Genomic DNA, 288,358 nt, shown 5'->3' with positions numbered 1-288,358 from the left:
TGAATAACTTAGGAAGGGAGATTACGGAAGCAAGATAGAACAAATGGAGAAACTGAATTGTGATAAATGCCCAACTGCTGTGGGAGTGCTAAGGCAGAAATAACCTGCAGGAGTTGTCCTATCTTGCCCCATGTGACTGTGCCCTTATACCCAACTGAGCGGGAACAACATTCTGGCGGCCCTTGCTTGCTCTCAGGGCCTCCTTGGTCTCAGCGTCCGCTCTGGCCATGCTTGAGGAGCCCTTCAGCCACCCGCTGCACTGTGGGAGCCCTTCTCTGGGTGGGCCAAGGCCAGAGACAGCTCCCTCTCCTTGCCTGGAGGTGTGGAGGGAGAGGTGTGGGCGGGAACGCGGGGCTCCCAGGCCAGCCTGAGTTCCAGGTGGGAGTCGGCTCCACAGGCCGTGCACTTGGAGCTGCTGGCGGGCACCGCCAAACCCGGGCAGTGAGGCTCTTAGCACCCGGGCCAACAGCTGCAAAGGGTGCGCCGGTCCCGCAACACTGCGGACCCACCCGCGCCTCACTCGAATTCTTGCCAGGCCTCCGCCGCCTCACCGCGGAGCAGGGCTGAGGACCTGCAGCCAGCCATTCCTGCACTCCCCCTCGGTGGGCTGACGCGCGGTCCGAGCCTCTCCAACGGGTGCCGCCCCATGATCCAAGGCGCCGGGTGCCATAGACCACCCAAGGGCTGAGGAGTGCAGCCCCCTGTGCGGGACTGGTGGGCAGCTCAGCCCATGGCCCTGTAATGGGATCCACTGGGCAAAGCCAGCTGGGCTCCTGAGTCTGGCAGGAACTTGGAGAACTTTTATGTCTACGTAAAGGATTGTAAATGCACCAATCAGCACACTGTGTCTAGCTCAAGGTTTGTAAATGCACCAATCAGTGCTCTGTGTCTAGCTAATCTAGTGGGGACTTGGAGAACTTCTGTGTCTAGCTAAAGGATTGTAAACACACCAATCAGCACTCTGTCAAATCAGACCAATCAGCACTCTGTAAAAGGGACCAATCAGCAGGATGTGGGTGGGGTCAGATACGGGAATAAAAGCAGGCGGCCCCCAGCCACCAGTGGCAACCCGCTGGGGTCTCCTTCTATTCTGTGGATGCTTGGTTTTTTTCGGTCTTTGCAATAAATCTTGCTGCTGCACACTCTTTGGGTTCGCACTGCCTTTATGCACTGTAATACTCACCGCCTAGGTCTGCAACTTAACTCCTGAGGCCAGTGAGACCACAAACCCACTGGGAGGAATGAACAACTCCCAATGGGAGGAACAAACAACTCCAGAGGTGCCGCCTTAAGAGCTGTAACACTCACCGGGAAGGTCTGCAGCTTCACTTCTGAAGCCAATGAGACCACGAACCCACCAGAACGAAAAAACTCTGAACACGTCCGAATATCAGAAGGGACAAACTCCACACACATCATCTTTAAGAACTGTAACACTCACTGCGAGGGTCTGCCGCTTCATTCTTGAAGTCAGTGAGACCAAGAACCCACGAATTCCGGACACACAGCCTTTATCATGCATCAGACTTGGTTCATCCCTGAAAGATGGCTCTCTACCTGCTACTGAGAAAATGAAGGCTGTCCACTAACAGTATTCCCAGTAATCAGACCCAATTCTCCCCATAAAAGCCAGGTTTGTGATGATTATGGGCAATAAAATTAAATATTATGGTAGAGTTATTTAGTTTAATTTGTTTTTGTTTGTTTCACTTTGACTTTGTTCCTATTGTGGCGAAATCACAACATAAGATCTATCCCCTTCCCTCATTTATTTTATTTTTAAACAGGGTCAGGTTCTGTCACCCAGGCTGGTGTGCGCACAGGACTCACTGCAGCCTCAATCTCCAAAGCTTAAGCGATTCTCCTCCTTCAAACTCCTAAGTAGGTGAGACCACAGGCACACGGCACCATGCCCAGATTATTTACTTATTTTATTTTATTTTTATTTTTTGTTGACACAGGTTCTCACCATATTGCCCAGGCTAGACTCGAACTCCTGGGCTCAAGCAATCTTCCCACCTTGGTCTCTCAACGTGATGAAATTATATGAGTGAGCTTTCATGCCTAGCCAAGATCTAACCTCTTAACATATGTTTAGGCACTGAATACAGTATTGTTAACTAAAGGCACAATGTTGCACAGCACACCTTTGGAACGTATTCACCTTGTATAACTGAAAGTTTACACCCATTGAACATCAGCTCCTCACTCCTCATTTCCCCTTGTGCCCAGACCCTGGCAACCATCATTCTAACTTCCTGTTTCTGTGAGTTTGACTATTTTAGATACCTCATGGAAGTGGAATCATGTAGGTCTGTTATTCTGTAACTGGCTTATTCCACTTGCATAATGTCTTCTGGGTTCATCCTTCATGTTGTGTATGGCAGGATTTCATTCGTTTTTAAAGCTGAATAATATTTTATTGTATGTTATACCACATTTTCTTTATCCATTCACTTGTCAATGGGCATTTAGTTTATAATCATATCTTGACTATTGTAAACAGTGTGCAAAGAACATAGGAGCGCCAATATTTCTTTGAGATCGTGATTTCATTTCCTTCGGATATATACTCAGAAGTAGAATTGCTGGATCACATGCTACTTCTATTTTTAACTATTGGAGGAACCACCATGCTATTTTTCATAATGGCTGAGCCACTTTTACATTTCCACCAATAGTGTAATAGTGTTCCAATTTCTTCACGTTGTTAGCACATATCTTTTGTCTTTTTGATAATAGTTACTCTAACAGTTATAATAAGGTGATACCTCATTGTAGTTTTGATTTGCATTTCCTTGATGATTAGTGATTGGGAATGTCTTTGTATATACTGTTGTCCATGTGTGTGTCCTCTTTGGAGATTCCTATTTATGCTTTTTCCCATTTTCTAACCAGGTTATTTGTTTATTTGCTATTGAATTGTTTGAGTTCCTTATATATTTTGATTATTAACCCCTTACCAGATATATGATTTCCAAATCTATTCTCTGAATTCCTAGATTATAACTTTGCTTTGTTGATTATTTTCTTTGCTGTGGACTAGTTTTTCTTGGTTTACGTAACCCCGTTTATCTATCTTTCTTTTGTTGCTTGTGCCTTTGATATCAGATTCAATAAATCCTTACCAAAACAAGTGTCATGAGACTTTTCCCCTATGTTTTATTCTAGGAGTTTACACTTTCAGGTCTTACTTTTGAATCTTTAATCTATTTTGAGTTTGTGTGTGCATTGTGTACAATGTAAAGTAATGGTACAATGTCATTCTTTTGCATATAGTATCCAGTTTTTCCAGTACCATTTGTTGCAGAGTGGATAATACACCATAAGCAAGTGAGATTTATCCCTGAGATATAAGCATGGTTCAATTAATGTGATATACCACATTAGCAGAGTGAAGGATAAAAATCACATGATCCTCTCAATAGATGCAGAAAAAGCATTTGACAAAATCCAATGTAGTTTAATGATAAAAACTCTCAATAAACAAGAATAGAAGGGATTTACCTGTGGGAATTTCTTGTTTATTGAGAGTTTTTATTCTTTTTTCTATTCTTGTTTATTAAGAGTTTCCATCATGAAAATATGCTGGATTTTTCATAAGTGGCCTTTATACTTAATGGTGAAAACCTGAAAACTTTTCCTCTAATATAAGGAATAAGGCAATGATGTCTATTTTACTACTTCTGTCCAATATACTACTAGAAGTCCTAGTTGGAGCAATTCGGCGAAGAAAAAGAAATATAAAGATTCCAAATCAGAACGGAAGAAGTGAAATTATCTCAGTTTGCAGATTACATAATCTTATATTAAAAAATCCTAAAGAATTCTCACATAGAAACTGTAGAATTGATAAATTCAGTAAAGTTGCAAGATACAAAATCAACATAAATATATTAGTTGCATTTTTACATACTAATAATGAGCTATCTGAAAAGGAAATTAAGAAAACAATTCAATTTACCATAACATTGAATATAATAAAATACTTAGAAATGAACTAACTCAAGAAGGTAAAAAACTTTTACAAAGACTACAAAACATTGATGAATGACTTCAAGAGACACATAAATAGAAAGACAAATTGTGTTTATGGTTTGCAGCAATTAACATTATTAAAATTATACTAAAGGCTATCCATAGATTCAGTGCAATTCCTATAAAAATCAAACGGCATATTTTATAGAAATAAAAGAGAACAATCCTTAAATTTATATGGAACCACAAGTAAACTTCTAATAGACAAAGTAATCTAAAGAAAGAAGAGAAAAACTGGAAGGCATCAAACTTCCTAATTTCAAAAACATATTTCAAACTTCAGTAATTAACACCGTATGGTATTGGCATAAACATGAGCATGCAGACCAATAGAACAGAATAGAAAGTCCATAAATAAACCTATGAGTATATAGTCAACAGGTGTTCTACAAGGATGTCAAGAGCACACAGTAGGGAAAATATAGTCTCTTCAAACAAATGTTGTTGAAAAAACTGGATGTTCAGGTGTAAAGTTATTTTAATATAACCAGTTCCATGCTGCATCAAGTTGGTCATTTTTAAAAAATATTGTAATTTGCATAGATATCAATGACATTTATCTCTTATGCCATCTTTGTATTATCTTAACTTCTACCCCAGAAAGAACAGTGTGACAATGCCTATTTTTCACAGTTGTTTGATGATTTTTTTAAAGCTGAAAATGTAGCAATCTGTGGTGGTAATCCATTTCCAAATATTCTAGCAAATTGTAGATATCGAAGAGACTATCTTAAAGAATTTCAGAGCTGAGTTATCTTTTCCCTAACACTAGCAATGACCATTTTCACTTTGATTTTCACTTTGACTTCACAGCAAGTCATGATGTTTCACTTGCTCACAATTTGCTCCATTCCCCTGCATACTTCCCACTCACAACTGTTGATGCTTACATTTCCTCTACCACCCCCTGAGGCCTTGCTGTCTCCATGACTGGCTACAGATTTGGTACTGAGAAACTTATGCCTTGTTTCAAAAGTCTGTGAAAATTTTACCTGATCAACTAGAACATTATTTCCATTAAAGAATCATGTGTCTTTTACTTCTTCCATCCTATCTAATACCCACCCAATCATTGACTTTCAATTGTTTATAACATAATGACAACTTGACTATGAAAATATTATGATATTCAGATAAAATCCTAGGCCACTGTCCACCACCAAGTGTACAATTTGCCATTTCTGATTACAGAAATATGTCTTAACCTTAAGGAATCAAGGACTTCGGGGATCCTTAAGTTCTGGTAGTGAGGAAAGTCAAAAAAGGTATATCTCACCAAGGAGCCAGTGAAAAGGTGAGAACATCATTATCATATTGCAAATTTAGAACCTAATGTAAAGTTGAATTTTAAAAACAGAGTCAAGGCTGGGCATAGTAGTTCACACCTGTAATCCCACCAATTTGGAAGGCCAAGACAGGAGGATTGCTTGGGCCTGGGAGGCAAAGGTTGCAGGGAGACATGATTGATCATGCCACTACACTCCAGCCTTGAAAACAGAGTGAGATGCTGAAAAGAATGAACAAAGGAAGGAAGGATGGAACGAAGGAAAGGAGGGAGGGAGGAGAGGGTAGGGTAGGGGAGGAGATGAGATGGGAGAGGGAGGGAGGGAGGAAGGAAAGAATGACTAGAGTCAAGAAGTTTAAGAATGAACGAAAGAAGGAAGGAAGGGAGGGAGGGAGGAAAGAAGGAAGGAAGGAAGGAAGGGCTAGAGTCAAGAAGTTGAAGGTAATGAAGGTAAATAATGAAACCAGGTTTTCAGAGGCAATGGATCATTTAAACCAAGGATTTAGGCAAGAAACAATTCAAAATAATTTCTGCAAAGAATGATCATAGTATAATGACGTTACCGTCCTAAAACTTAACAGCTCGAAACATGCCATTTTGATGACTGCAAATGTCCAATATTCAGGCATTTCTCAGTATAAATTAGTTATATATTTTTGTGTGAGAAATTCAACCATTACAGTTATAAGATGGAGCTAATATTACTAAATGTCTTCCATATGCCCAACACTTTATACATGGCATTTCAATTAATTCTTTCAGTAGCTTCATGGCATGGGTTTTATTAACTCCATTTTAAAAAGAAAAAACTGAGGTTCAGGGTAGTAAAGCAATTTGCCAACACTAGGAAGATCTGCAAGGAAAAATTTGCCCAACTCGAAAGTACACTTAATTTTCACTAATGTAGGCTGTCTATCTATGAAGGACATTATCTTAAAGGACAAAGTGTATTTATCTTTTGTTTATGGCCAGGCAGATACACACTCACACAAATCATGGGTGCTTCAGGTCCCATGTTTCAGTGTGTATGTGTTTGTTTACTTATTCTAATCTGAGACTGAAATACTCATTTCTATATCTTTGGTTTGGAATGTCTCCTCTCAGCATTGGTTTTGTGTGTCCTCCACACTGCACTGCATTACATGGTGCTACTTGACTCTTTAGGAAAGTCCTGACTTTTCTATTTAGCATTTATAAAAGTGAGAAAGATAAGTGTAGCCATATAAATAATTAATGTTAACACAAATTGTTATGAGACTTACTATGACCTGAATATACTGGACAACAATTTAAACAAATATTTTTAGAAGAAACAAGAGCAAGTTGGGCAGCCACCCTCTTCTTCTAGTTCCTTTTTTCATGTCAGGGCCTTTTATTATGCTCCAGCTGATTTTGTATTCAACTATAAAGTCTCTGGTATTCAGCCATTATCTAGGTATTCCCCAGCCCCTGAATTGCGTTACAGATACCTGTTAGATCTGTCATAGTATGAACACAGATAGAATGAAAGCAATAAACAGAGATTGAAATTGGTTAAAATACCACTATAGTGCTGCAATAATGTCAACCCATTTTTTTCCTCAGCAACTATAGATTACAATTCCTTGAAAATACAATAAAAAATAAATGTCATTCTGTAGAAGCTTTGGGAAATGGCTAAATCCTCACAAAGTAAACGTTCCAAAGAAATCCTGTGGGCACATTGAGCCTTTTAGCAAAGAAAATAATTTGATCCAGATTCTCTTTATAGATGCTCACCAGGGGAAAGGGATTATTCCTGCTACCAACATGCTCACCTGGGATCAGAGAAGACTAGAGTTTGCTAACAGGCTCTACTGCAGATGCATATATTTCTTCCTTGCATTTTCACAATGAGATTGTTTTTATATGGTGGAAATACTCCAAATGTAAACAAAGAAAAATTAAGCTGAAAACTGCTAATGCTAAGTTTAGGACTTTCAGAAAATATCAGCTAGTGAAGAACAGCTGCCAGAATAAGACACTTGTGCTCGTAGAGAAGATTTTTCATACAAATTTGAAAGAAATTATAATGATGAATCATAAGCCCTGCTATAAATAAATCATGACCGCAAATTGCCGGATACAGAAATATTCTCATTAAAGTCCATTGTCTTTGAAGACAAAATTTGCCTCATTTATTATTCCAGTAGACTCAAGCCAATTTAGAACAATTAAAGCCTGCATTATCAAACATGCTTGATATGCACTGAAAATACATTAGAAGAGAAACAGGTGCCGTTTGAATCTAATAGGATCAATCACTATCTACTATAAGAAGCATGCCACTTTGTTGTGCAAGAAATTTAGAGTGTCTCATTGAATGAATGCCAATTTCCAATCAGCCAAGGACAATGTGGCATCAGTCTATGCCAACTGGTTCATGCACTCATTTATTAATTCATTCATTTATTCAATCAATCCTTCTACATGTCTACTATACTGATTACATGCCAGGCAACTGGTCAAGCATGGTGGAAAACCAAAACGATTAGAAAAACATTGTAATTTAAACTATGCATTTTCTCTAGGAGAGTACGAATGACATGTGCTCCAATCAAAGGTACTGTAAGGGTGAAACTGAGTTGCACATGTAGTGCCTAGAAGTTGAAAGGAAGCAAAACTGTTCTGATTGGAGAGGACAGGGAAATCTATGAGATATTAGCATGATGTTAACTGGCACCTGAGAACTATAAGATTGCTACATATAGATATTAAGGGAGAATACTTCACATGGAATAAAGAGTAAAAAACTGGCCAAATAGGGTGTAATAGTGAAGAGTTTAGTTTAGAGCAGATGGAGCATTAAAGAAAGTTGTGGTAGATAAGGCTAAAAAAATCAGAGCAAGTTTGGAAGTTTGTCTAAAAAGATTGTCCAGCGATGTCTCCTTTGTCTCTTTTGACTTTGGTTACTTGAAACTTCTCTCATATTTGTACTACTCAGTTATGCCAGAAATTTCTCATTTTAATTACAAATTTCAGGAAATTGATTTTTAAATATTTTATTATATATTTTCTATTTTATTAATATTTATTTCTATGATATTCTGACTTTAACATTCTCCAGATTTACTGTTCACTTTTCTTAGACTGATATCTAAGTACACGAATTTTCAGATTTACATTACAAAACATTTACATTAATTTTGTCAAAAATTAGAAAATTGAAATGAGATAGGTGACATAGAAATACACACGGTATATACAAAACTGACACAAATAGAAATAAAAAGCCTTAATAATTCTAGAAACACTTAAGAATTTGATTATGTATAACAAAATAAATCAACAAAACAATTCACAAATGCACTTTCTGACCAGATGGTTTTATCAGTAAGTTCTATTAAACTTTCAAAGAATAAATGTTTTTCAAAATACGTTAACATATGTCAGAGAAAAAGAAAATTACAAAGATTTTGTAATTTATTATATGAACTCAACCTTAATCAAAACCTGATAAGAACCATATAAGAAAAGAAAATCATATGCCAATATTACCCCATAAAGCCTAAATAAAATATAAGTAAAGCAAATGCAGCAGTATATGTAAATATGTTACACCATGTTCAGTTGTGATTATCACAGAAATTTGAAGTTGGTATTGTGTTCTACATTCAATAAATAAAATGTGTTGCATTAACAAATTAATGAGAAAAATATCATGTCAAAAGTTATATAGTAAAATTCATAATCCATTCATAATACAATTTCTTGATAAACTTGAAATGCCATGTAACTTCCTCAACATGATAAAGGTATGTACAAAATCTTACAGTGAAAATAAAAATTAGATGTTTGATTACTTTCTTTCTGAGAGTTAAGTAAGAGTCAAGTTTTCTTGCTTTTACTATTTCTATTTAATACTGAAGAACTGAGATCGTCTAATGCACAAAAAAAGATTGACAAGAAATAAAATATCTGCGATTGTGTAAGTAGTATTTCAAAAGAAATACTACATACATGCATACATGCATACCTTATCAAGTATGCAAGATTTTACATTAATATCTAAAACTTAACTGGCTCAATTATTTAGAAATAAAAGGAAAATTGCCATTTAAGATAGCAGAAAAATATCATGTATCTAGAAATAATGAAACATTTACATTAAAATATATATATACTTTGTTAACATAGAATATGTGAATAAATGGAGAATTATGCTAGGTCAATGAATTAAAGTATTCAATATTTAATGTGATGTGACTTTTTTTCAAATTGCTTTATAACCACAGAATCTGTGAAATGTGGAGGGTAGGTTGGGGGTGGGGATTCATACATTTATAGGGAATGCAAAGGACAAAATAGCCTAGATAGTATAGCCTAGATAGCAGTCCCGCTCAAAGTCCTGTAGAAAAGAGAATCTGAAGAGAACTCAATTACTAATGCTTACTTATGAGTGTGATTTTCAGGGAAAAAAAAATAAGGAAATAAAGATTTGAAGCCGAAAAATAAATGGGAAGCAATATATTATGGTGCATTCTCAAGATGGCCGCTGCTTCACAAGGAGACAATCACTTGGCCACATAGGATGTTTGAAGACGCTGTACAGAAACACTACAACTCAGAAGTCCATGCACGATTGCAACGGAGAAAGACTTTATCAGCTGCCTCCCATCTCTGATGTGTTATTGATCAAGTTTGGTGTTATCAGGAGTTAGCCTGGCCCCTTTGGCAGCTGGTGGGAAAGCCTTACCTCATATCTTGTCACACAATGGTCACACAAAAATAGAAAATAGTTGAAGAAGCCAGGGACTCCAGGTGTTGACCTTAGTGAAGAACGCAGCTGCCCCTCACAGGGTCTGTCTGTTGCTTTGGAGTCAGGTTGGAACAAGCATCTCAGTGCCCAGGAGGCAGGAGCACCTGACAGAATCCAAGGTATCATAGAAGATGATTATAACAAAGTCGGAAAGTTTTACCAGATAGTAAGACTTAATATTAAGCTCCAGTGGTTACCATCCTGTGGCACTGGAACAGAAAGTAGGCCAAAGGATCAAACCAGAAGACCCTGAAGTAAAACCAGGCATATATGGGAACTATTTACGACAGATAATTTTGTGGTACTGGCAATGCTCAGTGTATTGATTTGGGTATCAGTTACAATAGTATTGACTTTACTTGTTACATTCTATCTGTAAAATTAATTTTACTTGGTAAATTGTGTATTTGAATACTATAGTCTATAAAAAAATTAACATAAAATTAACGCAACTGTTTCTGTCAAACATATGCATCGTCTTTCTACATCCGAATTTTAAAAATCAATTTGTCTGTAGTTTAAAAATAGCCTTTAGGGATTTTTATTAGGTTTGCTTTGAATTTATAGGTCAGGATAGAAAGAAAAAAGCGAGTCTCCCAATTCATGAACACATTTCCTTCCGTTTATTTGGGTTGTCTTTGATTTATTTCTTAGGTGTTTTACATTTTTCACCATACAGATTCTGCACATATCTTATTTAATATGTACTTCAGTATTTCACCTTCTGATGTCACTGTGAATGTTATTATTTGTTTTTAATTTTAAATTCCAAACATTCATTTCTAGTATGTAGATATGCAATCGATTTCTGTAAATTTAACTTGCATCCTGTGACCATGCTAAACTCACTTATTAACTCTAGGAACTTCTTTTGCAAATACTTTGTCATTTTTCTAAGTATGCAATCATGCAGTCGGTGAATAGAGACAGATTTATTTTTTCTGCTCTAATTTGTCTCCCAAGAATCCCTGGGAAAAAGTAATTTTTTATTATTTCAAGTTTGAATGTGTTGGTTTCAGCATTAGATTAAAAGAAACTAAAACTATCTTAGAGTAATTTATCAGACATATCAGATGCTAAGTAGAAAAGGCTGTACTTCCAAGTACAGTATTATCCCTTGGCCTGTCGTCTCGGACCCTCTGTGAAAATCTAGGAAACACAACTCTCCAGGAAATAATTTCCTGGACTGGCTAGCAGCCACAAGCAGTGTGCCTTATCATCTTGATTGCTTTCACTATTTTTGATCTTTAACTTGCCTACAATCTTTTATCCTCACCATATAGATGATAACCAACCACCCAGTTTGTCCCAGACGAGTCCTGTTTTATCCTTGATAGTGCTACGACTTTAAAAACAAAACAAAACAAACCTCAGTCCTACTCAAACCAGGACTTTGGTCATCCTTGATATAGAATAATATGTATCTTAAGAAAATATTGTTTCTGCTATGAAAAATAACATCTAATATTTCTAGAAATATTAATGCTAACATTTTAAGGTATAATGAATATGAAACATATGAAACACTGCTCATCAGTCTTAACTGTTTTAACACTTTAAAATCAGACTATCTATTATTTTAGAGGTCTCCCTCTATAACTTGGATGTATTGTCACATTTAAACATCATTTCTGTAAACACTTTACATAAAACATAAAAATATTATAATTTATATGACAACCTTATTTATATGAAACACACCAATATTTAGTGCATCCTTCACCTGGGGAATACAGAAAATTTTAATTTTTCTTCACAAAATCTCTGTACTCTGCCCTGGAAATAGCCATGCAAGTTATTGTAGAAACAGCTGGCATGCAGACAAATGTATCTGCCATTTATCATATCTCAATGAGAAATGAACTTCATTAAACGCTACTGACTTTGCCTTCTGAAATTTTCCATCATGTTTACCTCCTGCCACCTGCTGTGTGAAACAACTAAACAGTATGTTCACTTCTGAGGCTCCCAGAACACTCAGCAAGAAATGGAAATCTAAGGTCTTCTGTAGTACTAATTTTGATTTATGTAATGGAGAGAGACTTTTTTATACTAGATTAACTACTTCTCACTACAGGGTATAGAAGATGCCTTTGTTCAGGAATGATATTATTAATTGTGGCAAGAAATAGGGAAAAGATTCTATAAATGATTCAGTGTAATATGTGATAACATGAAAATAAAGTCATAATATATTACTAAGTGGAAAAAAAGACTATAAAGCAGTATGTGAATTGTGATTCTGTTTTTAAATATATATATAAGTGTACAAAGTCTGGGAGAAAATTCACCTGAAATGTTACCATGTCACTGGGTGATGTGATATAACTGGAGATTTTTACTAACTTTATTTTGCTTCTCTATTTTTAAATGTTCTATAAGTCATATATATTTTCATAAAATTCATTCAACTAATCGAGTTATAAAAATTACTAGTTTCTGAATATTTGCATGGCTAATATAAGAGCATTAGTGTGTCATCTAAAATGCACTGGACAGCCAGTCAGGTGACTAACAAATTTTGGCTGTAACACTTACTATGTAACAAGATGTTCAACCTTCATCAGCCTTACATTTTTCATTTGCAGAATGGAATAAAATGTCTCATATGGCTTCTGGGAAAATGAGACTATATACACAAAGATACTTTGAAAACTCAGCTGATATATAAATATCCAATTGTGCTTTAAAATGATAGTTTTGCTAGGCCGGGCACTGTGGCTCATGCCTGTTATCTCAGAACTTTGGAAGGTCGAGACAGGTGGATTACCTGAGGTCAGGAGTTCGAGACCAGCCTGGCCAACATGGCAAAACCCTGTCTCTACTAAAAATACAAAAATTAGCTGTGTATGGTGGCACGTGCCTGTAATCCCAGCTACTCCAGAGGCTGAAGCAGGAGAATCATTTAAACCCTGGAGGCAGAGGTTGCAATGAGCCAAGATTCACCACTGTTGCCTGGGTGACAGAGTGAGACTCAATAAATAAATAAAATAATAATAATTGTTATTTTATTATTTTTAACCTATAGTGAATGTTCTTAGGCTAAGATTTTAAGCTTACTGCTGGTTGGTTTGTGTATTTGAAAGAAAAAATAAAACTATGGTAAAATATAGAAAATTTTGTATAAAATGTCTTTAGTCAAATCCTTAGTGGATCATACTATGTTCTCTATAACATATAACTGTACGCCTTTTTAAAAAAATTCTAAGTGATATTTCCAAAAAAATGTTTTTCCGAGCATTAATATATTTTCTACATTGAATATACAAATAAATAATTCTCTCTAAGAGCTATATGGTTTTTAAACAAAAATAAGATCAATTTAGAAATTTTTATGCAATAGCAGATTAGAAAAAGAGGTCTAGAAATTTGATGTACATTCTCCAAGTTTTAAAAAAATTCTTATCTTACAAAACAATTATACAATTTTTTCCGCAACCATGTTCTTTGGCACTACTGGTAGAGATTGAAATAGTTGTGCCATTTGTCTGATGTTTATATGTTCGTCTCTGAGTGGGCATGCAATGAAGATTTGGCTCATACATATTTAGGAAAACTGCTTTTGAGAATTTGATCCTGAGAACACTGAATGCCTAAATATTTTAAATTGAGGTTGATTTCACTGGTTATATCCATAATATCTTCACCTTGTGTCTATTTCAGCTTGTAATATTCTAGATTTATAGCAAACATTTCATCTCTCTCTCTCTGGTCTTATACTTTGATTGCCCTAGTTATTAATTGCTCACTAACGTGTTTGCATCCACAGAAGCGAAAGTATTTTACTAAGTGTGAGAACAAAAAGTAACAGAATATGAAGTATCTGCCGTTAATAAGTTACAGCTCTATAAAGCTCTCAGATTTCCCCATATAGTTAAGGGGAAAACATCCTGGAGATTTTCTTTTTTTTCTGACAGTCTATTGGTATTGATTCAGTACTTCATAAAACTTCAGACCTCACCTTCTCTCCCATTATTCACCTTTCTACAGAATATATATATATAGCTCCTGGTTGTGTTAGGTCTAATTTAGGTCCTCACTTACTCATCTGGGATTAATTCTAAATCCCTTATGCAGAGGAAAGCTGTGCCAAATAGAGGTATTGGAAGATGCTAAAGTCCCAAGAAATGTTTATATATGGTTTGTAAGCCTTGTTCATGAGAGGCAATTTTTAGCAGTATTTTATTTATCTCTACCAATTGACAAAGATTGAGGGCTGTGTTGTCATGTGTCTTGCTGTTTATACAAACGTAAATCAGCTCAATAACCGAAGTAAACAAACTTTTCACGTTGTAAAGGGTTCTTTCTGATTTAGGTTATATTACTAACACAAGGTAAAGCAATAACTGTCAGATTTCTTCAGGGGAAAATGGTAAAGTGTTCCCCCCAACTACGTCTGTCTCTAAATATTTAGCAGACTCTTTATGATGCAAAGTAGATTTACACACTGTCCTGAAATCCTTCACTTGCACTAATTTTTACCCTTTGGTGATGTGCCATTTGATTCTCTGTCATGCTTAAAATAGAATTGCAATGAAAAGGAACAAACATGGTCACAGTTAATGAGCTGTTATGTGGGTATTTGAGCATAAAGAGACTTCAAGACTTAAGGGAATGAAAGAAAGTACAAATGAAAACTTTTAATTGCAACCTAATTTTACTTGTTCACAAATATTTTCTTGGTCATAGAAAGTTTTTTGAATGCCTGATTATTGTTTCTTTGAAAAACCCTTTCTGTTTCCGAGATCTGTCTCATAGTCTATTTCCTTGTAGTACTATGTGTTCACCCCTCTTCATATTGGAATGAGTGTCTTTCAATAACATCAATGGAACACATATGCAAGACTCATTATAGACCCATAAAGTAAAAAACATGAACATTCACAACTGTATTTCCTGTGCCTAGAACAGCGTCTGGCACCTAGGTGAATAATGTACTCCTCACAATGCATTTGACTTGAAAAATCAAATGTCGCCTCTTGTACTTTAGTGATATTACACAAATTACTCAAATTTTCAATAAATGTATTTTCTGTATGAGCGAAGCTTACAAATATCTCCTATGTTTAGCTTTTCATCAACATGTGCTCATCCTTTTAATTGTAATTTTTAATTTAAGTTTTCTTTTAGGTTGTGCCTGCTCAGCTTTATTCATTTCCGTTACGCTGGAAATATTGAGTTTTATGAATTAATCTTATTATCCATAAAGTTTTGCATAGTTTTAATAGATTCTTCTAAAATCAGTGCAGTTTCCTTTTACAATTCAACTCTCAAGTTTGACCTACTCTATCGAAAAAATCTTCTCTGAGTGTCCCTTTCAAAATCACTTTTCTAAACTATTTTGGCAAAATTTTATCACTCCGTGGAATAAGTAGGCAAGTCAGGGACAGTTTTCTCACTGTTAAACCTTCGAGATGAGGGTTTATACATAACATTTATAATCATTTTGCAAAGAAAGGCCTAGATATAAAATGAACAGTTTTTAAATACAAAATAAATTTGTTTTAAAATTTAAAAAACAGGTAAAATATTATCCTTTTCTTTCATCTTTAGAAATCATTGTTTATTTAACATTTAACTCATAGAATTAGTCAGATTTGGCTAACACTATGTCCTATACATTTTATAAAATACAAAACATGCATGTGTCAGAACTATTTGAATCATGTGTAGGAAATGGAAAAGTCCCCTTTCAATTTTCAGTCCCTGCTATCATCTGTTTTCTACACAAAGGCAGCCCGGTCTTAAGCCCCAGGTACAGGAAATAATCCTGTCTTTACTGACCCCTGAGTTACAACGTCTAAAAATGTACCTTTTCAGATTCTTAGTTAACAGCTTATATGACATTCATCTTTTACTCCTGGTAGGGACAAGTTGTAACATGCAATAAAGCCTGTGTTACATCCTATAGGTATACAAAGATGGCATTGTATCTTTCCATGTGCAATATCCTGTGAAGAGAGAGACCAGGAAGATAAAGAATATTTACGTACTATGGCATTTAAAGAATGCCAATAAAAAGTGCCAGGGCATCCACAGCAGGAAAAGGTTGAATCTAATGGACAATATCATAGAGTCATCTGAGCCTAGCAATGAACAGGTCTGGAAATGATTAATGAATATTGTAGGAGGCATGCCAGAAGAATCTCAAGTTTAGAAGGAGGAAATGGTGCAAATAAAACCACAGAGGTGTGAAAGAATCATAGACAACATTTAAAAAAAGAATTTAAAAAAGATGTCCAATTTAAAGGAAACAGCACAGGAGAAGTTGAAAAATAAAGTAACTAAATCATATTCAAAGGTGTGTCCCTTCTGTAAATGAGAAGAAAAAAATAACTGGGTGTTTCATACAAGTATCTCTGTGTTAAAAGATATCCCCAAGTTAGTGCAAGCCATGTTGTGAAGGGAAAAAACAGGCCTGTATATGAAACAGATCAGATGTTGCACTGTATTTGGAAAAGCCTTCGTTCATAAGACTGTTTTGAAAATTTCGTTCTTTCTCTGGAAGAGACATTTTTTTTTCTGTGGCTTCTAGAATATCAAGTGAATACCATTTTGACTGCCATGATGAATCAGAGAAAGAAATACATCTTACAAGTTCTGATGTCATGTTCTCCTCCACACCGCCATGTGCAGACTCCTGCAGATCTTCAACAGGACCTAGGAGAACATAGAGTGACAGTCAGTGCATTGGTGCTGCTGAGGAATCCCATAAGGGGCCTTGGGGAATGTGGACCCTGGCTGGAGTCTACGGAGGTGGGCGGTTGATAGGCATGGACTGAGCTGCTGCTGGACCATTCTCCTTGGTGTTGAAGGAAGACAAAGGAGAGGGGCAGAAAGAAATGAAAGATCCTTGGCTTTCTACTTAGGGCAACCTCATCAGTGTGAAATAGTCACCTTAAGAACAGGTTAATACAGAAAGGCACTGTACTATAGAAACAGGAAGTACATTTGTGGCTGCCTAGATCCAGGGGTGTGGGAGTTGGGAAAAACAGAGGAATGACTACTAGTGGGGTTTCTTTGAGGGAGAATAAAGAGGTTCTAAGATTAGATTGTAACAATGGTTGCATAACTCTGTGAATATAGTAAAAACACTGAACCACCTACTTTAAATGGATAAGTTGTTTTGCATGTCAACTACATCTAAATAAAACTGTTTTTTTTTTTTTTTTTTTAAAGAATATGTACAGTGGTGGTACTGGGCTATAGATGTTTCCTGCAACATGAGAAAAAAATAAGAAACATCATGAGGATCAGATCATGCTGGGTTCTGTTGGAAAAGGCTTTTTATCCACTTGTTGAAATAAAAAAGTGGATGTCAAACAGTGATCAAGTCACTGGCCCCCAAATAAAGCACAGAGGATGCTTGTGGGACAAAAAAAAAAAAAGGAAATGTTTCATTCTGTTTGAAGTAGGAGACAAGGTGGAAAGCAACAAAGAAGACTGAAATGTCTAAAAATAGCCTTGTGCATTGCCAGAGAGTGAAGGGATGCATGTAGATGTGGAAAGGGATAAAAACAGAGAAAGACTGGATATGTTAGAGTAATTGCATCCATTCTGCACATACTCAACCATCCGTTACAATCAGAAGTACAGAAATAGGATTATATCAGGAAAAATCATTTGCAAATGACAATACACAAAAAGCAACCTGTCACTTGCATAAATAAGTTTTGTCAGCTTCAAATATTAATTCTTCTGACAAATTATTAAACAAACCAACAAATAATACAATTAAAGACAAAAGGGATATAATATGTTTAATAGTACATAAAATTGTTATTGGCAAAAATAAAAGTGCAACTCAACTAATCAAATGCAGTTACAATTATACTAAAGCCCCTACTAGATGAAAGAATAGATAACTTGCAGGTCAGAATTGCTCTAAGATAAAGTCCAGGCCCAAATACACATACGAGTGCTGTATTCATAATGATGCCTGACTCTCAGCTCTCCAAACCCAGTATTTTCTAAAACTAGTGAAGAGGAGTGTCAGTGAGGTGGAAAAGTTCAATCCCCATGCTATCATTACTTAAATTTATGTAAAACTGCTCTTTGTGTGAACTAAATCACTAAAAGAAAAAAATCTCATAACGTCACAATTAAGAATACAATTCTGAAAGTAGATATACTATAAAATGTTCAATCAATAGAAAAAAAATAAATATTTTTACATATGTAACTATTTGTCTACTTTTGTAAAAATTTGAAGTTTATGGTGGGGACTTACTGAAACATCGAAAATTCGAAAAGGAAAAAAATCTTTATCTGCAGGAACTTCTCCAGCTTTACTGCTATTTAGTTTTCAGGTTATGCTAACAATGGAATCTATAAACCACTAAAAGCATTAATATGATAAACCATCACTAATTAAAGAAGGGAAAAGAAAAAGAAACTTTCAAGAAGAGAAATCATTCTAAATTGTATAACAATCATATGAGAAAAAAATTTTCCAATTACTCTGCATTTTGAAGACGATTCTAGAAATGGTAACATCAAGGTAAATTAATCATGCCATATAATACGTATTTTTACCCAGTACTTATTTTGCTTAATAAGTCCCTTAAAATGAATATCAACCCATATATTTCATATATTATATAGAGGTGTATCGCTATGGAAAAAATGACTACAGATATAGTAGTCTGATTACTTATATGAGGTAGAATATTATTGGTTTAATAAGGTAAACACCTAAAATGTCCAGTTAATATTGCTCTTTTAATATTTAAAATTTATACATTTCCCCCATATTTTAACAAATTCTTAATTAGTGAAATTGAACTTGGGGAGATGTACTAGTACAAGAAGAGAAGAAAGAGCATATGAGCTGCTACATTTCAATAAAGGACATGCAAGTAACCAACATCTGCAAAGATATTTTGAATTATCAGTAATTCTGTAAACACCAGCCAACTCATTGAGTTTTTTTAACTTGCAGATTGAGAGATATTGCAATACAATTTTTGTTCTTATGCAAATTGTGCATATTTATAATAGATAGATAATCTAGAAGTTTAAATGAACCCTGTGATACTAGATCACCTGCGTTTAAGTCCTGGCTCTGCAAATTGCAAGCTATTGTAACCTTAGGCACAATGCCCTGCCAAGCCATATCAGAGTTTGAGACAAATGGAAAAATGTATATCCCCATACAGACTTACCTAAATATCCTTGTTTATTTTGAACCAAGTTGAGAAAGTTAATACAAGCTCACTAAATGTATTAACTAAAAAGTTAATACAAGTTCACTAAATATGGCATAATTTTTTTATTATTTTTTAATTTTTTATTTTTTTATTATACTTTAAGTTCTAGGGTACATGTGCACAATGTGCAGGTTTGTTACATATGTATACATGTGCCATGTTGGTGTGCTGCACCCATCAACTTGTCAGCACCCATCAACTCGTTGTTTACATCAGGTGTAACTCCCAATGCCCTACAATAGGCCCCGGTGTGTGATGTTACCCAAGTGATCTCCTTGTTCAATTCCCACCTATGAGTGAGAACATGCGGTGTTTGGTTTTTGTTCTTGCGATAGTTTGCTGAGAATGATGGTTTCCAGCTGCATCCATGTCCTAAGGCACACCTTTTTAGGGTACTTACTGTAACTGGAGCTTGCAGGCCTGGAAATTGTGTGTGAGTCAGTGTGTGAGTGGTGAGTGAATCTGAAGGCTTAGAACATTACGATACACTACAGAAGACTTTATAAAAACTGTACACTTAGGTTACATTAAATTTATTTATATTTTTCTTTCTTCAGTAATAAACTAAACTTAGCCTGCAGTAACTATTTTGCATTAAAAACTTTTCAAAGTTTTTTAACATTTTGACATTTGTGATAACAATTAGCTTAAAACACAAATATTATACTGCAGATACTGCAGTACAAAAATATTTTCTTCCCTTATATCCTTATTAAAAAGCTTTTTTCTATTTTTTAATCTTTAATATTTTTAAATTTATAATTTTTTGTTAAAAATTGAGATGCAAACATACACATTAATGTAGGCCTACACAGGGTCATAATTATCAATATCTCAGTCTTCCACCTCCATACTGAGTCCCACTGGAAGGTCTTCAGGGGCAATAGTACTCATGGAGCTCATCTCCTATGATAACAGTGCCTTCTTCTAGAATATCTCCTGAAGGACAGCCTGTTTTATAGTTAATTTTCTTAGTAAGTAGGCATATACTCTAACCTAATGAAAAAAAGCAGAATATAGTAAATACATAAACTGGTAATACAGCCACTATTATTATCAAATATGAACTGTACATAATTGTATGTGCTGTACTTTTATGCAACTGGAAAAATAATAGGTTTGTATACATCAACATCACTACAAACATGTGAATAATATGTTGTGTTAGGATGTTAGGACACCTGCAATGTCAATAGATGACAGAAATGTTTTACCTACATTATAATATTATGGAACCTTCACCATAGTCTGTTGTTGAGTACAATGTCAGTATGCAGTGCATGACTGTATACATACATCTTTCTCTTTCTCTCCTTTTCTTGTCTCCCCATCCATATATATGTGTGTGTGTGTGTGTGTGTGTGTGTGTGTGTGTGTGTGTGTGTATTTATATATGGATATGGCCTACAGTTTCCTGATTAAATCCTCAGCTCCTCTGTCTCTTACTCTTGAATGTAGTGTTCACTGGAGCTGTCATAGGTCCTCAGTCAACAGCAGCATGCTTGGGGACCTGCTGTCTCCTGCCCTCCCCTTGCTCCTACCCACAGTGGATTTGAAATCCCCTCTTATGCTAATGCCCTGCTTGCTTTTCCTCCTAGATGCTGAGAGAATGCGTGGCCATCGAAAGCAATTCTGTTCATCAGACAAGAGTTCTTCCCATTTACACCACATCTGCAGTGAATTCCTCCACTGAAGTATTGAACCTTGTAAAGTCATCCATGAAGGTTGAAATCAACTTCTTCCAAACTCCTCATAGGATTGATATTTTGACCTCCTCCCATAAATGACAGATTTTCTGAATGTCGTCTAAAATGGCAATTTTTTTCCAGAAGGTTTTCAACTTACTTTGCCCAGATCCATTTGAGGAATCACTGTAGCAGTTATAGCCTTAATAAATGTATTTTTAAAATAACAATACTTGAAAGTAAAAATTACTCCTTAACTGTGGGCTACAGGATAGATACTGTGTTAGCAGTCATGAAAACAACATTAGTCTCCTTGTACATCTTCATCAGAGCTCTTGGGTAACCACATGTGTTGTCAGTGATCAGGAATACTTTGAAAGGAATTTATTTTGCTGAACAGTAGATCTCAACAGTAGGCTTAAAATATTCAATAAACCATGCTGTAAACAGATGTGTTGTCATCTAGGCTTTGTTATTTCATTTCTAGAATAATTGCAGAGTATATTTAGCATAATTCTTTTTTTTTTTTTTTTTTTTTTTGAGGCGGAGTCTCACTCTGTCGCCCGGGCTGGAGTGCAGTGGCCGGATCTCAGCTCACTGCAAGCTCCGCCTCCCGGATTTACGCCATTCTCCTGCCTCAGCCTCCCGAGTAGCTGGGACTACAGGCGCCCGCCACCTCGCCTGGCTAGTTTTTGTATTTTTTAGTAGAGACAAGGTTTCACCGTGTTAGCCAGGATGGTCTCGATCTCCTGACCTCGTGATCCGCCTGTCTCGGCCTCCCAAAGTGCTGGGATTACAGGCTTGAGCCACCGCGCCCGGCCTATTTAGCATAATTCTTAAGGGCCCCAGTATTTTCAGAAGGGCTAATGAGTATTGTCTTCATCTTAAAGTCACCAGCTGTATTAGCTCCTAAAAAGAGAGTCAGCCTGTTCTTTGAAGCTTTGAAGCTTTGAAGCTGGGCATTGACTTCTTCTCTCTAGCTACGAAAGTCCTAGAGGGCATCTTCTTCAAATAGAAGGCACTTTGGTCTACATTAGAAATCTGTTGTTTAGCGTAGCCATGTTCATCAATTATCTTAGGCAGGAGAACTTCAGCTGGAGAACTTGCTGTAGCTTCTTGCATTTGCTTCATTTGCGCTTTTAGGTCGGAGATGGTTTTATAAAGATAATTTATTTTCTTAAACCCCATGAATCAACACCTACTAGCTCAAACTTATCTTCTTCAGCTTCCTCAACACTCTCAGGCTTCATAGAATTGAAGAGGTTAAGGCCTTGTTCTGGATTAAGCTTTGGCTTAAGGAAATGTTTGATCTTTTTTCAGAACACTAAAATTTTCTCCATCAAGCCATAAGGCTGTTTCACTTTCTTATAATTTATGTGTTCACTGGAGTCACGCTTTTATTTATTTTTTTAGAGACAAAGTCTTGCTCTATTGTCCAGGCTTCAGTTCAGTGACACAGTCATAGCTCACTGAAACCTTGAACTACTGGACTCAAGTGATCCTCCTGCCTCAGCTTTCCAGGTAGCTGGGACTATAGATGCATACCAACATATCTGACTTTTTTTAAAAAAATAAGTTCTCACTATGTTGCCCAGGCTGGTCTTGAATCCTGGTCTCAAGCCATTTCCTCAACTTAGCCTCCCAAAACTCTGGGATTACAGGTGCAAGCCACCACACCTGTCCTGGAGTAACACTTCTAATTTCCATCAAGAACTTTTCCTTTGCATCCACAACTTGGCTACTTGTTGCAAGAGGCCTAGCTTTCAGCCTATCCTGACTTTCAATGTGCCTTCCTCACTAAGCTTAGTCATTTCTAGCTTTTGATTTAAAGTGGCTCTTCCTTTCAGTTGAACATTGTAGAGCTATTAATTGCCCTAATTTTTTTATTGTTGTTTTAATATTTGCTACTACCACCAAGATCTGCACCTGCAGTGGCTCCACCCAGGCCCATGTTCTATTAAGGGACACTGCAATGGCCCTTCTGCTCATCTTGACAGAGCGTCTTTAGGCTTAGGAGATCTGGGCATTGCTCCACCATTCCTGCTCTAGTTTCTCTACCAGCAATAGCTGCATATTGGCTCATCTCCTAAGCACCATCCATTTTCAGGGGCAGTTGAGTACTCAGTTGATTTGTTATACACTCCTTAGTGAATTCTGACTTCCATGGTCAATGTACTGTTGTATAATCAACTAGCCTAATTTCAATATTGTTGTGTCTCAGGGAATAGGGAGGCCTGAAGTTAAGGAGACATGGAGCAATATTCAGTCAGTGGAGCAATCAGAACACACACAACATTTATCAATTAAGTTTACTGTCTTATATGGGCATGTTTTGTGGTGCCACAAAACAATTACAATAGTAACATCAAAGATCACTGATCACAAATCACTGTAACAGATATAACAATAATGGAAGTTTGAAATATTGCAAGAATTACCAAAATGTGTCACAAAGACCTGATGGACTTGCTAGAGGCAGGGTTGCCAAAAACTTTCAATTTATTCAATATGCAATATATGCATGGTAAAATAAAGCATAGCACAATAAAAAGAAATATGGCTGTATACACTATTTATAATGTATATCCCTACATATAATATATATGTATAATAAATGTACATATTGTTATATATCTGCAAATATATATAGTGAATATATATCCATGAGTTGCCAAATCTGTTTTCACATCATTATGAACCCTCACAAACATGCCAGCAAGGAGTCATGATGGCTGTGCATACCCAGGAACAGAGTTGATTAAAAACAACTGTTCCATTTACACAATGATACTGTGTCATATGACAAATAAATAACAGCAACCTGCCTATATGTAAAATTTTGACATTTTGCTTCTCATGAATTTTTTTAATTTTGATTTTTTAGATTCATTGACTTAAATATTATTTAACCTGATTACTGAGTTTTGGCACCAATTTTAAAAAATTAACTCATTTATTTTAAAATGATTTTCATTGTATACATTTACGGGGTACAATATGACTTTTTCATACATGTATACATAATGGAATAACCAAATCAAAGTAAATAATGTATCTTCATCTCATAAACATCATTTCTGTGGTTAGAACATTTAAAATCTACTTTCTTAGCACTTTTCAAGTATATAGCACATTATTATTAACTATAGTCACTCTGGTCTGTAACAAAATAAATGTCCAGAACTTAATCTTTTCTTTTAACTGAATCTTTGTATATTTTGACCAACATCCATCCTAGTCCCCAGCCTATGATGACAACACCCTACTCTTTTGCGTTCAACTTTTTCAGATTCTACATAAAAGTGAGATCATACAGCATTTTTTTCTGTGCCTAGTTTATTTTACTTAGCAGAATATCCTCCAGATTCATCCATAGTATCTCAAATAGTAAGATTCCCTTTATTCTAAGGCTAAATTTTATTCCATTGTGTGTATCCATCTCAATTTCTTTATCCATTCATCCATCAAGTGATATTTAGTTTATTGCCATATCTTGGCTATGAATGAATAATAATTCGCTATTATGAATAATGCTGCAGTGAACATGAGGCTGTAGATACCTCTGTGACATAACTGATTTCATTTCCTTTGGATATATACACAGAAATGGAAATGCTGGATTATGTGGTAGTTCTATTTTTAATTTTTGAGAAACCTCCACACTACTTTTCATAATGGCTGTACTAATTTACATTCCCACAAACAGTGTGAAAGGTTCCCCTTTCTCTATATATTTGCCAATACTTGTCTTTTGTATTTTAATAAATGCTATTCTCACAGGTGTGAAGTGATATCTCATTATGGTTTTAATTTGCATTCCCCTGATGATTAGTGATGTGAACATTTTTTCATATACCTATTGGCCTTTTGATTCTCTTCTTTCGAAAAAATATTTATTCAGGTCCTGTGCCCATTTTTTAATCAGTGTATTTGTTTTCTTGCATTGAGTTGAGTTCCTTATATAATTTTGACATTAACCATTTATCAGATATATTGTTGATATAGTTTGAATATTTGTCCCCACCCAAATTTCATGTTGAAATGTAATCCCCAGTGTTGGAGTTGGACCCTGGTAGCAGGTGTTTTGATCATTGGGGAGGATCCCTCTTGAATGGCTTGGGCCATCCCTTTGGTGATAAGTGAGCTCTAGCTCTGAGTTCACATAAGATCTGGTCATTTACAAGTATACAACAGCTCCTGGCTACTCTTTCTCTCACTTGCCACAGCTGTGTGGTGTTCCAAAGCATAGCAAAGGCATCCCCTTTGCCTTCCACCATAATTGTAAGCTTCCTGAAGCCTCCCCAGAGGCTGAGCAGATATCAGCACCAGGCTTCCTGTAATGCCTGCAGAATTGTGAGCCAATTAAATCCTTTTTCTTTATAAATTACCCAGTCTCAGATATTTCTTTACATCAGTGTGAATGAACTAATACAATGGTTTACAAATACTTTCTCCTGTTAAACAGATTGTCTCATTAATAGGTTGCTGAATGTTTCCTTTGCTGTGCAGAAGCTCTTTAGTTTGATGCAATCCCATTGGTTTATTTTTCCTTTTGCTCTCTGTGCTTTTGTGATAACATTCAATAAATCTTTGCCAATACCAATATCATGGAGATTTTCTTCAATGTTTTTGCCTAGCAGTTTTATAATTGTAGGTCGTACATTTAAGTTTTTAATTGATTTTTAATTGATTTTTTATATGGAGTGAGTTTCATTATTTTGCATGTGGTAATCCAGTTTTACCCACCACCATTTATTAAATAGATTGTTCTTTCCCCATTGTGTGTTCTTGGCACCATTATGAAATATCAGTGGACTACAGAATGTGGGTTTATTTATGGGTTCTCTATTCTTTTCTATTTGTCTATACATTTGTTTTGGTGCCTCTACCATGCTGTTTTGATTATTATAGCTTTGTAGTTGACTTTGAGATCAATTGGTGTGATGTCTCCAGTTTTTTTCTTTTTGGAAAAAAATTTTGAGTATGCAGGGTCTTTTCTGGCTCCATGGAAATGTTAGAATTGCTTTTTCTAATTCTGTCCAAAAATGTTATTGGGGCTTTCTGGAGGATTGCACTGAACTTACAGGTCACTTTGGGTTGGATGGACATTTTTGCACTGAATTTAACACTGTCACCTGTCTTACCTTCATCTCGGCCCTAATTAGACAAGTTACATAACTGCTCTGTGCCTCAGTTTCTCCACCTAAAACTGTGTTGTTTCTTATAAAACACTTAGAACAATATCTGCCAGCAAACAATAAGTACATAAAAGATGTTATTGTCATTGTTATCATTAACATTAACCTTTTTGTCTTACCTCTGCTTTCATTTTTAGAAAATGTAATTCTTCTAAGTAATATCTTCCTGGAGGTCTGCATCCACTGGAGAAATGACTCAAGGTAGTATGAACCACAAAACAAAGATTAAGATTACACTGATTTAATAAGAAAATATACTCATTCTTAACATGTCATTATCATGGCTAAGAAACAGATTTTAGAATATTTGATTTTCATTAAGGCTTCTTAGCCATAGAGCCTGGCAATTCAGTAATAAAGCATGACATAGCTAAGAGAAGAACAGAGGAATCAGTCTCTCTCTTTGAGAACATTCTTTGAACTGATTCCTTTTCAATATTCTTAAAGAATATGTTGACTTAATTTATTGTTATTTCGATGATGTAAAGATGCTAGAGAAAGGAGTGTGAAAGCAAGAAAATGATACACTGAAAGAAGATAGTCAAGGTCTGGTGCTCCTTCTGGGTATTAGCTACCTCTCCCTGCCCCTGCTAGCCCAGCTCAGTGATGTCAGAGCCCGGCTATGCCTCTGCCACGTGAATTAGAATTCAAGTCCCTCCCCTATTGGGAAAACAGGATCTCTGTACTTATGACATGATTATCAGCATGACAGGAACACTTTGTGTTATGCCAATAAGATATTATTTTTCCAACAGCTTCAACAGGAAAATATATTATTCTTAAAAATTTAGACAGAAATAAAAGTTCTATTTACATTTTCTGGCAGATCTTATTTCTCTATTTATTTGCACTTTGAATAGCAGAGTTCCCTTTCATGAATATTCCAATCAGATTGAAGATATCATCCATAGCAGAGTTCCCACAAATGGCAGTACCAAGTATAGTAGAGCAACAAATATCTGCCTTTGGCAGCAGGTGAAAGTTCTGTTTTTCACAAGTAGTTCCAATGCATCTTGGGTACTCATATCAAGAATCTCAGACAATTTTAAACAACGAAGAGCTGTCATATTTTGCCTCCACATTTGCTGTTACATCAGGATGAGTTTTAGAGTCTCTGGCTGTTCTTTCAGTAATTAGTTCATTTAAATATATGAAAAATGTAAATTAGGATTCTACTGTTTCTGAAAGAATGAGCTAACTTTGTGAATGACTGAATAAATGAATGACCCGTTGACAGAAATAGTACAAAATGTCTGACATGTTTTCTTATTTTTGACATCCCCAGTTAATCTTTCATGGCAATAAAACTTGTTCAGTGAAAAAGACTATTTTTTTCACTGGTAAAAATAAAATTAGCCTAAAATGTCACTGGAACAGTTTTGAACTGGAGAAAACATGCCAGCTTGAAGAAACTTTTTTCTGTCAAATATTTGGTTAGGAGAAATGACAGAACCAGCCAGTATGAAAAGCTCCACATTTTAAAATAATAGAATAAATCTTCTAAAAATACAAAAGTGTATCAATTACCTTTAACTAACCATTAAACATTTAGCCATTTATATTAGAGTCACTCAGTACAGATCTTAAAGGAGATGTGCCCTATCGATAATGCTTAATACCGTTTCTTGGACTGTGGCAGATAATGACTTGAGATTTTTAAGGCATAAGAAATTCTATAGCAGATTAAACACGTTTTGTCTTCTTTACTCATTTAAGGTAAGAGAGAAAAGATGTATACACTGCTCTCCATGTGACAAAGATATACTTTGAGGATTCTGTGATAATTATATCATAATCTCCGTCCTCAACTGAATTATAGTTCGAAGGATGAGACACCCAGGCCATCATGGGGCCACTGAATAAGTGCTGCAATAGGCCTAGGGGAAACCTAGCCTTGGAATGAGAGGATGAGGAAAACTTTTTTGGTATATGTGGTGGCTAGAAGAATCATAACTAACCCAGGAGTTAATTATAATCCTTCATAAGTAGATATGAATATTCCTGAAGATTTCAAACTGTGTAAAATATGCCAAATTGTGGTACCTGCTATAATTACAGATCCTTTTAAGAGAAATTATCCCAAACCACTTCTCCATGTTATAGCTCATGACTGAAGGGCAACCATTTCTTGGGCTCTCATCTTGTCATCTGCCCAACCTTAAAGGTTGACCTCTACAATAGCAATATGATAAGTAAATCATATTAATGTTCTTTAAAAAGTAAAAGAGTTGGCAGTTTTGGCTGAAGTCCAAAGAATACCTTGAGAAAGGCAAAGAGATAGAATAGAAGATACACATAATGTGAGGTTCTAAGGACACAGGTAATAGCAGTAGACTCTCCCTGTAGATACCATGTTGAAGATGTGGCAGTCAAGAGTAATAGGGAAGCAACTATGTTAAGGGGAGAGAAGCAGAACTGGAAAAACAATTCCTAAGTCAAAGGCAGAAGAAAGGAAGGAAAGTTCTGTTTCTAAGATCTCAGCTCTGGGTCAAGCTTCAATCTCCATAAGACCCTCTACCTTTAAATCTCTCATATTTATTGAATCCCTGCCTTCCTTATTGATCACGGAAGTAATTTTCCATTATTTAAAATAATATAAGTGTCTGTCCCTTGCAGCCAAATGGGTCTAACTGCAACAGAAGTTATCAATCTTGTTTACGTCTACAGAAAAATGTTTTAAGATCCCCAAATTATTCATAATAATTTAGTAAAAATACTTCTCAAGGAAAGGGGGCAAAAGCTTAAAACAGTAAATATGTAGGACAAGACTATGTAACTTAAATATTAAGTGAAATTATTGGTATTCAATTTTATTTATAAAAGAGGAGAAGAAGAAAAACATCTCTTGCTAATATCCTGCTTTGCACACTGACATTTAAATGGATATGGAAGAACCGTGTGTCTACATTGAGTTCCTGCTCACTAATCAAAACTGCTGTGCATCACCTCAGAAAATGGCTCTGCAGTCCTTCAGGCCAATCTACATAACTTTAATGATTTTCATGGTTAAGTGACTCAGAGCAGATCTTTTCCCTAGTCATTTTAGAATCTTCATTGAGTTCCTTGCTTTAGTGGACAAAGCCAGGCCCACTCTGTGATGCTTCATTATTCAGTTATAAAGGATAAAAAAACAGTGATTAAGCAACTCGTGTATTATGTGCTGGGCCCTCTCCATAGGCCATCTTATTTAATCTTAACAATAGCTTGGTGAATTTAGGTTACCCTTCCTTGACAAATAAGAAAACTGACATTAGAAATTTGCCCAAAGGTCACACCATTAGGGTTTGAATTCAAGTTTGTCTGACTCCAAATCACCTATTCCATGCTCTCATCCAAACCCACAAAGATATTTTCTATTCTCATGCTTGGTTTGATCCCCAACTGACTCTTTTACCCTGAAACACTAGAGACAAGGACACCAAGAACTTCAGATGCCACAGTGGGTCAGATAGGCACAACCATGATACTGAATAAGAAATTGTTAGAAAAACATACTAGGTAATGGTTAGCTGTTCTCAATAGACTCTTCTGGTGTGATTTATCTATTTTTTCTATAGAAATTTTAATCTAAGAAGTTAATATTCATAATCTAACAGAAGTCATTGGCTGGTCACAAGTTAAAAAATGCATATTTTACTTCCTTAACATTCAACCTTTTCCTTCCTTTTTTAAGTAGAGGGGAAAAAGAATAGGGAAGTTATTCTCCTCCATCTTTTCCATTTTACATTGACAATATCCTTATGTTTGTTTCTCATTATCCACAAAGTCAGGCTGGGGGCAGGCAAGAGAGAGATGATTAATTTTGTTCAAGTCTATCTTTAAAATCCACTGTTCTTGTTAGTTATTGCTGTGTAACAAAACATTCAAAACTCAGTTACATTTTTTTAAAAATCCACTTTATTAGGCTTACAATTCTGTGGGTCAAGAACTTTGTCAGGGTTCAGTAAAGATGGCTTTTCTTTGTGCCATGATGTCTGGGCTCCAGGCAGGGTAGTTCAATTGTCAGGATATGGTGGAAAACCATGTGTTCTTGGACCTCACTACTGTTCGTTATGGCATCTGCTGGGTCTGGAATGTCCAGAATGGCTTCTTCACATTCATAGCTAGTGTCTACACTTGGATGTCAAAACAACTGGCAGTTAATCAGTATTGCTTTCTTTAAAAAATATATCATCTTCACATTTTACATGACTATTTTGGATTTCCTCACAGTGTGGACTTCTCAGGGTGGTCAGACTGCTGATGTACTGTTCCACTTCTCCTAAAGAGAACTTTTCAAGAGACAAGAAGTAAAATCTAGCAGATTCTTAAGGTCTGAGTTCAGAAATGCACGAGGTTTAATTTCTACTTTATCCTCTTAGTCAAAGTAGTCACAGAACACACTCAGATATGAAGAGAGACGAAATGAACTACTGGGAGGGATATAAAAAATGCATGCTTTCCATCTGCCACACCTTATCTCCTGCATCTTTCCTCTCCATTCTACCTGTGTCACTATTAGCATGAAGTCATTATTTAATGAATACTTTTAATTATTTTTTTAATTAAAGACTTACTCTGTGCTACCTACTGTGCTTATATGATAAGAAAACAAATAACATGCATAATAGGGGTTCTACTCCTTACTAACTTGCTGTGAAAAAATTTACTAACTGAGCAATTCACTTCTTCTCTGATCCATTTTTGTCAGTTGTAATAAATGTACCTCACAGAGATGTTTTGACAATCAAATGAAATAAGACAGGTAAATTGACTAACACAGTACCTAAAACATATTAGACAGTGAGCAGTCAAATTTCCCTTTCCTAAATTAAGATAATTATGGTGAATGTGTATAGTTTAGATATGCATGTATGTATTTTAGGGGAGGAGAAAAAATGAAAGTATAATTCTATTCTGGCAATGCCAGTAGCATAACAGAAATAGATTATTTCATGCTCCATTTCTGGGAAGTGTGGAGTAGTGATGGATAGGTTTATTTTGGGACATTGAGAACCTAGCAAGTCTACCATCATTTAACAGTGGGAAGAGAAGCAACTTAGGAAAACATTCAAATAGTAATAATCAGTTAGGCCTAACGCACTACTTTGTCCTACACACAGTTCTCTTCTCATTTATGGCAGTCTTCCTTATATTATAGCAATGTTTGATCATAAATGAGTGCAAACATTTTTATACCACATTATTACCATTTAAAGAATAAGACACATTAAATTCACTTTTGTTTTACATTCTATAGCACTTATAATAGTAGTTTGCAGATAGTAAGTATTCAATGATTAATTGATCAAGCAATTCAAGGGGTAATAGTGACAGTAGACTAATAATATAGAGATTTTACATTTTTAGTATATGTTCAGTTCAATACTTATTCCTATTAACAATAGGTACTATAATGTAACCATGTTAATTTATATTTTAAAAGTTTAGGTATATAATAAATTTCTCTCTTAAAGGGCAAAAAGAGATTAAACCTAGACATATCTAAACAGAGGCCAACTGACCATATGTTAGGAATATTAAGAAGGAATCCTTTCCATTGCTGGGCATGCACTGGCTGTAATTCTATACAAAAATCACAATGTGCTAAGTGCTGGACAAAATATTAAATGTAAACATAGTTCCTGCCTTGTAAATATCCAAAATAAATTACACTAAAAATTATCCTTTTATTTAACTAAAACATAGTTGACCTACCCGGAAGAAGATGATTAACGTACAAGAAACTGCTAAAAGCCTTCAAACGGCTGTGTTCCAATTACAGAAATATGATCGTGAGTCTAAAATACAAATAGAATTGCATACAACCAAAGGATGTTATGGCAGTGTTTTCTATTTGAATCCAGATTTTCAGAAACCAGGTCAATTGTAGCTAGGAGCTTTTCTATTAGGTCCAAAGGAACTTACTTAAATCTGTCATTGTTAGTTTTCATAAGTGAAAAATGCCTTAGTCTGCTGCTTACATACCTTTAGATAAGCTATCCAAATGTTGCCAAAACTACTATAACTGAAAATTTATATACAGAGAAATATCTATAATCTTAATCAAATGATTAATTTACACCTTTGAAAAACAATACCAAGTTAGAAGGGAAAGAAAAGTTTATGAAATATTTCATGTGACCATGATACCTAACAAACCTAACACTATGATTACTAAGTGCCCACTCCATTCAATAATACAAGAAAAGTGTCTTTTATTGATAATACACACACTTTGGTTTCCTTGGCTATACAAAACAAAATTCAACCATTATACTCCCTTCTAGACATCAAGAAGAAAAATGATGTGGCCTGAAATTGATTTCTGAAAAGCAAGAGGGAAACCAAACATCTGAATGAACAACAACAAGAAATTTAAACTATATAAACACTGGTGTTGTAACAAAGATGGACTGAATTGCGGGCCACTCTCCACTTGGTAGCTGAAACCATTTGAACCCTATGTTCTTAAAATGCAGACAATCATTCCATCAAGTTACAAGATAATTTAGAGACAATAATGAAATGAATGAGGTATAACTAAGTAAAATGTTAGTTATGTTGTTAGAAAAACTAGACCAGTATATGTAAAGCAATTAGAAAATGTAGAATAGTTTGTTATTCAGTATTGAACTATCTGGTACAGATAATAGGTCTCTAGGAGTTCAAAGAAGGGAAGGATTAATGTAGCATAACATGATTTTGCAAGACTGCAGAGGTTTGAACTCTGAGTCCCACAGGATAATTAGGATTTGGAAAGGAAAAAAGATTTTTAAAAATGCTTTTATACACTTTTCAGTTGGAAAGACTATATGACAAAAAGAAGAAGGTAAATAATTTTATTATGTACAATGTGTTGGTTTTCTTATCAGTAAAATAGAATAAAATTGTATAAAATTGTTTTGAAAATTTAAAGTGATAATATGTATGAAGAATTCATATTAAGCCTGAAACATTAGCCTAAGAACTAAAATAAAATACCTTTTAAACATACACCTAAGAACTTAATAAAAATGATTGCTTAACAAGAGTTTGTCAGTTAAAAGTTAAATGAATAGGAGCAAACAGTGTTAACTGGTTGCCACGGACCGAAAAAGCAAATAAATGTTCTATCACGTAGCTTAGTTTTCTGTTCCTGGAAGTGACGAAAACCATTTCGTTACTTATTAAGGGGAATATGAAGCAATGTCCTATTGTGAAAGTTGATGTGATGAATTCCTACTAGCTCTTCCTTTAATCTTTGAGTTTTCAAGTTAGCATGGCTCTATCATGGATTACCCTGAGGTTTCTGAAGAATGTGAACCATTCTTTATCTCTAGAATATAATAAGAAAATGGTAATTCTTGTTATTACAAACTTCCTCAGAAACTTGCAGAGTATTTACTTTGCTGAACTTCGGCTATGTGTGTATTTGTATGTGTATATGTGTGAGTGGGGGTGGATATGTGAGTTGTGTTTTTTTAAGAATACTTATTTTCTGAATGGGGCTTAACATAACTTCCTCAGAAAGAAATTTTACTATTTTATTTTTCTACTTACAAGAGAGAAGTTTCTTAAATAAAACCTTAGTATATATTATTATAGTGCCAAATGATAATAATCCACCATGGAAAAAAACTTAAACAATACTTTTGTTAAATTAATTTGAAATGTATATAAAAAGAATGTCCTAGGTTAAAATATCTATAATATTTTTTCTTTAAAGGCCCAGATGGTAAATATTTTAGGCTCTGTGGTCCATATGGGCTCTGTTGCAACTACTGAACTCAGTCATAACCGTTGTAGAAAACACACAGATGAATGGATATAGCAATGTTACAATAAAGCCTTATTTACAAAAGCAAGTTATAAACAGGATGAATTTGGTCCACAAGCCTTGGTTAGACAACTCCTGTTCTAGGAACACAGTTGAAAATATTTCTTATATAAATTAGATGGCTTCTCAGATTCATAGTTTTAAAAGTTATCTGCAAAATCCCCAACGATTTTTTAGGAACGATTTTCTCTTTAGATACTTGCATACCAAGGGTTACCTCTGTGATAAGTTAAGACTCCCTTTGAAGAAGTAAATACTTAACTAAGTCTGCAGAAACCTCTTTGGAAACATGACTCTCACAATTAGACAACATTAAGAAAGAAAAACACAGCTGGATAGAATACTGTGCACTAGTAATCAATAGAATTGCTGGTTATGTCATGTGAGGACAATAGATCTTAATTTAGTTTCATTCTCTTCTCCTCTTTTCACACTATATACTCTTCCTTATCCTATAATATTACATATTAAATATGTCATTGCTCAAAATCACATAGTAGATATATTATATTTTGAGGATGATTTGGTTGTTATAATTTAAACGTTTCATTATGTCAGGCAATCTTTATCCTACTTTTTTTGTTATGAGAATTTATAGCATCTCTTTCTGTCCCTCCCAACACAGAACCACAGGTTACCAGGGTCTTAGCAAAAGTTTTCTCAGTGTGATGAGGTAGGATTTTCATTTGAATTAAAAATTGGACCTCGCTGGGGGGGCAGAGCAAGATGGCCGAATAGGAAGAGCTCCAGTCTCCAACTCCCAGCGCAAGCGACACAGAAGACCAGTGATTTCTGCATTTTCAACTGAGGTACTGGGGTCATCTCACTAGGGATTGCCAGACAATCGGTGCTGGTCAGCTGCTGCAGCCTGACCAGCAAGAGCTAAAGCAGGGCGAGGCATCGCCTCACCTGGGAAGTGTAAGGGGGAAGGGAATCCCTTTTCCTAGCCAGGGGAACTGAGACACACAACACATGGAAAATCGGGTAACTCCCACCCCAATATTGCTCTTTAAGCAAATGGGCACACCAGGAGAATATATCCCACACCTGGCCGGGAGGGTCCCACGCCCACGGAGCCTCCCTCATTGCTAACACAGCAGTCTGTGATCTAAGCGAAACGGCAGCAGCGAGGCTGGGGGAGGGGCACCCACCATTGCTGAGGCTTAAGTAGGTAAACAAAGCCGCTGGGAAGCTCGAACTGGGTGGTGCTCACAGCAGCTCAAGGAAACCTGCCTGTCTCTGTAGACTCCACCTCTGGGGACAGGGCACAGCTAGACAACAACAAAAAAAGCAGCAGAAACCTTTGCACATGCAAACGACTCTGTCTGACAGCTTTGAAGAGAGCAGTGGATCTCCCAGCACAGAGGTTGAGATCTGAGAAGGGACAGATCTCAAGTGGGTCCCTGACCCCTGAGTAGCCTAACTGGGAGACATCCCCCACTAGGGGCAGTCTGACACCCCACACCACACAGGGTGGAGTATACCCCTGAGAGGAAGCTTCCAAAGTAAGAACCAGACAGGTACACTCACTGCTCAGCAATATTCTATCTTCTCCAACCTCTGCTGCTGATACCCAGGCAAACAGGGTCTGGAGTGGACCTCAAGCAATCTCCAACAGACCTACAGCTGAGGGTCCTAACTGTTAGAAGGAAAACTATCAAACAGGAAGGACACCTATACCAAAACCCCATCAGTACGTCACCATCATCAAAGACCAGAGGCAGATAAAATCACAAAGATGGGGAAAAGGCAGGGCAGAAAAGCTGAAAATTCAAAAAATAAGAGCGCATCTCCCCCTGCAAAGGAGCGCAGCCCATCACCAGCAATGGATCAAAGCTGGTCAGAGAATGACTTGGACGAGATGAGAGAAGAAGGCTTCAGTCCATCAAACTTCTCAGAGCTAAAGGAGGAATTACGTACCCAGCGCAAAGAAACTAAAAATCTTGAAAAAAGACTGGAAGAATTGACAGCTAGACGAATTAATGCAGAGAAGGTCATAAACGAAATGACAGAGATGAAAACCATGACACGAGAAATACGTGACAAATGCACAAGCTTCAGTAACCGACTTGATCAACTGGAAGAAAGAGTATCAGTGATTGAGGATCAAATGAATGAAATGAAGCGAGAAGAGAAACCAAAAGAAAAAAGAAGAAAAAGAAATGAGCAAAGCCTGCAAGAAGTATGGGATTATGAAAAAGACCAAATCTACGTCTGATTGGGGTGCCTGAAAGTGAGGGGAAAAATGGAACCAAGTTGGAAAACACTCTTCAGGATATCATCCAGGAGAACTTCCCCAACCTAGTAGGGCAGGCCAACATTCAAATTCAGGAAATACAGAGAACGCCACAAAGATACACCTCGAGAAGAGCAACTCCAAGACACAAAATTGCCAGATTCACCAAAGTTGAAATGAAGGAAAAAATCTTAAGGGCAGCCAGAGAGAAAGGTCGGTTTACCCACAAAGGGAAGCCCATCAGACTAACAGCAGATTTCTCGGCAGAAACTCTACAAGCCAGAAGAGAGTGGTGGCCAATATTCAATGTTCTTAAAGAAAAGAATTTTCAACCCAGAATTTCATATCCAGCCAAACTAAGTTTCATAAGTGAAGGAGAAATAAAATCCTTTACAGATAAGCAAATGCTTAGAGATTTTGTCACCACCAGGCCTGCCTTACAAGAGACCCTGAAGGAAGCCCTAAACATGGAAAGGAACAACCGGTACCAGCCATTGCAAAAACGTGCCAAAATGTAAAGACCATCGAGGCTAGGAAGCAACTGCATCAACTAACGAGCAAAATAACCAATTAATATCATAATGGCAGGATCAAGTTCACACATAACAATATTAACCTTAAATGTAAATGGACTAAATGCTCCAATTAAAAGACACAGACTGGCAAACTGGATAAAGAGTCAAGACCCATCAGTCTGCTGTATTCAGGAGACCCATCTCACATGCAGAGACATACATAGGCTCAAAATAAAGGGATGGAGGAAGATCTACCAAGCAAATGGAGAACAAAAAAAAAGCAGGGGTTGCAATCCTAGTCTCTGATAAAATAGACTTTAAACCATCAAAGATCAAAAGAGACAAAGCAGGCCATTACATAATGGTAAAGGGATCAATTCAACAGGAAGAACTAACTATCCTAAGTATATATGCACCCAATACAGGAGCACCCAGATTCATAAAGCAAGTCCTTAGAGACTTACAAAGAGACTTAGACTCCCATACAATAATAATGGGAGACTTCAACACTCCACTGTCAACATCAGACAGATCAACGAGACAGAAAGTTAACAAGGATATCCAGGAATTGAACTCATCTCTGCACCAAGCGGACCTAATAGACATTGATAGAACTCTCCACCCCAAATCAACAGAATATACATTCTTCTCAGCACCACATCGCACTTATTCCAAAATTGACCACATAATTGGAAGTAAAGCACTCCTCAGCAAATGTAAAAGAACAGAAATTATAACCAACTGTCTCTCAGACCACAGTGCAATCAAACTAGAACTCAGGACTAAGAAACTCAATCAAAACCGCTCAACTACATGGAAACTGAACAACCTGCTCCTGAATGACTACTGGGTACATAACGAAATGAAAGCAAAAATAAAGATGCTCTTTGAAACCAATGAGAACAAAGATACAACATACCAGAATCTCTGGGACACATTTAAAGCAGTGTGTAGAGGGAAATTTATAGCACTAAATGCCCAAAAGAGAAAGCAGGAAAGATCTAAAATTGACACTCTAACATCACAATTAAAAGAACTAGAGAGGCAAGAGCAAACACATTCAAAAGCTACCAGAAGGCAAGAAATAACTAAGATCAGAGCAGAACTGAAGGAAAGAGAGACACAAAAAACCCTCCAAAAAATCAATGAATCCAGGAGTTGTTTTTTTGAAAAGATCAACAAAATTGACAGACAGCTAGCAAGACTAATAAAGAAGAAAAGAGAGAGGAATCAAATAGATGCAAAAAAAAAAAAATGAAAAGGGGATATCACCACCGACCCCACAGAAATACAAACTACCATCAGAGAATACTATAAACACCTCTACGCAAATCCACTACAAAATCTAGAAGAAATGGATAATTTCCTGGACATGTACACTATTCCAAGACTAAACCAGGAAGAAGTTGAATCCCTGAATAGACCAATAGCAGGCTCTGAAATTGAGGCAATAATTAATAGCCTACCCACCAAAAAAAGTCCTGGACCAGATGGATTCACAGCTGAATTCTACCAGAGGTACAAGGAGGAGCTGGTACCATTCCTTCTGAAACTATTCCAATCAATAGAAAAAGAGGGAATCCTCCCTAACTCATTTTATGAGGCCAACATCATCCTGATACCAAAGCCTGGCAGAGACACAACAAAAAAAGAGAATTTTAGACCAATATCCCTGATGAACATCGATGCAAAAATCCTCAATAAAATACTGGCAAACCGGATTCAGCAGCACATCAAAAAGCTTATCCACCATGATCAAGTGGGCTTCATCCCTGGGATGCAAGGCTGCTTCAACATTTGCAAATCAATAAACGTAATCCAGCATATAAACAGAACCAAAGACAAGAACCACATGATTGTCTCAATAGATGCAGAAAGGGCTTTTGACAAAATTCAACAGCCCTTCATGCTAAAAACGCTCAATAAATTCGGTATTGAGGGAACATACCTCAAAATAGTAAGAGCTATTTATGACAAACCCACAGCTAATATCATACTGAATGGGCAAAAACTGGAAAAATTCCCTTTGAAAACTGGCACAAGACAGGGATGCCCTCTCTCACCACTCCTATTCAACATAGTGTTGTAAGTTCTGCCTAGGGCAATCAGGCAAGAGAAAGAAATCAAGGGTATCCAGTTAGGAAAAGAAGAAGTCAAATTGTCCCTGTTTGCAGATGACATGATTGTGTATTTAGAAAACCCCAGTGTCTCAGCCCAGAATCTCCTTAAGCTGATAAGCAACTTCAGCAAAGTCTCAGGATACAAAATTAATGTGCAAAAATCACAAGCATTCTTATACACCAGTAACAGACAAACAGAGAGCCAAATCATGAATGAACTTCCATTCACAATTGCTTCAAAGAGAATAAAATACCTAGGAATCCAACTTACAAGGGATGTCAAGGACCTCTTCAAGGAGAACTACAAACCACTGCTCAGTGAAATCAAAGAGGACACAAACAAATGGAAGAACATACCATGCTCATGGATAGGAAGAATCAATATCGTGAGAATGGTCATACTGCCCAAGGTTATTTATAGATTCAATGCCATCCCCATCAAGCTACCAATGAGTTTCTTCACAGAATTGGAAAAGACGGCTTTAAAGTTCATATGGAACCAAAAAAGGGCCTGCATTGCCAAGACAATCCTAAGTCAAAAGGACAAAGCTGGAGGCGTCACGCTACCTGACTTCAAACTCTACTACAAGGCTACCGTAACCAAAACAGCATGGTACTGGTATCAAAACAGAGCTATAGACCAATGGAACAGAACAGATTCCTCAGAAATAATACCACACATCTACAGCCATCTGATCTTTGACAAACCTGAGAGAAACAAGAAATGGGGAAAGGATTCCCTATTTAATAAATGGTGCTGGGAAAATTGGCTAGCCGTAAGTAGAAAGCTGAAACTGGATCCTTTCCTTACTCCTTATACAAAGATTAATTCAAGGTGGATTAGAGACTTCAATGTTAGACCTAATACCATAAAAACCCTACAAGAAAATCTAGGTAGTACCATTCAGGACATAGGCATGGGCAAGGACTTCATGTCTAAAACACCAAAAGCAACGGCAGCAAAAGCCAAAATTGACAAATTGGATCTAATTAAACTAAAGAGCTTCTTCACAGCAAAATAAACTACCACCAGAGTGAACAGGCAACCTACAAAATGGGAGAAAATTTTTGCAATCTACTTATCTGACAAAGGGCTAATGTCCAGAATCTACAAAGAACTCAAACAAATATACAAGAAAAAAACAAACAACCCCATCAAAAAGTGTGCAAAGGATATGAACAGACATTTCTCAAAAGAAGACATTCATACAGCCAACAGACACATGAAAAAGTGCTCATCATCACTCGCCATCAGAGAAATGCAAATCAAAACCCCAATGAGATACCATCTCACACCAGTTAGAATGGCAATCATTAAAAAGTCAGGAACCAACAGGTGTTGGAGAGGATATGGAGAAATAGGAACACTTTTACACTGTTGGTGGGATTGTAAACTAGTTCAACCATTATGGAAAACAGTATGGCACTTCCTTAAGGATCTAGAACTAGATGTACCATATGACCCAGCCATCCCACTACCGGGTATATACCCAAAGGATTATAAATTATTCTACTACAAAGACACATGCACACGTATGTTTATTGAGGCACTATTCACAATAGCAAAGACTTGGAATCAACCCAAATGTCCATCTGTGACAGACTGGATTAAGAAAATGTGGCACATATACACCATGGAATACTATGCAGCCATAAAAAAGGATGACTTTGCGTCCTTTGTAGGGACATGGATGCAGCTGGAAACCATCATTCTTAGCAAACTATCACAAGAACAGAAAACCAAACACCGCATGTTCTCACTCATAGGTGGAAACTGAACAATGAGATCACTTGGACTCGGGAAGGGGAACATCACACACTGGGGCCTATCATGGGGAGGGGGGAGGGGGGAGGGATTGCATTGGGAGTTATACATGATATAAATGATGAATTGATGGGTGCTGACGAGTTGATGGGTGCAGCACACCAACATGGCACAAGTATACATATGTAACAAACCTACACGTTATGCACATGTACCCTAGAACTTAAAGTATAATAAAAAATAAATAAATAAATTAATAAAAATTTTAAAAAAATTGGACCTCATTGAATAGAGCATATTGAATAGGATAAAGAAGATCTGTGTCTCACTTCTGGACAAGAGAAAACATCTTAATGTTACATACTTCTGCCATTTGAAATTATATTATTGCATCTTAGAAATATATTAACCAATTGTCTGCTTTTGACACAAAGATTTTTTCCAATTATTTGCTATTTCAAATAATGTTATGATGAATATTTAAGAACAAATCCGTAAGTACTTAGGAAAATTCCTGGAAATAGAATACATCCAACTAGTATTTTGAGTTTTTTTCTCAAAATTTTGGATTGTTCTGGGATATTATTGTTTTAATTAATTTTGCCATTTTGATGTGTAATAGTATTATAATTCAAAGTTGTTTAACCTATATTTTATAAAGTTTAAACATTTTTATGTTTATTTGTCATTTGTATTTAATCATTTAAAACTTTATTATTTCAACCAATATTTATCATTGTCTACTTCTGCTAGAAACATTAGAGGGTATTTGAGAATACAAGGTTGATGCCCTCTAAGAACATATGTATCTGTCAATCAGTTAATGGACCTTTACTGAAGGTCTTGAAGGCACTGAGTATATAGAAGTGAAGTAAAAAAGGCCAGGCACAGTGGCTCACGCCTGTAATCCCAACACTTTGGAAGGTCACAGTGGGTGGATTACTTGAGGCCAGGAGTTTGAGACCAGCCTGGCCAACATGGTAAGACCTCATCTCTACTAAATTATAAAAAATTAGCTGGGCATGGTGTCATGTGCCTGTAGTTCCAGCTACTTGGGAGGCTGAGGCAGGGGAATCACTTGAACCTGGGATGTGGAGGTTGTAGTGAGCCGAGATTGCACCACTGCACTCCAACCTGGTGACAGAGCAAGACTCCGTCTAAAAAAAAGAAAAAAGAAAAGAAATGAAATAAACAGAAAGTCTTTGTCCCAAGGAGGAAGGGGAAAGATATTAAATATATATATGTTAATGTATCATACATTTTTTAGATACTAACTATTTGAAAAAAGCAAGAGTAATATGACAGAGAATTATAAGGAAGTTTAGAGGGAGAAGCTTGTTTACTTACATGGGCCTGATGAAGTAGCATTGAAGTTAAGACCTCAGTGATAAAAGGAAAGTCATGGTGTCTGGAGGGTCTTTAAGTCTAATGCAACAGCAGTTATAAAAGGTTGTGATATAGTAATGAATTTACTGTCCTGGAGGATTGGGAAAACAACAAATGAAGCTAGAGTACGAAGCTGTGATTGGAGGGAAATGAAATCAGAAGCTAAGAAGTAACTGGATCATGCAGGACCCTATGGCCAAATAAGAAGCTGAACTTTTTTTTAAGCTTAATAGAGAGCTACTTAATGTTGAGTAAGGAAATGATCGGTAACTTTCTGATAAATTGTTAGAAAATAGAGTAAAATGAGTAGAAGCCTTGATGAAGTAGTAGATCCAGAGGACAAAATAATAAGTAAAGCTAAAGAAACAAGATTAGTCTGAATGCTTTAACAAGAAATGAATAAAAAAAAAATGAACTATGGGATTGTGTAAAGAGACCAAACCTATGGAACAATGGCATTCATGAAAGAGAGGGAGAGAGAGCAAGCAACTTGAAAAACATACATATTGTATTTTTTCATTTTTGTCTGACTGAGTTGTTTCAAAGAACCAGTCTTCAAACTCTGATATTCTTTCTTCAGTTTGATCTATTCTGCTGTTAATAGTTCCAATTGTATAAGAAAATTCTCGAAGTAAGTTTTCAGCTCTATCATATCAGTTTGGTTCTTTCTTAAAATGGTTTTTCGTTTTCCAACTTTTTTATTATTTTACTGGATTCCTTAGTTGCCTTAGTTTGGGTTTCAACTTTCTCCTGGATCTTGATGAAGATCATCAAAATTCTATCCAGATTCTGAACTCTATGTCTATCTTTTCAACCATTTCAGCCTGGTTAAGAACCATTGCTGGATACTTAGTGTGGTCATTTGTAGGTAAGAAGACACTGGCTTTTTGAGCTGCCAGTGTTCTTGCACTGGTTCTTTCTCATCAACATGGGCTGATGTTAGTTTAATCTTTGAAGTTGCTATCATACTTAAGGATATTGTCCACAAAAATATCCGCAAACTCACCAGAGAAATTGATATCAAAATTCAGGAAATCCAGAGACCCCTGAGAGACACTACACCAGGTGACCATCCCCAAGATACATAGTCAACAGATTCTCCAAGGTCAAACTGAAACAAAAAATATTAATGGCAGCTAGAGAGAAGGGGCAGGCCACCTATAAAGGGAACTCCATAAAGCTAATGGCAGACTTTTCAACAGAAATGCTACAAGCCAGAAAAGACTGGGTGCCTATACTGAGTATTCTTACAGAAAAAAATGTGCTAACCAAGAATTTCATATCTGGCCAAGCTAAGATTCATAAATAAAGGATAAATAAAATGCTTTTCAGACTAGAAAATGCTAACTGAATTCGCTACTGCCAGACCTGCCTTGGAAGAGGTCCTTAAGGGAGCGCTAAACATGGAAACTAAAGAATGGTAGTGGCCACCACAAAACACAGTTAAGTACACAGACAATGACACTATAAAGCAACTGCACAATAAATCTGCATAACAGTCAGCTAACTACATGGTGACAGGATCAAACCCACACATATCAATATTAACCTTAAATATAAATGAGCTAAGTGCCACTTAAAAGGCGCAGAGTGATCGGTGAATAAAGAAGTAAGACTGACTGTATGCTGTCTTCAAGAGACCCATCTCACATGCAATGATACCCATAAGCTCAAAGTAAAGGGATGGAGAAAAATCTATCAAGGAAAAAAAAAAGAACAGGGGATGCTATTGTAATTTTAGAAAAAAAATAAACTTTAGACCAGCAAAGCAACAATGAGCAGAAAAGACAAAGAAGGACAATACACAATGCTAAAGGATTAAATTAAACAGACTTAAGTATTTTAAATATATATAAATTTAATGCTTAAGCATCCAGATTAACTAAACAAGTTCCTAGACACCCACAAAGAGACTTGGAAAACCTCACAACAATAGTAGGAGAATTTAATACCCTACTGGCAGTATTATACAGATCACTGAGACAGAAAACTAACAAAGACACTTGGAACCTAAACTCAACACTTGATCAAATGCACCTAACAGATGTCTATAGAACAGTCCACCCAACAACAACAGAATATACATTCTTCTCATCTGCACATGGCACATACTCTAAAAGAGAACACATGCTCAACCACACAACAATTTACAACAAATTTAAAAAAAAAATACTAACCACACTTTCAGACCACAGCATAGTAAAAATTAAATTAAATACTGAGAATATTTCTAAAAACCCGAAATTACATGGAAATTAAACAACCTGATCCTGAATGACTTTTGGGTAAACAATGAAATTAAGTCAATTATTAGTAACTTTTTTGAAACCAATGAGGACAAAGATACAACACATCAGAATGTCTGGAATAAAGCTAAAGCAGTGATAAGAGAAGAGCTTATAGTAATAAACACCCACATCAAAAAGTCAGAAATATCTCACATTTACAACCTAACATCAAACCTAGAGGAACTAGAAAAAGTAAGAGCAAACCAACTCCAAACTAGAAGAAAAAGAGAAATAACCAAAACCAGAGCTGAAATAAATGAATCTGAGATGTGAAAAAACATACAAAAGATCAACAAACCCAAAACTTAGTTCTTTGAAAAAATAAATTAGATTGATAAACCATTAGCTAGAATAATGAAGGAAAAAGAGATTCAAATTAACATAATCAGAAAAGAGAAATGGGACATTACCATCAACCCCACAGAAACATAAAAATCTCTCAGAGACTATTATGAACATAATAGTCTATTATGAACATCTCTATGCACATGAACTAGAAAACATAGAAGAAATGAATAAAGTCTTGCAAACATACAATCTCCCAAGATTGAACCAGGAAGAAATTGAAACCCTGAACAGACCAAAAATGAGTTCTGAAATTGAACCAGTAATGAAAAGTCTACCAACCAAAAAAAGCCCTGGACCAGATGGATAAAAAGCCAAATTCTACCAAATATATAAAAGAGTTGATATCAATCTTACTGATACTACTCCAAAAAAATTGAGGAGATGTGACTCCTCCCTAACTCGTTTTATGAGGCCAGCATTATTCTGATACCAAAACTTGACAGATACACAACAAAAAATAGAAAACTTCAGGCCAATATCCCGGATGAACATAGATGCAAAATTCTTCAACAAAATATAGGCTAACCAGATCCATCAGAACACCAAAAAGCAAATTCACTAAGATCAAATAGGCTTTATCCCTTGATCTAAGGCTAGTTTAACATACATAAATCAAAAAACGTGATTCACCACATCAACAGAACTAAGAACAAAAAACACATGATCATCTCAATAGATGCTGAAAAAGCTTTCAATAAAATTCAACATTCCTTCACGCAAAAATCCTTCAACAACTAGACATTGAATAACATACATCAAAATAACAAGAACCATCTATGACAAACCCATAGCCAACATCATACTGAGTGGGCCAAAGCTGGATGCATTCTCCTTGAGAACTGGAATAAGATGAGGATGCTCACTGTCACCATTCCCCTTCATCGTTGGAAATCCAGTATTTTATTGAGGATTTTTGCATCGATGTTCATCAAGGATATTGGTCTAAAATTCTCTTTTTTTGTTGTGTCTCTGCCAGGCTTTGGTATCAGGATGATGCTGGCCTCATAAAATGAGTGAGGGAGGATTCCCTCTTTTTCTATTGGTTGAAATAGTTTCAGAAGGAATGGTACCAGCTCCTCCTTGTACCTCTGGTAGAATTCAGCTGTGAATCCATCTGGTCCTGGACTTTTTTTGGTTGGTAGGCTATTAATTATTGCCTCAATTTCAGAGCCTTCTATTGGTCTATTCAGGGATTCAACTTCTTCCTGGTTTAGTCTTGGGAGAGTGTAAGTATCCAGGAAATTATCCATTTCTTCTAGATTTTCTAGTTTATTTGCATAGAGGCGTTTATAGTATTCTCTGGTGGTAGTTTGTATTTCTGTGGGGTCGGTGGTGATATCCCCTTTATCATTTTTTATTGCATCTATTTGATTCTTCTCACTTTTGTTCTTTATTAGTCTTGCTAGTGGTCTGTCAATTTTGTTGATCTTTTCAAAAAACGAACTCCTGGATTCATTGATTTTTTGGAGGGTTTTTTTGTGTCTCTATCTCCTTCAGTTCTGCTCTGATCTTAGTTATTTCTTGCCTTCTGCTAACTCTTGAATGTGTTTGCTCTTGCTTCTCTAGTTCTTTTAATTGTGATGTTAGAGTGTCAATTTTAGATCTTTCCTGCTTTCTCTTGTGGGCATTTAGTGTCATAAATTTCCCTCTACACACTGCTTTAAATGTGTCCCAGAGATTCTGGTATGTTGTATCTTTGTTCTCATTGGTTTCAAAGAATATCTTTATTTCTGCCTTCATTTCATTATGTACCCAGTAGTCATTCAGGAGCAGGTTGTTCAGTTTCCATGTAGTTGAGTGATTTTGATTGAGTTTCTTACTCCTGAGTTCTAGTTTGATTGCACTGTGGTCTGAGAGACAGTTTGTTATAATTTCTGTTCTTTTACATTTGCTGAGGAGTGCTTTACTTCCAATTATGTGGTCAATTTTGGAATAAGTGTGATGTGGTGCTGAGAAGAATGTATATTCTGTTGTTTTGGGGTGGAGAGTTCTGTAGATGTCTATTAGGTCCACTTGGTGCAGAGATGAATTCAATTCCTGGATATCCTTGTTAACTTTCTGTCTCATTGATCTGTCTAATGTTGACAGTGGGGTGTTCAAGTCTCCCATTATTATTGCATGGGAGTCCAAGTCTCTTTGTAAGTCTCTAAGGACTTGCTTTATGAATCTGGGTGCTCCTGTATTGGGTGCATATATATTTAGGATAGTTAGCTCTTCCTGTGGAATTGATCACTTTGCCATTATGCAATGGCCTTCTTTGTCTCTTTTGATCTTTGATGGTCTAAAGTCTGTTTTATCAGAGACTAGGATTGCAACTCCTGCTTTTTTTTTTTTGTTCTCCATTTGCTTGGTAGATCTTCCTCCATCCCTTTATTTTGAGCCTATGTATGTCTCTGCATGTGAGATAGGTCTCCTGAATACAGCAAACTGATGGGTCCTGACTCTTTATCCAGTTTGCCAGTCTGTGTCTTTTAATTGGAGCATTTAGTCCATTAACATTTAAGGTTAATATTGTTAAGTGTGAACTTGATCCTGCCATTATGATATTAACTGGTTATTTTGCTCGTTAGTTGATGCAGTTTCTTCGTAGCATTGATGGTCTTTACATTTTGGCACATTTTTGCAATGGCTGGTACCAGTTTTTCCTTTCCATGTTTAGTGTTTCCTTCAGGGTCTCTTGTAAGGCAGGCCTGGTGGTGACAAAATCTCTAAGCATTTGCTTATCTGTAAAGGATTTTATTTCTCCTTCACTTATAAAACTTACTTTGGCTGGATGCAAATTTTCTGAATAACAAGAATGAGTGATATGTTCTGTGATGAGACTGAAGAATGAAGGGAACAAATTTCCCTGAGAACAGATGTGACTGAGACACTTTTCTGAGGGGTTGGAATTGATGAGAGTAAAGGAAGAGGTTCATGTGGTATAAGAATTGGTTTATGGGTATGGGATATGATCATCTTTTATCAGGGTTCCAAACAAAAGTTATGTCACCTTCAAATAATCCATAAAAAACAGTAATCAACTGATGGTGATCCCAGTACTCTCGTTTCATGGCAAAAACATCCACAGTCCTTAGTACTGAAAGGATTTAGGCTTTTCTTCATTCATTAATTATTTACTAAAAATCACTGAAGCAGTAGCAGACAATGGTGGGTGCTAGAACTATAAAATAAAGACTAAATAATCCCTCTCCTCAAGAAGCTTACTGTTGGATAGAAAGAAGCAGAATATATATTTTTAAATTTGTTTTTAGATTAAGTACAACTAATTACGTGTAATTTCTTAAAGTATTAATCACCCTTATTTGTTCTAAGATCAATATTCTCATTTTCACTATTTCAAAAACTCCATAATACTATGATTTTTGCTAAGTCATAATACTATGATTTTTGTTAACTCCATAATACTATGATTTTGCAGAATTCTACACTGAATTCTGGCCTAGATAATAGCATCAAGAAGCTAATGAAGTGTGTGTTTTTGAAAGGGACCTTGTGTAATAGGAATTCTTCTAAGACAAATCCTAAATACACCTGAATAAGGGCCCAGGTTCTTCGGTCCATTCCATCTCTTTACAATGCAAAAGTTCCCTTATGTTATTTTAGGATGGCTTGGTTGGTACCTATTCAGAGCAAACTGAGAAAATTTGTTTGCTTAAAATGTATGCTGGACATGTCAGAAGTAGTCAGGTTTTGTCATGCACTCATTTTATGGCAGATCCAGGCCACGGACATGAAGCTTGGCAAATATCTTATAAATTATAGCTGTGCTGAAGCCTACAGCAATGGCTTTTAACTCAGGCTCACCTACCAAATATTCTTGCAAAAGCAAAAATGATACAGTGACATAACAAAGAAATGCAAAATGCAATTTCTTCAATGTCTAAGTATCAAGCATCCAATAGTAGTCTCAGATTTTTTAATAATCTGTTTAATTTTCTTTCCCAACAAACCTAAAACTGTCACTATCCGTAGAAAATGATGTTATGTTATGTAATGCTTTTCTTTAAAGTTTAACAGCCTTAATTTTATAGTCCTAGCACAGTTTTTATTTCACAAAATTTTATCCCCAAAAGATTTGACACTAAGTCATTGTTTGTTTCATAATGAGTAATTATTTTATAATCTTGAGATTCTAAATGAAAATGTTCTGCATTATTTAGATCCACTTTGTAAGAAGGCAAGTAGGAAAGGACCTTCATTATTTGGAAGAATAATTTATTTCTCTATACTCACCAATTTAGAAAAATCTTTCTATGTTCACTGTTTAGGCCAAGCAAGAGATTCTTTTCAGATGTTTGATTGCAGTGACACTGAAGAGTCTAGTATAAATCAAATCTCAACCAGGAAGAAAAGTCTTTTTTGATAAAAGCCTTTAGGTTTTACCCTAAACAGTGTGACATAAGAATCTGTGTTTAACTAGTACATTAAGTTTTCACCCTTAGATAAGAATTTATGTTAGTTTGTATAGCTTCATTTAAAAGATCTTTATAGTTTGTGCAAATTGAAAAAAAAAAAAACTCTAAGCTAATTTTTATTAGCTATTTTTAAAAATTACCATTTTCTTCGCCTTTTCAAATTATCATAGTCTTATTACGTATTTTAATTGTTTCAAAAATTTTATATCTTTTCTAGAAAAAGTTTGCCAATAAATGACTAACTTCAGTCTACCAAGAAAGATGAATTTTTCTTTTCTTCACCTATTGTTGCAGGATATCGTCTATGGACAAACAAAGATTTTTAAATCAATTCCAAAACTCCTTAAGAATAAATGCATTTTCAGTTAAAATAAACAATCTGTGAAATCCGATACTGAAAACACAACTATTTAGTGGGTATTGTGTGGACAAATATGAAATAATGTAAGTATTTCTAATTTTCCAGTATTGTTAACCAACATCCTCCATTCTTCCATTCTTAGTTTTGAGATAATGACTTTCACATAAATAGTATCCTTAGTCAGGGGAACAGTTTCAATGCGTACAACAGTATTCTTATCAATAGCATTGAAGAGAGTAATTTTGTCTTCATTCTGAAATATTTTATGCCAAAATAATACTATAGACTTGGGTTTGATCTGCTTCAAAACGAAAAAACACTTCCAAAGAAAAATAATTCCAAAAAGCTTCACCTTTTAAAAATGCAACCACATAAATAGAAACAACAGTATAGAAAACAATTTAATTTTTAAAAAGAAAATAACTATTTTGCACTTTGGCTATGATAAGGAAACTGCATCTTTGCTATTAACTAACCTGGATAAAATATGAAACAATACTTCAAACATTCTGTAGAAAAGAGGAAACACATGAGGAAACCATAATATTCATGCTGTCTTTCTGTCTATAGCCACATTCTTGAACACACGGCATGCAAAAGGAATCCAAGCAGAGCACAGTTGTATCACTAAATTTAGGATACACTGAATCAATTTTGTGACGAGGATGAAGCAGCTATTGTGTAAAGTAGAGAAATGCAGAGGAGAGAAATACGCAGAGAAGAAAGTTCCAGGAATTTAAATAGGGGTTGTCTTGAGTCTTTGGAAGAATAATAACCTGTGTATGCTTAAGGTTAACCTCACTGAAGCACACCGAAAACGTACCATGGAACTGTAAACTCAATACTCCCAAAGCTCTCAGAGGATGGAGAGATGCCCAAATTTTAAGCAGCTAAAGAGAAGAAACTCTGATAAACATCTAAGTGTTCATTAGAAACTCCAGAAATTACACCTTAGCAGTAAAGTAGCATTAGAAGTTATAGCTATTCTATGTGTCCTAACAAAGGTTAAAATTCTCAAAAAAGTAAGTCGATCCACAAAAATGCTTATAATGAGAAGAGAAGCAAAAGATATTTAAAAAGACCCAAATGGAACTTCTAAAGATGAAAAATGTAATATCTAAAAAAATTTACAAGATAGATTTAATATCAGATTAGATAATACAGAAAAAATAAAACACTATCCAAACCAAAACTTATAGAAAAAAGACTTTAACAAATCAATGGAGCCTAGGTGGCATGTAGGACAATATCAAGCAGTTTAAAATACATATGGTTGGAGAGGAGAAAGATTAAAAAATTGAAAAACATGACCACCAGAAAATTTTATATTTATTTAGATGAACAAGAATTATTATTCTATCAACTTCAGAAACAGTATAAACCAGAAAAAAAAAAGAATTTTTTAAATGCTGCCAAAAAGTAATCTGTCAAATTAGAATTCCATACCTAAAAAAGATATATGCTTAAATGAAACTCAGACCAGGCATGATCATTGACACCTGTAATCCTAGCACTTTGGGAAGCTGAGATGGAGGATTGCTTGAGCCCAGGAGTTGGAGACCAGCCTGGCAACATAGTGGGACACCGTCTTTACAAAAATTTAAAAATTAGCCAGGTGTGGTGGTGCTTACCTGTAGTCTTACCTACTCTTGAGGCTGAGGTAAGAGGAAGGCTTGAGGCCAAGAGGTCAAAGCTGCAGTGAGCTGTAGTTCTGCCACTATACTCCAGTGGAGGTGAAAGAGGGAGACCCTGTCAAAAGAGAGAAGAAAGAAAGAAAAAAAAGGAAGAAAAGAGAGGAAGAGGGAAGGAAGGAAGGAAGGAAGGAAGAAGGAAGGAAGGAGGAAGGAAGGAAGGAGGAAGGAAGGGAGACGGGAGGGAAGGAGGAAGGTGGGGAAGGCTTAGGAGGAAGGGAAAGGAAAGATGGAAAGGAAAAAAGAAGAAAAAAATAAGAAAGAAGAAAGAAAGAAGAAAGAAAAAGAATAGACCAGAAGAAGACAAGAAAGAAAGAATCTATTGATATCCCTACTATCAACCCTACACCCAAGGAAAGGAGGAGAAGGATAGGCGAGACAAGGAAACGAAACACCAGAGAAATTACAATGAAATAAAGAAACTTTCCACAAAAAGAACAAGAAAAAAAGAAAAAAATGTCAAGAGTATTCCTAGCGAATACATTTGAACTATAACACACTTTAAAGGAAGTCTTCTGGCGAAAGAAATATAGTTCTGCCTGAAAACAAAAACAAAAACAAACAAAAAAAACAGATACATAAAAGGAACCGAGAGTATCAAAAACCATAATTATGTTGGTGTGTTAAAAAAGAAATATTTTTCTTTCTTGTCTAAAATTGATTTAAAATATAAACATTTGTTATTTTGTACATTCACTTCAAAAGTTTATTAACTGGAAATTGGAAACAGATTGTTTAGTTTGGAAAAGTTAACCCTTCATTATCAGCAGGACCAAGTAAACTCTGACTTCACTGATTCATTCAGGAATATTCAAATTGGAGAAAAAGTAAAAGAAAAAATTAAGACATTGGAATTTGAAAATTTTAACAACTGAAGTTCAAGGCTCTCTATAACATGACCTAAAACTAACTTTCTAAAGTTATTCCCCACTATTTCCCAACATGTTATAGACGATCTATGGCAGCTGAACTGCCTTCTATATTTTTTTAATGATTATAATTTCTCAGAATTTCTTGATGCTGTCACTACCTCAAATAAAATTTTCCCTAATTCAACTTTAACTATTTCTCTTTAGCCCCAGTCTACTCATTATTTGAAGTCTTTCTCAAAAGTAACTTCCTCCATGGAGCCTTTCTTAATTCTTCTTGACAAAAAAATATTTTTTTTTGCTTTGAACCTCCATGATACATTGCAAGAAACATGCACTACACATGATTTGAGTTTAATATATATTACTTACATACTTAGGTCCTATACATGACTAACTATAAGCAAAGGTTTTGCCTTGCTTACTATAATGTCATCTATATCATACAAGATAAATGGAAGTAACATTTACTGAGAATCTACTATGTATCTTTATGAAACTAATAATTTAAAAAATGCTAATTTTAATCATAACTCAAAGAAACAATTATTACTATGCTTTTTTTATACATTATTAACTTTCTCACCTAGAAAAAATGTTCAACTCATGTATAATTTTACATAAACACACTCTGAGGCTGAAGCAAATCTGACTGATTATCAATGTGAAAATAAAATATAAAAACTGTTCTTGTAGTTATTTCTAAACAGAACTAACCTTAGAATTGTCTGAATCATAAGAATAATCTATTTTAGAAAGATAAGATTCATCAAATGAATCTTTGGCCAACAACTGTTCTAGAACGATGCTAACATCACATGTAGGAATGCTACATTTTCTAGGATTTGATATTTTCAGTGATCAAGAATTGCTATATTTTCTAAATGGAAATACCACTACTAAAAACAGAATGCTATAAGTAGAATGTCTTTTGTTTCCAAAGTCAGTATACTAGAGTGATGTGAAAATAATAACAAAAGCAAGATATTTCGTGTCAAAGTTTACTTGGGATAAATGTTGTAGCCATGAGCACTGCTGGCAAGTATTCTCAGGGCAAACTGGAAAAAGGTTAAATAAAAACTGTATAAACTTGTCCAAGATCACATGAATAGTAACAGCAAAGCTACAGGAATAACCCAGGGTTCTATTAATATGATCCAAAGCATGTATTTGTTTCACTAAATATATAGGTAATTGTTAAATGTAAATAGAAACCTAAGAGTCAAAACCAACAAGTTGTTAAAGTATTACATATCTCAAAAGAGAGAGAGAGAAGGGAGTAAGATGATGAAAGACAGAACAGAGAGAAGGAAGGGAAGGAAGGGAAGAGAAGGGAAGGGAAGGGAAGGGAAGGGAAGGGAAGGGAAGGGAAGGGAAGGGAAGGGAAGGGAGGGAAGGAAAGGAAGGAAAGGAAGGAAAGGAAGGAGGGGAGGAAAAGGAAAGGGAAGGGAAGGAGAGAGGAAGGGAGGAAGGGAAGGGAAGGAAGGAGCTAGCATGTATTTGAAGCAGAAATTCTAAGCATTTTGGTTTAGAACATTTCATACAGAACACCCAAAGAAGTACAGAAGAATAAATCAGAGTTACTTTCAGCACAATATAAAGAGAGCTATCTTTAGAATAATAGCAAAATTACTAGTAAAAATTATTAACTTGAAGGGATAAAATTGCTATTGACTTGGAATTATTAAAGTTAGAGGAAGTAACTTCAATAAACCATGTCTTGAATTGCTGTTGGCAACTCTTGACAGTAATCTTATATGTCTTATAATGCCTGAACAAGGAAATACATTTATTTAAAGTAAATCAAGTTTCCTCAATATGTGTTGCTTATGTATATGATTAAAGATATAGTCTAGGAACTAAAATGATGCTGATGAAATAGTTTTTTGTATATCATTATTTAATAAAGTTCCTTTGTTATACCCAAATGTGTCAGGAACACTGCTATGAAGTTTCAAGGAATATTGGGGTTTTGCTCAATGACAGTGATTTTTGAGATGAATAAGGCCATGGACAATACCTGGATAGGGATCCTGTGGTTTGTGACAAGTGTCTCACCTACATACACACAAGATAAATCTAATTACAAATATCTCTGAATCTTGTGGCAGAACACTAAAAAGAATGGTGCTTTCATATATATATATATGTGTGTGTGTGTGTTATTCTAATAAATATATTTCATGACCTAATGAAATAGCTACAGAATTTATTAATATATTTCAAAAAGTAAAATGGGCAGTTGTTGCTAACTTCCATTTTGCTAACTCTTAAGTTATGGATGTGCAACTTGCTCATCACCAGCACTTTGTAAAAATTGTGTGATCTGTTGAAGCATGTACAATTAATATCTAAAAGTATACATCTTACAAAAATACATATTTAAATCTGTCTCTGAAAAATATTAAGAGAGTTTTACCAACAAACAATTTTAGGATATTAAAAATATTTTAGGACAGGTGCAGTGGCTAATGCCTATAATCCCAGTACTTTGGGAGGCAGAGGCGGGCAGATTATCTGAGGTTGGGAGTTTGAGAGCAGCCTGGCCAACATGGTGAAACCTCGTCTCTACCAAAAGTACAAAATTAGCCAGGCGTGGTGGCACATGCCAGCTACCTGGGAGGCTGAGACAGGAGAATCACTTGAACCCAGGAGGTGGAGGTTGCAGTGAGCCAAGATTGCGCCATTGCACTCCAGTCTGGGCAACAAGAGTCAAACTCCATCTCAAAAAAATAAAAAATAAAAATAGGATTAAGCAAACATATTGCTAAGCCTTTCTCCTCAACATATATTCCAAAGTGGTTCATAGCAACAATAATTAAAATTTAGAATAATGGTAATATTCAGTAATAGGAAGCAATTATTATGGTAATCATCTGTGGAAGATAATTTCAAGCAACTAATATCAAAAGCAGAATTATGGAGACTGAATAATGGTGGTAATCAAATGAACAATTTCCCTGCTAAAATGCTTATTTGACAGCAACCTGGTTAATTAATGTCAGTTGCACATCAATTCAAAAACAAACAAGTATATTAGCTAAAAAAATAAGCAGAACACCTTTCAAGATAATTGAGAGAATTATTCATAAGCAACACAGAAGATCTAATTGATAAATATTTGTGAAAATATACCTCATACAGGTAAGTAGGTAACATACATAGGCAAGAGATATCTATATAAATACTTATCGATACAATTTGCATCCTCTCACAAATATTACCTAGTGGTCCATGAAGCCAGTGTATTTTGTTTGTCACTATATCGATAAACAAAGCACTGGAAACATGGTAGATGTAATTTGTTGAATTAAGGGAATTAGCAGATAAAAAATTTCTGAGACTGTCTTTTGCAAAGAAAGGATTCACGTTTACTCCTTTTCAATATTTCATGTGCACTTACTCTTAATGTCTGTGCTCCTCCTGCTAAGTCTATGGGTTATGAGGGAAAAAATGCTAAGTTGCCAATAAAATGCGTAGCGGATATTTTTGTTTGTTTTGTTTTGTTTTGTTGCTTTATTTTGTTAAACAACACGCGGCCCAGGGGAACTGGAAAGCTTATCATTTGGGTTCAAGTGTTCCTTTTGGTGTTTCACTGTGGCATTGCACAGTAAAGTTTTATAAGTTCCAGGAAAACAAATGAAAACAGTAATTCAGATTCCAGTCTATCTCTATAGCCTCTAATTTTTGTTCTCACTTATGGCATAGCCATCTTGGGAGCTCTTATTACAAAATTTAAATTCCCGAATCAACAGAGCATTTCAAACAGCAAACTGTTGAACTCCTCAAAGAAGTTCATGTTGCAGAGGGCAACGGAAGTTCAGGAACCTCTTGCAATTCATTCTCATCATCTCAGGAAGTAACACACTCTTTATGGTGTCTTAAATCCCATGCCATTAAAGCTCTCAGTGTTCTTATAATATTAAAACAAGTGTTATCAGTCCCTAGTACCAGCCCTAATATGTACGTTCAAGATTTCATGAGAGATGAGTTGTCAATATTGCCAACTTTTTTAAATATGAAAAATAGGTAGAAAAGGAATGTTGTCAGTGATTATGGGATTAAAAATCTTTTTAAAAGAGAGTATTAAAAAATTCTAAGAAAGTAGTATCTGGTCTTAGCAAACAATAACAGACTCAAATTTAGTTAAGTGGACAAAGACATTTCATAGTTGAGTAAATGTTGAAGCTGAGCAATGTATTTAATCATGTCTGCTTCTCTCCATGAATAAGGGAATAGCATAAAGAACACAGCTTTCTTGGAGTTAATGAAAAAGCAGGACAAACAAAGCAACTCTGTCAGGTAGCAGCTCCAGTTCCTCAGATCTAAGCAGGGAACAGTAAACAACCACAGTGTCACTCTCCCCAGTTGCAGGAAACGCAGCCTATTATCAAAGATCCTAAAGATGATGATGCAGGCCCTCCAAGTGACATAAGTCCTTGTGTAAAGAAAATATAAACTTGCCTTCAGTAACATAGTCTGTTTTCTTGATTATCCTTTTAACTGTTTGATACATACCACCTCCACCCACTGAGACATGGTTAGAACAGCAACAAATTCTGGATTTTCTGAATCAGTGCCAAATTAAGTCTTTGGTCTATTTGTTGAGGTGTTCACCCTAGAGTTAGATTCAGAAAATAATGCTCACTTCCACCTGACATCATTTGGTATTAAAACATTCCAACCTCAATTCAGGCAAGAGCAGGCAAAAGAAAAGAAGGCTTCCCTAGAATTTCTAAGTCCCATCTCAATTTCAGCTTCTTAAAAGAAATGATACAGGCTTTAACACATTTTTTAAAATCATGATAGTAAAGAAGCTAGCAGAAAATACAGGGGCTTCTTTGTTTGTTTGGTGTTACGTAAGGGAAATTTAAGATGATAGATTAAGTTTGGACACATCTGTGGAATCTCTGGCGTGAGACTGGTATAGCTATCCATCTAAATTATAGAATGAGCTTGTTCCTTATCTTTGGAGCAGTCAGAAATGATCCTAAAATGACCAACAGAATTGAGATAGTTATAAGATAGATGCACTTCTCTTATCTCCTTCATTACTTGTTATACGGTATACAGCAAGTGTGTGCGTGTGTGTGTGTGTAAACTTTCTCAGAATCTCCCCCACTATATTGTAAACTTCTTTAAAGTAGGGATGCATTTTTAAACATTTGATAATGTAAACTATGACATGGAATAGTCACATAATAAATGCATGGTTATTATATCAATATATTCATACCTGAATGAATGAATGAATGAATGAATGAATATTATTCTCAAGACAAGAAAAGTAAATAAAACAATAGTTACATTGGTTTTAGCTAACATTCACGTATACCTTGGTTAAGAAGAAAAATCAAAGGGGATGACAGTTGAGTTGTGTTAATTCATTTTTCTAGCTTGTATGTAAGAAGCAGCAGAGGCATAGATTTGGAATGATTGTCTAGCAACTTTTTACCAATAAAGAAAATTTTCATGATTTTTGTTTGCTTGTGTGTGTGTGTGTGTGTGTGTGTGTTTGAAACAGTTTCTCACTCCATTGCTCAGGCTGGAGCACAATGGTATAATCACAGCTCTCAGGTTCAAGCGATTCTCATGCCTCAGTCTCCCGAGCAGCTGGAATTACACGCATGTACCACCACACACAGTTAATTTTTGAATTTTTAGTAGAGACGAGGTTTGCCATGTTGGCCAGGCTGGTGTCAAACTCCTGGCCTCAAGTGATCCAAACTCGGCCTCCCAAAGTGCTGGGATTACAGACATGAGCCACTACACCTGGCCCAAAAAAAGAAAGGTCTTAAAAACAAACCTGAAAAAAATGATTCTAAAACAGAATTTAGTTTTTAGCTCAGGTACAATTATTTTTTGATTATTTAATTCAATTTCTTAACATGATTCACAACTCATTGTGGATTACGTGACTGGGCTTTTAACATCATAGAACAAGCAATATTCTCCATTTGCTTTAGTTCAAGCAAAACTTTGCCTTCTTATCTGTGCCAAACCCAATGCTAAAGAGATAAAGCCGTCAACTTCCTAAAGGAACAGATGAACAGAAAAGCATATACAAAATACAGAGAGAAGGGACCTACTTGTCTAAAACCAAGTCAAGTTACGAGGAAAAGCCATATGGAGAAAATATGCTCACTCTTGATGGTCTTGGAACTTGATGATGCTGAGACCTTAGTGTATCCAATGCAACTAATTGTTACTCACTTCTCAGTTCAAAAACTGAGAAATTTACATTGCCTTTACCAACTCATGGCCTTCAGACAGGATATTTCTGACAGACTTTTTCATTCAGGGATAATAAATATTATCCTGCTGGTATTTTAAATATTGACTTATTTATCAACAATTACAATTTGGGATATGTCATAAGCAAAATGTGTAATTCTATTCTTCTTAAAAAATTGGATGCTCAGGTAGCACTGGGTGATTTCACTTGGAGCTTAGTATTAGCCACTTCCCTTAGACAAAAGAGACATATACCCAATATATCACAATCCCAATCATTTTTAAATGATAAAACACCTATGACATAATAACTCTTTTTAGGAACATGAAAGAGGGAGGTGGGTTGAAGCAGTGGTGTCCCATAGCCAGCCTATACTGATTGGCTCAAGAGAAATAGTGTGTGCATTTCTTCCCAGTTTCAAGGTCAATGGCCACCATGCTGATAGCTTGAATTCAGCTACAGTGAGCATACTTACACCACAGAAATCTGCAAATATTGTCAATCTGATTTTCCATCCAAGCTCAGGTACTAGCTGTTAAACATTAACCAGCACAACATTGGATTGAGGTAAAATGTAGAGCACATACCCACATGAAAGGGATAACTTCATTAAAAAAAAAAAACACTTTAGTCATTATTTGTTAAGTGCATTATAAAACAAAATCATAATTCACAATAAAAATATATTGAGTCTATCATGATCAACCTCTGCTTATCTTTTAAACATAATAGCAAATGGTCCATTCAAACAATACTGAACTATTTGTCATTTCTAAGATGGGACAATTTTTTTTTCCTCTTGGTTTCCCTATAATTATTGTACCCCTTTTCTGGAATAATCTTTCATCTTGTTCATCTGGTCAATGCCTGCTTGTCTTCTAAGATTTCAACTCAGGTGTATTATCTTCTCCTGAGTTACTTTTTTAACTGCTGTAAAGGCATATTTCTGTGCCTCTTATCTATGCTTCCTAGCATAAAGCATGTTCCTCTAATAGTGTACAACATTTGGCAATTGCCTGTTTGATTGTCTCTTTTCTCTGCTGGATGTTGTGCTACTTGAGAGTATAGATTTCCCTTTTATTAATTTATTTTGGTTGTATCCTTCTGTCACAGGATTCTACCAGCCTGAATCCTATGTCTGCCAAGGGCAAGTGGAGCTGTAAGGGATGTGTGAGCAAGCAAGCATTGGGTCTGGCCACTGCACGTAGCCGCTGGCTGCAGTGGGGTGGGCAACTCCAGGCTCCAGCACAAGAGCCAACTACTTGTGAGGCTGCAGATGAACCAGGCATCCCACAAGTATCTTCCACAGATGGCACTAGAAGCTTGAAGAGAATGCAGCGGCACCCAGAAGCTTGAAGGCACCAGGAATCACAGAGCTCCAAAGAGGGTGTCATAGTCCTGGCTTGGGGAACTCCTAGGTCTGGGATTCCTGAAGGACTGCAGCTCTTCTCTCCTTCTTATCACCCACAACATGGCGAACAAGGGATGTGTTTCAGCCCTGTTTGTGTTACAAAGGGCGTGTTCAGCCATGCCATTTGGTGGGTCCTGAGTTCTTGTCCAGTGCCCAGGAAGAATGAGGTATGCTGACAAGTGGAGGGTTAGCAAGATGAAGAGGAGCTTTACTGAGCAATAGAACAGCTCAGAGGAGACTTGAAGTGTGTGGTGTTTGTCCACAGCCAGGGTGTCCTGATGAGTGTTCAGCTCTCAGCAGAGACGAGACCCTGGAGTGGGTAGCTCTTCTTCACAGCTGGTAGTCTCAATGTTTGCTCAGCTCTCAGCAGAGAGGAGAACCTGGTGTGGGTAGCTCCTCTCCCCAGCTGGTCATCTTATCATCTCCTCAGCTCTCAGCAGAGAGGAGACCCTGGGTTGGGTAGGTCCTCTCTGCAGCAGGCCATCCTGTTGTCTTCCTAAGTCTCTCTGAGTCCAGCACTTTTATGGGCCTCAGAGGGGAGAAAGTGCGCACTGATTGGTTCATGGGTAGCTATGGGCAGGCATGGAAAAAGCACAACAAGTTCCTATTACAGTCTGCAGGACTAGCAGCATGGCCCCCAGGCTTCAGGCCCTCCCTGGCTTGAAGATGGAGCTTCAGTGGGGACCTGCCCTCTTCTTCCCAGGAGCCTGTCTGCTTCCTGCTGCCATTCATGGCACTCAGGCTGTTCATGCCAAGAGGCTCCTGCAGGCCAGCAATGACCTGCCCTCAGCCCTGCCCTTGGCCTCCCTCTTGTGTTAGTTGGTGCCCAAAGTCTGGAGGGGACGAAGGTGGGAGAGGGTTGGTGTGTCAATACTTCCCTGAGTGCGAGCACACCTGGTCAGCCTGGGATAGCAATCAGACTCAGCCCCAACCATGCTCTGAGATCAAAGCAGGTGCTAGAAGCGGAGAGAAGCCAAACAGTGGGAGCAGGCCCTTCCAAGCCTGTAGGGGTAACGGGGGACCTTCCCAGGCCCCTGAGAGTGCAGAGATGCCTGGGTTCACAGCTGTGACGTGGGCAGTTGCAACTGTGTCTGGGAAGGTGGGGCTCCTTCTGCCTGTTCCTGGCTCCCACCAGTTCCCTGGAGCATGCAGTGCTGGCTGTACCTCCCCGCTGCAGCCGACATCATGGCAGCTGCCACTCTAGACAGGCTGCCACTGCCATCACTTCCAGAATATTACATTGCTGTTACCTAGTAGATGTTCAATAAGCTTCTTAATTTTAATAAGCATTTAGCTAGGAACATGAAGTTCTTTATACTTTGAGACATTACATACCTGCTTGTTATTGCCATGAGTGCTTTCTGTCTCTTGACTGAAACATGGCTCCCAAGCTTGAAACATCAGGGATAAAGTCTGGTGAGGGAAAGAAAAGCAGAGAAGAGAACCAAGAGCCAGCATGGTTCGCCAAGGTCACAAGGCTCGTGGTTACTGACTGAATCCAGACTGTAGTCTGATGCTACTGGCAACAAATCTGTTCTTTACATTGGGTCTCAGCTGCTTTCCTTTTTTTAAATGCAAGTAATCAAACTTTTTCTCCCTACTACTAAACATTCTAGCACAGGTATTATTTCTATACTTATTGAATGCACAGTTTTTCAGTAACAATCCTAGATAGATAGTGTCACTATTTAACACCTTAAATCTCTAATTATGATGAGTCCATTTTGAGCTTTCCTAGAGTTCCTCAGAGGCATCCCTATTATCATCTTATCATTAAGATTTATTAGTATCATTTCATTTACAAACTCCCATTTTCATTTTATTTTAGGGCATATGTTCAAACTGGCATCTTCCCCAGCTGCAATCAATGTACATAATGCCACAGCTCCTCCTTGATTGGTTTAAGAACATTTTCTTGTCTACAAATAGGAAGACAGTTTAAGGTTTCTGATGATGGCACATTTCAAGTGACGCTGCTTAATTCACCTGCAGTTCTCAGTGTCTTGGTTGTCTCATATTGATCTTTAAAAATAAACTTCCTGATGCTGCAAACTGAGAAGTGGTCCTAAAGAAAAGAAGATTAAAACCACGGATGGTGCAATATAGATATCAGACATCCTATTACACTAACTATGAGTATTACAATTAATGTAATAAAGAAAAACTTAATTTAAATGTGTTGGCCTAAGGAGTTAGATAAGCCCTGGTAGGTGAGAAAGTTGCTTACGGTAACTGTTGTTGATTTCCTATTCCAGGTTGTTGGTTTTTCTTTTTTACTGCTCTGAACTGGAAAAAAATATCTTGGAAGTTCATATAAATAACTTTCATAATATCTAAGAAGAATCATTGCTTACAGATGAATGTTTTCAGGATAATTGTCATATAGATTTGGTTATGAGAAATTAATAAAAATTGCTCCAAATAAATTTAATATAATATATATCATTTATATGAGGTCTTTGTCAACTTCTAAAATATTGCTTATAAGTGTTTTATTTATATTAAAATATGCAGTCTATATTCATTGGAAATATTTTCCTAACTTTGTTTTCATATAATTGCTTTTAATATTGTAATTTTTGTTGAACATTTACTTAGTACTCACTGATTAAGTCCATATGACAAAGAAAAGTTTCTCTAAATCTCCATTGAATTTGACTGTGCTTTGATTATTCCCGCTTCCCTAGCTTTCAAGACAAACAAAAGTGTCTAAAAGTTTTAATTGTAGTTGATAATTCTGAAAATGGAGTAACTTTTAAAGGCTCTTTCACACAAAAATCCTAAAGAAAACGCATAAATAATTAGTCTCGATAAACCCCCTCACGTTTTTAGAGCTTTTTCCACTTTATTTCCTTGATGTAAAGTGTTAGTTTTTAGGTAGATTAAAACATCCTATTAGAAAGTCTTGCCAGGTGTGTTGACTTACTCCTGTAATCTCAGCATTTTGGGATACCGAGGTGAGCAGATCACCAGAAGTCAGGAGTTCGAGACCAGCTTGGCCAACATAGTGAAACCCTGTCTCTACTAAAAGTACAAAAACCAGCCAGGCATGGTAGTAGGTACCTGTAATCCCAGCTACTCAGGAGGCTGAGGCAAGAGAATTGCTTGAACCTGAGAGGCGGAGGTTGCAGTGAGCCAAGATGGTGGCACTACACTCCAGCCTGGGCGACAGAGCAAGATTCAATCTCAAAAACAAACAAAACAAAACAAAACAAAACAAAACCAAACAGTAGGCTGACTCTACATTTCTATTTCTACTGTTCTATTTTAAAATATTTTAAATAATTTTTAACAGAATTTGCACCACAGAATGTCCAGGATACCTGAGGAAGGAGCAATAAAGTAAGCGCTCCTCAAAGTGACAGTTATAAGTGACTAAGACATAGGGAGATGAATCACTTGGTCATCACATTGATCTGAATTCTGGGAGGACATAGATTATAAATTTGAAGGAGAAAGGCAATGCATTTCTGCAAATGGATACTGCTTAAAGTCCCTAAAATGCTTCTTGAAATAAATGGGGCACAAAAGAGGTTGTTTTACCCTAAAGCAATCTTACCTCCAATCTTGGCAGATTTCCAAATTTTGAGACTTGCCCATCATCTTATATCAGAGTGACTTTAAGGGGACAGGCAACGGGATATTCACTGGATGTAAAATCAGATGATTTTGGTTTGAAAGCAAGCCTTTTAGCTTATAGACTTTTTGACTTTCAGCAAATCACATAACATCTCCAATTATTAATTGTCATATTATCTGTGACTGACTTACATATACACATATAAGCCTAGAGTGTTTTGTAAGCAGTGAATTGCTTTACTGCCGTATTCAACAAAGGAACCAGTTGTTAGGTGATAGCCATTCATTTATTCATTCAATCACACTGTTACGTTGGGTGAAGGATACTGACATCCATAAAAAATGATCCCCTAATTTCAAGACTTATACAGTCCAGAAAGAGTTGTAGACTCAACTCACTGTGGCTCACAGATGTATTTTGTCTGCTAGCATATTTATTTAAAGTTGTAATTGTCAGGTTTTTTAATACCCTCTCCAGTTAGTCACATGCTCAACCTCTCCTTTTCTTACATTAACCTGCTTTAGTCAAAGTCACATACTATAGGTACTCTCTTTAGTCAAATTATTTTTCCAGTGGATATGCCTTATTTATGTTGCAGTTTGACACTAAAGCTACATTCAAGAAAATGTTTCTCCATGCAAGCTGTTGGAATAACATCCATAAGAATTCAGCCATTCTTATTTGTATATTTGTCCAAAATGCTCCTTTTCCCCCATTTTACTTCTAGATTATGTATATCTGTAAACGTTTCTTAGATTTACTTTGCTACATTATAGTTTTGCCAAAACATATCCCTGCCAAACAGGATACACTTTTCTCACCTCATTCTGAAGCTTCTATTTCCCACAAACTCAACAATGTAAATTAGATCCTATTAGGTTGGTGCAAAAGTAATTATGGTTTATGCCAACTAAGCAACCTATACTAACAGACTATTCCAGTCTTAGCTAATTGCTCCCTTTTCTGAATTTCTGTGATATTCTGAATGCCTATACCACCCATTTGGGAATGTAACCACATTTGGAAACATTTCTTTAGCTATTTCATGTCAGCATATCTTTCTAAAACATGTTATTTTTTGAAAACAGAAATTGGGTCTTAAATTCTCTTGTTTCTAGATCTTCTCCCACTGAAATCTTGGTGAAATAAATTGACAAATAAAGAGTGAAAGATGACACAGCTAAATATGTGACCTCCAAAACATAGATCTAGTTATATTTATGGTATAATAATATAAAATACAAATTATCATAGATATAGTAAAACTTATTCTTAATTCTCAGAATCAAGCTAAGACTAATTTTTCCACTTCTTCATCTTTAAACAGAAACATATATAGAATATATATATATAGAATATATATATATATATAGAATATATATATATATATATATATATATATATATATATATATCCCAAGACCCAAACTAATTTTCTAGCAATCAACTCAGTGACTTACATTTGTAATTAGAATAATATTATCTGTGGTGCTATATTGCGCATTTGCTTCCATAAAGCACTATCCTTATGTTCTGACATACTTAATAAACTCTTGATTTTATATATAAAGTAATTTTCATGATACATTTCTGCAAATAAAGCCTGTTGTGAGAAATTGTAGGATGAAAACCCAGAGAATATTACCTTCATAGTTTCAAATAATGCCTAGCTATGTAGTCTACTGCTCTCAGAGTTTCCATGTAATTCCTGGGAGACTACAGTCCATTACTTTGATGTGCATGATTTTAGGACTACATTTGACCATGCTTAGGCAGGTCAGTTTTCCTTTGTGGTTTTATACTGTGCAGGACTGACCTTTTCTTGTGCACATTTATTTTCCTTTTATTTTCTTTAATGGCCCATTGCATGCTGGCCATTCTCAAAATGACTTCCAAGTAGAAAAATATGGATTTATGATATATTTTTTATAACTACCCCCCAATGAAGTGATCTTTTCTGTGTGAACTTCAAAGAGTTACCAGAAAGCAAAGATTGTTATTGAAAGAGGACTAGACTTCAAATTCAAAGATCAAAAGGATCATAAGAAGCCATTCAGTTCTGTCAATTAATAACTATATGACTTTGGTTCACTTTGCTAACTATTTTGAACTTAATTTTCTTATCCATAAAATGGGATGATAATAATAATAATAATGCAAGCTCCTTCTACGGGAAGTTGGTACAATTAAACAAAATTTTTAAGCAGAGAGGTTTGCAAATTTTTAGCTTTACAAAAAATGTACATAGTATAACTCCTGGGAATGAAGAACAATGACTAAAGCCTTATATTTGGCACCATCTGTTCTTAGAAATCCACAGGACAAGCCACACAGAATAAGAGCTGAGTATACTGACTGACCTATATAGGATTATGCAAAGTCAAAATGCAGTTCGTCATATACAGAAAAGGTGAGTTAGAAATCTGAATGGTGAACATGTAAGCACAAAGTAAGTTTGAAAATAAGTTAAAAATTAGAAAATTCTGCAATATGTACCCCCAAATTAAAATTATATATATGTATTATATGTGTTGTGTATACATATAAGAAAATTCCATGCAGAAAAAGCAACAGAAGAGATGCGATAAATAAATAATATAATGGTGACTATTAAAATTCTAACAGTTTCCAAAAATCAGGAAGTTGTTTTCAACAGAAGTGGAACAAATAATCACTAAAGAATGAAGAGCTATGCAATGTAGCAGTCTAGTTATGTAGATGGGAAGCTGGCATTCACAGGAATTTAAGTAAAAACTCAGTCTAATCATGCTGATATTGGGCATGTTCTTAATTTTGTTGTTGTTTTCTTTAACATAGTGGAGTGGTCAAAAACGGTTATGACTAAAAGGTAAATAATATAACCAGAATCTTTTGGTGGAGAAACCACAAGACGGATTTAATATTTGGTCATGTGGCAGTGACCAAAGGCATCTTTTTACCCTTTATTTATTACAATCTCAAAATTCAAGTTGGTACTTCCAAATTGCAGGAAGAGATTAAAGAATGACATTAACAGACTAATCTACTAGTATTACAGGAGTTTTATTTAAACCCATTGTATTTCTTGTCATTAGTGAACTTACCATATATTAAATGATAAATTAATCTGAGAAGCATGCAAAGTTATAAAATTAACTGTTATAAGTACTATGTCAGAAAGCTGCTGACACTATTAAGCGTATACATTTGGCATTTTTTGTGTGTGTATGGCAGGGAAATTGCTCTGAGAAAGTAATAGCTGAATTGAATATATAAGGAAGAAAGTTAAAAGTGGTGGGGAAGATAAAATAAGGAGGAAGCATTCAGGCATAAGAACAGCCTTACAGCCTATAGGCCTTACAGCCTATAGCTCTTACAGCCTCGTCAAATGGTCAGTGAGACCAGAGCACTGAAAGCTGCAGGAAGAAAGGAGAAACATTCAGCTGCAGAGGTAAGTAGAATCAGCCTTGAAGGTCTTGTCTGTAGGCCCTGTCAAATATTTTTGTTTTATGAGTAATGGCACATATGCAGGTTTTGTAGCAAGAGGTGACATATCTAAACATACAGTCCATAAAATACTGTGGTTGTAGTGTGAAGAAAAGGTTTAATGGTACAATATTGGATATGGGGAGAATAGTTGGGGATTATTGCAGCAGACAGCAGACCACACAGCAGGGCCAGGGAAATAGAAGTGGAGATAGAGAGAAGACTGACTTAGGAAATACTTAGGAAATAAAGTCAATGTATAGTACTGAACTCCATGCTGGAGAAAAGGAGAAAGCAATGTCACAAATAATTCCTAATTTTCTGGCTTGGATGTTGATGATGGAAACACTAAAAAAAAATTAATTGAAGTGAAGGGGGTCAATATGAGTTTAGGGGTGTTGACTTGTAGTTACCTTTGAGACATCCAAATAGGGAATACTAAAATCCTAGCTGGACGAAAGTTTTTGAGTCCAGAAATTTCAAAACTGTAGATATAAGTTTTGGAGTTTTGCATATATGCATATATAATGTAATATAATTATTGAACTTTCAGACCTATTTTAATTTGATAATCATTTTGCCATGTTGTGAGAATTTTTTCAATAGAAATTAGCTGATCAAATGCATTCATTCACTGAGAAAGCAAGGAGTTGGACTGATTCACAGATGGGGTTTGGCTGAATGAATGTGACAAAGTAGCTTTTACCTTTTGGACCAGGTAATTGAGAGCATTATCAAGAATGTATTGACATATGAACAGTAGACTCTAACTAAATATAGAGATATTTGAGGACAGGGAAGAAGAAAAACATGAAAGATGGTCAGCAGACATAAGATATCAATGAGATTACATGTAAAAGTAGCTGAAATGGGAGAAGTTTGAGATCAGAATGTGATGTCATTTAATTACTGGTTGAAGATAGGGTACTTACAGGTGCAGCAATGTATTCAATCAAAATAAATGAAATGGTAGAGTGGAAAAGCAGCTCATTGGCAGTGAGGTCAAAGAGCTGAAGAGGTTGCATGTTGAGAGTTCATGCTCAAAATGAATAATAAAAAGGAAAGATAAAAAGATGCAAAATAGAGACAAAATAGTTCACATGCTTAAGAATATTGAGGAATCAATAATATATGCTGTTGCAGGAGCTTTAAAGAGATCATCATTATAAATGCTCTGGGTTCTCTCAGTTTTGAATTTAAACAACAAATATTTGTACATCAGAACCTAGTGTTTCTGAATATTTTACATTCCAGCTGACACTACACTCCTTTCTCCCATTACCCATTTACCCAACCCACTTCCACACACACCAGAAAACATAGCGCATAAAAATATGATTTTGACAGTTGTATCATTAGGAATCAATGAAGACAGTCACAAGATATTTCCCAGTGAGCTCTTGGACAGAGAAAGGAAATGTAATTAAGATGTTGACTAATTTAATGACGTATATTCTCCAGAGCATATCTACTTCTACTGCTGTTGCTATTTCCAGATCCTATTTTCTAGCCAGTGATTTTTTTCATGAGTTGTGATATTCACTTGAAACCTTAATCATTCTCAAAGATCCAGCTCTAAAATGAAAACTAGGGCTTTTCCCTCCATCTGAAACTCACTTGAAAGAACTAAAGCTGCTGTGTCAACTGCTTTCAAGAATTATAGAGGGCAAAGCAAGGGAAGTGCTTAAGAATAATGTAAAAGATTTTTATTCTAAAACACTCATTACCTAGACTATTCCTGTGGAAATTTAAGTGCTTTTCAGGTCCCAAGTTGAAATGAGAGCTAGATATACAATATGCCCTAGGTAAGAATCTCTAATAAGGACTATGCCATCATAAAATGAACTGCATCCAAATAACGTAACACAAATTAAGTGGGAAGCAAATTTTTATGCCTAAAACTCGAATTTAAAGGGTTCTATTAATTAACGTACAATTTATGGTTAACGTTATTTCAATAAACTTGATTATTAAATTCTATTTTTATCTAATAGTATCTATACACTTTCATCTTTGTCCCTGGCTTTTAAAAACAGTCCTTATTCAGTCTCTAATTGCATTCTCAGTTTCGTCTCTATTGGTCTCCTGGCTCTATCATCGTCCCTATGCAGTCTATTTTATAAAATTCTCCAAAATGTCTCCTCAACTTTGCAAATGCTTTTCTTCCGCAGAATAAAGTAAAGTGCAGTGGTTGATCCCATCCCACCATTGATTTACAAGCTATGGTAGGCAGAATAACACCCTTGCCCCTATAGATGTCTATGTGATAATCCAGGACCCTGTGAATCTGTTACATTATATGACAAAGGGGAATTAAGTTTGCAATTGGAATAAATTTGCTATTCATTTTTCCTTAAAACAAAGAATATACTCTGAATTATCCAGGTAGATCCAATGTAGTGGCAAGAGTCCATAAAAGTGAAAGGAGACAGAAGAGGGCTCAGGGCCATATATATTTAAACATGCTATACTGCTAGATTTGAAGATAGAGAAAGGCTTTGAGCCATTTTCAGATTTTCTTCTCTCATTGCTAATCATATCCATTTGGAGTCAAATTCATTTGATTATGCCTTTGTTATCATCCCAAGCCTGTTTATAGGATATCTCCTAGGACTGCCTTGTACCTATACCTTATTTTTGTTGTTGCTTATCAAGATAGTTTCTAAAGTGTCTCTTCTTCCCAAGTATTCCTCAACCAATTAGAAGACAAATGTTTATCTTCTCATCTGTCTAAATAAATAGCAATCTCCCAAATGTAAAACTCAACTCACTGCTTATAATAAACACCTGAAACATTTGTCGTAAAACCATCCTAACTCATACTACCTGTGGTAAAAAGATGGAGAAGACAAGTCTGAAGAAGAGAAAATAAGAATTCTATATATAAGACACAAAGCTTTAAATTTAAATCATTCAACTCAATATAACTTGCAGCTATCAAGTATTAAATTATTTTTCTAAAGACAGCATCAAAGTTATGAATAGACTATCAATTTTTTATACTGAGAGATGATTCCAGAGTGTGAGAAAGTGCCCTCCTAAAAAAATTAAATATCTTCCTAAAAAATTAAATATCACTCTAAAATGTTCATTATTCAATTTTCTTATCTTTTCTTTTTGAGAAAGTATAAAACCAAGTTTTTTATGTCCAAAGGTATGATTTTTAAGTAAATAAGAGACTAAGTATTTAAATTTTAATTTATGACACTGTTGTATATGGTGCATACTTCATGTATTTGCTCACATCTATAATTTTTATACTTTGTTGTATCATCAACACATAGGATTTCTGAGTTATGAAACATGGATAAGGATTTAATGAATAAATCATTTTCAAGTTAATAATGATAATAATCAGTTATCATTTTTTTCATCTTTGAAATCCCAAGTCCTAAATGCTCCAGCAAAATATTATTCATAGAAAACAGGGTTATTATAAATACATTATCTTGAAGGACTATCACAAAAACATTACCCTAATTAGGTACCTAAGAAAATAATTCTAAAATATATTTGAAATAATTCATATATTGATAACACAGCTAGAAAATAGAAATATTTGGACTGCCCTTTCAGTGATAAAGAAATGTCATGCTATATAGTTTATAGAAAACACAAAGAATGGGGAACAAATTAACATTTTTTAAAAATGTAATTATTACTATTGTTTATTAATTACTGCCACCATGGATGGAATATATTCCTTAGCTGATGTTGATTCAGAAAGGTATTTTGGGGAAAAAAAGATCTTCCAGAGAAACACAGTATGTTAAGGAATATTTTTTCTAGTCTGGTTGTCTATATAAGAATGTAACATGTCAGAGAATCGGAATGAAATAAACTCAGATCAAATTTTAAAAAAACAAAGCCTAGTTAAAAAAAATTCTGAATCTCCTCTTCTCACCCTTTCTTTCTTTCTTTCTTTCTTTCTTTCTTTCTTTCTTTCTTTCTTTCTTTCTTTCTTTCTTTCTTTCTTTCTTTCTTTCTTTCTTTCTTTCTTCTTTCTTTCTTTTTTTTTTTTTTTTTTTTTTTTTTGACAGAATCTCGCTCTGTCCCCCAGGCTGGAGTGCAGTGGCCGGATCTCAGCTCACTGCAAGCTCAGCCTCCCAGGTTTGCGGCATTCTCCTGCCTCAGCCTCCTGAGTAGCTGGGACTGCAGGCGCCCACCACCACACCTGGCTAATTTTTAGTAGATATGGGGTTTCGCCGTGTTAGCCAGGATGGTCTCCATCTCCTGACCTCGTGATCCGCCCACCTCGGCCTCCCAAAGTGCTGGGATTACAGATGTGAGCCACCGCATCTGGCCTCTTCTCACCCTTTCTTATGGAAAGTTCAAGTAACTAATCATGGTTTTATTCCATTTGTGGAAAATAGCTATTCACTAAGAGTAGATATACACTGAAAAATAAGATGACTTATCTTTAATTACTTTAAGTAAATACTGTACTATATTAATAATAACCTTAACGCTACAGCTAAGCTGAGGAAAGAGAGAATATAGGAAAAAGAGAGGGAGAGGGAGAAATGCGGGTGAATATTATGACCAAATAGAAGTGACCGAAAGTCACTTCTGATTTCTGCCAGAGTCCAAAAGTCAGGCGTTTTTACCTGTATTTGAATAAATCCATTATGCCTAATTAAATGTTTCAACAGAAATATTTGATGTCCAATTACTTCATCTAGACTGCTGCATAAAGCAATATTCTTCATATTCTGCATTTGAAAATGGAGTTGCCAGGCTCACATTTTTAGCATTCTGAGTCATTAAACAATCTATCTAACTTGAGATAGAGTTTTTAGAAAATAAGTACCTTGCCTGTCTTTATACCACATTATTTCAGTGGTCAAGATCCCTTAATTAGTTTTCATGAAAAAATATATGCCACACAATGTGAGTGATGTTTCATTCTTATCCAAAGTTTCCTACTGTAATTTGAATTGTCATCCAAAAAAATTATAAAATAAAATAAAAATATCTGCATTCTTTAAAAAGTACAACTTCTTACATTTTTATTTACAGAACTGAATGGCCCTCCAATTATTTGAAGCTTAATTAACTTCAATTGCTTGAATATGAACTTCAATTCTGAAACCTTATACTCTTGAAGAACAACTTTGCCGTATTTGTTATATTGTCCAGAGGATTATAAAACAAATTTGCTTTTGGGTTACATGCTCCGTTTTAAAATGGAACAATTTCCATGCTTACTAGTGCCATATATTTTCCATTGTCTAAAAACCTGGAAAAATATTTAAGGGAAAAGAGTCAAAATAATTAAGAGTAATTTGGATTTTAAAATCTCATCATTAAATCATAAAATAAGAAAACTCTGACTTTTATTTAATTATGCTCCAACAATAGAAATCTACTTAAAGTGAAAAAGAATGTAGAATACGATCTTTTAATATTTTGTATTATCTCTATGTTACATTTTTTTGCCTGAGCAGGCTAGAGCATTAAACGTTATTTTGATTTTTGTCAATTAATTGAAATACAAAAATCAATGTATCCGAAAAAAATCAAGTTGTTGATTTTTGACAGAGCCAATATGAAATTTTTTAAAATTTCATCTTTAGAGTTTTAAAATAAGTAATCTAGAGCATTAGCTTCATGTGGAAAACAGTCTTTGTCTCTTTTGTTCACTAATGTATCCTGAGTACTTTAAAGGGTGTTCATAAAATACTAAGCAATCGATAAATATTTTTACTGTACTCTGAACTAAAGCCACCACATGCTCAACAAAATTTGCAATAAATTGTCATTCATCTCCCTGATCCTTAGACATCAGTACTCCAATGTTTATTCATTCTGATCAAGCTTATGTGAATAACATATTTTTAATTGAAAATCATATTAAAATGTAATAGACATTTTGGAATAATTGTTTTTGAATTGCTTCCTTTTTTCTTTTCATGTGAAATCTCAGATATTCAAAATATAGTATTTACAGTATCCATTCCATAGTCCATTCAAATTACTTCCCAATTCTGTTTTGTTTAAGTTCTAGCTGTTGTATTAAAGAACAATAGGTTTACAATCACTTCAGCAGTTTATTTTGTTTCCTAAAATTGAAATTTCAAAAGATAAAGGTGTTTGGATTTTGCCTTTATAAAAGCAACGTACTTAAACTTTTTATTTAGCTCTTTTTGCTTCTGGCTTAGGTTTATACCTGGCATTTATTCTCTATGGTGCCAAGAAAATAGGATATCTGATTATTTAGTGAATGTTGCTTTTTTAAACAAAATGACACTTAATCTAAGGAGTCTGGTTCCTTCAGGTTTTATTCAGTTTCAGAATAAAGATATTGAAGTGAGAATAAACCTCAAATTGAAAGTTAAAGTAGTCCTTTGAAAAATGTGTGTTTAAAAAGTACACCCTTTGTGATCATTGATATTTAATGCAGAAACTCTATATAGTACTGTGTAAGCCCAATTTACTCATCTTAGTACTTGTAATTCCACTGCCAGACTAGAGTTCCAGACAACAGAAAGTTAGTGCGTGTTTTATTGTTATTTTTTAAAAAACTTTTTATTGAGGTACCATTGACATACAAAAAGCTATACATATTTAATATATACAGCTCAATGAGTTTGGAAATTAAGTCTATACTTGTAAATGCATCACTATACTATAATTCATAACATAAACTTATCCATCACCTTCAAAAATTTCCTTCTACCTTCTTATTTATTTTGTTTCTATAATAAGAATGCTTAATAAGAATGCTTAATAAGAATGCTTAATAAGAATGCTATAATAAGAATGTTTAATAAGAATGCTTAAGATCTATACTTGGTAAATTTTTAAGTATATAATACAGTATTGTTAACTATAGGAAGTATGCTGTAAGTAGATCACTAGGACTTGTTCATCTTGTATAACCAAAACTCTGTACTCTCTGTAATCTTTGTCTAATACCTCCTCGTTTCCCCATTTGACCTAGCTTTTGGCAACTACTATTCTACTGTGCTTCTATGAGTTTGGCTATCTTAGATTCCACATATAAATTATACCATGTAGCATTTGTCCCATGTCTGGCTTGTTTCACTTACAATAATGTCCTCTAAGTTCCTTCATGTTGTTGCAAATGACAGGATTTCCTATCATAAAGCTGAATAATATCCGTGTGTGTGTGTGTGTGTGTGTGTGTGTGTGTGTGTGTGTGTGTGTGTGTGTGTAATGTTTTCTTTATCCATTCATTCATCAATGGACAAGTAGGTTGTTGTCATATCTTGGTTATTGTGAAAAATGCTATAGTAAGCATAGGAGTGCAGATACCTCTCTGACCTCCTGATTTCAACTCCTTTGCATATTTACACTCAGAAAGGGGATTGCTGGAGCATATGGTAGTTTTATTTTTCTTCTGTTTGAGGAAACGCCACACTGTTTTTTATAGTAGCTGCACCAATTCACATTCCCACCAACAGTGTAAAAGAGTTGCCTTTCATACACATCCTTGCCAGTACTTACCTTTTTTTTTTTTTTAAGTAGCCATTATAACAGGTGTGAGGTGATATGTCATTGCATTTTTATTTGCATGTTCCTGGTGATTAGTGATTCTGGGTATCTTTTCATATGCTTGTTGGACATCTGCATATTTTCTTTGGAGAAAATCTTCATTTATTTATTTTTCTCATTTTTAAATTGGGTTCTTTCTTTTTTATTGAGTTGTAGTTTCTTACATATTTTAGTATTAAAATTTTAATATGATAAATGTGAAGAGAGAGTTTTATAATGTAATTATTTCATTTCTCACAGTATTCAATTTTTCCACTGTTAACAAGTTTGATTTTTGTTTTTTTGTTTGTTTGTTTGTTTTTTCATAGTGTTGAGAAGTTTTTTTCTTTAATGATTCATGTATGTGAATATTCTGGAGAAAGTGCTAAGGAAATGTATTTCATATAAGTTTATTCTGTCACAAATACAAAAATTCACTTCTGTGTGGTTTCTTTGTAGGATATGATCATTATTCACATCTGTTAATCAAACTGATAATGTTCAAAAACAAAATGTATATATCTTGGACAGCTACATGGTGTTTTCAAGCTATGTGATATTTTAAGCCAATTATTTTGACTTGGGCTACTTTTTATGTTGTTTTTCTTCTCTGTTGAAAAAATTAGTACTGAGGTTATTTCAAAGAAGGTATTTTGATCCAGGATTTTATGTATTACTTTATGTCTTTCAATAGAGTTTTAATTTTATTTCCATAAATTTTTCCTTCATCTTTACTTGGGCTAATGCAGAAGTGATTTTTAATTTTTGTTATTTGTGAATGATGTATTTTCATATGAAATTGTCTAGTTGATTATTTGCTGTATAAGGGGCATTATTCTCTTTTGCAAGTTAATTATGACAAATTAATTTTTTATCCAAAAGCTTTGTAAACTATTTTATTAGTGCCAATAGAGTTTCAGGTGATCTGTGGGGTTGATCAAACAATCTGCAAAAAAAAAATAAAAATGACAGTATTTTTCTCCTTTCTTGTCCATATACTTATTTTTGCTTCCTTTCCTATAAAGTTTGTTAAAACACTTAATAAAATGTTGAAGAGTAATGGTGTTGAGGTACATGTCTGGTCATATTAATCTTAAACAGAACATAAATATTTCTTTCTACACTTTCTGTTGGTAGGTGGTCAGTGCTATGGCTTTTGGTATGCTGTGGAAGATCCCCTCTATCTGTAGCTTACTAAAGTATTTTTTTCTCTGGTAATCTTAACTCTATATTAATCTTATCACTTATTTTTCTAATTCTATTGAAATAGTTCATTGTTTTCTTTCAATTAATATGGTAAATTGGTACATTTTCTGTTGTGGAACAGCACTTGCATTCCTGGAATAAATTCTAATTGTTCATAATGAACTATTCTAAATAGCTTTTTTTTTTTTTTTTTTTTTTTGCATGTGTCATCACTTAAATGATCCAATTCTTCCTTTTTTGTACTTATGCTTTCCAATTGGAGTAAAAATTACATTAACTTCATAAAACTAAGTTGAACACTTCTATTTCTGTATTCTGCAACTGTATATAGATGAATAACCTTAAATGTGCAAGAACTTGTGATTATTCAATAAAACTTATTTAATCTGTGACATTTTGTTGAGGAGGAGGGTTGTACTCTAATCATTATTTGAGTTTATTTACTAGGTTGTGATCTATTCAAGTTTTCCATTTTTTTCTGTAACACTTTTGGCATTTTACATATAAATTTCCCACCAGTTTAACCATTTCTCTTGGCTTTTCAAATTTTCAAATTTTATTATATGATTGTTTATAATATTATTTTACTATCTTACAAACACTGATGTGCCTGTAGTTAGTCATTTCTTTTTCATTCTGGATTTTCTTTCTTTCTAAATTGCTTCTATTTTTGTTCAGTGGTCACCTGATAATTGTCTAATTATTAATATTTTTAAAGAACCAGATAGTGAATGGTTAAACTTCTCTTATTTTGTTTTTATTTTCTGTTTCATTGACTCTTACTTACCTCCTTGTTTAACTGGATTTACTCCATAATTCTCTCAGTGTTTTACTAACTTCTTGAAATAAATGCGTGTCTCAATTTTTTTCCTTTCCATTCTTTCTTGCTTTATATTTAATATACTCAAAACTATAAATCTTTCTCTAAGCTAGATTTTTCTGTATCACATAAGCTTTTACATATAGAGTTTTCATTGTCACGCATTGTATTTTCTAATTTGTCTTACGAAAACCCCTTTCACACAAAAATATTTGGTAGCATACTTTTTATTTTCCAGATGTATTAGATTTAAAGTAATTCTCTTATTATCAATTCTATTTCATTGTGTTATAATCAAAGTAGATAGTTTTTGATGTTTATGTTTTTTATTCATTGTTTCTTTTACCAGAATATGACATTTCTATTTGCATTTTATGAAATTTTTAAAGTAATCATAAATTCATTATATGGAATTAGAATTGCTAATACATTTTCCTTTTGTTTGATATTTGCCTGAAATACTTTTTTAAATGCCTTTATGTTCAAACTTTTGTTATTCACTCCTTTCAAGTGTGTTTCAGGCTTTTATTTGTTTTATAAAGAGTTTTTTTAGGTTGATTGTTGTTCTATCAGTTATTAGCCATCTTATTTTAATTTTCTCTGTCTCCCTTCTTAGTTATTTTATATTCCTTTATGCTTTCTATTAGATACATAATTCCTTTCTGATCTGAAGTTTACATATGATAAATTTTATTTATCTTGTGGTTACTCTTAACTTTCTACAACAATGTAGGCATGTATATATATAATCTGTTCCTGTAAATTTCTTCAGCTTGACAATATTCATATCTTCATCCAGAACAAAGAGATGCCTTAGTGCATTTTGTAATTTCCTAGTCTCCACAAAGTCCCTGACTCTCTACCAGACTGCCCAGCTAATTGGATTTGAAAATATTTTTACACAGTTACAGATTAATTTTCCTCTCCTCTCAAATGGTATTTAGATGATTATCAGTAACCTCTAGTACCTTAACTCAATGAATAATGTGGTAACCTCCAGCCCTGTGACAGGGTTAGTAGAGAAATGTTTTTAATCACGGTGTGTGGGAGTGGCAAGAACTGGGCTTGACTGAACTGAATTGCACTGTGTCAGCAGCTCTGTCCACACAGCCCACACAACAGATTACACTCTCTCTTATTAATCAACCTAGAGTCACAGGTATTTAGAGACTCAAGATTCAATTTCAAAAGATAAACAAATATCAACACTATTAGGACCACTGAAAACCAGGCAAATGTATACACATATTATTTATGTATATATGATATTTATAAAGCACATTATCATGAAATTTAATTTTATCCAAGGAGTATTTTAAAGGCATGTTAATAACCTGATTTGCTCCTATGCTGCATAGTCGTATTACATGAAAAGAATTAGGTCAGGTAATTAGATCAACTAACATCATGATTTTGAGGGTTTTATTTTTTCCATGAAGTTCTTAACTGTGGCTTAAAATGCCACATATAATCTAGATCCCAGCATATTCCCAACCTTCTTGCTCACTCAGCTCCAGCTGCACTTGCTCCTTCCTGCTCTTTGATTACACCAACTGTGCTTTGGCGTTTTTATCCCTTCACACTGAAATACTCTTGAGCCAGATTTCTTCTTGAGCCACATGTTCCTTGACCATCCCACATATCATGACAATTATAGTATCCACTTCCTATCCCCACATCCCTGTTTATTTTATATCCTTTATTACCATCTGACATAGCACTTATGTATTTTGTTTCTTTATCCATAACAATGTAAATTCCATGACAGCAAGGATTTTGTCTGGATTGTTAAACTAGTATAACTAGTTTATTGAGTCCTCAATAAGTAAAATTGAGTCCTCAATCATTTTCCTTGTCTAAAAAGCTAGGAAACTACTTTGTTAACCTAAAAAAAAAAAAAAAAAAAAAAAGATTGGGGACTTAATAACTACTTGTTAATGAATAAAACAGTAGAAAATTTATGTGCCATATATAGGTACATAGGAATCATATAATTTTGAAATAATTCCATGTCAATGAAAATAGAAAGATGTTTATGAGAACGCCTTAAAGTACATAATGTTTTATATAAATAAAAGCATTAATTTTTTTAGTTGCTGACACTTTGTATAGTTTCTTATTATGATTTTTAATAGTCCAAGATTGTGTAGGACTGACTTTTTAATCATCTGAATAATTTACCTTTGAAAATATTTGGATATGTAAGTGTGATGGCTGATACTGAGTGTCAATTTGATTGAAGGATGCGAAGTATTGATCCTGATTGTGTCTCTGAGGGTGTTGCCAAAAGAGATTAATATTTGAGTCAGTGGGCTAGGAAAGGCAGACCCCTACTTAATCTGGGTGGGCATAATCTAGTCAGCTGCCAGCACAGCTAAAATATCTGCAAGCAGAAAAAAATGTGAAAAGATTGACTGGCCTAGCCTCCCAGCCTACATCTTTCTCCCATACTGGATGCTTCCTGCCCTTACAGATGGCCTATTTTGGGATATTATGATCATGTGAGTTAATACTTAGTAAACTCCCTATTAGTTCTGTCTCTCTAGAGAACCCTGACTAATACAGATTTTGGTACCAGGAGTGGTTCTAGAGGAACAGAATATTAAGGATGGAGTTCTTTCATCGGGTTTAGTGTTTCTGGAGTTGGCTGCTTAATATGATTAGACCCAAAAATGCTAAGGACTCTACTTCTAATAGTATGGAGAACAGAGATAGTCCTTGGCATTAACTGTTTAGAGAGTTATGCAAAATAAATGCATTTGACATTCTTGATTCATCGCTCGTGAAAGGCAAGGAGTTTAGTGACTCTATACAATATACCTTTGATCATATGTGGAGAACAAAGAAACATAATGAAGCTGGTTTGTTTTTCGTAAGTTCAGTGAACAAAATGATGAAAGAAAATGATGAACTCAGAGATTCTGTCTCCTGGCTTCAGAAGTGAATAATGAGCCTCAAATCTGCTAAGATTGCCCTGAGTGAGAATCTTATCTCCTGCAGAGAAAGAACTTAAATTGTGGAAAAATGGACACAAGCTTTTATCACCCAAGTGGCTGACCTGCAACAAAAGGTTTGTGCACAGCCTTTCCAAGTATCTGCTGTTTAAGTGAGGGCATTCATTGGAAAAGAATGGGACCCTGCAACTTGGAATGGGGATGTGTGGGAGGACCCTGATGAAGCTGGGGACACTGAGCTTGTAAACTCTGATGAAACTTTTTTGCCAGAAGAAACAGTTTCCCCATCCCCAGTAGTGGCAATATCCCCTCCCCAATCCATACTGCTATCAGCCTTTCTCCATCTTTGTCAGAGGAGATAAACCCTGTGCTGCCTGAGGCAACAGTGATGGCCTCCCCTGAGGCAGTTGCCAGGACAGATAATGTTGATTCTCCTCAGGAGCCACCCCTGACACCCCTGTTTGCTTCTAGACCTATACTTAGACTAAAGTCCTGGCGATCCCCTAGAGGTGAAGTTTAGAGTGTGACCCATGAGGAGGTGTGCTACACTTAAAAAGAACCACTTTTGTTTTCTACTTTATGTAAAAAGAAATCTTCAGAGCAGGCATTGGAATAAATATCAAGGGTGGGGGATAAAGGAACATAGAGTTGGATCAGTCTGAATTTATTGATTTGGGCCCACTAAGTAGGGACTCTGGTTTAATGTTGGAGCTCAGGGAGTTAAAAAAACGTTCTAATAGTTTATTTACTTGGTTAACTGAACTATGGATTAAAAGATGGCCCACTATGAGCGAGCTGGAAATGACTGATCTCCCTTGGTTCAATGTAGAGGAAGGGATCCAGAAGCTTAGAGAGATTGGGATGGTGGAGTAGATTAGTCACTTTAGACTTTCTCATCAAAGCCAGGAGGGTCCAGAAGATACATCCTTGACCAATGCCTTGCAAAATAGATTTGTGATGGCAGTACCTGCATCTTTGAAGAGCCCTAGAACTGCTGTTCTCTGTATGTCAGGTTGAACAGTGGGAACCATGGTCACTCAACTACACAATTTAAATGCCGTTGGAATAATTGGATCCCAAAGTGGCGGGGGCCAAGTTGCAGCACCAACTATCAAAGGCAATGTGGCATACTTACCATAATAGACAGCAGAGGCAAAGCAACAATCAGAACAGTCTGACTTGTGTAGAGTTCTGGCATTGACTAATTAATTACAGTGTTCCTAGAAGTGAAATTGATAGGAAGCCCACTGCCTTCCTACTTAATTTATATAAGCAGAACACTTCTAGGTCAAATGGGCAAAAGAATAATTTGAATTATAAAAACAGATAATAATGGCCCCTCAATCAACTTCCAGACTTGAGCCAGTTTACAGACCCAGAACCCCTTGAATGAAGGGAAGGCTGGGTTACCTTGAGGAAGGAATTCACTACATTAGTGATTTATGCAGTAAATCCTTCTCACATCCTTCCCTAAGGAGACTTCTGGCCTTTTACCAGGATGAATGTTAATTGGTGAAAGGGAAATGATCATATATTTTGGGGACTACTAGACACTGACTCTGAACTGACATTGATTCCAGGGGACCCAAAACATCATTGTTGTTCTCCAGTTAAAGTAGGGGTTTATGGAGATGAGGTAATTAATGGGGTTTTAGCTCAGGTCCCCCTTATGGTGGGCCCAGTTGGTCCCTGGACTCATCCTGTGGTCATTTCCCCAGTGACAGAATGTATAATTGGCATAGACATACTTAGCAGCTGGCAGAACCCCCACATTGGCTCCCTGACTGGTAGGGTGAGGGCTACTATAGAGGGAAGGTCAAATGGAAGTCATTAGAACTGCCTCTACCTAGAAAAATAGTAAATCAAAAATAATATTTCATTCCTGGAGGGATTGTAGAGATTAGCACCACCATCAAAGACTTGAAAGACCCAGGGGTGGTGATTCCCATCACATCCCCATTCAACTCTTCTATTTGGCCCGTAGAGAAGACAGATGGATCTTGGACAATGACAGTGGATTATTGTTAACCAAGTTGTGACTCCAATTGCAGCTGCTGTACCTGATGTGATTTTATTTCCTAAGCAAACTAACACATCTCCTTATACCTAGTATGCAGCCATTGACTTGACAAATGCCTTTTTCTCCATTCCTGTCCATAAGGACCACCAAAAGCAATTTACCATCAGCTGGAAAGGTTAGCAGTATACGCTTACTGTCCTACCCCAGGGCTATTTAAACTTTCCAGCTTTGTGTCATAATCTTATTTGGAGAGATCTTGATTGCTTTTTGCTTCAGCAAGATATCACACTGGTCCATTTCATTGATGACAAAACTGGACTTTGGAGAAACTGAATGTTTGACTATGGATCATCAAGTTACCATGCAACCTGAACTGCTTATCATGAACTGGGTGCTTTCTGACCCATCTAGCCATAAAGTTGGTCATGCACAGCAGCATTCCATCATCAAATGGAAGTGCTATATAGTGATTGGGCTCAAGCAGGTCCTAGAGGCACAAGTAACTTATATAAGAAGTGGCTCAAATGCCCATGGTCTCCACTCTAGCCATCCTGCCTCTTATCCCCCAGTTTGAACTGATGGCCTCATAGGAGTTCCCTATGATCTGTTGACAGAGGAAGAGAAGACTAGGGCATGGTTCACAGATGGTTCAGCATGATATGCAGACACTATCCAAAAATGGACAGCTGCAGAACCCTAGCCCCTTTCTATGACATCCCTGGAAGCCTTCCCAAGTCAGCAGAACATCGAGCAGTGCACCTGGTTGTGGATTTTGCATGGAAGGAGAAATGGCCATATGTGTGGTTATATACTGATTCATGGGCTGTTGCCAATGGTTTGGCTGGACGGTCAGGGACTTGGAAGAAGCATGATTGGAAAATTGGTGACTGGACCTTTCTGATTGGTCAAAAATTGTGAAGATATTTGTACTCCATATGAGTTCTCACCAATGGGTAACATCAGCAGAAGAGGATTTTAATAATCAAGTGGATAGGATGACCCATTTTCTGGACACCACTCAGCCTTTTTTCCAACGACCCTTGTCATCACCCAATGGGCCCATGAACAAAGTTGCCATGGTGGCAGGGGTGAAGGTTACACATGGACTCAGTAACATGGACTTCCACTGACCAAGGCTGACCTAGCTACATCCACTGCTGCGTGCCCAGTTTGTCAGCAGCAGAGACTAACACTGAGCCCTTGATATGGCACCATTCCTCGGGTGATCAGTCAGCTACCTGGTGGCAGGTTGATTATATTGGACCTCGTCCATCATGGAAAGGTCAGAGGTTTGTCCTCACTGGAATAGATACTTACTCCTGATATGGGTTTTCCTATCCTGCACGCAATGCTGCTGTCAAAACTACCATCTGTAGATTCATGGAATGCCTTACCCACTGTCATGGTATTCTAAACAGTATTGCTTCTGACCTAGGCACTCACTTTACAGCTAAAGAATTGTGGCAGTGGGCTCATGCTCATGGAATTCACTGGTCTTACCATGTTCCCCATCATCCTGAAACAGCTGAATTGATAGAAAGGTGGAATGACCTTTTGAAGTCACAATTACAACGCCAACCAGATGACAATATTTTGCAGTGCTTGGGCAAAATTCTTCAGAAGTCCATGTATGTTCTGAATCAGTATTGTTTCTCCCATAACCAGGATTCATGTGTCCAGGGAATCAAGGGGTGGAAGTGGAAGTGGCACCACTCATCATTACCCTTAGTGATCCACTAAAAATTTTTGCTTCCTGTTCCTACAAAATTACATTCTGCTGACCTAGAGGTCTTAGTTCCAAAGGGAGGAGTGCTGCCACCATGAGACACAACAACAATTCCATTAAACTGGAAGTAAAGATTGCCACCTGGACACTATGGGTCCCTCCTAACTTTAAGTCAACAGGCTAAGAAGAGAGTTATAGCGTTGACTGGGGTGAATGACCTAGACTATCAAGATGAAATCAGTCTGCTACTGCACAATGGAGGTAAGGAAGAGTACGCGTGAAATACAGAAGATTCATTAGGGCATCTCTTAGTATTACCGTGCCTTGTAATTAAGGTCAATGGGAAACTCCAACAGCCCAATAGAGGCAGGACTACAAATGACCCAGAATACAGAATGGGTAGTCAAAAAAGGTAGTCATTAATACCAGCTACGACCACATGACTAGCTGCAGAAATGAGAATTGTAATTGTCATGAGTATTTCCTCCTTCTTTTGTTAAAAACATGTTTTTACATGTATACACTTGTACTAAGAAAATATTTTCATTTTATTTCCTTTTCCTTTATCATGTGACATAAGATTTAATGACTTCACATCAGCATTTAAGTATTGTTAACTTTATGTAATAGTATTTGGGTTGGGGACTGATGCATTTCCAGTTGTATGGAGGACAGTTGTAATGTTATGAGTAAATATTGCTGCAGGACTTTTCATTAGTTTAGCTAAAGACAGGATTCTTGTCCATCCTACAGACATGAAAATTTAGGCTCAAAGATGGTTTAAAGGGTGAGTAAAGCAAGGTTTTATTGGGTGAAAAGGGGAAAAAAAGGAGGAGGGGGGATAGGCATCTTCCTGTTTCAGAGTCCTCTGTTAGAGAGCTTCCTGGTGCCATTTGAACACTGGGTTCCACATAAGAAGAGGTGGGGTCAGACCCCTTCCCAGTGCAAAGGGCATAAATTTCCTGAGGCTCCACTTCAATGGGCAGACTAATTGGAATTTCTCCAGGAACTCCCCTCCCACCTGGCTCTCATTCTCCCCTCTAAAGAAGTACGTGTAACGACTGTTAGATTCAAGGTAAGGATGAAGATGATCTTTGTGGGGAAAAGAAAGAGAGATCAGCCTGTTACTGTGTCTATATAGAAGGAAGTAGACATAAAAGATTCCATTTAGTTCCGTATTTGAGATGCTGTTAATCTGTGACCTTACCTTCAACTTTGTCCTTGCAAGAGACATGTGCGAAGGTGATTTAAGGTTAAAGGATTTTGGGCTGTGCAGAATGTGCTTTGTTAAACAAGTGCCTAAAGGCTGCTTGTGGTTAAAGGTCATCACCATTCTCTTAAATCTCAAGAAAGAGAAAAACATTTGTCTCCTGCCCCTCCCTGGGCAATGGAACATCTCCGGGTAATACCCATTGTGTGCCTTGTTTACTGAGTGAGGAGAAACCACCTTTAGGAATAAGGTGGGGCTTGCTGGAACAATACTGCTAAAAGGTTTATGGAGATGTCGCATATACATCTTAAGGCACAAGAAAGGACTGAGGAGGAAAAAGGAAAAAGAAAGTGCTTTTCAAAGAAGTCCCAGCAGTTCAGGATGCATTTAGAAGGGGTACAGACTGAAGATGAATGGCTACCCATCTAGAAAGAGGGGTACAGACATCCTTGGCTCCCTTCTCTTCCTAGCAGATACCTGGGGTACATGAGGGAGAGAAGAAAGTGTTCTCTTTCCCTCTTCCATCCTTGCATCCCAGAGACCCAGCAACTTTGGCAGGCACCGCCATGAGTTCCAAAGCAGCTTGCACCCATGAATCAGGGAGTGCCTAGAGAATGGGAATTGTCCACTCTCACCTATGCATCTATCCCTCCTACTGTCAGTAGCATTGGAGTTCCCTAGACGTCATGTATACCATGGATACTAACATGGTCTTTATCCATGAAACAGGAAGCTCGGGTTTTGCTTAATCGGCAGGAATCAGCCATTGTCACTTGTGCTGTGCCTTTTAACCTCCATTGCCATCTGCCTCTGGAGCCCTTACATCCAGTTTTCTTTCCAGAGCTTTGACTCAAAGCTTGGAATTGAGTCTGGGACAAAAATGTGTCTCTGGGAGGGTTGCATGGACTCCTTATCATAAGCCAAATTCTAAGGTGAAACTGTAGAACTGATTTTTCCTCCAACAAGAGAGAGGAAAGGATGTCATGTGACACACCCAGCTAACTGGTAGCTATAGTTGTGCTTGCTAGGATTTGGGTGCATGGTGCTTGGCTTTGTTAGTTCCCTTAGTCTTACTTTCCTGAAAAGGAAATCTTCACCTGATGAGCACTCTATTTAGTCCCTATTTATTCCAATTCCAAAATTCCTATTTCATGGATGAAGGCCACATTAGTATCCATGGCATAAATGTGCTCTAGGGAACTCCAAGAAACAAATGATCATAGTACTGAGTTGTTTAAACAAACTTTGGTCTTATACTTGCCCTGATTATTTGCATAAAGTGCAACAAGAATAATTATTTCTACATAGGACTTTTGGAATGGCTTTGATGGAAGTGTGTTCCACAAGGAATCATAGAAAAGACATTTTAAAGCCCAGCCCAGCCATGGGTTTGCATTCTCAAATAGCTGTCAGTTGGGTGATCCTCTCCTCCTAAGGTTCCAAGATAAATTTGGAGCTCCTGGACCTGTTAGAAAGTGACACTCTTTACTGACCACAGGTCAGGAACCCTCTACAGGGACTGTGTAGACAAGAGTATGAGGCCAGTTCCCCATGAGGCTTTTATTGGCCCTGAAAATCAAGCTTGACTCCTTAAAGGGAAACATACCCTTCCAGTTAAAGCCTTGATAAAATAACTTTATCCAATTGTGTCCTGTTGCAAAAGAAAAATGGATTCTTATTGCACTGATGCAAACAACTACATTGCCATAAGGATACTTACAAATAGTTTCCAAATTCTAGAGGAACCAGGCAGAGGGAGACAAAAGTGCTCCAAATTTTGATCACAGGAATATTTAACTTAATTATTAAAGGCTGTAAATAGTTTAAAATAAGTTTCCTTGATTCTGAAAAACAAAACATGGATCAACAATATTCCAAGCAAAAGTCAAAAAGGTTGCTTCAGCTTTCTAAGTTCAGTCCATTTAGTTAACTCTTGTTATGCATTATATTCATAAGCATTTCAGCTCTTTATGAATTCTGTATATTTTCCTTTATTCTAATGTTACAATCTCTAAAGTTATCAGAAGTTAGCATTTGAGAGCACCTGTTAAAGTTCTATAGCTCTTATAAACCATCTTTTGAAAAGGATTAAAGCAAGACAACAATTGTCTGTGAATAGCAAAATGTTAAGGTTAGTTACACTTAGAAACACAGTTGACAAAAAAGTTTGGTTTTCTCCGTAGTTTACAGTAACTTAACATAAAAATCTTAATTATGATTGGTAGCATATACTTAGACATTAGAATTTTAGATATATCATACAATTTTGGAACATATATTAGCATTATTCACCAAAAACCTACAGAAGATTGAGCATCATTTTGGCAATCCCATGTACCTAAATATGTCAAATAATCCTGTTTACCTCTTTTTTCTGGACACTTCAGGGGCACTCTGAAGTATTTGAAAAGCCAGGTGCCAGGGAAGATAATTTTAAAATGGAAGTTTGATTTGGGGAAGGTTATTAAATGTTTGAGGTTTAAAACACTTGATATTATGAAATAAAATTCCAGATTCTAATAATAACTAATTTGTTTTGCCAAAATAATGACTCAGAAATTTTAAAGAAGCAAAAACCTTTTATAATCCTTTTGAATTTAGTTAATATGTTTACACAGAGAACATCTTCTGCAAGATTAATTTCCACAACTTTTCCACCACTTGTTTGAACCTTCAACTTTCCCTATCTAACTGAAAACAATCCTTCAACTCTAGGCAAAAGTTTACATTTTCATGCCTTCTTATAGCCTTTTAAATAAAAACACATTTTACTGTTTTTATACCTTTTGCATGTAAATTTATTTTCAGTAGTTTCAATTGCATGTTATAATAGTAACTTCTACCAATTGTTGACTTTAAGGTAAAACTTGGTAAGTTGCTTTAATTGTGCGTTAACTGCAGCCAAGGTTTTCTTTCTTAGTTAAGAGCCTGGTTAGTTCCATATGTCCCTAGGCCTTACCAATTGTGAAGCCAGCAAGTCAAATAGTTCTGAAAACCCAAAAAGCAGTTTTTAACCTTAAAACACTTAGAAAACCTTGCATCTGACTTGCATTTTACCAATAATCTTTAAGACTGTTTTTATTTCTCAAAGACTAAAGTCACATGAACTGAAAGGTACCACAGACTTCATATTCCCATTAAAAAATATTTGATCCAAGAACTTGTCTTTCTTTAGGCAAAATTAATTAGAACTCTTTTGACAGACATTACATACAGTACACAGATGGACAGGCAGAAGAAAACCCAGTGACTAGGTTGGGCCCTTTAAGAGACAAGGCTAGAAAAATATGCAAATATAAAACCTGAGCGGGCTCATCCCCTCAGGCAAGATTGCTAAACAAAGTCTTGCCAAGCAGTTACCAGCCATGCCCTCAGGGTGTAAAGCAAGATGGAGGCTTGATTTTACAACCAAAACTTAGCAGAGTGATAGTTGCACAGTGATAGTTGGGGGAGCCTAGCCTAGTAAAACATCTTCTAAAAGAAAAAAACTTTAAAAGTTAACTTGCTAATGGGGTAGAAAATGGAAAGAAAAGAAACAGTTTAAAAATGCCTGAAGAAGAACCTCTCATTCTTATGCAAGTGGTTCCTCCACCAGGGAGAAAAGTTTAAGCTTAATTACTGTCCAGTGGAATAAAATCCCTTGGTGGGGGAAGGGGAAGGCTGAAGCAGCTTGTGGCTGGGAACCAGCCAGCCAGTTGTCCATAATCCTTGGACCATGTGTCCCAGTCTCAGCAGGGAGCAGGGAGTGTGGCAGGGAGCAGGGACTGTGGCAGGGAGCTGCTGTTCACCAGTGGGTCCCTACAAAGGAAGGAAAAGGCCTTGAAAAGGCCCAGGACCGATGGGGCTGGGGCGTGGTTTCCCCTACCCTAAGAAACCTGAGGAAAAAAAGGCTTAGAAGCAACAGTGAGAGGTTTTGAGTCCCCATTTCACTCACTGCTTCTTGAGCCCCATGTTCGGTGCCAAAAATGTTGCAGGACTTTTCCTTAGTTTAGCTAAAGACGGGGTTCTTGTCTGTCCCACAGCTTCACAAATTTAGGCTTGCAGATGGTTTAAAGTGTGAGTAAAGCAGGGTGTTATTGGGTGAAAACAAAAAAATGGGTCCCCCACTAGAGCGCTTCTCACCCATCATTCAAATACCAGATCTCACACAGGAAAAGGTGGGGCCAGTCTCTTCCCCACTGCCAAGGGTATGAACTTCCTGAGGCTCTACCTCAGTTGGCAGGCTTTCTCCAGGAACTTCCTCCCACCAGGCTGTCTCAATATGACCTTGTTATTGTCTTTATTTGAAGATTACATATAATCTCAGGAGATGTGTATGGGTTCAAGCTGAGAAGGGGTGGACTTGTGATGGTTAATACTGAATGTCAACTTGATTGGATTGAAGGATACATAGTATTGATTCTGGGTGTGTCTCTGAGGGTGTTGTCAAAGGGGATTAGCATTTGAGTCAGTGGGCTAGGAGAGGCAGATCCACCCTTAATCTGGGTGGGCACAATCTAATCAGCTGCCACTGCGGCTAGAATATAAGCAGGCAAAAAAATGTGAAAAGAGGCCTAACCTCCCAGCCTACATCTTTCTCTTGTGCTGCATGCTTCCTGCCCTCAAACATTGGAGTCCAAGTTCTTCAGTTTTGGAACTCAGATTGGCTCTCCTTGCTCCTCAGCCTGTAGATGGCCTATTGTGGGACCTTGTGATTCTGTGAGTTAGTACTTAATAAACTCACCTTTATCTATATATATATATATCTGTTCCATTAGTTGTGTCCCTCTAGAGAACACTGACTAATATAATAAGCATGCTAATAAAATAAACAGATATCTAAATACCTGTGTGAAAATTCCTAGATATTTCTTTCCTTCCTTCTACATTATGAATTCAAATATCAGTAACTGATTATGTTTTGTGGTTGTTATTCCAGGTAATCAGAATCCTTATTAGAAGTATAATACAAAAGTGTGGTTTTTATCTTTACTCCATAAATTAAATGCAAGGGATATCATGTGACTATATTTTGATAATAAAATTAAATCTAACTCTATACATTTCTCTGCCACTGTTACATGAAATCCAACTACAGTCATTGTTGAAATATTCCTCCCTTTTTGCCCCTGAGATATGAAGATTCCAGAGTCTTAGAAAGTTCAGAAAATGAAGGATCCCTGGTCTTTTGTTCTTTTTTTCTCACTGGTGGCTGCAGAAATGCTTGTGTTTCAACCTGACATTTCTTGAGGAAGATAATATACCAAGTGCAACAGAAGCTGTAGGCTGCCTGACCCAACGTCTATTTTCTACCTTGTTCTCTTTTGCTTTTCTCCAGCATAAAAGACTACCAACACTAAAGACTGAATTTACCAGCCCTTATGGATTGGATAATCCATGTGATACAGTCTGGACAATGATTTGAAAGTAAAAGCTCACTGGTATTGCTTTTCAACCTGGGTACTTTCCTATTCTGCTTTTGTGAACAATAATGTAAGGCTGAACATACAGACGCCATATGAAAAACAAAAATATAAAAAGCCAGTATGTTATGGTTGGCAGAATAGAGAGACAGCAAGAGTCTGTGTCCTTAATGATTGCTAAATGGCTGAGACAATGCCAAGAACCTATGAACTAAATACTATGCCAGAAAAATAAACAGCTATTTGCTTAAAATATTTAAAAATTCTGCCTTGTAGTTGAACATATCTATAATTTAAACCCCAGACTTGGTTAAGGGTATCCTTATCTAGTATGATAGCACTGCCGCCAATGGCCCCACTTTACTACCTATGCCAGGCAGTCATTATCCATAATTAGGGCTGTCTTTCTGGGATATTGTGACAATGTATGTACAGTTCTCTGTTTTCTTAGTTATTTGGGGTTGCTATAACAAAATATCATAGACTGCATAGATTAGGAACAACAGAAATGCATGTCTCACTGTTCTGGAGTCTGGGAAATAAAAGGTCAAGACATTGGCAGATTTGGTGTCTGGTGAGGACTCTTTCTGGTTTACAGATGGTGCCTTCTAGCTGTGTCCACACGTGATAGGGGGAGCAAAACAGTTCTCTCTGGCCTTTTTTACAAGGACCATTCATAAGGACTCTTTCTTATGATTTAATTTACTTCCAAATGCCCCACCTCATAATACCCATCAGATTGGTGATTTGGTTTCAACATATGAATTTTGGAAGTACACAGACACTCAGACCATAGTATCTACTTTCCCTGATAATACCCCCAAAACTTGTCTCCTTTCCAGTCTTGGAAAATTTCACCCTTCCCCACAGTGGTAGATGCAGCCTCTACTCTCCAAACACTTGGTTTATCCTCTTTCCCTTTGGAAAGATTAGATATATGCACTAAAGATGGTCTTTTAGACCTCTAATTTGGGATCTCCTCTTAAAGGTGGGATAGAGGAAAGAATGGAGTAGGGAAAGTAAATACTGATACTAGACACATTTTTCACATTAATCTGTCAAGTTACACTATTATAACCTATCCTATCTGGGGGTAAGAATTTGATTTAGTCATTCAAAAGATCAATTTTAAATTCTAGGGTCTGTCTCAGCTGCCAGTCAATCAATTAAATAATCAACATACCCAATACATTGCTGGCTTAGATAGCAAAGAACAAATTCCCATGTTTTAAAATTTAAGGTCTACTATTAAAGATAATAACAGATAAAACTAAAATTTAATTTGAAAACAGATATTATTACCAGGAACAAAAGAAAATACAAGTCCCTTTTCAGCTCTACGTTAGCCACTTGAAATCTCCTACAATCCAGAGTTCCCATATTGTGTTCTCATAGAGTACAATTTAAAAACATTTTTTTTTGTCCAGAAATAAGCAGAGCATATTTGTAAAACAATATTAAAAGTGCAGTCTTATTGTTTTCTGGATAAAGAGAAATATGCTGTCATTTTTCCCATCTTAGGGGAAACATAGAAAACAAAAACAATCACTTACCTTGACTTCTCCCATTTGCAATTCCTCTGTTTCTCTGTTCCCCTTTGTAGAAAATCTCCTCTGAGTGTCTACATGTGCTGTTTCCAGTTATACTCCAGACCCTTAAGCCTATTTTAATCAGACTTTACCCTCAACAATGCGTGACACTGATCTTGTCAAGGTTGCCAATGACCCCTTCATTGCTAAATTAAATTGCTAGTTCTTACTCCTTTATCCTTCATTCATGTTACTTCTAAATTTTTGGATCCTTGTGATCTCTTGCTTTTCCTCCTATCTCACTATGGGCCCATTCTCAATCTCATTTGCTGTTTCTGACAATCTCTCCTTACCTACTAATGTGGAAGTGCCCTAGGAATCAGTCCGTAGATCTCTTCTTTTTCCTGTACACACACAGCACCTTGGTGATCTCACCCATTGTGATAATTGTAAATACCATCTTTATGCCAACATCCCCCAAATGTCTATCTCCAGCCCCATCCAAGATCTTTTACCTGGTCTACCTCATCTACAGATTCATATATCCACCTCGTACCTGAAATTTCCAATTGGAGATATATGTAAATTCTTTTTCCTAATAATTCAAAATAAAGTTCATCAATTTATTTTCTAAGGAGTAAATATATGGACAAATAAATATAATAATAACCCACTTTTTGCACCTAGCCAGATTTTTCAATAATTAAATCTTTCACAGATTAATACTCAAATGTTTGAGATGATGTGTATATTCTCTAAAATGTAATTTCTAAAATAGTCGAATATGTGCTTTAGAAGCATTAAATAAAGCTTATTCTTTCTTAATTCAAAGAAAAATATGCCAAGTTGCAATCTCAAAGGAGGAGTTATCTTAACTTTGCATATTTTTGTCTCAGTAAACAGCAATCCAACATCTTGTGTCATTGCTATTGTTAACAATGCTGCCCACTGCTTTTCTCCTTCTCAAGCTAAATGAGAGCACATTGTCCATTTTGCATAGGATTGTGAACAAATAGCCATGTGGTCACAACAACTACTTTAATCAGTTCAGAATAAAAACTCTTCATGTAAAAGAACCAGACAAGCAAGATACTTCTGGGGATTTGGTAGATTTCTAAAGAATCCTCAAGAGACCAGGGATGTACCAATATCATACAAAAGATTCTGTTAATTTTGGGAGATCTTAGTGTGATCCTGGGGTAATATTAGTATCTATTCAGCCTGCTCTACAGAATATAATTGATATCTTATATATTAATATATAAAAATTGTATAGATACTTAAAATATTCAGGAATTATGCTAAGAATTTCCAATCTTATCAAACCTTTAAATTGCCAGACAGATTTTGTTAATTTCTATTTATCATTATGAAATGTAAATATCCCAATTTATGAAGACTTAGTCTGTAAACGGTAAGAACATCATTTGAAAGTATGTTCATGGTGACGCTAGGATAAATTTTAAAGAAGAATTTAATTCTCTTTAAAGGAAATTGGAAAAGGGTTTAAAAACTCTGGCCAAAATTTGTGTCCAATTATAACTACCAGAAAGAAAATCAATACTAGAGAAAAAAAATTACAAGTTGCTAAACCATAAAAATTATGTGTAAAAACAATCAGTTGTAATGTGATAATTGTAATTATAATAGCAGTTCATAGTTACAGAGCAGAATTTCTGTACACAATACTCTGTTAAATATATTACACACATCATCTCATTCAGAACTCATAACAAAATTATAATGTAAGTATTACACTTTTTTTTTTTTTTGACAGTGTCTTGCTTTGCCATGCTAGAGTACAATGGCAATCATGGCTTAATTCAACCTAAACTGCCTGGGCACAACTGATCCTCCTGTGTCAACCTCCCAAGTAGCTGGAACTATAGGTGTGCACCCTCATGCCTGGGGAATTAAGTTTTTTATCTTTTGTAGAGATGGAGTCTCACTACATTGCCCATGCTAGTCTTGATCCTGGACTCAAGCAATCCTGCTTCAGCATCCCAAAGTGCTAGGATTATAGGCATGAGCCAGTACACATAGCCAGAAGTCATGTAGGTAGTAAAGGATGATAAAAGATTCCAACTCATATATACTTAGACTCTATAACCCATTTTCTTTACCACAGGTCGAGTTTGCTTATCTGCAAAGCATAACAGGACCCAATTACTTGTGCTTGCTATAGGGGGAGGGGGCACCAAGGAAGATGATGAATGTGAATTTCTGGCCTTGGGAACTAACTCAGGCATTGCTGGTGAAAAAGATTAAAGAAACATACAAAAGTTTTGAAATATACTAACCATAGAGTCAGTGTCAAATGGAAGTGAATTAACTACACTGGTTAGTGCCTGGGAAAGTTCAGTCCACTGAGTGAGGCAGGACAGCAAAGAGTCCAGAGATAGTGATAAAAACTGTGTCTATTATATTCCAATCACTTCATTAGGTTCTGTGGATACTGAAAGAAAGAATTGTATAAAAGCATTCATAGTTGACCCTACACAGGTAAGAAGGGGCAAAATCATAAAACGTCTTGAGTGACAGGCTTTAAAAAGTTTGTGTTTTGTTCTGAGGTTGACACATAAACATCTAGGGGAGAACATGGCGGGATGTGAATTTCAGAAAAATCAGCCTAGGTAATGGTTCAATTCAACAAATACATGTTAAGAATCTTCCGAGAGCCTGGACCTGGGAGTGTGTCAGGCAGTGGAGATACAGTCATAAATGCTTGCTGAAGAGCACTAAGGGACAATGTCCAGAAAAAGAGCAGTCCTGATGGCATCTTTTTAGCAAGTTTCCTGGCAGTAAAGTGAAAAAGGATGAATGACAGCGATTTAGTTTACTTACAGCTTCCTGTCAATTTAGTCATCTGAAAAAGAGGGGACTGAACTGTTTCAAAACAGAAAGCAACTGATTTTTAATGACTTTCCAATATTTATGATAGTATTAAAAACTTTTACAAGTTGATTTCCAAATTAAAATAGCTTATAGATTAATTGAGATTCCTCCCCACCTTCACCAATCCCTGTAGATCCTTAAAGTTTTGATTAGCCAAAACTTAAAATGTCTATCAAAGAACTGTCAAAGAAAATTGCATCAGATCAGTTAAACGGTCAAGGAAGATGTTATTCAAGAGTCTTGCAGTGGTAGTCAAGACTATTGCAGTGAAAAAGAGAGATTGAACTCAACTCCACTAAAAGAGAAATGGGAGAGTTTTTAAGTGCTGGGATGAGCTAGCAGAAAAGTACTGGAGAATGTTAGTTTGACGTTGATCAATTTGATCAGGCCATCTGTGTTTGATGATAGGTGTTTATTGAAGTTGGCTCCTGCATTCCCACCAAAACTGGAAGACAGGAGCCCTATCTTTCTTGATAATTATATTCCAAAGGCTTAGCTCCCAGATCCCTGAGAAAGATGTTTCTTAGTTATAAAACTGACAAGAGGTTAGGAAAAGACTCACATTTCACAGGGACAGGGAAAGAATTTACACTTGCAAGTTTTCTAAAGTAAGTGATTTAAGAAAAGGAAAGCAAGGAGCCTACAATAAAAAAGAAACTGGTCCAAAGTTTATTCAAGCTGAGGGGAACATTAAAGCCATCTTGCTCATTACTAGCAATGGTAGTTCAAATTTTTTAGATAACATGAAACAGTCTCATATTTAACCTGGTTATGTTAGATGAAGAATTATTTTGATAGTTGGTGTTAGGATGTAGAAATTTCTGCCTGTGGCTCTCTAGTGGACCACATGTCAGAGAATGCATTCTAAGTATTAGGCTGGTGAAAACGTAATCACATTGCCATAAAGTAATGGAGTTTTTCAGTGCCATAAAGTAATGGCAAAAAAAAAAACGCACTTACTTTTTCATCAGCCTAATATTAATTTTGTGCGCCCCTTTTCCACAAAATACATATTAATACTTAGCCATGTATTTGGTGCCAAAGAAAGTTGCTACCAAAGGGAAACAGTTTTTTTCCCCAACCTTATCATTTTACATAATATAATCGTTCTTATGAATAGAATTATTGGGTCCAAAAATAAGTAGAGAGATCTAAGCTTAAAACATTTTATTTTGAAAAAATAAATCTCATAATGACATTTGTCCTAGGGATTTCTAAAAAATAAAAATAAAAAAAAAAAAAACCCAGGCACATTAAAATTTTTAAGATTTTATTTAAGCAAACAGGAATTCATGAATTTGGTAGGACCAAACTGCAAGTCATTCAGGGCTCCACCAAAAGTCCAAGGGGGGAGCTTTTACAAGGTATAAAGGCAGACACCCAGACAGACAGATAGAAGCAAGACAAAGAAAATGATTGGTTGGAGAGAAGAGTCCTGAGGTAGAGGTTACTTAGCTGTTTCTGATTAGTTAAGCTTCAATTCTGTTTTCCATGGCTTTGACTGTTCACCCTGAGTTTGGTTTTGGTTTACATAGGAACTCAACACATTGAAACTGTTTCAGCCTAATGGCTTCCAGATTAATTATTGTAACAGAATCTAATTTGTGACATTAAGGAGTTTCACATTAACAGGTAATATGTTCTCTGTAAAATTATATCATTATATTGTGCTCTTGTAACAAATGAGACAAAAAAAAAAAAAACTTGTGTGAATACATTTTACAAAAATACAAACAAATATAAACCCAGAAATATTTTATATGTTGACAGTCATTAGTTGATTTTGAAAGCATTTAACCTCAGTAGCAATGGAAATGTAAAGAAACAATGTTTGTTTGTCAAAACTACAAGAAAATAGTAACAGAAAAATGTACCTAAATTCATTTCTTTATAAGAAATGTGAAAACTGACGATCTCTTCTCCTGCCTCCCTGTTAGGTATTGCAAACCTTCAAAGTTCCCAGTGAAAAGAGTGTCTCTGATACTTAACGCTGACTTTATTCTAACATAGTTCATTAAGCAGAATTATAGAATTATTTCTTTACTTTCAGCTTATTTTTTTTTTTTTATTTCACACTAAAAGACCTTACTTCAGGCAATGTTCTATATCTGCTGCTTAATCTTGTGTCCGCTCTTTGACTCTGTATATACAGCTGTGTGTGCGCGCGTGTGTGTGCACATGCACACAAGCAAGCGTGCATTATTATGTTAGACTCTGGAGATCTCTACCAGCCATCTCCCCAGAATCCTGCCTGGACCCAATGTGATAAGGAACAGTATATTACAACAGAAAGAACATCATGTAGAGCATTTAAACTAGTGCCCTTTATTGCCAGAGAAACCACGGTAAAATGAAAGCTCTGAAGGAAAAAAGTTCACACACACACAGTCACAGACACACACACATGAACACACACACACAGTCAGTCCTTAGGCACTAACTTCATACTTAATTCTTTGTGATAAAGTTACAAGTTATTGGCTTGTTTTTCTTTTGTTTTTGATCAAGAAACTAAGAATAATATAGCTTCTCTTGGCCATTAGGAAATAATTGGATTTAAGTAACATTTTAGATCATCCCTAAAAGATCTCAAAAGGAAATAAATTAAAACGCTGTGACACTTGATTAAAGAAAAGTTTCAGGGGGACAGAGCAAGATGGCCGAATAGGAACAGCTCCAGTCTCCAGTTCCCAGTGCCAGCGACACAGAAGACAGGTGATTTCTGCATTTTCAACTGAGGTACCAGGTTCATCTCACTAGGGAGTGCTGGACAATTGGTGTTGGTCAGCTGCTGCAGCCCGATCAGCGAGAGCTGAAGCAGGGAGAGGCATCGCCTCACCTGAGAAGCCCAAGAAGGAGGGGAATCCCTTTTCCTAGCCAGGGGAACTGAGACACACAACACCTGGAAAATCAGGTAACTCCCACCCCAATACTGTGCTTTACCAAGGATCTTAGCAAATGGCACACCAGGAGATTATATCCCACCCCTGGCTGGGAGAGTCCCACACCGGCGGAGCCTCCCTCATTGCTAACACAGCAGTATGCGATCTAAGTGCGAGGCAGCAGCCAGGCTGGGGGAGGGGCGCCTGCCATTGCTGAAGCTTAAGTAGGTAAAAAAAAGCCTCAGGGAAGCTCGAACTGGGTGGAGTCCACAGCAGTTCAACGAGGTCTGCCTGTCTCTGCAGACTCCACCTCTGGGGACAGGGCACGGCTAAACCAAAAGAAAGCAACAGAAACCTCTGCAGGTGCAAACAACCCTGTCAGAGAGCTTTGAAGAGAGCAGTGGATCTCCCAACACGGAGGTTGAGATCTGACAATGAACAGATTGCCTGATCAAGTGGGTCCCTGATCCCTGAGTAACCTAACTGGGAGACATCCCCCACTAGGGGCAGACCGATACCCCACAATTCACATGGCAGGGTACACCCCTGAGATGAAACTTCCAAAGCAAGAATCAGACAGGTACACTTGCTGTTCAGCAATATTCTATCTTCTGCAGCCTCTGCTGCTGATACCCACGCAAACAGGGTCTGGAGTGGACCTCAAGCAATCTCCAACAGACCTACAGCTGAGGGTCCTGACTGCTAGAAGAAAAACTAACAAACACGAAGGACACCCACACCAAAACCCCATCACTACGTCACCATCATCAAAGACCAAAGGCAGATAAAACCACAAAGATGGGGAAAAAGCAGGGCAGAAAAGCTGGAAATTCAAAAAATAAGAGTGCATCTCCCCCTCCAAAGGAAGGCAGCTCATTGCCAGCAATGGATCAAAGCTGGATGGAGAATGACTGTGACGAGATGAGAGAAGAAGTCTTCAGTCCATCAAACTTCTCAGAGCTAAAGGAGGAATTACATACCCAGCACAAAGAAACTACAAATCTTGAAAAAAGAATGGATGAATGGATAACTAGAATAATCAATGCAGAGAAGGCCATAAACGAACTGACAGAGATAACAACCATGACACGAGAAATACATGACAAATGCACAAGCTTCAGTAAACGACTCAATCAACTGGAAGAAAGAGTAACAGCGATGAAGGATCAAATGAATGAAATGAAGTGAGAAGAAAAGTCTAAAGAAAAAAGAGGAAAAAGAAATGAACAAAGCCTTCAAGAAGTATGGGATTACGTGAAAAGACCAAATCTATGTCTGATTGGGGTGCCTGAAAGTGACGGGGAAAATGGAACCAAGTTGGAAAACACTCTGCAGGATATCATCCAGGAGAACTTCCCCAACCTAGTAGGACAGGTCAACATTCAAATTCAGGAAATACAGAGAATGCCACAAAGATACTCCTCGAGAAGAGCAACTCCAAGACACATAATTGTCAGATTTACCAAAGTTGAAACGAAGGAAAAAATCTTAAGGGCAGCTAGAGAGAAAGGTCGGGTTACTCACAAAGGGAAGCCCATCAGACCAACAGCAGATCTCTTGGCAGAAACTCTACAAGCCAGAAGAGAGTGGGGGCCAATATTCAACATTCTTAAAGAAAAGAATTTTAAACCCAGAATTTCATATCCAGCCAAACTAAGTTTCATCAGTGAAGGAAAAATAAAATCCTTTACAGATAAGCAAATGCTTAGAGATTTTGTCACCACCAGGCCTGCCTTACAAGAGACCCTGAAGGAAGCCCTAAACATGGAAAGGAACAACCGGTACCAGCCATCGCAAAAACATGCCAAAATGTAAAGACTATCGATGCTAGGAAGAAACTGCATCAACTAACGAGCAAAATAACCAGTTAATATCATAATGGCAGGATCAAGTTCACACATAACAATATTAACCTTAAATGTTAATGGACTAAATGTCCAATTAAAAGAAACAGACTGGCAAACTGGATAAAGAGTCAAGACCCATCAGTTTGCTGTATTCAGGAGACCCATCTCACATGCAGAGACACATATTGGCTCAAAATAAAGGGATGGAGGAAGGTCTACCAAGCAAATGGAGAACAAAAAAAAGCAGGGGTTGCAATCCTAGTCTCTGATAAAACAGACTTTAAACCATCAAAGATCAAAAGAGACAAAGAAGGCCATTACATAATGGTAAAGGGGTCAATTCAACAGGAAGAGCTAACTATCCTAAATATATATGCACCCAATACAGGAGCACCCAGATTCATAAAGCAAGTCCTTAGAGACTTACAAAGAGACTTAGACTCCCATACAATAATAATGGGAGACTTCAACATCCCACTGTCAACATTAGACAGATCAATGAGACAGAAAGTTAACAAGGATATCCAGGAATTGAACTCATCTCTGCACCAAGTGGACCTAATAGACATCTACAGAACTCTCCACCCCAAATCAACAGAATACACATTCTTCTCAGCAACACATTGCACTTACTTCAAAATTGACCACAAAATTGGAGGTAAAGCACTCCTCAGCAAATATAAAAGAACAGAAATTATAACAAACTGTCTGTCAGACCACAGTGCAATCAAACTAGAACTCAGGACTAAGAAACTCAATCAAAACCGCTCAACTACATGGAAACTGACAACCTGCTCTTGAATGACTACTGGGTACATAATGAAATGAAGGCAGAAGTAAAGATGTTCTTTGAAATCAATGAGAACAAACATACAGCATACCAGAATCTCTGGGACACATTTAAAGTAGTGTGAAGAGGGAAATTTATAGCACTAAATGTCCCCAAGAGAAAGCTGGAAAGATCTAAAATTGACACTTTAGCATCACAATTAAAAGAACTGGAGAAGCAAGAGCAAACAAATTTAAAAGCTAGCAGAAAGCAAGAAATAACTAAGATCAGAGCAGAACTGAAGGAGATAGAGACACAAAAAACCCTCCAAAAAATCAATGAATCCAAGAGTTGGTTTTTTGAAAAGATCAACAAAATTGATAGACCACTAGCAAGACTAATAAAGAAGAAAAGAGAGAAGAATCAAAGAGGTGCAATAAAAAATGATAAAGGGGATATCACCACTGACCCCACAGAAATACAAGCTACCATCAGAGAATACTATAAACACCTCTATGCAAATAAACTAGAAAATCTAGAAGAAATAGATAATTTCCTGGACACTTACACTCTCCCAAGACTAAACCAGGAAGAAGTTGAATCCCTGAATAGACCAATAGCAGGCTCTGACATTGAGGCAATAATTAATAGCCTACCAACCAAAAAGTTTAGGACCAAACGGATTAACAGCTGAATTCTACCAGAGTTACAAGGAGGAGCTGGTACCATTCCTTCTGAAACTATTCCAATCAATAGAAAAAAAGGGAATCCTCCCTAACTCATTTTATGAGGCCAACATCATCCTGATATCAAAGCCTGGCAGAGACACAACAAACAAAGAGAATTTTAGGCCAATATCCCTGATGAACATCGATACAAAAATCCTCAATAAACTACTGGCAAACTGAATCCAGTAGCACATCAAAAAGCTTATCCACCATGATCAAGTGGGCTTCATCCCTGGGATGCAAGGCTGGTTCAACATTCGCAAATCAATAAACGTAATCCAGCATATACACAAAACCAAAGACAAAAACCACATGATTATCTCAATAGATGCAGAAAAGGCCTTTGACAAAATTCAACATCCCTTCATGCTAAAAACTCTCAATAAATTCGGTATTGATGGAACATATCTCAAAATAATAAGAGTTATGTATGACAAACCCGCAGCCAATACCATACTGAATGGGCAAAAACTGGAAGCATTCCCTTTGAAAACTGGCACAAGACAGGGATGCCCTCTCTCACCACTCCTATTCAACATAGTGTTGGAAGTTCTGCCTAGGGCAATCAGGCAAGAGAAAGAAATCAAGGGTATTTAGTTAGGAAAAGAAGTCAAATTGTCCCTGTTTGCAAATGACATGATTGTATATTTAGAAAACCCCATGATCTCAGCCCAAGATGTCCTTATGCTGATAAGCAACTTCAGCAAAGTCTCAGGATACAAAATTAATGTGCAAAAATCACAAGCATTCTTATACACCAGTAACAGACAAACAGAGAGCCAAATCATGAATGAACTTCCATTCACAAATGCTTCAAAGAGAATAAAATACCTAGGAATCCAACTTACAAGGGGTGTAAAGGACCTCCTCAAGGAGAAATACAAACCACTGCTCAGTGAAATAAAAGAGGACACTAACAAATGGAAGAACATACCATGCTCATGGATAGGAAGACTCAATATCGTGAAAATGGCCATATTGCCCAAGGTAATTTATAGATTCAATGCCATCCCCATCAAGCTACCAATGAGTTTCTTCACAAAATTGGAAAAAATGGCTTTAAAGTTCATATGGAACCAAAAAAGAGCCCTCATTGCCAAGACAATCCTAAGTCAAAAGAACAAAGCTGGAGGCATCATGCTACCTGACTTCAAACTATGCTACAAGGCTACGGTAACCAAAACAACATGGTACTGGTACCAAAACAGAGCTTTAGACCAATGGAACAGAACAGAGTCCTCAGAAATAATACCACACGTCTACAGCCAACTGATCTTTGACAAACCTGACAAAAACAAGAAATAGGGAAAGGATTTCCTATTTAATAAATGGTGCTGGGAAAATTGGCTAGCCATAAGTAAAAAGCTGAAACTGGATCCTGTCCTTACTCTTTATACGAAAATTAATTCAAGACGGATTAGAGACTTAAATGTTAGACCTAATACCATAAAAACCCTAGAAGAAAACCTAGGGAATACCATTCAGGACATAGGCATGGGCAAGGACTTCATGTCTAAAACACCAAAAGCAATGGCAACAAAAGCCAAAATTGACAAATGGGATCTCATTAAATTAAAGAGCTTCTGCACAGCAAAACAAACTACCATCAGAGTGAACAGGCAATCTACAGAATGGGAGAAAATTTTTCCAATCTGCTCATCTGACAAAGGGTTAATATCCAGAACCTACGAAGAACTTAAACAAATTTACAAGCAAAAAACAACCCCATCAAAAAGTGGGCAAGGGATATGAACAGATATTTCTCAAAAGAAGACATGCATACAGCCAACAGACACATGAAAAAATGCTTGTCATCACTGGTCATCAGAGAAATGCAAATCAAAACCACAATGAGATACCATGTCACACCAGTTAGAATGGCAATCATTAAAAAGTCAGGAAACAACAGGTGCTGGAGAGGATGTGGAGAAATAGGAACACTTTTACACTGTTGCTGGGATTGTAAACTACTTCAACCATTATGGAAAACAGTGTGGTGATTTCTCAAGGATCTAGAACTAGAAGTACCATATGACCCAGCCATTCCATTACTGGGTATATACCCAAAGGATTATAAATCATGCTGCTATAAAGACACATGCACACGTATGTTCCTTGCGGCACTATTCACAATAGCAAAGACTTGGAATCAACCCATATGTCCATCAGTGACAGACTGGATTAAGAAAATGTGGCACATATACACCACGGAATACTATGCAGCCATAAAAAAGGATGAGTTTGCATCCTTTGTAGGGACATGGATGCAGCCGGAAACCATCATTCTCAGCAAACTATCGCAAAAACAGAAAACCAAACACCACATGTTCTCACTCATAGGTGGAAACTGAACAATGAGATCACTTGGACTTGGGAAGGGGAACATCACACACCGGGGCCTATTATGGGGAGTGGGGAGGGGGGAGGAATTGCATTGGGAGTTATACCTGATGTAAAAGATGAGTTGATGGGTGCTGACAAGTTGATGGGTGCAGCACACCAACATGGCACAAGTATACATATGTAACAAACCTGCACGTTATGCACATGTACCCTAGAACTTAAAGTATAATAATTAAAAATAAAACAAAGAAAAAGAAAAGGCTCAGGAGCCACAGTATTCAGATTATGTTAAGAATTGTTTTCATATACTTGTATTTTTAGTTATTTCATATCACTTTTCACTACTCCTAAAAGTATAATTTTCACTAATGCCAAAGTATTTTTATCATTTTATTGTGATGATAGATCTTCCTGGCTTATAGGAAAAATTTTAAGTGCTTACCAAATTTTAAAAAGATCCAAAAATATTTTTCCCCAAAAAGTAGGTTAGTTGATTTTGAGTTACATGAAATTTCCTTACCTAATTTTTATTGTAAAAAATACTTAAAATTGAAAATATAAGTTGTGTCAATTTGCAACACGTTGACATTATTTTACAAATGCTGTTGTCTCAAATTTATAATCAAATTTGGTCTTTGTAAAATAAATGTTCTAAGAAAAATATTTGGGCTCTAGTAAGTAACTAGGTAACCTATATGGTATGCAGGAGCATGATATTTTTAAAGTGTGTAATGGTTCCACTCAGTTTCTATATTTTGAACTTAATCAAACACCATTAATGAATCATCACTGCCAAAATACATGACAATGATGTGATATTTTATCACACGCACAAAATTAAGCAAAACAACGTGTTTTCAAATCATAATAGAGTTAAGAAACTGTCCTGATTATTTTAATTTCATCTACTGTTGGTGAAATGTAACATTGATATGACTAGTTTTTAAAGTTTGGTCATGATTTTTTTTATATTTTTTGACCCAATAATTTCATCCTTGGAATAATTTTCAGGAAAAATCCTGCCCAAAAATAAAATAAAGCAGACATATGGAAAATGGTCAATGCTTTCTTACATATAATGGAAAGGAGGAAAAAGAAATAGAAATTATGAGTGACTTAGGGAAATGAATAAGTAGGGAACAACAATCTACTGGGATAATATGCATCCTTTTAAAATTTTAATTGCTAAGAAAATGCATCAGTTTGAAAAAAATTATTTCAGAAAGAATACTGTTCTATTAATTGTAATTTCAAGGATCTGTCTTCCATTACAGGCCATGCTAAATAAGAAAAATACATGTGGAAATTTGTTTTGTCTCTTCATTTTTGTTTTGCTTATTTGTTAATAATACACATAGATAAAATTTATCTTTAAAATATTATACATGCCTAGGGCTCATCCCTAGAACCTCTTAATTTCAAAAATTAAAGGTTGCATACAAGGATCTGTATTTTTAAAGAGCAGCAACATTTTTTTTTTCTTAACATAGAGCTCGGATTAGAGATCAATACATTAGATCGAGTTTTTCAGTGCAGAGATTCATCATTCAATTGTTCAAGTGTGCTTCTATCAGGATGAAAATAGTTAGAACATAGTCTGTGAGCAAAGAATAAAGTAAGACTACAAAGGTAGATGGATACCAAATTGAAGCATGGATTACATGATGTTAAATACACACACACACACACACACACACACACACACTCACGTTAACAAAATAAAATGAGACTACAAAAGGGAAAAAGGCATATTGACAAAATGAAAACATTTGGTTTGTGAAGTGGAAAATTACTGAATTATAGTTAATTTTTTCCCTTTTTTGATTTTTATGAGAGCTTTTACTATTTTGTGGGGAAAATCTTATTTGTTTTAAAGAGAAAGAATCTTCTGTGGATAACAAACCAACATATTTATATCTTCAACTGAAGTGACAAATTTATAAATAACTCATGTGTGGTGTACACGACCCACACTTGAGAAGATAAATTAGAGAACTGCAGTTTCATTAACTGTTTAAGAGAATCAAATAAAAAAAATGAGCATTAACTAAACCAACTCTTACCATATGATCCAGAAATTGTGCTCCTTGTTATTTACCGAAATAAGTTGAAATTTTATTTTCACACAGAAATCTGAACACAGATGTTTACAGCAGTTAAGATGTCTGTGATAGCTAATTTTATGTGTCAACTTGTCAACTTGCCTGGATGCCCAGATATCTGGTTAAGTAATATTGCTAGGTATGTCTCTGAGGGTGTTTCCAGAAGACAGTAGCATTTGAATTAATAGACTAAATGAAGTAAGTTGCCTTCTCCAATGTGAGTGAGTATCATCCAAATTTTTGTGGGCCTAAAATGACAAAAAAAGATGAAGGAAATGAGTATTCACTCTCTGTTCTTGACTTTTTGAGCTGGAACATTGATCTTCTGTGGCCTTTAACTGGAACTTATATAACTAGCACTCTTGGCTCTCAAGACTTTAGACTCAGAAATTCAGACTAGAACAAGTCTACTGGCTTTTCTGGGTCTCTGGCATACAAACATGACATTTCTCAGTCTTTATGACCATGTAAGCAACTTTCTTGTAATAAATCTATATATGTATACAATCTCCGATTGGTTCTGTTTCTCTGGAAAACTTTAACTAATGTAGACTCTATTACTGAGGGTGGTTCTAGAGGGACAGAATTTTAAGAATAAGTTTTCTATATTGGTTCTGGGATTTCGGGAGCTGACTTTCTAATCTGATTAGGTTTGAAGATGTGAAGACTATTTTCAGTAGTAAAAAGAGCATAGATGTTCCATGGCATTAACTGCTGAGAGATATACAAACTATCTACATACAGCATTCTTAGTCAACTACTCATAAGAAGCAAAGAGATGAGTGACTGTGTGTTTAATACTTTTAAGCATTTTTGGAAAACTAACAAATACAATGAGGTTGGCTGATTGCTACTAATGTGACTGAAAAAGCAGTGAAAAAAAAGGATGATCACAGAGATTCAAACTTCTAGCTCAAGTACCATATAAATGACCTGAAAGCTTCCAGGTGTCCACTGAAGGAGACCCTTATCTCCTGTAGCTATAACGTTGAAATTTCTGAAAATCAAACGAAGAATCTCATCCTGTAACTGGCTGAACTACAATGGAAACTGAACTCCAATACTGATTGGGAAAAAATGGGATCCTGTAAATTGGGAGGGTATTGTGTGGGAAAACACTGATGAAGCTGAGAACATCAAACCCCTAAATTCTGAATCTTCTTTGCCAGTGAGAAATGTGTCCTCTACCTGCAGAAAGAGTGACCTCCCATTCCCAGCACAAATATCCTTCCAGCTCCCCACAGTATCAGCCTTTCCATCCTTTCCTTGTCTGAGGAAATGAATCCTGCATTGCCTGAGGAACCCATAATGACCTTCTCTGAGGCAGTTGCCATGCAAGACATTGCTGACTTTCTTCAAAACTTCCCACCAGCCCTCTTTCTTCTAGACCTGTAACTACTCACAAATCTCAGCAGATCTCCAAAGGTAAGGTACAAAGTGCGACCAATGAGGAATTGTCCTACACTCCAAAAGAACTACTTGAGTTTTCTAATTTCTACAAGAAGAAATCCAGGGAACATACATGTAGAAATGGATATTAAGAATATGGGATAATGTAGGAAGCAACATAAAGTTAGATCAGGCCAAATTTAATTATATAAGATCACTAAGCAGAGATTTTGCATTTAATGTTGATGTTTGGGGAAATTAAAAAGGACTCTTAATAGTTTTGTTGGTTGGTTGGCTAAAACATGGACCTCATATTCTGCAGTGAGCAAATTAGAAATGCCAGACCAGCCTTGGTTTAATGTAGAGGAAGGAATTTAAAGGCTTTGGAAGATTCGAATGTTAGATGGGATTTTGTCATTGCAGATCTACTCATTTACACTGGAAGGGTCCAGGAGATGTATCTTTCTCTACTAGTATGAGAACAAAATTTGTGAGGGGAGCCATGGTATTCTTGAAGTATTCTGTGATCCCTCTTTTCTGTAGGCAAGACGTTGGGGTGGGAACTACAGCCACTGAATCAGGAGTCCTAAATGTAATGGAAGTAATTGATTCCAGGGTGGAAGGGACAAAGTGGTGGCCTCAGTCATCAATGGAAAGATAGCTGTAGTTTCCATAGTGAATGGCAGAGTCAAAGCAGCAATAAGAATAGTCTGGCTCCTACACACCTATTGCATTGGCTAGTTTATCATGGTGTTCCTAGAAGTGAAATAAATATTCCTATTTATTGCTACTAAATTGTTACTTAATCTATATAAGCAGAAAATTTTAGGTGAAAGCAGTAAAGTCTAACCTGAAACATTAAGACAGAGGCACTGCTTATCACCCAGTTTCCAGAGTTGATCCAGTTTACAGACCCAAAGTCTTTCTCGCTCCATCACCCAGGCTGAAGTGCAGTGGCACGATCTCGGCTCACTGAAACTTCTGCCTCCTGGGTTCAAGCAATTCTTCTGCCTCAACCTCCTGAGTATCTGGGATTACAGGCATGTGCCACCATACCCAGTTAATTTTTATATTATCAGTAGAGATGGGTTTCACCATATTGGTCCGTCTGGTCTCAAACTCCTGACCTCAAGTGATCCACCCACCTCCACCTCCCAAAGTGCTGGGCTTACAGGCACGAACCACCATGCCTGGCCCAGATCCAAAGTCTTTTGAACAAAGGGGAGGCCAGGTACACTTGAAGAAGATCCCAGTACACTACCAAAAATTTATATTGGTGATCTTTCTCCCAGATGTCCCCAAAGAGACCTATGACCTTTTATCAGGGTAGCTGTGCACTAGGGGAAAAGGCAATAATCAGACCTTTTGGAGAATACTAGACACTAGCTCTCAACTGACATGAGTTCCAGGAGGCATAAAATGTCACTGTGGTCTAACAGTCATATTATGAGTTATTGAAATCAGGTGATGAAGTTTTAACGCAAGTCTATCTTACGGTAAGTGCAGGAAAAGTCCCTTACTCCACCCTTTGGTTATTTATCCAGACTCAGAATGCACAACTGGAATAGGCATACTCAGTATATGATTCCCTGACATGTGGAGTGGGGGCTATTTGGGTGGGAAAAGTAAGTGGAAGCCATTAGAAATGCCAGTAAAGTGAAAGCAACATTGCATTCCTGTAGGAATTTCAAAGATTAGTCCCACTATCAGGGACTAGAAAGATGCAGGCGTGTTGATCCCCACCCACATCCCCATTTAACTCTCCTATTTGACCTATGCAGAAGAAAGATAGATCTTGGAGACTGGCAGTGAATTATTGTAAGCTTAACTAGGTAGTAGTTCCAATTGCAGTTGGTATATCAGATATAGTTTCATTGCTTGAGCAAATTAACACATCACCTGATGCTTGGTATGGCACTATTAATGTGGCAAATGCCTTTTCTTTCATCCCTGTCAATCAGGCCTACCAGAAGCTGTTTGCTTTTAGCTGACAAGGCCAGCAATACACACACACCGTCCTACCTCAGGAGTATATCATACTTTCCAGCCCTATGTCATAATTTACTTTGCAGAAATCTTGATCACCTTTTTCTTCCCTAAAATGTCACACATCAATTACATCAATAGTATTAGACTGATTGAACTTAGTGAGCAAGAAGTAACAACTACTCCAGACTTACTGAAAGGCATTTTCATGTCAGAAGGTAGTAAACAAATCTGACAAATATTTGGAGCATTCTACCTAAGTGAAATATCTAGAGGTCCAGTGGTATATGGCGTGCCAAGATATCTCTTCTAAGGTAAGGAATAAGTTGCTGCCTCTGGCCTCTCCTACAATCCCAAACAAGGCAAAATACCTAATGGTTCTCTTTGGGTTTTGAAGGCACTATATAATTCATTTGGATGTGTTAGTGCTGCCCATTTACTTAGTGACCTGAAAAGCTGCAACTTTTGAGTAGGACCCAGAAAGAAAAGGTTTTGCAACAGGTCTAGGTTGCTGGGCAATCTGCTCTGTCACTTGGACCATATGATTCAGCAGATTCAATGGTAAATTCAAAGGTAGATTGGGATGCTGTTTGCAGCCTTTGGCAGGAAACCATAGGTAAATCACAGCATAGACTCAAGATTTTAGGACAAAAGTTTGCCATCTTCTCCAAATAAGTACTCTCATTTTGAGAAACAGCTCTTAGCCAGGTACTCGGCATTAGTAGTGACTGAACATATAACCATGGACCACCAAGTTACCATCAACCTGAGCTGCCTATTACGAACTGGATAGGTATCCACAGTAGCACTTCATCATCAAATGGAAGTGCTGTATAAGTAATCAAGCCTGAGGCACAAATAAGTTATGTGAAGAAATAGCCAAATACTCATGATTTCCACTGCTACTACACTGCCTTCTCTCTACCAGCTGCCTACACCTATGTCTTACTTAGAAGTTTCTTAATAGTGACAAGGGAAGAGAAAACTCTGGCCTGGTTTACAGATGGTTCTGTATGATATGCTGACATCACCCAGAATTAGACAGCTGCCAGATTACATCCTCTTTCGGGGACATCCCTGAAGAGCAGTGGTAAGGGAAATCTTCCAAGTGAGCAGAATGAGGCAGAACTTTCAGCAGTAAATCTGGTTGTTTTCCTTGCTTAGAAAGAGAAATGGCCAAATGTGTGATTATAAACCTAATACATGATCTGTGGCTAATGGTGTGGCTGGATGGTCAGGGAATTAGAAGAAACATGATAGGAAAATTGGTGACAAGGACATTTGTGGAAGCATATGTGGTTGGACCTTTCTGAATGAGCAAAAAATGAAGATAAATGTGTTGCATGTGATTGCTCACCAAAGAGTGACCTCAACAGAGGAAGATTTTCATAATTAAATGGATAGGATGACCTATTTTGTAGATACCAGTCAGACTATTTCCCCAGCCACTCCTGTCATCACTCAATGGGCTCATGAACAAAGTGGCTATGGTGGTGAGGATGTAGGTCATACATGGTCTCGACAACATGAACTTCTACTCACCAAGGTCAGTCTGGATATGGCCATTGCTGAATGTCTAATCTGCCAGCAGCAGAGATCAGCACTGGTCTCCAATAAGGCACCATTTCCCTCCATGATTAACCCACTCTCTGGTGATAGGTTGATTATGCTGGACTGCTTCCATCATGGGAGGGGCAACATTTAGTTCTTACTGGAATACAGATTTACTCTGGATATAGATTTTTCTTCCTTGCGCTCAACGTTTCTACCTAAATTACCATCGCTGGAATTACAGAATGCCTTATCCACTACATGTTTTCTACACAGTATTGCTTCTGATCAAGAAACTCACTTAACAACAAAAGAAGCAGGACAGTGGGCCTATGCTCATGGAATTCACTGGTCTTACCATGTTCCCCACCACCCTGAAGTGCTGGTTTCTGAGATAATAGTGAATGACCTTTGGATACTCAGTTATAGCACTAGCTAGGTAGCAATACTTGTAAGGCTGGAATGAGGTTCTCTAGAAGACTATGTATTTTCTGAATTAGCATCCAATATATGGTGCAATTCTTCCACAGCCAGGATTCATAGTTCTAGAAATCAAAGGGTGGAAATGAGAGTGGCACCACACACTCTTACTCCTAGTGACCCAGTAACAACATTTTTGCTTCCTGTTTCCATGACCAAATGCCCTCCTGGCCTAGGAGGGAGATTCTCCTCTAAATGGAGAAATATTTTCACCAGGGAACAAAACAATGATTGCACTGAAATGCAAGTTAAGACTTATGCCCAGTCACTGGACTCTTCATCTCTGTTAATCAAAAGGCAAAGAAGATAGTTACTGTGCTGGCTGGGGTTATTGACTCTGGCTACCAACGCAGAAATGGACTTCTACTCTGCAACGTAGGCAAGAAAGAACGTGGCTGGAATACAGCAAATCTCTTACAGTGACTTTAATGTTACCGTATCCAGTGATTAAGGTCAAGGGGAAAACTACAGCAACCCAGTTCAGAAAGTTTGGATCACCCCAACAAGTAAAGAACCACAACCAGCTGAGGTGCTTGCTGAAGGTAAAAGGAATACAGAATGGGTGGTGGAAGAAGGTAGTCATAAATACCAGCTGTAGCTATTAGGTCAGTTTCAGAAGTGTAATTTTCATGAGTATTTTCTCCTTATTTTGTTATGTATACATTGTATGTATGTATATAAAAATCTTTGTTTTCTTTTCTCTCATTTCTTTGTCATTCAACATGATATGTTTTGACTTTATGTTGTAGTATTTAAGTACTATTAATTTTATATCAGAATATTTAAGTTATAGGATATTAAAGAGAAGAGTAATCATCACTCAAGGAATTTATCATCTCTTCTGGGGAAGGGTTTAGTACACTTTTGGACAAAAACACGATAGCTTGTATTACATTAGGCAGAATTATGACCTCATTCTTGTCTTTATTTGGAGATTATGGTTTAGGGAGTTGCTTTTGGAGTGCCAAGTTGACAAGGAATGGACTCGTGATGGTTAATTTTATGCATCAAGTTGACTAGGACAGACATCTGGTTTAACATTATTTCTCAGTGTGTCTCTGAAAGTGTTTCTGGAAGAAATTAGAATTTGAATCAATGGACTGAATAAAGCAGATTGCCTTTCCCAATGTGGGTGGGCATGATCCACTCTGAGTGCCTGAATAGAACAAAAAAGTAGAGGAGAAAAGATTCCACTCTCTCTTCCTGGCTGTTTGACCTGTCATGTCAGTCTTCTTCTCTCTTTGGACTGAGACTTACATAAGTACTACTTCCTCTCAGGTCTTTGGATTTGAATGGGAATTTACACCATCAGTTCTCCTGATTCTCAGGCCTTCAAATTCAGACTGAAAACATACCACTGGTTGACCCGGGTCCCTGGCTTGTGGATTGCAAATTATGATTATGGTACTTCTCAGCCTCCATAATCACATAAGCCAATCCCTTATAATAAATCTCTTTATATAATTGTGTGTGGGGATGTGGGGATGTGGGGATGTGGGGATGTGGGGATGTGGAGGGGTGGGAGGGTGGGGGGTGTATTTTAATTCTATGAGTTATTTTTCCCTGAAAAACTCTGACGAATACAATGTCCAGTAGGTGAATGGATAAGCTGTGGTACGTCCACAGAATGCAATTATTATACAGTACTAAAAGTAAATGAGCTATCAAGTCGTGAAAAGACATGGAAAAACCCTAAATGTATATTACTAAGTAAAATAAACCAATCTTAAAAAAAAAAAAAAACTACATACTGTATGATTCCAACTATATGACATTCTGGAAAAGGTAAAACTATGGAGACAGTAAAAAGATCCCCCCTCTAAAATTAAGGGGAAGAAAGGATGAATTGGATTAACACAGATGATTTTTAGGGTAAACTATTCTATATGATACTACAATGGTGGAGGCGTGTCATTATACATTTCTCAATACCCACAGAATGTAGAGTATCTATAGTGAACTCTAATGTAAACCATGGACTTTGGGTAGCAATGATGAGTCAGTGTAGTTATAGGCTCTTCGACTGTAACAGATGCACCCCTGTAGTGTCAAATGTCCATAGTGGGGGAAGTTGTGCATGTACAGGGGCAGGGCTACATGAAAATCTTCTGCTGAATTTTCCTGCGAGGCTAAAACTTCTCTAAAAAATAAAATATTTTTTAAACAAATGAATGTTAGGTTATCTGGGATTCACAATGGAGGTGGTCACCTCCTTTGACAATCTTAGTATTCAAGTCGTTGGTCACTTTGACATGATAGTTTGATAACAAATCAATCTTGTAATATTAATTCTATCAAATTGTTTACTTTTCAGAGAATAGTGAAACGTATCATATCCTCTAAACAAAGTTTGGAGAAGAACAGGGAACTTGAAAATTTAAAATCAATATTAATGACACTGAGCTCACGTTACAGAACATTAGCATATATCTATAGTTTAATAATGTTTGGGCATTTAAACAATTAATTAAATTTTGGCAGTGGAAATTGGATGGAAGAAAGTTTTTTTCAGTAAGAAAAAAGTAACTACATATTTTAATCATCTGAAACTTCTATGGATTTCAATAATTTAATAGATTCATTTAGCTCTAAATGTCTTCAAGCATGTCATAAATCCTCTGAAGTCTCTGCTTTGTAATGTAGCCTGTTAATATTCATTGTAGCCTATCAATATTCATTGTCTAAGATAAGTTCACTTTTGCTATTCTATTAGTATGTCTTGTGATTTATTTCAAAGATAAAATGAATGTCTTAACTTTTCATTCATGACTTTTTAATCCTGATTTTTTAATCAAAATTTGATGGCAATTATTATCTACTACAATGCATTATTTCATCTTCCTACATATTTTTCCTTTTTACAGGTAAATCCAACATCCTGACAACATCATTAAAAATATTTTAACAGTAATTATATTTGGACAGATTCCCTTTTCTGAGCTGTTACTTAATAGTCTCTTAATAATCAACATAGAACATTTTTAGGACAGAAAAGATATAGAAAATATTTTGCTTTGCTTTAGTCAAAAGTGTTGAATTCTCCAGTATTTTCTTTCTTTTATCTCACCCCTCTCCTACCCCCGGATGGTGACACAGAGTTTTATAGGGTAAACTTATATGTATTACCACGACAAACATGAAAGGCCAACTATGTATGGTGTGCTTCTGAAAGAGAGTCCTGTTACCCAAAGGTGAGACAGAAGCCTCTTTGATAGGGCATTTACAACTTGAGGCCCAGTAAATATTTAATCCACAAAAAAGTATGACAGGGAACATTATCTGTAAATGAACAGTTCTGCCTCTCTCATCCTTAACTTTATCACCAGTAAAATGAAAACAAAATTATCTGCCTCTAGAATTGCTGTGATGATTAACTTGGAAAATGTAAATAAAAATTCAGCACTTTGGGAGGCAGAGGCAGGAGAATTATTTGAGGCCAGGAGTTCGAGAACAGCCTAGGCAACATAGCAAGATCCCCATCTCTATAGGAAAAAAGAAAATTTCAGCACTAATCATAAATACTTTATAAATGTCAGATACCATAATACTTAATAATTTTAAAATCTCAGAATTATGAGAGAAATATAGGCAGACGAAAGAAGAAGAATACATTGGCTATTTGCCTAACACTTGAATGATAGTAAGAGTTGCGGATGTTTTTAAATATTTTTATCCCAAATTCTTCATTGCATACAAGGACCTGGTGTGATACCATAAAACATAAAAATAGTAAAGTCCTTTGAAAACTGCACCACAAAGAAAAGAGTCAACAAAATAATTTAAGTAATTTAATCAGATAAGATTCAAGTTTATCCCCAGCTCATTTGTCTTTTATTCTTCATTTCAGTTAGTTACATTTTCACTGGTTATCACCAAGGTTGTGCATGCGCCTTGAAATGTTCACAAAAGGTCCACGATACAGGAGTTTATAATAGGCTATATGTTATATTCAGAATCCCAGGGGAACTAATAGACTCTGGAAATATTGATTAAGCAAGATGTAAAAATCTTATATAGTTTTGGCTACAACAGTTTTAAAGACAAGTACAAGCTTCATTTGCCACAAAACTCACAAAAAGTAATTGATTAAAGAATATCTCTTTTATGCAAAATATACATTTTAGGATATAATTTAATTGATATTCTACTATATACTGACATTGCTCCTTGATCAATGAATAAAAAAATACTCTCATTGCCAGAATTATATTTTTATAATATTTATAATTGAGGTAATAATGATAAAAGACTTAAACTATGAATAATGTTGGTGAGTTTCATTTAAGCTATAACAATTTCCCAGAACTAAACAAATATGTGAATAAACATAGGTCATTTTTGATAAATGAATACTAACAATTTCACAACATAATTGACAAGTTGATTACATCAGTAATTTATAAGAAAATAATACAATCAAGTTCATAGATTCAACCAACGAAGTAGAAATAAGGGCAATTAAGACAGAACTATACTACATCAGTATCACTGCCTTAAGTTAATTCACAGCACAACCTAATGTGGGCCCATGAAGAGTAATTCAAAGAAGTGTAGGCCTTACATGAAACTTCAGAGATGTTGATCATAAATTTGGCTTCTATTGATGAGAAATGGCCAAGACTGTTGACCCATGCACACATGTTGATATTTACAGTTGTTTCATGGACACTGGCCAGTCTACAAGCAGAGCACTCGCATGGGGAGCACCAGATGAGTTCCAGCCACAGTTCTTTTATAAGCTTTAAGTGCCTCATGAAGATGCGGGGATCTCCTCGACGTGCAACCTGGTCACATCAGGGCACATTCAGCAGCAGAAGTCTGTTTCCAGTATAGTCCTTGGTATGGCTAAATTCCACTGTCCCTTTATCAGCAGTCAAAAATCCATGATAAATTCTGTACAACACTGTAGTCAATAACAGCAGCACCAGACAGCATATTAATTCTTTTAACCATAAATTTGTGTATAATTATAATGTTCTATGTGTGGTGTTATCAAAAGAATCACTGTGTCTCTAAGTATCATATATGTACGTCTGGATAAATACATTGTTGTACAAGATCTCCAACATGCAGGTCATGCTCTAGGACTTGGGGATATAGAGTAATACATGTTTCGTGGCCAATAATAAAAGTGACAATTGTCTTCCTAACAAAAAATAAACACGAGAAATAGGAATTAATCAGCAGTCTTGAGGATCCCAAATGCCTTAGTAATATTATTTATCCCTCTATTTATTTTACGGCATTTTTTCTTCCCTCACATGCTCAGTACACGAGACACACTATTGCTGTTGAATTCATAGAAATGCATAAATAGACTTTCTTCCACTCAGACTGAATATGACTCCCTAAGGATTTTGTTGGAGTGTAGTAATGAATGCTGGTTGCTAGGTAGTAGAAACTGACACTGCAGCAGGCAACCAAGTGCAATGGTGAAATTGCTGCTTAAACCCTGCTTATCAAAAAGATTCACAGTGCCGATTAACTTAGGTAGTCTACAGGGTATCATTAATTTATACACAAAGCAGAGAGGCTGCTCCAAATAGCCAAAAAAGGTATGGGGTCGGGGTTGGAGGGAGTCAACATTAAAATCATGAACATCTTACAGAGGCATTTCTGTGCTTCATGGAGACAGATGGCATATACAGTAAAGACAGGGAGCTAAGATGGACAGACAGGAACAACATACAGGACAAAACACCTGATTAAATACTGCCTGAAAATCTGATTAATCTATTGATTCAGAAATTTAAGGCTAGTCAAAAAAGTCTTCTGTGAACACCAGTGACTTTTGAAGTTTGCACAAAAAATTAATAAATAAAAATAAAATAAGGGGGTAAAAAATGACACAAGAGCTTTGGGTGATATTTGGCACTCTGCCTCTGAAAATGATGACAAACCCTGGGGTTTAAAAAAAAAAAAAAAAAGTCTAGAACCAAGCAGCAATTTCTGGCTAAACAATGCAAGCCTGGCTGGCAGTTACCTTTCTTTCTCTCATGTTTTGTGCCTTCCCCAAGTCATTAAGTAAGAGATCTGGCCTCGGCTTGCGTGTAACCAGTAATGACAACCTCTTTGCAGTTATCTGCGTGCAAACAACCAGAGACATTCAGAACTCCAATACAGCATTTTTGAAGAAAAGTAAATCAATCAAGAAATTAAACTATTTAAAACATATATTTCTTTCAAATAATAATAAAAAAAAAAAAGTCAAGGAGAAACGTGCCCTCCCTGCCCCACAATTCAACATGCAGAACAGTCGACCAATGCTTTCATATCAGCAGGATGGTTCGATGCAAGTACACATATCCTGAGCTATCCATAGTCCCCAAACTCTGCAACATTGCTTTCAGGTGATAGAGACAAGATGGTCCATGCAAATGAGCTGACACAAGTCATGTTGTGTGCAATCAAGATAGGATCCCAGACATCTTCAGAATGGTTTACAGTCACAAGAAATAAAGTTCCAATGAAGTGGTTGGCATTTGGAAGCACACTGTTTTAAATATATCTCCCTGAAGATATGTTTATATATTAGTGCACTGGTCAATATCTGACACTATCTGTCATTTTATTGCAAAAGGAGATCAGGGCAATTAATAGGAGAAATCTTAGCACTACTTTAGACAATCTTTAAAGCCTGGATAAAATTCATTAGCTACCCAAGTGGCATTTCTGACTTCAAATTGTAGTATCATGCAAGATTTATACTGTATTAATGGAGCCTGGAGTAACTCTACATTTAATTATTTCCATTATGGGGTAAACAGTACTTGAATTAATACAATTTAGCCGACTGATGCAGTTTGGTTGTTTGGTTTACAAGATAGATGGGATGGGAGATCGAGAACGCCTCAGAGGACAAGGAGAGTTGTAGGGTGATGTTACTGGAGAGAGCCTCAGAGCATTGCCTGCCAAGCCCGCTATGTTGTTTAAGCTTCGGGATTTTTCATATCCTTTTATGAAAAAATGCACAGACATCAGTTGAATTAAACCAGAATATAGACATACAAATAATACCATGCAGGGTAATCAAAAGTGCTACTTTCAAGCTCAAAGAAGAATTTGCTTACAAAGAATTTAATATTGAGACAATTTATAACTCTAAAAAAAATGAGGTTCACTGTAGTTGCCATTTTGAAAAGATTAAACCAGCCATCACAAATTATGGTTACAATACTTCAAAATCTATTTTTTCCCAGATTATAGTTAGCGCTAATGTAATTTTGTCATGTAGAATACTAGAACTCATTTAAGAATTAGGCAAAGCAACTTAAGTAAGATATAAGCTTGACTAATATTTTTAAATTTCGGAATGTGTTCTTGAAAAAAAAAAAAAGAAATAAGTAGGCTACTTTTTATCTTTTCATTTTTTACTACCTAAGCTAATAAAGCATACTTAAGTTTAAATGGACAACTCTTTTTCCAGCATATTTAATCTTCCAGCTTTATAGGGTTAAAAGATGATTCTTAAATAATGGCATTTGGTGCCATTATCCAGGTGATGTAGGATGGAATGCCCATTTCTAATTCCTTGGGTAAGAAAAGTAAAGGAAAAAAAAAAAAAAAAGAAAATGAATGAAATATAAATTGAGTCATAATTGCAGTGAAATAAGTTTGAATTTGATTACATGATAGTTTTCAGCTGATTTCCACCCCCAGCCTTCCCACCCAGAAATTGAGAATAATTTGGTGTTAATTCATCTTTTCTTTCTATTATATCACACCTTGATCTTTTGTTCATGATAGCCATGAAGTTACAGGATAGAAGATGCTCTCATAAACTTTAGCCTTATTCCTTAGCTACTTAAGCAACCCTATCAAAGTCACCTTTGGAAATATTTGTATATTGTAGTATTTTTTATTACAAAATATTAGAGACAGTTAAACGAGGTGGAAAGCACCTAGTATAAGTTTTGAAGTGAAATGTCTTAAAGCAGGGTAACTACTGACTAAAAAAGTAGTCATACTACAAAGATTTGAGATGAATGTTCTGACAGCTTTCTTGAAAAACTGTTATAGAACAGGAAAATGAAATTCTTTTTTGGCAACCAAAATTGAGCAAGTAGATACAATTCTAGTGGACTACTTGTCTCCCTTACGATATGACTTACTCTTTGGGTTCTAATCAGACCTTGGTGTACTTGATGAGTGTGTGAGAAAAAAAAATGGGTCCATTGTTTTTCTTTATGTACCTTTCAGCTATTCCTCTTTAATTGAATCTTTTCATGGAAATTCCAGAGAAGAAGTCATGGATAACTTTCCTCTTTTCATTGGAAGAGAAAAAGTGGTGTATCTGATTATTTTACGTATGAGAGGCCAGGATAGACAATGGGTGTGGATCGCAGCAATACCCCTCTTATGGGGTAAAGCTGTCTTATGGGGTGAAGCTGGATTGGATAAGGAAAGAAAATGATGAACATTCCCCTCCCCTCACAACATGCACACACATTAACTTTCAGCAGACTAGTTGCTTTCTTTGAGATTTTGTGGATAGAAATTTATACCATCCATTAACTATGACAAATGTTCTCTAGCACATAGTCTCTGCTAATCAAATAATTATGGGCCAATGTTTTGTTAGTCCCTAAATATAAATTTTCACATGCACGGAGGGTTAGTTATTACTGGTCTTCTGAAAAGTTACTGAAAATATAACTTTGGGAATTGTAGAAAAAAATTATCCTGTGCCATTGAAGTTGACTGTATAACCTAAAAATGTAAATTAGACGATAAACATTGATTGGCTTTGATTAAAGGCAAAGTGGTGAATATGCATGAACTAAATGGGCTGTTAATAATTAAACATCATCATACAGATTTACAACTCTGTTCTCTACAATCTCCTTGCTCCTACAGGATCCCCAGAAAGGTAAAATTCTCTTTGGCAGTTTTATAGTGTTCATGCCAGTAATATGTAAAATTTGGTTGCCATTCTAAATGTTATCTTTCTGAATTATAGTTTTACTATAAATATTCTATTCTGTTTATAGGTCCTATATTTTTAATGACTATAATTTCAGTGTCTATTTGAAAAGTCTTCCTTTCTAATTTAGTAACAAGTATTTATTAGTAAAATTATATATTATTCATACAAATATTTTTTCTTTATTCTACACGTTCATTTATGGTTAAAAAATGTGATAAAATTTTGCTTAATCAAGATTTTAGTGGAATGGCTGAAAATATAATTCATGAGAATAAACACTGCTGAACTGATTTTGAACTAACATCTAGATACACAGCATTCATTTCAAATAATTCTTAAGTGCATGTGCTTATTTGTGGCAATACTGAAACTACCTACTCATGTGCTATTCACGAGCATGTTTTAGTTTATGTAATATGCTTTCCTAAAAGAAAAAACATGCATTCTAAGTATTGAGAGTTTACTCTTTTAGAGAATCCTTAAAGATTTCTTAATATATGCCCAATTACATTCATATTTTTAGCTAGAAAAATAATTCAGTGGGAATCCAGTAATTTATTTTCACTTATAGAGAGAAGAATTTTTAAATATTAAAATCAAATCAGCAGAGATACCAACTTGAGGGATAAATGAAAGGATTATATAGAAAATAAATGAATAGAAGTAACAGCAGAAATATATAACCTACATAAAGGGAAACAGGAAACGAAATGAATAAATTTGTGATAGATATGATAAGATAACCAACTGAAAAGATTAAGTGAAGTTAGCCAAAAGTACTACCATACTTAGCAGGAAAAAACATATAGCTATAAACTACTTAAGCAAGAATGAAAAAGAGTTGATTATGATAAGAAATGACAAACAGTAAAAAGCTCATGAATAAATTTTCAAAGATGTTCTCACTAACAAAAATAATTTGTATTTGTGAAATAAGATTGCATGTATACATTTTACATGCAAACTAAATATCTTATTAATTGCTTTGCTTGCAAAACTTTGCAATATTTTAGTAAAATTTTGTATTTAGATAGTGCTTTATAATTTGCAAAGCCTTTTCTTGTTCATGATTTTCTTTGTCAGTTTAAAACTCAAAATATTGTCTAACATAGAAGAAAAACATTCTAGAGAGTTCTTTAAACACATAATCTTAGTATAAATATTGCATGTGATAATCTCATTGAATGCTGCTCTAAAATGTAAGTAAATTTAACATGTATATACATTGCGTACAGTGATTTAAGATATTCAATGCACTTAGAACAGCATGTTCTATATAAAATATTAGTTTGATATGATGATTATTATTTAACATATGTACATATATTTTGCTCAAATACTATGATAGTGTATTCACTGTCTTCCAAATATGTTTAAAGATTTTTCTAGCACATATTTAATGTAGAACAGTAAACAACCAAATAAATCTATTGAGAGGATTGAAATACATTTTGGTGCAAGAAATAGATGCAAACAATGGAAGTAATTGGAATGGAGAAGTATTTAAAATATTATTCATGGAAGGAACAAGAGTCCTTTGTCTTCTCTTTTAAGTCTCAAAGGCATAGAAGCAAAGAAGAAAAATATGAAATGATCAAAAGAAATTAAGAGAAGTACAATATGGGCAATAAAATCTTTCAAAGAAAAAAAGAATCACAAAATAAATATTTCAGCCTTAAATGGTAAATAATTCAATAGGGAGAAACTCCGATGAATAGCAACTAAGCACAGTATTATTTAAATGCAGTTGTGCTAATATGAAAGTTTTAAAGTGGATTTTTATTCAAATTCAGTCAATTACCATAAGACATTATTAGAGTTCTTTCCCTATTCTATCAACAAACAGAGGAAAAATTACTGTGGCAATAAAGCAACTGGAATTGTCAAAGTAGAAGCTAATAATAAAGCATACCACTTTTGACAAAAGTGGGTTATCATCATCACAAGACTATTCTTAAAGGGGAGGAAAAGATCCCAATTGTCCTAAGGTTGTAAAGTTTACCAAAAGGGAATAAAAACTTTTTCAGGAATAGTTTAGACAGTGGTACAATCAAGGAAAAAGGACCCACATGATAATGGGAGCTTCAGTATTCTATTATACTCTTTTAACAAAGATGTTCATTCCATAATTTTGATTCATTCAACCAAGATTTATTATCTTCTAGGTGTCAGGCACAGTTCATGTCTGTTGAAAAATAGTAATAAACAGATATTTTTATTATTGGTCATGAAGAAAAATTCTGTAAGTGCATTTTGTGATTACACAAGTAGGCTTTGAAGTGAGTAGACATACTGTTCCATATGACTGAGGATCTTGGGCCTTTGCAACCTTGAGACCCTCAGATAAACTACTGGCAAAAATTACCCATGTACTGGATAAGAGACATTAGAGTATGTTTCATGCTTTACTTTGAGGAAAAAAAAAAAAACTTATAATTGTTTTATAGTCATGAATTACTCATCAAATATGTGCACAGAGCCAATTAGTGAGTTTTATTTGTTGTAGTGAAAAAGATAACTTTTAATGACTGCTGAGTACATTATATTAAAGTAATTGGAAAAGTGATTTAATATTTACATATTCCATTCCAATTCTGCCCGTAGACAAATGGCAAACCAGAGGATAGAGAAAAAGGGATGAGATGCCTTTCAGATATGACAATCACATAGGTTATTATGTATTTTAACAAGTTTCTAAGGAGAGAAGATGTAATGGAGAGAGGAAAAGAGCACCGCACGCAGTCTTTCCTAGAAAATGATGAATGAGCATTTTACATTACTCCATGTATTTACAACAGTTTATTGCTAAGTCACCTGTTATGATCTGATTAAATGCATGCCTACCTTTCCTGATCCCTCCATCAGAAGCACACGTGTAATCACCTGTCGTCAGTAGGAAACATGTTTCCCCTCTTCTGTTTTTGTCTCTGGTACTAGAGCGTCTGATGGGGAGCCTTTCTGGGGGTGATAGTGGCGGCTCACTTCCTGTACTGTCGTCACCTGATAACACTGGTCACAGCACCATGCCCATTGACAGACAGTGATGAATGAGGAAATGAGACAGTACAAAGAGTTTACACAGAATGCTGGTAGTCCAGTCACTCGATATACAAAACACAAGAATCACATCACAATAAGAAAAAGAATTTTTATCACTCTTCACGAAAAATTACATGGAGCAAAATGGAAATGTATTGAAAAGAGTAGAAATGTTCTTTGGGAGATTTTAATTCCAGTTTGGATTTTATCTCATAAGAAATTGCCTTTAATACAACTAATATGAACTCAAAGTAAGTGTGATAATGAAAAAGCACATAGATTATTGTCTTACAATTTTTGACATGTTATCTATTTACTCTGAATAGGAATATTTTAAAATGGAACCTATTTAAGAAAATCTCTTAAGTACATTTTGCCTTTGTGGTTATTTAAAAGACATGCTTTTACTAATTTCTGAAGGTATTGTGTCCCAAACTCTTAATAAAAATTATTCCAAAAGCACACAGACTCCGTGTCCAGGTACTCTATTTGGAAGCGGCAAAATATTTTTAAGCATGCAGTGGAACAAGGCCAACTTCTCCAAATGTCCTTGAAATGAGTATCTGTTTACTTCTGTATCTTTGCCAAAGACTTTCACATCCTATTAGCCTAGATACTAGCTTGTTATTTCAGTGTTTACCTGGGATGATAGTGCCCTTCTTAAGGGCTCTTTTCCCATGCCCTTCTTAAGGGCTCTGCATAGATACTTGAGAATAGTTTGATGACAGCAGCAACACCAACTAAACTCTACCTTTCATAAATACATTCTTAACAGTTTTTAGATATATGTTAGCAGAATTTGCATAGCCATCTACTAAATAAGCATAAGGACTGTGAATGAAACTTATAAACACAAACTTCAGGTCCAGTCACATTGTTTTTTCCATTTACCTCATTAAAATTTCTAGAAGCTAAGGAGGGACCTATGAAAATGATGCCTCCTTTTATGTTAGTTTGTTTGCTTTCTTAGTTGATGTTTCTTCTAAATTATGAAAAACTATTCACATAAAATCATCATGTCATTTTTCTATAAGAAAAAATAAAATATATCTAAGTTATGGGGAATCGATAAACCCTAAACTTTCGTAGTAGGGTAAAAGCTAATTAAATTGTTTAATCTGCAAAATATTTTACCTGTACCAGACAGTAGACAAGAGGTGACACTACTATGACTTTGGCAGCTGAATGTCAATTTCTAGTCAATCAACTCTACATTGTCTACAGCAATGGGGAGGAGCAGAGATTCAGCTAATCTCAAGCAGTAAATCATTCAAAATTCAGTTCTGAGAGAGAGCAGAACCCAATACATTGTGTCTAAAAAGGAATTCCACTGAGAAATTCAACTTTGCCATTGAGTGGCCAAAGCAGAACATCTATTCCTTGAAAAATGTAGGGTTAATTATATTACATGTCATCGACCCTCATCAAAGGGGTTATAATGAGATACCCTACTTAATTTAAGAACAATGAAAATTTTATCAATCCTCCAGGATATTACTAGGGAAGAGCTTTGTTATCAAAAAGTTATCTTCCATATCACCTGTTTGGAGTTTAGGCCTTTGAAATGTAAGCATCCATTCTTCTTAAATAACTGCTTCTTGTGAATTAGGTTGAGATGCATGGCACCATGTGGCAGAGGTAAAACTGAGACAAACACACCAAGCCAAACGATATGGAGATCAACATTTTGAGGATGAAAGGTGAAAAATGGTCAATATCATACCATCACATCGTGCAGGGAAACAAAGAAACATTGGCACAAAAGCAACAAACAGGCAAAAGAAAATATTGGCACCATCAGCAAAGGGCATTCCCACTAAAGCAGGAAAACTCTATAGACCAGCTATGCAGTATTCTACTTGGGGTTCATTTAGAAAATGCTACCGTCTAGCTATCTGTAAGCCTGACGCAAACACATATTTTGTGAAGGGGTTAGGGCTGAAAACTCATGAACATGTGCATAAAATGAGAATGACTGCCTTCTGTCTAAGGAACATACTGGTCTATAAAGCATTTAATAACATGCATTTGAAGTCCTGCCTTACCTGATCTGTTATGTTCCAGAAGTCGATTGTCTTTGCCCAGACACGTGTCACTCTGTGTACTATTGCAGGCCATATTTAATTCTGTCTTGCAAAAAGTAGGTGAGCTTGCCTGAGGAGCAGGAGGGATGTGCTTCTTTCTTTTCCTTGGAAGTTTCTGCTTTGCCATTGCCAAGGAGTAGTACATTCCAAAATTGTTGACAATGACAGGCACTGGCATGGCTATTGTCAGCACTCCAGCCAGAGCACACAGGGCTCCCACCAGCATGCCTGACCATGTTTGGGGGTACATATCTCCATAACCCAGGGTAGTCATGGTCACTACAGCCCACCAGAACCCAATAGGAATGTTTTTGAACTGTGTGTGTTCACTAGCTGAAGGGTCGTTAGGTTGAGCTCCCACTCTCTCGGCATAGTAGATCATGGTAGCAAATATCAAAACTCCTAGAGCCAGGAAAATTATCAGCAGCAAAAATTCATTAGTACTAGCTCGAAGAGTATGTCCAAGCACCCTCAGACCTACAAAATGGCGGGTGAGCTTGAAAATTCTCAGGATCCTCACAAACCTTACCACCCTGAGGAAGCCAAGTACATCTTTAGCAGCTTTGGATGACAGCCCACTGAGTCCCACCTCTAAGTAGAAAGGTAGGATGGCCACAAAGTCAATGATATTCAAGAGATTTTTGATGAATTCAAGTTTATTGGGTGAAAAAACAATACGGACTAAAAATTCAAAAGTAAACCACACCACACACACTCCTTCTACATACGTCAAGGCAGGATCCGTTTCAATTTCATACTGTAGAACAACACTTGTGCCATTGATGACTGGTTCTGTCTTGTTTTTAACAATATTGAAAGCTTCATGTGTTTCCAGGCAAAAAGTTGTAATTGAAACCAGGATGAAGAATAAAGAAGCAAAAGCAATAAACTGTAGAAGAAAAAGAAATAAAAAAAAAAACCACAGTGATCTGAATCATAATACATGTTGATTCAAATCTAAAAGCAATAATCCCTGTAAATAAGAAGGAACAACAATATATTTAGAGGTTTCACTTGGATATGACCTAAGAAAAAGAAGATACATGTATGTAACATTAATTAGAGTGTATGGGTAATGTATTTCAGGTTCTGTTTTCAACTCATAGATACAAAGTTTTGCTTTATGTTGGAATATAATGTATTGAGTTTTTTTGTGTAAGAAAATATAACCTGTAAAGAGAACACGAAAACCACTGCAAAGGAATTGCAATTGAAAACACACCAAAACAAAAGAGAAATTTAGACAACAGTTTATGATCCTAGAAATCTTTACTCATAAGATCAAGTTTTAAACCTTTAAATATTAGGTGCATGACACACTGATAGAAATTTGGAAACTACCCAAATTTAGCTGTAGATTTATATTCATATATATAATGTTCTGGATATCATACGGTATCAGCATGAGAAAAACGATCTTTGCAATACATGCTGCCATGTAAATTACATCAACTTCAGGTGGAGACTTGTCCAAAAGTGCAAATCTAGGGAGGAAGAATAAATAAGACTGAAAGGAGAAAAACCCAGCAAAGTAGCAATTTAAATGAAAATGTCTTCCTCTCTTGAAAATGGATCTCAAAGTATTAGAGTAACATACTATAAAGTTGAAAGGGTTTCCTTAAAGTCAATTCATTTCTTCAGCCAATAATACATGACTACACACACACACCTACCAACACAGAATAATAAGAAAAACACCCATATAGTTCTTAGTAGTACCATATACTGTTGAAAGTAATTTACATCATTAACTCACATCAATCCTCATAACAGCACTACTCCTACTCCATTTTACAGTACAGGGATATCAGGGCAGAAAGTTTAAACTACTTTTCCATGGTCATAAACTACAAAATGATAAGCCTGAGTCACTCACCTGACAAGTTTAGCTCCAGATTCTCTTCCCCTCACTTACCAAACTCTCAAATGCTGAATACAAATGTGCTGAAAACCATTTATTTAGGCTGGGATCACATACTTTGTAATATTAAAGATCTGAAAATTTGAAATCCAGTTGTTTGAATGAATGACGCTGTTGCAGTCAGCAGCGCTAGAGATCACTAGCACCCTGTGATAACACCTCAGGTTTAGCATGCTAACTGAACACCAATAGACTCTTCCTTAAATGTCTAAACAAGAGTCATTCAGGAGAAGGAAGCTGTCAGTCAAGTGGAGGGAGGTTCTTACTTGAAAATTATAATAGAGTGTATCCAAAATCCAAAGTTGCCCGTAACATCTAGTCCTCAAGCATGCCATTGGGAAGAGCTGAGACAGTTCAAGAAGAGATTGAAACCGCCACCCTTTTTACCTGGTTGAGTTTTAATCCACCAAAATGTAAAGGGTATACAAAAGGTCTAAAATATCTTAGGACTGCAGCTATCTGCCCTAAAGAGCCACCTCAAATTATGCAACTTCTACAGTGTGCCAGTTAGTACATCAGCTGTATAGTATTCTAAGGCAGGTCATTTTCACAGCTTTGACTCGCTCTCTCATGAACATTTTCCAACTGCTCTAAGTTTTGGCAATGTGATCTGACCATTAGCTTTCCCAGACGTTTTATGAGATAATAGCATTCTTTTGTCATTCAGTTTTCGTTTTGTATAAGCAAATGTACTATTCTTTTCTTAATCAATCATTTGTAGTAACAGTATCATTAAGATCCTATGTACACATTCAAAGATAACCTTTCAGAGGCAGAATCAGTTATCCTCGATTCATAAATTACTTATTAATCTAATCCCAATTTTATTTATAGATTTAGGCATCATGTTTGTTTCTTATTCCACCTAAAATCTTTTGTCATTAGAGTCCTGCCAATATGTACCTACTGACTCCCACCCCTCAACTATACTTTTCACCATCCCTACCTTAGACTCAAGCATTTCAGGTATTTATAGACTCAAAAGAATCTTCCTAAAGCCTTAATAGCTCACTACCTCCTTAGTAATGAGATGTTCGTGGGTGTGGGTGTGTGTATTTGTGTGTATTTTGACAAAATTTTGGTTTCTATGCAAATTCTTGCGCATAAATAAAACATGTGAACAGCCGATAAACGGTTCTAAGACACAAAACTTTGAAAACCAAAAATTGCTTGTCATTTGGTATTTGTATTTATTTTTATTGGCAATATTTAAAGAACCACATCAGGATTTTGTATTTATATTATTCTACTTTGCTATTTTTATAACTCTGTATATCTTTAGTTTTTAAGTACTTTGCAAATTTGCCAGTGTCATACCAAAGTTGATTCCATTTTCAAATATTCTTTTTATTTCCCTATTATAGTAATATTTTACTATAATATATTTCATAATTTGTATAATCAATTATATTATATATAACATATATAAAATATATATAGTAATATTTTTACTCTAAGAGGAAAATAAAAGAATATTTGAAAAAGAAAACAACTTTGGCATTCTGAGAAAAAGACAACATTCATTTCAGAGGTAGCCTATTATTTTGCTTTAAAAACAACCAGAGAGGCCAGGGGCAGTGACTCTCACCTGTAATCTCAGCACTTTGGGAGGCTGAGGTGGACAGGTCGCTTGAGGTCAGGAGTTCAAGACCATCCTGGCCAATATGGTGAAACCCCGTCACTACTAAGAAAAACAAAAAATTAGCTGGGCATGGTGGTGCATGCCTGCAATCCCAGCTACTTTCCCAAGTACTGAGGCAGGAGAATCACTTGAACCCAGGAGGCAAAGGTCGCAGTGAGCCAAGATTGTGCCACTACACTCCAGCCTGGGCAATAGAGACTCTGTCTCAAAAAAAAAAAAAAAGAAAGAAACCGCCAGAGAGGCAATGTTTTTATTTATGAAAGCTAAAAACACTAGTCACAGTATGGATTCTAATCTTAGGATAATAATCTTAGGATTCTAAGACAGAACAAAAGTATGCTTGACAATAACATAATAGAAATTTGGAAATTGAGGTTGAATTCTGAAGGGGGGAAAACAAAAAATTCTCTAAGGAGAAGGAGGAAGAGCTGAAAATGTGATGTCCACCAAATGAGAAATCCCTTCACAGGTTCAGTAGCAGAACTTGAGAATAGCAATGGAGAATATTAAATTTTAAGATGATGCTTTTTCTGTTTTGCTTTCAGCAAAAGGCTATTTTATAAAAAGAGCTTGGTGTTGATTCTGTTTCAAGGAATGAAGGTATTGGGCCAGCAGAGGACAAAAAGAGGGAGAAGCCAACCATGGGAGGTGGGATACGTAGTAGGTATAAGAAACATAGAAGAGTCATAAAAATAAGAATAACAGATAATAAGGGGAAATGTAGCCCCCATGAAATTTCTTGGAGATACTGGGAAGGCACAGAGCTTACAGAGCTTCCCATGGAAGGAACAGGAACTCAGTTTGTTAGCAATTTAGTTCAAGTATCAAATGAATGGGTGACCCAGCAGCAGCGTTGAGAACTCGAAATTATCCAGAGGCAAACACTTGGGTTGCATTAGCAAAGGCTTGGTGCACTTTATCTGAACTTAATTCTAAGCTCTTTGAATATAAAAAATGTTTTCTTTTGTTTCTGGCTCACTGAGTAGAGCTTAAGTAGGTAAATATGAGGTTAGACTGAATAACATTCAGAGAAAGAAAGTAAAAAGGAAAGAAATCGAGGTGAAGATATTTTATTTATTTGTCTCTTTTTCCTTCACTGAACTGAGAAATCTTTAAGGACTGGACTGACATCATATTCATTTTTTGTATTTCTTGGTCCTTGCACCGTTGTTAGTACTGTGCATGGCAGGATAGATAAAAGGGTGGAAGAATTAATGAAAGAACAAATGAGGAACTGAATAAGATAGACCACGTTCCAGTGGGAATTAAAATGATATGAATAAAAGGCAAGTAATATGAATCAAGCAATGAAAAAGAAATATTGAAGAAAAAAAAGCCAAATTTAAAAAGCAAATTGAACTGGCTTATTGGTCTAAATGTCACCAATAGCACCTTCCATTCATTCTCTTAATGGAGCTTGTGTCTTAGCAAGAAAATGGGGAAGAGAATCACACTGCCATCTCTCTGTCTTTTCCCTGTGATAAGACCAAAAACTCCTCCAGACATTAATTAAAAATAAAATTAGTCATGTTGAATAATTAAAATGTTAGAAAGCTCTCCAGACAAGGTGTTTCATGTCAACTGATTGTACAGATCTGATGCATAATTCCAGGCAGTTTCAGAATAAAAATACTCTGTTAAAATACTGGCCTGTGAGTATAATCAATAGGCACATTTTTCTCCATTAGTCATGTCCATGTATTTAATTACAGAGAGTGCCCAGGACTCTTATTTTTTTCACATCAGTGACCATGGGTCGGAAGTCTTCATAGTCCAGGATCTCCATGGATGGTCTCATGTCAATCTATCTCAATGTAAATATTTAAGCAAATTTCTAGGTATGTATAATAGGCAGAGAGAAAGTGACGAAAAGTGGTGTATATTTTTATTTTCCTGATTTTCTCTTTCTTGTTATCATTAAAATGAGTGAAATTGAGCTCTATAACATATTCACATATGCTTATTCACTTTTTCAAAACTGCGGACTAGACTGTGTCCTTTCTCTGTGCTACTCTAGCCCAGGATCATTAATATTGCAGCAATTTTCACAGACTTTTGTTAATAATTCCACATATCCACAAGTTGCTCAGAGAGACTTAAACATTCTATCCCCAGGACCATGACTTAAAGCAAGAAATAGGTCTTCAGCCCCTGTTGTGAAATTAGTAAAAGAATAAATTATGAAATTCTGTTGCTTTGGTATGCAAAAATTCCATTGGAGCCAACACAGAATCTGTCTTTTGAAAGTTACTTCATCCTCCTATTATTCACAAAAGAAAAATCAGCCTATACTATAAAATATAAAGGATGAAAAACTTAAAAAAAATAAAGCTCATCTCTATTTTGTAAATTAAGGGCAGAGAGATAATTTAATATTTGAAAATTAACATTACGGGAAAATCATGAAAATAAGCTACCTAAAATATAATACTAAGGAATTTCCATTTATATAATTTTACATAAGTTGCATTAGTTTTAGTTTGTAATCTAAGGACATTATCTTTCCAAATGGGAATACTTCATTCCTATTATGTTCATGTTGCTTTTCTTTCTAAAATAATAAAATAAAGACTAAAGAACTGAAATAATTTTAAATGTTTAAGTATCAGAAGTTCATGTAATCCCGTGATCCAAAATGTCCACTTTTGGAAATTTACTGTAAAAAATTTTACATTAAAGTACAAGGATAGACACATAGAATGATATTCAATGAAGCATTATTTATAATTAAAAAATAAAAATGTCTGTCTCTGAATTGATGGTATGTCTGTAATAGAGCATTCCAAGGAATTAGATACTGCAACATGTACTTATCTGGAATAATCTCCAAGGAATCGTGTTAAGTTAAAAACAAATGACTGCAGAACAACAATATGCAGAGTGTAATCTCATTTTTTCTCATTACATACAATTAATAAAGCAACTTAACAGAAACACTACTTTTAGGAGTGGTTATAGCTGGGTGTAAGAGTGGCATTAAGCAGAGATATTGCTAACGAGAAATCCTAATTCATTCCATAAATGTCTAAAAACTTAAAATTCTCTACAAAAAACTTCAATCATGTATTCCAGGTTTTAAAACAAAATTCAAAATAAGTAATAACCAAGAGAAGGTGAAGCCTGATTATTCTGAATGACCATTAAGTTGATATTATTAACCCGTAGAACCTATAAATTGGAAGTTTTTAATTTTTCTTTTTTTCTACAGCACCATAAACATAGATGATGGTCTTAATTTTGTATATATTCATGTCCTATACACCAATCTTGCCATAATTAACAAGAGTTTGTTGTTCATAGAACTCTGGTCTCTAGAGAGAGAAAAAAATCTCTTTCATTGGTAAGTCTGTCCTTAAAGGCCAATCAAGTAGGAACAAGTAGAGTCCACTGTCTGCTGGTTCTATGCAGAGCTGATAATTAATTCAGTTTCTTCTGAGGCTGCTGATAAAATCAATTTTTCTTTAAGTTTTACCATTTAAAAATAGATTCACAAACATTACCACATTTATGGTATTGAATTAGATTGAAGAAAGCTGGCCTTTCAATGAAACCACCATACACAATTACCAAGCTTGGAAATCAGTAAAAAAGATTAAACATCAAGTGTCTATATGTAAATGTGTGTGTATATCACATATGTTATAGATTTTTATACCTATATCCACATAATATGTTTCTATGTATAAATAAATATTAAATTTAAATACAGATTATACATAAATATGTATATATTATAAAGATTGGTATAGAAATAGGTATAAAACAATATAGTATTCATTCCTAAAATAAAAAACAAAAAAATACCCAAAGTTACTATTGACCACCGAGACATATGTGGTCCCTGATAAATATCTTCTACCATGTGTTCTTTATATCCTTATCCAATGTAAATATACAATCCTTCCTCCGTTATTTTTATTTTGAGGACACAGATTGATTTATTAATTGAAATTGGGTTTGTTTAGAGTCATGGCCTATCCATTCACACAAAAATGTAATTTTCTGGGATACAATAAAGAAAGGTTTGATGTATTATTGGTATTACTACAACAAATTACAGTGTACAAAATTAGGTAACCAGAATTAAAAGCCATCAACTGTGAATACATAATATCATTTTGCTTTCTTAAGTCTCAGGATGAAATTTAAAGTATGTAGTTACCGTATTTTATAAAAATATTTTTTATAATTGTTTCATTACACTGAAGAAAAATTTTACACTTTGCACTCTTAAGAATGATAACTGATGATATATAGGAATTTCATGGCATAAACCAGAATTGTAATTTCAAAATTCCAATTATTTAAAATTCCCCTAATATTTTATCTTTAATGTATTTAATATAAATTTATTTTTAAATGATTAATTTGTCTTGGAATGATATGAACTTCTCTACCACCATCTAGGGTTATAGAGTCACATTATTAAGCCTTATCTGCTATGAGTCCCAATATGTCTTTCTTGAGGTCAACAATCATGTTCCAAAATAAATTATCGGAAAATATTTGTTTTTACTTAACAAAAAGTGATGGAGGTGAAGGAAGGTAGCTAATTTACAAACACCTGCCGAAAAGATGTTCTGATTCAGAAAAGTCTGTTTCTTTTAGCACTATGGCACCACAGTTAAAGCACATCTTACAGAGTGCCACCAATGTCTGTCTACCATGCAGTACCACCTTTGTTAGTCCAGGTACCTGTAAACCAAAGGGTCCCCAAAACCTCAGTCTCAAATATTATTGTTCTTGTTGTCCGTATTCTCCTTGCTCAGTAATTTTTTTCTAAAACCATAACATAATCCCCAGGTAGCCAAGTTCTCTCCAGCTATGGGAGTTAGACCTACCTGTAGTTCTATTGAAGCCCCATATTACATATTAAGTTAAAGCTATAGCACTTTTTCTTTCTTAAGATCTTTGTTTATTGGACATCTGCTCCTCTTTGCTAATTGGCTTAGGCAGAACCCCTCCAATCCACTCTGGTACACTCCAGCAGGTGTTCCTATTCAGATGTATAGGTAGCAGACACTAGAGTCTCCCTTCCTCCTATGTCTGAGGAGCACTTTTACAAGTGCTTGCAAATTATTCCCAGAGAGCAGAGGCAAATTTACACTAAAAGATTCTGTGTGAATTGCAATTTGGTTATGAGAAACGAAACCATATTTAAAATCTGTAAGAGATTGATTGATTGACTGTGTAATTGGAAGTACAATAAAATGAGCTTTAGTGTTGCATGCTTTAAGAATTTAACTTTATCAACTGCTTTCACATCATGGTCTAGGGACTCCTAGTAGTCACAAAGCCTTTTCTGGGGTCCATATAGTCAAGCATAGTTTTGCAGTAATACTAAAATATTTCTTGCCTTTTTCACTCTCATTGTCTCACTTGTTTACAGTGGCATTCTCTATAGGCTACATGACATGTGGTCTCTCAACACATTGAATGCAGAAGCAGGTATGAGAAATCACCCATTGTCTATTAAGTAAGATATGAAAGAGATTTGCAAAAACGTAAAACAGTGCCACTCTTCTATTTTTGTCTCTTTCAAATAATTTTCCTTTTACACAATTTATTTTTCATTAAAATGTTAGCTCATATCACTTGGTTATATCCCAGTCCAGGAAAATAGGTGTCTCCTAGCTTTTTTATGTATGACTAACAGTACAAACTAGTAATTCTATACAAAATTACAAAGTCTCAAAGTTAATCTTCAATACAATTGGCTGCTTTACTAGATTATAAAATAATATGACTATGCTTTTACTATGCAAATAATTTTTTAAATATATGAATTCTTCTACACTAAGGAATTCACAATAGTCATAGATATCTACAATAATCAGAAATATCTAGGTCTATTGCTTAAATATTGGAATGTCTTGAAATCTGGTAATCTCATCTACTTCCATGTATCTACCTGCCATCAAAGCATCAATGATAACCCAAATGTCATCTCCAGCTCTGCTTTTTCTTGGTGTTTTATAATTGTAATTCCCAAATACACAAAGTTCTTCAATCTCAATCAATGAAGGCAATCAAAATAGTAGTTATTATACATATTATTGTTGAAATTTTCAAAGGAGCTTCAACTTGCACTTGCCCAATTTGTTGATCAAATCTGCCCTTTCTACTCCATTATATATTTCTGTTATTTTGGACCACCACTTAGCAATTAACCAACCTGGTACCAAGACTCCTTTTTCTTCCCCAACACCTGCATCTGTTGAATTGCTGAATCCTGTAGACTTTCAGACTCTAAATACCTCTTTTCTCCCTTCTCTTCATTCCCAGGGCTAGCAGCTTAGCTTTTAATATGCTTTTAATTACTTTTTCTTGGATTACTAGGAATAAGCACTCTTTTAAGGGAACAAATGTGATTATGGCACTCACGTGCTTAAAATAGTTTAATGGCTCCCAACTACTAGATAATATGTAATGTTCTTTCAAAAACTTTATTTTTATTTTTTGAGACATCTCTCTCTGTTGCCCAGGTTAGAGTGCAGTGGTGCAATCATCGGTCATCGCAGCCTTGATCTCCTGGGCTCAAGCAATTCTCCCACTTCAGCCTCCCAAGTTGCTGGGATTACATGCATGTGCCACCACACCTGGCTAATTTTTGTATTTTTTGTAAATAGAAATGGGATTTCACCATGTTGCTCAGGCTGGCCTTGAACTCCTGGGCTCAAGCAGTCTGCTTGTCTCAGCCTCCCAAACTGCTGATTACAGGCATGAACTACTGCATCTGGACATACAATTTTCCTTAAGTGTTATTTAAGAATTCCCTTATGTGGTCCTTACCTACCTTTTCTAATATGAATATCACCTCTCCTATGATGTACCAGGCTATTTCATGACTTGGCACATGCAGTTCCTTCTGTCTAAAATTCATCTTTTTCCTTTGTAAGACTGGCAAAGAACTTCTAAGTAGTTAAAATTCAACTCAGTACATGGTCTTTTAACAAATCCTTGAAATCTGAGTCAAAATTAACCACTTCCTTGCAGTTTTCTAATATAGCACTTACCTCATTTCTGTAATATTTGATTTTCTTCTCCTTTGATAGAAAATAAACTTATAACAGAGAGTTTTAATCATATTTTATGTTAATGGCATTGATTTGTTGCTTAGTAACTATTAAGAAGGGATAATGGCAAAGATTATGGCCACACCAAACATAAAGTTTAACTCAGTCTTGGTTTATTTATTTACACCACTTTCCCCAAGTGGATTTTTAAGAAGATTCATGAAAACAACAAACGGAATAGGAAGAAAGATATAAACTAAGACAAATTAGAAAATAGATTGTCAGCTTATGTGACAAGAGTAGGGTACTGTAAGAGCTGTAAAGGAAAAAGGATGCTTCAAGGTGGAGAGATCAGCAGTCAATTTATGCTGAATTCAGAGAAGATAAAACGTGTATTGGATGAAATAATCAGGCCACTATTAGCTTCCTATGATGAAGCAGTTTTAGTAAAGAAATAGGAAAAAGCCAGATCTCAAGGGATTAACAAACTACTGAGTGCTGAGAAGTATAAGTGACAAGTACATACACACACACACACACACACACAAACACAGAAATCACAGCATCATAAGGGTGTAAAATCATTTTTGTCCATAGAGGTCATCACAAACCTTTATAATTGTTATAGAGCTTAACAGTGAGTCCTAATATCAAATATTCCTGAAGTCTAATCCTAAAACTTTCTAATTCATAGACTTTTCCTACTCATAACTAATCAGGAAGCCATCATAACTACATGACTTTTACAAATTGTTTTTAACTAATTCTATTCTCAAAAATGTAACTGTTTACCTGTTGTTCTGAGAAGATCAGGAAAGGAAGAAATTAAAGGCTATGCCACTGATAACAGTTTTATAGGATACATAAGTGGTAATAGAGAAATCAGAAACAGCTTTAAGATACCAGTAGCAGGCTGGGTGCGGGGGCTCATGCCTGCAATCCCAGCACTTTGGGAGGCCGAGGCGGGAGGATCATGAGGTCAGGAGATCGAGACCATACTGGCTAACACCGTGAAACCACGTCTCTACTAAAAATACAAAAAAAATGAGCCTGGTGTGGTGGCGGGTGCCTGTAGTCCCAGCTGCTCAGGAGGCTGAGGCAGGAGAACGGCTTGAACCTGGGAGGCAGAGTTTGCAGTGAGCCAGAGACGGCACCACCGCCCCACACGCTCCCCAAAAAATACCAGTAACAATACTACCTTTGACATGAGAAGGTGGCAACTCTAAAAAATAAAATGTTTGCTTTTCTTCCAAATATAACAATATTAATAATAATACTAATAGATAAAATTCAGTGAATTCATCTGTCCTAAAAATTATTTTTTATTTAATCTTAACAACATACTACATAGTAGATTCTATTACCTCATTTTACAGAGAAGCAAACTGAAGCTTAGAGACTGAAGTCAAAGCCCTCTTCTTCATAACACATATGTCTTCCCTGAATGGGCCTTTGTTTAATGAGAATCTTCAACTCTACTGGACAGAAAGATTCAGAAAAGAAAAACTAGACTGATAAAATAGTGTTTTATGCATACATATACATGAAAACACAACATGCGCACATGCTAAACTTTGGTCATCAATACTCCTAGAGCAATAAAGCCAGGAGAATGAAGTTTTAGCTTTTATTTCTCATTTGCTTTCTAGATTTTTATAAACAGTGTTTTTTTCAAGATCCTTATAAAATAAATAGTTTAATATCCAAATGCTGGTTCTGCACAAGCAAAGAGAAATCAAATAAGTATCAGGCTTTAAAAATGTGTTTATTATTTGAATAAAGTGAATATTCAGTTTGGGACTAAAGTATCTGAAAAATTGTGAAACTTGCATGCATGGACAAATATGAACTGAGTGCTTCCTTTCCCAGATTTTGAAATCTTTCAGCTAGATTTTTTTTTTTAAGTGATTGTTTTCATAGATTATTTAGCTCATTTTAGGGCTTTCAGGTCAAGGTTTACAGGACTTGTCCTTGATATAGAGACAACAGAAGGAAAGCTATTAAATATTTAATAGGGTTAGAAAATACTACATTTAATATTCTCTTGAGCTTGCACAGTGCTGACTTAGAAGGAAATCCAAAGTGCCTCGTTTTCACATGTAGAATCTTAAAAATTCAGTTAGTAAATCATCTTCTAAAATGACATCCACAGCTTCAATGACTACATTCTTAAAAGCAAAACATTTCTTTTGAAATATGTGCTGAAAGCTCTTTGTTAATTGGAAAAAAAAAAAAAAGATAGCTATGGATTTTTCTTTGAGATGTTATTCATGTCCTATTTTTATCACCTTACTTTATCTTTTTAAAATTTCAACCATTAGGCAAGAGCCAGAATTATATATAGACTTCTTTTTTTTTTTTTTTTTTTTTTCTGCTTTGTGCTTTGTCATTTTTGTTTTGTTATGTTCGGGTAAGGAGTGAATTTTAGAGATACTAAGCAAATCGGCCATATAAGGATCTTTAATAGCTATTGTACAACCAACATGATTTGTTGATTTCCATTTTACAAATGTAAAAATTTCCTTTAAACAGAATTAAAATGTTCAACTCCTATGCTGAGTCTTGGATTGAATCAATAATAATCAATCAATACTCAACATATGATTCAATGGTAAATTTTAAACTCACATGCTGAGTTTTGGATTGAATTAATCCAAGACTCAACATGTCAGTTGAAAATTTATTCAAATGCCAAATTATTAGCCTTCCCAGAGTAACTGCTGCCTTATCTCACCCCAGAAAAGCCATTATTCTACATATAAAATAGGTTTTCAATGTCCAGAAATGAGAGAAGCAGGGCAGTGATTGGTGATGTTAGTAATGTGCTGAGAGTGATGGTGGGGGAGAGCTGAATAAGCAGAAATTACTAGAAGACAGACAATAGGTTGTCATTTTGTGAACTACATTACCTCAAATACTTCATTCAATAAACAGTTAATGACAATATTGGTAGTAAACTCAATAAAATGTTTGAGATTCTGAAGTTTCTTCTTAGACATTTTGGCAGCAAAATATGCGAATGAACCAGAGACAGGACAAATCCTTTTATAATTTCTGATGAACATGTTTAGGCAAGTGAGAAGCAGATGAGAAAAATAAGATGCAAAGACAAGACTGTTCAAGCATGCCAACACTTCCTTACCTTGCTAATGTGTTAACTTTCACAATCAATTATTATTTTTCTCAACAAATTATTCACATTAACTTGGATGATTTTAAAACTTTACCACAAAAAATCAGGTAATTTTCCCTTTGTTGGTGTTACAAAAATGATTTCTTAGCTATAAATGACAAAAATGAGAATACAATGAAAAGATGCTGATTTTCATTGAGTTTGAAAAATGATTTTGTTTCTAAAATCAGACTCCTCCCAGACAGATGAGCAATGAAAAGCAAAAGTTAATACATATGTCATATAATCTCTATTAAGTTATATTTTAAGACACTTTATTAGCTACTTTATTCTTTTATTCCTTTGCTACACTACTCTAAGTTGCTATAAAATATTATTATAATCTCTCTTATTAGACTCTATAAAATTCTAAAGCCAAAAACTCCCCACATAATGGATAAATATTATCACCTCTCTATAACACCTTCTGTCTTTCATGATGTAAGTCCACATTATCAATGTGATTGTTTTAATATGATATTCTAATTTTTCTTTAAATAATTACAAATTTTTACTTCCTTGGGTTACAAGGCTGAGTATAATGAATTCTGTTGATCAGCAAGTACACAGGGTCCAATAATTGTGGTAGGAAGACTGAATAAATATTTCTCTAAATCACGTGGATTATAGAGAGGAACAAAAATTGCATGTCTAATTAGTTGTTGGTATTGTTATTAGAAGACAAATTTAAGTTTCTTCCCTAAATTTTTGTTCTGAAATTGTCAGCAGTGGCAAATGTTTTTAACAAGAATGGATGCTTTCAAAGGTAGACATTGAAATGAAGTAGGCATTACCCAAAAAAAGCCATGTCCAAGCTTATTTCTTATGAGAGTATGTTGTTTTTACCTTTAAATTTGATCAGAAAATATTTTCTTTTTATTGTTTTGAATACTTGGATTTTGTGAATTTAACTCAATTAAAGTATAACATTTACAACTGTTACTTCAGGAAAAATCTTTTAGTATGCTTTATTTGAAACTTTAGCGTGTACATACAACTACATATATGTGTATGCAGCATAGCACCAAAAAAATTATATAAAGATTATACAAAACTTCTATAAAAGTTATGAAACTGTGACTATATTTCCTCCAAATAATATAGGCAACTAACTAGGTGGAAGGAGAAATAAGTATTAGTGAATTTCTTTATTATTTGACCATCTATAATCTTTATTTACTAATTTGGTTTCCTTATAAGTTAGCATTAACATTATAAAAACAGAAATAAAAAATTATATATGATTATCAATCCTTGAAAAATGGACTTCAAGGGTAACACAAGACAGAATCATTGGGATTCAATGAATCACACAGTGGGGACTCAATCATTAACAGTCAACAATTATTCATTCAGTTTCTTCAAAAGACCCCTAACAGCGGTGAGCATGTAGTAATTTGGTGTATTGGTGTGCCTCAGACAAAATGTCAGTTTTATCTAATTTTAACATCACTTTGAAATTAATAAACATGATTTTTAACTTAGAGTTAAATGTTCATAACTTTTATAAATGTAATTAGAATACAGTCTGTGCTGGACAATGATATTTCAGTCAACAACAGATCGTATGCACCATGGTGGTGTCATGAGATTATAAACCTATGTTTTTAACTATGCCTTTTCTATGTTTAGATATCCCTAGACACACAATACTTATCATTGTGTTAAAATTGCCTACACTATTCACTACAATAATATATTGTACAGGTTTGTAACTTAAAAGGATTAGGCTAGACCATATAGCCTAGAAGTGAAGCAGGCAATGCCACCTAGGTTTATATGAGTACACCCTAGGGTGTTCACACATAACAACAATGAAGTTACCTAATGGTGCATTTCTCAAACCCTATCCCTATTGTTAAGCAATATACGACTGCATTACAAATATTTATAGTATTGTCAGTTATTATTAGTTTTCTCTAAAATTTTAATTTTTTAAACTGCTTAAAGACAGCATTCAATATGATCAGGCTTCCCTCGACTTCCTTAAGTAAAATTACATTCATGACTTGAATTGCTTCCATCCAATTTGTACCAATAAAAAAATGTAAAATATACTATCCAAACTTCGTCTAGAGAGACAAAATATCAAACATATGTCTATTAAAATTTTCTTTTATAGAAGTAGAATAATTCAAGAAAACCTAAATTTATGATAGCAACATTTTTCACAGTCTTCTTTATCATTTTCTGATTATTTCATTTATTTAGCACTATTTTTATAGTTATCCAAAGTTCACAGTGTCACAATAAAATTTTCTTTTTGTTATGTTCTGCTCAAATTGTATTATATCATTTCTAATATATTCAAAGTTTATATTTTTTACAAACACTCAAAGCTTGAACTATACAAAGTGCACCTTGCACCACTGGAAGTAATATTAAGGATTTCAAATACAGCAGGTCACTTATATATTTGGTTTAAATGGATGTCACAATCTATGACTAAGTTAAAGTTTCCTAAATAATGTAAACCTTTTGGCTATAATTGCTGCTCAGTTGAAAAAAAAAAAATCATTTGCGTTTAAAAATAAAAGATTTTGATAATAACAAAATCAATTAACTTCAGTTAATTTTACTGAGATGAAGAGCAATTTCCTACTACTGGAATGATGTAGATATATTTCATGGGTTAACCTTAAACCAGGTTTTCTTTCATCTTAAGTAATCCATTCAGCTTTTAATAAACAAAATGTCAATACGAATTTCAAGAGATCCAATACACTTTTAGTCTGGAATTTGTATATTCTTATTCTTACTAGTTAATTACAAATAAATAAAGAATTTCAACATTTAACAAGATGTGGTTTTAAAGTGATAATTGTTACCTTAAATATACTGAATATATTTTGAATAAATGTGATAATTGTTACCTTAAATATACTGAATATATTTTGAATAAATGTGATAATTGTTACCTTAAATATACTGAATATATTTTGAATAAATGTATTCCAACTGTGATTGATTAATAACAAGTTAGTAGAAAAGGAAATTTTAGATCTGTAAAATAATGTTTAAATCATAATGTCAAAATTTAATCTAACGCTTTCGATTTGGGGATAACAAAAAAGCTTAGGCGGGCATGGTGGCTCACATTTGTAGTCGCAGCATTTTGGCAGGCCAAGGCAAGCAAAATATTCTTGAGTCCAGGAGTTCGAGACCAGCCTGGGCTACATGGAAAAACCCTGTTTCTACAAAAAATAGAAAATTAGCCAGTCGTGGTGGCGTGCATCTGTAGTTCCAGCTACTCAGGAGGCAGAGGTGGAAGGATCTCTTGAGCCTGGGAGTTTGAGGTTACAGTGAGCAGTGATTGAGCCACACACTCCATTCTGGGGGACAGAGGAAACCCTGTCTCAAAACAAAAAAGCAAAAATACCTGAAAAATAAACAAAAAAAAGCCTAAGAAGTTAAGTCACATGTTTAGAGTTGCCTTTATAGTTTGTGGCAAAGTCTCTAATTCATCATGGAATTCATATGCAGTTCTTTCTAAAATTTCACAAACAAGTAAATAGATCAATTAGAATACATTATAGTGTATTAATTCCTGTTTTAAAAAGTCATTGTACATATATTCAACCAATATTTATTGAACACCTATAGTACGTAAGACCCATGATAGACCAGTGAACATGACAGATATGAACAGTCCTATGAGAATGAAGATACAAGAATATGAGTTCTTCCTGGGGGAATATGGAAAGACTTCTCTGTGGAGGAGATATTGAACTCTACTTATTTCTTTAAAAAGGCTTCCCTGACTCTCTTCTGCATGGCTTGCTGTGTTTGAAGAAAAATAATATCCAGAATCTTCTATGGCAGCACTGAAAGTGAGTGTTACCCTTTAACTACCTGCTCTAAGTGTAGAAAAGTCTTAAAAAGTATTAATATGGAGAATGTGTTCAAGAGCAGTAGCTCTTCTCGCTGTAACTCCCTAATGATGTCAGTGTTTACCTGCCTCCTTCTGTTTTCATAATATATTATTAATTTGTCAATGTGTCTCACATTCTCTATTCCCCCACTCCTTACAGACTATGAACTCTTCGGGGCAAAAAAAAAAAAGAAAAATCATACTTTTTTTATGTTCTCTGTCTTATGCACATAGAAGTTCCTTTATAAAACTTTACTTGAACTAAAGTAAACTGCATTTTTTGGAATAATCATGGAGTTTATCTTTTAGGCAAAGATGCTGTGAAAATGACTTTCCAGGGGAGGAAACATTCGTAAAAGGTACAGTGTTGTAAAAGACTCTAATGAATCTGGGGAAGAGCTTTGCAAATATGCACATCTGGAGGGATAGACTCAGGTATGGAAAGCAGGAGCATGCTGCTTGTGTAGTTAGTAATGAACGTTGTGTTGAGTCCAGATTGAGAATGGCCACTGATGCAGTAATAACCACTGGGTAAACAGTGTTCTGACCACCACAGGTATCCCAGGGCTATTTTAAGTGGGGCAGTGACAAAATCAGTCTATGTTTTTGTATACATTTTAATAGAAGAAAGGACTTTGGGGAGAAAAGACTAAATAGGAGAATAGTTCAATCAGTCAAGCAAGAGAAGAGAAGGGCAAGGGTCGAAGCAGTGGCAGCAGCCATCAGGATGGAGAGAGGAAACAGATCGAAGGCACATTTCTGAGGTAAAACAGACACAGTGTGTGGCTATGTTGGGTACATAATTATTTAAGTAGGTTAATAATTTATACAAAGTAGAAGGTAGAAATGACAAAAAGTAAAGCTACATAAACAAATTAAGGGTGTCTTATTCCTATAGGGATTGTCTACTGACAAAAAGATCATATTTGGACTGATAAAAAGCTTAATTTCCAGAAACATTAAAAAAGGGATTTGAGGAGTAGATTACAGTTAACATTTGCAAATATCAGTGGGATGTCAAAGAGAACTTTAAACAGGTCTTTGGGTTTGGAAAACGGGAAGCAACCAACGACCAGATGAAATTCTTTTCATGAGACTGTTGAGCCCAGAACCAAACTGTGATAGGTTCAGGAATGACCAGGGTAGAGGAAAGGAAGACTAACTGTTCTTTTCATAACATAAGGAGAAATTTAAGGCAAAGTCTTAAAGGGGGTTACAATAGAAGGAAGGTCTGTTGTCATTGCTGTGTTTTTGCTCTTCTTTCAGCAGAAGATACTTGAATATGTTCATGGGTAGAAGGAAAGAAGTCATTGGAAAAGAAGGGTTTGAATATATAAGAGAAACACACATGTGTGAAAATATCTTAAACATAACTAAGACAGAAACATGGCAAAGGACTAAAACGCAGTTTCAATTTTACATAATCTTTTTTTTTTTTTGGAGACAGAATTTCACTATGGTTGCCCAGGCTGGAGTACAATGGCGCGATCTCGGCTCACCGCAACCTCTGCCTCCAAGGTTCAAGTGATTCTCCTGCTTCAGCCTCATGAGTATCTGGGATTATAGGCATATGCCACCACACCCGGCTAATTTTGTATTTTTTTGATAGAGACAGGGTTTCTCCATGTTAGTCAGGCTGGTCTCGAACCCCCGACCTCAGGTGATCAGCCTGCCTCGGCCTCCCAAAGTGCTGGGATTACAGGTGTGATCCACCGCATCCGGCCTCAATTTTATATAATCTTAAAGTCAAAACAATTTTCATCTCAAACATAGAATACTGCTTCCATTGATTCATTCCAGTGGACTAAGATTTCACCATACAATATAGCTCTTACAGAATCATTTCAGTAGACAAATTTTGGTGGTTTATAGAGTTCTTACTTCAGCTATTTCTATCTGAGCATAACTGAGCTCAATTAACTATTTTGTATTACCTTAAAAGAAGGAAAGAAAGCCCTTTACTGGGTATATCAAGAAAAGGAAAGCATGCCCTTCCTCACTTTCAACCACTGAGTAGAAGTTTCTTGCAGATCTAAGCATACAAACTTTGGGGATAAGTGAAACTTTAATTTGATACAGAGTTAATATAGTCCCCATGCCCCAGCTACACTGTTTTTACCTTTCCTATGCTAGGGAGACCCAGGGAAGTAAGTGTGAGTCTCAGAGTATCAACTTACTATGTGGTAAAGCCTATTTCACTAGCTCCATCTGTACATCATCGTTGAAACAAATCAGAAAGCAATTATCAGGATCGAATTGGCTCCTCTGCAACAGATGTCATGAAAAGTGGGAGATTAATCTCTCTGGCTCCTTTACTTGTGCATAGAAATGTGGATGTTAACAATCATCAGCTAAGCTATTTGAGCTAACTTAAGAAAATGCACTTAATGAATAAAATAATATTGATAAGTAAGAATATTTTTCTGGCTCGTTTGTGTTGACCAGTGCAAGAAACATTTTGTGATACATATTTAGGTACAAGATAGTCACTTTTTTGGGAGGCCAAGGCAGGCAGATTGCCTGAGATCAGGAGTTCAAGACCAGTCTGGCCAACATGGTGAAACCCCATCTCTACTAAAAATAAAAAAAAATTAGCCGGTCATGGTGGCACGTGCCTGTAATCCCAGCTACCGGGGAGGCTGAGGCAGGAGAATCGCTTGAACCCAGGAGGCCGAGGTTGCAGTGAGCCAAGATCGCACCATTGCACTCCAGCTTGGGCAACAAGAACAAAACTCCATCTCAAAAAAAAAAAAAAAAAAAAAAAAAAAAAAAGTCACTTTTTAGACTCTAAGCATAATATTATTAAAAAAATGCAAAGGTAAATTATTTCAAGGAAAATTAAATCACAGTATTTTGAAAGAAAACTTCCCACATAGTCTGACACCTGCATTGCCATTTCATCTCCATTCTTAAGATACAAACAGAACGTTAAAAATATTCTATATATTCTCAAATACATTTACTAAAAAATGATATTTTATAAACATGTAAATGCATTATTAATATATATTACTTATATTCACTCTATAAAATTTATATCTTTTTAGCTTAAGTACACTGACTTTATAAAATGTAAATATTAAGATAGCATTTGTGGGAAATAAAGAGTACTAATATTTAGATAAACTATTTTTTAGAATAAGATGTTAATTCATACACATAGGACATATACATGTACAAGAAAAAATTGCACATTAAAAATACATTCTTTTAAAATTAATCCATATTCTTATTGGCAGACATATTTTTCACATTAAATCTTATATTCATTGTGCTCAGTTGTTTATTTTTATTTTTCTCATTATTTTTATGTACCTGCTACATTTTTTTGGTATAGTAGAAAGTATATTTTGCAGGATTGGGGTTGAAGCATATCTTCAACATTTGCTATAAGCGTAATTCTGGACAATTTACTTGGTCTATTTGTATCCCACTTTAAGGACACAGATAATGGAACTCTTTATATAGTTACTCTTTGATCCTCAAAAATGACTTGATGTATGCAAATGCATTACAGAATGCCAGAGTCTCTTTTAGCATTAAAGATGGTTTGTAGCAATTTTTTAAAAACCTACATGGCAGCCCTGCTTATTTATTGAGGATGAATCTTATGTTTCATCTCTCCTTAGACATACCAACTTCATGAATAAAGGGGTATCCTAAAAATATTGGAAATTTTGTGTTTCACAATCTTTAATGTAAACAATTCAGGAGGAAACCTAACACATTATTGGTAATCTTAAATGGTTGTGTAGAGCTTATACTTATTGATAATTATCCTATATCCCTATGCATATTTTAAGTTTTCAATGAATTCGAGAATAATAAACTATGCTTTCTACTAAAATTGTACCCCACCCAATAACATTTTTGTGATTTAGCAGACATTTCACAATAATGTAATTCCACAGGGCCACTATCATGAGGACCAATTAACTCTTCACGGAAGAGTTAACTCTTTGTCAGATGCGGTGGCTCACGCCTGTAATCCCAGCACTTTGGGAGGCCAGGACGGGCGGATCATGTGGTCAGGAGTTCGACCAGCCTGACCAACATGGTGAAACCCCGTCTCTACTAAAAATACAAAAATTAGGTGGGAGTGGTGGCACGCACTTGTAATCCCAGCCACTGAGGAGGCTGAGGCAGGAAAATCACTTGAACCCAGGGCTGCAGGTTGCAGTGAGCTGAGATCGCACCACTGCACTCTAGCCTGGACGACAGAGCGAGACTCCATCTCAAAAAAAAAAGAAAAAAAAAAGAGTTAACTCTTCATAAAAGCGAGAGTGAGCTAATAGAATGCCAGATACAGAAAATATGTTTATAGAAATCACTCCATATGCAAGCTCAAATGCAAGTGTTCATCAATATAGAGTCAATTTGATATCTGTGATTTTGCTGACATAGAATTAATATGTTATGGAGCTAGTTGTGAAGTTTTACAGATCTCTCTTTGTCTTTCTAATGCTGCCTGTGTTGCCTGTCATTGTAGCTGTTCATAGCTGTTACTAACATCATTTAATCAAAGGCGAGAAGAACTAAAGTTGCCTTGACAGTTTTGAGCACTGTGTGAGGACAAATGTGATATCTAATTCAATCAATTAAGGTTTAAAAAGATGCTAATCTCTGGTAAGTAAATCCAGTACAGGCTATTCAAACTGTTAGTTAAGGAAATTTTTAAAAATACATTGAAAGAAAGGGAATATTTTATCTTCAATTATAAAAAAAAGAGTACTTTAGAAATATGTCTGAGACCTTTCAGGGAGTCCTGTCATTTACATATTGTGTTACAGAAGCTTAATCTTTCCATGTAACTGAAGTCTTAAAAATACATAACATTTCGGAAAGCCAAAGATATTAAATATTAGAATACTTCAAATAAAAACATAGAAAAAAAAGGAAAAGAAAAATCAAGTAAGTCCTAAATAAAAAAAGGTCACTTAGTATTAACTTTTCAGGAGCTCTTTTATGGACCTCAAAAATTCTCCAGAACTTGCTGAGTGCTTGGGAATCACAACCTTAACTTGCATTTTTCTTTCTCTTGTCAGTTTAAATCAGACATTTAATGCTATTTCAGTAAAGGATTTTGAACCAAAGATCTTGAAATGCCTTTGATCTGACCTGATTTTAAGACATAAATCTGTCAAAATTGCCAAATAAATATAATTTGCCGACTATTATGGGATTTAGGCTCTCTTGATAAGACAGTTTTCACTGAAGTGGGCAAAATGGTGTCCATTCAAAGCAATAGAAATACATCCCTTATTGTGGAAATGTCTATGTCCAAAAAAAAAAAAAAAAAAAAAAAAAAAACCAAATCTGATCTAAATTGAAGCAAACTGAATTGGGAATTGCAGAGCTCATTCCCAGGCTTCATAATTCTGCACGGATTGTTTATCTGTTGAGGTCTCATATTCTTTCACCGTAAAAGAGCTACTGCCATTCCTTTGATTATTCAGTCTAAGTGTATAATGCCTGCATGGCTTTCTAAGTTGTTCTGAAACAAATGTTATCATGCGGGAATAACAACAACAATATTGATAATAATGTATAGCATTCAGTTCTTTTTAAAATAAACTTAATTCTCAAATAAGTTATTGGTTGGCTGAATTCTGATAAGAGGAATTTTTGATAGTAAGTGGGAAATACAGCAAAAAAATCTTTCCAAGTAAAAGCAACTTTCAGTACCAATTTATGGAGCCAGTTTTCTTTGTAATTTTGTATCTTCTCACTTCTTAAGATAGGTAAGATTTTCACAAAATTAAACCAAAGAAATAACTCAATGAAGAGGCATCGACATGTTTAATAAAAACTTCTTCTATACAGTTGCAATATTATACTAGAAGATGGTATTTTGGATATTTTATTTGTTTTCTTGCTTAAAATATTCTGCACAATTTGAAAGACTGCACTTAAATTTAGGAGGCTGTGAATTATTCATATAAACTATGTGCAATTAAGATATCTGTTTAGTGGGGGAAGAATATAAAATTCCAAAAATACAGAGATCGATGATTTTTGAATGTGTTTGTTGAACAAGCCATGGAAGTGATTTAAAATTCTACAGATCACATGAATTTATGGGCTATCTAGATTCTAGGTAGCAATTATCATTCCTACATTGCCATATCTCTCAATTTGTAATTTTTAACTCAATGAATCCAAATAAAACTAGATATATATTTAACCTAATTAAAGTTGCTGCTTTGTACTGAAGTTCTCCCTAAATATGCTGGAAAAGTGACTTTTCCTTCTGTCAATTCCTATACAGTAGCACTTGATCATTCTCTTTTATGCCTTTGCCTATTGTCTGCCTATTGAAATTGTAAACATTTTGAGAGGAAAAGTTGTGTCATAAAAAGAATAATAAATAAGAAGTAGATTTAGAGTTTAAAATGATGGTTGGTTTTAGGATTGTTTTAAGAGCATGTTTAAGTAAAAAAAAAAAAAAGGAAAACATTCTATTATAATACTAGTCATAGGAAAAATAAGTAGGAGATCTGCAAGCTAGGAAAGAAGGTCTAAAACTACTCATAGATTTGTGTGTGTGTGTGTGTGTGTGTGTGTGTGTGTGTGTGTGTGTGTGTTTTCCTATTTGGGTACAGTTGCTGTTGAAATTCTGCAAAACTCACCAGTGGCCTATTTCCCAAGCAGAAAGTCTAGAGGCATCCATAGATAGATTTGAGGGCCATGCAGTGAAGACGGTAGAAGAAAATGGTCAGAGTTTGTGTTCTCTTCTTAGGATGCTCATTCTGATGTCTAAAAGTGTGTAAAATTTCTGCTCCCGATCAATATTACTTTACTCGCCCTCTTAGAAATTTAGCATCATATCAAGATTCCTCAAAGCAAAAATTGCATTAACTTTGACAGTTTTAGCCTCACTTAGAATTTTAGTCTTGATCTGTCACTGAAGTCTTGGCTCCTTGGCCCCTGCATGTAATTCAGTGGTTGGACATGATCTTAGAGACCACTTTTAAGACTAAAAATATAAATCTGGTCTAAAAAACTGAGCATTGTTCAGCTCTCATTTATTTCATACATATTTGTTATACACCTACTGTGTTCCAAACATTATATGACACCAAGATGACAAAGATGAATCTAACTTATTCCTTTGCCTCAAAAACACCTGAAGTGCTGGACAAGAGAGGCAAGTAAGTTAATGCTATAATGGTGTAATAAGTGTTGTGTTATAGAAACACAATGTGCCTATGAAAACACAGAGAGAGGCTTCTCTAATTAAATGGGAGGAAGAGCTTACTTGAATCAAACTTCAGATTATAGAGGTAGGAAAGTTTTCTCAGAATAACAAAAGAGGAAAGGGACAGAAATATGAGACAGCAAGATGTGTTGCATTATCAGATGAATGTTTCATGTGGAGAATTAGAGGAATGTGAATCTAGAAAGATTAGACAAAAATAATTTAAGAACCTGAATGTTAACCTGTAGGCTGTGAACTTTATCCTTAAAAACAATATTGGAAGTCTGTGCAAGAAAGTAATAGGGACACACCTATACTTCAGAACTCTATCAAAATGTGAAATAGCTATACATCATCATTTAAAAAATTTAATCTTGTTTTATCCATTTATCATAACTCAAATCCCACCAGGCCAATGTTGGTTCTTACATTTTACTCCAATCAAGAGATGTCATGATTCCTCTTTGCATTATCCCTTCAGAAAAAAAATACCCCTTAAGGAGCTGAATAATCTCCTTAACTACTTTGGGGGAAAGTTGAATGTGTCTCCAAATATTAAATCCAATTCTCAGGAGAGAAGAAATATATATATATATAACATTGCTACAGCATGTTAACTTCTAATCTGATGATCGAAAAGGAATTAGTGGAAGCCCCTTGAGAAGACAATTACGTAGTTATTCTTGATCTGTGGGGGTTGAGTAGAAGGCAGATGACATGGGCATATTATTTATTTCTAGAATCTTAGAATCTTGGACTTAAGTATTGAGCCTTCTGACTTAATAGTTTATAAAATAAATGCAATCATAACTGTATTCCTCCTCCAGATAAAAGAAACTACACACCATTACTCATGGTAACTACTCAATAAGGGTATCTGGAAAGAAGTAAGGTGTAGGATCTTTTCAAGATATTGCTTTACAATGCCTCCTTTAGAATGGACCTGAATAAATTGATAACTTCCTATCTCTACCTGCCTTAAGAAAGATAATATTTCTGTTTAACTTTTGCAAATGACCTATTCTGAACTATAAATACAATGGTAAAGTCTCCTAATGATCAAACTATTGTTCCAAAGATTTTTCAAATGGAAATGTTGTATAAGTATCTTGGCTTAATGCCTTATTAACGTTACACACACACACACATACACACACACCAAAAAGAATACCAGAGTAATTTTATGAAAGCCACACAAATAGAAGGCCTGGTATTCATTTAAACATTTTGAATTCTACTGACTTAGAGCAGACTTAAGAATATCAAAATGTATAACTGATGCCAGAATTTGTTCTTGAATAGTGCCAGAACCTCTTTTTTATTATTTCTCTCTCTCTCTCTCTCTCTCTCTCTCTCTCTTTCTGACGGAGTCTGGCTCTGTCACACAGGCTGGAGTGCAGTGTCGCCATCTCTGCTTACTGCAAGCTCCGCCCCTCCGGTTCACGCCATTCTCCTGCCTCAGCCTCCCGAGTAGCTGGGACTACAGGCACCTGCCACCACCGTCCGGCTAATTTTTTGTATTTTTAGTAGAGACGGGGTTTCACCGTGTTAGCTAAGATGGTCTCGATCTCCTGACCTCGTGATCCTCCCACCTCAGCCTCCCAAAGTGCTGGGATTGCAGGCGTGAGCCACCACGCCTGGCCTCAGAACCTCTTTATATAGTCAGTTTTCAATCAACTTACATGTCTGTATAATAAATAGTAACATTATTATTAGGTATTGTCAATAAGATGCTTTACTTATGATTCTCTTCTAGAATATTAGATCCTTGATACGTATTTATTTCAATAGCCCCAAATACACACTACTGTATTCTCTGCAGGCAAGTTGTTGCCTTGCTAAATGTTACTTTCAGTATTTTGGTTTTTAGTTAAATATATCTATCTCTGTCTATCTATACAAATATTTTATAAGAATTATTAATTGGGTGTTAATAAAGTTTGGGAACATCTTTTCTGGTTGAAAATATTTCTAAATGTAATCTAGTCAATGGAGAAAACATAGTCACCTTACAAAAATTTTAGTTTCACCAACTTTGAGTAGTAGATTATCTGTTGTTTGTTTTCTAAAAGAAATCCTATTGTGTATATTTCCAGTTTAAAACAGAACGTTATGGGATTCATACAGATAGTCAATGGTTACTACAGTAAAGCAGATTAACATATTCAACATCTCATATAGTTGCTTTTTGAGGGAACAAGAGCAACTAAAATCTACTTATTTAACAAAATTCCCTAATACAAGATAATTTTATTAACTTTAGTCCTCACATACACCACGAGGACTAGCATTGCCAGTGCTAGAGTTGTATGAGCATTTTCTGGGGGAAAAATCACTTTTGGCATTGTTACTTAAATAAGAATACAACCATTTCTATCTGGAAAACCTCTTTAAAATCAGTCAATTTTATAAAATTTAATAAACTCCCGTTTTTATGGTTCTGAATGACTCGTACAATAATTACGTTCCACACATGGTCACTTCAGTAATATAACTTCACAGGCTGTCTGTACAAATTTTGGTTTGTTACCTAATGGGATATTTCACAGTTTCACAAAACCATACTTGAGAAAAACAAGGCAAGGTATCTGATGCAAATCACTTCTTGGCATGACTCATTTTTAATTATTTATTTGGTCCAGGATAACTTGAAAGGGCAAAATTTTTCTCTCTTCTAAAGGACTCTAAGATATGCCTTTATTTGTAACTATAGATCTGTCCATTATCCTAAAATAAGAATGATAACCATTAGAATCTTAGAAGAGAGACCTGAGAAATGTAGGACCTATTCAGTGAGTAATGTCCTTTGTTAGATCACCTAAGTTACGACAGGGCAAAACCTCCAATGTATATTATACAAAGATACAGATAAGGGGCAAATGAGTTCACTCTCACTTTGTCTAGTAACTCTGACAAGAAAGGAAGAGGAAGAGAAGAACGTTTAGAAGTAGAAACACATAGTATACAGGCATCCCAAAAGGAGAGTGGTATTGAAAAAACTAAACCCTAAATATTACATATTTAGTCATTCTGAGTTCTACCAGGAAATCCATAGTTATTATTGTCACATTCCCCTTTCTACCTGAGGACTCAAATTCTCAGGATATATTCTTTTGTCATTTGTTTTTGTGCTTTGTGTTATTACTCTTATAGCTCCATTATTGTGTGAATATTTTTAATAAAATGAAATACATTCAGCTTTTCCTGGGTACCTTGTTTATAATATTAATTAGAAATATTAGTCAAAAGACATCACAACTATAAATAAGTGCAAAGAGAAGGTCCAAATGAAAACGAAAAATATGGCTGTGTGTGTTTCTTCAAGGTGACAGAAGATCAGAGTGGTACTGGGAGACCAGCCCCGGTGGGAGGGCACTGTGTTATGACTCAGGGTTTCAGGATACATCTTTATAAAGTAGTTTAACTTCCACCTCTCCTCAAACTCATGTATTTCAACATTCAGTTTGATATTTTCATGAGTCCATCTTCCGTAATTACAATGACTGTCAAGAAAATGTAGTACAGGAGTAGAGAATAAAGAAAGAGTTGTTGAATAGAATAGCTCTTTTCTTCAGTATTATGTCGTCTCCATCATAATAGTCAACATTCATAGGGAGGCCTTACTATACAAATAGTACTGTTCTAAGCTGTGTACATGTATGAACTCATTTCATTGTTACAGAAACCCTATTTTGTGTCTACTACTCTTTTTTTCATCTTGTCAATGAAGAGGAAGCACAGAGATATTAACTTGCTTAAGGGCACATAGATAATAGGTGGTAGAACTGAGATTCCAATCAAGTTGGTCGGCTTCCAGATTAACAAGGAGAGTGAATTTGGGAAGGAAAACAAATGACTTGAAGGTGCTGTGAATATACTTTTAATGTAATCTACGTTCTTGCTCTATTAAATTTTCAGTGTTTTGTCACTTAAGATGTTCTTTGAAGACACCAAATTAACTAACTTGGGGATGACTCAAGAATACTTTAATTATGATAGGATAAATTCCTTCAGATTCCATCTGTACCTGAATTTAAGGTAAGAGCAGTGAGAATTATTTAAAGTACATTTCCGTACTTCAGTCAAATAAATAAACATTAAAACACAAAAGCTTCATATTTTATTATGAAAAGTCTAAAATAATTTAGGGGGTCAGAAGAAGTAGAATTGCTTGTTTTAACTTAGATTTTAGAAGATACTATCAAATGGGGTATGCAACTGAGAGGAAAATTTTGTGGTGTTATTAATAAGAGAACATGAAAATATGGTAAACCCTATTTATGGTATGTTCTTCCTCCATCGAGGAGAATTGTTAAGCATGAAGAAAGAGGAACCTTGATCTTTCGTAAGAACACATCCCCAGGTGCCCTAGAGTTCCCAGAAATTCTCCAGTAAACTTCCATAGGAGATAAATTTCCTCCACCCCTGGATATAGAGACTAAATGTAAAATTTCAATTTCAAAAGAAAAAAGTTCAGCTGTGAAAAACAATCTAAGATCTTAAGACATTAAGAACATAATTTTTCATTGCAATTGGCACATCTTGTTGACTACATGAATGAGCAAATGGATAAATGCAGTCTGAATTCATTTGTTAGTATATTTGTGTATTTTAAATGCAAATATATTTCATTTTGTGCAGACATGCTTATGTACTGTTTGATCATCATAACTGCCCACAAGTTAAATCTTATCAGGCACCATGAATATAAACAATCTCTACATAAGGCCGGAATTCTAAGTTGAAATAAAACAAAAACTCAGTTACTGGATACCAAAACCTTGGATATAGCTAAGCATCCAAATTGCAAGCTGGAGTTTTTAGCTCTTAATTAGGGTTCCACAATATAAAATAACCAAATACTCAAAAGCTATGATAATTTTCTGAGACATATACTTTGGCATTTCGGACATAGAAAAAAAAGATAGCCTGTCTCTTTGCTACCAAAACATTACCTTCACGGATATTATTCTTTCAGGAGAACAATGTGATTCCCTGTTATCGTCTCTGAGTCCTTTCCACATTTCATCAGAAGTGAGAATAAAAAAGGAACACCTTCAATGCTGAATCTGGCAGTGACTGAGGGGGAAGAAGCCTTGTTGTATGATTGTTCTGATCTTTCAGTGAAGACTTTCTTCCACCCAGTTTAATATTACAGAAAAAGTTTATTTTTTTAACTCCAAAATACATTGTGTTTTTTCCTTCCTCTTTTCTCGCTCAATCTCATAATCAGTTCTTCATTGGAAATATTATTTAATCATAAATGTAAAAAAGTAATTAAAATAACTTGCTAAGAGAAATAGATGAACTGCTCAAATAATCCTCTCTTTGTGGCATTTTTACACCAAGTTTGAGGATTAGAAACTGTTTTGTTTTAAATATGTGAGAGAAAGAGAATGTGTGTTTCCACATTCATGCATAAGCCCCACCAGGAGTGGTAACTTAGAAAAAGTATTAAAAGAAGGAGAAAAAAGCAAGCCATCTCTAGGAAACTATTCAAGTCATCTTTTGGTATAAACCAACTAGCCATGCATAAGGGAAACATAGAGTTCAATGCAACACCAGAGATTTAACTTTACAAAAGAAACAACATAGCATTGTTGAATGTGCAAAACATAACGTCTCTGTAGCGAAAAGGCTGTAGTGCACTAGAATTTTACCAAATGTCAAGTAGCAGACCTATTTTCAAGATGTTATTATCGTTTAGGGATTAACTCAAAGGACAGTTCTGCACTGAATCTGGCCCCTTTAGCATGCAGAATCTTTTTCTACTTTTAAGCAGTGTGCCAGTCACTGACCACACATTTTCTTTCCACCTCATTCTCTCTCTCCCCTCCACCCACCACACATTCACATGTGCATGTACCATGCTGGGATATGCCCATCCTAGGATTTAATTGTTAGATGGTTGTTTGAGTTTTTATATGACCACTCAATGACAGCATAACCCTCAGTACATAATGCAGTGCTCAACATGTACCATATATTTATTGACAGAGATTGATGGAAACTAATTATGGCTTCTTAATCTTCTCATCACAAATTCCTTCTGGAAATAGTAATAAATGCTAGCTGAGGATAAAATTTACAATTTTCAGAATGCATTCATATTTCCCATAATTTATATTGTATAGCCTTCCTGTAACCCTATATACTAACTGTATCATCAGTATTCATCCAATATATTAGAGATGTTTCTTTAGCAATTTTTTCCCAATAACCTTTCAACTTCTTGGAACATTATTCAAACTGAAACAAATCCCAACCTAAATAAAAGTTTCTATATTAGGGCTCTGGCACATCAACAAATTGTAATACTCAGTTAATTTTGTCACATTGAATTCCTAGCAATTTAGATTTTGTATATAGCAATGTGCTTCTAGTAGTATACAGTGGAGGCACAATCTAACACCGCCATTCTTTTTTTTTTTTTTTTTTCTGCTATAGAAGTCCTTTTGCCTGAAGACTAGCTTTATAGACACAATAAAGTGTTATAAAAGATCTGAGACTCACTTGACCAACTTCAAAATACTTTTGTTCTACAGATTTACAGCTCTTAACATAATAATTTGGTTGCTGGGTATAGTTTGCTAAGTATTTAATTGGCAAACAGCCTGATTCACATCTTGTAATAAATTTTCTCAGCTACCCTGGAAAATGTTAGCAATAAAAATGTCCATTCCAGATAACAGAGTCATACCTATGTAATAATTTGAAAATAGAAGAAAAATATAATAACTTTTTGTACCTCAGAAAAAAGTCATAAAAGCTTCAAAGGAAACACACAGAAATTAAAAATCATGATGAACATCTGCTAAGTTTAGAAAACAAATATCACCCATATTAGTTGACATTTTGTGGTACAACTGATTGTTACCTAGACACCTAAACTGTACCAATTCTACATGAGCCTTTCTACTGCTTTCAACTCATACCAAGAGTCTTCAAAATGATTATCTTATAGAACTAAAAGATGATTCCAGTTTCCTACCTGTATGCATACAATCTCTTGAGAAACAATTTCTGTTTAAGCTTGAACAAGTTTCCTTTCTGCTAACTTTATTCAAGATGTGCAAAAGAGGTACAATAGTACTTATTTCTTACTATTATCTCACAGGGATGTTGTGAATATCAATTAAAGCACTGCTTGCTGACAACTTTGAGAAGTGCTATAGAAACATAAGGTACTCCAATTTTGTGGAGTAACAAATTATCTTAGGAGTTTTAAATCCTGGAAATTATAGATGTATAAGAGGGAATTGGAGTTATCTGTAAAATTCATAATAATTTTGCTTAAAATTATAGAATGGCAGTGTCAAGTAAGATTTCTACACCTGACATTTGCTGTTAATCAAATGCATATATGAATCAGTGTTGATAAAATTCAAGGATGTTTGTTATTCTGGTTGTAGTATAAACTAGTATATTTTATACGCCATTTCAGAAGATTAATTTAGTAATATGACCCTAAAATCTTGAAAATGTAAATTCTATTTGATTGAGAAATTTTTCTACAAAGTCCCGCACGAATTTTTTTTTTTTTTTTTTTTTTTGCCTACAACATTTAATAATGGATAATGTTGAAAAAGTTAGCTATAAAAATGTTCACTGCAGTGCTGCTTTTCACAGTAAAAACATGGAAGTAACCTCAATACCCATGGAATAAAGAATAATTTAGGTAAATAATGATGTATAAATATGCTAAACTACTTTGTAACCAATTAAGATTATTTTCTGGAAAAATATTTAATGATATGAAAATATGTTCACAAGCTGAAAGAAAACAATAAAGTTACAAAAAATATTAAGGATGATTTTTATGTTTACATAAAGATAGCATACATTTCATTTTTGTATCTAGAGATAGAGATACTTATAGAGACAGAAATAAGTCTGTACCGATATAGATAGAACTAGAGACAGATTGAGAGAAACAAAGACAGATATCCCTATATTGGTAAACTTGGAGATAAAAAATAGAGATAGAGGCATCTATGTAGAGTAATAGAAATATATCAGTGGAGATAGAATACATATTTATATGTAAAGAGATATAAATATGAACATATATACAAAAATAAGAAATTATAGTTAGTAAAAATTAAAATTGTTTTCTTTTATCTGTTATTTCTAAATTTTCTAAAATACATATTTAATATTTTGTAAAAAAAAAGTACTTTAAAATACAAAAAAGAAAGATCACCATAATTTGTACCAATAACATTACCACTTCTGTTTTCTGTTTGTTATTTTAATTCATAACAAGAAGAAAATATTAAAACCCCATTAGTCTTCTCCAATAATAATCTAATTAGTTTGTTAATTGCATTGGTAAGGAATTGATATCATATTTAAAACTTTCCAGATTTATATAAAACCTCTTGGAAACAACTATTCCGTGTGCATTTAACTGATGAAGAATGTAGTTATTTAGCAGTGAATTTGATGAAATCAATGGGGGTGCATATTAAAGCCAAAAGAAAATAACACTTTAGAAAACATGAAAATAAGAGTCCCAATCCCAGTTCTGCCAATTACCAGGCATCAATCCTTAAAATATTTCCTAAAAATTTCCATCTTAGTTTCTTCACATAAAATTGGGCTACAAACAATTGTCCATCTACATTAACAGAGATATTTAAATAAAGAATCTGATGATATGCATAAAATCTATAGTTTATATAAGCAAGATAGTAGAATTATTATTCTTTATAATAAATCAGGAAATTGGCAACTCAAATGAATTGCCATATTTGTAAGTCAGAATAAAGTCTTTAACTCAACATTCCAATCCTTTGGAAAGATATTTTATAAAAAAAATACATGATTCTTTGAAGTTTTCTTACTCCTTTATATAGAAATGTACTCTAAAATAATTAGAAAAAACTCATAAATATCAAGATAAGTAAAAGAAAATAACTTTCAATAAACTCAGTGAATACACACATTATTTTTATACCCTCCGTTCTATATTCTTCTATAAAGTGGATTGTGAAAGCACTGATGTTTCTAAATTGGATACATACTCTTAATTAGAATCATTTGCTTAATTTTTGATTTGAGAGCCTTATACTCCTCTTGAAGTATTCTAGAATTAAACCACTTCAAGTGTGTTCAAAAAGAAAGTTGAAAAATGTGGAGGTCAAAAAAGTTAATTTATCCCAAAACTATCTAAGGACTATCTCCTCTATCAATATAAAATAAAAATCTTGTTCTCTGGAGGCTCATAATCTGGTTGATACAGATAGATAGATAGATAGATAGATAGATAGATAGATAGATAGATAGATAGATAGATAGATAGATGATAGATAGATAGATAGATGATAGATAGATAGATAGATAGATAGATAGATAGATAGATAGATACAGTATGATGTGTTCAATATAGTTTGGCTCTGTCCCCACCCAAATCTCAACTTGAATTGTATCTCCCAGAATTCCCACATGTTGCAGGAGGGACCCAGGGGGAGGTAATTGAATCATGGGGGTCAGTCTTTCTGGTGCTATTCTCCTGATAGTGAATAAGCCTCACAAGATCTGATGGATTTATCAAGGGTTTCTGCTTTTGTTTCTTTTTCATTTTTCTCTTGCCACCACCATGTAAGAAGTGCCTTTCACATCCTGCCATTATTCTGAGGCCTCCCCAGCCATGTGGAACTTTAAGTCCAATGAAACCTCTTTCTTTTGTAAATAGCCCAGTCTCAGGTATGTCTTTATCAGCATCGTGAAAACAGACTAATACAATGTCCTCTGGGAGTACTGTTGTGAAAGACTGAAGTAATGGCCTTTAGATAAAGGCCTACAGACACCTAGAACATTTATATACCATTTGAGAAATAACTATTTAAATATATTCATTAAAGATATGTGTGACCTAAGAGGGTTAATGCAGCTTTTCAAATATGTCAGCTCCCCTGTAGCAGTATCTATAGTATTATAGATTATATATATTTACAATCTATATGTAAATATAGATTATAATCCACTTATCTATCTAAAGAGATCAGTTAAAAATGCAAATTGGTAAAGGACTTAAAATTCCCCCATAGGCCATAGGAATTCACACAAAAACAGGACATCATCCTATTTCTAGTATTTTTTTAATTGATTAAGCATCATTCTGCTATATATACAAAATCAGATTCCTGAGAACTTGTTAGGCTTTATGCAGTAGCCCTGGAGCTTCTTATTACCAAGAAGTTTAGCTGTCAGATTAGTTCTTGCAATTGTATTTCATGTCTAAATGAGTGAATTTCATACTATTATCAGTAACCTCTTGGTCTTGATTATCTTACGTTACATATCTTGTATCAGAGCATCCTTTCTATTATTCACATTCCACTACTACTATCATCACCACTACCATTACTTTGAAAAAGAAGAAGAGAATGGGGGAAGAAGAAGACAGGGAGAACTATAATAATGGCAACAGTAGCTATCACTTGCTGAGCATATACTGTGGAACAGGTACTATGCTATGAATTTTATATTGATTATTTCATTTAATATTTACAAAACTATGTTGTAGGCCCCATTTTATGAATAAGAGCATCACTTAAGTCTCCAACAATTAGGAAGCAGCAGAATCATGAATCTAACATAAAGCCTTTGCTCTTAACTGCTATAGGTGGGCTGACGTATTTGAAAGCTCCGTTAACTCTCTTAGGTCACACATATCTTCAGTGAATGAATACATTTAAATAGTTTTTTCTCAAATGGCAAATAAATGCTCTAGGGTGTCTGTTGGCCTCTACCTATGGGCTTTTACTTCAGTCTTTCACAATAGTACTTCCAGAGACACATACCATTTAACTGATTATGCTTACTTACCTAGTAACCTTCCAGATAATGACTCATTTATCAAAATATAAGGAACAAGAAAATTTGATAATTAAAGATGACTTTAGAGCTGTGTCATTAATGCAATGGTAGCGATGAAAATACATTATGTTAATACACAAAAGACCTGATTTCCAACCCTTTAAATATTTCTCAGTACATGTTTTTTCTGCTGAAGGTAGGAGTCAGACCTATGCCTTTGCCAGTTCTAAAACTGACAATTTTAATGTAATTCAGCTTTTCTAGATAAATACATTTTCACTCATACTATAGTATGCTGTCTTCATACTCCAGAAAAGATTTAAAATGTAGGAAATACTAATGATGACTCTAAAATTTCTCTATACCAAAATTCAAGAAGCTACTACTTAGCTTTAAAAACCACTTGGAAGGACTTTTCCTTGGTTTGTAGAGGGAAAACTCAGGGAGGGGTCAATAGGTGAGAAGTCTGGTTATTAGAAGACAAGACAGTGTGCCAGATTTGTTCAACCACAAATGGTTCATGGCTGTTGAGTCATCTGTAGTCCCTGTTATTTGCCAATGTGTAGTTTTGGCTAAGGTGCAAGAACATGCATAACAAAAGAATTATCAGACAAATTTAATTAAGATAGAAAATAAAATGCAGTTTTGTACCTTAATTTGCTTGCTGTATTTTACCTTCTTTGTGTGTCTCCTCTTGAAATACTAAAATGCATGTGAATAAGTCAGATGTTTCTAATTTGTTCTCAACCTACATTTGGTCATGTAGTAGACACGCTCCGTGAGTCAGCACCAGGCTTCAGGGATAAGAGATATGTTTAGTTCACCTTCAAACCAGTAGAATATAGTCCCATAAAAAGCAAATTCATATGGATACACATACACACACACACACACACACACACACACACACACACACATATATATACACACACACACACATTTATCTTAAGTTGTATATAAATACAGAGACATAGTTCAAGAAAATGAAGGAAAAGTGAGCATTTGAAATTTCTGACATTAAGCAGGACAGTATTGTATAAGCCTTTCACATTACATTCTGAGTTAAGGGGGTTTCTTTAGTAGTTGACTCAACTAGGAAATTGGAGTTGAATAGCTATGACATGTTTTTACAATGTTTGTAAATTCAAAAGCACTTTTGACTTACTTCATTTTATTCATGTAGTTATTCAACAAAAAATAAGTCATCAAATATTTTCTATGTACCAAGTTCTCTGTTAGGTACTGAGGATGCAAAATAGAACTACACTCTCTTAGTCCTTGTCTTTATGGAACTTAGAGCTTGATAAGAAAGATACATAACAATTAATGATAACTCTATATGAGAAATTCCATAATGATAGAAATTTCAAAAATATTAAACCATTTTATCTTTACAGTGTTCCTATGAGCCAAATATGGTTCACAGCTGCCTCCCTGTATTAAATGTAGCATTGGATATGGGGAATGATGTGAATTTTTTAGGGCCTCAGAACTCATTGAAAGCAGTTATGATGAGGATACCTATCTCTAATCACTCACCTTAGCATTAGTACCTGCTACCTCTTCCAGTTAGTCAAGATAATATTCTAGAGGTTTTGATTTATAAATGCTTTGGCTATTGTTTTAGACAAGCAGAGAAATATCTGTTGATGCTCTTAGCAATCTTACAAGCAATTCTTCCCATGCTTGGCCATTTCACCAATGTTTAAACCTCCAGTACTCTTGTAAAGAAAGGATACATTTTCTGATTAATCTTCCTCAGTGTTTTCACTATTTTGAAAGTGGTGACCTTTATCAGTCAAGAAAATAACCATGTTTTGTGCCCATGATCTTAATTCCCTCATCCACATTAATCTCATTCAACCAAATTTGGGAGAATTCCAGACCTACACTGCTAGTTAATTTACAGATTCTTATCTGTGAGTACACTGTACTGTAGAGCCTGAAAATGCAATATTGTGGGATCTGGCCAGCAGCCCACAATGCAATGGGGCTCTTTCTTTGTTCCCAGGCAGATTGGCAGGTTAAGAAATAATAGACACACACAAGATAGTGAAAGCTGGGTCCAGGGGGGTAACCGCCTTCTGGTCCTGCGATGCCACCAATGTACTGGATATACCAGCATTTATTATTAAGTTTAGTGAGGGTGTGGGGAAGTTAGTGAGGGATTTAGGGTCATTTGATTTTGAGGTGAGATGGTCACATGGGATGAAGTAATTCTTTAACATAACATCTGTATGCAGAAGTACAGTATACAGAGATAAGAATTTACAATATAGTGTGTGCATCAGTAATTTCTAACAGAGCCTTAAAACAGAAACACAGTCTTTCTATAACCTTTGATTAGCAAGATATTAATCAGCAGTAACATTTGCAGCAAAAGCTGGTTACAAACAATCCATAGAAACAGGACGTGAAGCTAGACAACCAGTTAGACCAGAAATTCTCAGAAGGGAGTATGCCTTAACCCTAGAAGAGCCTTGGCAAGATGAGGGTGTTTATAGCCCTATCTTACCCATATGAACAGGCACCCCTCATGTGTCTTTTTATCGGCTCTCCACAAGGGTCACATTCCATTCCCAGAGCTATGAACATCTGCTTTTCTGGGATAGGAATCTTGGTGCTGTGAAACCTCCCTGACTGCAAGTCCATTCATATGCTCTCTGCAAGGGGAAGCACATCATGTGCTGTTGGTTCATTCTGGCAGTCCAACCTGGCATTGTCTTTACACAATCCTGCATGCAACTTTGTATCTACAATAATCAGTAGCATTTCATCTTTTTATTCCATAGCAATAGTTTCAAGGGGTCTCCCTACAATGCAAAGCATAGGCATAGGCTGGAGAGGCCAGGTCTGAGAACATGAGCACAGGGTGGAGGAAAGTTGCCTCCTCACCCCAGTCATCTGGAAACTGATTCGAAGAACCTTTCCAAAAAGCATCTTCAGGCAGAAGAATCTCGATATGACATAGGCTAATGTGTTTCAAATGAAACCCTCTGGCCCCCAGTACTGTACCCTTCCTTTCTTCTCAAGCTCCTAATTGCCCCCAAGTGACAGAATCATACATTTCATGGCAAAAGATATCAGTTATGGAAAAAAAATGCCTAATAATTGAGGGATAGACTTTTTGTCTGACAGATCTGGTTTTAGAGCTGGTCTATGAAACTCATCAGCTATAACATTCAGCAACATATTTACTCTCGTCTGTGAGGTAGAGGTTTAAAAAACTATTTTAGGGTAATTAGAAGGATTAAATTAGGCAATGCACAGAAGTATTTAGCACAGGGTCTGGCACGTAGCAAAATAGGCAGGCTTTACCACATTTTACAAAGATTACTTCCTAAGCTTCCATTTCATCTGTGAAATAGAAATAAAAAAAAATCTATTCCATAAACATGTGATAATTTAATGAGGTCATGCACGTAAGTATTTAACTTGTCTGGCCTATAATGCAAGCTCAGTAAGTGCAAACTATTAGTATGTTGTACAAACATAAAGTTACAGTGAAAGTTCTTTTAACCTACAATTAATTGACTACCTGGATTAATCAAAACCTCTATTCTCTGTGTAAAACATATGAACTATTGTCCAAAATATCCAAACACAACAGGTAGTCAGATACCATCTAGATAGAGCAACAATAGGTCTCAGTTTGTCTGAACCAGTCATGTTTATGCTCTCTTTAGTTTCACAAGTATCTAAACCTGCATGATAAATTATATGGTCACCTTTTAAGTATACTGGGAGGCCTCTGTCCCTGCCTGAATATTTGTGTCCTTACCATACAAAAGTGATACCCTTTATCAGTTTCCAATGGTGTTTGTGCAAGTTTGGTTATTAATGTAATTTCATCATTCAATTAAAATTTACATAAATTGATGAGAAATGCTGTAGAATTATATGTAATTCAATTAAAAAATGTAAACCACTTAATGATTTTTTAATCAGGAGATGGGAATCTTAACTTCTGAAGGAATTTTGAAATGAAGTTTCTCCACTTATTACTTCCCAAGTTCCTTTAAGTTCTTGCTCTAATTTAGAGAGACTCAAAGTAAACAAATTGAAGAGAACACAAAAACAACATGCAAAATTTGTCAGTAGATGCATGCTCACATGCATCAACCTCAAAATAAACTTGCAAGAAAATAATTTGTGCAAGTCCACTAATCTATAAAACAACAGGGCTGAATCACAAATCCAAATGCATCTTCAACAGAGGTTCTTGCTTTCAGTTGCTAGGTGATAATCTCCACACCCCCATAAAAAAATGACAATATAAAGGCCAAGTGAACAAGAAAATTGCATATCAGTTTTAAATCTCAAGCTCAAAATATTATGAATTAATTCTGGAAAGTTGACTACAAATGTTCATAACAGAAGATCATCACAAATTAAGGATAAATCTTTATGCTGATATGTCAGAATTCAATTTATATATACATATATGTAATGGAAAGAGATTAGGTAAAGCCTGGTGATTTATTTTCTCTGTTAATATTCTATGAAAAATTAAGTGCCTATATAATTCTAGTAATGCACTAAAGTAATGTATTTAATCTGCAGTCAATTAATGCATAATCTTTTCTGTTAAATAAGAAAATGTCATTGTATCCTCAATATTCACTATGTAATAGTCCTAAATTAATATCTTCTCTTAGAAGGCTGTATAATACAACTATAAAATATAGTCTCATTCAACAAGTAATTGAATTGGACTCTTCTTTGAAAGATTATCTTGTCTACAGTGAAACCGGTTAAATAAAAATACAATCTACTTATATTTAAAATATGATTTATAAATTTTAAAATATTGAATACTGTTTTATCTATATGTTTCATTAACATCAATGAAAAATGTGCAGTTAAAAGAACATGCAACTTTTAACAGCTTTATACTTAATTGGTCACAATTTTTTTCCATTTTCTTTACAAGTGAGGACTTTGTTGGAATTATTGCAGGTGGAATTATAGTCTCCAAACTGCTAATAATGTGTTGTTTCAGATTAAAATGTCTAGACCTGTCCTATCCATCTCTGTAGCTCTTAGCTATAGAAACTAATTGACTTTAAAGTAATTAAAATTAAATAAAAGTTAGAATTCAGTTTCTGGGTTACATGAGTCACATTTTAAGTGCTCAATAAACACATATGGATAATAGTTACCATATTAAGCAATGCAGATATAAAACATTTCCATCATCCCAGAAAGTTCTACTGGACAGCCTTGAACTATGCTTTAGTGGAAGCTATTTCCAGCTTTGATTTGCTCTATGTACAGTATAATGGTCCAGCTTAAGACTTTTTAATAAGCCGAATTAGGAAATTTTGAAAATAATATATCATTATTATTAACAAACCAGTTGATTTGGGGGTGCTCCCTTATAAGAAGTTCAAATTCTCATTCCAACACTCTAGATGGCATCTCTACGGTAAGTTTCTACATATCCCTAAATACATTACTTTCAGAAACACTAAACATCTTCCACATATTCTCCAAAGCTCTGTTTTCTTGCTTCCTTTATTGATGTTTATAGATCTATTATCTTCTTAGTCACCTATCTCAACATAAATATTCAAAATCATATATTTTACTTTTCCCTCTTTCCTCTCTTCATATTTTTAATAGGCCATTATGCCCTGTTTTACACCAAATATTCTTTTTTCCTCTCCACCCTCACTGCCACGATCTTATTGACCTATTTTTCTCACTTTAATCCATCTTCCAAACAAATGCTATAGCAGCCTTCTTAGAACATAGATGACAGAGCTAACTACAAAATGAAGTTCAAACTGCTTAGCATAGCATTAAGGAATTTCAGGATCTTTTGCCCCTGCCACCAGTGCCCCCTTACAAGCCTAAGTAACTACTGTTGTGATTTTTAAGAAATCTCAATGAACCAACTGTTAGAAGCCTTTTCCAAATACCTGAATATAAATTCATGTCTTTGTGACCCTCACTTCCTCTATATATAAAGTGAAGGAAAGAATAATGTCAGGAATAGTTTAGAAATTAGAATTAAAGCATGTAGCAAATTGTTGTTAATATCATCATTATCATTACCATCATCATCATCATTAGACTCTAGCCTCCAAGTCTCTAATTGCATTCTCAAAGATGCCTGAATAGTCAAACTAATAAAGACCCTTATGTTTTATTTCACTGGTGAAGAAAAATGGGTCAGGCAATGCACCATTCACTTGCCATGACCAATCACATCAATTAGGAAGTAGCCTTAGGATTTCAATTACCTTCTCATTACCTCTAAAAGCTACTGAGTGACTGTTGCATCTCAATGCTGTACATAATCTTAAGTTGTTTTAATACGATTTCTGGTTTTAGTGCATAGCTTTTCATTGTGCTTCTCCTGATGCAAAGATCACATTTGTAGTGTGCAGGCCTTGTTTTCCAGATGCATTACAATACCAAAGCTACTCAGTTATTGATGTCTCTATTTAGTTTTATTTAGTTTCTATTTAGTTTTAGTATTAGTTTCTATTTAGTTTCCACTAAATAGAAATTATTGAATTATTATTACTATAAAGCTCATCTCAATTTTTATTACCCTTCATTTGAATATTTTTGATTATTCAACTTTTTCTTTTCAGCTCTTTGTGTGGCAACAGTGGTAGGACCAATCTGTCATTGAAGTAGCTGCCTTTTGCTCTAATGAAGGCAGCTTGTTATTAGCAAAAGCAAAGAATTTGCTGAATGATCATAACATCTGCCTGAGCCTGTCCTGGCAAGTTAATCTTGAATTTCAGCTTTCTTCATACATAGTTCTGTTTTGAGAAACAATAGAATAATGCTTGAAAAGCGGTTTGTCCACTGGGGAGCTTGGAAAAAACAATAGTACTTTTATCCTCATGAAAAGTGGTGGGAAAGTCAGGTATTGTGTTGCTCTAATTAGAAACTCTTTACTCTCTGTGATGCAAAATAGGTTTTTGTTTAGTTTATTTATTTTTTTAAAACAATCAGTTTAGAACTTGTTAGAATATGTGGGGAATTTTATCTCATTGATGGTAAAAATATTTATAGTTCTCAAAAATAACCTACAAATGAGTGGGTACTTATACAGTGCTATGTTAAAAAGAAATGTACATAGACAATAGAATACCATAAGGATTGCAAGCAAAGATAAAAGTGTGTTCTTTAAGATATATGCAAATACTATACATTTTGGTTGTAAATTGGAACTTCTAAGATCTAAATTATTTTCTAATTTATGGTAAATAATGAAGTACTCAATTATGGTAATTAGTTGATTGAAGATTAAAAATATACATGTTTCATTTCTATATTCTGATTTCCCTTAAATATCAGGATCATTCCATTGTAACCATGTTTCTCAAAATGTACTTTTTTTTTTTTTTTTTTTTTTTTTTTGAGACGGAGTCTCGCGCTGTCACCCAGGCTGGAGTGCAGTGGCCAGATCTCAGCTCACTGCAAGCTCCGCCTCCCGGGTTCACGCCATTCTCCTGCCTCAGCCTCCCGAGTAGCTGGGACTACAGGCGCCCCCACCTCGCCCGGCTAGTTTTTTTTTTTTTTGTATTTTTAGTAGAGACGGGGTTTCACTGTGTTAGCCAGGAGGTCTCGATCTCCTGACCTCGTGATCCGCCCGTCTCAGCCTCCCAAAGTGCTGGGATTACAGGCTTGAGCCACCGCGCCCGGCCTCAAAATGTACTTTCTGGGCCAACAGCATCAGATCCACCTGAGATGCTTGCTTGAAATGCAGATTTCTGAAAGAATCTGACTTTTGGTTGTGGAATCTCATCTGCATTTTAATTTCATCCCCTATATAACTCCTACTGACTAAAAATTTAAGAACACTGCACTGTATTATTTAAAGTAAAAGCAATTGAATGGCAAAGTCAAAGCCACATCAAAGGCCACATAGAATTTCTCTATTTCTCTCCCCAAAATCATACAGAAAAATTAAAATCCTTACTTTAGAAGTAGAGTATATCAGTCTGTATAATTTCCCTTTAGGATAGTTGATCTGATTTTCAAATTTTCTTGACAAAGATTTGATAATGAAATAGCAAAATAGACTAATGCTTATATGGCTAACATAAAATTATGTGTAAAAATAGCTTAATCAGTGTAACACTCTCTAGGGGAATAAAAAGCTTATTTTTCATTGCCTTGCAAATATATTCAAACATATTTTACTCAAGTTTTCATTAAAATTCACTGATGACAACTTATATAAATATCTTCAAGGCAAATTAGGCAAAGACATCTATTCCTGAAGAATGAGATTCTCTCTTGGGTAAATGATAATTATGATACTCAATTGTACAAAACTCTAAGCAACACAAAAACATTGAAATTTTATGGTTAAAAAATAAATGAGTAATTGTCAATCTTCTCTTTTCCCAACCTCTTCATATTTCTGCCAAAATCCCTAATACAAGAAGAAAGCACATATGAAGTATTACATTTCAGTCCAAAATATATTCTTTTAATAAAAAGAACAAGTTAATATCTTTGCTGAAAATTAAGCCTAATATGTGGATAAGCTTATTATATTGCAGTAGAAGTCATTCTTGCATATATTTTTCAATCCGTTCATCACTAATCTTTATCACAGGGATGACTATGACATTAAAAGGCAATAAATCTAGTGTGTGATTGTGATTTGACCTTTAGGCTTTTTTTTTTTTTTTTTAATTGTTTGAGTAGCTGTCTGTTTCTTCTCCTATATCTAAAACCTTCCAAGGAAATGAGGGTGAAGAGTGGAAAGAAACCTGCACAGCTATTGAAATTTTTTAAATCATTTCATGATTCACAGATTCTAAATATTCTGGCAACCATAAACATAAAAATAAATGTACATATTCAAATAGAATGGCAGCAATTCATAAAGTAGATTACATTTAGGAACGTCTTTTAGAATCTGTTGTCCTTTATCACAAGGTCAATGGTCTTAGTAATGTCGATTTTGCATATGTGACAAGATCAGTTTAATTCCATAAAAAGAAAAGATTTGTCAAAACATGTTCCTACCCTCATGTGGCTATGGAAAGAAAGTCAATCTCTGTAAGGAACTACAGGTCCTGCAAACCTGATTCCCTAAGATGCAACATCCCTCCTGGTTGGAAATCAGAAATATTCACCACTAATTGATCACTCATGTATCAATGGGATATTAAAAGACCCGAAGCTCCATTCTAGCTTATTCATAAATGAAGTATTAATTTCATCTGCAGGTATAAATCACAACATATTAAAATTGAAGTACCCTTAAATTTAAAGGATTTATGAAGTTGTCAAAGATGCTTAATTTACAGTTGGGCCTTCATTTAGATATGCTGATCTTAGTATAACATGACATCGTGCTTATTTCACTAATTTTGCTTCAATTTAAATGGCCAAGGGTAGCTAAAACATGTCCACGCACAGGCAATTTAAGGTTTTCAAAAATATTAAGACTAAAATCTTTATTATTTTCAATTAAGAAACACAGGTGCACTGACCAGCAAGAAAACTGAGGTAATGTGAGACTGTTTCACCAGAAGGTCCAACTTAGCTCAATGTAGTACATTTTGATTTATATTTAGGTTGATGCAAAAGTAATGGCAAAAACAGCAATTACTTTTGCACCAACCTAATAATAATGCATAGGCTCAGTGCAGTACTTTACTAATCCTTTTTTTTTCAAAATTATTGCTAACTTTCCACTTAACTAAAAGGCAATTTTTGCTTCCCCTTTGGGCTGAGATTCAGAATATTAGACCTGTACATTTAGATACTGATTCACCATTTTGGCATGTACAACTTTCTGCTTGTTAAGAGTAAAGTTAAATATGATTCTCTTTTAAAGTTGCCTTTTGATTGTCCAATAACAGAAAATTTAAACATATACAAATGATACATTAAAAATAAAAAGTTACCTGTGCCCATACACAAACATCAGGTGTTTCATTAGCTAATATTTTACAAATGGACCTCCATAAAACATTCTGTTACCAAGATAACACATAGTTGAATGAGTTATTATTCTCAAACTGAACAGAGTAACAGACTGATATGTGAAAGGTGATAGAGTGATATAGCAAAATCATTCTGTTCTTGTACACTTATATGCAAGTACATCTATTCTCATGCTCTCTTAGCTTAAAAGGTGAGCCTGAAAAGCAAAATTCTCCTCCACCTGGTCAAATTTATATTCAGTAATATTTTGCATTTTCCTTTAAATTAATTTTTAAATATAGCCCCCCACCACCCAGTGAAATGCTTGACTTGTAAGGTCCTTGATCCTATTTAACAAGAATTTTGACCTTTCTAACAGCAACGTTTCCATAAGAAGAATTCAAGCAGACATTGAGAAGTTTTCAGGAATTTTTTAATTGAATCAGAGCTGATAAGGATTAATTAGCTACATTCATCTTCATGACAGTCCTGATTTGGGAACAATAATCGAATGAAAGCTCTGTCAACAGAAATTGGCAGTTACAAAAACTTACTTACTGCTTCTCTCTTTCAAACTCAAATCCCCACTGCAAAGATAGTACAGAAAATGATGTCACAATAAGGTAGAAAATACATTACCAGCTGCTTAGAAATAGACCATGGAAGTCTAAGAACACCTAGATCTTTTTAAAGTAACAACAGGTAAAATAATAAATAAACAACTTCTAATGTCCCTTTGATATGAATAAGGCTTGAAGGCATCGTTCTTCACATAGAAAGGACCATACATTGTCAGCTCATTCAAATACTGAAGGATGAAGACTGTGCTTACTCCTTTCTGTTTTACTGATAATAGAGAAACTCTAAGAATGAAGAAGAATGGAGAATGGTTTATAGCTGATTATTAGTACATAAAATTACACAACCATGCTACTGTTTTCATCTGCAATCTATGATCTTAATCTTTGAGTGGTCCCTCAGTACTGGCAAGCAACTCTATTATATTCTCTTAGTTAGATCAAATTCATGGGTTTAGTTGCACAGGGCCCACACATAGAATGGTCCCATACTTGTTTTAATCTCCCACTGTTGCTGTCTTAAAATTCTTAATTTTTAACAGAAGCCCCACATTTTGCATTTTTCCCTGGGCCCTGCAAATTAGGTTGCCTACCCTGTTTCTAGTCAAGCCATTCTTATGCTCCTCTACTCTTCCAAATGATTATTTCACATCTTGTTTTCCTTCATTCCTCCAGTGTTCCCTCTCCTTCTTGTTCTCAGTTTAATGATTTGGGTATACACGTTATTTTAGTACAGAAAATAAAAACAGAAAAGAAAATATTCACTTCCTCCTACAACTATACCCAACAACTTTATCTACAACTATACCCACATTAACTCTGGTCTCTTCTTTTTAAATTGGGTGAACAGCTCTTCCTTTTATCTAAAGCCACCTAATATGCATGAAAGCAATCACTTTAAAAATACTTGTGGAGTAAATGAATAAATGAGATTAATCATGTTTTAAAATATTTGTTTACTAAATCTACTAAATAAATTCTCAAATTTTCCTAACATTGACTTTTATACCATAATTATAATAATTTATTCTTCTTTCATTAAAGAATAATGTGGACAGCTACTTTATATCAAATTTTATCAACCATAGGAATGTATTTCAAGTAAGATAGCTATGGCCAAAGATTCAATTTACTTACAATTGTAATTTAGAATGGCTTTGGTAAAATTGTAAAACTACTAGGGACCCTATGAAATTCAGCTTCCACTCTTTCCCTGTTACAGGTCATTTACAGCTTGATCAAAATTCTTAATTTTCTTCATACATTACAACAGACAAATACCACAATTGGCACTTATGCCACTTTCAAGTCAACTGCAAACAGCTCACCTCAATCTTATTTCTCTGTAGAAACAAAGACCCAATTCAATCTCCCTACAACTACAGGAGATTCAATTTTCACACGAAAACTAAAGAGAATGAACTAGATGAATGTCTTCCATTGTGTACCAGAAACTCTTGATTTTTAAAAAATATTTTGGAACAGCTTTAGTGGAAGTGGGAAAAGTAGAAAGGGATCTCACTAGATTCTCCATCTTCCACCACAGCATTTACCTTCCTTATTCATAGGATTTGTATAACATTTTTAAAAAATACTCTTCTGCTAAAAATGGTTGAAGTTTCCTTACAGCTCTAAATTTCTAAATAAATAATTTTCATTGAGTATAAGAAAAATCACATGTCAATTTGTTATTCAAAGGACCTATATCAGAGAGAAACAGTATTTCCTCAGAAGAAAGACTGAGTGACAGTAAGCGGCAGGTAATTACACATTTATAAGAGAAAGACATGGTAATAAACAGCAGCGGAATAATAGCAATTGCAAAAAAAGTACATACCCACCCTTACACTATTCCACTACCTTCAAGCACTTAGGAAATAAGCTTATTCACACTTAACCAGTTTAAAAACCCCTGAAATTTGGAGATTAAGACAGAATAGCTTGTAATCAAGTAGGTCATAAGGTTTAGCACATAAATATTCTCATTGCTTTTAAATACTTAAGACATTTCCACTTTAAAATCATGAGGAATAGTTTAATTTATAGAAACATAATTTTTAAAAAGGAATGAGATACATCCACACAAAACTTTCATATGAATATTTATAGAAGCTTTATTGATAATTACCAAAATTTGGATGCCCTCAAGATGTCTTTCTTTTTTTTTTTTTTTTTTTGGTTGAGACGGAGTCTCGCTCTGCCGCCCAGGCTGGAGTGCAGTGGCCGGATCTCAGCTCACTGCAAGCTCCGCCTCCCGGGTTTACGCCATTCTCCTGCCTCAGCCTCCCGAGTAGCTGGGACTACAGGCGCCCGCCACCTCGCCCGGCTAGTTTTTTGTATTTTTTAGTAGAGACGGGGTTTCACTGTGTTAGCCAGGATGGTCTCTATCTCCTGACCTCGTGATCCGCCTGTCTCGGCCTCCCAAAGTGCTGGGATTACAGGCTTGAGCAAGATGTCTTTCAATCAGTGAATAGGAAACAAAGTGTGGTACCCTGACACAGTGGAATGTTATATAGTGATAACAAAGAAATGGGCTAACAAACCACAAAAAAAAAAAAAAAAAAAAAAAAAAAAAAAAAAAAAAAAAAAAAAAAACAAACATGAAAAAAACCTTAAATGTATATTGCTAAGTTAAAGAAGGCAATCCAAAAAAGCTACTTACTATATGACCCTAACCATATGAAGTCATGGAACAAGCAAAATTGGGCACAGGAAAAAGATCTGTGGTTGTCAGAGGTTTGCAGAAGGGAGGGAGTGACAAATAGGTGGAGCACAGGGGATTTTTACAGCAGGAGAATTATTCTGCATGATGCTGTAATTGTGAATACCAGTCATTATACGTTTATCAAAACCCATAGAATGTACAGCACCAAGAATGAACCCCAATATAAACTATGGACTTCGGTTCATAATAATGTATGTATATTGGGCCATTAATTGTAACAAATGTACCACACTAATGCAATATGTTGATAATAGAGGAAAATGGGAGGGGGGACATAAAGGTATATATAATAATTCTGTATTTTCTGCTCAGTTTCACTGTAAATCTAAACTGGTAAATAAATAAATAAAAGCCCCATTACAAAAAGAAATTTTCTATTTTTCTATTTTCTAAAAGGCCCATTACAAAAAAGGAATAAGAAAACAAAAGTATGCTAGTGAAGTGATCCTACCTTATAAAAATGTATTAGAAGACATATAGCGTGATTTTTAAGAGCAAGGACTTTGAAGACAGATAGACTAGCATTTTAATTTAAGCTTTTCTGTTTATCAGCTTTTTGACTTTGGGGGAAAAAATTAACATCTCAAAACCAAAGTTTCATCATTTATGAAACAGAGACAGTGTTCATAAATACATCCCTATGTTTGTTTTTCTCAATATGAAATATTCAAAATCCCAATGTCCTTTTATTGTTAGGAAAATAAGAACAGTAGCAAGTTACGAGTTTGATCAGGCTGAAACACTAGTACAAATTCACTCCCTTCTCTCTATGAGAACTCTGTAATAAAGCTTATTATTTACATTATTATAAACACGTATAATTAATATGCCTTGCTCATTTTCAGGCATTAAAAAAATGGTGAATTTATAGCAATAAGTCTCTAATCTGAATCTCTTCCTAAGTAGATGCTGTTCTCGGCTCGATAAGAATAACTTAAGAACATGATTATCCTGTGAATATTTAATGTTAAAACACATTATCAACATTTAATAGAAGAGAAGTTTGCTTTTGCTTTTCCTAACAAGAAGCATGAACAGCCCTTAAGTATTCACATGTCTTATTAGGCACTTATATTACTGTGCTACCTGTTGCTGTTTGTAAAATATTTATTTCATATTACTCTGGTTGGTTGATTTAGGTTTTATTTCCACAGAGGACTGCACAAAAGCTTTTCAAACATTCTAAACCTACCTTAAATCCCTTTTCTCTGTGGAATTCTTAAATTGCATTGGTCTGGTAAAAAGGAATTATTTCTGGCCAGGCACTGTGTCTCACTCCTGTAATCCCAGCAATTTGGGAGGCCAGGACTGGTGAATCACATTAGGTCAGGAGTTTGAGACCAGCCTGACCAACATGGTGAAACCCCATTTCTACTAAAACTATAGAAATTAGCCAGGCATGGTGGTGGACGCCTGTAATCCCAGCTGCTTGGGAGGCTGAGGCAGGAGAATCGCTTGAACTCAGGAGGCAGAGGCTGCAGTGTGCTGAGATCATGCCACTGCACTCCAGCCTGGGTGATAGAGTGAGACTCTGTCTCAATAAATAAATAAATAAATACATACATAAAGGAATTATATCTCAGCAATCACACTGGAAGAACTCAGAAGCTATACAAAATCACAAGTGAAGTGTTATCTGAAAAGGGCTCAGGAACATCACACCCCTACCACGAGAGACCTGCTGATACACAGAGTGAGGCTTTGCCCTCAGAGAACTTGGAAAGTTCTGTTCTCCACGCCCTGCTGATTCATTGTTTGACCTTGCCCAAGGACTCTTTTCCACTGCATGTGGCAAATGAGCAAAAATATCTTCTATTTTATTTCATGATGGTTTATAAATTAATAATCTTATCTAAAAACACACATCTTAAAAGGAGTGTTGCTACAAAACGCAAAGTGTCACTATTATTTATGCAATTGTGAATAGAAGATTGAAATGCAATAATTTGAAAAATTATGAGTAGTGTCTAAAGAGCTGGCACAAATGCAAGGTGCCATTTGTTCTCAGATAAATTTACTTTCTAAGATTCAAATGAGAGTAAAAACTTGAATATTTCATGCACAAACCCTCAACTGTACAACGCATTCAAGGGTTTTGGAGTTGAATTTAGCTCACATTCAAATAAAGCTCAGTTCCACACACTTTTTGTTCTGTCTATGAAAGGCCCAGCTGCTTGCCCAGCTGTGTATCAGTCATTCTTGACCACAGCCCTATGAGAGTGGAATTCTGTACTTTTGCTATTTCCTTTAGTGCTAAAAATGGTAGACATGTCTGTGCTTGAAGGTCATACAGAAAACTCCTGACTATGAGTGTGAAGATTACAGAGGAGACATTATTTAGAGAATTTTATACAAACATATGGTGTTTACAAGAATTCAATACCGATTCAGTCTTATGGTTTTATTACATAGCTATTGAATGATCAATCATTTGAAGAAAATAAACTAAGCTTTTGCTCAAATACAAGATTTCTATTATCCTCATTTTAACCTCAAGTCTCTATTGAATAACTGCACATTAATAAACAAAACATATTCCAAAACAGAAAGCCACATTTCTATGACCTATAATATTTGCCAGAGTGAACCAAATAACTGGGAGCTATGGAATAGTGAAGCAATGGATTAGGGTAAGATGAGCTTTCTTAGATACAAAATGATGGTATGACTTGGAAAACTAGGTAGGCCTTTGTTTTGCATGTAAAAATCAAACACTTGATGAGACTAAATCAAAGCTTTTTAAATTGTGTTTCAGAATCTCTGGGCTATATGAAATGTTTTAGAGAAGGCTAAGGAAGAAGAAATATGGCTCTCCTGGGTGGGGCTTTTACTCCTCCTTCTACCAGAACAGCTCTGTACATATCTTTCTTACTACTGGGGTTCATCATAAGATTTAGTTTAATAAAAAGTTTCCCTGTCTAAAAATACATTAAATAGCCGGTGAGTTCTATAGTCTTCTTCGTATGTCAGAGCAAAAATGGAAAAACTTGATGAATTTTAGATAACGCAAGGTCAATCTGTTCCATAAACTCATTTACATCAGAGGTGTGCTCCTACGTTGGTCTATCTCTTTTTATTATGGTATTACAGACTTACTACACAAATTTCACCAAGTCTGCAGAACAAAATATACTCTGCCAGTCCAAGCCAACTGACAAAGACAATAAGAAAAAATGTAAATAAATAAATAATTTTATTTAAATAATACATTGTATTTGTTTATATATTCAATGATATTATACATTATATATAATTTTTCATATTTAAAATAAAATAATTTTATGTGGAAATAATATTTATGAAAGCACTTATGCACATAAATATTTTTGGATGTCTTTATGCACTCTATTTTGCTTTTTATAGTGAATCATATTGCTACTACCATGTCTGTATTTTACCTCCTTGATCAAATAGTGAAACCACACATTTACAAAGGCTTAGTGTAGTACATGGACAATGATTATAATAAATCCAAAATTATAGCACAAAACCTTGACTGCACATATTTTTCAATACATTTTTGTCTGAGGAACAAACTTCACAAAAATACAAATCAAATAAATATTCCTTACTTTTCTTAGATTATACATTATAAGCTCTGTGCACACATTTACTAATAACGGTGACATACAAGAGACATAAAACACAAAAACATGAGAATTAAGAAGCAATGAAGGTGTTTAAATAAGGGAGACTTCCAAAGCATTATATACAAACATCAACTAAATTTGGATCTTAGACCTAAATGTAAGAGCTAAAATTATACAACTTTGAGAAGAAAATATGAAAAATGGAATCTTTGTGAAACTGGGTTACACAACTCTTTCTTACATAGAACACAAAACTCAGTAGTCATAAAGGCAAAAACCACATATTGGACATTATTTAAAATAAAATCTTGTTTTATGTTTTCATGTTAACAACATAGCAAGCCAGGCAACAAACTGTAAGAACATATTGCAAAACACATATCTGATAAAGGAATTGTATCCATAATATGTAAAGAACTCAAACCCAATAATAAGAAAATGAACAACCCATAAAAATATATGAACCAAAGATTTGAACAGATACTCACCAAAGATAAGATGAAGATGACAAAGAGGCACATGAAAAGATATTCAATATCATTAGTCATTAGAGAAAGGAAAATTAAAGAACATTGCAATACTACTATAAAACTACTAGTGGCTGGATGTGGCAAAATGTCTAGAGTGGCTACAAAAGTCATCCACATTGAAAATACAAGAGGAAAAACGGGCAGAGTTTTTCAGTGATTTTGGTGCACACACACACACAATAACACCAACACCATAAATTTTGGGATGAAGTCACATGAACAATTTTATACTGGTCATGAAAACCCATTCTTACTAAGTGATTTGGGCAAAAGGATAAAATTTATTCCAGTAGATATGAAGGAAGATAACTCTGAAATTCTAGGTTTCTCATACCAGTGCATGACGGGAAAAAAAAAAAAAAGGTAATTCTTGAAGTTTGGATTAAATTGCATTCAATTCACATAGTTAACCAATTGTATTGTGTATTTTGTCCTAAAATGCTGAATGCCTCAGACTTTGCATCCATCCTTCATTCTTCCCTTATTTATAAATTTTCTAACCTTGGATCTGGCCACAAGGGAAAATTATATGAAAATAATACTAAATGGATGTCAGGAGACCTAACTCCTTATTATCTCTGTGAATCCGACCAAATCAATTCACCACAATGGCACTTAATTTTTTAAAGGCTCTTAAGCTGTTAAAATATCTGATTTTATTGGATGACAAATGAAAAGGAAGAAAATGTAATTTTCCAAGCCACTTATAGCATGGCATTGAATTTAAATTATGTCATTAATAAGATTTTAAAATTTTATAAACCTTTAACTTTTCAAATGCTTTATTTACATTACTTCATTTTTGGTTCACAAGGTTACTATCATATATTCTAAAAATTGTTTTTAACTTCATGTATTCATCAATGTAACTTACTAGTGAGAACTTACTAGTTAATAAGTTAAGGAAGAGTAAATTCATCCTGTATATTGTCAATGTGTTATGATTTATGATGTTTCTTGAATTTTCTAGACATCTGTAGTTACATTTCTGCAGATGTAGCCATAGTTGCATATGTATATAATAAACTAATTTCTATTGTGTTGGACAAGGAGATTAGCCTCCAGAATGAAGCCTACTGAGAGATATCGTCACATTCTGATTTATTAGTGCATTGTAACACTGAATTATATACATTAATATTCTTTCAGTGAAAGAAATTACATTTGAAAGGTGAGATATGTCCTCATATCTGTTACAAGGTTATTGATAAATTTAAATTAGTAAGTTTCAACTGTGACTTGATATTTTAGTTGCAGACTCACATGCCATTTTGGACATGAGACTTTTTCACACACATTTAGGCCTCCTGTCTTGGAATTGCAAACCTTGTATATATTATACAAACTTGATGGACAAGCTTTTTAATTAAGGAGATTTATAACCCATGTTCCATGCACCTATTCAAAAACCAATCCAGCACACTAAAAGAGGGCAGTTTGCTTGATAAAAATATGACCATTAAACTTTTTTTCATATTGATGAGAATGGTTAAATTTCAGGTTACACAGTGTTCAGAGATGTGCTAATTCATTCTAGGGCAATTTCATGGGTTGGAACTATTCTGGGAACATCTAAAAGCAGTTTTGATGTGATTTACTAAGAAGCCACATCTTGTTTCAGAGTTGGCAGTTTGGTCTGTTACACAGTTTGAGGGTACAGCTCTGAATTTAACATGGCAACAAAAAAAGATTTAGTTGATTCAGTGCAAGAGCATAAAGAAACCTTGATTTCCACAAAAAGAACATCTCTTAAAAAGAGAAAACTTGGCTGGTCCCTCAGATCACTTTTTCTTTCTAAGAGCTAACAAGTGTAAATATACTTCTGCCTTAGGAAATTAAAAAAAGACCAAGAATGAGAGTTCTATATTGTCCACTTTAATACATATTTTTCAAAGCTTTGGGTGTAAGACTAGTAATACTATGGGGTTCTTCCTTATTCTCAGCACCAGCGAAAAATGATGAGAGTAAAAACAGAAAAGGAAAACAAAAATTGCATATATACATTCTTCTGTGGCTAAATTTAGTAAGCCTTGAAATTGCTAGAAAATGAGATTTCATTTAAGAGGAAAGGACTACATTTAGATCACCAAATCATCAAGTTCAAACTGTTTATCCTAGCAATGCAAACTGACAGCATATGCACATACATAATCAAATGGGAAATAATAGTATGTCTCGGCGGACCGCCTAACACAAGAAAGTCAACGGCCCAAGGGATATGTCAAGAATAATTTCTTTGCATGCATTGCTCTGATGCTATGCTTTGACACAGGATTATTTCATCAGTGGAGAGTGTACGAAACTCTTAGGCAACAAACTGGATTTTCCTCTTCAGCCAGTAGGGAAGAAGGACTCAGGTAGTTTCCCTGAAACAAGCCAGTAGTAGAAGCTTGTTTAAACAGACATATTTTTATATATGCATAAGAATCAGGAGAGAAGGAAAATGAGCATTTTGCAAAATACATAAGGCCAAAAAGAGAGAATTATGTAGAGTAAATCTGACTCTTTTCTTTTCCAAAGGAAAATTCCATCACTTAATATAGCGTTTCAAATATAATCATTAGATGGAAATGGGATGACTAAGGTGACATCTACACTGGTTACATACCTCTATTTTTGGAGAGGCTCAGTAGCATTATTATCCAGGAAGAAACTATGCCAGTGGCCAAGATGACCCTCAATAAAAAGCTACAGCAGTGCAAATGTTATCTGGATATTTATTTAGGGTATGTATTTTTTAAGAACTCCCTTCATAATATTTATTGCCAATGGCCAAAGGCAAAAAACATTGTTAATTATATATTTATCTATGTAAACACACACATATTTCTAATTAATATATGCATATGTAATTCCTAATCATTTATGTTTTTTATTATCAAAGAGTTGTGCCTTAATGGAGCTAATCAAGGGGAGTACAGAAAAAAATTTGTTCCTACAAACATAGTGAGCTTTGAGAGGGCTTTAGAGAGTGCCACTGCTCAAAGGATACATGTCCTCCCCAACATCTTTATTAATAATAGAGCTTTTAACAGGGAACTATGCCTTCAATCTTACAATAAGATAATTTGTTTATATAGCATTGTATGGAATGGAATGTTTTCTTTGAATTTCTTATATAATACATAAAATTGTAACTAATAATAGGAGAAAGGACCTGGGGTGTCTCAAATGGGTGTAAGCATGACAAATAGAAGATGTTAAGAGTAGATATTTGGAATGATGGAGACAATTTCCAGTTTTTTCTAAGAAGGTGCCGAATTGCTTGCAAAATAGTTTTCAAGGACAAATCATAGGTCTCCAACTAAAGATAATTAAAAGAGTTAAATCTAACATCCAAAACAAACAAACTGAGGAATGAAATTGGAAATTTCCAACCATGATTCAGACTATATGCATGGGTTCCACATATCCACTATTACGGTTTCCAATTCTGTAGGGGGTTTACCCCCATATTTGTTAAGTAGAATTGTTAAGGAGAGCCTATGATGTGTCATCCATTTCTTGAATCCTGAAAAATCAGCCATTGATAATAGTTCACCAGTAACTTTGCATAAGATACAGAAACAAGGGCAATACTTAGATGCCCCGAAAATGGATTCTTATTCTTCACTGCCAGGGGTACTGTTATTTTTTCACTTAATATTAACCAACTTGCTGGATACCTATATCTTTTACCTCATTTGCTTGTTTGCTAGCCTCTTATGGTTCATAAACACCCCATTTTAAGATGAGATGAATCAAGTTTAACATTAGTAACTTAAAGTCAGCAAGTAGGAGACCTGGGGCTACAAATCTGAGTCCAAAAACCCATGCTCATTATACAAGGTTATACTCATATACACTAGTTCCCCCTTATCTTTGGGGGATATGTTCCAAGACTCCAAATGGATGCCTGAAACTGCAAATAGTACCTAATCCTATATATACTTTTTTCTATACACACCTATGATAAAGTTTAATTCTAAGTTAGACACAGTAAGAGATTAACAACAATAATAAAAAATAGAACAATTATAACAATATGCTGTAATAAAGGTTATGTGAAATGGTCTCTCTCAAAATATCTTATGGTACTGTACTTGTCTTCCTTCTTGCAATGATGTGAGATGATAAATCTCACACCTACATGATGAGGTGAAGTAAGGTGAGTGGCGTAGGTATTGTGGTGTGAATGTTAGGCTACTATTCATCTTCTGATGATGCACCAGAAGGAGAATCATCTGCTTTGCATGATCCCAGATCATCGAGCCATGACAATGTCAGGAGACATGATGAGGTGAAGTGAGGTGAGTGGCGTAAGTATTGTGGTGTGTGTGTTAGGCTACTATTCATTTTCTGATGACGCGTCAGAAGGAGGATCATCTGCTTTGCGTGATCCTGGATCATCGAGCCATGACAATGTCAGGAGCAGATGATGTCGATGATCAAAAGAGTGGGTAGCATCTACATCATGAATACACTGGACCAAGGGAAGGTTCATGTCCCAAGCAGAATGGAGCAGGATGGAGCAAGATTTCATCACGTCACCCAGAACGGTACACAATTTAAAACGTATGAATTGTTTATTTCTGGAATTTTCTGTTTAATATTTTCAGACCACAAGCCACTGATTGGGTGTAACTGTAACCATGGAAAGTGAATCCATGGATAAGGGAGGGCTATTGTATAAAGATCAGTACAGCATGCTTCCTCCCAAAACAGTACCCGAGAGAAACAATATTAATGAGTACATTCAAATGAGTTCAGTAGCAGCCAATATATTTTACTTCTGAGCATGGTTTTAAAATATTACCAGCTCACACATGAATTTAACCATCATAATAATAAAGTTTTACCCAGAATTTATACATTACAGGTCCTGTTCTAAATACTTTCCAAATATTAATTTGTTTACCTTTCCAATATATTTGTATATACAGTAGGTACACCTATGGAAACTGACATACAGAGAAGTTAAGTAACTTGCCCAAAGTTACACAATTAAGTAAATGATAGAGTCAGGATTCAAACCCAGGCAGTATGGTTCCAGACTCAGAAATATTACCACTGGGGCAGCACTTCCTTTTAAGTAATAAAAACATTTTCTTAATATTAGTGGCAATTATATCAGTCCATTTATTCAACAATTTGTTTCAGTATCTCCCACATGTTAAGGCACTGATTTAAGCACTTGAGAATGAAGCAAAGATTAAAAAATATAAAAGGTCCCTGCCGTCAGAGAGGTTTTATTCTGGTAGAGAAGTCAGAAAAAAAAAAAAAAAATCGGGTCCGGGGCGCGGTGGCTCAAGCCTGTAAAATCCCAGCACTACTTGGGAGGGCCGAGACGGGCCGGATCACGAGGTCAGGAGATCGAGACCATCCGGGCTAATTACGGTGAAACCCCGTCTCTACCTAAAAATAACAAAAAACTAGCCGGGCGACGAGGCGGGCGCCTGTAGTTCCATGTAAGTCATTTAGAGAATAATAAAGTAAAGAAATTGAATAAAAATGGCTAGATGTATAGGGAGTGAAGATTTACTATTTTTAATCTCCTCATTGCAGAGTGACATATAAGGAAAGGGCTGAAGGAAGTGAGTGTGTAAAACATATGGACACCTGGGAAAAGAGTAATTCTAGCAAAGAGAACAGCAAGTGCAAGGGCACTGCGATGAAAAAGAAAAAATGCTTAACTCATGAATTACAGTAAGAAGTCCAGTGTGTCAGCAGCAGAATGAACAAAGGGACAAACTGATACAAGTGAAGTCAGAGACAAACTTCACTAGGTTGTGTAGATCTGTGGAAGGACTTTAGCTTTTACTTTGAAAATAATAGGAAGTCAGTCTTGTATTTTCAGGTGAAAGATGTGTTTGTTTAAGAATAGATTAAGAGGACAAAGGTGAAGGCAGGAGACCCATTAGAAGGCTATACCTGAACAAGTGCTGGTGAAATGATATGGGCTTGGACTTAGGAAAAGAAGTATTAAATTCTAGATATATTTTCAAGGCATAGAAACAGAATTTCCTAAGGAATTTCACGTAAGGAATGAGAAAAGGGGAAGCATTAAACTTGACTTGAAATTTTTTGGCCCACACAAATCAAAGAATCAAGTTGCCATATCATGAAATGGGGAAGACTTTTGGAGGAGTTGCTTTAGAAATAACCATGATTTCATTTTACGACATGTTAAGTTTGAAATGGTAGCTATAAGGTAACTGGGAGAAGATGTCAATTAAAGTTGAATAGAAGAATCTAGAGTTTGGGGAAGAGGATTCATATGCATCAGCATAGAGATTATTTTTTTTTTTTTTTTTTTTTTTAGACTGGGGGAGGTCACTTACAGAGAGAGAGATTGAGAGAAAATAACAAGAGTTTTAAGAACTGAGTCCCCACAGAATTCAATCATTAGGCTATTGAGGAAGAAAAAAACAGTAAAAGAGACTAAGAAGGAACAGACAGGAGATAAAGGGAAACCAGATGGTCTGAAAAACAAACGTTTTGAGCAGGAAAGAATGATCAACTGTGTCAAATGCTATTGATGAATCTCAGTGTTCTCAAGGATTTCAGATTTAAACTTAGTTTTAGCAAAATCATGGTGATGGGTGAACTTGAAAAGAGCAGTCTCAGTGAAATTGGGAGTTGGAAACCTGAGAGAGTGGTAGGTTCAAGTAAGACTTGGAGGACAGGGAATGCAGAGAGGAAATATGGACGGCTCTTTCGAAAAGTTTTTTCTGTATAAGAGAGCAGAGAAATAAGGTGGTGGCTAGAATGAACCACCATATAATTCTATGCTGTTAAGAGTTATTCTGGTGGTAAGCTAAAAAGAAATGATCCCCCAGAGGGAATGAATAACTGCTGGGGAGGTGTTACTAAGGAAATGAGATGAATAGGACTTACTGAGCAAAAGGAGGCATTATTACCTTGCAGGGAGAGGAAAAGTTCATTCATAGAAATAGGAGAAAAAGCAAAGGATGAAGGTATAGGTAATGGATGCATATAGATACACAGAAGCATATACAGGTTTCTTCCAGATTGATACTGTCCTCTCAATAAGATAGAAGGTAAATAAAAAACACCACCACCACTCTTATTAATAGAGCATCAATTCTGTAGCAAGTATAAAGCCAGGGCTATTAATTGTGTCTTAATACCTCTTTTAATTTAAATATTATTCTCATCTCTACACTACTATGGAGAAAGCAGATATAAGCAATGGCACAATTTATATATTCAATTCAAAAATATTTTTTAGATTTAACACATGTTAATATTTAGGGAAAGCTAATATTAGTCAAGCACCAATATATACTAATGAATAATATTTTTAGAATCAACACTACTTTCTATCAGCAAATTTAATGTTAATTCCTTTTTTCTTTAATATTAATAAGATCAGTCAAAAATAATATCATGGGGTCCAGGCATGGTGGCTCACGCCTGTAATCCCTGCACTTTGGGAGGCCAATGGGGGACAGATCACAAGGTCAGGAGATTGAGACCATCCTGGCTAACATGGTGAAATCCTGTCTGTACTAAAAATACAAAAAATTAGCCAGGCGTGATGTCACACACCTGTGGTCCCAGCTACTCTGGAGGCTGAGGAGGGAGAATCGCTTGAACCCAGGAGGCAGAGGTCGCAGTGAGCCAAGATCGCACCATTGCAATCCAGCCTGGGCAACAGTGGGAGATTCTGTCTCAAAAAAATAAATAAATAATAACAATAATAATAATATGGGGATATAGTTGAAAGAGTAGGCATAATTGCTAATTATAACAAATTTATAATTTATTATAACATTAAATACAACAAAAGTAAAACATTTTTCATCATCTATGTGTTATCTGAAATGTTTAGTCTGTTTACTAACCCCTGTCAGAAAAGATTTCTCTAAGATTAATTTTCCATTAATGGTATGATCAGTCTTCTCAAATCTTTGTTAGATTTACGGTTTCAATTGAAGAGCAGAATAAAACATAAAATGCATCTGTTTATTTGAATGTATTTCTTGCAAATACTTGCAAGTAACACAGTTATAAATTTCAAGTTTAAACGTCAAAAGAGTAAAGGGAATGTGGTGATGGCAACTGAAAAGAATATCAATGTTTGAGTAAACTATAAGAGCACACAGAGAAAATTAATTCCTAAGTCATTAATTTTATTTTTTCTAAAATATTCAGGAAGAGCTGCAAAAGAATTGCTTTCACCTGATGCATATGAAAATTTGGAGCTCTCCAGACACTCTTACTTTCTGAAAGTAGCAAGTAGAATCCTGCATATACATCTAATTTACTTTCAAATTCTATATTCTTATTATAAAAGACTTTTAAAAAAGAGGGAAAGGGAAAGGGAAAGAAAACAAGTACAGTGTTGAAAAATAAAAAGTCACAAGAATCGTCCTTAGGCCTATGACTTTGGGGAGCTGGCACATTACTTCAATCGACAGTAAGAAAGAATGTTTGTTGAATACATCAATAAACAAACACCAAACAGATATTTGCTACACTTTGGGTTATTTTCCACCTTCCACTTTATGAAATGAACTCTCCAAAGCTAACTAAATAGATCCAAGAAGGATTAATTAACAGCATGAATTTTTGACCCAAAATGATTAGTGTTTCAGTAACAGACATGCATTATACTAATATGTCCTTGGGCAAGCTACTTAACCTCTCTGATCTTTAGTGTCCACACCCAGAAAATAGGAGAAAAATATTTCTAATTTAATGATAACATGCCTAAAGCATGTAGGCAAGGGGTCTGCAACAATATAAATGAGATAGCTGATGATAGCTGATGTTATGATGTTATGATGTTATGATTAGCCACTTACCTTTCATTGCCAGATAAGGAGAAGACCCTGACATTTTTCTCCTTTTAACCCTCCACAGCCTCTAGAAAAAATTCTCTAATACTGTTGTTTAACCATTTGTCTTAGAAGCCATTATTTTAAAAACAAGTTCAGAACTGGGACTGCTGTTTACCATGAGTAAGCCTTTAACTGCCTTTATCCATTCCAAAACAGCTGTTGAATTTCATAAATCCAACAATTACCACTTGTTCCCTTCAAGCCCTCATAGCTTCTCTTAAATGGATTATTTTTTACCTAAATCCATTCTAAACCAAATAGGAAAACATGTTTTCATGAATCCTGTGTGGTAGTTTCAAGGCTAAGATAGTTTTTTTTGTGTGTAGGAATATTTAAGCAGTTTTTTCCCTGGGCAGTTCAGCTGAAATTCAAACTATCAAACACAGCAATTCAACTTTATAGGAAATATCATTCCAAAATAATATTTTCACATTTGTGCTGGAAGGAAAAGAGGGAATATTATAGCAACTTTCATAATTTCTCTGCAATAAGGCTCAGGGTAAATTGAAAAGTAAGAGAGTTATATACTAGAAGGAATACAAACAAACCTTAGAGTGTTGCCAAATTGGAATCAAAATCTTAGCCATTTCCTAATGCAACAGTGGGCAGGCTGCTTTTTTATCTAAGTCTCAGTTTCCCTCACTTAAAACAGGACACTTGTTATATATCTAGAGGGATTCATGTGATGATTTTAGATACTGTTTGTTACATAGGAAATCCCAGAAATGGTATTATCTCTTATGAACACCTGATCATAATCTTACAGAAAAAGTTGGAAGATTCCAAGAGACAGCATGTCTTTAACTTAAACCTTAAAGTCCCCATCATCCTTTCTCTGTGTCTATGTTTCAAGACAGTAACCAAAGAAGAAACACTGGATGTTTGCTCTCCTCTGTGCTTGATGGGAGTCCAGAAACTAGGGGCCTGAAGTGATTATTTAGACCGTGTTGTATCCAAAAGATAACTTTTGCCTCAAAGATCTTGAGTTAATTTAGGGAGCTCATGGTTATGTGGGATCTGAGAACCTGTAGGAGAGCTGCAGCTGGGGTACACTGTTAACTGTCTTTGATGCTAAATAAATATTAAGGCTGGCACTGCACCCCAGAAGATCAGGGAGCATCAGAGAAGCACCTTTGTACAGAGCGTGATCATAAGATTTTAAGTCCCCTATTCACCTGTGTCCCAGAGGAACAAGATTCTATTGAATTTATACCCTCCCCTGGTTGTCTAGCATATATAGGACCCTAAAACCCTGACGTGGTGTCTACAAAAAGGTCACGGAACCCAGAAAACTGTGGGTAAAGTTCCAAGAAGACCCAGAACTAAAGGCTTTTATTTTTAAATAGTTCACTTAGAGGAGTCTGGTGATAACTTGAAACAAATAAAAAGCAATAAGATTATGTAAGGATATTCTTTAGATCTTAAAAAATATTTTTAATTGGTAGAGGAAATGAAAGAGAAGATGACAACTTTTAAGAATTGGCAAAAATCAATGGACAGGAATATCACAAAACACAGAGAAAAAACACAAGAATATAAAAAAAAAATCATGGGAGTAAAGTTAGCAGTCTGAAGGAAAAATACAGAAGGTTTTATATGCAAATAATAAGAATTTCAGATGAAGGAAAAGGAACAGATGGAGGAAAGAGAATAATCAAGCCAACAATAGACAAAACGTTTTCTAAACTGAAGAAACACTTGAGCTGCAGATTGAAAGGGTTCACCATGTCCCAGAAAGGATGAATGGGGGAAAAAAGAAACAACATATTTTATATGCATCCTGGTAAATTATTCTGAATTCCTAAAATGAGGTAAACCCTTGTAAGCTTCTATACAAAGTAGGTAACTTTTGAAATAAAAGGGATCAGAGTAGCAATAGAACTTATCCAAAATACTAAGTGATAGAAGCTAATATTGACAGAACATTGAGAGAGAGGACTGTAATCAAGAACCCAGGGGAAATATCACCAGGGGAAATAAAAGAAGTATATCTCTGGACATGCAGAGATTCTGAGAATATCACCCACATGTTTTCATCTAAGAAAAGTATGTAAGAAGGCAACAAATATCAACTGACCAGGACCAGAGGTCTTGGAATAGGAAAAGATGACAAGAGAACAAAAGAATGCTGAGTCATGTGCCTTGTAAAGCACATAAGTAGATCTATATGAATGATCTCCATGAACAGTATAGCAATTGATATGTGGTGTTCTAATTATGGATTATTTTTGGAAGTCTTTTCAGTGTAATGTGTTTAATTATGAAATACTTTCTACATATATAGAACTTATATACATATATATTAAAGCTATAAAGTTGTAAAGCAAAAAATAAAATAAATATTCAGGAGCCAAACAACTACCTGACTGTCCTAACGCCTTGACATTAGGCTATGACCCCTCTGCCATACTGCACAGGAAGTGGTCACTAAAATTCTCTTGTTTTCCCTGAATTTATGCATCTTAAAAATACATTCTCTGTTATTTTTGTTTTTGATATTTATAAAAACTGTGATTAGACTATATACAATTTTGTGGAACTTACTTTTAATGCAATAATATGTCCATGAAATCCATTTTTATAGATGATTTGCCTTCACTTAATCAATGAGAATGTTTAAAAATTATCAAATTTTTCACACAATACTGGTAGAACAGCTTGTTGAAGAAACTTTAAAAATAAAATCACTGTGCTAGCTGTTTTTATGTGCTGTAATTCTCTGTGTTCATAAAGGAAGATAATATTTTAGAGTGCATGTATTATTCACCCTCCCTTCATCTTCTTCTAGTCTATAGATTTTGAGGAGATAGTTTAATATTTTTAATTTCAGACATTAAGTTTTCTAAGTTTTCTATTTTTCTATTAACAATCTATTACATGAAACCATTGCACTGTTTATCCATTTTCCTCTAAGAGAACATTGATAGTTACCAGTTACAAACAGTATTGCTATGAACAATTTTGTACACATTTCCTGGTGAAAGAATTTCTCTAAAGAATATGCCTAAGAGTAGAATTAAATATAAGGTCATAACAAATGTTTATTTATTTTCAAAGTGATTTTTCTTTCTCCAATTTTTATCCGTACCAGAAATATATGAGCTTCTGCTGAAAGTTGCCAGGTTTTGACATTTTCATTAAGTATTCCTAACATCTAAAGCTATGCATTAAAATAGAAAATGTAATGTCTGAAATTAAAAATATTAAACTTTCTCCTCAAAATCTATAGACTAGAAGAGGATGAAGGGAGGGTGAAGAATACATTTACTCTAAAATATTATCTTCCTTTAAGAACATAGAGAATTACAGCACATATAAACAGCTAACACAGAGATTTTTATTTTTAAAGTTTCTTCAACAAGCTATTCCACCAGTGTTGTGTGAAAAATTTCATAATTTTTAAACATTATCATTGATTAAAAAATAGATATTCTATTAAAAAGTGAAGAAAACTCAATAAAATTCAACAGGAAAAAAATTCAATAAAAATATTGAATACTCCATGGAGTTTATACTAGACTTTGTATCTGTAAATAATTTTAAAATATCTTTCTAATTAAAATACAAAATGTGTGTTACAATTTATTTTTTGTTAACAATAATTTATCTATCACTTTATATAATATGAAAAATACAAAAATAAAAAATGAATTAGCCCAAAAGATGCTAACATTTTAAGAAGAGTTACAGTTCTACTCTATGCTTATGAAACATTCATAATTCACAAATTATTCTCCAACTATTAAATATAAAGAAAAAATATACTTCAGTTGAGGTTAAGTTCTCTGAATTAGGTACAAAGATAACTCCTCCTTGACAGCACCACTGAAGATTACATTTAGTTTCAAAGAACTTCTAAGAAGCAAAATAATTTTTAAATCTTCAAAAGTTCTGTGCTTTTTTTTGTTAACTCTTCCTACAATTTCCCTATCCCTGTGTGTTATCACTTTCTGAGGTCTAGTCACTCCATTTTTATTTTATCTTATCTAAAAAATTATACTGTGTTCCTATTCTCTCCATTTACTTCTTGTTGCTTATTTATCTGATCCAGTATTTCCTTTCTTAATTCATAAGCTGGACATTTCTACTTATTGTCTTCATTTTTCTGTAAGACCAAAATGTTCCTGAATTGATAAATATAAGCCTGAACTGTATTAATAAGAAATATGCCCCAAATTCAGGCCAAATCAGCTACCAAAAAATGTAACAAGCCATCAAAACACATAAAATCCATATAATTGAGTTTAAAGAGACCAATAGTCTAATAGACATATTAAGTACATTACTTTTGAATTACTAGTAACCACACAAAGGATAAACACTGATTAAAAAGTCACCATGCCAAAATTAAAATTTTTTTAATATAGGAGATGCCACTTTACAATTGCCTACTGTAGGCAAATATTCAGTTTTTTCTTGACAATCAGCATTACCTTGATGTTCAAAGAGTATGAAAATGGAACTTCATAAAAAATTCTCAGATCTATGCAAGGCAAAACAAATGTAGTTTAACCAGGAAACCTGAATTTAATTTACAATGTAACTCAATGGATAAGCAATAAGTAATCTAACGTAATTCAGAAGACACCAAAAGTGAGAAGCATCTTGTAGGATAGAAACTGATGCTTGTAATTATATATCTACCAACATTTGAACATCTGGAATGTTCAAAGTGAAGATATATACATAATGATGTCTATCATTTGACAAATGGAAATGCTTTAAAATTAATGTACTAACATTAATCACAATTTGGACCAGTAAGGTAAACATACTTAAGTTTCATAATAAAAGACCTCAACACTATCTCTTGAAAGCTGAATTCTCAACCTTGATTCACATATATCAGTCATTTAAATGTGTAGCTTCTGACCATTAGAACTTTAAAACCACTATTTCCTCCTGTAATTTTCAGAAAAAGGAAAAGGAAAATGAAAATAGAGAATTTTCTTCAGTATCATCTTTTGAAATATTCTTACATTTAGGTTTATATTTATAAAGGAATAATAGCATCCTGTGTCAGAATTCTGGCCTGTTAACATGCCTATTCTGGAATCCGGCCTCCATACCAACACCTCCAAATGTCATACCCACCCTCTCTTCAAATGAAGTTTAGAGAGACCAAGAACACATGGGCTGCCCACTATGAGAAACTGTCAATTAAATCTCAGAAATTCATCTTTCAAATTCACAATATAGGTAGAGAAACAGGGGAGTAGAACCTCTTATCTATTTTGTATCTTGATCCTGAAGTGCAGTCTTGTCGCATCCCTTACAGGGCATTAGGCCATCCTTCAGTCCTGGATTGTAAGAATACTGTGCTGATACTACGACAAAGAGTTTTGGGCCATTGCAGTCTCTCCAGGGAAAAGATTTTTGTTTTCAATCAGAATCCAGCTTAATTATGGCTTATGTATTTGTAAGCCTATATCCTTACCCAAAGAAACACACATACACACAAACACATTGTTAATGAAAGTTTAATGTCATAGACCATAACTTCAAATGAGTCAAAAGAAGACTCAGAAAATTTAATTAATCTAATTTACACTTTAATTTTATCCAACTAAATTTTTAATTTGAAGTGGAATGGCTCTCAAAATCTGTTGGAATATGTAAAATATTCAACCAACATTACAGTGCTTTTGACTTTTTGGCTTACAGACCCAGAAACAGTTATGGATAGGTACATTTTAATAAAAGCTATCACTAAACAAAAAATATCTAAAATTAAATATTAGATTACAGATAGTTGCCAGGTTGGATGCTTCCCTCCTTTTGTACCCTATAGCAAATCTATCAGCAAACATGGTGGGTTCTTGTTTCCAAACATCTTGCAGGCATTATTCATTTATTTGACAAATATATATATATAACATCTAATAAATACCAAGCACTATGCTAGTAGCAGAGACACAGTAGTAAGCAAAATGGACTAAGTCTTGGCCTCCTTCAAGTCTTGGCCTCCTGAGCCTGTATTCTATAATGTTCTGCTGCTATGAGTAAGGGCTATAAAGAAAACTATATCAGGGAAAGGAAATGTTAGAGGACGTTACTTCAGTTATGGGAATTACAACCCAAAGAAGTAGCAATTGATCAAAGCCTGAGAGATGTGAGGAACTGAGCCTTCCTCCACACATGTGCAAAGGACCTGGGGTCCTCACTGAGATTCACAAATACTACTTTACATCATATTATTTTTAGTCTATACTTTTGCTTGTATAGTTCTCTCCCTAAAATGCCTTCAAATTCCTGCCATCTTTTAGAATACAATGAGTTCTTTGTGTTGCCTGAGTCCTTTCTCCAAAAGCTCCAGTCAGCACTCAACTTCTACTTTTGATGACCAGCTCTGTATTCACTTATTGTGATCTGTACCAAATGTCATTGCACTTAGAATCTAAAAGAGAAAACTGATACTTATGAAACTTCTAATCTGAACCAGGATCTCAGTCAGTAAGCCTTCCACACATTACCTGATTTTTTCTTCATATACTTCTATGAGGTAGGCATGGTTATTCAATTTTACAGATGAAGAAGCTGAGCTTCTGAGAGATGCTGATCATACATCTATTAAATGGCAAATCCAAAATCTGTACCCAGTTTTGTATAACTCTAAACTTCATATACTACATTTTGTTTGTTTACTGATTTATTTATGCTCCCACATCAAAAACAAAGTTTGTCCCATGTCTCGTTACCAAGTTTGGGAGCCAGATGATTATCAGTGCTTTTGCCAGGAATGCTGTTCATATTCTCTTCTGCATATCAAAGTCTTCAGGGGCTAGCATGCTATAATACTTTTCCAAATTAGTTCAGGTCACCTCGATGCACCTACTCCAGACTGGTACACTTGGAATCAGAATTGCATAGATTGGTACTTATTTATTTCTCTACTTCTGTGATTATTCATCTCTTTTTTTAAACAAAAATTATTTAAGAATCTAATGAGAGCTCTGGACACCCTCCACCCAAAATAATGAATATAATTACAATATTGTGCATACCTGAAACTCATCTCTGGACTCCCTGCTTTGAATGCATTTATTTAAACTACTCAAGAAAATTACAGGTTCCTTGAGAGCAGCAACTATAATTTTTTTTTTTTTTTCTTGAGCTCCCTGCAGTGCCTGGAACAGTGTTGAATAAATACTAAGTGACTGGCCTGTCAAGGAACCTTGTGCTTTATATTTTTAAAGTGATGGGTTTTCAGCATAAACCCATCTATTTTCAATAGAAATGTTGTACGCATTTTGCAGCACCCAAAGATCAGGGGATTATACCTTTACAAAGGGAGCACAAAATGGTTCAGCATCACGGTTTGAGGGTTATCAAGCAATGAATTCCAAAACCAGTTGCAGGATCTGAATTTACATGTTTCAAAGGAGGGTCTGAAGGGAACTGGAAAGACAGTTGAACTCAGCTGGGAACTCTCATAATCTCTGCCTCAAAGAGAATATCAGAAGAAAATGTCCTCCTAGTGATATTGTTGAAATTGTTATCATTAAAACAATAATAATAAAGTTAAGGGAAATATGATTAGACTCCAGAAGGAAGACTACAAAAGCAGCTACTAAAAATCACTGTTATGAATTCTCCTTCCAATTCACATAACATTATTTTCTTACTCAGATTCAAATGAAATGAACATTCTGAGAAAACTGGCTGAATATACATATTCCAATAGAGGAAGATACTATAATAGCAAACCAACATTCAAAAATAGCTAAATAGGAGCAGTGGGAATAAAAGACAAAACACGATATTGTATCTTGAAATTCAGATCACTAAATAACAAAAGGACATTTAAAAGCAGAACAAAAGGGTCACGTAGGAAAGACTGGTAAAGATGATGTCATTCTCAACATTCTCTGTGCTGGTAGTCTCAGCCTATAGCCTGCACCCACCCTTCTTAATGGACACCATATGCTGACCCTCCTCCCCCCGGCCAACATACACATATCTGCAACTCATGGTTGATACAACTAATTCCCTGCTGCCCACCCATCTCCAAAGAAAACAGCTTTGCCTTCATCATCTCCCTTTAAAGGGTGGCATCTCATCTGCTCTAGCTATCATTTCCAGTCTAGCCCAAGAAAGCTTCCCTTACAATTGTTCTCCCTACGATTCCATTCACATAGCAACACATTTTTTTTCTTCTGTTTTGGGCACAGTTACTCCCTGACTCTCATTATCATCAGTAATTGGGCTTTTTTGCATTGTGGTTAAAAAAAAAAAAAAAAGGAAAGAGAAGACAAAAAAAAAGAAAGAAATAACTTCCAGATTTAATTATACATTTGTCTCTATACACTGAGAAGCTTCTGGGTTTAAAGGCTTACTGTTTTTTATGCTTTCTGACGCTTTGAGAAGTTTTGTTTTGAATTCATTTTGCCTGCTTCTTTCAAAATATATAAAGGAGAAAATCTGGAAAAAATACAAGCTGCACTGTCAACAGGCTGGCCCTGCATTGCTTTTATTATCTTGACTACAACCACCAATAGGACAGCAGACAATTTACATAAATTATCTATAAAACAACTGTCCCCCAAAAAAGACTGCAACACTGATTTTCTTCTATAGCAATTGTTAGTCTCATGGGTACTCTCGAAGAGTCCAATAAATGACTTTATCGTCAAAAGCTATTTTTCCACTTCCCAGCCACTTTGCTACAGTTTTCATCATTACTTACTCCTTAACAAAGGTAAAGAGTATTTAGGGAATTTTTTAAGAAAAGGAAATTAGCAATACATAAGAATGAACTAAGATATTAGAACTCTTAGGTTTGGAAAGATAAGGTGGAGAGGGCAATAGTTAAAGTTTAAATCAATTAAATAATAACATATTACATATATTTACTATATAATAATATACAATAGCATATGCACACTCTTTAACATTTATAATAACATGTAAATATGGAAATTATAATGCCTCCTTCATCAGTTTTTAAATGAAGATCATATGAGTTAATACTTAAAAATGTTTAAAACAATGCATGCCAAAATTTAGGGCAATGAAGTTTGGGTATTACACAACTGAAGAGGTTACTACTCACCCATACCACAAATTGGTCCCCTGGAGTTGTGCAACTCAGTGATTCTGCATAGCAATCAATATATGTCAAAATTATTTGTCTATGTATGTCCCTACCCCCATCATGCTGGACTATCTCAAAACAAGACTCATCCTTCATCTTTGTACCTCAGACCTAACACAAAGCCTTCAAAGGTAAGCACTGGCATTTTTAGAGCTTCACAACATATCTAAAATTCAGATAAAGTAGAAATTACAATCTCATTTAGACAAATCAAGAAGCCAAGTCTCAGAGAGTAAAGTGACTTAATTAAGGTCTTTCAGTTAAATGAGCATATATTGAGTACCATTACAAAATAACCTACAATGAGCCAGACTTCAAGGGTACAGCTGAGAATAATACATGCATGCTACTACAGAATAGCTAACATTCTAATGGAGAGAAACAGATAATAGCAGGTAAACCAATAAATTAAATAACTTCAGATATCACAAATTAGCAAAATGAAGACAATAAGGTGGGTGACAGGTTTACGTAATGTACTTGGGGCAAAGCCCTCTAAAGACTGAAAATTTCAACCTCATTGCTGAGGGCTGTCATGTAAGAATTAGGAGGACAAGCATTACAAGCAGAAGAAAATCAAAGCTCAAGATCTGAAGCATGCTGGCAAAGAGCAGAAAGAAGACCAGTGAGGCCAGAATGCTGTGAGGAAGCAGAAGATTTCAGGAAGAAGTCAGAAGGAAAGGTTGGGCATTAGAAGTCATGGTAAAGAAAACAGATTTTATTCTGGTTAAGAAGGGAAGCAGTGAGATTTAATTTAAACTTTAGAAAACTTAATGCAGCTAATATGGAGTAAATGAGGTAAGAAAGTGACAGAAAGATCAGTTAAGGATTTAGTGCAGTAATCCAGGAGAGAGACTTTGTTTTGTATTATATCCCTTTCTGCTACTGTAAGAGACAGAACATCTAACTGGACAGAATATAATAGAGATTAAATCTGACATCCCTGAATTTTATACTTTCATGGTTTATAGGCAGAGGAAACTACACAGGAAAAGGGGAAATTTGCTTACACAACAAATATGATGCCTACACCTTACTTTTGATCAACTCCATGGTAAGTTAACAGGCCTGGTGAGCATCTATCTAAATCATAGTGGGACACCGAAATTACAAAGAATAAAACAATGAACCAATTCATTGAAATGGTACATGGAGTGTGTTTGCTGAATACCCCCTTCCATGATATCCTTTAAGTCATTTCCTTTTCACAAAATGGCCCTGTCAAATAGATTAATATTATACACAAAGTGGTAACTGACAGACTGGGATCTGAGGCTGCTCACTGTTGTTTTCGGGATTATAATAAAAACCGCATGCAGAGGCTGCCAAATGAAGCATTTCATAGGTAACTTCAAAATGTAGGTTTTGTTTAAAATGTGGCTTTGCCCAACACTAATCACTGCTAGGAAGGTGGATGTTTTCTGTCTCTAGTAGAGATTGTGAAAAGGGTTAGTTAAGTGCTTTCCCTTAAAATGTCTCACGTGATCCTCAAAATAACACTGTAATATAATACTATAATAATTATTCATCTTATTCAGATGAATAAACAGATTCAGAGAAATTGGTGACTTAACCATGAAAACTTAACCATAACGGGTGAAGTGGGCCAGAATTTGAAACCAGTTCAACTTTCAAGGACATGTTACTTCTATCACTCTGCATTGTTTGCATTTAGTAAGAACTCTTGCCCCAGAAAGCTACATAGATCCAGGGTAGACTGCATAGGCTTTGAGGTTGGTCTGCGTACCAACTCTGTTCCTTCACTTGGAAAGCTTTCCGTATCTGAAAGTTTTCAGTTTCCTCATATATAAAATGGTGATAATAACCTCCACCACCAAGACTTTCTTTGAGAATTAAGACAACATAAGCAAAAAGTTTAGTGTAATATTTTAGTCAACAACAGTAACTAAATAGATGGTAGTTTAAGACACAGATGACCCTTTCAACTGAATAAAGATATCTGATTATATCTGATAATAATCCTGATTATCTTTAGAATACAACTATAAAACCAAATCCGGCAAAATGTGAATCAGAGAGTTACCATGGTCTGCATAAAGCTTTCAAAGAGGATTTTCAGCCCATCATCTCCATCTCGCTTATAATTAATAGAAGACTGGGGATTCAAATGCAATAAATACAGAATAAATAAAACAGAAGGCTAAGTCTCTCATGAGCTTCAGTTTGATATTTCTAGTCATTTGCATTTAAGGGGAATATAGAACAACACATTTTCCATTATCCCCAAATACTCTATCATTGTAATAGTTGCAGAGATTCCACAGTATAGCTACAGTGTCAATATTCACAACTGATTTATGTTGCAGTACAGACCACAGACAAATTCCTGGGCATCTTGGCAATGAGGCTTGGCAGACAGCCTCCTGCCCTGGCCTTGTACCAGGAGTCAGACTCCCTGCTGCTGGCATCCCACAACCCTATATTCTAAATCTGGCAAGATTTACAGCTGGTATTGCACATAGCAGCACTTCTTTGTAATGTCATTTCTTGAGCCCAGCCAGTTCTTTATACAGTTGGAAAAAATCCATATGCTATCTCTAAATCCTAGGGACTAGCACACTTGAACTTCTGAAGCTGCTTGGACTAAGATCACAATTGAAGTCAAAGCCATCAAAAGAATATCCTTTCCCCGACACAGAAGTGCTATAGTTGATGGAAGACTCTGGGAACAAGGAGAGACTCTTACAAAAGACTCCTTGGCATGTGATTATTAATTACCCTGCTAGGAAAGGCAGTTGCTGGACCTCAGGAAGTGTCTCTTGTAATAGGATATATGGTAATTATTTGAGAGGGGCTCCATAGTATGTTTCGCAGAGGGCCTTGAGATTGTACTCTTGATTCTTAGCAGCTTACATCTTTTCATTTCTTTTTTCATTGCAATACTTTTTCCTTAAGTGTGAGCTCTGAGTATGAATCAACAAAAGACTTAACCCTGTACATTTTGTAATAACAGATGAAGCTATATTGTATCCCCATTTCATTTCCCTCTGCAACTAATATAGGACAACTTTCCAACAGCTACCATTTGCACAGTGTCTGTATACAGCGCTCTCTGGACCACAGCATCCATGACGCTAGGACTGGCCTTGGTACCCTCTGTGTTTCCATTCCCAACCCTTATAATGTTTCCAGTTCTCAAATTATCTCACCCCTATTTCCTAATGCTACGAATATTCATGATCAGTACTACTGAATTCCGGACTTGACTCTTAAATACATATTTGATTTCAATGAATTTCCTGTTAATTACAGCTGCTTTGTTTTCAAATTTTTCCCCTTTGGGTCTGATAAAGAAACCAAGCATTCTGTCTTCCAATGTCAGCTGATTTAGGACAATTTGCTAAGTCCCCTTTTTCATTCTGCAATTAGTGAGCACAGGACCAAGCATAATGTGAAGCACTAAAGACAATACAGTGAAAAATAGGCATGATCTCTGCCCTCGAGAAGGAATGGATACTAAACAAGTAATCACACACGTAACTAGAAAATGTAAGTTGTCATATGCACTAGGAAAATAAATATAGGGGTGGGAGGCAGAAAAGGAAGTTTCCCTGAGGAAGTGATTGCCTTTGTCACAGGACCATAATCACTCTTTTTTGTTTAATTGTGCATTTTGATTAGCTATTGAAAGCAGAATGTTGTATTAGTTGGGTTAATATTCACCATGGGATTCAGATACTCTGCAGCTGTGTAGAGAGAGCTAAGTCCTGTTTCTTTTGAAATTTCCTATGGAACAGAAGTAATCATTCCCATGGGCATATTGGACAGATTAGAGTGAGTGTTATTCACTTGTCAGCTCAATTGTAGTATCAGAGCAAAGTTCTCCAGTCTGTTTCTGGCATTCACCATGATCCTTGACCACCTCTACTTTACAGAAAAGAAAAGTGAGGCCCTTTTTATTACTGAGTTTTCCCAAAGATCTCTGCAAGTTCAAGAATGCAGAACTCCTGGTTATCAGCTTCTGGAACACTGACTCAGTGTCAAGTGTGAGTGACAGGAATCCTCACTTGGAGGCCACCACCGACACCACTTACCTATTAGACCACACAGTGACCTAGCCAAAGTACTTAGAAGAATGGAACAAGGAAAGAGAAGGACCATCTGGAGAAATCACAGTTCAACACCCACTACCACCAAGACAAAACTCTCAGTCCTTTTACAAGAACAGTGGAGACATCTCTGCCCTCTTATAGACTCATGGACAACAGAGTTCATTTGTTTGTGCTGGGGAGAGGGGAAATAGGAGCTGTTTTGTACCAGGCATGACAGGAGGTGCCCTCCAAAATTGGCCATCCAAACGTCACAACAATCTTATGAGCAGGCACTATAATTCCCATTTCACAAAGAAACTGAGTCCCAGCACTATTTATAAGGTAGAAAGAGAAGAGCCCATTTCAGAACTCATGTAGGTAAGTAACATAAGAATGAGTATTTAATAAAAGGAGCACAGAATTGGAGATCAAAGAGTAAGGCTAAAGTCCTAACTCTTCGCATCTATGAATATGCGATCTTAGACATTCATTAATCCTATGAACTGATCAGTAATCCTACATTTAAGATAAGGAAAGTAGAATTCATCTCCTCCACATGACTTTAGAATCAAAGAAAATCATGTCAAAGCATATGAAAATCTATTATAAAATTTTCGTAGTTGGTCTGTTACGGCAAATAAAGACTAATACAATTAAAAGACATCAAAGGCCCGGCGCGGTGGTTCAAGCCTGTAATCCCAGCACTTTGGGAGGCCGAGAGGGGCGGATCACGAGGTCAGGAGATCGAGACCATCCTGGCTAACACTGTGAAACCCCGTCTCTACTAAAAATACAAAAAACTAGCCGGGCGAGGTGGTGGGCGCCTGTAGTCCCAGCTCCTCTGGAGGCTGAGGCAGGAGAATGGCGTAAACCCGGGAGGCGGAGCTTGCAGTGAGCCGAGATCGGGCCACTGCACTCCAACCTGGGCGACAGAGCAAGATTCCGTCTCCAAAAAAAAAAAAAAAAAAAGACATCAAAGCAAACCAGCAAGTACAAACATGCTTTTGTTCATCTACGAAATATTCATTATCATCTAGTATTTGCTAAGGTTGTATACTGAAACATCAGATACTAGTAAAAATCAGAAAGCGGGAAAGATATCAGAGAGTGGTAAAGGTTATAATTTTACCAAAGCAACATATTCTTTGTAACTTTGTTTTATTTTCTTAAGACACTATTTTATTTAATTCAGGTCTTAGGCCAATCTGCCTTGATAATTTACAAGGATATTTTATCCACTTTTATATTGTTTAAATTGAGTTTTTAGCTAATTCGAAGTGAAATTAAACCTGTATCTAACCAGATCAAGTAATTACATTAAATTAAATATATTCCTTTAAAAAGTAAGTACAAATTTTATTTAAAATAAATAAAATAAAATAAAGATTGGCATATAGGCCTTTAAAAGACGATTTTTTTCTCTAATTTCATTATATAAATTTAAGATGCCACTTTAAGTTTCAGCTTCAAAATCAGGTACATAAGAGACGTGCATGAAAAAAATAATTATTTTCAAGGAAGTTTTTACTGCATAGATTAAGCCTAAAGACTCAGCTAGTTTAATTGGCTTAGAATCAATGATATGTAAATCTACATTGAGTATTGCTTGAAATCAGTTCTATTCTCAATAGCACAAAAATAGATACCATAAAATATTTCTCTTCTAATTAATGTTTTAAAAATACGCTTAAGGAGAAGAGCAAAACAAACAGTTTGATATCCACCCATCACCCTAAGCAACCACTTTCCCAAATGCCTCCTTTGGAGCTGAACAGGCAGTTTCTAACCCTTAATTCTGCCCAATGTTATCTTCCCTAATTATTCATTCTGTCAAGGAAACCGATAGAGGAACATCCTCTCTCCTTTATCCTAGGGAACATCCCAAATGTGTCTGAGGACAATCTTTATGGTCCTGATTCTAAACCAATAGAATCAGGTACAGTCTGAGTATACCACCACCACTGAAGTATGCACCACCCTACTATCTTCTCTTCTTTAATTTTTTCCTACCACGGTGGAAACCTTGGAGACCTGATTCTCTTAGGGACCCCAGGGATCAGTGAGCATTATACAGAATCACAGAAAACAGGAGAAACTTCAAAATCAGCCAAAACCCAATACAATGGTTATAGAGGAAGCTCTCCAAAGGCTGTCAAAAGCCAAAATTGAATACCACTTTTGCAACACAGTGTGGCCATTCTTCAATCAACACTACAATTTCTGAAATCTTGTATGTTCCCCATTCATCTAATCAAGCAAGTAAAATTTTACCTAAAATAGCTTAAAAAAAAAAAAACTCACCAAATTTCTTAAAAGAGTCCAAAGTTTTCAAATCTTGCTGCATTGAACTTGATCTTCTGTGTTCAGGGTTTGGTTCTGTATGTGCTGAAGTCACTTGCTTTCCCTAAATAAATGTTTACATTGTATACAACTCCAGAGGAAAAAGCAATCTGTCCTCTGCAGATCAATGTTTATGCTTCAAAGAAAAACAGATATATGGGTTATTCTTACTTCACAAAACATATCTAGGGGATTTGTTCACCCTAAACACCTTTACACTGGATGCTTTTTAAAGTTAAAAGGTTCCAGGTTTACTTGATGAAAATCTTTACCTCTATGAAAATTTACTACCCAGCAGCTAACCAGCTGTTTAACACTTTCACTAAGGCCAATTGCAATAGCAGTGATTTAATGATATAAAAACATGAACTGTTGGTGGAGAGGACTTTTAATATGCTTTAATGGGTTATTAAGAATTAAGAGTCTGAGATTATTTAAGTACGCAGTCATACAGAGAAACAAATTAATGAGCTCTGGATATTCCTCGCAGATGTATGATTCTGCAGAAATAAGCCATGACACAGGTGAGTCTTTGAAGACAAAGATGTTTTATATACATTAAAGAAGGATTAAGACATAAATTCAAGCCATTGTGATTAAATCTCAATGTGCTACCAGACTCACACAATTTAAAATTTTTAAAAAAAATTGCTTTCTCATTAGTGGCTATAACATTCTGTACAGAAGTTTATAATCTTCCCACCAAAATTTATCATTCTTGATATCTTTCCTACTTACTTAGTTTGTTTCTTTATCTTCATTTCCATGGAGTATACCCTAATAAGAATTTACCAAAGTTTCTGGGCAAAAATGATAACCAAGCAGGCAAAGAACATGAAATAGGTTCAGATGATTGACACATGTTCTACCATGACTGGGAATAATTATACCAACTGGAAAACTCAAGAGGCCACCATTCTCCTGTACCAATTTGTTCACAAGTGTGGATAATAAATAGATCAAAAACGTATATAAAAACACAAATACAGATTTTGGAAAATAATCTCTATGCCTTGCCTTGAAGTCAAACCAAAATTAGACAAACCAATTTTGACCAATCAACCAACGATTAGGACCACATAATCATACTGTCATTCTTTTTAATAGAAACTTTTCAATATACCCACAATTAAAAGTAATCAACTGTGTTTTTTCAGCAGAAGATCCAAACCGAGTGAGAAACAGGAGCAGATGGGTGTCTTAACTGCTCTATTTGCATATCCTTATGGAATGGTGAAATCTTTTATGTTTGGATATTTCTACTTCACAAAGTGATCATTCTGAACATGAGACATTGCGCTATGCCTTCTGTTTTCATATCACTTTTTGCAAGGTAATTAGCTAGCACTATTAGAATTTGTAGGGTCAGTCATGAGAAGAATTGTGAAGTACATTTCATGGTCATTGTCAATTTATGTGCCAAACTCCCCTTTTGAATTCCCTTTTCTTTTTCATGTGTACCACTATCAAACTATATACACTCAGATTACTGGATAACACCTTCAAACTGAATTCATCTCTCTTCCTCATTCCTCATCAGAATTCTGGGCTCACTCTCTTAGGCTCATCCATTGGGGAATCAAGTGGTCACATATAAAATTCTGTTTGACTATTATCCTTTGAATTTATAAAGCAATTTAATATATATTATCTTATTTTATTTTTTATAATGACACCATCCTATAAATATTATTTTCTTTCTTTTAAACAATGAGGAAACTAAGAACAAAGATCCAGAAGATGGATATCTGATAAGCTTATGAGCAAGACTAAAAAACCCAAGTCTCTCTTCTCTCAATCTCATGGCCTTGCTACTACACAAAGCAGTAAACAAATTCATCTTTATAGCATAGCCTAGTGCTACATGAATTACTTTTAAATGCATGTTTGCTACATTGAAGAGGGTAAAACTAATAGTTAATGTGTTATATCCCTGATAATATTTGTATTTTTAAAAATAATAACATGGTAAACTATGTCTTTTAAATAAGAAAATGAATTTTCAACATTGAAATCTCTTTATTCATGCACATATTTACTCAACGAATCTTTACTAAACAACTACCTACAATGTGTCAGACTCTGCACAAGGTGCTAAAAATACAACTTGAATAAGGCATTTTTGTATCCCTGAGGATTTTATGTAACAGAAAATTTAAGAACACTATTGATTACAGTAGAGTGTGATAAATTATAAAAAGAGGATTTCCACAGGATGTTATGGAAACAAAGGGCAGTTAATAAGAGGGGGAGAATGTTCCAGGTACTTAGGAGTTTATAAAGAAGGTAGAAATAGCATGAGACATGGAAGGACCCACAAAGACATTCAGAACAGCGCTGGCACAAAGACGAGTCTGAAAATGAAGGGTATCATGGGTTAAGCTTAAGATTTTGAATTTTATCTTGAACACTATAGGGTCCCATCAAAAGTTATAAACAAGAACATTCAGGGTAAGATATTTGTTATAAAAATACTATTCTAGCAGTAAGGAAAATTAGAAACATGCCTTTAGAAAAGCCTCTGGGGCAGGAAGGACTTCCTAGGGTTCTTAAATCACATGGTATAGGGTCAACTCTTTTATCTGTAATTTCCCAGGTATGACACTGGCATATTAAAAGAAAAACTCATGTATAATAATCAAAAAGCTTCAAGCTTTCCATCATGCCTACTAAAACAGTGCTGTGTTAAATGTGCCCTGGTGTAGTTCATGTATCGTAGATTTCCAAAAATCTTTGCTTTCTGGTTTGCCTCAGTTAGTGTTTTGGGTTTGGCACTTGTCTCAAAGAGTTATGAATGGAAACTAACGGTGGAAATAACAGAATACAGTTGGGAACAATCTCTGTGCTCTTGCAAAAGTCACATTTTAACAAAGCGAGAATTAGTAGGAACATGACGGTGCTAGTTGAAAATGTAGCTCAAATTAAATTCAAGCAACATTGGAAATTACAGGATCCCTCACTTGCTTTCAGAGAAAAAGGTCAGTTCTTAACTGTTGACAAGAAGAGAAAAAGAAGCTTGATATTTAAGGAAAATTGCCTATGGTTTTGTGGAACTATGGAGAAAACGGGCAGTCTCAATAGTCTGTTTTATTTCATTCTAGTGATTGTTTAGAATTAATAAATAATTGAACATGTCAATTGAAAATATAAATAAAAGGGAAGAGAAGGAAACTAGTTTGATCAGGTAATCAAAACATGTAGACGCCCATTGCCAAACTGAACAGCTTCAAGAGGGCCAGGAGGCAAATAAAGGCATTGACCTTAGGACTGAGAAGAATAAAAACTAGACTTGACAGATAAGTAAATGTGGGGCAGCAAACAGTTCTTTCTCTAAAATGAAGGGACAGTTGAAAGAGACACAAGATGCGTCATGGTTTTTACCTGTACAAAGGCTGTAGGCCATATAAAAATACATAGAGGAGACTTTTCTCCAAGCTAAGAAAGAGCATCAAACCACAACCACTAATAACAGTGATAATGATGAACATCCTCTTTAATATTAAAGTGTCGTAGCAATGAAAATATCTAGTAATGTAATAAGATTTCCCAGTTTCAGTTGCAATATTGTGGAAAAATCTTGTTACCAGACTACCTCTGCAATCTATTTTCTATTAATTTTTCTCCAAATGCATCTACTTTTCTTATTATAATATCTTAAACATGAAAATATTCACACAATAGATTTCAAATGAGGATGGCAATGATAAAGAAAAATCTTCCATGTAATAATCACAAAATTATCCAATGAAAAATAATAACTCAAATTATGTGTAATTCTCTATGGCCCACAATGGAAATCTATTATACTCACTCAGAAGTAGAAATATATTCAACATAAAATGATATTCTTTTAAATATCTAAATAAGCCTTATTTCTGCAGAAAATTGTCCATAACCAAAGCAGTGTAAAAACTGGAGGTGTAAATTCTTACTGGCCAGCCTCACATCCCCATATGCTTTAAAAACCTACCTGGAAAGAGCAAGAAGTTTGAATTAGCATATGTGGCCCTCCAAAAATTCCTCATTATTTCATGATTCCAATACTTAATTTACAAAATTAATTAACATACCGAGTCAACAAATACTTCTATTAAATATTGTTTAAAAAGAAACTGAATACTTGGAGAATTAAAGTCACACCTTTACGTGTAAAAATCTACTCAAAGAAGGGATTAAAGAAAACAAAACGGGCCGGGCGCAGTGGCTCACACTTGTAATCCCAGCACTTTGGGAGGCTGAGGTGGGCGGATCACGAGGTCAGGTAATCGAGACCGTCCTGGCTAACACGGTGAAACCCTGTCTCTACTAAAAACATAAAAAAATTGGCTGGGCGTGGCGGCGGGCGCCTGTAGTCCCAGCTCCTCGGGAGGCTGAGGCAGGAGAATGGCGTGAACCCGGTGGGGCGGAGCTTGCAGTGAGCCGAAGCTTGCAGTGAGCCAAGACCGCGCCACTGCACTCCAGCCTGGGCTACAGAGCCGGACTCTGCCTAAAAAACAAAGGGGGTCAAAAAATTATTTGTTACCAAAGAGAGCAGAGCATATTTGCACATCAGGATTTTTAGATTTTTACATTTATACAAGCCATACCCAATCTCCTCTGTTCAGAAGAAAAGAAAATCATACTTAGGGTTTTGTTCTTCAAATCCTACAACAGGAAAAATATAGATATTTAAGTTTCAGAATGGTTTTCACTGCCTGGTTATGTTAGTCATAAAGAAGGTTAAGCTTTAAACTCATTAATTTCATATAGGAGGCATGGAGAAACGCATGCAATCAGATAATCACCAGTGGTGAGCCCCATTGTCTGTTGATTCATGCTTCATTTAATACCATGTTTTCTCTGAAGACGATGCAATTAGCCTCCCATCTGCTAATCAGATGCAATGGCTTCATGCTTCTCAGCATTTCAATTGATATTGATCCCTGAAACTAAGGTCAGGTTGTCACCAAATAGGAACATATTCTTTACTGACTTTCACAAGACAAGCTACTTTCAAATTGGAGAAGCAGGCCAAATCACCATTTAAAGCATGGTTCATAATGAGGTTACCAAGGTGCCAACTTGAAATCCTTGTCAGCTAGTAATAGTCGCTCTATCATTTGGTTATACATTTCATCCCTAACTCCTCCCAAGCTTCTGTCTTATAAAGATGGGTTATGGTATCAAGGGCAAAGGAACAATGGCAGATCAGCACGAACAAACTAACCACGAGATGAACTAGTCCTCAAGTACATTGCACAGCCAAGGAGCCAGGGTGCCGTGACACTAACAGACTACCGAAGAGTTGCCCCCTCAACCAACTCTACCATGATTGCCAGTTAGCCTGGTAATAAATTAACAAACATCTAGTGATTTATATTTTATGGATAAAATGGCTTTTATTGAGCTCGTAACTTCCCTACCACTCAGTGTACTAAGTGCTAAGTACACATTGTGCTTTCATTGGTGTTTAAATCTTACCTTGTTCATTCTCATTTCCTTAAAACTACATAGGGCTGTGTATCTATTATTTTGGTTCCTTTGTCAGTGCATACCACAATACTTGGCATACAAGAAATGTTTCATATACAAAAGCTGAAGTGGAGTAAAGTGAGACAAGAAAGCAGAAACTGTACCGGATGAAGAAATAAAATCATTTTCTGAAATCTCTTTCATGATGTGGATGTCACGTAAAAAAAAAAAATGGGGATGGAGAGTGCTAGAAGCAAAACAATCTGAATGGCCATAATAATCAGTATACCAATAAGACATTCATAAAATGATGCAATGCCTATGACTTTATTGTACTTAAATCCATTTTAGAAAGCTGAGAAATTTATGGCAGTATGGCAATTTAGGTATGTGGTTGACCTGATAAATATCTAAAGAAACATGCAAAAAGAAATCTCATGAATAGTTTCCCAAAGATTATTAGGTCCATATAACACTACTTAAATTCTGTGTAGTACCCATAATATGCCAGTAGCTTTAATTCAATATACAAAATAGTTCTTTTTCTGCTTACCCTTCAGGGTCACCTGCCGTGTTTTAAGTGTAGGGAACTGTCCTAATTGGTTCTAAGGTGGTATTCCAAAACAGGTCCTGTACACCAATCTAAAAATTATCTATGTATAATTTCCCAAAGAGATTAGAAACTAATTATAACACATTTTGAGTCTTATTTCATATAATTTTATAAAGATACCCATACACATGTACATATACACACACATGTATTATATCTCTTTCAATTCTTCATCCTCTATTAGGTCTGTCTCCTCTATGTTTCTTTCATACTCTCAATTATAACACTTATAATGGCATAATAATAATTTATATACATGGTTTTATTTTCTACCAGTCCATAAGCTTTTTTGAGAATCTGTTTTTTATTTCTCTCTCTCATCCCAGGGCCTAAACTACATAACACAACACAATATAGCTCTATATAAAATAAATGAATGAAGGAATGATGTAGCTAAGCTGTATGCTAGCACCAGTGCTAGGAAATATTAGGGTTGTAAAGATGAATAAAATCTAAATCATGCTTTGAACGAGGTTACAGAAATTGTTATAACATAGAAAGAGATGAACACATCAATAAGAAATTATTATAAGGGCATCGTTAACAGCAAATTCATTTCCATCAGGGTGGATATTAAAATCATAGATTATCCATATTAGTGAGGACAAAGATTTTTTTATTTGACTTAAGTATGTTCACGTTTTAAAATCATACAGAAATTTTCACATATTGTGAAAGGACTCCTAGTAATAAAAAAAAAATGCGCATGGGCATGGTAAAATGAGGCAGGAAAGACAGATAGGGAAGCTCAGGTTCAGTCTACCCTGTAATCTGTATCAGCTCACTGGCAATCCTGAATGAATGACCAACATCTGCCATTCACAGACAAATCAATCCCATCTGTTACGCCTCCTGTTTGGGTGCACCAATGCAATGATGTATAGAATACCCTTTGGGATATAACTAGAATAAACATATGTTGAGAAAAGGCCTGAGGCTTGGGAGTAGTCATAGTACTTTTCAAATTATCCACCAAAATAAACAAAACTAGATGATCATAAATTTTCACATACATGATGTAACGCATCAGCTAAAATGCCTTAACTAATTACAAAGTGACTCAAAGCATAAAGAAGAAAATATTTCACAGGAAAGATGACTACATTTTTTACTGGCATCTTGAAATTTGCCTTTCAAAATCTACCCAGAAGTCAAAAAAATACATATGAACTTTATAATAATTTATGATAGATCTTATCCTCAAATATTAATTACATTATTTATTCCTTACACTTAGCAAAAGCATGCTTTTAAAAAATTGTTGGATGACCAGGAACATTTTTTTAAAAATGAAGAACTGCTGTAAGCAGTGGCTTGTAACTGTGATTATAGTAGGCAGAATGGCCCTTCAAATAATGTCTTCAGACTTGTGAACTTGCTATGTTACATGACAAAAGGGATTTTCCAAATATAATTAAGGTTATGGACCTTAAATAGGGAGATTATCCTGAATTATCTGGGTGGGTTCAATCTAATACATGAGCCCCTAAATGCAGAGTGTTTTCTCTGGCTGGTGGTAGAGAGATGTGGCAGAAAGAAAAGTTAAAAAGATTCAAAAGATGAGAAGAACTCAACACATCGTTGCTGGAGTGGGGCTACATAGAAAGCATAACAAGGAAGTCAGGCCCTCTAGGAGTGAAGATGGCCCTCTGACAGCTGGTAAGGAAAGAGGGACCTCAGTTCCACAGGCACAAGGAACTGAATTCAGCCAACATCTGAATGAGCTTCATGGCAGAATCTCTCCTAGAGACAGGAACCCAGCCCAGGTGACACTCTGATTTCAGTCACACAAGACCTTGAGCAAGGAACACAGTTGAGCCAGCTTTGCATGGACTTCTGCCCCACAAAACTGTGAGATAATAAATGCATGTTATTTTAAGCCACAAAGATTGTGTTAATTTGTTACAGTCGCCACAGAAAACGAACGCAGAAGCCCTGTCTCTGAAATCAGAAAATTTACTAATTTTATACAAGTTGGTCAAATTTTACAACTGAGTATAATGTTGAAAAAGTCAAGCTTCCACTTTAAGGTTTTGTAGTTTCACTTGGAAAGCTGAATTAATAAAAGCAATATATCCCTCATAGCCTTTTGGGGGTTATCAGTGAGATACTGCAGGTAATGTGCTTTGATACTGCTTAGTATATGATATTTATAATAAATATAAACAAATATTAGCTATTTCTATTGAAAATCAAATGTATTTGTGGAAATATCTAGCTGGATGTATATTTTAGCTACTTTGTAATGTACCAAAAATAAGTGGATTGATTAATAGAAATAAAGTTAGTTAAATGAATAGATATGTGCAAGAGCAAGCATAATATAGCGTTAATGCCAGAATTGAGGCCATAGGTTTATGGATGTTCACTGTAACATTCCTTCAATATTTTTGTATGCTTGACAATTTTTAACTATAAAACTATTGGAACAAAACAAAAGTCGTGAATACCAGGGACTTTAGGGCAAGAACACATGTTGAGGTGAAACATATTGTTGGCAAAATTACAACTTTTGAGAAGAAAACCTTGGTTGTAGTCATAGCTCCTTCTTTGTCTTTCCCTACCCCTCTTTCTCTGATTTGTTAAGAGAATCCAATTGCATAAAGGATGCAAATTCTCAATACAAAATAAAGAGTTTTATGGTGTATTTTATTATGTGATTAATAATTTTTCATAGTGATACAGTTGTATGTCTTAAAATTGATTAATTAAATCAAATTTAAGTGACTCTATAACACTACTGAAGAAATGTAAACTGCATTTAATGACAGCTCCGCTACTACTCCACATTCCCTACTTTTCACTGGATTATCGTTGCTGCTCGACACTGCTTTCATTCATTCCTTACTGAATACCTCTCATCTTTACACATACATCCTCTGGTTGATGAATTAGTGTGCAAGGTGGCTTCAAATCTTCAATCACTATAAATTCTGGATTAGTAAAGATAGATACACTTACTATAAAAATTGACGGTAGACTCTATCAACTCTATTATACACCCCATTTTTCTCCAGAAGCCAAATATTTAATAATTATTTTAATAATTAGCTGCTTGTGGAGTTGGGCAATAAAGAGAGTTTGGTTAATGGATTCAAGACACAGTTAGAAGCAATAAGATCTAGTGTTTGATAGCACAATGGGAAGACTATAGTTAACAATAGTTTATTGTATATTTCAAAATAGCTAAAAGATTTGGAATATTCTTAACAAAAATGGTGATAAATATTTGAGGTGATGGATATCCCAAATACCCAAATTTGATCATTACAAATTGTATGCTTGTAACAATGTATCACATATATCCCATAAATATATATAACTATTATGTATTCATAAAAATTTTAAAAGGGAAACAATACTACAGATCTGAAAAAAAAAACCAATTAGCTACCTATAACCAAGGATTTTAATTTAAGTTTATTATAGATGGGTTAAGAATTCAGGAAAAACTTGGTAAGTGATTCTAATTATGTCCAATATCCTAGCATGATCCTGAACCCTCAAGTCCAAACCACATACAAAATTTTTACTATTTAGCAGTGGCATTTCATAAGAGTGGCCTTACGTGAATAAAATGGAAAAATTTAACTTTCAGATTTCACTGAATCTGATATAGTTTTTGAAATTTATTATAGAAAAATATAGAATCTAGACTTTATATGCAGATGCAATATATGTAATTCATTCTTTGATGAGAAAGGAATTCATTCATTTAATATCTTATAGAACAGATACTCTGTGCAAACTGGGCTAGGCAGTAACAAGAGTGATGAAACAAACAGACATGGTGTTGCTTTAAAGAGAATAACGGAGACGAACAGTTAATAAAGATACAAGAAAAAAAGATGAAGAAGGAAAAGAAAGAAAAAAGTGGCAAGTGGTAGGGGTAGGAGGATATGAGAGTACATATCATGAGGCATTGACTCATATTAATTCTACATTTCTCAAAATTGTATTGTGATATACAACATGTCTAAAAACATGAAACAAAACGTGTCACACAAACGAAAAGCAATCTATCTATTATGGTATTCAGTGATAATTAAAATATGCCTGGGCAAATGTCAGAGTCACCTGACAGATCATTTTCCACTTAAATATGTATAGTTAAAATTAAAGCATAGTACTTAAAGTATAATTTTAAAAAGTAAAAAAAAATAAAAATGAAGCATAGTGAACTGCCTATAATAGACATTAAGTGAATAGTTGTTGAATAGAACATTTTGATACTCCAAGGATATAATTATGTTATGGTTCTACTCATACCGTAAAAGCACATGATTATTGCATATGTGCATGCTTCTTTATAACACAAAAGGCATGATATTTTTCTCTGAAACAAAAACAATACAGTTCAATTGAACAAAAATTATTATTTTAAACATTATGTTGAAATTTCAAGAAAATAAGCAGGGGTAACTTTGTGATAAATTAAATTGATCAAGTGTCTAAGTTCAGTCCTAAGAAGTTTTGATATACCACTATGCATATTTTAATAATGTCATCAGTCCCAACATATCCACAGACCTACCAAAAAAAAAGAAGTTATTATTCTCCTTTCATAAATCCGTGAAATGTTGGGTTAGAGTAGATTCTGCAAGCCTCTAAGATTAAAAAGTGCTTTTAAAATAGTCTTCAGTCTTTCTAGAAACATCTATTCACAGATAATGAATTGACAAAATTATACTTATAATAGAGTAAGTTTCTTAAAGCCTACTCTTAGAAAACATTTTCAGTCTAATATAAAATACAATGTGCATTTGCAAGTAATCAAATCATATTTGTTTTAAATGCTCTAAAATTCTGATTCATATTATACTTCTCCAGAGCTAGTCTGATTATCTCCATAGCTAGTCTGATTATCTCCATAGCTAGTCTGATTGTCTCTATAGCTAGTCTGATTAAACAGGCTTTATATAATTATAATTACACTCACAGAAAGGAATGGCTTTTAGTAAATCCATTCATAATCAATATCAGGTCATTTTTCCTTTAAATAAATACAAAATATTTTCCAATTTATACTCTCAAATGCTACATAGCCCAAGTCACTAAGCCAACATTTTATTGATTCTTATGGCCCAGGGTTACAAATTCCTGTTCCTTTCAGAATCCCTATCCACAGTTACATAGCAAATGTGAATAAGTTCAGGACAAAACAGATGGAGAAGAGCAGGGTTCATTAGGCAACATTCCAAGTGTTTGTTTCTGGCAAAAATGTAAAATAAAAAAATGCCACTGAATCCCTGACCATCATGCATTCACAGCTCTGTGTGAATGTGATAATGATGGTAGTTAAATTAATGTGTCTCTCTTTGCTACAGGGCAAGTCTGTGTTATTTCAGTTGTACATTCAAATATATACTACATGCAGACTAAATATCCAACTTCCCTGATATTAATGATGCCCTTAAATTATTTCTAGAGAAAATATAAGAGATAGACAGATAAATAAATAAATGCTTATATTCAAACTTCAGACACGGTTTTGAAGATAAATAGTTTTAGTCCAACTGGGAATTTACAAACTAGTAGATAATATTGATGTTATAGCAAAATCTGATAATTCCAGAACTTTTAGTGAAAGCTTATTATTGACTATCAAAGATAGAAAGTATAAGAACATTCTACATTGGTTCTGTGAAAAATCACCTTACCTCTTTGTTCCAAATGTCTTTGAATTGGTGACTATTACAACAGATTTGATCTCTACTCACTAATTTCTTCATACCTATGCCCTAACTTAGATCTTTATAACAATACAGTTTCATTCTAAGTCAATATTTCTAATTTTTAATTGTGTACTATGTATAATGTCACTCTACGTGTACCCAGAGCATGGCCATATTCTAATTTAGCATGGTTTTCCCCTTTGACAAGTCTGTAATCTGTTGAGAAAGACCTGATAATTTTGTATTATGCACACCACACTTATCAACTCCCTTTCTCTAATGTCAGAGAAAATATTTCCCTCCACCTAAGACTAATCTGTCAAACACTCAGCTCTATTATCCTTTTTATCTTGCTATATTTAACCTTCCTGTCCACTATAACCTTCTCTACAGCCTACACACACTTTTCAAAATACATGCAAATAGAGACATAACATACCAAAACATCTGGGATGCAGCAAAAGCAGGGCTAAGAGGGAACATTATAGCATTAAATGCCTACATTTTCTAAAAAATTGAAAAATCAGAAATTAATAACCTAATACTGCACCTCAAGGAACTAGAAAAACAAGAACAACCTGAACCCAAAGCTAAAAGGAAAAAATAATAATAATATCAAAAATCAGAATAGAACTAAATGAAATTGAGACCAAGAAAAGTATCAACAAAATAAAATTTGGTTCTTTGAAAAGATAAACAAAATTGATAGACCACTAGCTAGACTAACCAAGAAAAAAGATTCAAATAAACACAATCAGAAATGAAAAAGGAGAAATTACAATCGATACCACAGAAACACAAAAGATCATTCAGAGACTATTATGAACAACTATGCTCACCAGCTAGAAAGCCTAGAGGAAATGGATAAATTCCTGGAAATATATAGCCTCCCAAGAATGAACCAGGAAGAACTATAAATCCTGAACAGACCAATAATGAGTAATGAGATAGAATCAGTAATAAAAATCTCCCAACAACAATAACAAAAGAAACCCAGGACCAGATGGATTCACAGCTGAGTTCTACCAGATGTACAAAGAAGAACTGGTACCAGTCCTACTGTAACCGTTCCAAAAAATCAAGGAGGAGGGAATCCTCCCTAACTAATTTTATGAAGCCAGTATCACCCTGATACCAAAGCCAGACAAGGACTCAACAAAGTCCCTCCCATTCTTTAAAATCAAGCAATACCTTTGTTTTACTCTGCATGTTCCCACCACAACATTCCCAATCCATTGCCACACTCTCTCCTCTTTCCTTGTCAAATTTGCAGTTATAACCTGCTCTATTTTCCTCTTATTCCCTCCCAGCTCTTCTTCAACTCACTGCAATCAGTACCTTTTGAAAATAGCTTTGCCAAATCCACCAGTGACCATCTCCTGCAAAATCTAACAGACACTTTTAGGTCTTCTCTTCTCTCTTCTCTTTGGCCCTCAAAATACTGTTTCACCTAGTTCTCTCCTACCTCATTGACATTTAAATATGCATCAGTAAATGTTTTCCTCTTTTTGTCTTATAAATACCAGTTCCTCAAGGATCTCATCCTCAACTCTTTTTTCTTTACACTCTGCTGTAAGAAATCTCATAATCGACTGGTTTTAACTACCACCTATACACATAATAAAGATGTTTTACAACTGCATCTGTGTTCCTGACTTCTTCCCAAAGTTCCAGGATTCTATAAACAGCTGCACATACTGTATATACATATACACATTTGTGTTGTCATCTGTCATATAACCAAATTCTTCATGAGCATGGAAAACATGGTCTGACAATGTTTCTTTAAAAAACAAAATGGTTAAAAGAAATAATGACAATCACATCCATTAAAAATAGCAGTGTTATATTTAATATTTTGCCCCAAAATATTATGTCCCAAATTATGCATGTGCACTGTCTGTACGTGTATCTTAAGCCCAAAACCTTTCTATACAGATCATTCATATTTCTGAACGAGAAAAGCTTTACAGTCAATATGACCTTTAAAACAAAAAAAAAAAATTATATAAGTAAGACATAAAGTCAGCTTAGATTCTCTTTCTCAGTTTACATTTTCATTAAGAAATATTCATCACCATCAAATATTCTCAATTCTTCAGCCTGGGAAAGAACAGCACATCAGTACCTCTGATTTAACCTTGATACACAAGAAGTGTGCCTGTTAGCAGTTCACATCATTTTAATAGCTACCAAAATGAAGATACAGGATTGAGTTCATTTCCTAAAGAGAAAAATCTAACTCATCAAATGATTATGAGCATTTCTGAAAGCCCACCATGGGAATATAGTGGCTGCTTAGAGTGGATTGTCATTGATCAACAGTTACCCATGCTATGGCCTCACATAGACTGACTCACTGACCTGGACATAAACAGAATCCTGCTAATTTCATTTTTAAAGTAATGCTTATTTTAGGAGGATTGTATATCTAAAGTATTTCTTGACACCAGAGCACAGCAACTACCTGCATTTTTTGCTGTTGCATTTTGCTTTTGCCAATGGGAAAAAAATCCACTGTAAACAGAACCATTTGCTCATCTTGTACCCACTACAAAAAGCTCCACCATTGATTGTTCTCACTCTCTTAATCATCAGCCTTAAAATATCTTTTTATACATATGTGTTCATTAATAATACCAGTTGGAACAGGAGATTAATAATGCAAGTAGACCTGAGGTTACAAAGTGTGTTTTTAGACTACCTGTTTCAGAATCACCTGAGTGCTTATTTAAAGAACTAAAAATAAACATTTTTAAAAATAGATTCCTGGACACCCCAGGAAATTCATTTAATAGAATATTTATGGTAGAGCAAATGTCCGTATTTTAGTAGCCTTCCAAGGTGATCCTTATGTACAGTAAAGTTTGAGAACAAAGTATGTTTTTATTGTATTTACTGAGTTGAGTTTGGGCAAGAAATTGGAAGAAGGAATTGAAAGCAGAAGGGGTTGTCAAAGATGCTTTACCTATAAGAAAATGGGATTCTGGGCCGGGTGCAGTGGCTCACGCCTGTAATCTCAGCACTTTGGGAGGCCCAGGAGGGCGGATCACGAGGTCAGGAGATAGAGACTATCCTGCCTAACACGGTGAAACCCCGTCTCTACTAAATATACAAAAACAAAATTAGCCGGGCGTGGTGGCGGGCGTCTGTAGTCCCAGCTACTAGGGAGGCTGAGGCAGGAGAATGGCGTGAACCCGGGAGGCGGAACTTGCGGTGAGCCGAGATCGCGCCACTGCACTCCAGCCTGAGCGACAGAGTGAGACTCTGTGTCAAAAAAACAATAATAATAATAACAAAGAAAGAAGAAAAAAAGAAAACGGAATACTGGTAGAGAAGGTGCCAGTACTACTCACCCGAGAAAATGTCAAAGAAATGAAGGCTTTCTAGCATGAGGTCCTAGAGACCTCAGGAACCTAATAAATCACATTATTTACTGTCTACATCTTTAAGATCAGTCTGACTGCCTCTGCTCTCTTTCGAGTTAAAATAACCAACTCATTTCATTTCGTTTTGCTGCACAAAAAAAAGCAGTCACTTCAAGCATCCAGCTTGGCCCAGATATAATAATAAGGCCATGCCTTGGAAAGGAAGTGAAAAAGAATAAAACATGAACCAAAAATTTACCTCTTGTTCAATGGAAGCTGTGAATTATGGCTAAAGATAAGCCGATAAAACTGTGAGCGATGCTCTGCTTTAAAAACAGCAGCGAGTGAAATAACAATTTGGCAACCAGCATGAAGAATGCAAAATTTTCCCTGAAATGGAGATCACGTTTGAGGATGAAATTTTCTTATGTGAACAAGAATTTTTGAGTGAATTCAGTTCAATTCTAACTGCTTTTCCATATCCATAAATATTACCCTGACTCAGGCTTTCTCTCTCTTTCTCTAAATACATTTTCTGGCGGTGGCTATTATAACTCCTCTCCAGCACCAAGGAGATGTCTAAGCAGAAATATGCTAAGGCCATATTTTCAACTCTAAAATAAAATAATATTTGATTTTGAAAGCATGATTTATAATTTTGTCTTTTTTTTAATTTCTGAAGAACCTTGGGACAACATAATTATGAGACTTTGTTTTTCTTCTAAACCTGCCAGAGGGATTAATAAAGTATTGCAGTAGAAGGAAAACTAAGAACAAACATGTATTTCAGCCATAAATTCCACATATATAAAACTGAGGCAACAATATCTTCCCTAATTGCTTCATAGCCTTGAGAGGGGCATCAAAGGGCAATATGTATGTCAGTTACTTATTGCTGCATAACAAACCACCCTAAAATATAGGCATCAGAATAAGAATCATATATTAATCAAGGATTCTGCAATTTGGACAGTGTTTAGCTGAGAGATTCCCCTAATGGTCTCCCCTGTTGTCAGTCATGAGGGGGATCTACTGGGCTTGGTTGGGCAGTGTTCTCACTTACATGTCTGGACTTTTTTTTCTGGGCACTTCTGTTTTTCACATAGCTTCTCCAGCATACATCAAGAGCGTAAGTCACATCATGTAAGAATCTATCAAGCCTCTCCTTGTGTCAAATTTACTAATATCCAACTGGCCAAAGTAAGTCAGATGGCCAAGTCGAGGATCATTAGGGAAGAAGATTACACAAACATGTGGATAGATAGGTGTGATTTGTCAGGGACTATTAATATTACAATCTACCAAATGTGTATGATAACTATTTTGTAAATGGCAAAGAATCATACAAATATAAGTAATTTAATAGTGAAAGTTAGAGTTAAAATAGTAAAGAACTATAAAAATAAATTTGAACTAAGTTTATCAATGTCTTTCCTTCCTTGAACATTGATCTTATTTGCTACTGTGTAATAAATTTGATTGAGTTAAATTTTACCACTTTAAAAAATATCCTTTAAGGTTTATGTCTGTGGAAACACATTTGGGATACATGTCTCCTCATGAATAAATGGAAAAACCAAAAGGCAGGCAGACAAAAAAGAATATCTGATACATAATGGCCAAAAAAGAAAAAAAAAGAGAGAAGAATAATCATAGACTTCAGTGAGTTAAAGATTAGAAGTGGAGATGCATAATTTATTAAACTTTTAATGTAATGATTAATGTCATAGACTCAGGAAGATGAAAAGAAATTGAGAGACTTTCTATTTCCTCCAGAACACCATTTAGTATCATGCCAAGGAAAAAAAAAACAAAACTTATGCTTTAAAAAAGTGAAGGAAAAAAATAGCCATCTCTTCCATTAGCGCCATTTAGTAAACAATGGTTCTCACTGTGGAAAAGACCTTTCTTGTTTCTAACTTCTGCTATTCATGCTAAAACTTGGGCTTATTTTCTTTGCTCTTGTCCTTAGGCAAACTGGATGAAAACTGGTTACTCTCTTCACACAATTGCATAACCCTCCATACACTTGAAGGCCGTTCTCAGACATCCCTTATTTTTCTCTTCTTTGGGCTAAGTTGCAGTTTTCTAACCTGTCCCTCAAATGTGTTGTTTTCAAACCCTTCAGCCACTTTCACTGCACTCTTCTAAATTCTCTCAAAAATGTCAATACCCATCTCTTGGGAGTGAGACTTCTTTATCCTAAGTTGTGATTAACTGGAGAAAACTATAATGCAAAATTAACCTCTGCAACATTAGATTATCTTGAGGATTAAATACATCGATAAAGTTTCCTTAAATGAGTTTAAAAGAGTAACTAGTATAAAATAGAAAGTAGTAGTTACAGTAGTAGTGAGAGTAATTATCGGACACTTTGATTTTAAATATGATGTGCTGGCACTTTTCCTAACAGTACCACATTTCTGACTAACATGTAGCTCTCTTACCCACACTGACTGCTAGCTCTTCACCTTTATTCAGAAAGAATCAATGATTTTCCATTTAAGCATTCCATTTTTAAAAATTTATACATTTATCAAAATCATTCAGAATTTGAATCTATCTTCTTACTTTCAAAGCGATGTTTCCATGTTTGAGTAATGTTGTGGCTAATATAAATTTAGTATAGTGTATTGGATAAGCCATGTGGCCCTGAGACGGGGTTGAGAGATGAACAATAATCTTTACTGAGCATTACTATGTACCAGAGTAGAAAATTATTACATGCTTTGAAGCATCATCTATCATTTAAACAATAAACAATAACTAACATGTATTGAGCATTTACTGCATGTCATCCTGTGCTAAGCAAATTATGTGTTATTTCTTTCATCCTCACAAAAATACACTGCCTTAGTATTCACTCATACTGTATTCATTTTATAAATGAGGAAATTAGGTCTTAGAGAGGTTAAGTTACTTGCTTAGAGCTACACAACTAGTAAGTGTGAATACCTGAATTCAAATTCAGGTCAGACTCTAGAAGCTGATTACCTAATCCTTATAAACTTCCTATACAACTGCCACTAAAAATCCGGCAAGGGACTTATCAGCCCATTTCATAGGTGAGAAAATTAAAGCAGGGAAAGATTAAATAATTTGTCCAAAATCCTACCTTAAATGGCTAACCTAAGACTTGAACACAGAACAGTCTGACTTCACGATTAAAAACAAAACAAAACAAAAAGACAAGACAACTGTGGTCCCAGAAAGCACAAATCTGTAAATGTGAATTTCTCATTATACTATTTATACAGACTTGTCATTTGCAAGTCAAAAATGAAGCTTTGAAAAGAAAATAATAAAAAAAAAACAATAGAATCTGTGTGCAAAACAGTTTTTGAAACCCTTTTGAATAAGTGGTCTCACTGATAGCTATCAGTGATTAAACAGGCACTCTACATCCAATATAGCAAACCACCTGCAAGACTTAGTGACTTACAACAAGCCATTTATTTTGCTTTTCATTCAGCTGCCACACCTGATTAGCAAGGTAGACACTACATTTGGTAACTGATCTGGATGTGGTTCTAGCCCCCTGCCCTTTCTGACTTATCTTCAGATTCAAGCCTTACATGCCTGCTATTAGAATAACAGGCACTGTCCTTGATCTTGAGCTCTCCTTGACATTCTTCTAATCAAAAAGGTTCTAATAGACATCTCTGATTTTATGACATTAAATTTCCCACTGTCATTTGATCCTGAATTCTCATGTTTATTCTTCATGTCTCTCCCTTTCTAGAACTGTATTTTTTTTTTTTTGGAGATATCTTTTTTAAATTATTATTATTATACTTTAAGTTCTAGGGTACATGTGCATAACGTGCAGGTTTGTTACATATGTATACTTGTGCCATGTTGGTGTGCTGCACCCATCAACTCATCAGCACCCATCAACCAGTCATTTACATCAGGTATAACTCCCAAGGCAATCTTCCCCCCTCCCCCCTCCCCATAATAGGCCCCGGTGTGTGATGTTCCCCTCCCCGAGTCCAAGTGATCTCATCATAGAACTGTATTTTTAAAAAACATGTAGTGAGTTGTATTTTTCACCATGACTTTTGCTTCTATCTGCAAAAATAATAGAAAACCTTACACAAAATCTTCTGTAACTCAGATTGAAAACTCCTATTATGTATAATTTGTTTTGATGGGAGTTTTAATTAGACATATAAAACTAAGTGTCAGCAATATTTTTTCTAATATGCATGCAGACATATCCTTTATCCGATAATAAAAATGACGCACAAAAGGTAAAGATCATTTCATGGGAGTGAAGATTACCTAGGAAAACATCATCATTCATGGTGAACACCCATTGTTATATGACTGACACTGCATTAATAAAATAGCTTCACTTGCCACCAAAAGGGGAAAAAAAGCAGAATACTAGTTTTATTGTACAAAGATAGATTCATCATATGTATTGTCTGATGAATATTAACCATTACTACTTTTTAAATCAATTATCTTTTTTAAAAAATAGTATGTCATAAGCATCCGCAGGGCACTAACTATTCTGAAATACAAGTTATTGGAAGACATGGGTATACTCCTTACATATCTTTAAAATGCAACACGGTAGGCTCATCATGCATTCACATCATGTGACAGAGCAGATATAATCAGTGAATTAGTAGAGTGTTGTCCAACTAGTACATTGATGTTTTATTCATTAAATTATTAAGTAGTTGACTACTGCACTAAATTACGGCCACTAGAACTCCAAACTATGCTTGCATAGGCAAGTGCAGTGGCATATGCCTGTAGTTCCAGCTACTTCGGGGGCTAAGGCAGGAAGATCAATTGAGCTCAAGAGTTTCAGACCAGCCTGGGAACCATAGGAAGACTCTGTCTGTAAAATATATATACACACATTTTTGTGTATGTGGGTGTATGTGGGTGTATGTGTGTATATGTGTGTGTATGCATATATATATGCACAACACACCGAAAACACATTCCAGAGTTTCTTCACCATTTTAATTTGTCCTTATTTATAGCCTAACCTTATAAATACTTACACTCTGTAAATACTTTATTAACATCACTGGGCCATCAAAATTCCAGTTGGTGTTCAAACTGTGAATTGTCTACAGTGAATAGTTTCTTCCTTTTGACATGGACATCATATCACCAAGACTCAGGAAGTAGAGTCTTTCCATAATCGAAATAGTCAAGAGTTCCTCACCAACTCCAAATCTCATTAAACTTACAGTCAAGTGGATGAGAGAGTAAAAGAAAAGAAAAAAGGGATTATGCTTATAGAGCCAGCAACGCGATTCTCACAAATCCATTGAGGATATTTTAGACCTGCTCTGATCCACTGTGTCTTTTTACAGGAAAAATTACTGAGCCAGAAGGCTAAAGCCTTGCAACATCTGTGTGCCAGTTATAAATTCAGAACCAAGTCATTTATCTGCCCACCTCAATTTTCCCGTTTTCAAGCTCAAAGGGTTGGTCTATGTCTTAACTTAGTAAAAACTTTGGATTCTCTCCAAAAAAAATATATATATATTTCAAACAATTTATGTCTGAAATTTCAGGAGATGCAAGTGCTTCTTAACACTTCCCCATGTTCTCTTTAGCATAGAATTTTAAACAACCCCAAGTTTAAAATGCCTGGGCCAAATGATTTCTAACACTCTATGAATAAATAAATAAAGCTCTATAAATTTTACGTTGGCTTCTGTTTATTTACATACTGGGTCTAAGCCAGCTACATTAAGCTCATATCCTATTTTCTTTTCTTTTGTAAAAAATAAAATGACATTATCCTTATAAGAATTGCATAATGATTACTTTCAAAGTCTTTCTACATTTTTAATCTTATTTTATATGACCCAGTTAATATACAGTTTCAACCTTTCCTTGATCATCATCTGTTATGTTTTTTCATATTTATTTTCATATTGAGGCTAAAACTGGGGGTAATAATTTAAAACATTTAATCAGTGTCAAGGATAGTAGAAAGATAATTTCTAGTGTCTTCTTGTATATTCTGGTAAATAGTGCTATATATACACAGTAAGATTTTTTGGGTGGGGAAGAGAATTAACTGAAATATTTTGAAAATATAGAAAAATATAGAATATGGTAAAATAAACACTTTTATGTCCATGTAGAATTAATATATATTACTTTTATATTTGTTTCAGATCTTTTTCTTTTATTGCTTATTTTGTTTATGAAATAAAACGTTACAGCTACAACTAAAGTCTTACAACCTTACCTTTTTGTTTTTTGTTTTTTGTTTTTTTTGAGACTGGGTCTTGCTCTGTCACCTGGGCTGGAGTGCAGTGGCACAATCTCTGCTCACTGCAAGTTCCCCCTCCCAGGTTCACGCCATTCTCTTGCCTCAGCCTCCCTAGTAGCTGGTACTACAGGCGCCCACCACCACGCCCAGCTAATTTTTTGCATTTCTAGTAGAGACAAGGTTTCACCATGTTAGCCAGGATGGTCTCGATCTCCTGAACTCATGATCTGCCCACCTTGGCCTCCCAAAGTGCTGAGATTACAGGCAACAATCTTACTGACTTTTATTTTTCATCAAAGATAATCACTATCCTGTAGTTGGTTTATTTCATTCTCATGCAGAGATTTTTAACATATAGATATACTCACCAAAAAAAAGAGATACAATATGTATTACAGTTTTATGTGACTTAAATAATTTGTATAAGTGACATCTCTCGCTGCTCATTTGAATATTGCTTTTTATGGAACATTTTGATTCTGAGACGTATACATGTTATACATCTATACAAGTAGATCTGGTTTATTAATTTTAACTGCTGTGGAATAGTTTAGTATATGTGTAAACCATACTTTATTTAATCCATCTCTGAAATAGATTGGTTTCATATTTTTGCTATTAAAAATAGTGCAACAATCACCATGTTTATGCAGGTGCATGAATTTCTCAAGGATACATACCTCGAAATAGAAATAGAATTGCTAAGGCCTAAGATATGTGCCTCCTCAACTTCAATGATTGCTGATAAATTGATCTGCGTAGCAATTGTAACAATTTTAACTTCCACCAGCAGTATGTAAGAATCTCCATTTCCTCACATCTTAGCAACTATTAGTGCCATTAAATGCAGTAATTATTTTATGTGTATATAATGTAACCATTGATTGGTTTAATCTTCATTAGTGCTCAACATTTATACAATAAATAGCCAATGTTTGTTTTAATTTATCTTTTGAATTGTGTCCCAGAATTTAAAGTAACACTGAAAGGACCTTAATTACCTGCTTTGAAAAAAAAAATCTAGTATTATTACCTGATAATATGAAAGGAGGATAATAAATAAAAATCCATAAATACAGTTATTAAATTTAGACTGAAAAAAACTCAACATCTTCTTACTCAAATCTCGGGCACTTAGCTAAGGGCTGCAATGGAGGATTATTGGGACAAATTCAGTAAAAATTTCCATTTTTTTCAACCGAGTCAGTGCTTTTAAAATACTAAATTTGAACATGCTTAGGTTAGGCATGGACATTTTAATTTGCCAAAGTGTCCAGAACTCTTTGGTATTTTACAATGAGCCATTGCCTGTGACTCCTGAAGTCATTCGATTATACAACCTTGAATATAAACTGGCAATCTGCACCTCTATCGAGAGCCTGCTATCACTCATTTCTACTAAATACATATTCCTATGCAAGCTTTATTCATAGGACACAAAAAATTCCTTTATTACAACAAAAATTCAGAAACCTATTCTCAATAATTTGGATGACTCAGAAAAATAAAATAACCCCAGTGACCTCTGCTTAATAGTTTACTTTTCACCACACCCTCATCCGTCACACTAATGCACTTTATCTTTTTCAGTAATACTGAGCTCATAGTTCTGTAAAATATATCACACTACCATTCCTGTAGAAAGTCTAGCCTGCAGACTAGAACCATCACCACTAGCCCTGATTTATTTACTTGGTAAATGCCTATCAATACACAGATTTCAAGACCACTTTTTTCTTTCTTTAATCATGAGCACTTTTGCTTAAAAAGTCCACTTTCAAGAGTTCCTTGACTCCCATAGGCAGACTAAGTTGATCTTTCCTATAAGCACCATCAATACTTCCTTGGCATTATATTGCTTTTTTATTGCATAGCTATTCATTGCTAGACTGTGAGCACCATCAAAGCAAGAACCTCTCAAACATATATCTGCCTATACCATGAAATACAGTCTACAGAAATTAAATATTACGTGATTCTAATCAAGATTTTATAGTTATGTTTAATACAAATATGTCAATATGTCAATATTTTACATATTTACTTTTAATAAATAACACTCTTCTGAATGTCAACAATACTTTTGTAACTAGATTTTTCTTTATATGGTTGCAAGAATAAAATGAATGTTATTATAAGAACTCAGCTATGTAAAATGTAACCTTCAAAACCCTAAAGTAAAATTTAGAGATAGATTCCATTTTCTATGCACTCATGGTTCTTGAATTAACACTTAAGATAGCTGCTTCCATTGGTATGGTGGATTAAATGCCCTACATAAAATCTGGAAGAGGAATAAATAACAAAACTGATTTTTATCTTGACAGTTTTTGCCTGAAGTCAAAAGATTTTGAATTTCCATTCTGATAACTGGACGGGCTCGGAGATACAAGCTCACCAAAGCCCAAGGCCTTTATGATGCAAGAAAACTAATAGAAAAACCTTGCACAGAAAATTAAATATAGGAGAAACAAACCCTTTATTTGTAAATGAAACCCTTCCATATCAAACAAACATACTGTGTAGATTCCGATTGCGGATGAGGAGAAAAATAAAATCCTCCCCTAAGAATCTGTAACCACAGAATAGTCTTCACACAAGTTTGCAGTCGGAATTCACACTACCTGAACAGTATCAAGGTCTTCGTTTGGAGAATTTAATCTAAAGCTAAATTGGGTTGGCCCACTGCCAGTTGTCTGGCAAAGAAAAAAATGCAAATCCTCTTTGGAGCAGCTCAACTTTAAAACAGACTTCAAAGAATTCCCAAAGATAAAAATTTTAAGAGAAATGAATAGCTCACAGTCAAATTTCACAACCTGAATAAAAACCGAGTCATCATAAATGAGAACCAGAAGAATGAAGAATGTAGTATAGTGATTGACATGTATGTGTGTGAGAGAGAGAAGATAGATAATACACAAATTTTAAAAGATAGAAATTATTGGAATTATCATCTACTTATTTGATATATTTCAAGCAATTAGATCTGTAGACAACACTTGGTATTATCAAGAATCAAGCAGATTTGAAAAAGAACCAAACAGAACTGAAAGTAAAAAATATAATGAAATTTAAATTTATTTTAAAGGGCAACTCTAAAAACATCAGTTTAAGAGAAAATTAGTGAACTGAAATAAACATCTGAGATATTAACTAGAATGCAGTAGAAAGGGTCAAAGAGAAAGAAAATATGTAAAAAAGAATGCAAGATACAGTTAGTGGAAGAAAGTCTAATATATATATTAGAACCTATAACTAATTGTTATAAATAAAAAACACCAAAGTTTTAGAAAGTGCCCAGTAAAAAGAAAGGGGAGCAAATGCTATTCAAAGAAATACAGTAAAGCCAATGACATTTCCCGGAGAAGAGCTGAACAACTCAATCCTCAGATTGAGAAAGTTCCATGAATCTCCAGCAGAACTGATAAAAAGAAATACATACTTAAACACATCATAGTAAAAAAAAAAAAAAAGAGTATCAAAATGAATAAAAAGTTCTTAAATAAACAAAAAAGAAAACTTACACACACACACAAAAAACAAAAACAGGTGATTAAACCAGCTGGTTTCCAAATAATAATAGAAACCAAAAAACAATGGTTCCTTTCGTTTACTGAGAGAAAATAATTGTCAACATAAATTCCATGTGTATATTTGAAGTATTTGTATGTTTGTCATTTTTCCACAAGTAATTATTAAGAGTTAATGAAAAACACTCTCACTAAAGGAAATTTTTATTTATATCGTTCAAGGCAAAGAAAAACTATTTCAGATGTAAGATTGAAGGTGTAAAAACAATAAGAACATTGGTAAATATGTAGGTAAATCTAAACAAACATTAATCATATAAATTACCAGTAAAAATGACTAATTGTATGTTCATTTGGGGTGGGAAGTAAACAGTTAGAATTACAGTTCTCAAAAATAATAATACATAAGTTGTTGTAAAGGTCATTGAGTTGGAGAATTCTAAGGTATTTGATTTGCTGCAGGGAGAAGACTCAAGGCAATAAATTATGAATCAATAATTTGGAAGCCTCAAGTAAGGTATGCATATGATATGTGCGAAGGTAATCACTAGAAAAACAGTTGTAGTACATACAACATTCAAAAATTAGAGGCGAAATATACAATGACAACATAAATTTAAAAACTCAATTCACCCAATTGACTGGGACTGGGAGCAATGTGAAAAGCACAAGGGGAGACAGTGGGAAAAGTGGCAACAATAAACATGGATGAATTTTTAGGTATCGTGAAGTAAATTCAGAGAAAAGATACTGTATTACTTAATTAACTTAAAGTCCACAAAAAGTCAACACTAAACCATATATTGTTTAGGATTGCCATTTGGAATAATAGACATTTAGAATAAGAGATGGCTACATGTGATTGGGAAGAAGACACAGTGTGTTCCTAAGGTACATGTAATGTTCTATTTCATAGACTGAGGGAGGTAGCAATGATGTTTATTTTATCATTTTTTCTTAAAGTATGTGTATACAGCAGACCCTTGAACAATCCAGGAGTTATAGGTGCCAATTCCCCATGCAGTTGAAAATTTACATGTAACATGTGACTCCCCCAAATACTGCATGCTCTGACTTATAAGTGGGAGTTAAATAATGTGTACACATGGATAGAGAGAGTGGAATAGCAGACATAGGAAACTTGGAAGGGTGGGAGGGTGAGAAGGGGCTGAAAGATAAAAATTCGCTTAATAGGTACAATGTATAATGCTTAGCGATAGCTACACTAAAAACTCGGTCTTCACCACTATGCAATATATCCATTAACAAAACTGCACTTTGTATCCCCTAAATCTATAATAATAATAATTTTTAAAGATGTTTTTGCAAAACAAATGAATAGCCTACTGTTGACTGGAAGCCTTACAGATAACAATTAACACATATTTTATACATGTATTATATACTGTATCCTTACAATAAAGCAAGCCAGAGAAAAGAAATGCTGTTAAGAAAAATGTAAAGAAGAGAAAATATATTTATTATTCACTAAGTGGAAAGGGATCATCACAAAGGTCATCAGCCTCATTATCTTCACATTGAGTAGGCCGAGGAGGAGGCAGAAGACAGGAGGGGTTGGTCTTGTCTCAGGGATGGCCGAGGCAGAAGAGGTGGAGGAGGTGGAAGGGGAGGCAGGAGAGGCAGGCACATTCAGCGTACTTATTGAAAAAAAAAAAACTATGTGTAAGTGGACCTGCACAGTTCAAACTCACGTTGTTCAAGAGTCAGCTATAATTTTACACACTCTATTAGTATAATATATCTCCCAGGACTCTAAAAAAGAAATATGTTTCTATTCCACTGAGTGCTTTCATGATAGGACTGACTAGAGAGAGCATGCTGAAGTAGATGGCTCCTTGGGGGTCCCTCTTGTCTCTGATATTTATTTATTTAGCAAAACACGGAACTACCACATTTGCTGTATCAGGAGAAGTGGTTATGGAAGATTTGGATGAGAGCCTTTGAAATACTGGCATCTCAAACAAGCAATATTTTTGATACAAAACTGGCTTTATAGAGTGAGCAGCTGAGATTTAGGAAACCTTAGTTGAGTTCTCCTTTCCAGGGATCATCACACCTGTCCTCAAAGTTGTCTATTTCTAGACTCCCAGCCTGATGCCCTCATGGAAGTTCAGCAGATTTCGTTCTATTCAGTCTTTACACCTTGGCATCTAGGACTCATCCCCACTGGCATTTGTAGCAAGCAAAAGATAAGCTACAATAAATCAGACTGACTAAATTCCCCAATACCATCTGTGCTGCTACAGCATACATAGATGCCATCATATTTTTAAAAAGAAATCTGACTGGCAATGAAGTGTTTTGAGTCATGAAATGTGTGAGCTGGTCACCCAAATAAGTAGGAAAGGAAAATCACATGAAGCTTTTATAATTCTGAGCTATTTTCATTTGATGTCATTTTATATATCATATGGTACTGGTGCTATAAAACTAAATACACAGTATATAAATAGATAATAGAAAAGTCGTGTGGCTTTCTACAATAGTTACAACACAGTAACTGCCATCAAAGATTTCTTTTACATTTTTGGACATTTTGAAAAACTAATTTTTTCTGTCAATATTCTGTCTTTATTGAGCCTATAAAAAAGTATTTTTCAAGTTTCAAAACACTTTTTTACTGATATACTGTGCTACCTACTTAGTATAAAGAGAATTTCATGACTATCACCAAACAGTTTGGTGCTCACAGAAATACAGGGAAAATAAAAAATTCTAGATTCAATCTTGTCTGTCAACCTTTTCTCCCAAGGGAAAAAAAAATGCCCCTCTTCATCATGCCTGCACAAATTTGTGGCTCAAATATTGCAATATAACTATCAATGCATAAGTTGGATGTGCAAATTGGATTAGGGCCTGATTTTATAAACTGAGTAAATTGTATTCTATGATGTCTGTAATGAATTAAAATTTTCTCAAGCACTAGACTATTTAACAGCTAACTTGGAGGCAGTGAAACAAAACAGAAACAAGGCAAAACAGAGAATAGGAATTTCTTCCCCCAAAAGTTAGTCTTAAAGCAAGCTGTAAACAAATGTCAGGAAAAAGTAAGAAGAAAAATAAACTTGCCGTCATTCAAGAGAATGAAGTCAATAATACAAGCATGATTGTACTGAGTTTCAGCCAATTAATGCATATTTCCTTCAAAATCAGTTTGTGAGTCAAAAGTAGGACAAAATGAAGATAATTTGACTTTATGTTGGCAAAAATTAATATCTAATCTTTATTAGAGTTCATATACTGCATTTGCCCACTGATAACAGAAAATGAGAAGGCTTGTTAAGTCTACAGGTAGCCCTAACTAGAGAGGGTGCTTAGCAAGAGAAAGAACAGAAGATGAATTAATGAATTAGACATTGGTCAAGCAGCTGAAGAGCAGCAGAGCACAGTTCACTCATGACAAGGTTAAGGAAGTGCAAAATACTGAACTGAATGCTTTAGATACAGTTTATCAGTTTGTCTCATAAAAGACTTCAAAGTGGGTATCATTTATAGATGATGACAATTTGAATTCCCAAAGAAATGGGACTATACATGAAAGAGAGAAAACATTGTCACATAGAAGCATAAACAGAAGACAAGTACCTACAATGAGGCACAGTTTCTTTAAAAGAAGTGGAGTTGGGCTTCATTGTTTAGAAATAATTTTCCAACAGTCTGATTTCAGGTCACCAGGAGAGAAAGTTGTCTATTTCTACCTCAGAGCTTTTGAGAGTAGAGATATCACAGCCCAGAGTGCAGACATCCTGGAAATGTCAGCTTGATGTGTCTATAGTTGCTAGTTATAGCACCAAGGTCAAACACATACGACTTAGAGCAGGAGTCAGCAAACTATGACTCACAGGCCAAATCTGACTCTCTGACCATTTTTTTGGTACAATTTGTAGATAAGAATTATGTATGCATTTTACATGGTTGAAAAAATGTCAGAAAAATATTTTATGACACAGAAAAAGGATAGGAAATGTCATTGAAATTGAATTTTCAGTGCACATAAATAAAGTTTTATTGGTTCGCAGTCACACTCATTCTTTTACATAATGCCTATGGCTACTTTCAAGCTAGCAGAATTGTATATGCCTCTCACAACCTAAAATGTTTAGTATCTGGCCCATTACAGTAAAAGTTTATTGACCCTGTTTTGAAGTCAATAGATATTAAATTCAAATCTTGATTTTTTTCTAGCTATGTGTTCTTAAGAAAGACAATTTCTTTCAACCTCAGTGTCCTTATTTTTAAATGATGCCTACCTTTGAAGGTTTATTGCAAGACAAAACTATAAACTATCTAAAGCACTTAATCTAGTGTCTGTAACACAATAAATACTCTAATATAGCTACAGATATTCTACCCAGATAACTCTAACTAACTCCTAATTTAAGTTTGCAACCTACCATTTCTATAATATGTTTTGGGCTCCAAAAATTCATTTAGAATTTCTTTATATCATTATCATACCCAAATAATATCACACCCAAATAATTCATTGTAGTGTCATTTTCCTGTAAAGAAGCTAGTGTATTTATGAGCCAGAGGGTAGCACTGACAAAACTAACACTCTGTAAAGTATTGACTACGTGCTATAAATCAACTTACTTCAGGAAATATTGACAGAGACCCCACCATAATCTGGGAACAATCCCAAGTACTGCTCTGGTTTCCCTCTGTGAAGAGCCTGGTGTTGCTTACAAATAGTCATTCTGCCTTCTTCCTCTCTGACAGAACGTCAGTTTTGTTAGGAACAACAATGTCAAGGACAGTTCAAACAAAGCAAAACTCTACATTTTGTAACTGCTTTAAAGTTGGGGATGATTTGGGTAACAAGAAAGTAAATGAAATTCAGTGGGCAAGTTTTCCATTTGTTGTTGGATTGTCCCTTCTGCCTTTTGTCCTTAGTCCTTGCCCTTCCTTCTTGCTTAACTCTGTATATCATGGCTGGAGCCCTAGCAGTCATGTTGTGGTTATGAGGAAAAAGCTAGAAGAATCACAGAAACCTAAGCTTTGACATCACTGAGCTGCTTAACCAGAATTATCTACCTCAGAATTTCTTGATGAATCAGACAAAAGAAAGCCCTTGCTTTGTCTTTTGGTTTCTTGTAACAAAGTTCAATCTCTAGCTAATATATTTATCCTTAAGAAGTTATTTGATCCATATACTTCCTTGGACCCGTGCATCTTTAAACATCAAGACCACAGTTCAGCAATTTTAATGAGTTTGTTTGAGTCATTTGTGCCTGAGTAACATCATATAATCAACTGGTTTTCATGTGAGCAAGGCCATCAAAAGTCCCCATGTGATGGAAAAAGCTTTAAAAATAAGACATGTCATTCCTTAGAGAAAAGAAATTTAAGATGCTAAACTCTGAATGAGACTGAATGACTACTGACAGTGATTATCTTAATTAGCAGCATCTCTGATCTGGGAGCTTGAACTCCATGCTGCGAATGAAAAATACAATGACATTATCACTTAAATACATTTTAAATGGAAACTTCAAACTTTATAAACCTTTAGTTCATATATTGCTCTGAAAACATTTTCCCTTAGAAAGATTAAATTAAATGGCTGGGAGTCTTTATTGATGTCAAGGCCATTTAAGTCATTTGAGGCAGGTCACTGATTTAGTTGCTTTTGTATTTGGCAAAACTTTGTCATTAATCTAATCTTACAGTCCTTATTTACACAATTTACATTTGAAGTCAATAGAGGTCAGTAGGAGGCTTATTTGTGTTGTCTCATAGCATTTAGTATTGATAAATTTTATCAATCTTTTAGTTTATTAATTTGTTTTCTGAATAAGGCTGTCATCCAACAAACTCAAGTTGTGAAATATAACAGTAATAAAATCAGCATCATTACTTCATAAGCCAAAAAATGTTGTTCAAATTTTCAGAACCAATAGAATCTAACTTCTGACTATGAGTGGGAGGAAAAGAGTTATCTGCACAGCTTTATGGGCAACTTTAATAAGAATTAAAGTATACATATATTTGGAAATCATTAATTAAATTACTGGAGATCATATTTTTAGATACACTTCAGAGAAAAAAGGAAACAGCTGCACATTTTTAGTTAATAACCAAAACAAAGTAATAGCCTACATTCTCTTGCCTTTACATTGGGTGTAATTTTGATTTTTCCTACCAAGGGGGCCTGGTTCTTTGAAATCAAAAGCAAGGTTTTTTCATGGTTATGACATTTCCCATGACATTTATTCAAAAAAAAATCAATCTGGCTTTTAAAGCACTGGAAACAGGGTCTTGTGAAAGGAGGAAACCATAACAAGGCTTCATCCAACAAAGTTACTTTGATTTTTGTTCCCCAAAAAACCTTCTGAGAAGCTTTATCTGAAAATGGATCTAGGTAGTTACACTTCAAAGGGAAAGACCATCTAAGAGGCTTTTTGTTAACAGCAGGGTTATCTTCTACAGATTTTATTTTAGTCCCTTGAGACTTTGAATATAATCAAGTTAAAGAGTCAATACTGAACAAAATATAATTTGGTCTTGTCCTAATCAGGCTCAAGTTATACAACAGGGATGACAAAAACGTCTTTACAAAAGGCCTGGAAGTGTGGGGTAAATATAAGCCCTTGGTAGGGGCAGAAGGAGTAGCTAAATTGGTGTGTAACACCGTTAAGAAATATCTGAGAACACCGCATGTTCTCACTCGTAAGTGGGAGCTGAACAATGAGAATACATAGACACAGGGAGGGAAACATCATACACCAGGGCCCTGTCGAGGGGGCAGTGGGGGAAAGGGGAGGGATACTGTTGGTAGAAATGCATAATGTAGATGACGGGTTGACGGGTACAGGAAACCACCATGGCACTTTTATACCTATGTAACAAACCTGCACGTTCTGCACATGTATCCAAGAATTTAAAGTATAATAAAAATAAAATATAATTAAATTTTTTAAAATGTTTAAAAATAAATATCTGAGCTGTAAGCCGCAAAACAGTGTGGATCTTGTTTCAGTTTTTGCTTTTCCCCCAATAAAAGTTCCTTAAGTTAAGATAAAACTTAGGAAATATTCTACTGACAGCTTTGGAAACAGTGTATGACTGGCCGTTGCATTCAGAACCCTAGGGACTCAAGTCAAGTGACTTAAGATTATATCAGTAAATAATTAAATATTTATCAGTGTGGGGGAAAGCAGGAAGAAGGCTGAGTCCCACTTTTTACTCAGATCAGCTGTGTTCATTTTGGACAAAGCACTTGAAACTCTCTTAAACTCAATTCTAACATCCCTCGACTAGGAGATTTAACAAACACAAAAGAGCTCGACTATCTAAAAAGCAACTTACATATATGATTAGTATTTTCCACTTAATCAGAGGTGGTCAAACCGCCATTTCCTTCAGGGAGTTTTTTGTAACTACATATTGCAAGTTCACTCTGAGAGATTCTGACACACTCAAGAGTCTGTATATTGTAAAGTGCTTTAGGTCATTCTGTAATTCAGCCAAGTTTGCATATCACTGCAACTATACTATGAATTTATTGAGGATAAGGACAGTAATTGACCATCTTTGAATCCCCTGTACCTGGCACAAGTGTCTGTCCCAGAGTAGGTTCTATAAAAGTGAGTGCTAACTGAAAAATATATAAATGAATGAATAAATGATAAACACTTTTAGTTACCACTATAGGCTGAGTTGTGTCCTCACAAAATCCATTTGCTGAAGCCCTAACCCCCAGTACCATAGAATGTGACTGTATTTGGAGATAGAACCTTTAAGGAGGTAATTAAGTTCAAACAGAATTGTAAGGCTAGACCCTAACCCCATATGATTGTCATCCTTATAAGAAGAAATTTTGACACAGACACCAGAAATGGACATGTACAGAGGAAAGACCCTGTGAGAACACTGCAAGAAGGTGGCCATCTGCAAGCCAAACATAGAGGCCTCAGAAGAAACCAGACCTGTCAACACCTTAATTTTGGACTTCTAGTCTCCAGAACTAATTAACAAAAATTAATTTATGTCATTTGATCTACCAAGTCTATTTTGTTATGGTACCACTAGCAAACTAATACAGTTAGAAAAAAAGTATTAGAATTTGCTAGAAACAGCCAATGATATCAATATTTTGCCCAACATCACACAGCCAGTAAGTTCCAAGCCCAGGGTTGAAACACAGGTTTACTAGTTATATAACTCAAATGATTTGTCCACAAATTACTCTCTAGACCACGATACTGAAATGTGTTCCTTCTAGTAATAAATCCAGAATTACACTTGCCTTCTAAAACAGGATCCCATCTGTAAAAAGGTGGAGGTGGTTTGTTTAAAAACAATGTGCTTTTCTGGTAACAATGTTATGAATGTGCATTGATATCCTCTGTATTCAGATTCTCATTTGCTACGTCATGAGATAAATATACTCAAGGCTCAATTAAGATCTAAGAGAAATACAAGTATTTAACATCTCAGTTAAGTTCATTATCACAGCTTCACAAATAATATGTATGGTAGTTCATAATGACCAAAAAAACAGTTTTAAGACATAATTTTCAAGCATATTATTGATCTTAAATATTCAAAATCTTATGAAAAGCAAATTAAGACAAAAACAAATTGAAAATATTATGTGTTTTGCCTGTATACTTAAAGAGAAACTACAATAAAAATAAACCAGAATAGAACGTTGTATTCACATTTATTACTAGGTTATGCGAGGTGTAAACCTACATACGTGGGTTTTAATAAACCCATATAACTCAAGATTGTAGGCACCTTCATAAATTAGGCTCATGTTGCAAAAATTAATGAATGTTTAGATATCCTAATATGTAAACTCAGGAGTGTTCTTTCTTTCAAAAAGGTGTCATGAAAGCAATAATAATTATTATATGGAACTTAGGATTTTCAGAAGTAAACTAAAGTATTAAATCTAAAATATTTTTGTAAGCATCTGTAGATATATTCCTACAAACACACTTTTAAAATATAAATGATATCTAGTCAAGTAGAAACTGATTTTACTCAAAGCAGCATGGGGAGCTACTTTCTAGTTGTAGTCCAAAAGCAGAGTTCAAAGAAATGTAAAAATACTCTGTCAAATATTGCACTCTGATTGACATCTTTTAAATGAGGACTTCTCTTTACCCAGCACCAGGGGTTTTTACAAGATAAGTTTTAACAACATGAAATTAAACCATCCCAGCTTCACCTTAATAGAGAACTGTATTGCCATCTTCTCCTCTAGCAACATAAATCTTAAGAAAAGAATTACTCTAATTGCCTTGGTAAAATTTGTGGTCCAGTAAGTTTTACAATCTAGAGCACAGCTTTGCCACTGCCCATTTACAGAAACTGTCATCCACATATACTGGAATGTGAATTGCTCACTTTCAGAGTCATGTAACACTGCTTTTAACTAGGAAATATATATTTACTCTAAATTTTCTCACTAAGAAAAAAGATAGCCTTATTCTCTCATCCATGAAGAATTCCTATGAGATCTTAAAGTGTAACAAAAAGCAACAGCAATTAAATAATATGTAGGCAGAAATAGGAAAACACATTGAAGAAGAAAGATCCTATCAGTAATATAACTGAAAGTAAGTTAAATTCCTTCAAGATTGTGAATTTTGTGCTTATATTCCCAACATATATACCACCCTTCAATCAACCAATAATACCTGGACCCACCAAGAGCCAAGTGTTAAGTGAAGTTCTATTTGGGATTATAAAAAATAAACAAGGACATTGTAGTCATATTCTCATTTTCTCCCTCCTCTCTTCCCTCTCATCCCTCTCAACTTTAGTGAGCATTTCTGTATGGCCAAGTCTTCCATTTGGGCCAGGAGTTTACTGTCTCAAAACATATTTTTTTAAATTGAAATGTGGTATAAACATCTTCCTAAAATGTATTGAAAACTCAGTTTCTTTGATGGAATATTAAGTCTTAGTTTCTTTACCTGTAAATGAGTTAGGCTATATGGATTTCAAGTCTGCTTTTTAAGTGTTTCTAAATGGGCAGGGTTGTTGCTTTCAGCCTAATCATAACTTCATTCTATTACATACTGAGTCATCAGTTCAGGGTCTCCTCAGGTTTGTGGGACTCTTTGCCAATACAGTATGGCACCTGATAGATATGGCTTTGGGATTAATAGATTACATCTGTAGTTGTTTTCTTTCTTCTATTGCTGTCAGACTGTCAGAGGCTGTGTCTTGGTATTTGGATCATCATGACATCCTTTTGCCCTGACTGATGTTACATCTTAAATCACATGCAAATTTAAAATCAGACAACCAAATCTGCTAAAGCTACATAAAAAGAGGCTTGCCCTGTGAAGAATTAGATTTTGAAGAGAGAAAACAGACTCTTTGCTGCCTACTCATCCTCAAAAAAAAAACTCTATTTTTCCCTTACTTGTGGCTGCATTCTTTGAGAGAGGTAACTTAACCCCTCTCCCTACTTGCATGTTAGTGGAAGGGAATATTTTCAGCTCCTTTGAGCAGCATCTATCTGGGACATTCACATGGTCAGTCTATTGACTAGAGATCTAAAAGTCTTAGATCATGACCTGCTTCCTCTTTATTTCCTGTACTTTAAAGTAGGATGCCCTTTCCTCTTATAAGTTGCCCTCACTAAGCAAACCTATTTGGCTGATTGTAGAAGTGGACCTGCAGATCCAGATCTGTCTCTCCTCATGCAGACAAGCCTGACCATGTGAGTCAGTATTTGGTTCAGGGGAAGATGGCATGCTCTATTTGCTCCAAGGCCTAAGGTCAGTGATACAGCTTCCCAGCAAAGCCTTGTAAGGGGAGAGAGAGGGAGATCGGGAGGGGAGATGGTTGCAAGAATAAAAGGATGTGTTGCTGCTATCACGTGTTTTTACATTAATTAATAATGCTGATATTTCATTTCCTTAATCTCTGTCATTTTTTGTATATCTAGTTCCCTTGGCCAAAAACTCCAGAGGGAAAATTATTGATTATGTTTTCTCCAAGTAAAAGAGATATTATTGTGGAATCATTATGGAGAATAAATAAAATTGTTGAGAGAAACTTATTATTTAAATGGGATTCCTAAACTTAAAGTCAACCAGATGGTGAATAACTCTTTTCATTTGGAACAAATTCATTTAAGTTTCTGCACGCTAATAATTTGTTTTCACACCAGCCACTTACAGTTAAAGACTGCTAAGCATTAAACACAACATTAAGCACACACATATGCCTGTAGAATGCTAAATTTCAAGACTATGAGACAGATATATGAAAAACGTAAAAAATACCTATTGCTACTTACTCATGCCAATCATTTTTGGGTTTCTTTTTAAAGAAGCTGGTGATGTAATCTCCAACACAATGTGGAAAATCTCAACACTATACTTGGAGACTGATTTCAATGTTTTGAAACATATAGATTATGTAAAAGAGAAGATTAGTGACTTTCCTAAAACCTAAGAACTTGAAATGCTAAGTGTTTATCTTAAAACACTTACAGTCTTGCTAAACTTTCTGTTAAGTAGGCTTGAAATGGGGGCTGTGACCCATTTCAAAACTGCCATGGGACTTGCTGCAAAGTTTGCTGCTGTTACTGTGAAACAAACCCCAGGTGTTCTCAAACTACCTTGGGGAAAATCCTACACACTCCTTTTTTGGAACTTGCAGGGAACAATATGAAAGAAAAGAACCAGAACGGTTCCTGGATTCAGGAGCTCTCAAAGTTCTTTTCAAAGAGTAACCTTTAATAAATACATGACTTAAGCTCCCTGTTCCATGACTAGCTTCACTTTGGTCATTTGAGAAGAATATAGACCCAGGATCCGAGCATCATTAGCTTCTTTGTCTCGCTCTGTCACCCAGGCTGGAGTGCTGTGGCCGGATCTCAGCTCACTGCAAGCTCCGCCTCCCAGGTTCACGCCATTCTCCTGCCTCAGCCTCCCGGGTAGCTGGGACTACAGGCGCCGCCACCTCGCCCGGCTAGTTTTTTGTAGTTTTTTTTGTTGCTGTTGTTGTTGTTTTAGTAGAGACAGGGTTTCACCGTGTTAGCCAGGATGGTCTCGATCTCCTGACCTCGTGATCCGCCCGTCTCGGCCTCCCAAAGTGCTGGGATTACAGGCTTGAGCCACCGCGCCCGGCCCATTAGCTTCTTGTATCTTTTTTTTGTTGTATCTTTTCCTATACATTTTCAGTAGGAGTAATGTTTTGGATTTGATGCAATTCTCAAGTGTATGTGTCAGCTTTGCCCTTGTTCACTCTGCCAGCCTAACACACCCTAACCTAAAATTGAATTTGATTAACTGCATTTTGTTCACAATAAATCATCATCCACTTTGAAGACTCTGGTTTCATTATCATATGAATATCCCAGGATGTCATAAGTCAATTTGTGTCCTCAGCTCCATACACAGTCTAACACACTCTACTATGTACATAAACTGGAAATTTCCAATTTCTAGAAAGCATTCATATTTCTGATACTTTGCCAGTAACCACTGTTCCTGCAGGCTTTCACTTAATGCATTTGGGCACAAGTATCGATCCTCAGCTGGAGTGCATTCCTCTGGACTAAACTTCTGCCAGGTAGAATTCTGGTAACAAACACATTGGGCACCTTCAAGGAGGACATGAATGTTCTCTGGGTAAGTAAATTCCAGTCCCCGAAACACTAACCTGCAACAACTGCTATTTTATTTCTCTTTCCAAATCTATTTAATCTATGAGAATAGCTAATGGAAAGATACCTGGAGTTTTCTACGTATTATTCATAAATCAAAACTTGTTGAACTAAAACTTTCTGTATCTGCATAAATTATTCAAAATAGAATTAATATTTATTGAATATTCATTATTACTTCAAAAGCCTGTTTAACAAAATCTGTCAATCTTCCAAGTGTGTGCTTCCCTAACAATAGCACCAAAGTGCCCACCAACCTATGCCAGTTATAACCATTGTTTAGGAAGTCAATACATGGCTACTGTACATACTTCAATTCCTATTTTATTTCTTAGTGCTTCCAACTTGCTGATGTCAAGAGAGTGATCACCTACAGTTCCTTAGTAATGTCTCACAAATCCGTCATACGTATCCATGAAAAATTCTAAGGAGAACTGATAGAGGCAATTTTTATTTTTGAGTATGATTAGAAGTGTTTACAATATCTAATTATTTAATGCTCTTTTGTGTATTTTATGTAAGCATACAAATACACATATATTTGTGCATTTGTGTAAATACATAAAATACACAAAAGAGTATTAAATAATTAGGTATCATAAACAGACTGTATAGATTAAATAGAGTGGACTTTTTAATCATACGCTTAAAGAAATATGCTGTCCCTCGACTCCACTCTTACTAATCCAAAACATTCTATTTTCATATGTTAGCCCAGAGTCACTGCTGTATGTATTAGGCAATTAATTGCAGTTAGTCATGAGTTATGAATAACTAATATATACAATAAGATAAATTAGTGAATTGTAATTGTGTATAGATTCTTATTAATAAATTTAGTTTCTCATTTAATAAGTTATTTTTATATTATTTTAGTAAATTCAAATGTACATATTTATTTTTCAAATATATTCTAACTCTTCTAAATATAGAGAACAATGATTCAAGATAATGTTAAGTGTTAGGCCCATCAAAATTACATACTACAGAAGGTGGAAAGATAGAGTACTTGAAATTTCTAACTGTGGATTATTCAGTTAAGCCTATTTTTCTTAACAGTAAATTATGTATAGATGTTGTTATCTATGTACATTTGCCTAAGTGTTTCATCTATAATAACATACTAATATTTCAAGTAACAGATATCTGGAAGCCCTACATAAACCCAACAGGCTAACCATTGCTTATTTGAGGGGAAACTGACATAAAGATTTGGTTTGTCTGTAAATAAAATCTATATTAAATATAAGTTGATTGAACACTCCAACCAAAAGACAGAGATTAATGAGTTTAAAGAATGACATAATTCAACTACAAAAGATATTCATATTCACAGATGCAAAAAAGTTGAAAGTAAAGAATGGAAAAAATATAAACCACATACCATGCAAATAGTAACCAAAAGACAGCTGGAGAGCTCTATGAATATCAGACAAAATGGACTTTAAGGCAAAAATTGTTATGAGGGAAATAAACATATTTTATAACTGTATCAAATAAAATGATTTATAAATTTATATAATTTTATATATCTAGTGCAGGGATTTTTAAAAGTCAATCCATCAGGAAAATATAAGTAGAAACATATATGCATCTGAACCTGAACCCCAGAATACAGAAGCAAAAACTGACAAAATTAAAGGAAGAAATAGATAATTCAACAATGGCAGTTAGTGACTTCAATATCCTACTTAAATAATGGATAGAACATCTAGGCAGAAGATCAAAACGGAAAGAGAAACTCTAATGATCTAAAAAAAAAAAATCAGTTAGACCTAACAGATGTCTCTAAAACATTCCACCAACATCAGCAGAATACACATTTATGTCAAACATTCTCCAGGTTATATTACATGGTAGAGGAAATATAAGTCTCAATAAATCTGTAAGTATTAAAATTATACTAACTACGTTCTGTGATCACAAGCAATTAACATACAAGTGTAAAATAAAGGCAAATTTGAAGAGTTCACAAACAGTCAGAAATTAAACAACACATTCCTAAGTAACCAATGGTTCAAAAAAGATGTTATAAAATAAATGAGAAAATACTTTGCAACAAATGAAAACAAAAAAAATACACTAAAACTTTTTAGATGAAGCTACAGCACTCCACAAAGAAAAATTTATAGCTCTAAATACATGTATTGAAAAAGAAGAATTAGAAATTCTTTAAGAATTCACCCTAAGAATTAGAAAAAGAAGCGCAAATAAGCCCAAAGCAGGCAGAAGAAAGAAATTAATACATATTAGAGTAGAAATAAAGAATTCTAAAACAAGAGAAAATCAACAAAACCAAAATTTAGTTTTTTTAAAAGATTAACAAAACACACAAACCTATCTGAACTTACCAAAAGAAGATAAAGGAAGGAAACTGAAATTACTAAACTTAGGAATGAGAGGGTATCACTAGCAACCTCAAACAAACAAAAAGAATTATAAGAGAATACCATGAACAACTATACACTGACAAATGAAATGACTTCACAGAAATAGACAAATTACCATAACTGATTTAAGCAAACATATGGATGACCTTTTACTTTCTTTTCTATTATCTGTAATTTTATTTTGTCATTTTGGTTTCTATCTAATGACAAGTGTGGATTACTTCTTTATTTTTTCATTTGTAAAATAAAATTCCTTTTGTAATTACTTCAAAGAGAAAATAGATGGATTAAAAATAATCTAGGATTTTTCTCAAAAATATAAAATAAAAGCTTCTTATGAATCACAGTTTTCTCTTTAGAAATAGTAATAATTACAAGGTAGGAATCACTTATAGATGTAATGCATGAAAAGAAAATCACAGGTAAACACATAATAACAGAGACAGAAAACTGCACAAAGAAAATAACTTGGAGTTTAATATTTATAAATATCCAAAAATTAAGAATAAATAAATAAAGGCTAATAACAAGAGTTGACTTAGCAGGGAAGGCTTTCTTCCACCAATCTGAGTTGTAACTGATCCATTGTGTTTGAAGAGCTCCGTGTTTATGGCTCTTGTGTTTTCTCAAAAGTACAGCTAAGAAAGATTGACTTATTAAATATTAATTCGACCCAATAATTTTTTTATTATTTGCATTTTTTTGTTTTTGTATAGCCCCTATTTTATAATAAAATTGAATCGTGGCTGCATATATGACAATGTCTCAAGATTTTCTGACTCCTTGATAGCCTTTGATCTATAATGCATTAAAAAGTTATCTTAAATCCTTAATCATCATTTCCAATTTTGTCTCTATCTCCGCATTTTATCTTCTGTATTTGAATGACAACTCTTTGCTTAAAATGTATAATACGAGATTGCCAGAGACTAAAATGAGCTCAATATCCAAGTAATTTGGAATTGCTATCTCTAAATATATGATCTCATCTTGCTATTTATCATTTGCCCTCCTATAACTGACAAAATAAATGCAACTTTTAAAAAAATGAATGATTTGAGAAAAACTGAAATACATTATGAAATACATTATGAAAACTGAAATACTATGTTGAGCAAAGCAATCAAGCCCTGGAAAAAACTCTATAATGACTTTTAAATACCTTTTTTATGAGTATTCACCATGTTTCAATCTAGTAGGTATACATAATAATCTATAAAAATATAACAATAAGGAATATTTAATTAAACACGTGTCTATAAGCTAGTTATTGTATTTAGTTCTTTACTAAACATCTATCCCAGCCCCATTTTGCAAAATAGGGAACAGAGTCAGAGAAATTAATTGCCCAAGCCATAAAGAACCTGGAAAGTAGTGCTGCCAGGCTTCAGATTCAAAGTTAGTGTCTAGACTGAGCTCCTAACTAAAAAGCTATAATTATCAATTGCATAGTTTCTGTATGCCAATAAATTTCACATAAATTTACCAGGGAAAATATAATTAAGTAAGAATTAAAGTCCACTAGTTTTGAGAACCACAAATGGTGAAAACAACTTAAAAAAATATTTTGACAACTGCATTCTATTTCTTACTAAACCAAAACTGGCAGAGGGAGAATTGCTGAAATATGTTTTTTAAGTTATTTCTTTGTCAAATTTAACACCAAATTATTTTGCTGTCCATGGAGATTGTAAATAATATATGAGTCTATGAAAGTGAGTTAGAAACTAGAATCTGGTCAAGTATATTTAATTTGAACAAAATGAATATTAGAAATCTGCCTCACACTATTCACAATAGCAAAGACTTGGAATCAACCCAAATGTCCATCAGTGACAGACTGGATTAAGAAAATGTGGCACATATACACCATGGAATACTATGCAGCCATAAAAAAGGATGAGTTTGCATCCTTTTTTAGGGACATGGATGCAGCTGGAAACCATCATTCTTAGCAAACTATCACAAGAACAGAATACCAAACACCGCATGTTCTCACTCATAGGTGGGAACTGAACAATGAGAACACTTGGACTCGGGAAGGGGAACATCACACACCAGGGCCTATTATGGGGAGGGGGTTGGATTGCATTGGGAGTTATACCTGATGAAAATGACGAGTTGATGGGTGCTGACGAGTTGATGGGTGCAGCACACCAATGTGGCACATGTATACGTATGTAAAACCCTGCACGTTGTGCACATGTACCCTAGTACTTAAAGTATAATTTTAAAAAAAAAGAAGAAAGAAAAAAACAAAAAAAAAGAAAACTGCCTCAATATTTTTGGAAGCAAAGTTTACTCAATCTTTAAAGACTCTCTTCCTTAGTTTAGGCCGTAGCTGTGATTATTTACACAATTTTGCTCACAAGTACAATTCAAATGATAATACTAAGAGAAAGATATTCCTTTTGGAAAGCCAGGCAGATGATGTTTTCCATCATCAGTCTTCAGTTTAGACAGGTGCCAAAAGGAAAGGACAAACATTTTTTGTCAGTCATCTCTCCAGTAAATAATCTATTACAGGGAGCCTTCCTTTCTGAAGCCCAGAAACTAATACAAACATTAGATCATAGTAATTAAATAATCACTTTCAAACATAAAGCTGGTTGAGATTGCCTTTGCCTTTCCCAGGTAAAACTTCTATCTTAGCACATAGAGCAGTACCTGGCACATAGTGAGCATTGAACAGAAACATTTTTGAATCATTGACTGTCACAAAATACACAAAATAGATATAAAATTACAGCAATTCTGAAACTAGTTGAATTAACAATATTCAATGAAATGGCATAAGTTACTCAAAGTTTATAAGCTCTTCAGTGATGTTTCATTACTAGTGATAATGTCATTTAAGGGTGCAAAATGATAATTTATTCTTTTTAAATTTATGAAATCAAAAGAGATATAGGGAGATGATTGTATAAAAAGACTACTAAGTCTCTCGGGAAAATTCTCTTTAGCTCCTATGAAAGTAAAAAGGAACATAATTTACTTTTTCACTTTTGGTAATGTATAATGTTCTATGTATCCTATTTTAAAACAAAGTAAATTTTAAAAATCTATTTCAAAAATGTAATTCTTATAATTACTATGATTGTTGTTTTATTTCTTTTCTTTCCTTCTCTTTTTTCTTAGAGAAATTAGACAAATATAGGGGGAAAACAGACTCAGAGAATAAGAGTTATTAATAAAAGATAAAGCGAATGCTTTGCAAACGAGCATCTGCATCTTTTTCTCTGCTACAGTGTCTTGGAATCATCTATCCTTTCAAGGGTATCAAAGTTATGAGAATGTCATTAACTGTTGTTGAAATCAGAAGATTTTTAAACCAAGGACCTGATTGCTTGTGATCACTTGTTCCCTAGGCTTGCAAAAGAAAGGCAACATAACATTAGAAATAAAATGTGAAAATAGGGGAAATTGCTCATTTTAATCTTTTCATATATTGTTTTAATCTATGACTAAGTAAAAGAAAAACAAGTTCCAGACAATTTCAATGTTTTAAAATTATAACTACCTTTTTCTCTTCTCAAGGTGAAGTCACTAGAATTCCAACCTCAGAATATAACAAAATGGTAGATGATGATGGCTTAAAAATAATTAGCATTTTATGATTTTACACAGCTCTTCCTCACACATTCTCACATGTGATTTCAGTAATCCTGTAAGGTAGCAAAATGGAGGCTTACAGGGAGTAAGTGATTTGCTCAGGGCCACAGAGATAGCAGAGTGACCCAGACAAAAATCTAGCTCTTCAGGTGCTTTTTGAAATGTACCAAGAGGAAGACAGCTGTCCCTGGTTTCAACCTATCATTCAAAACTTTGGGATTCAGGACTCCTCAGAATCAAAAATCATGGAGTTCTAGATACAGAGGAATACAGATAGGTTATCTAATTCAGATCACTCAATTTACAGATGAAAAACCTGAATGTATTCACTCAACTGAATATGTTTGACTTCTTAGAACAAACAAAATAAAACTTCCTTATTTAGAGTCCATATATTAGTTTTTCTTCTCCAATGTTGGCATTACTTAACCTTATGTGAATCAATAAGGCTAGCATGTCACAGTGATGTAATTTCTTTCTTTAATGTGCCGTTGATGTTGAACGTTTTTCTTTCCAGGAAGAGTTCTCAGCCAAGAGATGTTAACTTTTGTCAACAGCTTCCATATTTGAACTTGTTCATGTTTCAGGGCAACACCCCGTAGTTATCTCAAAGTTTCTGTAGGTTAAAAGTTCTGGCATGGCGTAGCTCAGAATCTCCCAAGGCTGTATCAAGAGGCTGGCTGGGTTGCACACTCATTTGGGGGTGGGTGTACTCCTCCCAACTTATTCAGATTGTTGTCAGAATTTTGTTCCTTGAAGTTCCTGTATTCTTGCTAGCCATCAGCTGGATGTCACTCTCAGTTCCTAGAGGCCACTCTTGGGTCTTAACCACCTGGGCCTCTCACAATATGGCAGCTTACTCCTTCAAAGCCAGCAGGAGGATCTTACTAAATTTGAATGTCTCTGACATTTTCTGTATCTGACCTCTAGACCCTTTTTAAAGGGACCACCCAATTAGGACAGGTATACCCTGGATAATTTCCTATTTTATTAAGTTAAACTCAACTGATTAGGGGTCTTAGTTGCATCAGCAAAATCCCTTCACCTTTGCCAGGTAACGTAACCTAATTACAGAAATGATATCCCTCCCCATTGACAGGCCCTCAACCATGCTGAAGGGGAAGAGATTATATCAGCTTTGTACACCAGGACTGGGAAGAAATTATATAGCCTGTGTACACTAGGATTGGGAAACCTTGAGGCTGTCTTAGAAATCTGCCTACCACAAGTCTTTGTGATTGCAAATCATGCTTTTCTCAGTCATATTTACAGGATAAGAACAAATGTATGTCATTTGCAACTACATGCATGAAACTGAAGGACATTCTGTTAAGTGAAGTAAGTCAGGCAAAGCATGACAAATATCATATGTGAAAGCTAAAAAAATTATTATCTTGAAGGTAGTGAGTAGAAAGGTGGTTATCAGAGGCTAGTGGGGAGGGAGGGATGAAGAAAGTTTGGTACAAAAATTGAGGTAGGTGGAATAAGTTCTAGTGTTTGATAGCGCAGTAGAATGACTATAGTTAACAAGAATTTATTGCATATTTAAAAATAGCTACAAGAGATTTAGAATGTTCCCAATACAAAGAAATAACAAATACTTCAGTGTTGGATATCTCAATTACCCTGATTTGGTCATTACACTTTGTGTGCAAGTATCAAAATATCACACGTAGCCCATAAATAGTCACAGCTGCTGTGTATCAACAAAAATAATAAAACACTAAAAATAAGTTTTTTAAATTATCTTTATCATTTGTTCTCTTCTATTAAGAATGTTATCTGCAAACCTGAATATACTGCACATGTACCCCTGAACTTAAAAGCTGAAGAAAAATTAAAATAAATAAATAGTCATCACCATACCTACCCTCACCCCCCAAAGAAAGGATGTCAAATTTCTCAAATAAGGAGAATAAGCCTGTTTCAGGCTTCCATCTACAGAGCTCATACATAACTTGTGGTACTCAAATTTGTATTCTTTGGCATCCTGACATGAATGGAGTTGGAAGCCATTATACTCAGCAAACCAACACAGGAACAGAAAACCAAAGACAGCATGTTCTCACTTATAAGTGGGAGCTGAATGATGAGAACACATGGGAATATGGCGGGGAACAACACACACTGGGGCATGTTGGAGGTGGGTGTTGGAGAAGGGAGAGCATCAGGAAGACTAACTAATGGATGCTGGGCTTAAAGCCTAGGTAACGGATGATCTGTGCAGCAAACCACCACCATGGCACACATTTACCTTTGTTAAGAAATTTGCACATCCTGCACATGTAACCCTCAACTTAAAAGTTGAAGGAAAAAAAAAGAGTACATCCACCTTTGCCCTGTACTTATAGCTGCTAAGAAAGAGCTTTAGTCTATTTCTAAATCAGCCCGTGCATCTCTCACAACTACTGATAAGTCAGTTCATCAAGGATCATTAACGGGGAAACCTTTTCAATTTAAAATTAATCAAAATATTCTATGCTAGTTATTGGTAACTGGGAGCTTAGAAAGAGCTAGTCTTTTACATCCTTTCTTATCACTTAAGTGAATATGCCTCAACCAAGTTCAAGCTTCCTCTGATAGGCTACAATCGCAAGGCTACAGTTCTACAAGATCACAGCTTGGCCTCATTCCCCATGTACTGGTTGTTTCCTTCTAAACCCCCAAAGCACCAATTCAGGGCTGTCTAACTTCCTGATGGGAACCAACTTTAACAAGGCAAAATTATTACAACCAGAGAGCCAGATAGAATTCTGAGAAAAGCAAATCTGGCAATTGTAAAATCTTTTCAGAGATCCCAGATCAAACAGAAATCCATTTTATGATCAAATTCAAATACTCCATAATTACTATTATATACCCTCATGGTAATAACTACCATCCCTTTGAATATTGGCATAGATACAATTTTTATATTTGCCTATGAAATTATTTACTAGTTCTACTCCATAATCACCATTTATCTTCTCCCTTTCACTATATCAATAGCAAAAATTTCAGAAGTCAAACTAGAAATAAGCATTTTTCTTCAAGATTGTATTAGATTAGTTAAATCCAAGTCAATTCTAGTTCTAAAATTCTTTGGTTCTGCATTTCTATGTCAGATATAGAGATATAGAAGAATCACATCAGAGTCGAATGGTTCTGAGAGCTAATCTAATTATACAATTGAAATTATCTTACAACAATTTACATGGAAAATAGAGAGAACTACACATGAATCATTTCTTCTTCCAGATTTGGGCCTATAAACTAGACTTTCCACTTTTCTATAGTTCCTCATTTCTCACAAACAAAAGGAAAAAACAAAAGTGGGTATAAAGAATATTATATTCTTCACTAAAGCATTCCCTATTTTTCATATTGTCACAAACTCAGCTTTCCTCAACAGAGAACCCCATGCCAATGATTGCCATCTTTATTAAAACTCTATATAATTACATATCCTTTTGGAAATATAAACATTCTAAATTAGGATTTAGAGAGTAAAATTTAAAATTAATTTTCAGAAGAAAGTTTTTAATAATAAAGGAGCTTCATAAAATGCAAAAATAGATTTGAATCAGAATGCAAAAAAAAATCACAAAGTCATTATTGCAGTACTCTTCATGTTATTTGAACAGCAAATTACTTCCAAACCTTTGGAATTCAAGTATGCATAAAAATCTGCTCCTTGATTTGATCTTAAAACACTGTATAGTTTTCTTAACCAATGAAACTTCATTTGTACTTTCTTTTCACTGACCATCAAGGTAAAAATCAGTTTTAAAAGATTTTTATCCAACACAATCTATTTCAGGGCATGTCATTTCTTCATCTTCTGATTTTTTTTTCTATTTAGTATAATACTTTCCCCTCACCAACAAAAAGTCATTTTAAAGAGAGTAACTTCTTCCATATGAATTTTGATTTAATTGAAGTTAAATGCTCTTCTTCTTCACAGTCCTAACTTTTTTCTTCAAACTGGCTCCTTAATTTACAATCACGGTGTATTTTTTACCATGATTGTAAAATATTCAAGTTTGTTTTTTTTAATAACAAACTTGAACATTCTGGATCATTAATTAAACTTAATCAGAATTATTGAATGTACTAAATTTGTGGCTAAAATGTCATAAGATGAATGCTGATATGCAAATCTCATTTTCAAATGTTCTTAGATATAGTAATTGAATGGGCATCTTAATCACTCTTGGTGTTCTCTATGACCCATAGATTCCCCTATGAATATAAAATAGTAGCAAATGCCTGTTTTACCTTGCCTCTCTTCAACTATGAGAGAGATGGAAATGTTGCAGTCGTATTATATCGTCTAAAAATGTTCCATATTTACACATGAATTTTATTTGACATAGAGCACATATTGTCTCTGATCCACTCCTTTTCAGATATCAAAGTAGTCATTTAATCCAGCCTTTACTTGGAGTTCAAAAGTCCTTCCATTCCCCAACTACGGGTACTTATTAAAATGTGTCTTCTGAGTTGTAAGAAGAAATGAAGTCTATTCCTGGTAGAAATCCCCCAAAATTATGTTATTCATACAAAATAGACTCAAAAGAAGTTTCCCATCAGAGTTGCCAACATATTTCATTATATGTTCTATGTAATTAACCATGGTTTTAATGCATGTGCTTATCTGAGCAAACATCTATTTATCTGACATGGTTGAAAAGATAGCAGAAAACAAAAAGGCTAAGAAAAAGAAATTAATACCACAAGAATTCTTCCAAGCTGGCGATAGCAGTAATAAAGAGGTGCAGAGAACAGAGAAACTGTAGTGTCCAGATGCCAAGGAACCTGCTTCCTGCTTGCTCTATAGAACTTCCAGAGAAAAAGCAGGAGGGGACAGCTAGGCAAGAGAGAAGCAGAAGACAGCCGGTATGCCTAAAAGATCAATGCAGACCACAACAGTAAACTTCCAAAAGCACCCCTAAGACAAAATCACTCAGTCACACTGGTCCAGGATTTGAATGAGGTGAAAGAGGCATTAGCCTCCAACCCAAACTGTGATTGCGGGTCTGCTTTATCCAAAACAAATTCTAGGACATGCCTTTCAAGCTTATTATCCCAAATGGATTAAATAAGTAGAAAATAGTTAAATGTGTAAGTTAAAATGAGATAAATATCATTAGGGAATTGCAAATAAATTCCTATGGGAGCTCAAGAAAGTGGAGATTATATCTGTGGGGAATTACATTAAAGATTGCATCATTGGTACTATTCTCTACATAGCTCCAATCCCCATCTTGCCCAAGACATGACAGAATTGTACATTTGGTTTTAGTTGATGGGTCCAAGGGACTATTTCTGGTCAATTAATTGCAAGCAGCAGTCATGTCTGTCACTTTCAGGCTATAGCATTTAATTGCTAAAGTGAGACTTTGCAGAGCTCTCTTTTTTCCCCTCTGGCACAGTAAGGAGTTAAGTTTGAAACAGTAGTCTCTGAAGAGCTATAATTAATAGGCCTTCTTTGCTGTCCCACAAAACACATGTAGTATAAGCAGGAAATAAAACTTCCTTATCTTAGGTCACTAACACTTTGGAGTTTAATTTCACTGCAGCATAACACAACCTATCCTAACTGAAATAACGTCAAAGTCAAGTATTCAATAACAGTTTAAGAACAGGGTTGCCAGATAATTATGGGATGTCCAGTTAAACCTGAATTTCAGGTAAACAGTGAAAATGATAGCATAACATTCAATATTTGGAACATACTTATCCTAAAGAATTATTATCTGAAATTCAAATTTAACTGGATGTATTATATTTTTGTTTGCAGTGGTATTTGAGATAGATTATATTTATCCTAAAAAATTATTCATTATCTATCTGAAATTCAAATTTAACTGGATGTACTATATTTTTGTTTGCAGTGGTATCTGAGATAGATTTTAATCATTAGCAGAATTTGACAGATATAAAAGGCAAGCAAATGCTAAGACAATGGACCAAAGACCAAAAAGTACAGAAGAATGTTCAAAGATCACCAAGTGTAACTTAACTGAAACACTGCGTACCTGGAATGGCAGGTACTTGTACATTTAGCCATTTCCTATGGTTCCATCCTTGGTATACTATTCTCATTACCCTACATGTTGCTCTAAGCACTGTCATCCACTCCAGTCCTTCTTCTCTCCTGAGCTGAAATGGGAACGAGAGAGGCAGTTTGGGCTTAACTCACCTCCACAACCTCCTCCCTGGTGTGGGCTACTATCTTAAAACAGAAGCCAGATCATGCCATTCCTCTGCTCAAAACTTTTCCGTGGCTTCTGCCTAACTAAGAGTAAAAGTTGAAGTTCTTGCAGTGGACTACAAGCCCTGTAAGATCTAGTGCCCTACACATTTTCTGATTTAATTCACTACTCTTCCCCTCTGCTCACCCTGTACCAGTCAAATGGCCTCACAGTTCCTCAAATGAACTAGACACTCTCCCAGCATGGAAATTTTGCGGTGGTTCTTCTCTCCACCTGAAAATTCTCTACCCCTAGTCTTCCATGATTGAACCGCATTTTTCCCTACTTCAGTTAATAATACATGTCTGCCACCTATGCTTAAGAACGTATAGAATAATTAATTTCAAATGATATTGTAATTTATGTAATCTCTTTGGTGTTGAATATAGCATTATTATTAAAGGCGATTAAAATATCTGTGACCTTCAAAACAGTAATCCAGGTTCTGGGAATTTGCCCAACAAAAAAAAAAAACTCAAAAAGAGAGCACATGTGTATTTTTAAATATATTCTTATCATCAACATTTCAATATTGTTCTCAATAATTTAATTTATAGTAGTAAAAAAACAGAAATATATGAATGGACTATTGTGTCTTGTTAAAATGTGTAAAGAAGAAGACTGTATCAACATGAAACTGGTAAGTGAAGTGATGCTGCAAGTTTTATATATACACTGTACTTCAACTCTGTATATTGGAAAACGGGAAGAAATAAAAGCAATTGTTTTAGGGAGTATTAGCTTGCTAAGGCTGTAATAACAAAATACTAGAGAATTAGTGAAATAAAGTTAAACTTAATGGGAAGATTTACATTAATGAATTTAATAAAATTTGATCCATTCCCTCTACTTCTCAGCAAAAAGCACAATGAAGAAACACAAGGAAGAGGTAATGCTATTTTATGAACAAACACAGGGTTCAGGAAATATGACTATAATTCTATATAACTTACTGTAGAAATCCAATAGTTTTAAATTACTTAAGTAAAAGGTACATTTTTCTAGGAATTTCTGAATTGGAAGGAACATTTGGAATTGTGTCAGGTAAGATGCTTTCAGCTATAATAAACAAGAACTACTGATTCAAAGTAGGTTAAAATATGATTTTTTTTTTCAAATTTTATGAAAATCAGAGGATAAAGGAGTTGTTAGACTGATTAACTTATTGGCTCAGCTTGGTCAGCAAGTGGCCAGTTCATTCAATTGTTCTGCTCTAACACTGTGTTTATTTCATCCTTAGTCAGACAATAGTCTCAGTTATTACATCCAGATATAATGTCATACACAGAAAGAAAATTAAGTTCTCTTCTTGAGAACTTCAGAAGAATGCCTTCTTCAAACATTTTCATGGCATCTTGCCCAAAAATTTTATTGTTTAAATTGAATAATTTACCTACAAGACAAATGGGATTTTTCTTGGACCAATCAGGCCTACCATTGTATGTGGTTTAGGATGAGCATTATTTAAGACATACATCTGTGTAAAAAGGATGGCGGATACTTCAACAAAGCTGGAGATTCTCTTAAAAAGAAGAAAAGTGGAAAATAATAACAATCTTCCTTACTTTACTTATTAACACTCAAAAGATGATATTTAGAGACATTAAATACCTTGTCCAAGAATTTGAGTGGCCAGGCCTACCATTGATGCCTATCTCTTTTTGAATTTGGAATGTCCAATGAGAATATTGGTTAATCCTCTCAACCTCCACGTCATAATTTACCCCCAGGAAAATACTGAAGGCATGTCCAGGCATGAAATACTAATGAAATAGTCAAGAGAATCTTCTACTTTCATCACAACCAGTGATGAAATTAGCACTGATGCATAGATTTACTAGTTCTCATTAGAAAATAGACCTTTTATAATATAAATAAGGTGGTGGGTAAGAATTAGATTGGAAAGCTGGAAAATTGATTCACACAGATGGCAATATGATTTTTGAAGCTCTTATTCCAATTGACTTCAAATTCATTTATCAGAGTCACTGTTGATGCTGAAGGCAGTGTGGAAAGTTTGTTTCTTAAAATTGTGTTTTATTTACTATTAACATTTTTTGCGAAGATTTCATTGTACAGTGAAATGTACCCTAGATTTGGAGTCAAAACCCTAAATGTGGAAACTGGATTTGTAGCTTATCAACTGTGTAAACTACAACTATTCAGATCCTTGTAACCCTCAAATGGGGATTAAATCAAAACAGTAACAAAAGTACATCCCCAATTTTTAAAAATTCCCAGGAATGCAGTGAAGAGAAATGAGATAATGCACATGAAAACATTCAAAACATAGATTAGCACAAAAATACTTCTGCCTTTGATACAGAAATATCCATATTTGCCAGTGTGGAGCAAGTAGTTCAGGGTTAAGATTGCCATTTTGTAATGATGCTAGTATTTAAGCCCTCCTTGTTCAGAGAGGTGGGGGAAGTTTTGGGCCCATGAGCTAATAAATCAGGTAATAACTACCCAGTAGATGGCTATTCTATCTTTGAGCTTGAATGTTTTTTCCTTATAGAAAATAAACAAAAAAAAAAAAAAAAAGTAGAAGGAAATCTCATTTCAAGGTTCATAGGAAAAATAGAAATATACTAAACGAAAAAAGATAATGAAATAAAAGTTAAATCTCATAATTCTAAAAAGTTTCACCCACATGTTCCAACAATATTTGATACATATACAACTATGTAATTAAACAGTTTGAATCAGAACAGCAGTAAAAATTAGGCTTTCTGTAGGAAATGATACAGTATTTTATTTGTCTATAAACACTCAGAGGGCAAAATTTTTTTAACTAAAAATCAATTGCACCTTGGAAAGAGACTATCATCTTCATCAATCTCAATTTTCTTTTTTTTTTTTTTCATTTTGGCAAAAATTTATAAGGAGTGAGTCTGATAGATACTTAAAGAAGTATGCCTTAAATCAGGCAACAAAAAAGAAATGAACAAAGTCTTTTGAAAAATCCCATGTGATTGGATATCAATTTCAATTATACGAGAAAAATAAAGTCAACTTTTTTTTATTTCCTAAATCTACTGATGTATTTTGGCTAATTTATGCATGTTAGACTCCATATTTTCATGAAAACAAAGTTATAGAATGAAGGCATCTATCTGTGTTTTATAAAAGATAGTTTTTATTACTACTTTCATGGAAAAATATATTAACTATTGATTTTTCTAATGATATTTCTGCTACTATTTCACTGACACACAGTCTCTTCAACTTAGCATTCTATACAATTCTAAAGCTACAAATTGCACTGTATCTTAAACATTTAAAAAAGCATTTACTGAGTATCATCTATTTGTAGGCTCTGTGCTAACCACGAAAAATGGAAAATTACATAAAGCCATAAGTTAACAGTACCAAAATTTATTATTTTTTTCCATGTTGTTCTTTATTATCAAAAGAATATATTGTCAACATAGTAATTTTAAATATAGACATTTCAAAGTGTTAAATGCTCAAAGTTTTGTATGTTAATAATTTGGCACATATCTATCCTATTTTTAAACAATAATTATGTCATATAGTTAGTATCGCACCTTTTCTGTTTTTAATACTATAAATTTTATAAGAAGACTACATCTGGTTTTGTTAATTCTGTAGAAATCAAATTCTTATCACATACTAAGACCTCAAAAATGTTTGTTGAATGGGTGCCATTAGTTTCTAAATATATGAAGCTTCCTATTAGATTTGTGTAAAAAGTGTGTCTTTTTATCACCAATTATTTCTGATATAAGGAAAACAAATGAATTTGATATGCACAATTTATTGTGAAACACTTTTAGTTGCAATCAAGTTTTAATTATTTTTTCTTTTAATTTCATGGTGTGTACACTGTGTATTTCTTATGATGTATATTGATTTTATTTGTTTCAATAATAGATTTTCTAATATTAAATTATGTCTAATAGCTAGGTTAAATCCTACTTGATTTTGGTAGATCAATATTTTAATAAATTCTTGAATTAAATTTGCAAGTATTCCATTTAGCAATATAGCATACTATATTTATAAGTGGGTTTGCTCTATAATTTTTACTGTCAGATTCAAGACAAGTAGATTTTCAAAAAATTTACTTAATAGCTTTTAGAAAGAATCTTTTCCTACAGTGTGAAATAATGATACATATTTAAAGTTATCCTTCTTTGATATTTAAAAGAACCCACTATAAAACTAAGTAAGTTAAGATAATTCTTGGTGTAATTTTGGTAACTTTCAATGCACTTCCATACAGTGCAATTAGCATTTTAGATAACTTATACCTTTCAAAAAAAATCAATTTCTTCGCAACTTTCTTGAAAACTCACACATGGTAGAAAGTAGAATTGTTCTCAAACTTTTTGTCCTTCTAACATGTTGATCAAAGTGTTCAAAATAAATACCTAAAAGAGCGTCTTAATGGACAATCTTCAATCTCTAATCAGAGAAAAGGAAGAAGCTTGACAAACTAATTTCTAGGATTCTCATGGAAATGGAAGAAAAAAACTAAAAGGTCAATTTATTTAAAATGCAACTGAGTTGGATTCCAGGAAAAAGGTTGAGAACTTTGTTGAAATTAAAGGGAAAAGAAACAGTAATTTTCCATTCTTATTTTAATAATTAACTCTTGTCACAAAATAAACTGCTTTCCAACTTCTAATATTATCTTTTGGCTTTTTTCAATGCTTAAATCATTTTTTAAAACTTCTTTCTATCTGTATAAGACATATCTGCATATCTACAGCCATGAAGACAGAATCAATTCTAAGCAATATTGCAGAGTAGCAAAAGTTATACTTGTCACTTTTAGCTTTGCCTTTGATTTCTTCCTCCTACTACTAAGTATACCACACCTTCCCCTTCATGGCTGCTGAGGGTTCCCTAATGGACAGTGTCTATTGCCTGACCTTCCTCCAACAGCCTCCCACTTTCTCAACCTTTTTATTCAAACTAGTTCATTAAAGCTCTACCTTCTATAGAAAACTAAGAGTATAATGTTCAAAGTTGCTGATTTGGCAACCTCACGAATGTGAACTCAAATTCTCCTCAATGATTTTCCAGCTGTGTGAACATGTGTACTTAAATTAACCTCAACAGATCTCAATTTCTTCATTTATAAAATGAGGATCACTGTGCCAATGTCACAGTTTTACCACAATAATTAACCATGATAAGCCTGTGAAAGCATAGGTATAAGTGCTTCACATCTCTTGACTCATTTAATCATTACTACCAGTCTACTAGGGAAACATTATTACTATTACTATCTTCCATTTTTAGATGAGAGAACTAAGGGAAAGAGAGGGAAAGGTTCATGACCAGAGGCACATAGGTGGTTAAGTGATAGAGCTGGAATCTCAACCCAGGTAGTCTGGCTTTCAAAGCCCTACCCTGTCCACTCCACGACAGCTGCCTCTTCGTGACTGCTTCAACAAGGTAATGTGTATAAAGTGCATACACCGTCTGTCACTTAGAAAGCACTGACTACATGGTACTCTCTAAGGTTTTCAGTCTCTTATTCAGAACCTTCAGGGCCAGATATATTTCAGAATTCTGAATTTTTTAGATTTTTAGAAAGGCAATATGGTATCCTGAACATGTGCACATGTTATGTAACAAGTACAGCAGGGTTTGGGGCCGCACCCCATAATCAAGCACATTAATATTTCTGTAGCAATCAAAACATTCACACTAAGTGGGATAAATAAAGGAAACTATAAATAGTCTCACCTCACTTCAGGACAAGTTTTGCTGCAAATTAGTTACCAAAATTCTGCTGTTCCTAGAGCTTTTTCAATTTTGGAATTGAGGACAAGAGATTGCGGGCAGTTTTATGTCATGCAGTGTACTGCGATGGTGCTGGAGACAAGAAATTAGTGAAGCACAGTGAGCCTAACAGCAGAACAGGGAAGACAGATGAACACATGATCATCTGGCCATTCTGTCCCCAAACTGATGGTGTGTTTAGCAATCTGATCACTTATTCATAGTAGCGTTTATGGCTGAGAAGAGCTCAAAAGGTTATCCTTTTCAGGAAACTTACTTGTATGCTAACAGAGGGATTTGGAAATCATAGTGCATTAATTGAAAGGAGCCACTCCACTACTAGAATTTCCTGGCATTGTAGCAAAGTAACACAGTGTGAAAATTTTGTTGTCCCTCAAGCTCAAATATTCTCCACAAAGAGACCACCCATGCAGAAAGCTCAAACCTGAAATTTGACCAATCCTTTGTGCAAGCGAATAGGTGTGTCTACAACCAGGATCATTTCTAAAACAAATTGTAGTCTATTATAGAAGATCACCACCATAATAAAAACATTAAACTTGCTTTTCAATGTACAAGCACAACAACAACAACAAAACAAAAAACACTGTGCCTATTGAACCAAAATTATCAGTCATATTCAGGAGTCAAATAACCAGTACCCAGAAAGACCTGGGAATGACAATAACCTGGAAACAAAAGCAAACTTTACATTCAACATTTTTGTAAGATTTTATGTATCATTGGAATATGATCCACATATGTTAAAAATTTTAACATAATCATTATGACTCTTTTCAAGTCCAAGTGAATCATACCTCTGTCTTCTTGCAATGAAAAGGATATAAAAATGTGAAGCCAGTTTCCTCTGAAATGGTCCCACATCTTTAACAACAAAAATCTGTTTTACCCTAGAATATGAAAATAAAATTGAATAATATTCATGTCTTAGAATATTGCTCTTAGGATAAGCCCAAATTCCTCAATATGGCTCACCAGGTCCTCCACAATCTCCACCTGCCTTTGCAAACTTGCCACTCCTCTTTCCATTCCACCTCTCAGATTCTTGGAGTTCCAGCATTAATCAACTTTATATACTTCCCAAGGAGTACCATACCACTGGCCCACTTAATACCCTTCATCTCGCAGCTCACACACATTCCTGCCCCCACCCACTTCCCCATCCTATTCCCTACTCTATCTTCAAGAATCTCTATAAACCTCACTTCCTAATCTCCTTCGCTTGATTAGATTCACTTTCCATGTCTCCTGTATACTGCCTATTATAACACTTATATTTGAGAGTAATGCTTAGCTCAGCTTTTCTAGATTCAAGTTTATAAAGTCTTATAGTCTCTGTGTGGCATCATTAACTAACACAGAGTCTTCCATTTTGTAGAAACTCAAAGAATAAATTAATTTTGACAATTATATGTGCTTTTATAGGCTCTGAATATTTTTGTACTATTCAAGAGCATATGCATATTTTTGCCAGGTTAATCATCTAGTTCAGAGTCTCCATAGATGTGGGTTGGCTAGATAAGTAAACTTAAGCTAATGCACTGAATTTCATCACTAATAATAACATCAACCACTGGATTACGTTCTTCTATGCCTTCTGTGTGAAGTTGATTTATATATTTTTTTCACTTAAACCTTACTACTTCTCCCTTTTCAGCAAGGAAAGGGAGAACTTCCTGGAAATCATTAACTTAATTGATAGAGCTGGTATGTGAACTCAGATCTAATTTCCCCCAGGTACTTTTTCTTTTTACTACCTTACGTTGCTTGATAAGAAATGCTGCCACACATTTGTTTCTTTTCTGAATTAAGGAAAGGTAGGGATCACCAAGCACAGTGATCTCTTTTAATTATCTCATAGCACCTGGGAAAGATTATATGCAAAATATTCATCCAGTTCTGTATGATGCATTGACTGAAGAGCCACTTATGTACTTAAGTGCCTGCTGGTGAAATGATCTGTGAATCCACAGAGATAGAACAAAGATTAAATAAAATAATTATGGTGGTTACATGCCTACTCCTCACTATTCAGAACCAGGGATAAGCATGATTGTGACAGTTGATATCTTCATAAGAGATTTTAAGTATGTATGTATTCATTTGTGGACACATGAATGCAGGCTCTATCTGAAGGCAGCAGAAGCATAAAGCTGGAAGAAAACGCAGAATGAAATTTAGAATGATAATAGATTTTATATCTGAAAAGATTTAAGATATGTTGTATTTTCTCATAGAAGAAAGTATAAGCAAGAGTTTAAAAAGAACTTAACTTGCAATCCTTAATAGAAATGGTAACAGATACTATATTTAATCAGGTAATAGAGTATGGAATTATGAACATCTTTGGGCTATAACAGTGATAACACATGCTCCTAAGGTTATGTGATTGATTAGTTTCAGTTATTCAATTTCTATGTATTTTGGAAAACAATATGTTATCATAATTTCTTGTATGTGTTCATTTAGTTATAAATGTTATTGTAGGCTGGGTGTGGTGGTTCATGCCTGTAATCCTAGCATTTTGGGAGGCCAAGGCAGGTGGATCACCTGAGGTCAGGAGTTCGAGACTAGCCTGGTCAACATGATGAAACCCCATCTCTACTAAAAATACAAAAATTAGCCGGTCGTGGTGGCAGTCACCTGTAATACCAGCTACTTGGGAGGCTGAGACAGGAGAATCGCTTGAACCCAGGAGGTGGAGGTTGCAGTGAGCCGAGATTGCCCCATTGCACTGCAGCCTGGATGACAAGAGTGAAATTCTGTCTCAAAAATAAATAAGTAAATAAATAAATAAATAAATATTTTATTGTAATTAAATAAAGAGAATAGAGGTATAATTCCAGCAAAGTTACATAATACAAAAGAGTCTACAAATCATACACCTTGGGAAATTTTCTTCTGGCTTCTCTGAGAAGCCTTCTTAGAGCTCTTGAACCATCTGGTGCATTTTGAAGAAATACAGAGGGCTCTCCCTTCCACGCATCTTGTGCCTCTGCACACCACTCTAATCAAAATAATTGACTCATGGAGCATGCACACACTCAAGCCATTCCCAGTATTGCCCTCTAACAGGAATAAATTTCTGTTTATTTCTATGATAATATTTTAAAATATGCATTTTTGCATGTTACTAATATTCTTTTCATAAATATTTTTCAAAATAGAATATTCTATTGTGTGGATTGTTATAGTTTACATACATCCCATCTCCTTCTGTTGTAAACTAATGTTATTATTATAAAGTGTTCACTACTATGAAACAATTATTCAAGGGATACTTTCATGCAACAATTAGTTTCCTCATATTTAATAAACTTTCTTTTAATTATTTCCTGAAAGTAAGATTATATTGAGAAACAATTTTGCCAATTACAAAGACAACAGCATTTCAGCAGACTTCCCCTTGACTGAAAGAAAAACTGCCATTAACTTTCATGAAGACATTCTTATTTTCATGACACTTTATTTTTTAGTTGTTGATACCTCTTAGTACATTAGGATGTTATTTAATCAAAACCCTCAAATGTTGTCTTGAATAATGTCCAAACTCAAAAACATACAGTGTTGAGCTATAATCCTTATTCATCAAATTGATATCTTACATCTCAGTCCTTCAGTTTTACATGGAAAAGTAAATCCAAGTATAATTTTCCCTTTATTAGCCATCTTAACACAGTTACGGCGATGTATTACTCTAAAGTAATGACATTAAAAATACACATATCAAAATTCAGATAAACAATGAAATGACCTCTTCCTTAAAAGAAAACGCCCTAAGAACAGTACTTTACAAAAGACATTCCATGAAACTGGATGTTTTCAGAAATTGACAAATTTGTAAGATAAGCACTTTCCCTTTTTGTTTTAAATGAAATTTGTAAGAGGCTTGAATACACAATGTGCAGTGTAAATTTATAAGTGGAGGTAGTGTGTGTGACTCAGTGCCCAAATGGAATTTGTATTTTATGAGCAATATCTCAAAGGACTTGTGTACTGAAGAACACATTTCTGCTTTAAGAGACTACACCCTTAAGATGGCATTGCCATTATTTAAAACATGTTTGGAAGTCCTCTATTGGAACTGACTTCAAAAGACAATTTACCAAACACTGGAAAATCAGTCTCATTGAATTACAGTTATAGGATATGCTCTTTTGTTCCAACCTTTTTCTTTGTCCCAACATTCTCAGATATCTTCCTTCAACTGTTTGTTCCTCACTTACTGAATTATGGGGAGCTTACAGTAGTGCAGGCTGGCACTGCTGGGGAGGAGAATTATTTGCAGAACAGATATAGTGAAGTCCAAAGAGAGTGATTGTAGGACCCAGTTAAATGTAGTGGCCAGAAGCAACCTTACTTGGAGTATATTACGGAGCAGACTGTAATTTAAGTTTAATTGCCTATTTACTATTGCCTGTCTGAAAATATCACAAGTCACACCATAAATGTAATAACCTGATGACTATAAATGAAAATTATGAGAACTCAAATTGCCAGAAGTTAAGAATGCATATACAATGTATTTAAAAATACACCTGTAACAAAAAGATGGATTTCTATACAGCACATAAGTAGTTACTGAGTTTTCATCAGAGTTTTGCCTTTGTACATAATTACTTAGTAATAATTAAAAGCCCTCTTTTTGTCATAGTCAAACCTTGTTTCATGAACATATACTAGGAACAGACTATCAATATGCAAACAATAGAAGTTGTATAAGCAACAGTAAACATAGAAATAGAAGGTCATTTGAAGTATGTTGGTCCAATAATGTTTTAATGAAAATGCTATGAAATTTCACCCTTTCTTAGCCCTAGGACCGCAGAAATCACCTCTGGCAAGGACCCAGCCATGTCTGCTTTGTTCTGTCAGTGTGCTACTGGATGGCCAGAGGAGTTATCTATCTTTATTTGAGCACTGACTGTTTCAAAAATTAGAATTAGAGTTACAGTAGACTCTCTACAGCACCATAAATATGTCTAGTTGGAAAATTTTGTGTACAGGACTAATGCTAAAACAGTGAGAAAGACTGCAATGTAAAACCACCAAAAGTGTCTTTCTGAATTCACTTTAAAACACAATATAGAGTTCTTGGATTTAGCAAATAAAAATAGAATTTCCTTATTGAACATTGGGAATTTCAGGTAAGAAACAATTTTTAGCATAAATGTGAACCAAACTTTAGTATAGATTCTTATATTAAAAATATTTATTTACTATATATCTGAAATTGATAGTTAATCTGGTATCATACTTTATCTGGCAATATATCTGTAAAAAAATAACAAAGTGGCCAGGCACGGTTGCTCATGCCTGTAATCCCAGCACTTTGGGAGGCAGAGGCAGGTGGATCATGAGGTCAGGAGATCGAGACTAGCCTGGTCAACATGTGAAACCCTGTCTCTACTAAAAACACAAAAAATTAGCTGGGTGTGGTGGCACATGCCTGTAATCCCAGCTACTCGGGAGGCTGAAGTAGAATCACTTGAATCCGGAGTCGGAGGATGCAGTGAGCCGAGATTACACTACTGCACTCTCTCCAGCTTGGCGACAGAGTGAGACTCCATCTCGATAGATAGATAGATAGATAGATAGATAGATAGATAGATAGATAGATAGATAACAATGTGACACACTATAATAGCCCAGGAAATTTAGGACAACAATAAACAACATGGCAAAATCCAGAAGGGTTTGCATTAGTCAAAATAACTGTTGAGGAGAATAGTTAAGAGTCGATGATCATAGTAACTTGTGCTCAAGCTCTAGAAATGAAAATAGTGAATATTGACAGGATTAGGGAAATTTTAAAACTCCCTTCAGCTTGAAAGTTAGTTGGTGCAGGCATTGTCTCTAACTAGGGAAATTACATTAGCCAAGAATCAGTCCACCCATAATGTTCTGAAGACTGGGAGCTACTTTCTAAGAGGGATGAACCCTACTTCTGCAACAATATTATTTCTCAGTCATTAGTGTTTTGATAGTTCAGAAGGTGAAGAAAGTTACCACCAGGTTACATTCTCTAAAACCAGCAGTGTAACAGAGGACCTGGGGTATTCCTGTGCATTATTCCTTATCATCTGACAACCATTCCAAGGAGTCACAGAACTGAGGGAAGAAAGGAGCTTACGGTTGCTTCCCTTGGAGATGCATCTGTAAGTTGAAGCAGTAGAAGGCTTTGGTGTCTGGCTTACTGAAAAGTGTACTTTTCCACCTAAAAGGCAGTCAATCCGCCAGTCTGTTAGGAAGACACTTCTGTGAGTACCTACTGTGTACCAACCTGTGCTAGGCATCAGTAATTCATTAAACCTGTGCTAGGCATCAGTAATTCATTAAACCTGTGCTAGGCATCAGTAATTCATTAAACCTGTGCTAGGCATCAGTAATTCATTAAACCTGTGCTAGGCATCAGTAATTCATTAAACCTGTGCATCAATAATTCATTAAACCTGTGCTAGGCATCAGTAATTAAACCTGTGCTAAGCATCAGAATTCATTAAACCTGTGCCGGGCTTCGGTAATTCACTACTTGTCTCCTCTGTACCACTTGATCTTTCATTCCCTACACCCCATTCAGAGAAAAGTAGGCAACGGTATCAGGAATGTTGTCTATCTTCATTCTACACAGGGTTCATATCTAATGCAATTACAGTCAAAGCAGCAATAGAGGGTTGTCAGCTGCGCTCTGCAACCTATTGGCAAAAAATACAATTATCTTCAAAACTGTCTTCTATAACCTTGTGGATTTTCTACCTATGAGCCAATGAAAAAGAGGCTCTTCTGTCCCCACGTCTCGCCAATGCAAAAATCACTTGATAAATACCACCAGGTATTAGACTAAAGATTTTGAACGTTAGCCTACCATTAAGCTTGATATAGTATTAGCTACGATTTATAGAATGCTCACTTTATGTCAGGCAGTCTGCTACACACATTAAATATGTTATCTCATTTAATCCTCATAATACCCATTTATGAGGAGGTTTTATTACAAAACTGAAAAAGAAACTTAAATCATCCGTGGTCATACAACTACTATGTTGTAGGGTCATATCCTTTGATTGTCCCATAACTACCTCTCTAGGCCCTCTTTCAATAGCTCCCCGTAGCCCTTTACCTCTGCTCATGCCTATCTTCTTTCAGTTCATTTAATTTTCTTTGCTGTCATCTCTAAGACCTCTATCCCACTGATTATTATTTCTTAAACACCCCTTATCTCCTTTGGCTAAATTCTATTCCTTTACATTTTAGTGTTTTGAGAGTTCAGGAGGTGATGCTCTCAATTAAAGGTTATGCTCTCCTTGGGGCCTTTCCAGATCCAAGATTTTGTTTTGGGGTCTTGTCTGTGCTCACAGCATAGAAATGTTTCTATCCTCTTTGTTTGCCTATACTTTATTATTTCTAAATATTAGATAGCAGGTTTTAATAAACAAAATTGTACATCCAAAACTTGTGTACTAAGCTAACTTTCATATGTGAATGCAACAGAAATATATCCTTGGATATATGAAGACACACAAAAATATATCATATTCAAACTATTTCTTAGTTCCATAAAGAAACTGGAAAATATATAGCATATCACAAAGAGATGTTTCCAAATTGACTCCAGAGAAAATAATTTCAGAAAAGTAGTAGTAGTAATTAAACAGGTACAAATATGACTGAAAATAATGACCACAAAAGTAATTACAAATTATATGTATATAGTATAAATTAAAAGATACAAGATATAGACTAGTAATAACTATTATAAATTATAAACTGAATTATCATTTATATATGGCATATCCACAAGTAAACTAAAACAATAAGTTTAAATACTATTTCAATCAATAAGAATTCAGCAAGATAACTATACCTATGATTAATGTACTAAAAGTAGTAGCTTACTCATATGCCATCAATGGCTAAAGTGTAATGGACTGCAAGATACCATTCACAATAACCACCAGGCATAAAATATTGAGGAATAACATTTAAAATGAACATGTAGGACCTATATAAACTAAACTATGAAATTACTTTTTGAAATCTAAAACCAGATTTAAACAAATGAAAAGGTACTATGTTATTGTCTGTGAAGGTTAAATTAAAAAAAAAAAAAAAAAGCCTATATGCCGTCATGGATATAATTATCTTAGAGAAAATGAAATAACTAAACTAAATTTTTAATAGTCTTTGGGGAAAAAAGACCATTTTCTTCCTCAGGTTATTCAATATTTTCTCAATTTTCCATTGTAAGAATATTTACATTTATGATTTAAGAAAACTTTTTGTTTTAAAAATAATTTAACTATAAAGACACCTCATCTTGAAACCACAAATTCATTCTAATAGTCTGTTTTGAATATTATAATCTATTTTATAAATTTATTTAGTCTACTATCTCACAATGGTTTTTCCTAAAACAATATAGATTTACCTAATCTCTATAATATTATAAATGAAGACTTTTTTTTCATTCTGTCTATTTGCATGACCGCTATAATGTACCTATGCTTCTTTAAACACCTTTCTCAGTCCTGGTATTTGCCACAGCTCAGATGGACTATCTGGGCGTAATTTGATTTTACATGTAATAGTCTTCACAGCATTTGTTTGATGAAGTATATTCTAGATAGAATGTGGAAAAATTCACCTTTGGATATTTCTAATTTATTAAATGAAACAAAATAACAACCGTGTGATAAATAGGAACTCTTTTTTTCCTGCGCTCCTTGTCTAATTTCCTTGCTGCCGCAACATCCATTCTTCAGCATCTTTTCCTAGGACACGGCATCCTTCTGTGAAGGCCTCATTTCCCTGTAATTAGCAGGACAATCAGTGCCATCTATTATTGTTAGTCAGAAGCTTCTCTACATAATGGGGACTTAGCATTTGGTCCTACCGGCGATGTTTCTGTGTAAAAATTTAAAGTACACTAATATGTAAATATTATTCCAACTTAATGGTGTACTTTCTATGGAGACTCAGAGACATTTGTTAAGCCATCAAAGTGCATGGTTCTTACAAATGTATTCTCAGTGGGTATATAACAAATTAAGTGTCACCATTGTCCGAGTGATCCTTTTCAAGAATTTTTCTTTTACTGTAAGTCTAAAAAGCTTCTTATGGCAATGAGAAAATCACACATTATGCTAGGCTTCTAATTTTCTCAGTAGGATTGTGTGTATATTTGGGGACCAGAATACATTAAAAAGTGGGAAAAGAAGGTGAGCTCAAAGAAAAGAAGAAGCATTGCCTTTGTGGGGAAGAATCATAGAGAAATACATCATTGTAGGCAAGGAAAATCACAGAATTATTCAGATGGTGATAAAAACCTAAGCTTTAGTAATCTATTGCACAAAATGGTGACCATAATAAATAATAATGCATTATATATTTCAAAATTGCTAAAAGAGTATATTTTAAGCATTTTCACCACAAAAATTGAGGTGAGAAATGTATTCATTAGCCACATTTAATTATTTTACATTGTAAATATATATCAAAGTATCACATTGTACCCTATAAATATCTACAATTTTTTTAAAACCTAGCAAGAAAATAACCAGACACTGTTAATAACTCTGGGTAAAAACAACAACAACAACAAAATAGTGTTCCTATATACAAGTTTAAAACTATTATGAACAAGAGGCCTATACACATATAGTCAAACTCTAGCTGAAGATAGCAAATTTATCTTCTTACCCAAATGTTATTTAAAATGGTGAAAAATAATCACAGGGATGAAAAGTTATTATTGGACTAGAATACTGAGATATAAAGCAAGCAGGATGAAAATAAAGAATATACAGATTGGAAGTGGAGTAATGTAATTCAATATAGGTACAGGAGAGAGTATTTCTTGGGACTGGTCCTTTTCTTCCCAAGGAAATCTGGAGGAACCTCAAATTCAGAGGCAACATGTACTAGGAGAGGGAACTGGCTATGGGACAACTGCTTAGAAGGTCTCGAATTTCTTTCAGTGTCTGGCTATAGAATTTGCCCTTAGAATATAGCTAGCAAGAACAGCTCTATAAATAGAGTAGGGAATCAACAGAAGAGAAGACAGTTCTAAATTAGGTATGTTGGTGTGATAAAGAAAACTGGAGCAAACTCCAAGGTACCTTCATATTTCCTCAAAGTGCATGGAGAAAAAGAAAAAGGAAAGATAACCCCATATTGATTGAAATGCTCCAAAGTTCTATCTCCAAATAAAACTTCCTTTTTTAGACCTCCACAGTACCCCAATTTGCCCACCTGCTCCTATCCACCCACCCCGAAGGGAATCCTCTGTTCTGCACCATCCTGCCAACCTACCCACAACACACTATATTCACCCAACTCTCTTTCAGAGGAAAAGTTATCTGAAGAGAATCAATAGTATAAAATGCAACAACCAAGACAAACAAATGAAAAAGAAATTTCATAGAGGGACTAGAGTTAATGCCAGAAATAAAATAGAATTTAAAGAATTTTCTAACTAGTATCTTCAGAAAGATTCACAAAGACATTACAGTCATTAAGTTACAATACACAGAGATGAAAAAAAAAGAGTAACCAGAAAATAAGAAAGATTCCCTGAATATTGCAAATGCATTGTCAAAATGGAAAAATTAGGGTACTGGGTTCAATAGTGTCCCTCAAAATTCATGTCTATCCCAAACCTCAGAATTAAATTTTAGCTAACTTAACAATTAGTTAAATCAAAATGGAGCTATACTGGGCTAGATCAGGACATAATCAGGACACAATCCAATTGACTATTGTCCTGATAAGAAGAGAAAACAGAGACTCATACACTGAGGGCAAGGTGAGGCCAGGGGAATGGGATCATCATGTGAAGATGGAGATGCATCTACAGCCAAGAAACACAAAGAAACTCCAAGAATTGCAACCACCAGAAGCAGGCAGTGAGTCATGAAACAGATTATCTTTTAGAACCAGTAGAAGAAACCAAGTCTGCCAAACTAGCCTCCAAAACTGTAAGAAGATAGGTGTCTGTTGTTTTAAGTCACCCCTTTGAAGTCATTTGGTTGTGGTGATTCGTTATGGAAGCCCTAGGAAATTAATACAGTTAGTTAAGTGCTATAATCCAATGTCTATAAAATTATGTGGAAACTCAGAGAAAGAAATTAACTGCTTGGGAGGAGGTGTTAAAAAATATTTGATAACCAGAGAATACATGTCTTATATCCAGGAATGGAAAAAAAAAAAAAAAATTGTGGTTTGAACATAACTACACTTTTGGCAGTGGAGTTGTAAGGAAAATGACTAGAAGCATAGGTAGTAACAAGGTTCTGAAGAGCCATTCTATGGAATCTTAATATGTACTCAAGGAAAATGGATAAAGTTCTTTTAAAACAAGAAAATGGTATGGTATGTTTGTGCCTTGGAAGGAATGACTGCCTTGTCTCTGAAGTCACCACCTTCCCAGTTTAATACCTGTTTTCATTTTTATTTTTCTTCCTCACTACCTTTGCTCTTTCCTCTACTTTTTGACAGTGAGTTTTATGTAAAGCAATTTTCCAAGGAGTATTTTGAACTTCAAAACCACATCATCATTTTCCTTTAATCCTAGTTCAATTCAAAATTCTAGTTTTGGAATCCACATGAACTTCTACATGGGACAGGCAGTTCTGTTTCATAGAAACCATGCAAAAGCTAATATTATTTTGGGGGGTTTTAAATAAAGTAGTAGCAATGTAAAGCCTGTATTTCTTGTACAGAGGATTGCTTATCTCACTAACTTGTTATGATGGTGAATTACAATAACCAAAAATCTTAACTGGCATACTCAGCATCTAATTTCACAACCATAAAATCTGTGAAGTAGCCTTCTATAATTAAGTAATTTATACAGAAATATAAAAGAAAAAATCACAAAATATAATACCAAATATTATAGTGTTAAATCTTGTAAAAGAATAACTAACTATTCATGAGCCAGATACCCAAAACGTAACCATTGAATCTTGAATGAGGAAGAAGTCATAAAGTTTCTCTTGTCCCATAACACAAACAGAAACCAAGGGAACATTCTTGACTTTTCTTGTTGCCTCATTCACTCCTACCTAATTAGTCAAAACTCCTCTTCAACTGTGTCCATTTTACCATTTTACTTCATTCCCCTTGCTACTGTCTTATTTCAAGGTTCAATGTTGTCTCCTACCACCTGTGTTACTTCAGTAACACACTAAACTGTGGCCCTCCTGAAAAACTTAACACTCACCCGCTCCAATGCAATCCCCTCTTCAGCTACAAAGGTTTCAGAAAGATATTCCCAATTACAAATCTGTTTGCTGGTGCTCTTAAAATCCTTCACAATCTCTCCACTACCAGCAGAGAAAGACCAGAACTTCTTAAGAGAACTTATCAAGCATTCCCAGCCAACCTCAGGGTCTGTCTCCTGTGTACCTCCCCACCCCTTGCTCAAAGCTCCAGTGGTATTTAATTACTCACAGTACTTCAAACAGGACAAACAGTCCATGCCTTCCTTTCCTGTTGAAACTATTTAGGCTCTTCCCACTGTCGAAAAATCTATCTCCTCTTCATCCTGTGGTACCAACGGATTGGAAAATTTTTCCAATGCTAGCAAAGCTGTGTTAACCTCCAAATCACCCTGTGCTCACTTCTACTGCAGATATTATGACATTGCACTATCATCATCCTTTGGTTGTTTTCTTACAATAGACTACAAGTGTGTTAAGGGCTGGGAATATGCCTTCACCTTGCCGCTTGGAATATGCCTGATTTATAATATATATATTAAATATTATTTTAATTAATTACCATTTAATCATACATGAAATAATTACTTCTACAACTGCCCGGACAGATAGTCATTTAGAATCCACATGAAAAATCTCAGGGAAAGACAACTTATTTCTTCATGAACATTCTAAACACCAGAAAGCCTTCTTAAAGTAGGCTACTATAAACTCCTCACCTCCAGAAATGAGCAATGCTTGCCTCAAAGAATAATAACGTCCCGGGCCCAGTGGCTCAAGTTTGTAATCCCAGCACTTTGGGAGGCCGAGACGGGCGGATCACGAGGTCAGGAAATCGAGACCATCCTGGCTAACACGGTGAAACCCCGTCTCTACTAAAAAAAAATACCAAAAAAAAAACTAGCCGGGCGAGGTGGCGGGCGCCTGTAGTCCCAGCTACTCACGTGGCTGAGGCAGGAGAATGGCGTGAACCCGGGAGGCGGAGCTTGCAGTGAGCCTAGATCCGACCACTGCACTCCAGCCTGGGCGACAGAGCGAGACTCTGTCTCAAAAAAAAAAAAAAAAAAAGAATAATAGCAATGATAATGTTAAGAGTAACAATAATACGAACGACATTTCTAGAACCAGGTCTGGATTCTTAACATAAATGTGCTCTGTCTTTCCTCGTAGCACTCTACTGAGTCAGACAGTATTATTTTCTTCCTGGTCCAGATGAGAAAAAAGGAGGCTTAGAGAATTCCCTGAAGAAAAGACAGCAAGCAAGTTGTTGAGTCAGAATTCACATTTAGCATATTCAGTCAAGTCCTTAACACTAATACACTAATTCGCTTCCATCTCAAAATCAACTATCAGAAGTCAGCCAGTTAGTTACTTAACCCCTTCACTCTAAGAAGACATGCAATTAAAAAAAACAACTATATAACTTTATTTTTAACTTTTTTTCCAAATTCTTCCATCCAGGAAACTCTTTTGAGAGACAACACCTGTTAACATCCTACTGGACTACAGGTAACCAGTTCTAATACTGGTCTAAGCTTGATTTTTCTCTTAATTCATTGTTCAATTGTATTTGTTTTCTCTGCAGTCGTAGCAGAGTACTGGCACATAGTGAGCAAGTAGCCAGCTGTGCTCAAAACACATTCACCTGATCTGAGTCATACCCAAATCGCACTGAATTAGGATCTCTGGGGCAAGATCTGATTTGTACAATTTTAGTCATCATCTTAGGTCATTCATAGGCACATCCAAATTTGTGAACTGCAAATTTTAAGTAAACTGATAAAACAGTGTCTATTGCTGTCCTGGACTGAGAGGCTTACATCTAAGCAGGATATCTTATATATAAGCCCAGCGGTCCCCTCCTTCCCAATTTCCACTCTCCCTGTTCTCTCAAGCCTGTTCTTCTGTCTTTGCCACGTTTCATGCCTTCAGATTTTTTTATTATTCAGTGTTACATGACATGATATTCCCCGTTAAGCCTTCATGTTTGCTCACTATTCCATTGACCTTCCCCTTGATTTTTGGAAAATGCCTACTTATCTTATGGGAGTTAACCAAACTGTCATCTCCTTCGTATAGGAGACTTGTTTCCTCCTTAACCTGTGTGTCTACACTATATGAATGTCTCTACTATATCACTTAGTGCACTATAACTGTGAATTTATAGTTCTTCTTTTCCTACTGAATACAAGTGTCATGAAGGCAAGTGCTAAATTTTAATCCATTTTGCATTTTGCATTCTTAGAACATAACCTAGTTCTGGCCAACAGTTGAAATTCAATAGTTGTCAACTAAGAGATTCAAAAGCATTAGAAACTTTGACGCTTTTTTTCTCTCCCAGTTTGTTTAGTTAAAGGTGAATGTACAAACTCTGACAACAACATGCTGCTTTATCATCCAATCAGTGCAGGCCAATGTAGAGGAAACACAAAAGACTATATTGATAAAGAAACCCAGCACTGAAGTACAACGTCGAGTACTCTGGCAACTGCACTTACATCTAAAAAACAAGTGTTACTAAGAAATCACCTATGATAGATAAATCAGAGATAAATTGAATCAATGATGAAAAAATTGAAAAAGAATCAAATTTTTTAAAACATTCACTAAATTTTAAAAAGTCTCGCAACTGATAGCATGTACATACTACAATTAAGAATTAAACAGTAAATTTTTAGAAAAAAATGAGGCAATTAATTAAAGACAACCCTGTTTTTGCATCGTCTAATCATTTTTGAATGTCATTAAAGGCTAATAATACATTAAAATATGTTTGATCCTGTTAGTTTGCTTAAATTCTATATTTCTAGCATCGCACTCTAAGTATTAAACTACAGTCAACAGTATGTGCCTGGGAATTAAGCATAAGTATACAGCATGCAAATGATACAAATATGAAAGTTGCTCAACTTTGATGCATCCACTAATTATTTTAGATGATAGTGATAGGTTCATTCAGGCCTAATTATAAAGTTATAATATATTTTAAAAATTAAAGATAACTGCTGGTTTAGATTCTGTTTGTACAGACAAAGGCCAGTTAATGTTCTATTCTGCCCATTTCCTACTCAGTCTACTTGGTTGCATTAGAGCATTCTAGTAACTCATAATATTCCTCTCATTGCTCCCAAAAGAAGCCTAAAAGAGAGAAGTAGAACAACTTAAATGATAAGTCAAACTGTAATAACTGTATTGTTATGCTTTCCTAAATACCAGTTTTGCTACTTTTATCTAAAAATTAATACATCAACATCAGTAAGGAAGCTTGTTACTGCAATGATTATTATGCCATCATTTCTGGTACAATTATTATACAATATTCACTTCTAGCAAATAGCATTTAATCCTAAGTCAATAAACTTAAAAGCACCGAAATCAAGAACCCCATATCTGAATTTCTATTCTATAATTTGCAAGCATAGACACAAATTTTACATAAATTCTGAATAATGTCTGGCCCTTTCAAGGAGCCCAAAATGATAAAAAACTCAAAAAAATGAATTTACATTGATCCAAATAGTTTTTGCTTAAACATAATTTATAAACATGTAATCTCACAGAGTCAATTAATATTATTTGAATATATGGACAATGTTATTTAAATCACTACATTTTATAAAAGATGTCTTTGCATTTTATTATTTACTAAACAATTTTAAAATCCTGGATAAAATATTGGTATAAAATAAGAGAATTTATGCAACCAAAAGTTGATTATTTTTTCTATCTTGGTCTTTCATCGTAGAGACAGCTCAAAGGAAAACACCTTTCACTGCTAAGACTAAGTTATAGAAAAAACTGTCGAGAAAGACTATCTTTGCCTTTGCTCCAATTTTTAAAGATGTCTACAGCACAGTCAGATATTGTTGAAGAATGGCAAAGCTCTAAGATTTGATAGCACACCAACCGGGGGCTTCAAACAAAGAATGAAGAAGACACTACTTAAGTGTCTGCATGAGATTTTCTGGACACATACAGCATTGAGGAAGTGTCAGTTTAGCAAGATGTTGGTATTATTATCAACTTTCAGGAAATTACTTGACTTCCAGTCAAGTAATTGCAGTAATTATGGAGTATTTTTGCCCAACGTTATCCATAACATTTTGCCCCAAGTTCTTCTGTTTTGATTTCTATAAAATGTATTTTCTGGGACACTCCCAAATTATAACATTGCTTTACATTCCCATCACACCATATTTGGCTTACTGTTCATTAAAGAATGTTCAGGGAAATTGTTTTTTCTGTATTGTATTTACTGACCTTACAACAACATTGAACTTTGTTTGCAGATCTCCAATAGCTCTAAATGCTTTTCTCTTCAATTCACCAGTTATCCCCAGGAAAACCCACCATGACCTGGTTATTTACATTTGAGAAGATGATGTTCTATTGCCAATAGGTTGAACCAGTGTTGCATTAAAAATAAATAAATCGAACAAGAGTAGAAAAATATATTATAAAAGACATATACACAAAAGGGTCAAAGGAAAAATAAGTATCTTATTTCTTAATTATCTATATCTTCTGGCTCAGCTTGGGAGGTAGGCTCCCGCAGGTCTTCTCATAGGTGTTATGAGCTGAAGGGGAAAAAGGGGGTTAAGTGCATAAGCAGGTTAGTTTTAAGGCTTTAAAGGAAGTAAGACAATAACATGTAAAACTAGTGGAGAAGGCAGCAATGGAAGACTGCAACTGGAAGGGAATCTTGAAAATAAGGCAATTCCTTAAAATAATGACAAATTTCTGATATTGTTGAACAGTAAGACATGGAAGAGGTCAGAGCCTATCCTTCCTAACAGTCTTGCTGCTTCCCAACAGCTAAAATTTGTGTATTTAGTATTAAACACAGTATAAACTAAGCAATCAAAATTGAATAGAATGAACACTTAATCAGAAATCACAAGATCTAAATACTAGCCCTGCCATTGTCACTAACTTGTCATGGCTGAAACACGTCAGTTGTCTCCTCTGTGAATCGAGGCAATTGTGCCAGGTGATTGCCAATTTTCTTCCAGTTCTAATCAGCATAAACGCCGGAAGTCTATCACATATTTCTTCACCAATTTCACTAATATAAAATATATTTTGGACACACTTAATAACATGCACACACGCACTTCTCAATCAAAACTTTAAATTATATTCCCACAAGTCGATCCCATATCTTACTCACATGCAAATTTTACAAATATATTCCCTGAGTATGTATCTGTATTATAACAGTGAATATATATTCTTTTTATGTAGATACATATACCCTAAAATAGAAAAAATATTTTCTCAAAAGAGAAATATGGAGCACTATACACTATACATGCACATTCATTTTAAATACTCTTCACTAGTCAGCACATTAAAATATATCTTAATGAACATATGAACATTATGAACAAAATATAATTTTAACTTATGAAGTGTGCTAGACAGCACACTATTTTCTATGTCTATTCTGATAGAATGGGTTATGAAAGAGATTAGAATTGAATAATTTGACACTATTTTGTAAACACTTAAATGTGTTAGGCATAGTGTAAGTCCTCAAGAGAACAAGACTGTCCCTTTTATATAAAATACAAAAAGGGGAAACACATGGTGTTGTTGACAAGATACTTTTCAAATGAAAATAAGACTGAGATAATCTAATCAGTTACCCTTGCAGGTGGATGGATATACACCTGCACTGAATCTTAGACTTAAGAAATGACAGAGCTGATCATCTTTATGGGTTTCATGACAGAGCTACAGCAAAATGATTTCCTGAGATCAATATGTGGTTGAGAGAAAGCTGTTTTCAATGGAAACAGGAAGCTGGGAGCTAACCTGTTTCTATGGTAACCACAGCAGTAGCTACCCAACAGCTGTAGGGGGAAAAAAAGGGGCAGAAAGTTACAAATGAAAATTGAAACAAAACAAAACAAAACAAAAAAAGATTCTGGTTTGCCTTATTAGTGTGATGGTCCTTGGAGTGCAATCAGAATGGGCATGAACATGTTGTCCCTTCCTCTTTCCCCCAGAATCTTTAGCAATAACTATCCTACAAACCTCAACATATTAGAGCTGAAAAGAACTTTAGACACTATCTAGTCCAATGTGTCATCTAAATGTTTGTGTTTTATTTTTCAGAATAAAGCAAAGAAAATCAAGATTCAGGAAGATGAAGTAAATTCTCCAAGGTCACACATTAGTGCTGGAGCATAGGTCTGATAGGTCTCATTCAGTTTTTCAATTCTTTTTCCAGGTAATATCCAGTCCTGCTCTGTTCTCCCAACACTCACATTCTATTCACTTTCCATGAAAATATTGACTACACAGTGTTAAGATTATTACCATCCCTCAACCTACACGGAAGGCAAAAAAGCAGTGCTTTTCTGTCTTAAAAGAATATCGTGACTGCTCTTATGACTATAAAGAAAAGCCCTTCATATTTCAACCAGAATTGAATTAAGTTTATGGAATATATTGATGATAATTTTTTGGACTATTTTGCCACTATATGTTTTCTTCTACAGATCTGTGTTTATCTTTAATGCTCTTTACTATTTTATTTAGACACATTTCTAAAGGTTCCCACAATAAAAAGAATATATGACTCAGAAGTTCAAAGAATACAAGACTTGAAAATCACATTTACTTTGTTTGTTGTAGTAAAAATTGATGGTAATGATAAACATTTTCAAATGGGCAATCTACAAAAAGGTTGATCTATACCTTCCTTTTCAGTTATTTTGAAAATAAGCTTACTGACAAAGATAAAAACTTTCCTTGTCTTTTATTTAATTTTGTCAACTCAGTTCTACAAATGAGCTCTTAGCAAAATATTACAGAAAAAGGTCATACCTAATTTATCCAAGTACATTCACTTTTTGCACACCTACTGTAAAGCCATAAATCAGGTCACCTCGTGTATATTACTAGTATATATATTTAATTGGCAATTAAATTTACTTGATTATTTTAGTGATCATTTAAATCAGGTACTCTCTGATTCTATCCAATGCTCAGAATACAAGCATAAAATTAAATTTATTTATAAACCTTTTAACTAGTGGCCCTGAAAAGGTGAAAAGACACTTAAATGCTTAGGTGGAAAGTGCAAACACACTGTACTATTATAGCAGACTCTTTTGAGGAATATAAAGTTTGGGTATGCATTGTCATGTGGTTGGTCATGAGTTGTAATTAAATGGAAATAATAAAATAAACTTGGCCACACACCCAAATAGTTCAATTGTTGTTTGATATAAGTACAGTCTTCATTATATTGTAAGGTGAGAGCCTGTAAGTCATTGTGAGAACAGAAAAATGAAGAATTAAAGATCCTAATATTTTGTAATAAAATAAAGACCAATAGTACTTTAACATCATCATTTCTAAAAGGAATATTTTACTGCATGTGTCAAGCAATATTCCTATGTAAGATCTTTTTTTTTTTTTTGAGGAAAATTCATTTTTAACACCTCTAGAATTTTATTTGCCATAATCTTGTTATTTTTATTTAATAGATAATGCCCTATAATTTTCTATTATAAATAGAGAGGTGAGCTCACTGAAGGCAAAGGACTATATCTTCTCCATGCATTCCTAGTACTTTTCATAGTTTCCAGTCTACAGTGACTACATAATCAATATTCATTGGATAAATGAATTTTCTAAAATTTTAATAATTGACAATATTTTATGAATAAGCTATATTTAGCCATTACTTAATTAGAGCCACTCTTACCAAACAAGACTTAATACATTTTCTTCCTTTAATCTTAATATGTCATTCAAATTGTTCCTACACCTTATTATAATTTTTAAAAATCAAGTGCTACATTTAATACTAGCAAATATTTATTTAGATCATTTCTTTCTTGTTTTGTTTTGTGGCTTGGGGAAGAGGAAAAAGTGGCCCATACAAAGTAAATGAAATATTTGCAAATTTGAGTCTAATGCTAGAAATTAAAATTTCCATGTTAATGGCTTCTAAGGAGTATGTTTTAGCAATGCTGTAGAAATAATCTATAATGCTAATAATGTGAATTATTTTCAAGATTTAAAAAAGTATAGATTCACTATCATAACCCATGTATGATTCAGAAGGATTGTGTATGATATACAACCCATATTGTATTTCAACAATGGTAAATGAAATAAAGGTCAGGGGAATGTACGTGAAAGAGCTAGAAACACACCAAAAAGCCAACATCTTAAGTGGGGTTCCATGGCAGTTATTATTTTGTTTTTTCTTTTCTAAAATGTGCTTTAAAAGTAAAAAACAGAAGATAATCAGGTAATCAAAGATATGCATAAATCACCAAGGAAGAGCCAACACTCTAAAACAGAGCTGAATTCAATCATCTCCCCTACCCTATTGAAAAGTAAGTGAAAGAAGAGAAAGAGAAACTTAACCCTGCTCTCAGCTGTTTAATATTCCAAACAGATTCTTCAAAATTGTCTTTTATTTTAGTATTTTGTCCTTATGTCATTTTTAAAAACTTCTAAAAATCTAGAAACTCTATCAAGGAATTTCTGCCTGGTGCCCGTCCTCTTATATATGATACATTCTTCAAAGGAAAGCACATAGAAGCTTTACCTTTTTCTAACACTTACATATTAAATTGAAAATATACAGTGCATCACATTTTTACAAGTATATGTATGCATCCTTGCTTTTTACTATTTGTAAATATCACTCACTAGTATCAACAAAATAACCTCTCATTATTTTCCTGATCTGATTTTCTCCACAACAGGTTTCCATGACAACTTACATTTGAATTTTTATAAACTTCTATTTTTGAATACTATTCTTAAGAATAAAAGCTTAAATGCATAAGATATAAACTTATTTACCAATTGAAATAGAACAATTTAGACCCCTCAAATACGTATTTACTTAATAAATTAAAAATCATAGAGGAGAGGGACATGCCAACCAAAAGAGAAGGCAAAAATGCAGGGTAGCAAAATCCAATTAATTATTCAGTTCCTATCACCGTTGTTTTTGTCTGTCATTTAAATCATAAAAGTTACAAACAAAGCACATCTATTATGTAACTGATCTAATCTTTTCAATATTGGAGAAAAAAGAAAATTGTGAAACAAGTATAATGAGTTGAAAAGGGAATTCAGAGAGTTAAAATTTTTCATGTCAAATATTTCAATAAAAGATGAGCTAATGTTAAAAAGTAAGAGTGTTTATAAAACTTCAAATACTTCTATTAAGAATGAGACTTATGATAATAAGACAACTGAAGCAAACCACTTGATAATTGTTTTATGTGTCCTCAAATTGTGTCCATGCAAAATATAATTTCAGCTTGTGGCCTCCACATGTAACTCTATTTTGCAAACCAGTCAGATAACATTGTCAGGTTATCATCTTAACTAAAAGTGCTCAGGAAAAAATATTAAGTCACTTTTAAGTAGAATAGTGACTTATGATTACTTTTTTTTTTTAGCCAACCCCTAGTAATTTGAAAAGAGATTTCCCTGAAGACAAGACCCACAAAAGAAAGCCAAACATTAAACACTGACTGGTCAATAAAAATGGAAAGTTCAAACAGGATTCTTTTTAAGAAGTTAATTCAAGTCCCATATTTTTATTCTACTGTTGGGTGGTAAAAGGGTAAAAATTCTAGGAGTGAAAGTCCTGGAATATGCATATTTTAAAACTCATAGATGACCTTTGAAAGTTAGGATTCTAGTGGATATCTCATGCCGCATTAAATCTCAAGAGCAATGTGATCTGCAGAGATTTCACAATCCAGTCCAGTTATAATCAGTAGTTTTGTTAGAACGGGCCTGAGGAGAGAGTCATGAGACCTCTGGGATAATTTTGGCTTTGCTATTAACTTGATGTATAACCTTGGCCATCACTTAGCATCTGCAGTCTTCATTTTCTTCATCTACAATATAAAGGGTCTTGACTAAAAGTGACCTCAAATAAATGTTTCAGGTCTATGATTCTTAGCTGATTCTGTTTCTACTTGCCCTTTGACCTTGTTTCAGTCTCAATTTTGGTGTATTCTTTTCTCACCTAAAACAGATGCAGATCAAAGCCTCAATATTATTATAATGAAATATCATAATAAATGTTTTTTAAACACACAATTTTCAAGTCAATGGTTTATCCTTTTGACCAATAATCTATAGAATCAAATTTCATGGCAATGATAAAAGTTGAACACCTTCTTAAAGTTTTTGCTATGCTATCTGGCCTACAATAAAATGTATTATGTTACCATAAGGAAAAATAATAAAACATTCTGTCCTTTTGTAGCACATTATCTGGAAAAAGGAATCACACGATGGGCCTGAAAACAAATTCAGATTATCTTTTTAGCCACCAAATGGAAAGAGCTCTATAACACTCAGCTGGAATCCAAGAAACACAGATGCACAGATGTAATGGTCATGAGCCTGTGGTTTAATTTAAATAAATATGCACTTGTGGTTTTGTTTGGTTGGTTTAGTTTTTTTTTTTTTTTTTTTTTTTTTTTTTTTTTTTCCTGAATGCCAATTCTGTTGTTGAATTTATGGCATGGCCTGAAAAAAAAAAAAAAAAGACTTCCAAGTTGAAGCTATTAATTCTATGTTCAAATATGTGTATACAGGCATGCTAGAATTTATGTATGCATTTAAATACCAAATCTAAAAGAGTAGCAATGCTTTAAGTTGTCTCTTTCATATTCTATTTCACACTGAAAACAAAACACATCCACAGACTTCCAAAGTGTTATCAGAAGCACATCTTCTGACAAATTAGTAGATAGCTGCATAACATCTCAGATGCAGACACTTCTGACATACAGAGGAAGAAAATAATGAAGATAGAGCCAAAGTAAAGTTGCGAGAATTCCCATTCTGCCCATGGGGTGTCATTTCTGGGTGTCGGAAGCAAACCAGACACATGCAGTTGCAAAGATTTAACCAAATACAGTACTTTGTTCTCACATATAATTAAAAACCGTTCACATACTGTGTAATTTGTGGTTATTTATATGTCTTTATTTCCTTTCAACCAGAGAAACCATTATTGGTTACTTTTATAATCTCTTCATGAGATTTTGAAGAATTAATTGGGAGTGTCAAGGATTAAAGTTGAGCTGTCATTTATACTAGAACCCAAAAAAGAACACTGAGGCTGGAATCACAATATTAAAATTAAAATAAAGTTTGTTCCTATGTTAATTATTCAGATTTAGAGAACTAGGATCACCAAAGTGATTAATGGGTTAATGTATGTTCAACCTGTAAGGATCAGAGATACAGCCCAAAGAGAAAGGGACTAGGCTCAAAATTCCGTGTGTAAGTGGGCTCTCTGGTCAACTCACGGGAACAATCCTAGTATTCATCTCCCCTGGAAAGTGACAGGCCCAAACAATGTTCTGGAGATTCTCTTTACAAAATAAACCTCTGGCAAATCTTTCCTCCCTCCATCTCCCCAGTCACATAGATACATTCCATTTCCCCTTCCTCTGTCCTCAGAATCAATCCCTAATTGGAGCACTGCTCTGGGTGAGTCAGATGTGAAGGGGCCAAACTGAAAATGTCAAATAGGGATGACCAGGAGGCCAGAAGAGAGATCTGAGCTACAGGAAAAGTTAGAACAAAGGAGTGAGGGAGAAATTCGAGATGAATCCTCATACCCGTTTCAGGACAAGGTCCAGAAGACGTGCACAGAGAAGTCGACATTTGCCCTGTAGGTCCCATCTGCTAAAGTAAATCCGTTTGAGTTGGGAGAAGAGGAGGAGAAACATGGGACTGGGTGGGGATGGTGGCCAGGGTCCCTGGGTTTACCCTGCAAAGGATGAGCCTCTAACCGCATCGCTAGGAAGCCCCGGGTCTCTTCTACCTCCATCCCTGAAGCCCTGGGGTGGAAAAGAACAGAAAGTTGGGGAGGGAGTTGGGAGAAGTTGAAGCAGCAGGGAAGGGGTCGATTCTGGCCTTACCCTGGCGGCTCTGGACGAGTAAGGGTCTTCGAAGAGGGCCCACATGCGGGGCTGCAGCCTCCTCCAGCGGCCAGATTTGCCGTCTGGGCCCCCGAGCCCCGCCGCGTCCTCGATGCCTAGCCTCTTGGCCGCCAGGTCCTCGTCGTCGCCGGGGTCGCCGCCAATGAGGTCGGGGGTCTCGAAGATGTCCAAGGCCTCCTCGGCGTCGCGGTGCTGCCGGTAGGTCATCCAGCAGCAGGGCTCCACGTCCGTCTCGTCGATGCCCCAGAAGGCCAGCTCCTCCTCGAAGAGCGGCCCGCACACGTCTGCGGGGCAGTGCAGCTTGCCGGTGCGGTAGTAGTTGAGCACATAGGCGAAGACGCCCGGGTGCCGGTCGAAGAAGAACTCGCGGCCGCCCCCGGGGTGGTCGCTGGCCCTGCCGCCGCGGGAACTGCAGTTGCCCGCGCCGCCCTCGAAGCAGCCGCCTGGCCCGGGGGACAGCGGGGGCGCTCTCGGCGGCGGCGACAGTGGAGGTGGCGACGGCTGCAGCTTGTCGCCCGCCGTGGTCAAGCAGTCGCCCGGGGGCTCGGAGGAGGCAAGAAGGGCCAGGCGTGTTCCAGGCAGGGTCTTGAGGGTGCTGCGGTAGGTTTCGTGCCGGGTACCCCCGACATTGAGGATCACCCTCTCGTTGTTCTCGATCTTGCCCATCTCTGTGACTCAGACATGACTGGGGGAAGGCAAACACAGCGCCGAGTTAAAGATCTTGGCCGTCAAAGACACACCAAGACCCCCATCACCAATCCAGAGCGAGTCCCGGGATGCAGGGTTGGCAGACAGGCATGGGGTAAAGGACCCTCCCCCGGAGGGGATCAGCGTCCAGCGTTGTCCCCGCCTCTTGCATCACACCTTTCCCAGGTTTCCAGAGAACTACGGAGACAGCAGTCCAAGTCTTTCTTGACCTTTCATGACACCGTTTCCCTTGCCTCCCGCTTTCCATTTTTTGGCTCTGATCTCTTCTCCTTCATCTTTTCACCTTCCACTCTTCCTCTTTTCTGTTCCCTCTCAAGTCCAACCTGCTCCCAGCCCCTAACCCCCTCTCTGCCTCCCCAAACACCCTCTCCCTCCCTCTAAGCCTACTTTCTACCCCACCTTTTCCCCATTCTCTCCTCCTCCCCTGGTTGGCCTCTCACTCCCACTCTCCAAAACCCTCCTCTTTCTCCCCTTCCCCTAGCCTGGATGCAATTTCCTTAGGCAGGGGGTTTTCCTCAGGCAACTTGACAGTGTTGGGTGAGAGCACACCCTCTCCCCACCCTGTGAAGAGCCCCGATTCCACACCCACCCTAGGTCAACCCCGGAGCCCTTGCTACTCCCTAGCGCTCAGGCAGTGCCTTCTGCGCAACCTGTTCTAGGTTCACCTCTACATTTGCTCACAGACCATGCAAAAAGACCACGCAAAAGTCAGAGAAAAAAAAAATCTCTGCTGTTGCTTTTCACCTAGGAGACCTCTGACTTATTTCCTCATTCAATTTCCTTTTCACACTATTATTATTGTTGTTGTTGATATTATTATTACTTGGGAAAGGAAACAACTAACTAGGATCCATCTTTAAGGATAGAAGTGATCAGTGCATCCCACCCATCCCCCTTCCCAAGAAAAACAAATCCCTTAGAGGGTGGAGGGTGGGGGATTTGCTTTCTAGGAGGGGCGAGGCTCGGGGAAAAGCTGCTTGGAGGCACACCCCCTGGGTCTCTGAGGTGGAAGTCTCGCTGACAGTGTTCCTGTTTCCAGCCTCCCAGCCACCTCTCCCCAGGGCTTCATCTCTACATATCTATTGCGGAAATGCGGAGCAGGGGGGATGCCTGCCTGCAGGGTCAACAAGCCCTTTCCAGGAAATCGCCCCTTTCACCACCCCCACCCCCATTTCCAGATACCTTAAGGAGACCGAGAGAAAAGTGATTCTGCTTTGGTTTCCGAGTGGACGAGGTTCTGTGGGCAGCGGGACTGAGTCTTGGCGCCCAGCTGAGCCGCCGTTCTCCGACGAGAAACTACTTGTTGGCGTTTTCCGGATTCAGGTGGTTGAGCCGCTTCTCTGGGCGCTGGGGTGGGGGACAAAGCCCCCGCCGGCCGCCGGCCGCGCTCCCCACCTTCATTCTGTGATCTGCGGATTTGCCAGTCGCCAACCTCCGCGCCCAGAGTCACCATCGCGCAGGGTTGGGCAAACCATGGAGCTCTGGGCGGGTCCAGCCGGCACTGCCCGACCCCACCAGGAGCGGGCAGATCGGCTGGCCGTGAATGGAGCGGAGACTGGCCGGAGGTCAGGAGAGCTCACCACTTGAAGGTGAAGTCGCCCTGCTCAGATTCCATCTGCAGATTTTGTTTCTCCCCCAAATCAGCGGCTGCTGGAGCTGTCCCTTCAGCACCACTCGCCGTCAACCTCCCGCCGCCAGCCAAAGCACAGAGCTAGGGAAAGGGTGGGTGGGTCTGGAGAAGCTATGTTGTACCAACCAGGTTCACATATTTTTCTTCTGTGCAGCTCTGTCTCCACCCTCTCTGGAGCTTCTGCCTGCCTTATTTACACCCTACTCTCCACACCCTCTCTCTCTCTCCCACCCCTCGCCATGCCCCACCCCTCCCAACAAGTGAGAGAATCTAAAACCAATTGCATTTGTTTTTTCTCAATGACAGCTGACCGGAGAGAGAGGTCTACTTACAGGTGACAGTAAATATTGTTTCTTATGTCTTATGCATGCCTCTGGCTTGCTTTTTCAAATCAAATGTCAGTCTCTAGCCACCACACCACTGTTACCTAAAGCAAAACAAGTTTTAGAAGTTTATCCCAGGAAGATAGTGCTTTACAAAGTACAAGCTCCAGTTTTTTTTGTTTGTTTGTTTGTTTGTTTGTTTTGTTTTGTTTCATTTTGTTTTTTTGTCTGAAGCTGAAGAGAAAAGCCACAGATACCCAAGTATACAAGTAATTCTCTAATAAGCCAATTTCACCCTTTCTCAAGTTTTCATTTCTCCTTGTATTAGTTTGCTAGGGCTGCCATAAGAAAGGATGACAAACTGGGTGGCTTAAACAACAGAAATGTATTGTCTCATGGTTCTGCCAGTTTCAAATACAAAATTAAAGTGTGTTAGGGTTCGCTTCTTCTAAGGGTTTTGGAGGAAGAATATGTTCCAGCCCTCTCTCCTTGGCTTGTAAATAGGCATCTTCTGCTTGTGCCTCTTCTGACTATTTTCTCTCCATGCATACCTGTCTGTGTGTCCAAACATCCTCTTTTTATAAGGATATCAGTTATATTAGATTGGGGCCCACCCTAAATGATCCCATTTCAACTTCACTATCTCTATAAAGATTCTATATCCATGTAAGGTTACACTCTGAGGTACTGAAGGTTAGGACTGCAATACAACTTTTATGAGGGGAAGGGACACTGTTTAACCTGTAACAAGCCTCATCACCAAACAGATCATGTGCGCACGCATGTGTGTGTGTGTGTACGTGTGTATGTGTGTGCATATTCCAAGAAAGAAAAAGAAAGAAAGAAAGAAGATAGAAAAGATAAGAAAGAAAGAAAGAAAGAAAGAAAGAAAGAAAGAAAGAAAGAAAGAAAGAAAGAAAGAAAGAAAGAAAGAAAGAAAGAGAGGGAGGGAGAGAGAAGGAAGGCAGACACTATTCTACAGGCATAATTTGTTAGAATTGAAGTCCACCCACCCAGTAGGGAAAACACCAGGTCCTCTGTGGAAGAAGATCTCTTTGATAAACAAGTATTGATATGATACTATGGCTTAGACAGAGCAAGATTTATGAGTTATTAATAAGAAAATTTTAACAATATAGAGGGTGGGAAGATGGGTAGTAAAATGTGAATTCACCAAATAACATCTATCTGTTATGACACATTAAAAGTAGAGAACTAAAAGGTCTTTGGAAGGTCATTGATATCTAGAAAATAAATGCAAAAAAAGTAATATATACATTTATTTTTTAAATTACTGACAATTTGACAGTAAATGTGTAAAGACAATGTGAACCCAGTATGTGAGTTACTAACACACACAAAAATGTATAAGGCTTTAATGTGAAGAAAATTATTTTAATTTTTTACAATTATCAATCACTGAGGTATATCCAAAAATGATAATGATAATAAATTTCAATTGCCACAAAAATTACAAAGAGAAAGTATACTCACCTTCTAACAGTCATTCTTCCATTGTCTAGATGATGTCTTATATTGGCTAATGTAAATTCAGTAGGGAAAAGGGGGAATGTGGTTTGCTTTAGAATAAATTAACAACTGTAATAGCAACAGAAGCATTTATAATAATAGATATTTACTGAGATCATACTATGTTGAAAATGCTTCACATAAATTACCCCCTTTGAATTTAAATGGAGAAAATATTCACAGTTAAATTGCAAGACTGTAAAAAGATAACTGATACAGATGACAGGAATCAGTAATGAAAACCTTTAGTCTCATAATATTAGTTGCATTATGAGACAACTACAGAGAAAACAAAAAGAAAGGAAAAGATAATGCAAAGTATTCATGGGGAGGAAAATGGAACAACAAAGATCTAATGAGTCAATTTGGATGCAAGGTTATATAAGCTATCTAGAAATGATCACTTTGATAGGAGGATCATCTTTCCGAAGAACTCAGACTTTCCCTGTGATTCAAAAAGGATGATATGTGAAATTAGAGAACATGTCAGATAAGTTTGAAAATAAGAATGTGGGAAGATAAAAGGATGAGATGTGCATGTCAATGGAGAATTAATACACAAAGCAAGGAATAAAATACAGTCTCTTTTATTTTTTGCTGGTCAATAGAACAAGAGAAGAACCTAAAACAAATATCCAGGCCCCATTATATAAGACAGGAGAGAACAGAAAACCCCTCCAGCCAACGAACTTTACTGATCCTGCTGTAAAACTCAGATAAAAGTGAAAGGAAAGCAAAGCTTTGAAAAATGGCAATGGAAAACTGAGGGAGGAAAACATTTGTGGTTTCCTTTGTGGTCTGCGTGGAGCAACGATTTAGGAAACTGTACGGATATTACCCCTTGCAGGGAAGCAACTGAAATGCTGCTTCCTTTATAATTCTTGAGTCAGCATCACAGAAGGCTACAGAAACTAAGCACTACGTCACCATCAGAAATGTGAATTGATCTCATGAAGCCACACTGTGACTGTCAGAATGACATACTTGCAAAAGTTTAGCATTTGAACAACTTAATTCTTCTAAAGTCTAATGTGAGGATTTAAAAAATATTCTTCACTCTCAAAAAGTAATATATTCATACACAAAATTCTTCTGCAGTACATTAAAGAATGATCACAATTTTTCATTGCTCCCTACAGATTCGGACCTTTATAATGTGACTTTGCAACTTCTCCCTTCAAGTCTGTTTCTCCAGCTCTTGAATCTGTGCTGTCTTTGTAACTTACTTTGGCCAATAGAATGGAATGGAAGTGATGATGTACCAGTTCCAAATCCGGGCTTCAAATGGTCTAGCATGCTTCTTTGCTCTTGCTCTCTCTCTCTCTCTCTCTCTCTCTCTCTCTCTCTCTCTCTCTCTCTGTCTGTCTCTCTCTCTCTCTCTCCCTTCCTCTCTCTTTCTTGGAACTCTACCCTAACACTATGAAAATAAGTCTTAACTAGTTGACATTGTGGTGAGAGATATATATGCCAGTCATGCACACACACACACACACACACACACACACACACACACACACACCCCTTCAGTACAATAAGTAATAGTATTAGGAGCCAACTCAGAGGACATAATAGGGAATTACCCAGATGATCCGTAAAATAAATACACTGTCTCTCAAAACAGCTAAACTTTTCATTTCTGCCCTCATACAATAGCCAACTGGTTTCCAAAAGTAGAAAACTGTCTTACTCCCTCTTATTCATCTGTCTAGAACTGTCTTTCTTTCTAGAACTTTCTTTCTTTTCTTTATCTTTTCTATCTTTATCTGAGTTTTATACCTCAGTGATTGATAATTGTAAAAAATTAAAATAATTTTCTTCACATTAAAGCCTTATACAATAGCCCAAATGCACTGACTTACAGAATCATGAGCTAAATAAAAGACTATAGGTAAGCTATTAAGTTTTGGAATGGCTTGTTATTACTGATTAATCCTCTAAATTTCCTTTGTTCAAAAAATAATAATATGAACCTACATACCTGCCCCCTTTACAATAACTAACATTTATATTATGTATCGTGAATTCAAAAAGAAAAACAATATCTGATATATATTTTTCTCATTTCATACATTATTGTTAAGCATTCTTTACAGTGGTTAATTACATAGGCCTTGGAGGCAAATAAAATAGAATTTATCGTCTGGGTGTCATTCACTAGATGTCTTATCTGGAGAAAGTTGCACAACTCCTTCAGCCTTAGTTTTTGATGACACTATACTAGCAATGAATATTCAATGAAAAAAGGCCTATAAGGCCTTAGAAATATTTCTGGCACATTTTAGGCATCTACTAATTGGTAGTTTTTATTGTCAAACGAGAAAAAAGTCTCAGCCTCAACTCAAGTAGTTAATAATCGGCAGAAACAGGACCATGTTCCATACCCTCTGATGACCATCCTAACTTCTGTCATACCATATTGCCTTGCGTAGAGGTCAAAACTAGCTCAAATACTTGATATTCCTTACAAATGTAGTGAAAGTGCAATGTTCTAATCCTTGTAATAAATCTCCATTCTTCTCAAATTATTTTTACTTAAAAATATATGGGCCGGGCATGGTGGCTCACGCCTGTAATCGCAGCACTTTGGGAGGCCTAGGCGGGCTGATCATGAGGTCAGGAGTCTGAGACCAGGCTGGCCAACATGGTGAAACCCTGTCTCTACTAAAAACAAAAAAAAATAGCTGGGCGTGGTGGCAGGCACCTGTAATCCCAGTTACTTGGGAGGCTGAGGCAGGAGAATTGTTTTAACCCAATAGGTGGAGGTTGCAGTGAGCCGAGATCATGCCATTGCACTCCAGGCTGGGTGACAGGTAGAGACTCTGTCTCAAAAATATATATATATATGTCTCTGTATATATACACACACATATTTTATATTTGATATATAATGTATTATAATATATAATATATATTTTTGTATATATTTATGTGTATATAATTATGTACTAACCATCTGTAAATGAGCTAGTACCTTGTCTTAGTCAATTTGTGCTACTATAACAAAATAATTGAGACTGTGTAATTTTTAAAAACAGAAATG

General features: G+C 35.2%; 1 protein-coding gene across 6 annotated transcripts; it reads right to left on the bottom strand.

Annotated features, from left to right (window-relative positions):
- Positions 1 to 113,787: 113,787 nt before the first annotated feature.
- On the bottom strand, positions 113,788 to 283,647 carry KCNC2 (potassium voltage-gated channel subfamily C member 2). 6 transcript variants are annotated; one of them, XM_010362654.2, is made up of 5 exons: positions 283,018 to 283,647; positions 281,107 to 281,812; positions 124,024 to 124,951; positions 121,784 to 121,948; positions 113,788 to 116,966 (listed from the first exon to the last, which is right to left on the bottom strand). In XM_010362654.2, the coding sequence occupies exons 2-5, from the start codon at positions 281,791 to 281,793 to the stop codon at positions 116,830 to 116,832; spliced, it is 1,917 nt and encodes a 638-aa protein (XP_010360956.1). In that variant the 5' UTR covers positions 281,794 to 281,812; positions 283,018 to 283,647; the 3' UTR covers positions 113,788 to 116,829. The 6 variants fall into 6 exon arrangements, with proteins under 6 accessions (XP_010360956.1, XP_010360958.1, XP_010360957.1 ...); XM_010362656.2 differs by having other exon boundaries at positions 113,801 to 117,543; XM_010362655.2 differs by having other exon boundaries at positions 113,801 to 114,916.
- Positions 283,648 to 288,358: the final 4,711 nt, after the last annotated feature.

The sequence above is a fragment of the Rhinopithecus roxellana genome, chromosome 10 (assembly GCF_007565055.1).
Source record: "Rhinopithecus roxellana isolate Shanxi Qingling chromosome 10, ASM756505v1, whole genome shotgun sequence".
Classification (NCBI taxonomy): Eukaryota; Metazoa; Chordata; class Mammalia; order Primates; family Cercopithecidae; genus Rhinopithecus; species Rhinopithecus roxellana.
This window is presented reverse-complemented; position numbering and strand designations above follow the sequence as displayed.

Coding starts and splice junctions, on each gene's coding strand:
- KCNC2 (XM_010362654.2), bottom strand. CDS start 281,793: ATGGGCAAGATCGAGAACAACGAGAGGGTGATCCTCAATGTCGGGGGT. Junction 121,949..124,023: donor TCTGGAACATAACAGATCAG/GTAAGGCAGGAC, acceptor TGCTGTGACCAG/TGTTATCAGGTGACGACAGT. Junction 116,967..121,783: donor TGATGGAGGGATCAGGAAAG/GTAGGCATGCAT, acceptor TTTTCATAAAAG/GATATGAAAAATCCCGAAGC.